This window comes from Zootoca vivipara, chromosome 9, assembly GCF_965207765.1.
Source record: "Zootoca vivipara chromosome 9, rZooViv2.hap1.1, whole genome shotgun sequence".
NCBI classification, from domain to species: domain Eukaryota; kingdom Metazoa; phylum Chordata; class Lepidosauria; order Squamata; family Lacertidae; genus Zootoca; species Zootoca vivipara.
Window position 1 is genome coordinate 26,164,196 of NC_142592.1, and position 253,992 is coordinate 26,418,187.

The following is a 253,992-nucleotide window of genomic DNA, read 5'->3' on the forward strand; positions in this document are numbered from 1 at the left end:
GTAAGAACTATAGTCTGTAACAGCAAAAATATTAACAGTTAAAAATACCAATGTTTTATGTTGACTGCATTAGAATTTTGATACCAATTTTCAATAATTGCCGGCATGGGTGTGTGTGTGTGTGTGAGTGTGTGTGTGTGTGTGTGTTGAAATGCCAAAATTGTTGTATGAGGCTTTATGATAAGGGTTCAAATACCATACCAGCACTTTATAAAACTGCTATATGCATTGTGATGTGCAGGTAGAGTTCCAAGATGAGGATGATAATAATAATAATAATAATAATAATAATAATAATAATAATAATAATAGTTTTTAGTATTCTCTGCCCATCTGGCAACAGAACACTAAAAATAGAATAAAACTTCAAACATTAAAAACTTCCCTAAACAGGGCTGCTTTCAGATGTCTTCTAAAAACCAGATAGTTGTTTATTTGCTTGACATCCACAGACATCCACTACCGAGAAGGCCCTCTGCCTGGTTCCCTGTAACCTTACTTCTCGCAGTGCGGGAACCACCAGAAGGCCCTCGGAGCTGGACCTAAGTGTCCGGGCTGAACGATGGGGGTGGAGATGCTGCTTCAGGTATACTGGGACGGGGCCGTTTAGGGCAGGCATAGGCAAACTCAGTCCTCCAGATGTTTTGGGACTACAACTCCCATCATCCCTGACCACTGGTCCTGTTAGCTAGGGATGATGGGAGTTGTAGTCCCAAAACATCTGGAGGGCCGAGTTTGTCTATGCCTGGTTAAGGGCTTTAAAGGTCAGCACCAACACTTTGAATTGTGTTTGGAATCATACTGGGAGCCAATGTAGGTCTGAATGAAAGTCCTGCCATTGATCTAGTTTTCTGTGTATCATCATGTTGCAAGGCGTTGTGAGAAAACAAAAGTGTGTACAGTGATCTGCTTCAATCACATATGATTTTTATGCTCTTATGCCTCCTACAGACACTATGTTTGTAACAATAGCAGAAGGAGCAGACTCCAACTGAGCATCATAATACAGTACAAATTGTATCTTTTTTCAGGTAAACTATCAGGTTAGGTAGTCCTTCTGGTCAGCTTGTAACAAATACTTTTTTTTTTTTAACTTGATGAGATTAGAGGGCAACCTTGTGAGAAGAATCTTTTGAGGCCTGCAATTTCTTTTTGGAAAACTCTGCAGGATATTGCATCTGCTTCTCTACTTTCTTTCTTTGAGATATAACTTTGCCTCTTGTCAGAGTACTATTCAATCTTCTTAAAATAATCATTTAAAAAATCACTTTCAGGAAAACAACAAATGCAATTCTGAAGTAATTACTAGGGAGCAGAACAGAGATGGCTTGATAATCCAAGGCAGGTTAAATTTAATGATTTCGTGTAATATAAATCTGTATAGTTCTTGAGAAAATGGGGGGGGGGGTTGCTTGAGAAGATACACAGCTGTTACTCTTGCCCATACATAAATAATATTGGCAAGTTTATTGAGCTTTAACTTGTAACTATAAACTTCATTTTTTCCATCTTATTGATAGTGAGTGATGTGTTCAGTACCGTACTACCGGTATGCCTTTTTTGTACTCAGAAGTAAGTTCCAAAATGTTTAATGGGATTTTCTTCTAGTTAGATTTGCATAAAATAGCAGTCTTAACCTGAAAGTAACAACCAAAATAATGACATTATCTAATACAGTGGTCTGCATTTTTTCAGGTTTTTCTAAAATGCACTTATTCATTGGCATAGATGTCAGAATATAGTGACATTGTCCAGTCCATGTGTGTGTGTGTGTGTGTGTGTGTGTGCCCATGCATGCACATAGTCAGATGGAAGAGAAGTAGGAAATGGCTTAAGCAGAGGAAATGCTGTAGATAGACTAGAATTTTGCACTTAAAAAATATAAGAAGACACAGAAAACATTTTCTATTTTTGAGCTGTGTGTATGAACGCATCGAATTTGAATGGAAATTCTTTAGAAATACGGTAGTTTGAGAAGTGCAGCACTCAAGGTCAAAGCACTGTTGTTCATTCTCTTGACTATTCCAGTTTGTTATTTTATAAATCGTTTAAAATATGCACTCTTTCTTTCTGATCAACCTCGTGAATAAGTGAAAATCAACATAATGACTTGGATCTGATCCATCTGTTTGTGTCCTCCAAAAGCCCCCTTTGCCCCCTGATAGTCACCTGAACAATGTGGAATGAGAGTCAGGAGGCTGCTGAGATGGAGGAGGAGAGGACAGGAAACATTCCTTTTGTGAACTTCCTTAAGTTAACTTATCTTAGGAGCCAAGCCATTAAGCTCTTTTAAAAAAAGGCAGTAAAGATTGATGAACAACAAAAAGGCAGTAAAGATTGATGAACAACAATCGGGACCCAGGTGGCGCTGTGGTTAAACCACTGAGCCTAGGGCTTGCTGATCAGAAGGTCGGCGGTTCGAATCCCTGTGACGGGGTGAGCTCCCGTTGCTTGGTCCCAGCTCCTGCCAACCTAGCAGTTCGAAAGCACGTCAAAGTGCAAGTAGATAAATAGGAACCGCTACAGCGGGAAGGTAAACGGCGTTTCCATGTGCTGCTCTGGTTTGCCAGAAGCGGCTTTGTCATGCTGGCCACATGACCTGGAAGCTATACGCCGGCTCCCTCGGCCAATAATGCGAGATGAGCGTGCAACCCCAGAGTCGGTCATGACTGGACCTAATGGTCAGGGGTCCCTTTACCTTTACCTTTAAAGATTGATGAAGGCACTGGGGAAACAGTGATGTAAACTATCCACTCCACAGTTCTTAGATATTACTGTTGTGGCTGTGGCTGCTACACTGAACAGTTGCACTGAAAATGTGGTGTGAATCTTCTGTTTTCCGCAAAAATTTGTTGTTGACGAACCATGCACTTTCAGCATCCTTTTGTCTTTTTTTTTTCTAGGTGGTGGCCTCAGGAAACAAATGAGAGCCTTCGAAACTACCACGATGCATTGCTACAGAGTGATCTCACGTTGTGCCCAGTGGGAGTAAATACAGAATGCTACAGGGTTTATGAGGCATGCTCATTTGGCTCCGTTCCTGTTGTAGAAGATGTAATGACACCAGGCAATTGCGGAAATTCATCTGTGTCCCACAGTGCCCCACTGCAATTACTAAAGACCACGGGAGCTCCCTTTATCTTTATTAAAAACTGGAAAGAACTTCCTGCCATTTTAGAAAAAGAGCAAAATATGACTTTGCAACAAAAGATTCAAAGGAGGAAACAGCTTATGGAATGGTATCGGCAATTCAAAGCGCAAATGAGACAAAAATTTATTAGTGCATTGGAAAATTCCTTTTTAGCTAAGGACGGAGGGGGTTAATTGTTACTCTGAATAGACTATAGTGTAATGAGGGTCGTAGGAAGCCAGAGCTGCTTCCCGCATTGTTTTTTTCTCCACGAAATAAAAATGTAAACATAAATGCATGTCCACAATATAAGGATCCTGCATGAATACCAGCTGTCAGTGTTGACGAAATGGATTCGCATGCCACCTTGCAGTCCCATCCACTATGGGACTCCCCAGAGCAGATTTGGTGGGAGACTGCAGGGAGAAAAAGAGGAAAGAACATCGTTTTGCATGAGCAGAAGTCTGCTTGTATAGTGTTAGATGTTGCCTAACAGCCTGAAAATGAATTAAGAACTCATTTTACAAAAAAAGAAAGTCTTGTCACTGAAGAATCTGCCTCAAATCACATCAATAAGTTTATTTGTTTATTTTCAATATTTAGTTACCACCCAATAACTAAAGTTCCTTGAGCGGTTCGTCAGTAAAAATTGAAACCATAGAATATATAATGAAATATATGTTAAATCTAAGCAACGACAAAACCAGCTGCAAAATAACACCAGCAACAAAGATCATCAGTGCAACAGGATGGACAGGCTTAGGAAAACGATGGAGGTATTTCATTGTTTTCCTGACTTCCTGAAAATAGGATTAAACAAAAACACAGTGGGGTTTTAATTAGCTTGTTTGAGTGTGGGATAAAACAGGTTCAGTGAGCAGAATAAAATTACCGGTATCCAAATAAATATTTTCCCAGCAAATAGAATTAATAAAGCTCTGTAAGCTGCTGGTGGGCAGGAAGTTTCAGTCTATTTCTTCCACAGCAGATGAGCTCTTGTCTCCCCACAAACAAGACACTTTACCACTGCTATCTGAGCGTGGGGTTCGTAAGAGGAATTCACCACTTTTGACATAGAGACAGGTGTGTGGTGACTTTCAGATGGGAGTACCGTATTGTAATCTGTGTAGAACTGCATTTGAATATGGTTCAGGAGCTTCTGTTAGTGTGAAACATTTCCACTTGGCTGTTGACATGTACAAGCAGGCACCATCCTGTAATAGCTCTTTTGAGACTCCTGCATTGGCTATCAATCTGTTTTCCTGGAGAGCTCGGGTCCTAATTGCCTCTCTTCTAGTATGAAAAATCCAGCAATCTCCCGCTTCTTGTTCTGCTTTTTTGGGAAGCTCATATTGGCCTCTGCATACTAAACTGGCCTTCCCTGTTTGTAACTTCGTAGTTTGGAATTTGCTCTACCATGGGCTTCTTCCCTGTTAACTTTTGGGAGGCAAGTTAAGACTTCTTTCTTGCTGTTGATTTGAGGGTCTTTGTTCTGCTGACTAGCTGTTTTATTCTTGTATTGTAATTTTCCTTACAACTTGTTTTATGGTTGGGTGTTAAGGCTTTCTGTGTTCATAAAGTGGTATACAAATGACTTAAACACAGTATCAAAATCAAAGTCATAGCAGAGCGCTCCCCTATTAGCAAGGCCCAATTCATGCAAAATAATAAGAATAGTAATTTTATTATTTGTATCCCACCCATCTGACTGGGTTGCCATTCACTCTGAGTAGTAATTTTGCAGTTACAGGTAGGTAGCCGTGTTGGTCTGCCGTAACAGTCGTCCACAGGTTTACCACACCTATCAGCCAATCACCCATTCCCACCACCCTTCTGAGTAATACTTCTCCCCACCCTCTCACTATATATAAGGGTCTGGTGACTTCTGTTTCAGTGTATCTGAAGAAGTGTGCATGCACACGAAAGCTCATACCAATGACAAACTTAGTTGGTCTCTAAGGTGCTACTGGAAGGTAATTTTGCAGTAATAGCTATAGGGGGTGGGGGTGGGGGTATGTACCACAACTACATAATGACTGTGGAGCCCAGATGCCATTTGTATGAAGTGTATTCCCATGAGGGTCTCTTCTTATTTAACCTTGAGAAATGCATACTCATAGGATAGTTAAAAATCATTGCCTATACATGGGGGAATCACTTCAAGCAAACAGCTTGCTGCAAGAAGCAGCCTCTATGTGATTGCATTTTTGGCTGCCATGTCACCAATCCCATATATATATATATATATATATATATATATATATATATATATATATATATATGAATGGAGCTAATGTCTTGCAGGTCTGGGTGGAAGGGCACTCATAGATGTGTAGGGAGGTGTTTGCACACTCCGCAATACTAACGGTTCTACGGAGTACATGCAGTTTAAAATGCATCTATTTTTAAAAAGATGAACTTAAAGTATTAAAAAGAAAGGTTGTGTTGCAATTGTTTATAAGTTGAATATAGTCCAGTTTATTTCTTTTTTTAAAAAAAATATTGATTAAAGATTTTCCTCGTTTACAAAAGCACATGCATTGTCTCTTTCTTCAGGCTGTGTTTTCTACACATCAGTTACATTTGTTGTGAGACATTGGTGTTATATGTAGTGTAGGGTAGGGAAGAAAAGAGGGATGGGAAGAAGGGGGTGGAGTGGTAAAGCTTATGTTCTTTTACTTAGTGTATGTCTGAGGCTTTGTATGGTTTCAGGTTTTTGAGGACCGTATCTATTTCCTCCGGAGGGTGATAAGACTGTCTATTAATTCTTGGTCTTCAGCGGTTAAGGTTAGCATGGTCAGTCCTGCTAGAAATTTTCTGATTCCCTTCTCAAATGAGTTGTGGGAGGTTTATAGATTGGTGTATTTTATTTTATTGCAAATTCTGAGGTTATTTTTTGGAGAATGTTTTGCTGCCATCATTTTTGGTGATGCAATGTATTCTTCTTTTGAGTGATTGCTAATGGTCTGGAGTTTTTCCCTGCTTACTCATAGAAGTGGTTTTTTTGAGTATAGGATGTTGATCATTGTTTTGTTGATTTCGATCGAGTGAGTCTATTTCCCTTCTTTTTTGTCCTATAAGTTTAAGGAGTCTTTTAGCTCCTGTTTGTACCGGTAGTGTGATGAGAGGGCTGTGATATCTTGTTCTATTTTGCTAATTTTTGAGGAGGTTTGTTTTTTAAGGGATGCTTTCTCTTTTATGCAGGCTCCTCTGGTGACTGCTTTCATTGTGTCCCAAAGGAGTGAAGTTGTAATATTGTCTGCGTCATTTTCTTTGAAGTAGTTCTGGAAAGTTTTCGTGAGACTCTGATTAATTTGATTGTGCTTAGGATGGGACTGAAAGACCATGTTGGGGTGGTTCGTGTTTCCTCTCCTATTTTAAGGGTAGCTTCTACTGGGGTGTGGTCTGTGATTTTGATGTTACCTATGTTATTTGACTCAAACAAGGGCGCTAAGCCTTGTCTGAGCAGAATGCTATCCAGTCTGGACATTGTGCCATGGAGTCTAGTTTATTTCTGAGTTAAAAGGGTTGTATCCAATGCTATTCATATTCAGAGCAGTCTAATGAAATTAATGGACTTGGCTATCATACGTCCATTAATATCAGTGTGTCTACTCTGAGCAGAAATTAGCTGGATACAACCCTAAATCATACTTCCTTATGCTCCTTGGTGCCGTACCTCTTGCTTTCCCCAGAGTTTTCTTTGTTTTTCATGGTTTCTGAGCATAACTGTTTCCACACATTCCCCGAATACCATCTTCAATCCCAAGTTTTTCATAACAAGGATTTTTCATCTTCTAATAATTTTTTCCATCCACCCATAGCAATATGGAACAAGCAAAAAAACCAAACAACCCCAAACCATTAATGAATGAAAATGTGGAAATCCGACGAACTAAAACATTGCATATGGCCTCTTCAGTGGTGCTCTTTATTGGTTTTTCCAGAAAGCTAGCCACAAGACAGCTGTTTTATTTTAGAAGGAGGCAGCTGGTACGTGGGCGGCCCTTGTGTAGGGCAGCTGTGCAACATAGCTCAGCCTAGCACAGTCAGCATTCAGGGAGGTCCCCTGAATTTGGGGGGCATTTATTATTATCTGTCCAAAATGGGAATGCCCAGCATTGAACTGCAAATAACATTTCCCCAGAAAACAAAATATTTGTTCAGAAATAACAAAAGGTTCTGCATATAGTACAATATGCAACTCAGTCAACTGGGTGCAAAACCACTCCAAGACTTGGCCAATGTACTGTACACCAACACTGTAAAGTGAAATTAGATGCAGCTAAACCCCACTTGAAAGTCATGCTCTTGCCAGCCAAGAGTTGCCTGAAGATCACAAGAAGATTAAACTTGAAGGAATCATAAGAAATACTAGATCAGGAAAAGAGGAGGTGGGTGCTGGTCTTGGTTCCCCGCCCCCTCTTCCTACTACAATACAGTAGAACGCTTTGTCAATTTATTTTTTACAATAGCAGGTTCATTTTCAGCATTTTCATTATCTGATGGAAGCAAGCCTTCCCCTTGCTTTCTATTTTTTGTTACCAAGGAAACGGCTTCAGCTAATGAAATGCATTTAAATAGTGTGTTCATTTTGGTCTACAATGTTCATTCACTGAATTCCTGATCTTTTTTAAAGTTGCTGCTTTCAAAATATTTATTCTACTCATGCCTTCGTACATTTCCATTTACTACATGACTGCAGTGGCTTAGGGCTCCCAAGGTTTCTTCCCCATCTGGGCTCAACAGGTCTTCCAGTTGCATGAGGAAAACATAGCAGATTAAGCTGTTGCCCATCACTTCATGCACAGGCAGGGGAAAATGTGGCATGCTGAATTTTGGCCTGTCTCAAATGTCAAAAGCAGTCAATAAAAAACATTTTAACAGGCAACCATATGGAAGCTTTATTTAATTTCTTGGACAGAGACACTTGTTTCATACACAATGGAAACCTGCATATCCAAGACAGGCAAGCATCAGGTTTAATGCTACATGGAAATGAACAAACACAAATGTTGGGGCATAAGGACAAAAATAGGACCTTTGTTCTCTTCCTGTCCTTCAAATACTGCCCGATGGCTGGTTCATTGTGTCTCCGTAGTAGAGCAATAAGATGGCAGATCCTTTCCAAGTGGTCTTCATATCTCTTGAAGGATATCTGCTCTTTTACATATCAAGGATGAAAATATAGTGGTTGCTGATGGTTATTTGTATTTTTTTACCTTTGTAAAATGATTCCCACAAGGCAGCTTTAAATATCAAATGATGTTATGCTTTCCCTGTTGATGAGTGCAGCACATGCCTTGAAGCTTCTTCTGCCTGCAGGCATTCATGCTTGTTTGTTCCAGTGATTTCTCTCTACTAATTACATTTAGTAATGTAAAATCCTAAGTCTCTAATCAGGTCTCTTGGGTTTTGAGTACTGGGGCTTGTTGTAAGCAATTTCCATCATCTTTCCTCCAGCCTAAGACATTTCATAGAGGTTTCTGTACTAGCGGTCTTTTAGGCATAATTTCCTTCCTAGAAGAAAGATGTCTCCTACAGGAGACATCATCAAAATAGATTCAAAGGGAAGGAAGGTTTGATTTTGATTTTTATTTTAGACAGCAAAACAGTGGTACAAAAAGCTACGTATAGGAAGACATCACAAGCCCAAGACCCAGTGACACCATCTGTGAAGTACACAACACTATATTAATTTCATGTCATATGCTGGTCAAGCCAAGCCAAACCAAGCCTATCTACCTGATGTGATAGAAGTGGGAGTTTTATGCTCACATTAATCCTATCAAATGGAAAGTCCAGTGATTTAAACAAAAACAAAAACACCAGCAAGGCCTTTTGTTGGCATCCGTATGTGTGGGGCCTTTCCACCTCTTATAACATTAAGACACAGAGTATGTGGATACATATGGGGTATCTAGCTGAGCTGGTTTGTCATGTGTGTGTATTGTGAGAATAACCTAGAGTTGAATAGGTGAACTTGGAATTTTTGGCCGAGCTTGGACTCCCATTAGCTATTTTGCTGCAATGCTAGGTTTGCCATATTTCAAAAAGCTTTTTTAAGGAAGACCCCAAAATTGATGACTTGCCCAAGATCCAGGAAAAAGCACCATCTTTCGGAAGCCCCCAGTGGACGTCAGTTCTGCCTTTGAAATTCCATTAATGTCTGGGATAATTCGGGTGTATGCTAACCCTATGCTATGCTTTTCTATTAAGCAAGTGCTCCTCAAATTATAATTTTCTGCACTTCTTCAAGGATTACATCCACCAAACAGAGATGATGCCAGCTCTGACTGTGCCCGTCAGCTTTTCAGGTAGACTGTCAAATGTGGAGTCTTGAGTCAGTCCCTCTAATCAAGGCATGTCAACACGGATCATCTCTTTGGTGGTGCAATAAATGCCCAGTTCTTTCTAAAGGATAATTATCGTGATTTGCTGTGTTTCTTTTTTGAGGGGAAAATTATTATTGCTCCAAGGTCACGTTATTGCTCCCATGGGATGCATATTATCACATCCTACAAGAGGCATGTGGGATTATGTTAGCACAGCTGTACATAAAAAGGAACAGGAAAGACTTTGGTTTTCCATGCTGGAGGGAAGACATGATTTTCATTTGTGTTTAATAGGCCACTTCAGCTTCATAAACCCACAGATGTGCATTGGGTGTTTTGGATGTGCATATCCTTATTTGGTGTTTTGGATGTGCATATCCTTATAGCTGCTTTTCGACAGGTTGGAGAAGCATGGATTGATGTATTTATCTAGAAAAAGTTCTTTCCTCCCTCCTTAGTTAAATATGGCCCAATTAATTTTGCCACCACTCCATATAATGCTTCCATGTATCTAGGTATGTTTTAGCAAGCCCAAATGGGTTTTTTGTTTGTTTGTTTGTTCATTAGTGCTAGTTACTAACATGTTCTGCAAACGAAAAAGTGAAGAGATTTTCACTGAGCAGCTTACAGATTTTCAAAGTCAATTCTCGCTCAGCTGGGCTTTTGAGAGACTTGAGGTTAGAGAGGAAGGAGAAATCAATCAACTTCTAAGGCACTATTATAACCGATGAGGAAGTATATCCTTGTTTAGCTAAAGAAAGACCCCATCTGCCATAATGCTTAAAAATCAAGTGAGGATCAGCTATTTAAACATTCCAAATGTATCAATCACATCCATCACTGCAGCTGAAGTTGTGTATGGGCCAAGGTGAACTTGTCTTCAGACATAGTGTGGCCCGTGATTATTTTTCTGGCCCAGCCTTTCCAATAGGCCTAGGTATAGCTCCAGCTGCCTCTTCCTCCTTCTATGGTTGCTCCTTTATTACCTTATACAGTCTTCCCTACCATGATGTGATGCATTCCTGGTTAAATGATGATCATTATTTCCAAATCTGCACTGGGGAGAAAGCAGATAATCAGGGCCAGACTGGTACCTGGGAAAAATCTACTGTAGGACAGATGCAGAAGAGAAAATGACAGACCACCAGTGGTTGTCACTTAAGCTCCCAGTTAATGTAACATCAATAATGTGGACAACAATTCTTCCCTCTTCCAGGTCTTGAGTGGTAGTATTTATCTGATGAAAATAGGGACGTCCCATTCCATAATGATAATTTTACTATTTATACCCCACACATCTTATTGAGTTGCCCCAGCACTCTGGGCAGCTTCCAATATATATAAAAACATGATAAAAGATTAATCATTTTAAAAAACTTCCCTATACAGGATTGCCTTCAGATGGCACGGGGGTTGGATAACTTCATACCCTCCAACATTTCTCCAATGAAAACAGGGACATCCTAAGGAAAAGCGGGGCATTCCAGGATCAAATCAGAAAACTTCTCTAAATTAGGGGTGTCCCTAGAAAATAGGGACACTTGGGGGTCTGTAGTAGGCCTGCACTTAACTTACAAACAACCCCACAACCTAAGACAGGTACTCACCAGAGTCAACAGGTCACACAATAATACAGACATAGAGACTAGATCCTGTGGCAGACCCAGATGCGAACTCTGTCGCCAGGTCTACTCTGGCAAGACTAGTGTCTTGCCATCCACAACAACAGGGTTTGTTCATCTGCTCATCTTCTACTGTGATATATGGCACCATCTATCTATTGCTTCCTTCTTCTATTGGCACCATCTATCCATTTCTTCCTTCTTCAATGCTAACTAGTTTGTTTAGGCATAGCAGCGTAATATATACTTCTAGTAGACTTAGAATTCAGTCCAAAGCCCTGGCTGGCAGTGGCAAGGGCTTGATGGAATGGTGTATCCATCAATGCTTCCATGGTCCTGCCCCTCACACTGGTCAGGGGTGGAACAAGGAAGGGAAGACTCATTTGTTGTGCCACCTCCTAGGTTGACATATTAAAGAGGCCCAGAGTGGGCTCATTGCTATTACATGACAGCAACAAGGTGGGCACAGGATCCATCAAATCCTGTGCCAGAATAGCCCACTCCCTCAAAATGCCCCATCACTGGTTACCACTGGTGGGGGCACTGCCAGCTGTAGCTTCTGCCTGCCCACTGGTTGGGTGGGTGGGTGCACTGGGGTGCTCCTCACAAATGGGATTTCCTTGCTGACTGTGGAACTCCCCCAGTAGCAAAGGTCAACAGATCTGGCCAGGGCTGGGTAACAGGGCATCTCTGCCCCATCCGTACCCCCTCCAGCATGGTGAATCGGGTGTTTCAGTTGTTCTGTACAGGATTTATAGATTGCCTTGAAATCAACCATGTAACGTTTTGCCATCACCTGCCTTCTCAATGAAACACTGTATGTGTTCATCTTTCATACAACAAATGAGAGAATGAAGTAAGTGAAATATCAGATATTCACAATAGCAAATTCTTTTGATGTGTGTTTTAGGTGAAAGCGTCTTTGAGGCCTTGTTTGTTTTAACCGACAGTAACAGAGTTTGTCTGCATAATGCAGCCTCAGGCAATCCTGGGCTTCTGTGGTTTTCAGAATCCCCTCCTGCCCTTTAACAAGTTATCATCAGGAAGTTTTGAAATACCCCTTCATTTTGAGAAAATTACAGAGTGCAAAGCACTAACTACGCCTTGCAATGTTGTACAACTGCTTTGTCAGCAGTACTGGAAGCAAAGCTGTAACCCTGTAATTTTTAAAAATTAGCATACCTTTTCCCTTTCCAGAAAAATAGTATATCCTGGATTCCTTTTTCAGCTGATGTTTCATTACAGTCATGCCATATTAAATTTGATTATTTAAACAATTAAAGATGTTCTAAGTTTCATTACACTTATTTCTAAGCATCACAATACCATGTCTTAATTTACCGTATTGGCCCGAATATAAGCCGCACCTTTTAAAATTGGAGGGGCGAGGGAGAAAAAAAGGGAAATTACCTGAATATAAGCCGCTCCATTTCTCTCTGCTCCTGGCTGCATACCTTCCTTGCTCTCTCCCTTCCCGACTTTAGGGGAGAGGACGGGGGACTCGCTCTCCCCACACTCCTGGCTGCATACCATTAGGTTGCGAATATAAGCCACATTTTAACTTTTCAGTCTGAATTTGGGAGGAAAGTGAGGCTTATATTCAGGCCAATATGGTATATAGCACTTTTCAGTGTATACATTAATCAATCATCGGGGGGTGGGGATATTGGGAGAAGCCTTTATTTCCTCTTGTTTTCTGAGTCTTTAGTATAGAAACATTTCACAACCGTGAAGGTTAAATATATGGAGAAATGAGAAATCTATGTCCTCCTAGATCAGGGGCCAGCAAGGTTTATCTTGCCAGGGCCGGATCGGTCCCATTGAGATCCCTCCGTGGGCCGGATCGCACACCCACAATCATGCACGCGGCCCCGATTTTTGGCATCTGCACAGATGCGATTTTTGGCGCCGCGTAAGCGAGTCCCCACGCCACTCCGGTTTAGCGCAGCGTGCGAGTGGGCAACTCATTTCGGGGGCGGCTCGGGGGCCGGTCAAACGACCTCTGCGGGCTGTTTCCGGCCCATGGGCCTTAGGTCGCTGACCCCTGTTCTAGATACAGTGGTACCTCGGTTACAAACACCTCGGGTTACAAGCACTTCGGGTTACAAACTCCGCTAACCCAGAAGTAGTACCTCGGGTTACAAACTTTGCCCCAGGATGAGAACAGAAATCGCGCGCCGGCAGCAGGGCGGCAGTGGGAGGCCGCATTAGCGAAAGCGCGCCTCAGGTTAAGAACAGGCCTCTGGAACAAATTAAGTTTGTAACCCGAGGTACCACTGTTTTGATGATCTCCAATTCCCAGCAGCCCCAGCAGCCTGCACAAAATGTTAGCCTACAAACACCCCCCCCCCCAAACACATGAAATAACCCATGGTGGGGGGAATTAAAGATCACATTTATTCTTCTGTGCAGCATCCATTCATTTAAGTGGCCCACAGACATGGAATGTTCACAGTGCAGTGAACCTGAAGTGACAAAGAGACTATTATGGCCACTTCGGATGCGCTGTGCAGGAGATTCTGTTGAATTTGAATGTGCTAGCTATGAAATGCATTGGAAGAGTCTCCCCACGATTTTCAATATCGAACTTGGTGTCGTGTTTTGATGTAAGTAGGCAAGGGTGGCCCGGCCCATTTTGCCACCTGAGGCAAAATGGGAAGTTGCTGCCTCCCCATCCCTTACCTCACAGAAGTCCGGGTCCTGTTGCTGCCACCTCTCCTTGCTTGTCTGGCAGGAGGAGAGGCATCTGCAGAACTTGGGAAAGGCAGGAGAGCCAGCAGCAGCAGCAAGAGGTCATGGGAACCTCCTGCTGCTGCTGCTTCTCCTCACTTCTCCAGCAAGAATAGGAATGGGTGGCCTCAGCGGCAGGCAGGTACAGTAGTGGGATATTCCACCTCTAGATCCCGGTAGGAGACAACCGCCTGAGGCAATCACCTCAGCATGCCTAATGGTGATGCCAGCTCTATATATTAACTCACCTACAGATCAGTTACCACCTTAACAGAAAGCTGACATGTGCTTTTTTTACTTTGGTATGATGTAATTGAACTCTTGCCAGGTTTGCCTAATTTAGCTCAAATCCCTTTTGTGACCTCTCTGTGTGAGCAGAGCAGGTATGTTTGTGAAAGACACTTCTGCAGCTTCAGACCTCCTCATGGGCCTTGAGGTATCTGCTGGAAACGTTGTTTTAGGCACCAAAAGAAGAGGACTCGGACACACTTTTCACTGTGGTTTTGAAATGGACAAAAAATAAAAGGCCTCTTCAACCTGATATCATACCACTCTTATCTTACCGAGTGAAACTTGAAAAGGTTGACTGATGGCAAGATAGTAGCTTTTCTTGTTACATATTCCACAAAGTGTTTTAAAGTACAGTATTTGAAATGGTTGAGAGCGCCTGTTGCCACATAGAATTGTTTATTCTGCTTGAGAGTCAGCTGCACCCACTCATGAAATTACTTTCCTTCAAATTCACTTGTTAAATATTTGATCATCACAGGGTGCAATTTGCTGAAAAAGGCACTATAAGTGTAAATGCCAGATAGGAAGGTTTTTCATACCACACATTTAAAGCACAAACCCCACAAGAATCCTGGGAGCTGTAGTTTGGCCCTCAGATACAATACCCAAAATCCTTCATAAATTACAAATCCCAGGAATTTTAGGCAGGGCTGGGGAAGGCTTGCTTTAAATGTATAGTTTATATACGTATACACTTTAGCGTAGTTTAGCCTCACACATCTCCAGGGCCTAAATGAAGAGCTTTTCTACATACCTGTAGCCTTGTCTGAATAGGCATCTGAAGTTGAGACCAAAACCAACATCAGATAATATTGCTGCATTAGTGTACATGTGTGAAATGTGGATAAGTGTCTATAAACTGTGAGACAAGTAAAGAATGCGGTGAGATAAAATGAGGGCACATCAGGAAACAGAGATAGGAAAGTGAGAAAATAACACAGGGCGGTGTAGAATTAGAAGTCATGTCGATTTACAGGTGTTGATGATCTAAAACCTGTGTCTGTTCTAGCCCATCCTAGTTGCCCTAGTCCTCTCATCTCAATTTGTCCCAGTCCTGTCATCCCAATGGGTAAGCTGATTAACTCCTGGAATTCAAAATGCTGATGCCTATGTGTCCAGCAATGTGAGATGGGTTCCTGGACAAAGCGAAGGAAAAAAGCTGATCTTTCTTCTAAATGAAATAAAAGCCCAGCGGGAGAGGAGCAGACTTGACAACTGGTCTGAAGAACAAACAAAAGATATTCGATGCAGGCCTTATTTCAGGAGGAAGAATGTTCCAGGTAGCAGGAAAGTCATGACTCCAGGAAGACTCAAGATTAATTTCAAGGGCATGTGGCACCCCTATGAAGGCTGCCTCCTCTAATGATGTCAATAACAAAGACCTCCTCTGATGATGTCAGCGGATGGACAAAGGCAGCTTCTCAGGTAACCCTTGTCACTTGTTATTGTCTCTTAAAACATACATTTAACGGTTGAGTGTGTGGGAAAATGAAGAGAGCTTTATGTATTTATTTATTTATTTTACACTTTTCTGATAACCACTATCAGAAAGGGCATCTCTCTATCTGTGAGCCACATGAGGGAGCTGTGGTATCTGAAAATGCAGATAAGTGAATTAAGGGGTGCCTTCTTCCAGGGAGAATTAAGCGCTTTTATTTCCTTTGATTTAGATGGCAGGGACACTTGCTTGAAATCAACAAAACTTTTAAAATGCTGGAGTGTGCCCATTGTATCTGTTTAAACTGTATCAAAAGTGGCATATTTTACAGACCCTGGTCCTTGTCTATATGCTGTGATCATGCCATGGTGACGCCTGTCTGTCACTTTAGAATATCTTTATCTGGGCCACAATAATGGCTTCTCCATGCCATGAGCCTTCTCAAGTCATGCCCTAGGAGGCCTCTCAAAAACACGCACTTTGTCTGCTGGGAAAGGAAGGACCTCCCCTCTGATTTACACCTTCTAAAACTGCCTCCATGGACTAAGCAAGGTGCTAAGCGGTGTTATCTCTCTGCATTAAGTTGGACCTGGCAAGTTCTGGGACTTGAAGCTGTTTGGATGCCTTCTCCACACCCAACTGTTCATTCAGCATAAAATGAAGATTTCCCATTACAGTACTGTATGTTTCCCAAGAATCATCAAAAGATTATTGAGTCCCTTGCGTCTAGCAAGTCTGATGCTGTGTAATTAGTACTAGTCTGTCTAAAGATAAGGGATCAGAAATGTTCATTTGCATTGTTTGCCACCTCTGTTTAATCCATGGTCGGTAACTGATCTTAAATAAACCTTTCAATTTATAATTTGAACTCTAGCGGCCATGAATTTTTACTTAAACCATGGATCTGCCCTATTCATAAACTACAACAGCTTGTCTCTGCTACAGGTTTGGAAGGACAAGTAAGTAAATAAGTTGCAGATTGAGTTCTTCTTGCAGAGAAGAGAAGGCCTGCCAATTTCCTTACTTTCTGTCCTCACTAGGCTGCTTCCCCCAAGCCTGTTAATACCTCCCCTCCTTTAGGTGGGTGGTACAATTAGCTATCTAATAATCCATACCTGGAGAATGGATCTGCTATTACTAAAATTTAAAGGTTTTATGATGGTCATTAATTTTTTTGTGATGCAATACTTTGGATTTAGTTATCTATGCCAGTAAATTGATTTGCACTCTTTTAAATAGATCATAGGAGGTTCAGTAATTTTTAAGTTCTAGAAGCATTAAGACCAATATGCTGGAAACAAGAGAAAAAACTACTAACACGATAATTTCCATTTTCCTCCCAGCATATTAAAGATAAAGGTAAAGTTACCCCGACCGTTAGGTCCAGTCGCAGATGACTCTGGGGTTGCAGCGCTCATCTCGCTCTATAGGCTGAGGGAGCCGGTGTTTGTCCACAGACAGCTTCCGGGTCATGTGGCCAGCATGACAAAGCCGCTTCTGGCGAACCAGAAGCAACACATGGAAACGCCGTTTACCTTCCCAACGGAGCGGTACCTATTTATGTACTTGCACTTGACATGCTTTCGTACTGCTAGGAGGGGAGGAGCTGCGACTGAACAACGGGAGATTTCAACCCATAGCGGGCATTTGAACTACCGACCTTCCGATCGGCAAGCCTAGGCTCTGTGGTTTAGACCACAGGGCCACCTGCGTCCCTTCTCCCCAGCATATTAGGGACACAAGAGGCATGCCAAAGGCAATGCCTAATGACCTGTTATTTAGGTTATAATGGCCTTTAAGAAAACTGGAATGTTTCTTTATGCCCATTTGAAAGAGCTGATATACACTGTTGTAGATGGTATATTTGATTATATTAATGTCTTTTTTGATAAAGAGTGCTAATGGCATAGGAGCCTCTAATAAGATGGCAAGCCAAAACAAGATTTGCGTGGATATCTAATTGTCATGTTACCACACTATGTCAAGAAGCAAACCAGGCATAAACACTCACATGCCTTCATTTAAAATTTCCCCATGGAAAGAAAGCCAAGAACTTAGATGATCAATTAACTTTATTAAAACTGATCACAATTAAATAGGGACAAGGTCATTGAACTATTTAAACGTATACAGTGAACATATAAGATTACTCAGAAGTATATCCTATTGTGTTCTCATTGTGTTCAATGGGGTTTACTCCCAAGACAATGTAGAATTGAAGTCTTAAAGTTCTACAGTTTTAAAGCTACCATTTCATGGAAGCTAAGCAGGTTCAGATCTAGTTAACTGTCCAGGAACTGCATGTACTGTACACTGCCTTGGATTCCATGATGAAAGAAAGGTAGAACATACATAAAAGCAATACATATTATTGCTTGATATATGAGTCACTCCTAATTTAGAGCGTCCTCACTTCATATCAAAGTAAGTCCTAACCTAGGCAAAAGATCAAAGACTGTCTTGTACTTTACATAATTGGTGTTTTTAGCATGTTTGTACGCTGAAGGGATCTGTAAACATAAGCTGCATTCAGATGACACTACCGGTATTTCCACCTTCCCAATGTTTCCTGCACTGTTAATTTTTTCACTTTCTGTGACCTTTCACACAACATAAATGCCACTTCCAGAAATCTAGTAGGTTTAACACTCATTTCCACACTGTGTCCTGAAAATTATTCATTTGCAACCTAATTTGTGGGAATTTTACATTGTAATTCCCCACTGCCACTCATGTGATGAAATCGGGGCCAGTATCCCAGGATACACTTCTTTCTCGATATTTAAAATTGAGCGCTACATGGTAGTATATTGTTCAAAAAGCCACCATCCCATTACGCAATATGTACTGCCGTGTAAAAGGAACATTAGAAATTGGGACAGAAGGGGTAGCATTATAACCAGTAAAACTAACATAATAAACCCCACATTTGAATGGAGCCATCTAGGGACTGGAAAATGCAGCCGGTGGTGTTTGCCCATTATAACAATACAACCATAGGTTGCAGGCGTGCATCTTCCATTCAAACAGTAATGTGTTCACTGGTCGGCTTACTAAAATTGCACTTAGCCCTCAGTAGCACGAAGTGATTCATTTTTCATATAGACTTTTGTCTTATTAATAGTTAATAAGAATATGGATTCAAGCTACTGTTCTAAAAACACTCAATGAATAATATAGATGGGTTTTCCATTTTGATTCTGAAAGCCCACTTCCGATTAAAACAGGGCTCTAGATAGTGATTTCTGAAAGATTCCCCCCGCCAAAAGTGACCAGTTCTTTTCTGTGTAGTTCCTCTATAGTCACACAAGTATAGAGGGGAGATGAAAGAAAAGAGGATTTTTAAAGATTTCTAGGTGCGTGAATCAGATTTGCTGTACACACTGAAAAAAACTATCAAGTCAGAACTTAGCGATGTGGCATTATTATTTACTTACACCCAAATCACAGTTGTTTCTTTCAGCTTTTCTTTTGGTAACTGTGAGATTTATGCACAGTGGAACAGCAACTGCTACAAAGAATGCACTTGTACATTAAGTAACACCTTTTAAATAAATAGCCACCCTCTAAAGATACAAGACATCCATCAATGTTGTTGGCATTGCACATGGGATGCATCTCATAACACTGACAATGATTGGATTCCTCTCATTTGATATACTAATAAAAGGTCTTGCTTTTTAAAAGAGGAAGAGTGTTTTATGCAGGCTATATGCATAAAGATTTTCACAAGGCTTAATGAATTTATTGCTGTCATCTGCCCATTCCTTGAAAAATTAGTGTCTGGCTTTCTCATTCAAGGAGGCTGATAGGATTCATTATGCTGGGTGCTTCGTCTCTCCGTGATATTCCAGGAAAAGCACTCAGCTAGCGGGTGTCTTTTCATAAGTAGAATCAGTGATCAACTATTCCAACAGTTAATGAGAATATATATTAGTGTTAAGTACCATCAGGATGTTATTCTTTTGCATATATGTATAAAATATATATGTTTAAACTCAAGTCATTGCATTGAAACGCTCTCAAATCTAGGTGCCCTCATATAATAAATGCTACATATATCCACAACACAGCAGTACCAAGTGTCCTTTGTGTATCTGCTGAGTATTTCAAACCACTAACAAATCCTTTGCTAACTGCTACCTTATTACTGTATTGGCCCAAATATAAGCCACACCCGAATGTAAGCTGCACCTTTAAAATTGGAGGGGGGAGGAAATACCTGAATATAACCTGCTCCATTCCTCATTTAACTTTTAATAGTCAGAATTTTTTTTGGGGGGGGGGAGTGAGACTTATATTCAGGGCAATATGGTAATATCCGCTCGCTCCCTCCCTTGGGTGGGCAGGGTTTGCGACACCCCTGGGCCATAGCTGCCAAGTTTTCCCTTTTCTCGCGAGGAAGCCTATTCAGCATAATGGAATTTCCCTTAAAAAAAGGGAGAACTTGGCAGCTATGCCCTGGGCTCCTGGGATAGGTGAGCCATCCACCTTTGTTCCAGGGAGGCCATCGCCCTGCCCCCATCTCAGCAGGTCTATGGGCAGCCGGCTGGGGTGGGGCGAGGGCCAGCATAAGGGGCCGGTGCCCCTTAGCCCAGGCTCACTTACAACGAGGTATGTGATGGAAGCCCAAGCGGTGCAAAAGTAAGTCCCATGGAGTTCAGCTGGGTATAGGATTGCAGCCTCGATTATCTTTCCTTTTTACTGTGCTATCTAAATAGCTAACCATTAAGTCTCCACAGTAGTTTACAGCCTAGCCATAAGCCATACTGTGCCAGCCCACAAGTAGTTGGAAACTAGACACAAGATTACACTGATATCACAACAATATACAGAAATGTAGAAGAAATAAGTTATCTCTGGGCACCAAGTATTGCGCCTTAGAAAATAAGCTTCTGTTTGGTTTCCATTCTTTTTATACAGCAGAAAGGTTTAATAAGTATATGAACCACTATATACTATGTACTACCGGTATATTCTGAACAGGATACAGCATGTCTAAAGAAATACTGCAGTAAGTAAAAAGGAAATTAGCCCACGAGATGTGACAGACTGTGACACTTACTCTAGGAGGAAACTTAAGAAGTCCTGCTGTCCAGTTTCAGATAATTATTGCCTCATTATCTCTTGCAGCCTCATTCATTCCCATTATGGTGTGTTTATGTGATTTGCATCAATGACTAGGCACAGACTATCCTGCTCTAGATTTTGCCTGCTGGCAGATGGACTTCCTTTTGTTACTTGTTAAGTAAGCAGGATCCAGGGGCAAATGAAGAGATTTGCATTGTCTGATGCTGGACCAAAAGTGCTCTCCAAAAACAAAGTTTAAATAGTGAGGCTTCGAAACTAACTTGGGTGTGGGTGGAACCAAAACATGACAATTTTCTGCCTTTCTCTGTGTTTTAAATGAAAGCATTAATGAAGTGCCTTCCTGAGCCAGCGTATGTAAAAATAGGTTTTCTGCAATAATCTTGCTCATGTCCTTAGAAGTTCTTCCCATCTTTGCCTCTGGTACTTAAAAGCCTAAATGCTCCTGGGACTTACTCTCTGTGATCCAAGCCACCGCAATGTGATTGCGTGGCATGTAAGTCAGAGACGACTTTAGTCTGAAGCCCTGAGCTTATTGACTCCTTCAAACATCTTGGAAGAAGATTACACCAATGTAATAATGTACAATCCTTCTGCAATCCTTAAGAGAGGGGAGGGAAATGGTTACTGTGGTTAATTCAGCCAAGCTGCCCTAGAGTCCAGATATAATCCAGAAACTAACATTTATCTCTGTTGCTCAAAAAAAAGCTTCGACCTCTGGCATGTTCCCAAGCCTACTGTGAAACATGACTGCATACGTCACCCTAATGGCCATATATGGAACGTGGCTTCCGCTGTAACACACGAGGAACTCTGCTGAAAGTTCTGCACATTTAAGTAGCCATCAGGCAGGAAAGCAAGCAAGAGATCCCAGAACGGCTGTCAAATTTATGTCGTCATAGACAATTTGGCACTTTGAAATATATATTTTTAAAATCATTTTTATTTGGTTTTACAAGTACAAAGTTATATACAAAAAAAGAAAAGAAAAACATATCCATATAAAGAGATTCCTCCAAATCTCAGGACTTTCTCCCACTCCCTCCATGGAGTTCCATTTTAAACATTTATTACTGCATATTCTTCCATACTCAGATTTTTATATCAGACCATATTATCCGTGGTAATTCTTACACTATAAGTGAGATCAAAATCCTGCTAATGTTTCCATCTGCTTACAGTGGTCTCCTAACTAGCTTATAAATTTTTCCCATTCTTTTATAAAGTTATTGTCCTCTTGATTTCTGAGTTTTCCATTCAGTTTTGCAATCTTGACATAGTCCATTAGCTTGGTTTGCCACTCCTCTCTGGTAGGGATGGAACTTTCAAATAAATTAATGCATCTTCTTCTGCTTTAAATCAGTGGTTCTCAATTAGCCAAGTATTGCAGACCCACTGCTTTTATAGGGTCAAGCTGTGGACTCAGTGGTGTAGCTGCATGCTCCGTTACCCAGGGGCAGAGAGCAGGTAGGGGCGTGATGCATTGCCTGCAGGGGTGTGGTGCATGTTCTGGGGGTGTGGCGCGCTGCGTGTGTCCGGGGGTGGGGTGGCTGCCGCGATAGCACCCTACTGGAATAGTGGTGCCGGGAGCGGCCCACTCCCTCCACACTCCCGTTCTCTGCCAGTGCGTGGACTGCTTACTTTTTAGAAAACGTTGATATGTTTATGGTAGTTTTTGTTATGTGAATGGTGCCACACACACCCTGGGTGAGTTACGTTGAACCCTGGGGTTCGTAGACCACCAATTGGGAACCACTGCTTTAAATTATATGGACCGGGTGTGTGTGACTCAAAGCATGAGATGGGCTTCCTGGTGGAAGCACAAGGCAAAGCTCACTCCTGACTTCTCTGAACCCAGATTTGTTTCCACCACTGAGCCCTCTGGGATGGGAGATGGTGGCAGCCATGGCAGACTGAGGAAGAGGAGAAGGCAGATACAGCCTTTTTTGTTTTGCTTGAAATGACAATACGTCCTGGGCCGGCCCATATCTGACTCCTAAACTTTCTGTTTAATTACAATGCTTTGTTCATATTAGAGAACCCGTGAGGTCTAACAAATTAGGAGTGTCAGACTAGCAGACCTGGGTCCACATCCCCACTCAGCTCACTGACCTTGGACGTGTTGCTATATCTCTCAGTCTAACCAAGAGCTGTTGTGAGAATAAAAGAGAGGGGGGGCAAGTGTTTGTCCTTGGAAGCTGCTCGGAGCAAATGCAGGATAATAATGAAATACATAGTGAGAGAAAAACTAAAAAATACTCTCCCCTGCAAAAAAACAACAATTATTGACCTGATGTTCAGTCACTGCCAGAGCCAGCCTGAATAAAAATGTTATGAAAGGCTTGGTTGATTTTGCTTCTTATTGAGCAACAAAAGCAAAATCCCAGCTGCTTTATGTTGTTCCGTGCTGCTTAAAATACACACTTTTGAGATCCACAGGCAAGAAGGGCCTCGCCTACTATTCAGATTTCACTCTACCGGAGACTCGTGTGTGTCTGTGTGTGTGTGTGTCCCCTCCACAAAGATGGGTGTGGTCACTTCGCATCGAGACTGTGGTCACATCAGAAGGGAAGCTGCCCGCATCTCAGGTAATGTAGAGGGAGCGAAGCTGGGAGGGTGCGATTAACCCTTGAGCCCCCCTATCGCCTTCTAGCAGTTTCAACGAAACGTCTTGATGGCTGGTGGCAGCAAGCGATGCAAGCAGGAACCAGCCTGATGAACTGGGGCTTCCAAGCCAATACTGTAGAATAGAAACAATGCTCCGGCGGTCGCGCGACAAGGTTGCAAAAGCGTGATCCCCAAACTAAGCAGCCTTCCCCCTCCCACTTCCAGCCAGACAGCGGCGGATTTAACTTTCCACGCCAAGATCAAGGGCCCTCCCGAAACCTTATCTCTGCCTCGCACCCCTTTCCCTAGCAAAGCCCCGCTCACCATATGCTCCTGGAGCGAGAAACCGGGAGAAGAACCCCCACCCCACCCCTCCTCCTCTCGCCCCGCCGCTTCCCCTTTTGCAGCTGCTAGCAAGAACCCTCCCTTCTCCCTTCCTAGCGGCATCTCGCCCGGCAAAGCGGGCGCTTTAGGCGCAGCCTCCAGCGCGAGCCTGGGCAGGGTCCGCTCTCGCTCACCCCGGGAGGCATCCGGGCAGCCTGGCCTGCTAAACCCCGCCCTCCGCCCTCCTGTCATTGGGCAGAGGCCGAGGCGGCGCGGCCCCCATTGGCCGCCAGGGGTGTCGGCTCGGCGCAGGGGAGGGGCGGCAGAAGGAGAACCCGCGAGGCGCTTGGAAGCTCCCGGGCTGGCGGCTTAGTCTCTCGCCTGCGCGCGGCGGCTTCGGGTGGGATCCGCGCCTTCGCCAGCATTTCCAGGCCAGCAGCTGCGGAGAAGAGGAGGAGAGCGCGGCTGAGGCGGCGAAGGCGTGGTAGCAGCAGCGGCTGCGGCGACCCGAGGGGCTTGGCTCCGGAGATAGTGGGAAGGCGGAGAAGCCATTAGGGGGGAGCGAGAACTTTTGTTTCGGAGCAGCCCGGCGGCGGCGGCGGCGGACCAAGGATCCGCTCTGAGGCGCCCCCTGCCCGAGTCCCGTCTGCTTGGCTCTCGTCGTGCTCGCAGCCGCAGGCGAAATTTCTGGTCCGCAGGCGAAATTTCGCCGCCTCGGTCCCGCGATGCTGCGGGCGGCCGTCCCGGCTCTGGCGCGGACTGAGTGAAAGGCAGCGGCCGCAGGAAGAGAGGAGCGAGGGATTTGCCGAGACTCGAGGGGAAGGGCTGGTCCCGGCCGCTTTCGACGCCCAGCCTTTGGTTGCTGCTGCCGCGCCCTGGAGATGGTGCCTGCTCCGGGATTAGCCTAAAAGTCCTCTCTCTCTCTCGCCTTTTCAGCTACGATCGCCGGCAGATCTAGCTTGGGACGCGCAGCGAAGTCGCTCGCCCGTCCTTCCCACCTCGAGGAAGATCTCTGCCTGTAAGCGCCGCAATTACAAATTGTGCCGCGCGAAACTCTGCCAGGTGTTCCCCACCCACCCAGCTACCCTCGCTCTGAAAGAAGAACCGGGCGGATAATATGTCAACCCCGAGCAGATTCAAGAAGGACAAGGAGATCGTAGCCGAATATGAAAGTCAAGTGAAAGGTAAGAAGTCTGGGGTGGCCATCGGGGCGGGACAGTGAAGCCGCCTCCTCTTTTCAGACCCTCCTCATCTGGGTTTGTTTTTACCCTTCCTTAACTCCAATGCAAGGAGGCGAGCGCACATCTTTCTATTACGAGTAATTACCCCCCCCCCCAAATTGTCATCCTCAGATTATAACGGGGGTTATAATCCTGGCTAAATCCGCCCCTCCCCCCCAATCGAAAGGGGTTTGAAAGGGTGGGGGAAAGTCCACCTTTGTACCGCTCAGGCCACTCGCTGATTTGAGAGTGTGATAAATTGGTAGGCGAGTGTGTGTCATGGGGGATAAGCTTAAACCATTTTAGGTGATAAGTGCCCCAGCTTCCAGTTGAAGACTCATCACACAGTCATCTGGTGAATAGAGTCACAGTATCCAGTGTGGAAAGGGAAATGGGCTTTGCACAGCAAGAGGGAAGCTGGGAGACCCATTCTTTGAATAGCCTTCTCCAGCCCCTCTCTTTCCAAGCCACAGTTAAACTGGAAGTGAGGACTCTCTTCGTTTTTCTTTGTAAAAAATACTGCTTGATTGCATAGTTTTAACAGCGTAGACTGCAATTGCTACACTTAATTTATGTCCAGGATGCCCTTTGAGGGTGTACTGGACATTGATTTGGGAAAGGGAGGGTTGTAAGTGATTGACAGCTCCCCTGTATCTGGAGTGGCTGGCTTAGACCATGCACCTTCCATTTAATCAGTTACAAATGTTCAGTAGTTACAAATGTTGGTAGCCTTTTAAAAAGCAGTTAACAGTAGAAACAATGCTACAACATCCTCCCTGCCTATATTGTACATCAGTTCTGTTTCTCCGTGATTGCTTTTTTATTTTTATGTCACAGCAGAATATGTGTTTATACAACCATACATAATATTTTAAGAGTTTCACTTTCCTGTTCTGTAGCTTCATTATATCTGCAGCGTCTGTTTTCTAGCACTTGGCAGCTTTTGAATAAAATGTCTCTTGGAAACAAACGAGATCTTCCTTCTAGAAATATGCTAGTTCATGTTCCTTGTATGTGCTGATTTAAGTTCTTCACTTTATTGGTCGAAAACTAATGTGGGCTATATTAATTTGCTCTGGCGTGCATACGGAACATAATAAAAGTTTATACTGTATTGCAATTTTGAGTTTGCCCATAGTAATGAAATTCCCTTTGTATATGTAAATCCAACATGTGATGTCATCAGGAACTCCATTTCACATAGTGTCCTGTTGGCTTTGGTAGAACTCTGTTCATCTACACCAGGCATCCCCAAACTTTGGCCTACAACTCCCATGATCCCTAACTAACAGGACCAGTGGTTGGGGAAGATGGGAATTGTAGTCCAAAACATCTGGAGGGCCGAAGTTTGGGGATGCCTGATCTACACCAGGGTTTCCCAAAGGGGTCTCCAGCTGTTTTTGGACTACAATTCCCATCATCCCTGACCACAGGTCCTGCTAGTTCAAAGTTGTAGTTCAAAGACAGCTGGAGACCCAAGTTTGGGAAACCTTGATCTCTACACTAAGGGTTCCCAGACAAGCAACTGGGTACCTATGGCTATAGTTCAGGCATCCCCAAACTGCGGCCCTCCAGATGTTTTGTCATACAACTCCCATTATCCCTAGCTAACAGGACCAGTGGTCAGGGATGATGGGAATTGTAGTCCAAAACATCTGGAGGGCTGAAGTTTGGGGGTGCCTGCTATAGTTCCACCCTACTAGCTTTTTAATGTGGAGCAGCAGCCAGAAAAAGACCAGGCATGCGTTGTCTACTGTACAATCACACATGGCTTTGAAATGTATGACTGGCTTTACAGTTCTTTGCCAGAACTGTCTCAGAATCTTACGTGAGTGTCCAGCTTGAAGGATGAATGCCCCCTAGCTGGTGCCTCCAGAGTATGGGGGTATGAAAACCCCACTTCCTTCAGATTGCTGCACAGATTACTGAATCGATCTCGAAGGAAAGCCTTCTTAAACAAAAAGTCTCAATAGGTCGCTAAATATCACAATGCTAGGAGCCTATCTAGTTTCAGCTGGTACCAGTAATTGAATCCAGGCCACTTCCACACTATGTATTTAAAACACTGTTATATTGCTTCAACAGTCGTGCCTTTCTGCCAAAGAACTCTGGTCCTGTAGTTTGTTAAGGATGCTCAGAGTTGTTAGGATACCTTTCTACCCCTTGCAGAGTGGTTTAACCATCAGTCTCTTTTCCTAGGGAGCTCTGTAACACAAAATGCCTGGGAGTTCTTGTACAAGCCAACTGCACCCCTGGGACATAGCTAAGCTCTCAGCAGTGTTCCATCTGAGGAATTCAGTTGCTTCACAGGGATATATGGGACAACTATCAGAACACAGTTACGAAGTAGTAGCAGTACTAGAATAGAAATAATTTAAATGGTTGTGTGTATTCTGTGTTGAAAACAAATTAAACTTTAGTGGGGAAAGTATGTTATTCAGATGAAACAAACTTATATACAGTTTAATGGGTTTTGTTTTTGCATTTGCTAAACATGGGAAAAGAAGGAAACACCGAACTACCTATACCACCAAATGATTTTGGGCTTGTGGATTCTGTGAGCATGCTAGATTTAACAGAGCATTGGGCACTTTTTAAAAAGAAAATATTCTGTTCTGAGCAATACCAGACTTCATGTTGACTTGGCACATAAAGTTCTACACAACTTGGGTCCCAAGTACTTGATAGAGCACCTCTCCCAGCATATGCTAGTCTGAGCTCCTAAGATCTGCAGGGGAACCCTATATGTGCTCCCATCAATGGCCATGATTTGTTGATGATGAAACTGGGCCTTCTCTGTTGTGGAACTCTCATTGTGGAACTCCTTTCCATTGAAGGCACAGTTGTTGTCATCACTTCCAGGCTTGTGAAGTCAGAAGAAGACATTTCTTCCCCTGAAGGCTTATGGGGAGAATTTGACCCAAGAGCTGTTGGTCTGCGGTCGACAATTTTGTATTAGAATGGTTTTCATATTTTACGAATTTTATTGGAAATATTGTGTGTTACCTTGGGCCAAAGGGTGGTCTAGGAATGTATGTATATGTTTATTGCATTAATATACCAACCTTCCTCCAAAAGTAGGAATAAATAATAATAAAATAACCATACAAGGAAAAGGATTTGGGCTGTCATGTTTTTAGATAACTGGCTATATCGTTGAATTCAGGAATAAGAACAAACGTGGTGAATAAAGTGGTTGCTGGGGCTGTTCTTTGCAGTACACTTTTCATAAACAACAACAGTCTCAAATGTGTAGTTTATCCCAGTGGAAATAATTATCCTATTTTTCCTCAGTTATTTTCCTTACAAAAAGAATAAGCTCCACCCAAATGGCTGCAGCATGTCAACATGACAGTCTAGTTTACTTTTTCTTATATCTGGCCACAAGAAAATAGACGTGCTCCTCACTCTAGTCCACATAGACTGTTTTCGTCACAAAATGAAGCGTTCAGTTTGCAGAAATAGCCTTTGTTAATAAAGGACTATGATGATAAATGTCATATCTGGCAAGTGAGATGTGTACAGGGATATGTTTCTTTGCCTTCAACTAAGGCAGGTGGAAATTTGTATCTTGATCCATGGTTGCGCTAGCCCCTGTTGGACCAGTTGGATATGTAGGGGTGTGCTTTGGGGATGGATGCCCACATCCTGGAGCCGTTAATTGTCTTTGGCTAGATGTGCATGACTGTAGCTGGGTCTAAGCCAAAGTACACAAGGCTGCAGTTGTGTGCAGAATTAGGTATGGCGTGCTGAATTCTGCATCCGAATGGGCAATGAGACTGGTAGTTTACAAAGTGCATTTTGCCACTCTGCTTCAAGTCAGTCATTTGTGTTTTTCCATGTCCTGGTAAAACTTGGGTCCCAAGTACTTGATGAGCACCTCTTCCAGCATCTGCTAGTCTGAGCTCCTAAGATCTGCAGGGGAGCCCTATATGTGCTCCCATCAATGGCCATGATTTGTTGTTGATGATGAGAAACTGGGCCTTCTCTGTTGTGGAACTCTCATTGTGGAACTTTCCATTGAAGGCACAGTTGTTGTCATCACTTCCAGGCTTGTGAAGTCAGAAGAAGACATTTCTCCCCCTGAAGGCTTATGGGGAGAATTTGACCCAAGGGCTGTTGGGTCGAATGGCGTGCTGAATTCTGCATCCGAATGGGCGATGAGACTGGTAGTTTACAAATTGCATTTTGCCACTCTGCTTCAAGTCAGTCATTTGTGTTTTTCCATGTCCTACACAACTTGGGTCCCAAGTACTTGATAGAGCACCTCTTCCAGCATCTGCTAGTCTGAGCTCCTCTGCTTCAAGTCAGACATTTGTGTTTTTCCATGTCCTGGTAAAACTTGGAAAATACTTCAAGAACAACAGCATGGAACCATTGTTAACATGTAACAATGATATTTAACCTTAATAATATATAAACAGAGTTCGAAGTCAGTCATTGTGTATGAGATCTACTAGTATTAGAATATGTAAAAGATTATCTGTGTTCTACAGTGTTCTACAGGGGCTGCTAGAGCTTGACTTTGTTCAAGTCTTGTATTTTGACTTATTGAAGAAACACCGAAATAATTAGCATGACACATTGAGAGAATGTGCCTTGCATTCCATTAAAACTAGTTGGATAATTTAGTGAGATGCTTCAGTTGAACGACTTAGTACAAGGAAATGCCATAAGTCACTGGTGTTTTATTAGTACGGTATATTTTTTTTAAAAAAAATCTTAGGCTTTAACTGCATATCGAGGCCTAGCCTAACCTATGGAGTACAAGCTTTTATCTATTAATCTTTACAGGAACCCAGCAATTATACTTCTGAAGGCCAAGTTATACATTACAGCTGCCATTTGAAAGAAGTTTCAAGTTACTCCATGTGGCAGCTGTTGGCATATAACAAGCTCTATTTATTCAGTAATTCAAGGGGCTGATTTGGCAGTCTTCTCCAGGTCACTGCAAACTTCCTGATAAAGAAAGGTTTGTAGTGAATATTGTTAAGTCTGCATGGTGAAATGCTATATTTCACATTTGGTAACTGCTGTTCAAGGCCGTATCGGTGTGGGTGACCATATAATATGCAAAAAATCCCTAGATTATAATACTGCTTCTGCATAGCAGTTTCCTGTACTTCCTGATGTAGGGATTATTATCTGGAAGAAACAGGAGCAGTGTAGTTTAGAAATACTTTTCTGACCATGCAGTCTGCACTTGCCATTGTAACCCATCCAGTATCCATTTGAGTCACAGTGCAGATGGTACAGGAGGCAGTGTAGACTCAACACAACATGGACTGGGGGAGATGGAATATTATCATATGCACCATTTAATGAATTAGTTTAAATAGCTGGAGTTTGTCTAACAACAGTGGCCAGGTTCTTAGGTCAGAGGTGTGTGGTGCAGATGTTTCTTTTTCTGAATTTTCACCAGATAAGTTGCTTGTAATTGTGGCATCATTGCCAGGCCACCTCAGGATATAGTGTTGTGAAACAAGAGAGATAGTGATTTGCCCATTGTCTCCCGATGAATTGCCAGCCATTGATTATCTGAACAGACTTGGGCTTCTCACATACACACCTAATATTCTAGTCATTGCACCACCATAGTTCTCTCAAACACAAAACACCTACTGCTAAATGATAACATCCAATGATAACATTTTAAATGATAACATTTCAGAATTCTGAATTATGGAAGTGACAAAGTATATTGCTTTTTCTGATCTTGAACATTTAGTATTTGCCTAAGCCTCAGTGTAATAATTAATATTTACTTGAATCTTCTGTGCCCTACTTTTAAAAAGATTTCGTATTAGCAGCAGGTGTTTAGGAAAGAAGTTTTAGCAGAACGAAGTATACGAAATCCATGCTATGTAACTGTCTTCTTCCAATAATCTCAAAGTAGATGAAAATTGGTTTAAACCATAAGAGAGCTATCATTTTTCCAGGGAAGAAAATAAAATTGTGGTACAGTTAAATTTGGTCAAATGTAGCATGTGTGAGAAGGCAGAAAAAAATCCACTTAAGTTTGCAGTGGACAGTTTCACGTGCAACCTTGAGAAATCCTGCAAATTTTCTCTATTCAATAAGGCGCAGGAGTTTCTGTTTCTGCTTGTCCCTCTGAACTGTATTAAGTAATGTGCCCATTCATTTAGGCTCCAAAAGAGGTTTTTGTGCCGCATTTCAAAATAGCACACTGGTCTTGTTCTTCTATGATGCTAAACCATGGTTTGACCCTACATGCATGACTAAGAAGAAGCCTAACCAAAGCCTTGGGTCTGCATACTCCTCCTTACAACCCCCATGTGGCCAGCAGAAGGATGTCACCAGTTCTTAGCTTCCACGGTTGTTGTGCTATATGATTTGGAAATCATGGTTTAAACTAATCTAGTTAGTTAAGCAAAGCAAGCCATGTAACCCATTGTTCTGAGTCAGTTTTAAACAATGATCTGTGGTTCATAGGACACACCAAGCCAGAATTTGTGGAAAGTGAAATTAAATGTGAGCAAGGTCCTCCTCCTGGCTGTGCGCAGAAGACTCAGAGGTGGGGACAGGAATGAGAGCCTGAGTTTTTGCTTAATAATAATAATAATTTAGTATTTATACCCCGCCCATCTGGCTGGGTTTCCCCAGCCACTCTGGGCGGCTTCCAACAGAAAAATAAAATACAATAATCTATTAAACATTAAAAGCTTCCCTAAACAGGGCTGCCTTCAGATGTCTTCTAAAAGTCTGGTGGTTGTTTTTCTCTTTGACATCTGGTGGGAGGGCGTTCTACAGGGCGGGTGCCACTACCGAGAAGGCCCTCTGCCTGGTTCCCTGTAACTTGGCTTCTCGCAGCAAGGGAACTGCCAGAAGGCCCTTAGCACTGCACCTCAGTGTCCAGGCAGAGCGATGGAGGTGGAGACGCTCCTTCAGGTATACTGGACCGAGGCCATTTAGGGCTTTAAAGGTCAGCATCAACACTTTGAATTGTGCTGGGAAACGTACTGGGAGCCAATGTAGGTCTTTCAAGACCGGTGTTATGTGGTCTCGGCAGCTGCTCCCAGTCAGTAGTCTAGCCGTCGCATTCTGGATTAATTGAAGTTTCCGGGTCACCTTCAAAGGTAGCCCCACGTAGAGCACATTGCAGTAGTCCAAGTGAGAGATAACCAGAGCATGCACCACTCTGGCGAGACAGTCTGCGGGCAGGTAGGGTCTCAGCCTGCGTACCAGATGAAGCTGATAAACTTAGGGTCTGTTCTGCTCATGCATGTTACGCTTTACAGTTGTACCTTGATTCTTGAACTTAATTTGTTCTGGGAGTCGGTTTAACTCCCGAAACCGTTCGAAAACTGAGGTGCGGCGTCTGATTGGCTACAGGAGCTTCCTGCACTGAAGCAGAAGCCGCGTCAGACGTTCGGCTTCCGAAAAACGTTCGCAAACTGGAACACTTACTTCCGGGTTTGCGGCGTTTGGGAGCTGATTTGTTCGACAACTAAGCCGTTTGAGAGCTGTACAATTATTTAGTGTTGTGTGTAGCCACAGCCACTGGTCAGACATCAAACACAGAAACTATCTTTCCCTATTCTTACTTTTGATTGTTTAGGGGTCAGCAAACTTTTTCAGCAGGGGGCCGGTCCACTGTCCCTCAGACCTTGTGGGGGACCAGACTATATTTTTGAAAAAAATATGAACGAATTCCTACGTATGCCCCACAAATAAGCCAGAGATGCATTTTAAATGAAAGGACACATTCTACTCATGTAAAAACACAAGACAGGCCCCACAAATAAGCCAGAGATGCATTTTAAATAAAAGGACACATTCTACTCATGTAAAAACATGCTGATTCCCAGACTAGGGGCCGGATTTAGAAGGTGATTGGCAATTAGATTAGAAATTAAGTTGTAAATAAAACTGTGGAATATGTGAAGATGTTATTTAGAGGGAAAGAAGAAGTTTTTACAAGGTGAATATTTTTATATAGAATTTGCTAATTATAAACGTATATAAGAACCACAGGGATGGGAACCCGAGGAGGTCCCAATATACATTGTGAGGGAGATAAGATACAATGCTTTATATATTTTTGTTTTCTGTTTTGTTTTTGTATTTGTATTCCTTTTTCTATCTTGCTTTCTTTTTATTGTCTTTAGTGTCTTGTTAACCTTTTTTCTGGAAAATTAATAAAACATTATTATTAAAAAAAATATAGAAGGTGATTGGGCCGCATCCCCTTAGTTTGGGGACCCTGGTTTAAAAGGTTGTGCTGATATTTCACACTTGCTTTATATTATACTTCTTAAGCTTGCTTCTCAGAAGTAAATACATATTGTAGGGAGAACATTTGCCAACACTTATTGCAGAAGTGTGAAAGGGAGAGCTGTGAATTTCTTCATGGGTGTGTTTGGGTGAGAGACACAGCTGCTGCTGTCTCAGTCGTCCAGAGTCTCTTTTTTGCAGCAATAAAGTTGTGATTTATGTTTTCAGATAAATTTGTCCCAACATATTTAGGATCTCTAGGTGACAGTTTTGGTTTGGTACAAAGTTGTAACCAAGGATAACCAACTTGATTCTGTGGGTAGTATCGTGGCAAGAAATATGAATGAGGACAAATATTTCCTTAATTGTTGGCAAGATGAAAATGAATGGCATCTTCACAAATGATTAAACAGAACTCAACATTTTAATCATTCCCTCCCTTTTTTGGCAGGGAAGGTAATTATTTTAACTTCTGGAGCACCCCAAGATAAAATTAGCATTTGGTTATCATGCTACCATTTTGCCACATAAACCACAGTAGACCCATTTGAATCGCACATTACATGACCAATCTACATTGTGCCTGAGTCTCCTAGTTGTTCATGCCATAGTGAAATAGAGTGGGAAAATATTACTATATTCACACTTAGTGGATATAATGGTGTCAATGGTGTTGAGAAATATTGGGGAAGCAGAGAAGCAGTGCAGCTCTGGAAAAACCTGGGTGATGCTGCTATCACCCAGCTGTACTGATGCATCATGTTTCACTATAAGCAATTGAACTGCCATCTACGTGGAGAATGTGGCCATTTTGGTGTATAAAAAGAGTGCTTGGTTCCAGTTCAGAGGTTTCAAAATGGAAATATTTCCTGGTGAACAAGTCAGTGTGCCAAGGTTCACATGTTCAACCTTCCACTCTCTTCTTCTTTCAGAAGCAACAGGTCCCCTGCAATATCTAGACTTGGGAAACTCCGTAAATTACCATTTGAGAACAAGCCAGTACAGTGGTACCTCTGGTTGCGAACGGGATCCGTTCTGGAGGCCCGTTCGCAACATGAAAAGGCCGCATCTTGAAGCGCTGTGTCTGTGCACGCTGAACCCAGAAGTAACCCGTTCCAGGACTTCCGGGTTCGGCACGTCCGTAACCTGAAAGGACACAACCCGCAGAGGATGTCACATGGGGTATGGCTGTATCTGAATCAATGATTCCATATCCTGAACTGTTCTTGGGCTGCACTTAAAGTGCCGTTTCCTAACTTTTGACAACTTTAAAACGGGAAGTGGATGCTTCCATCCTGGGTTTGCAAGAGAACATGGGAAGTTTGAGCACCTGAGTCTTGCCATAGTTTATTCAGAAGGTAGGAAGTCATGTTTCCCCATTATATCTGAATTTGCCTCAATTTCCTCACTATAGCTGACACACGTCCCACTTTAAAGACAAGAGAATTTTGGAACTAAGTTATGATACATGCTATTCCTGTGTCTAGCCGGCAGTATCCTTTGCTTTTGCCCACAAACATTGCTAACTGCAATTGCATGCACTTTATGTTGTGGTTGGGTGGTGAAGAAGCAGTGTTACTGAGCGCAGTGATTAAAAGAGAATTTAAAGATGCCCTCTATAAAATTGTTGCAGGGAAGACAGGCATAGTAGTTTACAAGAAGTATGCTGTAATTGAACTCTTTATGGTGTGGCATTTCTTGTAAACCACGCTTTGAATTACTACAAACACCGTCAGATTTGCCAGACGATGATTTCCATGAAGTAATAATTGTAACTCTTTACATTTGGCCACAGTGGGGAAATAACGGGAGTACAGTACTGTAGATTCATGAATATTGTGTCTCCAGGCTCTTAAGCAGATGTAGTCTTTCTTCTAAAGCACTGCATAGAATATCTCTTAGCAGAGAGCATTGAGCTGGGAGTCTTGCCACTTCGACAGCATGTGTATATGCTTCCAAATCACTGTTCACCAAAGATAATGCCATATATACGGGCAGTGGCTTAATACATATTTATTACGTTCTCTCTCGTACCTAAACAATGCTTTAGAAGTTTCACTATAAATAGCTTCACTATAAATGACTCTTATAATTTAAAAAAAATTCCTTCAGTAGCACCTTAAAGACCAACTAAGTTTTTATTTTGGTATGAGCTTTCGTGTACATGCACACTTCTTCAGATACGAAGATAATTTAGAAGATAATCTTATAATTTAATAATGCAGGTTCTATATCGTAAGCATTGCACAAAACAATAGAGTAAGCCCTGCCTATGTGCCTACCATGGAAACATTTCCAAATAAGTTTCTCTTGGATCTTGCGTTTCATACACCTCAGCCCTGTTTCAGTGTTCTTGGCTCCCAGGTCGAGCGACGCAGGTTCATGAAAAGCCCCACCCCTGTTGTTGTGCATTCCTTCCTTGACATCTGTGTATATGACTCGTGAGTATGGACATTGCAGGCTCCTTCCTTGGTATTTGGACATACAACACAAGCATATGTACGAAGGGGACCTTCGTGTATATGGTTATGCATGCAAAGGCCTTCATGGAATCTGCAACTCTTCTTCAAAACACATTGTTAGAAAGGGTATAAGATACTACAGGCTTCACCCACCTGGTGCCCTCCAAAGGCTTCTTTTGGACTGTGACTCCTGTCAGCCTCAGCCAGTGCATTGTGGGAAGGCTGAAGTAGTGTCTAGATCAGGGGTCTGCAACCTGCGGCTCCGGAGCCGCATGTGGCTCTTTTACACCTTTGCTGCGGCTCTGGAGCGGATACGAGGGGAGGAGGCGTCTGAGACATGCGCCGCCTGAGCCATGCGGTGGCGCCCGCCAGACACTCTCGCGGTGCCCACCGCCGCCGGAGCACACAGCTGCGGCGGTGCGCCTGCGCCCCGCACGGCGCCCGCTGGAGTCCACAACTCCGCTGTGCGCATGCGCTGTGCAAAAAGGACGCAAGGTGACGTTAGCAGCCCGGGGAACGTGGTCAGCCCCCTCCCTGCATCAGCCCCTCCCCGCCGCATTTCTGCAGCCAATAGGCTCACGGGGGGCGGGGGCAGAGTTATTTATTTTTTTAAACGGGCGCGCTTCTTCCTGCCCAGCAGCAGAAAAGGCTTGCGGGCTCGGAGCGCGTGTTTGCTGCTGCTGCTCCTGCCTGTGGCCTCCTGCCGGCCTGGTCAGGAGATTGAGGTAGATGTATTAATCAATGGGTTGATTCAATATGAGGAAATTTTATAAGTTCACTTGATAGGAGCAACACACATGAAACCATACAGGTGTCCTAATAAGGGAGTCAGAGTTTTGCCCATTCCCAGTAATCAAGGCAGCCCAAACTCATAAGGCAGTGGTTGCTGGTGCCCATTCCCAGTAATCAAGGCAGCCCAAACTCAAAGTTATTTTTATAATGACGAGGATGACATTGGGCCCTCATTATTAATTATTATTTACATCAGGCACTGATTATGATTTATGGTACACTGGGGCCCTGATTAATTTTCTATGGCATTTTGGGGCATTGATTATTGGGCATAGCAAATTTTGCTATGGGGCCCTCTGATTTCTAATTACGTCCCTGTTTTGCGGCTCCCAGTTTATTTTTTTTCTTCGGAAACGGGTCCAAGTGGCTCTTTTTGTCTTAAAGGTTGCAGACCCCTGGTCTAGATACATATACCAGAGCAGAGGTCGGCAACCTCCGGCCCATGGGCCGGATACGGCCCACGGAGGCCGTTTATTTGGCCCACGAGCTGCCTGGTCATCAAGCTGCCTGCTCGGCAAGTCCCCCGCGCGCTGTGCTAAACTGACACAGCGCGGTGCGGGGACTCACCGAGCAGCGCTGGAAATGGCTCCTGCGCAGACGCCGGAAATCGCGTCTGCGCATGCCTAGACGCTGAAGATCGCTTCTGCGATTTCCGGCGTCTGCGCAGCTGCAGAAGCAATTTCTGGCACTGCGGACATACGCAGACGCCATTTCTGGCGTTGCGCAGTGCCCGTCTGGCCCATGGCCGGATAACCTTGCCAACGCCTGTACCAGAACATTAGAAGTATGCTTATAATGGCAGCTTGTTTGGAAAAGAGTTATAGGAACATCAGGCTCCACAGGAGATGCACAGCTAGCTGAACTATAGCAGCATTCGAGTGTTTCAGAATGTAGATAATGGGCACTCTAGAGCCTATACTAAAATTGTCTTGCGTTTTCGCATTTTCCCTCTGTTTCCTTCTTAATTTGAGATTTGACACACTTTCAAAAGACTGCTGTCACACACTTGTGGTTTAACAGATCAAGAAAGCTTATATTTTTATGCTATGTGAGCAAGAGCATTAGAGATGATAAAGAAATGATACATTTCGAACCCAGAGTGTCTCCCAGTGGAGCAGCACACACATATATAAATATATATTTCTTGTGTGGCATTAGCTTAAAATTTCTGCCTAGCAGAAACCGGCTGAGCTAGTGCATGCTGACGTTTCATCATGAATGATTATTAGCTTGAAATCCTGTGAATTAACAAGCTGAAATTCCCTTTCACTTACCAAGGTCTTTGTTATATATTAAGTTCCTGCAGCTCATCAAGAAATGTGTTTACATACTCTTTCAAGCTTATCATATTTGTATTTATGTATTGCATAGCTTACAGAAAGCTACCACAGTTCAAACACCATTTTTTAAAGCACAGCTGTTCTGCTAATTAAAGAGCTGGTTATCTTGCACAACATGTGAGTAGCTAAGCACCCTACTTCAGCTCAATGTAGGGTAGTTTCTGCCCTGTACAAAGGGGGAACTTGCTCTGTGAGACCTTTTGCCCTTGCAATTGATTTTAATAATGTTAATGGGTCAATGTAGCCACAGTGGGTCAGAAGGTTAAAGTCAGTGAAACATTTGGTAAACGAGAATTCTCTAAATCTTTAATTCCCTTATGGACTGTGCAGCAGAATGCTAATAAGATAGTTCCAGAACGGCTTGGGGGAGATTAGTGACGGGACATGGAATATATAGGCTAAAGGCTGCCAACTAGAGTCTTGCTTAGGTTGGTAATAGATCAGAGGCTCACTGTATCACAGGATTTCACAGTTGTATTTTACAGGTTTATGGTTTTGCATTGGTTTTCATAGTCATCTCTTTCTGCGCTCCAGTATCCCAGGCAAGTTTTTATCGTTCACAGTGCCCATATGTACATTGCTATGGTAAAATAATGATAAATCCCTCAAACTGGATGAGTAGAGGGTTATGCATTCATGTATATACTTGCAAAGCAAGTACGTATATTGAGAACAGAAGGCTAATGGGCTTCTGTTTGTAGATACACCTGCAAATTTGTGTTCCAGTTACAAAGATGGGACAGCAAAGACTGTATCATTTCGGTTTACGGTTCGAAATGGATTGATCAGTCATTGTCACTTCTACATATTTTCTTCTTAAGTCTGTTCTGTCCTATTCCTATGATTAAGAAAAAATAGTTAAAATAAGCTGTTCTGGAAGGCATGTTTAAATGCTAATCTCAAAACACACTTATTTTTATACGTTATTTGAATGTAGGTGTCATGAACTACTGGCTATTGCTCCATGTGGAAAAGTTATCAGGAAAGAACTTTCGGATCGTGATTGATTGATTGATATTTATTACGGCCATTGGCCCATCACACAACAATTTCCCAAACCAACATATATGTACTTAAACCTCCAAATTTAAAACAGCCAAAAACTTACAAAAACAACCCCCCCCCAAAAAAACAAAAAAAACAAAACAAAAGACCAACAACATACAATACAATAAATTTACAACAGAAACATCGCCCTCTGCTCATAAATTAATAAAATACATCAATGATGATATCACCTAATTACATCCTAAAACATAAATCATGGTTTAAAAGGGTTATCCGAACCGCACAGGAGTCCGTTTTTCTTCTTTAGGGATAGGATGTTGATCAAGAATCTGGCAACCGTGAGTGATCTTAAGGAGTCTTCATCATTTAGTAGATATCTCAGTTTGGCTTCATTCAAATCATCGGCGATTCCCTTTAGATATGGAGCAAGAAACTTGCTCCTGGCCGATGAGTGAAGAGCACGATCAAGGATTATGTGATGAACTTTCGGATCGTGACCTGGCTGCTTCTGGGCAGGCAGGAAAACACAAGTACTTTCTTTTTTTCAATTGAGCCTTGCTCAAACTCCAGTGAAGGGTGGGGAACCTCTGCTGCATGGCTCAAGCTGGGCCTACCATGTCTCCCCATTTGGCCCACCAGGCTATTTTCCCTAAATCACACACAGCTGCCTCACACCTGATACCATATGGCATATGTGATGTCAGGTATGGGGCAGGTACCAATGTGGCTACAAAGGAAAGCTTCTGATTGTTCCTACGCTAGAGTAAGGCATGCTTCTGCTGCTCATCAGCTGATGGGTGTTGAAAGTGCATCTTCTATAGGCCTGTGGTTTCCATTGCTCCTTCTAATCAGAAATGCTTTTCGGTTCTGAGCTGTCTCGTGGCTCTTGACTCACCTAGGCTACTGCCCGCGGCTCATGCCTGGCAGTTAAGAAAACTGAACAGCTGGTGGGTAACAAGTCCTGGTTCTTACATTAAATTAATCAGAACAGCCCTTCAATTACCTTGCCAAAAAAGCCACCCATGAATTAAGTGGGATTTACAGCTCTTTACTTGCAGCGATTGGGCAATTATTCCAGATGTTTGAGGCAATTGCAATCGAGGCCTAGCCCCTAAAAGCAGACTTATTTAAACTCTTGTAACAAAGATATAAGCATGTCCTCATCAAATTATCATAATGTGTCAGGAGAGATTGTATCTAAGGAATGTTGTATGCAGACTATGAATTGCTTTAAAAGGGTAAAAACATGCACCTTGAATTGGGCCCAGAAGTTCACATCACAGGCAACTAGTGCAGCTGCTACACAAGTGACAGAATAAATAATCTCCTTCCAGTATGTGAGATTTAGCATTCTCTTCCACCTGGAGATTTTAAGTCATCTTCAAGGGGAGCCTCATGTCAAGAATATTGCTGTGTTCAGTCCTTGAGGTTACAGTAGCATGGATAAGATCAGCGTGTGCCAAGATCTCTGTTGGTAACACAAATGCAAGTGGTAAAAGGTGCCCCAAAACCACTCTGAGCAGGATTCAGGAGCATCTCCAAGTTCCACACTTAGTCAGATGGGGCGATTACTACCACCTCATTTCAAACACTAGACAATAATTTTTTCTTTCTGAGCATTGGAATTAACCACCAGCATTGCCTCCATGTTAATGATCCAATTTCAGTTTAGCTTCATCCGCTTATCTAGATTTGTCATTTGCTCCTGAATGCTTATTTAGTGAAAAGCACAGAACCAAGTTTCATCTGGACTCTGATGGCATTTCTCTCAATGCTTCAGATTATCTTACTCTGTTGCTTGCTGAATCTTCTAGAATATTGCATAATCTGTTCCCAAAGACCTCTTTGCAGTGAACTCTTTGTATGCTTTCACAATATTTAAACAGCATTTACTGTCATGTGGAGGCAAAGGCCCTGCTCAGTCCTATAGCTACCTAACAGTCTGTTCTCTTTTGCCATTTTGCGCCCATAAGAGATTGTGGGTTATGTCTCAGTTCTGCTATTGCAGCATACAGGTATGGACATTCTACTTCCATATATGTGTTTAAACAAGTTTAGGCTTGCTACTGTGTTAGTCACAAGATCACAGCTGTCAGACTGTTCTCAGCCACCTGTGGTCTCTGCTCTTGGGCCTAAGAACCACAACTCATCAGGTAGGATTGAGCACAGCCTATCCCTCCTAAACACCCGTTAACCATTCTCACACTCTTAACTTCATTAAAAAAATTTTTTCTTTCTTCAGTTTGCCTACTGATTTCTTTGCTGCCTATAAACAGCCCCTCCCGTGTCTCTATATTCTTCCACCCCCACACTCCTTCAGCATACCTGGACTTTCATTCCAGGCAGCTGGCGTGGGCAAGAAGCCAAACTGCTTCTCTGTTATCCCCAGCCACATCATACTTGCATGTGCATATATATATATATATATATGCCTGAAAGTTTACAGATGTTTCTTCATGAAGTGTTGTAAGCAGTCTTCCAGTGGAAGGAGGTGACACCACTGAGAACATCACGGCCAAGACCTTGAAGATAAAGAAAGCATTCCCTATGACCAAACAGGCTGATCTCTGTTGGCAAGATGCTGGAAGATATCCGCACCCTCTCTGACTACAACATCCAGATGGAATCTGCCTTGCGCCTCCTCCTTCGTTTAAGAGGAGACATTTAAATTTGCTGCTTGCCACCCCAGTAAACTTCACTGCATTAATTACCTACATGCACCTATGCAGAGTACAATTCCTTAAATAGTTTTTCCTTTTTCTGCTAATCCTCTTGACAAGGGGAATCAGTTGCAAATTTCAGTTGCATATTTCGTGTGATTCTACACAAGTTATATAAGGTGCAGAATATACATTGCCCTTTGTAACCCAGCCCACCTGACCTCAGAGAGAGGCTGAAGAAGACTTTTAGCGCAGGTCCAGGGACCTTGAGGCCACACAAGCTTCCCAGTGTTCATGTTCTGCCTCACAACCCTCTGCTCCCCTACCACCAATGCCATGTGGTTGGGTTTCCCACACCAGGCCGTTTGCCTCAAGATCCAGCTTTCCTTTTCCTGCTTTCTTTCCTTCTCAAGAAACATGGTTTCCAGTGCTGTTCTTTTCCCCCTAGCCTTGCCAGGGAAAGGAGAAGGGAAATGTCCTGGCACTACCTTTAATCTCCTAGGCTTGGAAATCTCATTCACCCTCCTTCAGTAAAACACTACAAAGCAATTGTGCAATTTCCATATCGGCTGTATGCTGAATCATGGTGTTCCCTTGACATGTGTCACGTTACATTTTGTGACTTTTAATGAAATACTAAATAGAGCAAACGATTTCTCTGACTGGCCTAGCCACCCAAGTCTTCAAACTGAACTATAGTAAGGAAGATGAAACGTGGGGAAACCATTTTGCTTATTTGCACATAACTGTACGTACAAAATGCAAACCTGCAAACTGAAAAAGGCTGACATCTTGACATTTTAATCTTTTAAAACCTATGTAACACCAAGAGACCTACTTTTGCATTTACTGGAAGGTTTTTCACTGCTTCGAAAACAGTGCTAGAAAATGGTTACAGATAAAAGCTTAAACTGCATGGGGCATAGTGGTCTATTACATAAACAAACACATGGCCAGTCCTATCCAGCTGCTGTCGGCAAATGTTAACAACATTCTGTCAGCTGCGTTGACTGTCTTTATTGCGTAATCGGAATGCTTATGGCTCCATTAACACATGAAATGTCAATACGGCCAGAAAAAAATGTGCAACAATGAATGTGATGCAGAAAAGTTTTAGGAAACAAGAAGGACAAATAAGGAAATTTTAAAATATGTCATGCTCATGAATGGAAATATATCAGTGACTTCATATAGCAAATCAATGCATTATAGGACTGCAGATATTGTAAAATCAGTCCATGGTGGTGTATATTTGGGGAAGAGCTGTAGCTCAGTGGTAGAAGAACTGCTATGCATGCAGAATATCCCTGATTCAATTCTCAGCATTTCTCAGTAGGACTGAAAAAAATAAAAACTATCTGAAACCCTTGAGAGCTGCTGCCAGCCAGTGTAGACAGTATTGGGTTAGATCAGGGTTTCCCAAACGTTCGTCTCTAGCTGTTTTTGGACTACAACTCCCATCATTCCTAGCAGGGGTGCCAACATGAATAAAATATTGTGGGGGCCCAGGTAAGCAGCCCCACCCTGCATAATCGATCACATGACACAGTGCACACACATCATTTGAATGGGAATGGCCACACAGTGCACACACATCATTTGAATGGGAATGGCCACAACCTTTGTGGCGCCCAGCCCCCTCAAATATAGGCCCCCACAGCCCCAAGGAGTTGGCTCCTATGTAGCAGGACCAGTAGTCAGGGCTGATTGGAATCGTAGTCCAAAAACAGCTGGAGATCCATGTTTGGGAAACCCTGGACCAATGGTCTGATTCTCTGTACAGTACATAAGATTTGGAATGTTTCCACATACTGTATTTGATACTCAATCTTAACCCTTTGAACTGGGCTATCCACCTTTGATGCCATAATAACCTTCCTTGGGTATTGTTGGTATAGTGCCGTAGTTTGGAAATACGGAGATAAGGGACAGGTTAGCTTCCACAATGCTATAAATGTTTCATTTTGGCAAGGAAGTCAGCAATGAACTCTATTCTTCACTTTGATAGCTTATAGATTACTGTGTCAACTAAACAATAGAAGTTTAGTTAGCCTTTTCTATTTCGGTGATTCAGGTGCCTCAGGAAAGTCTTGATCATGTCCTACAAAATGCTTGCATTAATCTGAAGTTTGGGAATTGTGGTTTTCACTTCCCCAAGAGCCAGCAACCCGTTGGTACATTTTTCTTCACTGTAGAAATTTCATAAATAACCAGCTAATGAATTATATCATTGATTTCATTTTCATTAAACACAACCCTTTCCATTCAGTTTTCTTGATGTTAATGCCACTGGTTTTGATGTCATTTACCTAAAATAGGTAATAAGAGTATACCATAATCTTCAATTCCTTTTTTTATGTGCAGGGGATGTAATTTTTCCATCACTGTATTTCTTCTGTTTGGGCACTATAGCTAGAGGTTTAGTACAGCTTGACAGCCTTGAAGAGTACATTACTTCATTTCCTTCTCCTTCTTTAATATTCAAAAAGTAGAAAACATATTTGGCTTACAGAAAAAATTAAGGCATTTAGAACTGCAAATTCACTCATGCACTAAAAAGTATGGAAATTGTAAGATACCCAAGCTTAACTTTCATTTTATGTTGGCAGCAGGCATGTTCTTAAATTGCTCTATTTTCTCACTTACAACATAGTCTCCATGCTCCCACACTTCCTCGGTCTTTCAGCCCCAATACTTTTCCACCTTGAAAGCTCAGAACACTATTGAGAAAGTGGCCATCCTCTGCTTTGGATTAGCAATGATACTGGGGTAGGGTCAAGATCAGTAGATAGAAGCTCCATGGAGAAATGGTTTCCAAAATTTCCCCCCACTTGAAAATGGCTAAGGTTCTTCACAGACCACTTAATGGTTTTTCTGCCTGTTTTAGCAATTGTAATGTGCTGTGCTATGATTTTTAAATATATTTTTATTGCTTCTATTATTTAGGTAAAGGTAAAGGGACCCCTGACCATTAGGTCTAGTCGTGACCGACTCTGGGGTTGCGCGCTCATCTTGCATTATTGGCCGAGGGAGCCGGAGTATAGCTTCCAGGTCATGTGGCCAGCATGACAAAGCCGCTTCTAGCAAACCAGAGCAGCACATGGAAATGCCGTTTACCTTCCCGCTGTAGCGGTTCCTATTTATCTACTTGCATTTTGACGTGCTTTCGAACTGCTAGGTTGGCAGGAGCTGGGACCGAGCAATGGGAGCTCACCCCGTCACAGGGATTCGAACTGCCGACCTTCTGATCAGCAAGCCTTAGGCTCTGTGGTTTAACCACAGCGCCACCTGCTTCTATTATTTATTATCTTTTATTATTGAATTACAGTTTGCATTCCATGCAATTTAAGAAATAAGGAAGCAATAAAAGTGCAATTGAGTGGCAATATGGAATATTTAATGCAGACATGCCATGAACCACCTGAATAAAGCTCACAGAGGACTGCTGGTTCATGTACCACAGTTTGGGAGCTCCTGCTTTAGAGGACATCAGGTTTAGGGTTAAAAGAGCACTGGTGTGTCATCATGAGATGATGCACGTCAGCAAGTGAAAGGAGATGAGTAAGCCCCTTTATGACTAAACATGCATGGGTTCAGCTTTTGCAGTAGCTTGGTTCCGATTTCTTTTAAAATGAATATTTTAGAAGCCCAGCCAAGTACAGGAAGTCTGCACATTTGAGGTCCTAAACTTGAATATAGCGGTACCTTTGTTCTCGAACTTAATCCATTCCGAAAGTCCGTTCGACTCCCGAAACAGTTCAAAAACCAAGGTGCAGCTTCCGATTGGCTGCAGGCGCTTCCTGCACTCAAGCGGAAGCCACGTCGTACATTTGGCTTCCAAAAAACGTTCGCAAACCGAAACACTTCCAGGTTTGTGGTGTTCGGGAGCCGATTTGTTTGACAACAAAGCCGTTCGAGAACCAAGATACCACTGTAGTTACTTTGCTAGATCTTATTATGGTGAAACATGCACAAGAACCTGTAACTTAAAATAATATTTTTTCCGTGAGATTGGTTGTCTAAGCTAGATGTATAACGCCAGCAGACCTAGGCTAAATTCACACAGTGGTTTATTCCGTTTTTCTGAGGTTTCCCTAGCCATTAATCTTTGCATTATATTTGAGCTTTCAAGTGTCATAAAAACCCCTCCCAGAAATACAGTGGAATATCATGCACATTTAAGAGTCATTTTCATGTTATTTGCAAACAGAATTTTTCTGGAAGCAGATGACACAGAAATGAACACTAAACTTGAACCATATTCCATAATATTTTATGTGTTTTTTTAAAAAAATATTTCTGTATTTGTTGCTTTTGTGTGGTTGTATTTTTTTTTTACTTTTTTATTTGGTAGGTTGTGCTTGTTTCTTTCTTTGCAGTATTGAAATATAAAGGCAGGGTATGAATCTTTTACTTGAATAAATAAATATTTAATGTGACATTTAACTGTTTAAAGTATAACTCTCCATCCTAAGGCTGTCACTCTAAAAGAGTAACTAAAGATACCGACTTTGCAAAGTTTGGGAATTCAAAAGATTCTGTAGGCTAGTTTGTTCACAATCAAATCTATAATGAAATGCTCTGCATGAAAATTATACAAGTTTCTGTAATCTGGTAGCATAAATAAAAAGCTAAGTTGAAACTTTTGTATATTCTGTTAAGACTTGCACGTGTGAGACAGCAAACAGGATGGAACCAGAGATTGTACAAATCTGTCTGGAGATGAAAGTTAGTGAAGACTAACATCTGCCATGCTGTTACAATGATGTCTGCTGTTGCTTAAATTCAGGGTCAAGCCTGATGAGCCCCCTCTTTCTTTCATGTCCTGAATATATCTGTTTTCTTTACATTTTCAAAGGGCCTGAAAGTCTCAGCAGGAAAGAATGTGGTGGTATTGAATTCAAATTTATTATAGAAGCTGCAGGAATATATTCTGGAGTCACAGATGGTCACAGCAATTGTCCCCCCCCCCCAGCTTGCTACCAAAACTGCCATTCAAGTAAAACAAAACCTAGGACAGGAAAGGATATTTATTTGACCTCAAAATGGAATAAGTCTATTTGCCGTGCAGCCAACATTGTTAAAGACTTTGTGCCTGGGAAAAAATGGCTTTTTGACAAATGCATGATTATTTCTAAATGTAGAGGGGGTTTTTTTTTAGGTGAATAATACTTTCTAAGTGTGTAGTGGCTGTGTGGCAGTCTTTCTCATTGAGAGTGGAGATGACTGTTATACTGAGATATGTCTGGCTAAGATATGTTTCTTTCATAGCTTAAAACAGAATGTATATCTGTTCTTGAAAACTCATCAAAGGAAAACCTTTCATGAGATAGATACATTTACAGTTGTTCGGGTTCTTCGTCATGCACGTCTTATTTGAATGATTTTTTTCAAATAGTGACTAAACTTGCATCATTATGTGCTTTATTGGCATTTAATGAAGCCTGCTTACATGATATTGTGTGGGCTCAGGAGAGTTAGTACATTAACAGCTCCAAAATTAACAGTATAAAACCAAAGTATTTTAAAAAGAGCTGTACCCCAAAATGGCTACATGCAAGTCAGTAAAGAATCTATAACTGGGATATATGCTGGTGTGGACCCAGTGAAGGCTGATTCACATGTGTTGGTTTTGGCTGGATAGGAAAGCTGATTGAACCGAAAACCATTGTGTTTTAAATAAGGTGAGAGAATATGAAAGTTCTGTTAGTGGTCTTTGACCTGTGATGACTTATTCACTGGTTTTATGAACTGGTTTTATGAATGGCAAATGCACCCAGAGTAGCTAACCATCACAACAGAGGGAGGCTGTGGTAGAAACAGTTCCTTCTGTACTAATCCTTATTATAGGTTTCCACGTTCAAGATTGACATCGCAAAGTCAATCTGCCAGGTATTTGCAAGTGGTTTGGGCAGTAGCCAGTGTGCTGTTTCTGCAGCATTTAGATAATTTTCTTTAACTGTTTACTTAAGTAAAGCTTCCAATGACTATTTTTTTGTGCTAACTAGATACCAAGTCAGGTAGAGGGGGTCATTGTCTTTCAACAAATACATTTTTTTTATTTTTCTCCGCACTTGCACAAAAGCTCTTCTGACAGTAGCCATAAACAAAACATTGCCAAAATACTGTTTTAGTTTATCTGCACAGGAGGCTTCATCTGTGGCTTTTCGGAAGTGAGCATGCTGCAGGGCTCTAATGGCTACAGAATTCTTGTTCAGTCCTTCTCTTTCAAGGAGAAGGAAGACATATTTTCTCACAGAGATTGAACCTTATTTTCACTGTGTTTGTAAATTTCCCTTCCTGTTTCTCAGCTCATTGATGACCGCCTGTCACTATTCCTTTCTAAATGCTACTGTGTCTTAGATTTGGATCCTTCTTCTGCATACCATGGACTACTGTGTTTTAATGGTTTTTTCTGGATATGGCTTGACGGGAAGGGGGGATTCAGAAGACACAAAGGCACCCCAAAACTGGTGCCTAAGCTCTATGAAAAGAGGTATTCAGCAACTTCAGGCTATATTGTGTCTTGCATCCTCTGCACAGCTGCTTTGCAATGATAAGGAGGCAGTGATGTATTCATGTTGACCTTGTATCCAAAGAAGCCCTGTTCTGGAACTACTGAAAATAAGGAATAATTTCCTGTGACATGCTGCTAATGTGGGCATTTAAAGGGGAGTAGAATGAAAACCCGGTGCATGACACATACTGTGTCTAACGACACAGGATTTCCTGTGTTGGAAGGGAAGCTTTGTGGAAGTCACATTTTTCTTTTCCTCCTCTTAATTCATTCAGAAAAGCAGAGGTCAGCAGCATGAATGGATGTGGCTACCGTTGCTACTAAAAGCTTAATTCATCAATTGCTAATAGATGCAATGTGACACCAGTAGGATTGCAAGAGAGTATTGTTATACCGTGTTTCTCCAAAAATAAGACACCGTCTTATATTTATTTTTCCTCAAAAAAAACCACGGTAGCTTATTTTCAGGGGATGTCATTTTTTAAATTTTTTATTAAGTATTGTACAGTTTGACCTACAAGGTTAAACTGCCCATCACTATGGTTTATTTTCGGGGTATGGCTTATTTTCAGAGAAACACGGTGTATATATACCCGTATATAATAGAGCTGCTGCAATTTGCATTATTACTGCTTTCTAAAAGAACCAAACCCAAAACTTTCTGTAAAGGAATACTCTCTGTTGGGTTGAGGACTGTAAATATATTCTGTAGATGAATAGAGGTAGATAACTTGTAAAATTTGTTCAGCTGTGTCATGTCTGTCCTGTGGAAAAGGCTGCGCAGAAATGACATTTGTAATGCAAATCTTGGGTGTGTTCGTTCAGGGTGCACCTGTGGCTCAGCAAAGAAACAAACACCCTATTGTGTATCAAAAGCTGTATAGATTTCTGCATGTCTTGCATGCAGTGCTACAGAGCTGAATCCTTGATACTGCCTGGAAACTAAAAATCATTTGTGGCTTCCTCCTCCTAACATTTATAGCAGGGCTGGGTAACCTTTTTGGAGAGGCAGAGCACATACATTGGTGGGTCAGGGGGCTACACAAAGACAAATACACATACCCTTTCCCCTGTCTCACAAACAGAGAGAGAGATGTTTTCCACACTGTTAACAAGATCACTGTCCTTTCTCTACTCGACAGCAGGGAATAGCAATACCCCCCAAACTGTGATTTATATCATGAAAGGGTAGTAAATTCGAATTAAATTAAGGGAACCATTTTTTTATCAGGCAAGCATGATTAGTTTTGTGTTTAGAAGACTACTGTAATCTGCAACTTTTTCATACGTGGCAGTCCATCTAACTTGGAAGAACAAGAGAGAGTGCTTTATAGCCATATGGGCACAGTTTTAAAAGCAAATAACTAAGAGCCTTCACAGATTTCTGTCTTGGGCCCAGTCTTATTCAACATCTTTATCAATGACTTGGATGATGGGCTTGAGGGCATCCTGAGCAAGTTTGCAGACGACACCAAATTGGGAGCGGTGGCTAATACCCCAGAGGACAGGATCACACTTCAAAATGACCTTAACAGATTAGACAACTGGGCCAAAGCAAACAAGATGAATTTCAACAAGGAGAAATGTAAAGTACTACACTTGGGCAAAAAAAATGAAAGGCACAAATACAGGATGGGAGACACCAGGCTTGAGAGCAGTACATGTGAAAAGGATCTAGGAGTCTTGGTAGACCACAAACTTGACATGAGTCAGCAGTGTGATGCAGCAGCTAAAAAAGCCAATGCAATTCTGGGCTGCATCAATAGGAGTATAGCAGGCATCCCCAAACTTCGGCCCTCCAGATGTTTTGGACTACAATTCCCATCTTCCCCAACTATTGGTCCTGTTAGCTAGGGATCATGGGAGTTGTAGGCCAAAACATCTGGAGGGCCGCAGTTTGGGGATGCCTGGAGTATAGCATCTAGATCAAGGGAAGTAATAGTACCACTGTATTCTGCTCTGGTCAGACCTCACCTGGAGTACTGTGTCCAGTTCTGGGCACCACAGTTCAAGAAGGATACTGACAAGCTGGAACGTGTCCAGAAGAGGGCAACCAAAATGGTCAAGGGCCTGGAAACGATGCCTTATGAGGAACGGCTTAGGGAGCTGGGTATGTTTAGCCTGTAAAAGAGAAGGTTAAGGGGTGATATGATAGCCATGTTCAAATATATAAAAGGATGCCATATAGAGGAGGGAGAAAGATTGTTTTCTGCTGCTCCAGAGAAGCGGACACGGAGCAATGGATTCAAACTACAAGAAAGAAGATTCCAGTCCTGCTGGCCACATGACCCAGAAAGCTGTCTGTGAACAAACGCTGGCTTCCTTGGCCTGAAAGCAAGATGAGCACTGCAACCCCATAGTTGCCTTCTACTGGACTTAACCGTCCAGGGTCCTTTCCCTTTTACCTTTTAGTAGTTGTGAAAGTGTATTCCTCGCCGACCCCAGTGATGCTTTGTTGGGTGATGTTGCCTAGATGGTTTGGGGATACTTGTGTAGTACTTCTTAAAAATGTGCTTTTAAACAAAGCAATTATTCATTCACTGTTTTCTCCCTGACCTTTTCCTTAATAATTAATTCGGGGGGGGGAACTGCCTAGTGTTTACTTGTTGTGAAAACAATAGAAAGAAATGATTTGCTAGCACCAAAGGGGGAAGTAGACCTAGTAGCCTTTGTTTATTCTCCTTTTATAGGCTTCTTTAAAAACAGGGAAATCACATTAGTTATGGAGATGCTTTCTGTGCAGCAAATAGTGAAAGAAACACTTTGAAACTAGTGGTAGAGGAAGCACAAAAGATTCCTTAAAGGAAACTTAAGCATTTCTTTCCCTGTTTGGCAGCTCAAATGAAAGACAGGCAAGAGGGCGAAGACTGTTTTCTATCAAGGCACAAGAATGATATCCTTCTCGAAGAAACTTTACGACTCATCTACCTTGTCAAAAATGGGAAAATGACATGGTTTGGTTCTTCTTTGGCACAACTGTATTTCTTACAAGCCCTGCTATAGTTTAATTAAGTCTCTGGGTATTTTCCCCATGCCTCTTCCTGTGTTCTTAGGGAAACAGATCTTTGCATAAACAGGGAGGGTTTGGGTGGAGGCGGGAATCCTTTATTCTAGTGAAATGGGAAACTCTTCCCCTCTGACTCCCTTGCATGGTCTGTAGTAAGAGGTTTGTGAACTGCCTAGTCTATAATCTTAATCCTATCCTCCCCCTCCACACCACACACACATTTGGGGGCTTTACATGATAGAAATGCCACATTTAAAGTAAAGCCACATTTTTCTTTCTCACAAATTCAGTATCACCTGGCATCCTTTCAAGCCCTGTTTTTCAGGAGGTTAAAAAAAGAAGGTTACAGTGTGGAATGGCAGAGCTTAGTATTCCTTTACCTCTTTTGCCCTGTGCAGCCTTTGGCTTGCTGATCCTATTCAAATAACCACAGAGTAATTCAACTTTCCCTAGCACTTAGTCTGTTTCAATCAAGGGAAATTTCTTAATCCAGATACAAACATATGAGCATTGACAGCTTGACACACAAATGGTTGTCTGTTTAGACTCTTTATTGCAGTTCCATGAAAAATCTGTGAAAACCCAAGCTAGGTTTGTGTTCCGAATGAATGCTTGCATTTCAGATGTCATTTGAGAGACAAAACTGGCTAACTTTGACAGGGTTTTTCGTTTTTTGCTACCTGCATGTCCATCTGAAATTCAATTTACATTTTGAGTGTGGTTTGGGAGTCAGTCCCATTAAAATAAACAGGACTTGCACCCGAATTTTAGGATTGGGCTGTACTATTTATTTTGGACAAAATGCTTGTTTCCTTGCTGAGGCTTCCTGCATTTAAAAAAAATAATAATAATAGTGTCCCCCTTTTGAAAGTACAGTCCCTTTCCCCTTTTTAGGTGTTTCGGGTTCCAAACTCTCAGGCATTGGTAGCTGTTGCTTCTGCTTACCAATAGGTATACTGTATACTTTTATTTAGAATATTTCAACTCTCCTAATAGTTAATGGTCAGTAGTTAAAAGACAACAGGTCTTTGAAAAACCAAACTAAAGTGAAGCAAACAAATTCTACCCATCAGTGCTTCAGTTTCTGAGGGGAGATATTTATCAAGTGATAACTGCAACTTTCACACAAAAGCTTGATTGTGTGAAATAGCTATCAGGTATCCAAATAGCTGTCATGAATGCTGTGGCCATCAATGGAGAAACTATTTTATCTAAGTGATGATCACTTATCACTTGAACAACTCCTGTGCCAGAGAACAATGAAGGTCAAGAAAAGGCTGATGTTGGTATGCAACTAGTTTCAACAAGTTAACTGAAATAAATAATCCCATCGTGTTCTCTGGGATTAAGATCAGGAATTTTGATGGGTAGTCTTGACAAGCACACAAACTAATACCAAGCTTGTGTAAACGCCTTCAGTTTCAGCAGTGCAAGGTGAAACTTACAGGCCTATAAATCTGACAGTAAGACAGAATGTTTTTACAGAATGCATTGGAAACAAATAAGAGTTTTAACAGCCATGTTGAAATATTGGCACAAATTCAGCTTCCTGGTGCTAAAGCTAATGAAAAACACAAGAATTATGTGATTTATTTTCCAGACAGCAGCATGGTAGGGGGTGAGGCTTGAGGTTGTCCTGCAGGACAGCTATGTTCTGAGCACTGAAAGTGATCTTAGCAACTATTGCCAAGGAAACAAATGAAACTGCAAAAATGCAAAGGCCTGGCAAGAACAATGAGAGAGATTCCGTCTTCATTGTATTGCCTCAAGATCTATCAGTCTTTTCAGGACAGGATTGCTGAAATAGGGCACAATCCTCGTAGAAAAGATATGCTGACCGAGAGTCTTGGTTCTGGTAATGCCAGTGGAACTTGAGATATACAGCTGGCATGACAGATCATGTTGTTGTTGTTTAGTCGTGTCCGACTCTTCATGACCCCATGGACCAGAGCACGCCAGGCACTCCTGTCTTCCACTGCCTCCCGCAGTTTGGTCAAACTCATGTTGGTAGCTTCGAGAACACTGTCCAACCATCTCGTCCTCTGTCGTCCCCTTCTCCTTGTGCCCTCCATCTTTCCCAACACCAGGGTCTTTTCCAAGGAGTCTTCTCTTCTCATGAGGTGACCAAAGTATTGGACTCTAAGCTTCAGGATCTGTCCTTCCAGGAAGCACTCAGGGCTGATTTCCTTCAGAATGGATAGGTTTGATCTTCTTGCAGTCCATGGGATATTCCAGCAATGCGAGGAATATGCAGCTGTCCCGTACAGGGATTGAACCTGCAACCTTGGTGTTATCAGCACCATGCTCTTACCAGCTGAGCTAGATGCAGCCGTGGAAGTGCCACAGCATATTCTGCAAGACTCCACTGGTGGACCCCTTCCTGCCAGTGAATGTAGTTGGTAGACCGAATGGGGAGATTTGCTGGGCTCTGGGGCAGTGGCCTCTCCTCTCTCCTTGCTTAGGTTCCCAGGATGTTGAAGGGTGCAGGCCTCTTGGGGTATGCAAGAAGCATGGGTGCTGTTGTCATAGAGTATGAGGCAGTTAGTTGACAGGGGGGGAGAAGAAGGTACAAAGAGGCATAGGATGGGCATTTAGGTCTGTTGGGGTGCTTCTTGGCAGCACTGGCCTATTGGGAAGCTTGAGAGGTTTGCCAAGCGAAGCAGTGAGCCCAAAGCACTGGCTGGCCCATGCAGGAACCAAGCAATTTGTCCATGCAGTGCTCCTCTTTATTGGCTCAGATATGCCTGCGTAACCGGGGACTATTCTCTGCTGGGAGTTTCTACCCTGTATGCTGACCAGGGTCCCACTGCATGTGAAACATGGCCTGTTTACTTGGCTAGTAATAAATAAATAAATAAATAAATAATTTATACCCCGCCCATCTGGCTGGGTTTCCCCAGCCACTCTGGGCAGCTTCCAACCGAATATTAAAAACAATACAGCATCAAACATTAAAAACTTCCCTAGACAGTTGTCTTTTAAAAGTAAAATAGTTGCTTATTGCCTTGACATCTGCTGGGAGGGCGTTCCACAGGGCGGGTGCCACTACCGAGAAGGCTCTCTCTCTCTGGTTCCCTGTAACCTCACTTCTCGCAATGAGGGTACCACGAGAAGGCCCTCGGCGCTGGATCTCAGTGTGCGGGCTGAACGATGGGGGTGGAGACGCTCCTTCATGTATACAGGACCGAGGCCGTTTAGGGCTTTAAAGGTCAGTACCAACACTTAGAATTATGCTCGGAAACGTACTGGGAGCCAGTGTAGATCTCTCAGGTCCGGTATGGTCCTGACAGCCACTCCCAGTCACTAGTCTAGCTGCCGCATTCTGAATTAATTGCAGTTTCCGGGTCACCTTCAAAGGTAACCCCACGTTAGAGCGCATTGCAGTAGTCCAAGCGGGAGATAACCAGAGCATGCACCACTCTAGCGAGACAGTCTGTGGGCAGGTAGGGTCTCGGCCTGTGTACCAGATGGAGCTGGTAGACAGCCACCCTGGACACAGAATTAACCTGTGCCTCCATGGACAGCTGTGAGTCCAAAATGACTCCCAGGCTGCGCTCCTGGTTCTTCAGGGGCACAGTTACCCCATTCAGGACCAGGGAGTCCCCCACACCCGCCCACCCCCTGTCCCTCCAAAACAGTACTTCTGTCTTGTCAGGATTCAACCTCAATCTGTTAGCTGCCATCCATCCTCCAACCGCCTCCAGGCACTCACACAGGACCTTCACAGCCTTCACTGGTTCTGATTTAAAAGAGATGTAGAGCTGGGTGTCATCTGCATACTGATGAACACCCAGCCCAAACCCCCTGATGATCTCTCCCAGCGGCTTCATATAGATATTAAAAAGCATGGGAGAGAGAACAGAACCCTGAGGCACCCCACAAGTGAGAGCCCAGGGGTCTGAACACTCACCCCCCAATATCACTTTCTGGACATGGCCCTGGAGAAAGGAGTGGAACCACTGTATAACAGAAGGATGTTATGGTCAATGGTGTCAAAAGCTGCTGAGAAATCCAGCAGAATTAGGAAACAGCTCTCACCTTTATCCCTAGCTCGCCAGAGATCATCGACCAGTGCGACCAAGGCAGTTTCCATCCCATGGTGAGGCCTCAATCCCGATTGGAAGGGATCCAAATGGCTAGGGGTCCTTCCAGTGCTGCTGGCATTTATGAGTTCCTCTGGGATGGGGAAAGGCCCATGATGTGTCTGATAGCTATCTGCTGCTGTGGTTGGCTGGCCAGGGACCTTGCAAGGTGGGGTTTGCGTTCCAGGAGCTCCCTCTCTTTTGGAAAAGGTTTGTGTGGCTAAATTTCTCTCTACCCTTCGCCCTTGTGAGGCTTGAATATCCATGCCCTACTTCGCAACCAGGTTCTGTGTGGTTTGAACAGAAGCGGAGTTAGGGCAGCACGACTGGTTCCCCCACACTGGGTGCCAAGCCAAGTGGGCCGCAGTGGGGTATTGCAACTGTTATGTGTGCAGAATGGAAGGTGAGGTGGTGCAGGGGAAGGAATTTTGGCTTCGTACAAGGCACCGCTGAAATTTGAAAGACTATACAGTAGCTCACACCTGCCTTGAGCCAATGGAGGAGTCGTCTGCTGCTTCTCTCTCTCTCTCTCTCTCTCTCTCTCTACCCTTGTTTCTTGTCCTGGTTTCCCCCTCCCTTGGCTTGTTTGGCAAAAAGATCTTTTTCTTCCAGGGTCAGTCTTGAACCTTGTCGTCCTGCCCCCCCCCAATAGGGCTGTGTGTGAACACTCTGCTCAGGAAACAATGTGGGTGTTGTGTTGTGTGTCTTCCCATTCCTCCCCTTGGGGTGTGGTATCATGGCACTTGAACCCTTTAGGGGAATTCCTGACGCCTGGCTTAGGCAGTGCAGCCGACAGAGTTGTGGTTCTCTGGCATTGTTGTGTGTGTCATAATGCAAGGGGCTGCTGTGCCATTGGTTGCCTCCACGTGGGGGTGGTATGTGGGGGTGGCATCACTAGTGCAGACTGATTGGTGTGCTGTGGAAGTGTTTGCAGGGATGTTTTGAGTGTGCCTCTCATATCTCTGCCCTTTGGTGAGTCCATTTTCCTGGGCTGAGCACATGTTGAATTTGGTTGCCATCCCACTAACATAGCAGTGGGGCTTCTTCAGATATGGCATAATGCAAGTATAGGGTTGTGCATCCTGAGAATAATTCCTACAAAAATTGAAAACTGGGTGTCTGCCTTCAAAGCAAGAAATTAAGTTAGATTTAAATACAGTGGTACTGTACCTTGGTTTGCATATGTCTTGGTTTGCATACATTTTGGATTACAAACATGTCAAACCCGGAAGTGCGTGTCCCGGTTTGCAGCCTTTTTTTGGATTACAACCCATTTTGGGGGGATTCCGAATACATTTTTTTGGGAGGCCCCATTGGCGAAAGCGCACCTTGGGTTACAACCTGTTTTGGTTTACAAACGGACCTCCGGAACAGATTATGGTTGTAAACCAGGGTACCACTGTATACAAACATAATTTCAACAACTGGAAAATGTTTTATACAGTTTTGTTTTGTTTCTTTGTAGACAAAAGATGATCAGTGCATATGCTTTTCCTGAATATTTAAGCCCCTTAATAAAGTTACGTGCTATCTATTACGATAGGTGATTATTAGACTATTTGTAAATTGAACTACAAGTGCAGCATTCATACTAATCTGCATGCTTCTATAATGCATGCATGGAATTATGTTGGAGATTATTATTTTACATATCAGACAAGATGAGGACTCTGCATAGTACTGCTGAGTTAGCATGCTAATTAGTCAGTCAAAATAAATCAAAATAAACAATACAAACAGATGAACGTTCACAGCTCTTTCATTTGACCTTGATTATGTGGCAGATGCTATAAAAATAAATGCTTGCAAATTCTTAACTCTTAATGTTTAGCTGATTGCAGGCTATCAAATCCTCCCACGGTTCTCATGCTGCGACTGGCATGTCTAACAAATCTTTCCATTCTTGCGCTTTCAATAATCTCCTTTGACTGCCCACCCATAGCCCTATTGCCTTGGCCCTGGCAGAAATAGCCCAGCCCTCCTCTCTCATTTCTCCACTGAGTCTGCAAAAAAGCACAATATCTCTGGCCTTTCTGTCACCCCGATGTCATTCCAACAGAATTCGTGCACAGCGGCTGATCTCCTCTTCAGTCATCTTTAGCTCACATTGGAATAATAGTGTGATGTGTTAGGGATGTTGCTTTTTTTTTTTTTGACTTCCGGTTCGTCGCGGCGGTGAGAAGGACGCAGGGACTTCGCGTGCCGAGGTCCCTGGCTTCTCGGAGGGGGGGGAAGTCCGCAGAGCGAGCGGACTCCCCGTAAAAGCATCGGATCGAGAGTTCCGATGACTCAGGCGTCCAGCGGCTGCTCCGTTTGGCGGATCCCCCGCCGCCCGAGGGCTCAATAGAGCGATCGTGAGCCGGTGGGGTTGAACCGCGGGAGCCATTTTGGGCCACATCTTACCTCCGGGAAGCGAAGCTCCGAGTCCTGACCCGGCAAGCGGCGGATTCTTCCGATTTGAAACTAAAGATTCCTAAAGAAGTAAGTGGAACTTTGATCTGGATCCTAAATTTGCTGATTGGAAAATAGGAGAGACTTTAAAGAAACGGAAGCCGGTCTCTTCCTAATGGGAAACTGGGAGGTGTTTGGAAAAAAAAATCCTAAGCCGAATAACGAAAGAATTTGAAACTGTGGACCCGAGAGGGAAAAAAGACTTTTTGGAACCATCTCAGCCCCTGAGTCCGGCACCCCTTGAGGTACAGCGGCATTAAGGGGAAGAGTGTTTTGACAGCTGTCAAAAGCTGTCAAACTGTCAAAAGACCGGGTGGATTGATTGCATTGCTGTGAACAGGAAAAATTGTTTGAAAATGTGAAAGAACTATTTAAATTGGAAGTAAGAATGGATTTGGGACTGAATTAAGAATTAAGAAAAAAAACAGCCAAAATGGAGTCGATCGTCTGAGAAAGGAATTTTCCAGTACCCATTGTTCCCTACCCCCTGTTTATCTGCGGTTACGAGAGGTATGAAAACAAAGCTGTCTCGAGCCTTCCAGGAGACTGTGCTGAACTACTTGCTGTCATGGGAAGATTTTTACAAGGAACGGCAACATCCCAACTTACCACCAGTTGAGATTGAAGTCCAAGTCCAGGACTTAGAGGATAATTTAAATTTGGAGACTGCTGATTCTGAGACTGTGTGTGAGGAGAAACAACTGGAAGAGGACTTGGACTATGACAAATTTGTTTGGGATGAAGCAAAATATGACTTCCAAAAGGAAGAAAAACAAGCAGAACAAGAAGATGAGAGACAAAGGGACTTAAAGTCTAATGGAATTGAAGATCCTGGAGGCGTTAAAATGTGGAGTGGGGTTTTTGAGGGATGGGAAGGACGGGCAGGGGGGGGGGCAAAGGCCTGGAGATGGATTTGGGAAAGAATGGGTGTGGGGTAAAAACTTTAGTTAAAAGGTATTGTTTTGGTTTCTGAAAGACGGTCTTCGAAATCTTGGCATGACAATGGAAATGCTGAACCAATTGGGGGAAAAAGACTTAGGGAGAGGAGATGGAATGTAAAAAAGAAAGGGAAAAAAAGTTATGTTTCCTTAAAGGAGTATAAGAATGGTTTGGAAAGAATTTTTAAGTTACTGTAAATTATTGTAGGTTAAGTGAGGTGTTTAGGCAGAAAGCTGCCTACCCCCCTCTCCTTACTCTGAGGCACTCAGTGGCAGGGGGTGCTCAGATGGGTGAGGAGGAAATGGAACCTTGGAAGTGCTGTGCTCTGCAGGCACCTCTTGTGGCAGGAGGGGACCTGTGGAAGGGCAGCATGAAAAAGGAGGAGGATTGAGTTAATATTATAAGATTAAGATTTGAAACTGAGTTGGAAAATTCGCCACAAGTAATCAGAATTTGTTAGGAAAACCATGAGGAAGACTATCGAGGGAGTCGCAATTAAGATGTTAAAATAATAAGAACTGGGAAGTTTGAACTCTTCCCAATTTTCCTTTTGTTTTTTTTGTTTTTTTTCTCTTTTCTTTCTTTCTTTCTTTTTCCTCTAGGTTTATTAATATGATTATGAAAGAGTTGGGGGATGCAGATCCCCATAACCCCTTCCTCCCTGTTCTCTCAGTGGCAGGGGGGGGATATGGAGGGAGGAGGGAGGGGGGAAGCAGAACTCAATTCACAATTGGACCCCTTTGTTTCCTAAAGCACACGGGTCCTACTGGTGGCAGAAGTGGACCGGTGTGTGGAGGGGAAATGAAGGGACAGTGTTATATTTTATGTCTTGTTTGTGTATGTCTTGTTTGAAAATTAATAAAAATCTCTTTAAAAAAAAAAGGGATGTTGCTTTTTTTAAGGGGGGGAGTGAAAGTGTGTCAGTCACGGTGCTCAGGTTAGCTTTGGCGGCTGCTGCTGCTGCTACTGCAGGTGTTCTGCTAGATCCTGGACTTCGAAATAAGAGTGAGCCAGAGAGGTTCAGGTCCATGGGCACACTTACTGGTACTTCCTTTTAAGGCAGAGATGGGGAACTTGTGACTTCATCACTGATGAATGGTCATGTGGACTGGGCATGGTGAAGTCCAGCCACATGTCTGCAGAGCTACCATTCATCCCTGCCTTAGAGGTAGCAAAATTATTTGGGGCCAGGGAGAGCAGCTCCTGATTAGGGTTGGGTGGCATATATGTGTGTCATGAGAAAAGTCCTAGAAAGGGACAGCATGGTATAAATCAGGCATAGGCAAACTCAGCCCTCCAGATGTTCTGGGACTACAACTCCCATCATCCCTAGCTAACAGGACCAGTGGTCAGGGATGATGAGAATTGTAGTCTCAAAACACCTGGAGGGCCGAGTTTGCCTATGCCTGGTATAAATTGTGTAACATACATTTTATTTAGTTATTACATTTATATACCACTTTTATCTTCCAAAGATCTCAAGGCGCTGTATATGGTTCTCTTCCCCCATTTCATCCTCACAACAACCTGGAGAGGCAGGTTAGGCTAAGAGATGGTCACTGGCCCAAGATCGCCCAGTGAGCTTCACAGCTGAGGGGGGACTCGAACCTTGCTTTCCCAGGTCCTAGACCAACACACTAGCCATTATGCCATTCCTTCACCACTGGGTTTCTTACACCTACCACCCTTATCCTCAAAAGAACCAGGTGTGGTAGGTTGAGCTTAGTGACTGGCTCGAGGTCATTCGGTGAGCTTCACATGCAGAAGCTTCACATAATCATCTGTCATGGATGCTTTAGCTGAGATTCCTGCATTGATGGCCAATTGGGGTCCCTTCCAACTCTGCAGTTGTATGACTCTGTTAAGCCATGTTGACTTCCTCTCGTTTTCCTTACCCTCATTATCACGGGTGCTTTCCTGAGTCTCAACATGGGTAGGTACCTGTCTTTTAGAAATGTGCACATCTGCCTCAGCGGGCGTAGCCATACCCATTTAGATATACCTGCACCGTTATATGACCTGATTGGATTTCTGCATCAGTGCATTAAGAGGATGGTCATTGTCGTCCCATTCTATTTTTTAAAAAATATAAAACATGCTGCTATTGAGCTGTTTCTTTTGAAGGAAATTTTGGAGCTAAATTTGCAAGTGCTTTTGCTCCATCTAAGTCAGCCTTTGCCAACCCAGTGTCCTTATGAAGGTTGATACTCGTTTGGTATTCTAGACTTGAGTTCTACAGAATTGGATTATTGTTCTTCCCCTAAATTTATGGGATTTTTGGCATGTTTAAAGACTTCGTATCGTTTCATTTATCAATTTTTATTTGCCAGGAAATGTAATGTGGAAATGCTTCCATTACCTCACCTTGTTCCAAAAGCATTTCTTATGATAATCCTTTTAAGTTAGCTGCTCATTTTACAAATTTGCATGTATCACAGGGCTTTTACTCAGTCCAGATTTAATGTGTTGCCTTCTCTCCGTTGCTTTGGCAGAGATAATGCTGATGTTCCTTTCTCCTTGAGGGTCTGTCCTTGTAACTCCAGGAACTGGAATCTGTGGAATATGTTCATTTGTTTTGTAATTCTTTACACTACAGCTTGTCAGCAAATGATTGCCCCTTAGCCAAGCTACCACAAAGGTCATCTTCATCCTACCTATGTTACATATTGGCTGGGAGGGAGATAAAATCCCATGGGAGTCATTAGTAGCAGCCAAATTTTATCAGCAGAAGTGAGAACAAGGAGGCAGTTAAGCATCTTGAACTGGAAGGATCATTTTGGGGAGCTCCTTGGGGGCATTTGCTATCTTGCATCTGTGTCGACTTAAGCCAAAGGCATTTATGTTGATACCTTGCTTTTTTACTTTGCTCTGTACTTCTTATAATCATGATACAATTTTGGGTCTTTATTCTGGTCTGTTGAACATAATAACTTGATAACGATGATGGATAGCTCAGTGGATTAGAGCATGGTGCTGATAATGCCAAGTTTGCAGGTTTGATGCCCCATATGGGAGGGCTGCATATTCCTGTATTGCAGGGGGTTGGACTAGATGATCCTCAGGGTCCAACTCTAGAATTCTATGATTCTATAATGACTTCTTCTTTTGTTGTTGTTGTTGATTAGTTGTTTAGTTGTGTCCGACTCCTTGTGACCCCAAGGACCAGAGCATGCCAGGCCCTCCTCTGTCTTCCACTGCCTCCCGCATTTTGGTCAAACTCATATTGGTGGCTTCGAGAACACTCGAATGACTTCTATTACTCCTCATCATACTATTTCAGAGAATGTGGCAGTTTAGCTTTAACTTACATTAAAGTTTAAACTTGACCAAGTCTCATATTTCATTTCATACCTAACTTAACACATTGCACAGCCGTTTTAAGACAATTACAATTTTTGCTAGTTATCCACAATGCAGCAGGAAACATACCTGTTTTTGTTACAATCTCGTGGGTAAAGTGTATTATAAACCACATCCACAATGTGGCTTATTCTGTGGTTGTGCTTTGAATAATGCATACATGAAAATTAATTCCTGCTACCCAATAGTTTTGCTTCCTTTGTATATACAGAAGACCATATTCTTGTCTTTTAAGCATCCAATTGACCTTTGTTTTAGAGTTTCCATGCAGAAGCAGGTGGGTAGAATTCTTGTGTGCACTATTTTAGTCTTCAGGCCAGGGGTGCATTTTTATGTTAAAAGGATTCATGGGGGCATTTCTTGTATGACACCTTGCCTGCAGCATCTTAATTTTACTTCCTCAAGTCTGCCACACCCAGTTCTGCGCAATGTATGCAAACAATACACACAGAGCAGATGTTGCTATCATAGCGGCAGGTTCTGAACCCTACTGTGTGTTGATTCCTAAACACATCTGCAGAGCATCTACACAAGAACATGCATATGGGATAAAGCCTCTGCCTGCCCAGAGTATTGTATTTAGTAGACAAAGGAGCACCAATAACATCCGGAGAGGTCTATTGTACCAGAGGTCATAAACAAGCTGCCTTGTCAATTGATGTGAACAGAAAAGCCTTCCTAAGTGAAGAATTGTGCTCATATGTGTTTTGTCTTCTGAGACGGTTACATATATCTTCTGGAACTAATATATATCTATTCAGCTATATCCCTCTGGAGGCCTGATGCAACATCACACTGGGACTCATAACACATTATGAGCTTCAGCAATATAAAAACACATAGTGTGTGTTTTATGGCTAAAAGGATCAAGCTTGTATTACAAATTTATGTCCAAAGGCAAGAAGCAATCTTCTTTTAGATTCGTTAATGACATACCTCTTAGAGCAAACTGTTTCTATCGTTTCCAATAAAAGGACATAAGTAATCATTAAAATATGCCATTCAAGGAAAAGAAAACTTTAACCACATAGAGCTGGACTACAACGTACCAAAATCCCATGGAACTTATAAAATGCTAATGGAAGTGAGACAGGAATTTAATGAGGCAATCATACAACTTGGATTGTACTGCTGGTGAGTCACCAAGGCATCAAGTAATGAGTTGATAATAACATTGAAACGATATTGGCATAGCAGTTAAAAGTGTGAGAGGAAAATCCAAACAGGAAGTTAGGTTACAGAATTGTAAATTATTCCTATGATTAAAGGAGGAATAGAATTAAGGTTATCTGGGACTCTACGGTACTTTGCCTAGAGCACGGAAGTTATTGCGACTCAGGGTGGCTTTGCCATTAATTTTGCTCTTTTCTGTGCATGAAACTTTCACTAGCTAAAAGTAGCCCCACTGCTGGGCTATGTTCAGAAAGGTGAAAGCTCTTTTTTTGTTTTTTTTTGTTTTGTTAACTTGAAACAATTGGTATGATCTTGGGGGGGTTTTCTCACTGCAGTGCTCTTTAGGGCAGAGATTTCCAAAATCAGAAATTTACCAGCTGTGAGTTAGTTGCAAAGCTTGGTGAGAAGAGTTCCAGGTGATAATTGATTATTCACAGTTAATGCAGTTTTACTTCTAATATTCCCAGTTTTTCAGGCACTAAATTGGAAGAATAAAAGGAATATATTATTCATTGACCTCAAGGCAATATTTGAGGGTGAATGCCCACCTCTGTCTTTACTGATGTTGCTGTGAAAAGCAAATTTCACTTTCGTTCTTTTTTATCAACTGTGGCTTGTTGTGTGATCCGAACCTTCTAAACCAGGCATCCCTACAACTCCCATGATCCCTAGCTAAGAGGACCAATGGTCAGGGATGATGGGAATTGTAGTCTAAAACATCTGGAGGGCCGAAGTTTGGGGATGCCTGTTGTCAATCTTAACTATGATTTGTTTCAAATAATGAAACATAAAACCATGGATTGACATTGTTGGCCCATCATGATAAACTGCAGTTAACCTTATGTTTGAGAGGTTTACCATGAGTGCACCAGTCTTGGCCATTTTGCTCCTCCCTGTTAGCGTGAAAAGGAAACAAAGTACAATCACTTGCTTTAGGATTATGTCTGAACTGGGGATGGTGAATTGCTTCACTCCCCAAACCACAGTCTGTAGCCAAGGTTTGTTCCTGGATTACTGGTTATGGTTTGTTAGACAATAGAAATCACATACCCTTGTTTGGCCATGACACACTGCGAGGGATCATGGTTTCTTTCTTTCATGCTTTAGCAGACCCAAGAGCAAGAGAACCCAGATTGGCTGCTTAATGTATAAAACACTATGGAATTCTGGTTTGCTGTGATGTGTGAACTGGGCCATTATGAAGCTGGGTTGTTTCATCAAGCCACAGTTTGGTGCTTGTGTGTAATGCTAAATATGGTTAATTTAAAAAATGGAAATGAAAGCTTCCAATCTTCTCATGTTTGCAATGAATGAGGGAAAGGAAGAGGGGAGCGTGCAAGCCCAAGACTCCCACAGTCTCATTCTCATCACCATAATAATTTATCATGATGTCTGATTGTCGACTCTTGTTTCATAATGAACACATGAAGTTTGCAGTATGTTATATTCTTATTTTGCTACCTCCTGTCTTACCCCACCCTCTTTCATTATCCTTCCTGATGGTACACAAGCTTGTTTTTTTGTTAAGGACAATGCTGTTTCCTTTTGACTCATTGATGTTTTTGTTTTCAATTGCAAAATACCCTGGCCTAAATCTAACACTTAAGTTAAGCTTGCTTAAGCACATTGAAATGTAGGCACTTAACTCCCCCCCCAAAAAAATATTTCTTTATGTCGAGCAGAGTAATGGACATAATTGTTTGGTAGAACATAGTCTAGTGAGCAGAGAGCGATAATAGAACATAGATTCCTTCTAGTGAGTCAGGCCCATCTGTAGCTCAGTATTCTTGTCTACCTCTAGCATCAATCAGATCCTCCAGACCAAACCTTAATTTCTGTGCGGCTACTCCCGAGCACCTTTTCTCATTAGCTCATACTTCGTTCAAAGTCTCCTCAAGCCTCCATTGACTGTGCTTCAGAACTGGCTTCCTTAACTTTAGAGATGACTTGATTTACCTTTTCTAAAATAAAAAAATAGAATGCATCCAATAGGCAAATTGGACTGCCGGTGTATTTGCTTAATGGCCTACATGGGTGACTTGATAGTATAACTTGAGGATCAGTACATCTGTGTAGTATTTAGGAGGCTGCAGTTTTGTGGAACTGTATTTTTGTGGCATGTAATTAACAGTGGCGTGCCTTTTAGTAGCGCAGTGAATGTTTTTAAAGGGTGCTTCCTTAAGACAGCATCTGGTGTAACCTATGAATTATGCACATTCGGCATATGGTGAATAGCAAGAGTATGGAGGGAATGATTAGACCTGTTATCATAGCAGTAGTTATGTATTGCTTTTACGTGTCTAGATAAAGAAGCTTCACCATAGATCAAGACTGTGATGGTAGCCTACAAATGCATAGCTAATATTTCATATGAATATTTAATGTCTGAAAGATTAGGTAGTGTTTTTTTAATATCGTTTAGCTTCGAGCACAGTTCATGGAAAGGTTGGAATGCGTTTTTGAAGATTAAAGGTTGCATTTTTGAAAGTTGCAGCGTTAAAAATATTTTTTGTTGTATTGTTTTCCTGATTATTATTTTTTTGGGGGGGGGGAGTATTTTCAATCTGTGTTAAAGCCTATAGTTATAATCTAACTAAAACTGCAATCCAGATGGGGAGCTTTTAATCATGCAAGTTTTCATTTGCTGATTATTGTTAGGAATGGCCTTTTTAAATGAAGAACTAAATGTTCTTAAATCAAGTTTTCACTTTTTAATAAAATGTTTGTTAATCTGTAATCCTGAAAAGTGGAATAAGTTTGTTTATGGAGTAGGTTTTATAGCCCTGGAGAATAATAGTTTAAATTGTTCATTTCATAATGGGTGATTACATATTTGTAATGTGTGCATTCTTGTGTCTGTTATTAAACGCAACAACTCATTTACCCAGTTTAATTGTTTCTGTTTTATGTATTTGTTTAAAAATTAGTTCTGAAATTCTAGTGCAGCTGAATTGCTGAAATACCTCTATAGTCCTGAGAGTGTGTTAGAAGATGGTGGGTTTTCCTAATGTGACATTGGAAGAAGATAAGAATATTTTTCATTGCTAATAATTAATTTCATTAATACTAAAATTCCCAAATGTATGGTACATTCCATTTTAGAGGGTTTTCTCTTTCTTCTAATATGGCTATTCTTATTGCTGAACTCTGAGGAACTGGAAGCAAATAAAGAATGGGGAAAGATAGAATATTTGAAAAGAATATGAATAATTATGAATCCCAAAAACGTTTTGAGCCCAAACACCACTGTATTCATTCGTATGAATATAGGTCCAGTTGAGTTACCAAACAATGATTGGTTGAGTTGTCAGTTCTGCTTTTCCATGTTCAAAGCATAGGTACCGTACATTGCAGCTACTGTACTTCTATTTATCGTGATGGTTACATTTTATACAGTAAATGTATGCAAGGACAGTGGTGACTTAAAGGAATGAGTGCTGTTTCCTCTGCTGCAGTTTGAGAGATACAAGTTTCTGATGTGGGTTGAGTTGGATAAGCCATCAAATACTGGTATGTGATTGTCACAGGAGAGGTGCCTGACTTTGAGCAATTCTGCTCTGCATTCAGCATTGAGATTTTCACTTTCAAAGCCCTCTGCTTTCCCCTTTGCTGCCTAAGAACTTCCTTGGGCAGATCCACAAAGTGAATTCTTTTATAGCATCACACTTTTCACATGTTGAATATGGCACTTGGAAATAAAGGGAATTATATTAAGACAGAAGAGTATAAGATGCAAGAGGTTGTGTTATGTGTGTATTTTGTGTGTGTGTTTGTTTTATATTTGTTAATTTGTGTGTTTATGTGAAAACCAATAAAAATCTTTTTTTTTAATAAAAAAGGAAATAAAGGGCGACTGGGGAAAAGGGATTCAGTTTCCCGCAAACCATTCAAAATGTTCCAACAAGAACAATCAGAATTGGGAAGCATCTGTGTTAGCACAAATTAAATTTGGTGCAGATCCGTAGTAGCTCAGATTAGTATGATTTTTGGAATGAAGTCACGCACATGTACAAGGCAAATAGTGTTGGGTATTTCTGTTGACTGGAGGGTTTTTTTGGGGGGGGGAGCCGTAATCATTATGGGAATTAGTGTTGACCTGAGATATGAGGCAAACACAGCCATCTGATGAAGCAGATGAGGATTTGTGAAAATGCACTGGAATGTGATAAAAAGGTAGTTAACTTGAATATTCCATAGGATTTAAACGCCTATGCACAATCTATTTCGTTGTTCCCTCAAGGGGACAATGACAATAAAGATTTATCTTATCTTATCTTATATCTTATCTTATCTTATCTTATCTTATCAAGAAGCTTTCCTGTGCAAGGCGAATAAATAAGGGGAAACAGACCCTTATGCAGTTTGTTTTTCAGGATGAGAACGCACATATGGATATCAGATGCAGATGGGGATCAGAAGCTCTATGTTGTCATTCTTTTCCAAGTATTTAGTCATCATATGGAAGGGCAGCAGGATCATGGCTGTCCCAGACTTCTTCCTCCACAGGATTTCCTGTCATAAATATAGAGCTTACAATCGCACAGCCTTTTCTCACCTTTGTCCTAATGTGCGGAGTTTAGAAGTTGGTGGCAAGTCCAGCCAGATTCCATAGCATTTTGATTACTTATCAGCCTTTGAAAGCTCCAAACATTTTGACCAAATTTGTGGAGAACATCTTTAACTAGGTTAAAAATGGGTTTGCATTGAGATGCACATCTGGCTACAAAGGAGGGAAAGTAACATGTGGCCTTCCAGATGTTCCTAGACAACAGCTGCCACCATACCTGACCATTGGTCATGCTGGAATGGGCGGATGAGAATTAGAGTCCAACAACATGTGGAGGGACATAAAGCGTCCAATTCAACCCTTGTTAGCACCGCATTCACTTCTGCCTTGTGTTACAGGATAAACACTTTATCAGGTTAGAAACCACTTTTTCTGGCTTGGAGTCAGTAACATTGAAAATGGAAAGTTATGTGGAAATAATTCAGCATCTTGATATAATAATCACAAATAGATTTTTGAAATCGAGGTCTCTGGGTGACAATTTGGGGAACAAATGTTATTTACAAATAAAAAACAGCTGTAGAAGGTTCTTAAAACGAGCGGATACATATTTTATTGGGTTGTTTTATTTCCAAACAAGCAACAAAATCATTTTACAGACTATGGGTTGTATCCAACATTAGTTTTACTCAAAGTCGACTAGTTGCAGTGAATGGACCTTACTAACTTAGGTACATTAATTTCAGTGGGTCTGCTCCAAGAAGGACATGATTGGATGCAACCCTATGCATGTGTCCAGAATGACTCTTTTTGATATTTAAAGCAGCCTGCCTTTATTTCTGTTCACAACAGACACTCTTGTTCTGTGTAATAGCCTTAGTTCCACCACCTCATCTCAGTTGTTGAGAGTGCAGTTTCTGAGTGTGCAGGTGTAGACAGCTGCCAGAAACTCCTGCCTTTTAAAGTTTAGACAGTGCAGCTCTCAAGAGCCAGGAGATGTTTGTTGTTTGTTAAACTGAAGGAAACATTGAGGACATTTTTCATCTGTCACTGTGAAAGTCAGTTCGAGTGCATAAGCCAAAAGGCTCCCCATGTTCACTCTTGAAAGAGAAGAACAATGTAAACAGGTAACGCTAGATCTTGCAAATGTGTTTGTAGAACAGTAGAAGCACTTGAAAATGCATTTTGTGGATCATTTACCCCTATCTTTGTTTTCTAAGTATTGAACTGTGGCTCAATCAGCAGTACTATTTCTTGTGACTGTGCTGTATTTTGAAATGTATGTGTTAAAAATACGTAAGAAGGCCTGTTGCTTTTGAGCAGGCATCCAGTAAATGGGTATCTACTCAATCTTCAACCCTGGGTGGTATCTAAAGGACATTCAAATCAATACTTCTCTGAAACAAGGGCATGGCATGGATACCTGTGTAGTTGTTTCTTCTCACAGATACCATTTTTAGAAAGAAGACAGGCCACGACCTAGCTAAAGTTAAGCACCTCTTTGTATCCTATATTTCAGTGGCAGAGACTCTGTTCACATTTAATGTGAGTACTAATGTGAGACAGTCTGAACACTCACTTTCCCTCTCATTCCTTTCCCTTCTCTGCATATGTGCTTTGAGTCCCTCCCTGACTTATTATTGAGTGCAAGCCATAGTTTTCTATTGCATCTGAATTAGGAAAAAGTGGTTTGCCCTTTGAGCCACAACTGGAAACCAAATCAAAATGTGTTTTCTTGTTCTGGGTTGGTGACCATAATTTGCCTGTTCAAGAGTAAAGACAGTGGTTTCTGCTAAACGGGAAGCTAGGCAGAAAGCAATGCAGAAGTACAATACTTGCTCATGTAATGAACAGTGGTTTGGCATTATATATGAATAGAGCCAAAATTTAGCTTGTGCTTAATACTCATTGAAACAAATAGGTCTTCAAAGTGCATAACTTTGGCTGGGTTTTGCCCAAACATATTAAGACAGATTTCACACTTCATTTATTTCTGCCTATGAATGCCTAGTTTGATTCCCTATTGCTTTTGAAGTTTATATTTTGTTGTAAATTACACTTCTTTTTTTAAAAAAATAAAACACTTTTCCTCAATCACTCCTAATTCAGCAGATTACTATTACTGGTATATACTCCTCTTCCTAACACAAGAAGAGAGAAATCAAATGTGACCATGCCTCTTCCTTCCTTACAGTGGTGCTGGTGGTTTTTTTTTTTGCTTATGCTTTTTACAGCTTTTTTTTTTATTTGATTGTGCTTTTCCTCAGTACTTAATCCCAATGACAGCTGCTGGGCCTCTGCGGGTTGTTTTCTAGCAGCACAAGACAAAACATTTTTTACAGAGACGCTCATTTCTTTGCACCTTAAAAAAAATCGATACAGGAGACACATGCACTGTGTGACAGCTTGCTCAGCCACATACCACTGAAAATAAAAGTGGAGGAGTTCTGCAGAAAACTGAGTAACACAAAGAGACTCTGCACAATTAGGATCTGATACCTATTGTGACAATGAATCGTTTGAGTTTACTGTGCAGCATTCACTTTAACCTCCAGTTTTAGTGGGATTCGGGGCATTGGAACTCTTAATTTCAGCTCTACAGAATGTGCTTAGTGCCTTCTTTAGTCAGCAGAGCATGAGACTCATAATCTCAGGGCTGTGGGTTCAAGCCCCACATTGGGCAAAAGATTCCTGCATTGCAGGGGATTGGACTAGATCAGGCATCCCCAATCTGCGGCCCTCCACATGTTTTGGCCTACAACTCCCATGATCCTTAGCTAACAGGACCAGTGGTCAGGGATGATGGGAATTGTAGTCCAAACCATCTGGAGGGCCGAAGGTTGGGGGGATGCCTGGACTAGATGATCCTTGTGGTCCCTTCCAACTCTACAATTCTATTATTCTTCCTCTCTTTCCTACCCCAACCAGCTATCCTATTAGCCTCCAAGAACATCAGGTTTCTGTCTTAAACCAGGAGTCTCAGCTTCTGCTTTCTGATGCTTATCCCCAAGAAATGTTGCACCGATTTCAAACAAAATGGGACAGTGAATTGCAGCAGTCCTTAAGGGCTGGCTAGACTTTTGGGGTTTTGGAAGACCCCTTTGGTTCACCAACCCAAACTCAAATGCAGAATTGTGGCTTGTAGGGATGGGGGGGCACTTAAAGAACAGGATGCACATGCTCAGCCCACGAATTTGGTAATCAGAAACTCTTGCGAATCGACAGCCCAACACCCAGTAGATCCCAGTCTACTCAACCAGCAACACATTTAATTTCTTTTTCCTGTTACTGAAATTACAGTATGAATATTTGACACCGCCCTATACCAAATTAGACCTTTAGCCTTTAATGGCAGAAGTGAGAGCTGCACAAATAGTAGTTCCCAGTTCCACTGGATATCCATGCCTCTCCACTCTGTCACATGGCCTGGTGCAATTCTTCCTCAACAAGGCAAATAGGTGAATTATGATAATGATTCGAGCCAAAATTATTGCTGGGATCTTCATATTGGCACTCAGGGTGGACTTGCCTTTGAAGAATAAAATAATTTCTCCGCGCTTACAAAAATACAGCAGCAGCAAATATGGACACTGAACAAAAGAAATTGGTAATTTGTAGAGAGGCAATGCAACTTAAAACATCTCTGATATATGTTGGGTTGCTGTAACAGTTCTTACCACAAATTGTGTTTTTATTCACATTTGGGGTGTTTGCTAGTTACTACTCAACCCTGCAAAAGTATTAGGGTGCGAAGAGCAGATTAAGATGCTTGTGTGAGTGCCGGCTCCCATATGGACCAACTTGTATGTTAAGCTTTTGGGGGCATAACCTCCTATCAGTGTGGCACCTCTCTCAAATTCATCACGTGGGAAAAGATGTTCTCGGTACAGGTGGTCCAAGTACGAAGTTCCCTTTCCTCCCTAAGTATGGCTGCCACCAACTCTTTCTGGCAACATCTGATGTGAAGACCTACCTATTTGCCCAAATTGTTGAATAAGTCTGGTGGCCTGCTGAGTTGTTCCTTATCAAGTTTTACAACCTATTGTACTGGGTTTTATTTATTTTGTTGTTTCATGATTCTCCTGTTTTAAAGACTTACTGTAACCCACTCTGGGATTACTTTTACTAATATTTAATAAATATTTTAAGATAAATGCATTTCTTCCTGCTGTCAGTCTTCTGCTACTATTCAGCTTGCACCCTTGTTTCTGATTCACTAATGTCCATACAGTATGTGTAGATTAACTGCCTATACTTATGGTGAAAAATCAGCTCTGAAACTTCTGATTTGTAGTTTCTTTTCTTCTGCCTAATTCACACCTAACCCTTTTTTCTTGCAGTCCCTTCAGTCAAGAAATAGATTTAACGTCTCATTCATTTCCAAGTGCCGTATTTCCTTTCATAAATAATAACCTGTTTTCCCCAGTAAAACAAACTACCAACATTCCAGACATTACAAAGCCAGCTTTACATATGTCTTCTTCCTGTTACTATAAAAGTAGTTTGTTTTTTCAAAATGAGTAAAGAAATGCCCCATATTGAAACAACATCCATAGCAATTCATTTTGAAGCTACAGATAAGAATATCACACTTGAGCAAGGCAGTATTATGGTCCCATGATACAAGGCAGCTGCTAGGCTCTGCTGAATATGGAGCGGATCAGGACAGTATTCAAAGCAGTACCCTCCATACATTGAGGACTACAATTCCCATTGACTTTGGCCAGCAGGGACACTGGGCACGGAAGCTGTAGTTTGTAACAACTGGCACATCCGGCATGTGTCTCGTTGGCTACATCCTGCATACTCCCAGCCACAAAGTAGGTGGCAGAATGATACCTTTTTAAACAAGAAATGACATATCAACACGGACACTGACAAATGCTCAATTGCAATGTTGTGCATGGAGAGACAACAAAAAAACAGTCCCGTGATGTGATCCAACCCCATATGCAAACAAAACATAACCCAGTACCACAAGTACGTATGACAATGGCAGAGCCCACAAGAGCCCACAGCTGACAACTCCCAGTCCCTAACAGACAGGAGTTTAATTTTCTGGGGAGCATAACCGGAAGAAAGCATATGAACAAATCAAAATTTTGACTGGCAAACACAAACTTATCGAGAGACAGGCTACATGGAGAACTTATGAGAGTTCAAGTTTGGCTAGGGAAACCAATACCGTTTACATGGATATTAAAAGATACAGCGTTTTTATGAGAGAGGTGTGTGTGTGTGTGTGTGTGTGTGTGTGTGTGTGTGTGTGTGTGTTTTGGAAGGAGGAAGCCTAGCTACATAAGCTATCCAGTTCCATGAGGGCTTAAGGCTTCGTGTCCAGTGAAGGCCCCCCCCCCCCCCCGGTCACAGTCAGAGGGCAGACAAGAGCAGAACCTTGGACAGTTCCAAGGGTTCTGTGCTGGCTGAAACGTTCTCTTTCTAAGGCAGCTACATGAAGATGTTGTCTCTGCAGAGAGTTATGGAAGTTGGCAAGGAGTGTGGTAGGATCTGCCTCCCAAGGAAATCTGGTTGGGTGGTTAAAGGGATCCCAGAAACATGCAGGAAAATCCTATTAGGAGGCATCTGGTAGTTCATAGGAACATAGGAAACTGCCTTGTGCTGAGTCAGACCATTGGTCCATCTAGCTTAATATTGTCCATGCTGACTGGCACCAGCTCTCCAGGGTTTCAGACAGGGGACATGCCCAGTCCCACTTGGAGATTAAACATGGGACCTTCATCATGCCAAGCAGATGCTCTACCACTGAACTATGGAGCCCTGTTGAAAGTTCGGTAGGAAAGAGAACTAGAGGGGGGAACGGGAAGATTGTTCAAGTGAAGAAACATTGAGTGGTTCAACTTATTAATAATAATAATAATAATAATAATAATAATAATAATAATTTATTATTTATACCCTGCCCATCTGGCTGGGTTTCCCCAGCCACTCTGGGCGGCTTCCAACCGAATATTAAAACAGTACAGCATTAAACATTAAAAACTTCTGTTTCCCTAAACAGGGCCGCCTTCAGTTGTCTTCTAAAAGCAAAATAGTTACTTATTGCCTTGACATCTGCTGGGAGGGCGTTCCACAGGACGGGTGCCACTACCAAGAAGGCCCTCTGTCTGGTTCCCTGTAACCTCCCTTCTCGCAATGAGGGAACCGCCAGAAGGCCCTCGGTGCTGGATTTCAGTGTCCGGGCTGAATGGTGGGGGTGGAGACGCTCCTTCATGTATACAGGACTGAGGCCGTTTAGGGCTTTAAAAGTCAGTACCAACACTTTGAATTGTGCTCGAAAACGTACTGGGAGCCAGTGTAGATCTCTCAGGACCGGTGTTATGTGGTCCCGGCGGCCACTCCCAGTCACTAGTCTAGCTGCCGCATTCTGGATTAAATGCAGTTTCCAGGTCACCTTCAAAGGTAGCCCCACGTAGAGCGCATTGCAGTAGTCCAGAGCATGCACCGCTCTGGCGAGACAGTCTGTGGGCAGGTAGGGTCTCAGCCTGCGTACCAGATGGAGCTGGTAGACAGCCGCCCTGGACACAGAATTAACCTGTGCCTCCATGGACAGCTGTGAGTCCAAAATGACTCCTAGGCTGCGCACCTGGTCCTTCAGGGGCACAGTTACCCCATTCAAGACCAGGGAGTCCTCCACACCTGCCCGCCTCCTGTCCCCCCAAAATAGTACTTCTCTCTTGCCAGGATTCAACATCAATCCGTTAGCCGCCATCCATCCTCCAACCGCCTCCAGGCACTCACACAGGACTTTCACCGCCTTCACTAGTTCTGATTTAAAAGAGAGGTAGAGCTCTCTTGAACACAAGATCAGCAGCAATTCGGGTGGCCACTGTGGCTTGACTTTTCTGTTCACCTAGTGACCAAGCCTCAGCCATCTTCAAATATCACATGTATAATCCAGCAAGCTTGTTTTACAATGCTCTAGAGCAGTGGTTTTCAACCAGTGTGCTGTGGCACCCTGCGGTGTCTTAAATGATAGTCAAGGGTGCCACGGGCAACCCTGGCCGCTGTCCTCCTTTCCTTCCCTCCCTGCTGTTTATTTTGATTATACACCAAGTAACCAGTTTCATATTTTCTGATTGGACAGGAAAGATGATTATGAGAAGAAGAAACACACATCTTTATACATAATATTAATTGAAATGACAAAGTTAAATTCAAATATTACAAATTCCCACTGCAGGCCCCTCTGGTACATTTCTGTGACAGAAAAATAAATAAAAGCAAACTGAAATCGTCATATAACTGTTGCATACAAGTAAAGTATTGTATATGATTGTTTTAAAAGCTTTCTGGGTTTGGTGCCCCCCCCCACCAAAGTGTATTTGGGCCCTCATGCACTGCAGGCCTTGGCTTTCAGCCTGAATAATGTAATACATGCCCCTTATCGCTTTGTGGCATTTTAAATAAGTACATTACCTAAGCAAATGGCTCTTACGGTAATCCAGATGAAACGTGACCATGGGTGAATTACAGCCAGCAAGTGAACAGAAATTTGGCATTCTAACTAAGCAGCTGCCAAGCCGTGTTCTCTTTTGCACACTTAAAAGGAAGAACAAGTGCAAATACTCAGGCTTTAGTGCCTGAGATATGGCAGAGCACTTTGGAATGATTAAACACAGGGTGAATGACAGTTCGAAAAACAAGGGGGTGGTTTCCTTCGTTCTGTGAAACAAGTCACTCGACTTAAAAAAATGCAGATGGAAAAGATCAAGAAATGCCTAGGAGCCAGTGACAGGTTTATAAGCACTCTCTGCACCCAGCACTAAAACGACTGCCTCTTTATAAGGAGGCCTCCTCACTTTGCTTAATAGTTACATGTCTTTGGCTTGCTGTTTATAGCATTGAATTTTAGATAATGAAAAGTCAATGAGGTCTGCATTGGGCAATCAGCCAGTCTAAGTGCTTTTCTAAGTAATTGCTGATTATTTAGTCTGTTAAAATTATTTCAAAAGGGGTGATATTGTGAGGATATTTTATGAGGGTACTGGTCCCCCGTCCCCATCCCCTCCCCCAGCTAGGTAGTAAAGACTGTTAGTGGTTTGGGAAGTTATTTGCAACAGATTCAATAAAATCCATGGTTTTAAAAATGTGTAAAATAATGGCTTTTCATTGATGAACCAATCACACTGGTTTAATTATTTATTTATTTATTTATTTATTTATTTATACATACATACATACATACATACATACATACATACATACATACCCCTCCCATCTGGCTGGGTTTCCCCAGCCACTCTGGGCGGCTTCCAACAGACTATTAAAATAACAATGAAATACAATAATGTATTAAACATTAAAAGCTTCCCTAAACAGGGCTGCCTTCAGATATCTTCTAAAAGTCTGTGTGTTTTTTATCCCAGAGATGATTCAAAATGTTTTTTGGAACATGATGCTGAAGATGTCTAAATGGTGACCACGTGAGGGTAAAGACATGGCAATAAGCAAACTGATTCACAACCTCCCACTTTTAATTGTACTCTGAAACCTGTTGCTTGGAGTGGGCAACCTCCCCTTCCTCAAATCAAGGGTAAACTTTAGAACTGCATACACATTTCTGAACCCCCACATGCTCACTGAATGTATGGAGGGGGAAGCGGGCCACACATATGACATCTCCACATTTAGTGTCCGTGTAAAAGGGACCTACTACATACAGGGTGAGCTCCCGTTGCTCGGTCCCAGCTCCTGCCAACCTAGCAGTTCGAAAGCACGTCAAAGTGCAAGTAGATAAATAGGGACCGCTACAGCGGGAAGGTAAACGGCGTTTCCGTGCGCTGCTCCGGTTTGCCAGAAGCGGCTTTGTCATGCTGGCCACATGACCTGGAAGCTGTATGCCGGCTCCCTTGGCCAATAATGCGAGATGAGCGCGCAACCGCAGTCTGTCACGACTGGACCTAATGGTCAGGGGTCCCTTTACCTTTACCTTTTTACATATATATATATACATGTGCAGCTGGAGGAGCCCAACACACAACTACTTGTGTAGGACCCTTTCATTCTAATGCTGAATGCGTAGGCGTTGGAGACAGGGTCACATGGTTTCTTGCTGCTTTCCCACACATTTTTCTTTTTCATTTGGGTGGGTGGGTGCTTAGCCCTCCTTTGATGCTTTCTCTCTTGTCAGTGGAGAAGCTAGCAGATATTAGCAGGACCCAAATATATTCTTCTTACCTCATCTCATTGTCCATTTCCTATCCCTGTATGCAGTCAATGTTCATTGCATTTTACGCTTGGATACTCTAAATCCCCTTCAAAGGCACATTTTATTTTTTAACATTCAGTAGAAGAATTTTAGCTGTGCAGGTTTCCAATAATTCATGAGGATATGAGTTGCACGTAACCTGAAACAGAGTCTGCATCACAAAATATGTCTGTGCTATGCAAGGTTGGAAATGACAGGGAGCAGAACGATCCTTCTGGCTAGGTGATCTCTCCAGAGTAGTCAGAATACCAAGGACACCTTCAGTAAAGATGCCTGTTTCAGTTCATACATGCTCGTAGGTGCACTTTAATTATAAATGCAGGGTGCCTGCAAATCAGAATTCACATCGATTGCATCAGTCTTGAGGAAGGTGACTTGGAAATCTAACAGTCATTTAATAAAGAATAAAGAGTGCATGGTGTGGCTAAGGGCCCATTCACACAAGCATCTGAGGTGATACAATTTTATGATGAACTTGCCTTTGATTAAGGAGTATTACATACAACAAGGCTTGCTTTCATTCAGCACCTGACAGACAGGGAAGTATGTTGTCCTTTATCAATCTGGCTTCTAATGCTGGGTGAGAGCGTGTTAACCTTCCCCATGTCCAATTCTTTGTCGAATATGATGTCTCTTGCTTGAATAATCCAGTTGTTGAGTATGTGGGAGGAATGGCATGCCAGCTAGTCGCACATGCAAATAAAACCAAGGGTGCTACTGCTTTTCTATTCATTTCTGCATTGTTTTATTGTTCCTTAGGTTGCAAATGGTGATTTTTGTATTTCTAGGTATAAAATACATTTAAAATGTTTTAATAAAGCAAAACAAAGAGTGTCACTATGTAGCACCTTATGGTGTTTTTTTTAAAAAATCATCACAGTGTCATATGTTAACAGGGACAAGAGTGATTTAGATCAGGCATCCCCAAACTGCGGCCCTCCAGATGTTTTGGCCCACAACTCCCATGATCCCTAGCTAACAGGGCCAGTGGTTGGGGAGGATGGGAATTGTAGTCCAAAACATCTGGAGGGCTGAGTTTGGGGATGCCTGATTTAGATTGTTCCAACTTGGGACTCTGTGCTTTCATATATTCTGTGCTGTGTTCTTTCGTACAGAGGCTGAACAGGGCTGCCATTTCAAGAAAAGAATTCAGGTTGGCAATTACCTACCTAGGAAAGAGAATTGGATGGTTAGTGCAGTATGCCTCTTTGAAGGAAAAGATGTGATGCCTGTGAGATGATTGAGGTTCAATTTACTCTTCTTAATATTCCATTAGTTTTGCATTGGCATTTTAGTTGATTCTTTAAAAAAAAATTCTTGCAAACTACACACAAGCAATACCTTATTTAGGTCACTGGTATGAGAGAAGAAGGGGGCAGCCTGTTGACCTCTACTTTGGGCATCCAGTGTCATAAAAACTCAAGCTCTGGATACTAAATCTTTCTTTTCCTGTGTATGCCATTAACTCCAGCGCCCAAGGGGGACATCCTCTCCTTCCTTTATAACAATGAAAGCTACATTTAATTAAATAGGCTCCTCAATCCAATTTAAGCTCCCTAGCAGTGGGAAGCTAGAATTAAGCACCTTCCCAACAATAATCAAAAGTGTTTCATCCTCTCACCAGCTCCTTTATCCTCTCAGCAGCCATTTTTGGACTGTTCAAACCTACCCTTCATGTTTCATTTTAGACTCTAAATGAGTTCAGAACCTGGCTTTCTGACTCAGAAACCACTCAAGTCTTGCAACATCTTTATTACCGTAAGTTAATAACAGTACAGTATTTTATAATTCTGAAAGCATGGCAGATTTGTCAGCCCTAAATATTTAAAATAATTAGAGAAGGGCATGGTTTTATGCTGATTTCCTCCTAAGTAAATCTCACTACAGTTACTGGGATTTGCGAGGAAGGGATTTGTGAGGAAGTTTCAAATAAAATATGTCCCAATTGCAGTTAGATATGTTATTGCCTTCTAAATGTGTGCTACAGTTCAGTTGTGCTTTCAAACTTTGTCTTCGCAAGCAAACTGTAATATTACAGGGTGTTTTTTTTATTCTTTAAAAACAACACTACAATTCTGATAAACGGCAATGAGCACCTAGAAACCACTAGTTTCTGCTGTAACGTGGCTCCTACACTTGTACGGTACTGTATTATCCAACTTGTGTACAGCTTTCTCCTTTGTTGGGGCAAAACTTATTATTAGTTTCCAAAGAAGCAGTTACATTGTGGTGTTCTGTTCTGTTTTGTTTTGTTTTGAACTTGGTTACACATCTCCAGTCCCCAAAACAACATTTCTAAAAGATTCTGATTTCTTCCATGAGGCAGTATTAATTGTTCTCCTGCCCAGGGGTGGAGATCTCCCATGGTGTCACCACTGAGGGGGGTGACAAAATGCTGGGTGGCACTCACCACTGGGCCTGCAGCGTGCCCGAGCCACGCATCTCGGGCACCCGCAGGCTTCGCGTTGCCCCAAACGGGCCACCTCCCCCCCAAATTTAGGGTGGCTGAGAAGTAGGAGGAAGCAGGCAGACTCCTCGGAGGCCCCACGGAGCGTTCTGCCCCAGCTGGCCCTGGCCACGGGCGGCTGGCCCCGGCGGCTGGCCCCGACTTGGAAACCCAGTGGTGGGAAGCAACCTTACAGAGTTTCATGCTGCTAGTGTGAACAAAACCCGATACATTATTCTGCCTTACGGTCCACAAAGAGTAGCTTTTCTAGCAAATAGGTTAAAATTCCATGCTGAAGTTAAAGAAATCAGATGATAACATCATCATGTTTCAAATGCCAGTTAGCCTGTCTATATAGCTAATTTCTAACACTGGCTTTATGCCCCCTCCAAAGCCACTCTTGGAGACCCTCTAGAATACTATGGGATGTGGTGGAGGCACTGCAGGTAGGGGGAGGCAATTGGAACTGCCCCCCACCCCATATTGGAAAGCCTCAGAGCAGCTCACTCATAGAATTGAGTGGCATTCATCACAGGTAAGCATGCTTAGTATTGCAGCCTTAGGCTCCTGATTAAAAAAAAAAGATCATGACCCTAAACACATTTTACTTGGAAGCTGGTCCCATAGGTTGTCGTTAAAGGTTGCAGTCCGATAATCCAACAGGAGGTGCAAGTCCCACTGTGTTTAATTGGGCTTTAAGGCTGCATAGGCTTGCTACCTCAAGCACTGATTAAAACAACCCTGACTGAAGTGCTTAGGGAACTTTTGAAAATTTGGTCTCACTGGTGCTTTATAGTGAGACTTTAATAATTTCTTAGCTTCCCTGATAATTTATTTTATACCTAGTGTCATTGCTCTGTCATTAAGACTGCTTTATGCAGCGTGGTTTGCCTCGTCTCTTTTGCCATTATTTACCCTTTTTATTTTAATTGTCTTTGGCAGTGTGCCTCAAATGCAGAGGATTTAGCATCTACCCCTTGGAGAGAATAGAACCAGCAGCAAAATATGTTAAATATTTTAATAAATGTAAATCAATCTTACGGCACACCACTGCAGAGGAGTGGAAGATTGTCCTCCAAAATGCTCTTGTCAAAAGATTTCCAAGTGCTTGGTATTTTTAAACAGTGCTACAAAAAAAAGGAGGGGTGGTAGAGTCATTTGAAGGAGAGTTATTGAAGTAATTTTCTCTCCCGCTTTTAGAACTCTCAGAGCATAAGAGGGGTGATAGATATATTGATATTAATTCTAAAGCACCTCACAACTGAAAGCAGATTGTCAAGTACATTTTGACTGCTCTCCTGTGTTTGCTAGGCATCTATTGCAATTCAGCCAAGTTAGCTGTAGGCAGAGGTTTCTACAGGGACTTGATTATACCGTAGGACTGTAGTAGCTCTGCTTTTTCAGATTTCGTTCCAACAGTTGTCAAGAGTTCTGATAGTTCTGACCTTGACGGGAGCATAAGATATCTCTGGAGGATTGTGCTCTTATGTGTTCGTCATGTCCAAAAGTATATATTCACTAGACAAAATAGGAGGCTACATTCTAGTCCGCTATGTCTCTGAACACCGTACCTACATGAGTGCAGTGCAACTATTGTGAGATTAAGGAGGGAACAGAGTTCTGGTGAGTTCCAGCTGGAGGAAACCTGCCTCCACTGACAGCAAATATGGCCCTAATAAAAGACCCTAGTAAAAGAAAGAAAAAAGCAAAGAAGCTTCAAACTGAACGTAGATTCTAGTAAAAGACCCTCTAAATGACTCTAGAGGGAGGAAGGAAGGAAGGAAGGAAGGAAGGAAGGAAGGAAGGAAGGAAGGAAGGAAGGAAGGAAGGAAGGCTGTGAAATAAAAGAATTTTTTTTTGAACTTTTGATAAGGTGTTGTAGAGGCATTATGTAAGTGGAATGGATGTACTGGACCAGGATAGATGAAAAGATCAGGAAACATATGGTTTCAATTATTTTGCACTTATTTTATTTCTTAAAACTATCTCTATACTGCCTTTCCTTCCAAAAATGATCAAAGCAGTTTGCAAACAGTAAAACAGCAGAGATAATATAATCATGAATCATATCCATAAAACATATAAATAAAACACACCATTAAAATATTAACATCAATAACAGTACAATAACAGGGAACAGAGTTTGTTAACGGGCATGGAAGCAGTGACTGTGAAAGGGTCCCTCCATGCAGCGTTATTCCTTCTCAGAGAATCATCTCACCTCTTCCAGTTTCATTTCCAGTGTGAATGCGAGAGAGCAAAAACGTTGCTCTTTATTGATACCCACGCTCATACCTCAAGCTGAGAATTTGAAGATAAATATGAAAGGATATTAGAATGCATCTCTGCTTTGTTTGGGCAGTGACACTTTGAAATCAGACAGTGCGAGAGAAGACTGTTCCTTCCCTTGATTTGACCTCAAGTTCCCAGACCCCACCAGCCAGAGAGCAGAATACAGACTTTTCTGTGTGATCAACATGAAGGACAGATGTAATGCCAGCACTTAATTGCTGGCACAGATGGCCAGTTTCTGCAGGGGGTGGTGGTTCCCAAATTGTAACTCAGCATTGCCGCTGTGAAGTTTTCAGGCCTACCAACTTGTGGGCAGGCAGAGTGCCATCATAGAATCATAGAGTTGGAAGAGACCACAAGAGCCATCCAGTCCAACCCCCTGCCAAGCAGGAAACACCATCAAAGCATTCTTGACATATGCCTGTCAAGCCTCTGCTTAAAGACTTCCAAAGAAGGAGACTCCACCACACTTCTTGGCAGCAAATTCCACTGTCGAACAGCTCTTACTGTCAGGAAGTTCTTCCTAATGTTTAGGTGGAATCTTCTTTCTTGTAGTTTGAATCCATTGCTCCGTGTCCGCTTCTCTGGAGCAGCAGAAAACAACCTTTCACCCTCCTCTATATGACATCCTTTTATATATTTGAACATGGCTATCATATCACCCCTTAACCTTCTCTTCTCCAGGCTAAACATACCCAGCTCCCTAAGCCGTTCCTCATAAGGCGTTGTTTCCAGGCCTTTGACCATTTTGGTTGCCCTCCTCTGGACACGTTCCAGCTTGTCAGTATCCTTCTTGAACTGTGGTGGCCAGAACTGGACACAGTACTCCAGGTGAGGTCTGACCAGAGCAGAATACAGTGGTACTATTACTTCCCTTGATCTAGATTCTATACTCCTATTGATGCAGCCCAGAATTGCATTGGCTTTTTTAGCTGCTGCATCACACTGTTGACTCATGTCAAGTTTGTGGTCTACCAGGACTCCTAGATCCTTTTCACATGTACTGCTCTCAAGCCAGGTGTCTCTGGGTACAGGCAGCCAAATGACTATCAGCTGTAATTATGAATAGCCAAGAACAAAAAAACACCCAGAGGTTCCTGCAACTACATGGATCATTTTGGCACTCCTAATATACCTTAGTGAGTAGCATCTTAATATAGTCTAGGGAACCGTTTTGGATTTTGCGTGCCAGGATCCTGTTGGTTTTGTGGGATACAAGATCCATATTTAATTCAGAAGAGTTAGTTGCATTTGTCTGCAGCAACAAAAATAAAAGTAGTTCTGTGGACCTTCAGTGACTGACTGGTTTACTTTGGCAAGTCCTTTCATAGGCCACAGTTGACGCTACATAATAGATGCATGAAATGGGTTGAGAAGATAAGTATGTGTATGGTGGTACAGTATATATAACTCAACCTCATATTTCAGCACACACCTGGTAGCCCAAGGCGACAAGAAACTGCATGCAGGTGAGTGAGTGAGCTGGCAGAGGAGGGATGGATCACTCTGTTCCGCCTCTGGGCACAGCATAGAAACCAAGTGGGCTAGCAGAGGAGGGAAGCCCTCTCCATGCCCAGAATAGAAATGCAAGGAGCTGCTGCATTGAGCAATGAAGTTGTCCATTCCTTCTTTTGCAGCCTCCAGCAGGACGATACTTCTTCCTCCTGCGCTGCCCTTTTTTCTTTTTTGCAGGCTAATAACTTTTGTGTCCTCCTCCTCCTCCTCCTCCTCCTTCTTTTGCGATCACTCTTAGCCGAGTAAGATTGTCTTCCATAAACACGGTTTTAACAATGAGTCCGTAAGTGACTGTAGAAGCCAATTCTGGATCCACACGTCCTTCCACAGTGGGGACATTGGTTTCCGGGCGGGAGTTGATCACAGTGTGGATTTGCCAAGCGTGCCTTTCTCTTAGCACGTTTCTCCCTTGCGTCCTGAGTTCAAGTGTCTTCAAAACCCATGACACCTTTGGTAAAGGCTGTTCTCCAACTGGAGCGCTCACAGGCCAGTGTTTCCCAGTTGTCAGTGTTTATACTACATTTTTAAAAGATTTGCCTTGAGACAGTCTTTAAACCTCTTTTGTTGACCACCAGCATTATGCTTTCCATTTTTAAGTTTGGAATAGAGTAGTTGCTTTGGAAGACGATCATCAGGCATCCGCACAACATGACTTTATTAGGACAATGTAAATATGGGTTGAAAACCAAGTTATCAAAAAGATAACTTTATCAGAAAGTTATCAGAAAGATAATGTAGCAGTCTTTGTTTCAGGAGTACTAAGCACAGTAGGAGTACCACATTCAGCTGAGAAACTTTTTGAAGCAAGAAAGCCACCAATAATTCTTATGCAGCCCCTCAGAAATGGTGTCAGACTTGTTAGTGCTTACAGGCCCTGAGGTTTCCTGGACCATTTATCATAAAAGCAAATTTGATGGTTGCTGGATCCAAATCCAGGACAAGAATTTGAATCTTTGCCACCAGGTGAAGTTGCGGCCTGAAGATGTAGGCCACAACAGTCCTAGAGACAAAGTAAGTCTTCAAAGTAAGTCTTCAAACAACCAATACCAGCAGGAAAGTGGTTCAGCCTCCCCCAAACTGGTGTCTTCTAGATGTTTAGGAGCTAACAATCTGGTGCTAAAACTATCTGGAGGGCACCAAGTTGGCAAACTCCATGCCTAGAATATTCCATGCCTAGTTTGTGTGCTGACTGCTTTCAGACCATCAAACATGATAACTATCTTTGCCTCAGAATTATCGAGTCTGATTGACTTTCAGCAATCCCTATTCCATATGTATAATTCATTGCAGGACTGAAGCCACTTGTATTTAAATAGACGTGTAAGCTAATATTCAGCTAATATGTTTTAGTTTTTGCCACCACATGAGACAATCTGGCAAATGAATGTGACAGAATTTAATACACACACACACACATTAGCATACACACAAAAACTAACCATGCATTTCTGTTCATGTTTACTCAGAAGTGATGCCCATTGTGTTCAGTGTCACTCCCAGATAAGTGTCTGTAAGCATGTACCGTGTTTCTCACATTATAAAACACCCCTACAAAATAAGGCATGGCAGGATTTTTCTGAGGTGGCAAAATATAAGGCATACCTCGAAAATAAGCCATACCGCAGGTCTGTGGCAAAGAAGAGGAAAAGGAAGGGGGCTGCTCGGAACCGCCTGCTGCTGCTGCGTTAACCCCCGGGACCCGGCTGCAGGCTTTGCGCGCGGCGCGCAAAGCCCCGGGACCCGGATGCAGGCTTTGCGCACGCTGCGCCAAGCCCCGGGACCCGGATGCAGCCTTTGCGTGCGCCGGGCGAAGCCTCGGGACCCAGATGCAGCCTTTGCGCGCGCCAAGCCAAGCCCCGAGACCCGGCTGCAGGCTTTGCGCGCGCCGCGCCAAGCCCCGGGACCCGGATACAGCCTTTGCGCGCGCCGCGCCAAGCCCCACTCGCAGACAGGCAGGCGCGCGAACGAACGAGGGAGGTGTGGAAATGGCCAGGAGAGGTTTCCCACCCACCCCTCCTCCTCCCTCGGCCTTCACATACGATAGCTGGGCAGCCAGTCACCGGCTCTAACTACGGTATGGACTTTTTACCTCAGGCGGGGAAATGGGGTGGGGGTCGGTTGGCGGCGAGGGAGGGGCGGAAGGAATCTGAGGGGTTGCATGCTGACGCGCATCTTGCCCCCGCCGCGCAAAGCGGGCTGAGGATGCGCGCCCGGCTGAGGCGCAGGCATGGGGGGGGGAGAGCAGCAAACGTTTCCTCAGGCAATCCGAAATAGACTCCCTTGCCTGCCTGCCTGACTCAATCAACTCAGCAAAACCACCTCCGCTCCCCAGCTCACTGCCCGGTGTGGGAGCGAGAGGACACACACTCGCGACAGGACACGCAAAACGCGATAGCGGGGGGAGCTACTGCACTACCCATGTACCGTAATAAAAATAAGACATCCCTTGAAAATAAGCCATGGTGTGTTTTTTTTGAAGAAAAAATAAATATAAGACATGTCTTATAATATGAGAAACACGGTACTGTATAGGGTTGCAGCGTAAATATTAAGGTCCTAGAGGCAGAATGTGTGTCAGGCTAGACTGGACTGAGCTTGCATGTACATTGAATGAGCGAGCACGCTTTACTGCTGCTTACCAGATGTCAAATGACTCTGCTTTTACAAAATCTTTTGACAGATCCGTTGGGGTATCACATTAAAAGGAGATCCAGGTGCATCACACAGCTCTTGGACAGCGCCTAGTCATACGCCCCAAAGATGATAATTTCTATGTAAGCAATCACTCACAGCAAGTTGCTGTTGCTTTCAGGCTCTTAGAGGGTAGGAATACTCCTAGGATTTTGTTTTGCTGGTAAGTGGACTGGTTGATGGGAATACAGTCGTCTTGGTGGAGTTAAACATAATTCTGGGTCCGCAAAATCCCCATAGTAATTAGCAGTAATTTGGTGTTTACCGTTAGTAATGACAGGGCTCTATAGTTTGCTTTTTGTTGTGTCAGCATTTAAAGAAAAACAGGTTGTCAGACCCCACCCAGTTCCCCAAAAGTCATGCTATTTCAGCTGGTATATGTTTTTGTAAGCTAGCTTAACATTCTGCGACCATTTCGATTATTTATTTTTATTTGATTACATTTATACTCCATCTTCCCTGCAAGGACCTGAAGGTAGCATGCAGTACGTGGCATGGTTATTTCCTTCCTCATTTTATCCTCACAACAACCCTGTGAGGTAGGTTAGGCGGAGAGACGGTGAGTGGTCTTCAACCAATTTTACTCAAGAGTAATTAATGCGCATGGCTAAGTTAGCTCTGTTAAATTCAGTAGGTCTAAGTAAAACTTAGTTGACTGCCACCCGGTGTACTTCATGGCAGAAAGGGGATTTTTGGACACTGGTCTCCCAGTTCCTAGTGCAATAGGGAATTTAAGAGAAGAGCAACCAAGGGAATGCTGTAATACTCCCACAGGAATGTCTTTCTCCAGGTGCACTGCAGGTTATAAACAATGCTTTCAGCACCTGCTGAGCAACCAGTCTGCTCAAACAACCTAAAACGAGAGTGCTGAAGGAGCTGCCTGAGCGAAATTCTGACAAGACTTAAGATTCAGAAAGCCAAAGATAAATCAGAACAATAAGGAGACACGGGAGACTCGCAAGACAGGCATGCAGTGTTGAAAGCTGAGAGTAGGCAGAAGTATCAAGGGCAGGTGCCAAGCTAGGGATAAGCAGGGGAGGAGCTGGATCTGTTTCTGCGCACGCTGTTGATTAATACATTAATGAGTGTTACCCTGTGTTTCATCACTAAGTGACTTACAGCTGAATTGTGTCAGCTGCCTCCGCAGAGAAATATTGTGCTTCAGGTGTTGGCAGGTGATATGGCAAAGTTCTCTAGACTTTGGAACTACGAGCTGCTTTGCTCCTGAAAGTGTGACTGCTTGGTGCCTCGGTGTTTCAGTCATTGCAACATGCACATCTCAATTCACTCTAATCCCAGTTCACTCACTCTAAGGTCCAACTCCGAGGGCCTTCTGGCGGTTCCCACACCGCGAGAAGTGAGGTTACAGGGAACCAGGCACAGGGCCTTCTCGGTAGTGGTGCCCGCCCTGTGGATATCAAGCAAATAAACAACTATCTGACTTTTAGAAGACATCTGAAGGCAGCCCTGTTTAGGGAAGTTTTTAATGTTTGTTGTTTTATCATGTTTTTAATATTCTGTTGAGAGCCACCCAGAGTGGCTGGGGAAACCCAGCCAGATGGACGGGGTATGTATGTATGTATGTATGTATGTATGTATGTATGTATGTATTATTCATGGCTGCTGGACAGCTGGGCAGTTAAGGTTGAACCAATGAGGCCAGTATCCACTGGAGCTTTAGCTTAGAATTTCTCCTCTACCCTGATGGGTGTTTCATTTGTGTTTGAAAAGAAATGAAAAAATAAAACGTTTTATGCCAACAGCATTCCAAATGGTTTAATTTTAGGTGGTCTCATGTAATCAAAGACATACTTCGCACTCGGTTGCTACAGAAATACGAGTGCTAAATAAAGGTTCCCAGATGCTAATGTGTGTTTGTGTGCCAGATTGCAGGATGAAACTGTAGTGGGAAATGCAAAGCACGTGTTTGTTTTTCCTCCTTTCCTGTCTGCACAAAGGGGATAAATCCATCAAGTTCTCCTACTATATGTATTTCATGCACTTCCAGGCCAAAATAGATTGGAGCTGCCACCCGCTTCTTGTCTTGCTTCTCTTGCTTCCTTGTACATAATTACAAACAGCATGTGACATTCATTGCAGTATGCATTCCTCTGCCCTCCTCTGCAAATGATATGAGGAAAGGAAACATGCAGTGCAATGGCATGTCACATGTTGTTTGTGTTAGATGTGATACGGAAGTGAGGGAGAAGAGATGTGGAGCAGCATTATTAGATCTGTGTCTCTTAAAACATCTAGTTTGCACTTCTTGAGTACCAACCCATTTTTCTTAAGACCATAAGCCACTCACCGTTTGTTTATTATTATTTTAAGCTAGCCTTTTTTCCATGATGGGACTCAAAAGGTGTAGCTCAAAAGCACTAAAAACTACATAAAGACAGAATCTGAAATTTCCTTTGAAAGCTGACAACGAAAAAATAATAACATCAAAAGGAAGAGATTTCCAGACCTATTAAAACATGAATAAAGCTTGAGAATTGAACTCTCTTGAAACCATTCTAGAATGAAACCAGTCCTGTCTCCTGTGGGATAAAAATAAGAGTAAGCTCAACAAAATCCTCTCCACAAATTGGGAGAACAAATTCTACTCTTCATAGCCACCAAACAAACGTCATTGGCTATGCTACTCAAAACAGGACTTTTGGGGGTGACCAGAACACACAAGGGAATTTATGTTCATTTAGAAGATGTTCCTTAAAGTTTAAAACCAGCACTTTTAATCATGCCTGGGAACTAACTGGGAACCAGTGAGGTCTTTCTAACACAGATGCAACATGTTTCCTATGACCAGCCCCAGTTAACTTTTTTGTTGTTGTTGTTGCCATATTCTGGACAGGCTGAATGTGCTAGCATATTATAATGTGATTCTTGCTCAATGGTGTAATAGTACAGTATGGTAAAAGTATAATGCAATGCCTTCATGGTTTTATAAAATATTATTTGCAGGGAAGGTTGTTGCATTTATACTTAATTTGTCACCCTTTGTGTGTTTCTTTCCAGAGATCCGAGCTCAGCTAATAGAACAACAGAAATGTCTGGAGCAGCAGACGGAGATGAGGGTGCAACTTCTTCAAGACTTGCAAGATTTCTTTCGCAAAAAAGCGGAAATAGAGACTGAATATTCTCGCAATTTAGAAAAATTAGCAGAAAGATTCATGGCGAAAACAAGAAGTACTAAGGACCATCAACAATACAAGTGAGCCAAGAAACCTTATACACTCAATAGCCCAGTTCAGATATTGTAATCTTAGTCTGATAAGCCATAGTTCATTGGAGTGGGAACGAGCTATGTGCCTGCCCACCTGGCTTTGGCAAATATATCCTGGTTTCCTAAAAAATCAGTTTCCTATGACGGCATAGAATTGTAGAGTTGGAAGGGACCCAGAGGATCCTCTAGTCCAGCCCCTTGCAATGCAGGAATCATAACTAAATAATCTCTGACAGATGGCCATCTAACCTCTCTTTAAAAACCTTCAGTGAAGGAGAGGCCACCGCTATCTGAGGTAGTTGTTTGTTCTGTTACCGAACAGCTCTTGCTGTCAGAAAGTTCTTCCTAATGTTTAGCTGGAATCTCCAAATGAGGAAACTGTTTTAAGGGCTCCTTCCAATGTGAAACGAAGACTGTATTCTGGTTACATATCCTTGTTTGGAGGGAGACTTTAAACAAGTGTTACAGGAAACTGGTTAAAGAAACCAAAATCTATTGGGTAAAACCAGGCAGGCAAGGAGGAAGTGTGCAGGCATGTGACTTATGCCTAGTCCAATTGGATCAAGACCACGATATTTCAACGTAGTTAAAGTGCTTTTTTCTTAAAATGAAATTGCTTGGGGATCAGAGTGGTTGTTTTTTGCTGGCGGGAGGCGTCAGTTTTATATAGTATTAAAAACAGCAGTATGCATTCATTTGTATTCTGATTTGGTTGGTCCTCCTGATAACTCTGGGAGTTATCTGTGATTTTCATTTGGGAGAAGGAGATATGAGATAGACAGATAGAGACTGATGCCGTTCCATGAGTTTATGATTACTAAATAATGATCCAAACACGAATCCCAAAGGTTTCTGTCAGCCAAATCCACCCAACCATCTCTTGCACTAAGCTGGGCAAGGGAGTAGATTGGGCAGCTCAGCTGAGTAAAACAGCTGACTACCACCAATACGGTAATGCAAACATCCACTTCATCACACACATCTTTCCACTATCAAACAAGTGGGCAGGGCAGGAGTGCCATCAGCAGGATGCCTGACAGCAATAGTCAGCAGAAGGTTCTGAAACGGGGTGTTTCATAGGTGGGGCTGATCTGGTCGGCTCTCAAGTTAATCACGCTGCCATTATTCAGTGGCATGATGGCCGATCTGGGTCTGATCACTGCACCAGCTCAAGGCTGGCGCAGCTATGTTACTGCTTCCACTTCTGCAAATGTAGCAGTGGCCCTGCCACTCTCATAAAGCCCTGGCAGGGGTCATGGGTTTAAGTTTAGATTGCATCCTAAACACCATCTAATTGACTGTGCTAACTGTATCTTCATCCTAAACACCATCTAATTGACTGTGCTAGCTGTATCTGCTGGCTATAATTTAAGTAGTACACAAATTTACAACATTTCCATTAACCAAAGCACTATTTCTGCAGTAATTCTATAACCAGGTTGTTGGGAAGTAGTATAGTGGATGGGACCATTATTTCCCTCCATGAAATCAGAGTGTAGAAAGCAGAAGCGTGAAACAATCGTGTGTCTTTTTGTGCTCCTTTTCATATAATCCAAAGTATATATTAGTCTTTCCACCTGATGTGACCTGCTTTCCACAAAGGAGTGTGGTGACATCCTGTCCCCGAGATATGTCCTTGTTTCCAGTTACACACTACAATGTTCAACTGGAAGCATCGTGCTTTGTTGTTTGGTGACTTCCTGCATGAATATGAATGATGCTGGCAAATGGAGAGTTTCATTTAAATGATTATATCTTTAAAAATGCATTCTTTTGTTTTATTACTAATGTAATAGACAACCCCTATCAAGTAAATCTGAGGTTCTTAACATATCCTGGTTGAGGACAACCATGAAAGATTAGAATCTCCACCACCCTTAAATATGCATTGTAATAATCCCTTTTGCAATCCTGCAGTCGCCCTGATGTTCACTGTCAGTGGTTGCTTAAAGAGTGTTACGAAATTATTGCTGCATTAATACAATTCAAATTATTAATACAATTCTGGATATGTTTCCCTAAGTTACCCATTCCTTAAAGTACTTATACAGATAAATTGTTGTGGTCATGTTCTTATTGATACTGGTCATAAATACAAATGATGTAAAATATCTGTACTCAACAGGAAAGACCAGAATCTGCTGTCTCCAGTAAATTGCTGGTATTTACTCCTCAACCAAGTGAGACGGGAAAGCAGAGATCATGCAACCTTGAGTGATATCTACCTGAACAACGTCATCATGCGATTTATGCAGATAAGTGAAGATTCCACAAGGATGTTCAAGAAGGTACTGTATTTTGATCACTCAGGTTCCATCTTGAAATCATAGAATTTTTAAAGTTGGAAGGGAACCCAAGGATCATCCAGTCCAACCCCCTGCAATGCAGGAATATGCAGCTGCCCCATTGAATCTGCAACCTTGGTGCTGTCAGCACCAGGCTGTAGCCAACTGAGCTATCCAGGTAGTCTGTGAGAGCAATCCTGGCCCCTAGATCCCAGCTGGAGGGAATCAGCATGGGGTGAGTAGCTGGGTGCATCTACTCTAGAGGCCAGATTTACACCCATGGAAAGAAAGCTCCACAGGCACAGGTCTACTGCTATTAGTTTATCCAAACCTCCTTCGTTCCCTGCAAAGCCCAGCCTGAAGCTACCATAATTTTTAAAAATCCCACTGCAAAAAGATATGCAGAACTTACTGTCTAAAAAAATAAATGTGTGGCTGGTGATAGCTGACAGGGCTTAGGAAACCATTCACTACTTCACTCTCCCCCCCCCCAAGTTAAGAGTGCTGTGCCATAAAGCAATTCTATACATGTTTTCTCAGAAGTAAGCCCTTCTGAGTTGAGTGAGACTTAATCCTAGGTAAACATGTGTGCCATTGGAGCCTAAAAGACATGATTTTTTTAATGAATACTGTGCAGGAGGATGTAATATCTTTCATTAGGATATTACTATCTCGCTCACAGCATTTCTTACTGTAAATGTAGACCATAAAGTGCTTTTCATGATAAAGGTTTTTCTTAAATACAGGAAGGGTTAAAAATAAGCCCTACACATTGTTATTAAGAGACGTATTTGTTGTCTTCACAATAGGGAAGTTCATAGGTTCAACCTCCCAAAGTAGAATAATACTCTATTCTTCTTAAACTACTTGAGATTCCATTTGTAGAGAATTGAGAAAAAACTGGTTGAAGCAAGAAACCTCCATGCTCCATGCCAGCTTATCGGCTGGGGCAACCCAGTCAGATGTGCGAGGTACAAATAATAAATTATTACTATTACAACAACAACAACAACAACAACAAACTTCAGCTGCTCTTTATTGTCCAGATGACAATATATTAAACTATTATGGGTTTTCTACAGTCTGTATACGTTGTCCTCCGGGCCAGACCAGATGTGCTTATAGTTGGTAAATACGCATTTTCTTATTGGATTACAAAATGGGTTGAGGGTGTGTGTGTCCATTTTTCACTAAATGGACCATGTGGTGAATGGGTGTGAACCGTCTTTTATATCCACATAATCTTGCTGCTTGAAGATGTACCCCCTCCCTCATTGCCGAGAGCCACTTGTCTGAATACTTGTCTGAAAAGAGGGATAAAAATATAATAAAATTATGTGGCAGAGTGAAATGCCTGAGGCAAAGAGAATGAATTGCTCTAAAATGGGGATCTTCAGTTCTGTGCTCCATTGCAGCTGCACAACATAGTGACGTACGGCACTCTTCTTTGTATTCCAAAGAAAGAAAAAGAAGAAGAAACATATGTGCCCAGCCTCTCTGAATTGGGGCATTTTATTTTATTTCTGTGTTATAATTAGGAGATATGGTAGTTAGCTATTAATTGTGTTTATTGCAAAGCTTGCAGCAAGGTCAGAGGAACCTCTGTTCGCCATATCACAAGCTTAGATGCCTTCCAGCATGTTGCCGTTTATATTATTCTGTTTTCTCTGCAAACCAAAGAAGTATTTTTAGATGATGGCATGTCCATCAGCCATACAACTATAACCTAGTTTTTGAAGATATTTTTGGCTTTCCATTTTTATACAGAAGAGATGGCAGAACAAGCACTGATTGGGCATTTCCAGTGGGCTTTCCAGCTGTCAGAAGATCAGCCTTTTTAAAAATCCACCCTGCTTCTCCCTTCAGCTACATGTAAATTACCCCATAGCTGAAAGTCAGACTTACATTGCATGCACCATCTGTCTGTACTCTACATTTCTTGCCTTCCTGATTACGGTTTCCTAACAGCATTTAGAATATGTAATCCAATGCAAAATAATATTTACATGTCAAGGGCTGCAGTACTATGCATTAAACATCAGGGCACTCGGTGGGATTTACTTCTGAGTAAGCATACATAGGATTGTGGTATAAATCAGACAAAAAGTTACATTGCAGAATAGCTTTTAGTTCACACTTAATTTTCCTGTTAAGGCATCTAATGGTGTTCCTTGGCATGGAAGATAAAACAGCTATATAATCACTTCACATTTAATTTAATTAGAATTAGCTCTCCTTTCAATTAAGATGTTTACCACAGTTGCACTATTAATTCTATGTCAGTGGTAAACATTTCTCTCTTTTTTAAAGGATTAATTAGATTAAACCTGTCTCTACTCTCTGATTAGGATCAGGGGGAAGAGACGTAACAGTGGCTATTGGATCCAGTTAGCTGGAAACACTGGCCTTTGTTTTTCATCATGAATGCCAAGTAGGTATTTGTGAATGCTTTTTAGGCCATCTAAAAGTCAATAAAACTTTTTTAAAAAAACAAGACACCACAATTTCTCCTTCAGCTTTTAGGTCATGTGCAAGCTCAAGAAGATCTTAACTCAAAGGCAGTGTTACAGTGCAATGCGTGTGATCTTTTGAATCTATGCTGTGGTGTTTGAGATTGCTGGGCCCAGGAACTTGATTTCATTGGGTAGAATTGAAATACACCTGCAAAAAGAAAAGCAGAGAAGGAAAGGGGTAGATGATGCTCAGAGTTTTGGAACAGTATGTAAAACTGTCTTGTCAGCAGTGCACAGGATCGGTGTGAAGCTTTTGATATGCCAAGCTTAAAGATAGTCAGGTGTATTCAGAGGGCTTGTATCCGTCCTGAAGATGTATTGAATACCCAGGAATAGCTTTTACTGTTTAGGTCATAGTGGCCTAGAAATCCACTATGTGTAGTCCTTTTTTCACTGCCACGGACAAGAGAAAGGCTTCCAGTATTAGGCACCTGGATTCCCTGATTTCCCATTTTGCTGTACTAGTGCCTTTGAATTGAAGTGACTCTCCAGAGATTAGATATACTCAGCAACAGCTAGTGAATTGAGGGGCACAATATGGTCTTAGCTGAAGGAGCGTCTCCACCCCCATTGTTCTGCCCGGACACTGAGGTCCAGCGCCGAGCGCCTTCTGGCGGTTCCCTCGCTACAAGAAGCTAAGTTACAGGGAACCAGGCAGAGGGCCTTCTCGGTAGTGGCACCCACCCTGTGGAACGCCCTCCCACCAGAGGTCAAAGAGAACAACAATTACCACACCTTTAGAAGGCATCTTAAGGCAGCCCTGTTTAGGGAAGCTTTTAATGTTTGGTGGATTTCTGTATTTTAATGTTTTGTTGGAAGCCACCCAGAGTGGCTGGGTGAACCCAGCCAGATGGACGGGGTATAATATTATTATTATTATACCACTTGCTTTGCTCACTGAGGGTGATCAGGGTGTTGGAAGACACTGGGAGTGGGTCACTGTGCAGGTGGCGTGGCTGCTGCCTTGTGCCCTCGTTCCAAAGAGGCAGGGAGGAGGCAGAGTTTCAGAAAGGTGCACATAAACATTACTTTGCATCTCGGGCTTCCTCTCTTCTCACATCCAAGCTGGGGGCAGCCATTTCATCAGACTACTTTTGTGGGAGGTATGCGAAGCAGGGCTCCCTCCGTCAGATTTGCTGAAAGACCATCTCCATCAGGCTCCACCCATCCCTGGAATGTGCCAGCTGGCCATTCTAGTATTATAATGACAGAAGATCTTAGATTGCAACCTCACTTGCCTGCTGAATTTTTATAGGACTTACTTCTGAGTAGACGTGATTAAGTAGCAATGTCATTCCACTTAATTTACCAAGTATCAGTTTGCACTCAAACTCCTCAGTGCATTAATAAACGAAGCCAGTTACTGTTTTGACAGGAAATGTGTATTTTTTAATTACTAGATATTTTAAAAAGAAATACATTATTAAGACAGACTAATGAAATAGTGTAAACTCTGGGAAAATTAATTAGGAAGAATATAGTGGCCTTAATTTAATACAAGAAGATTGGTTTAATCTGCTTCAATGAAGTTTTAATAAGAGTCATCTCTGTTAAATCCTTAAATGTATTCATTAGTGAAATTACCAATACAAGTAGGCATATATCAGCAAGTTTTTTTCTTTCTTTCTTTCTAAAAACACACTGAATACCTCAGAGTCTTGTCACATATTTGTCAAAGGAAAACAGTCATTTCCTCACACGGATACATCCTGCAGGGAGCTGCAGCCAACAGCCCTATGGACTATGGCACACCAATAAAATATAACACCAAATCCTACAATTTCAGCACAAATGTACGTCATCATAGTTCCTACAAGTATGTATTCGTCTACTAAGCACTTTTTCTGGTGTTTGAACTATTTTGATCAGCAGACTTTTGGTGGCCTTGAACAAAAATGTCAGAGAGCTGGGTGTTCTCCACATATATGCAATGGAAACTAATTAATAATTGGATACTGCCCATTTCTGTTTTTTAAAAAAACAGGACCAAGTTTAATGTAAAATCAATTGGCTGGCCTGTGAGAAGTACTAAAAGGTATAGGTGCATGTTTCTGGGGTACAGGTACAAAATCGCAAAGTTAAGGCAAGAAGTAATGAAAGCTTTAAAAAATAAGAGAGAGAATTATACTGAAAGTCAGGATAATGCAGAAGGGTTCTTTTGGCCTCTCTTTGTATGCTTTGGCATTGGTTTCAAGCCAGGCTTCTCGGCAGCCTTTCTAACCTTTGTACATGCTGCAAGTCTGCAAATAGAGAAACCCACACAATCAAATATGTAATCATTAATTTGATTGCACATGCAAATGAGAATTGCTTGTTTCCAAAAGATTAAGTGGAGATAATGAGAGTGAGAAATTGTTTAATTCTTCTATAAGGTGACATCTGGGTCTCCAATTAATAGCACAAAAAATGTAGCGTTTGTAAGTTAGACCCTGCTAGTCCCTCCATGTTGAATTGACTTAAAACTGCCAGTACAGATGGAAAAGCAGTTTTATGCGGTGTGGTGAAGGGGCACAGCAACAAGACTAGAGAGTGTGAGAGGATTGTAAAGCAGCTAATTTCTAAGATCATGGAGAGCCAGGTTTAGGAACAATGTTGAAGAGTGGTGTATTTTCAGGCCGCAGCAGAGTGTCCTAGGAGATTTAAATGCCCTTCCACTCATTCCAGGACACTCTCAGAACACTCTGCTGCTGACCTGAAAGTCAGCATTCTTTGGTGAAAGAACATAAACACTTTGTCCAACTTGCTAAACTAGAAGTCATCAGCAAGTTTATTTAAAATTTCAGGCATTTGCCTGCACACACAAATGCTCTGTGTGCAGACAGGGGCAGGATTGCACATGAAGTAAGCCTCTCTCCCAACATTTGCCTTCACCTGAATGCAGGTAGACTCCCCTGTGTGCTCGGGGACCTGGCTTTATTTGTGTTTTCCAGCAGATGCAAATAGCAGCTGCCTGTAGATGTTCCTTGAGCAACACAGAGACGATGGGGAGTATGCTTTGCACAGGGTTGTTGGGGGTGGTGCGTTCATATGTGCCCCAGCTGCCACCCACATGTCAAAAACCCCGTATGCAAGGCTGCACATGTTTATTATAAATAGCATTATGTTCTTGAAAGCGTTACATGTATTGCTTTAGGCCTTAATATGAAGATGGGACGCAGGTGGCGCTGTGGTCTAAACCACTGAGCTCCTTGGGCTTGCCGATCAGAAGGTCGGCGGTTCAAATCCCCGCGACGGGTGAGCTCCCGTTGCTCTGTCCCAGCTCTTGCCAACCTAACAGTTCGAAAGCACACCAGTGCAAGTAGATAAATAGGTACTGCTGTGGCGGGAAGGTAAATGACGTTTCTGTGCGCTCTGGTTTCTGTTCACGGTGTTCCGTTGTGCCAGAAGCAGTTTAGTCATGTTGGCCACATGACCCGGAAAGCTGTTTGTGGACAAACACTGGCTCTCTTGGCCTGAAAGTGAGATGAGCGCCACAACCCCATAGTCACCTTTGACTGGACTTAACCGTCCAGGGGTCCTTTACCTTTTATCTTAATATGAAGATGGTTAGAAAGTAGACCAGGGTCCACTAGTGGAGCGCTGGACAGTTTCTAGTTGACTACACAAAGCTGAGAGTCTTGTTAAAGATGCCAGGCTTGGTAGGCCTTGGTCTGGTCCATCAGGGTATCCCTGTGTTCTTGGGCAATCGTGGCTTCCCACGATCACACAACACAGAATGGTTAATTCTTACTGTTAAGAGATCCCAAGGCTGATGGAGCACAAGCAGCCTAAGTTTTGACTTTATTTTAAGTAGCTCACACAAAACTGCAGTGAGCCCACTACCGTCTTAGTAGATAGCGTGTGAGTTCCATTGGCTAACATTTAGTACCACTCAGGTTTGATAAAGATAAAAGCAGGTTTGAATATAAAATGGCATCACCTGTGAATCTGTTAGATGCACGATCATTATGTCTAATACAGCGTATTTTTCATTTCCAAAAGGCTTATTGCATCCTGAACTTAACCCTTCAGTTTGGCCCCAGTCTTCTAATTATGCTGTTCAGCTGTGTGAGAGCATTTTTTCCTCCAGCTGTTGTCTGCCAATGCATCACTGAATCATTAATATTTGGAATACTGAATTGCTGTCAGGAGAAAATGCCAAGCTCTCCACTGCACAACCCTTCAGATAATATGAGTGAGTGGTATAAAAAGGCACAAGAGCAAATTTTGGTTGGGTTTGAAGTATGGCTGCACCCAGTGCTTTTTTTATAGAAAGGTGTCGGTACTCACAGCGAAGTAAGTGCCACACTTGAGTAACCCCTGGGGGGGGGGAAGCACTGCCTGTACCACATTTTCATTCTGAAACATTTTCAAATTTGAACATTTTTGTGTGTGGGGGGGCAGCATCTTCTCCCTTGCTATGACTGTTTGCAACTCTTCTCAGCTACTGATTCCTCTCTGGGTTGCTACTTCAGTAACGCCCCCCCCCCCAGGGTTCCTGGTTCCCCTGAGCGATTGCAGCCTTTTTAGAGATTGCTTAGAGATGTGATGATATCACAGTGCCACATAGGCAATCAGGTTTAGCCTACAGGGTGATGCCACCAGGGGCCAAACAAAGCCTCAATGCCTTCACTCTGAATCAGCTTCAGGAAAAAGAAACGCAGGCCATTGTTGAGCCAGTGCTGCCAAGACTGTGCTGTTTTGCAGGGGTGTATGCAGTAGATTTATTTGCTGCAGAGTAGCAAAATGAAGACTATTGGCTCAGTTGTCTTTCTAGCCGTTGTGTATTCTCTTCCCTTACACCTGCCTGAAGAACAACTTCGCTCCTTTTCTCAAGGAGGCATAAAAAGCTTGTGTTTGTGTGTGTGTGTGTAGGCTCAAATTTTGTTCCCTGCAAAACTTCAGTAAAAAAAAAAGTACCTCCCCAACCCTCTTGATTCGGTTCTAGTTATAAGTGATTCTTCCTAATAATTTATTTTTAATTACAGAGCAAAGAGATTGCATTCCAGCTTCATGAGGATTTAATGAGGGTTCTTAATGAGCTTTATACGGTAAGCATATTGATTTGGCTTTGCTTGAAAGAATTGTTCATCGAAAAGTCCATTTTAACATGTTTGAATGTTTTTAATTGAGCTGACACGTTGTAGAAGAATACGGTGTGTTTCATTTGGTGACATCTTGACAGATAAGGCTCTTGAGGTGGTCTCAGAAGAGACATTCTTATGAAGGTCTAATCATCTTCAAGACTCGCTGTTCCTTTGAAACCTGCCATATGCTTAACTGGACTTTGGATGGTGTCTTTGAGTTCCCTAGGTATGCTTAGTGCACTTAGGTGGTTCGTTGTAATTTCACCTTTCCAGCAATGTCATGAACCATGGTTTCGAAGTGCTCCTGGACTTAACCTCGCGTCTCCTCCCACTTGAAACAGTGCTATGTCAGTCGGAGCTTTTCACTGACATACACGGATGCATAATATGGTTGCCTCAGTCCTCCTTGCATGGGGTCAGATTCCTTTATTGCCCTCACCTCAGTTACTACTCTTGAAAGGGGGCTTTTTGATATGAAGAGCTAAGTTAAGCCTCTGAGGTTGGTATACTCTTGCTCACTGCCTTCTAATTATTGTATGTCCTAATCACATGGGGGGGGGGGAAACAGAGCATTTTACGGTAAATATAGTACATGAATCTATATGAAAATTCTGAGCAAAACGCGTGTTCAACAAATGAAAATAAAATAAAATGCATGCCATTGTTGGAGGTGCTGCTTCACTTGTGGTCTCATAGATGCTCGTCCTAAGCCTTGCTCACCCCAGACTTAGGAAGCTACCTTATACAGAGTCAGACCTTTATTGGGCCCATTTAGCTCAGGATTGTCTACCCTGCCTGGCCATGGCTTTCCAGGTTCTCTGGAGATGCTGAGTTTGAAGCCGGGGCCATCTGCATGCAAGGCAGGAGCTCTACCTCTGAGCTATGGGCCATCCTATGTCTCATAACTATCCCCCCCTCCTTAAATAGTTCAAAAGAAAAGTTGTAAACAGTTTATAAATAAAATTGTGTTATTTCGACAGGAAAAGATAATTTAATGTTTTGTTCCATAAAGCATATTATTATACTACAGCATATTATACCTCTACATATGAATTTAATGCGTTCCAAACACACATCCGTAAGTCGAAAAAAATTGTAAGTCGAATCCCATAGGAATGCATTGGGAGAAAAAAATTGTAAGTCGAAGCAACCCTATCTAAAAATTCGTAAGTAGAAAAAATCCTATCTAAACCGCATCCAAGATGGCGGACGGAGCTCTGTTCGTAAGTAGAAACATTCGTAAGTAGAGTTATTTGTAAGTAGAGGTACCACTGTACTCTACTTTAGTAGAGTTTGGAGTAATTAGATGCTGCAGCATCGTTCCTTTTGATTTTTTAGTATTGGCTCCCCTTTTTACTGTTTTTGTAATTTAAATAAGGATGTTTGTAAACAGTGCAAAAGGAAGGTTAGCTGTGTAATTTGGAGTGGCTTCTGTGGTTTGTGGTTTAGAGGTGTAACGAAATACAAGTCGAAATAAAAGCCTGTCGTTATTCGCAGCTGAGTAAAACAGAGAAAAATATTAACTATTTGCATACTAAAATTCTGTATTTGCCCTAACATAAACCTTTAAGTAGGTAGGTCTGATGTACTTCAAGTTTTGCCACCACCACCATTTGGGCAGGTAAAGGAGACTGCCCACCTGTCTACCAGGTAGGGCAGCAGAGTTTGCTATACCATCCATGGTCCGAAACAGCAAAGCAACAAGTAGGTGCTTCTAGAACACCCATGCCTAAAACACCACTCTTCCTTCGCCTACAAATTTAAGTGTTGGAGCCCAGAGATGGGATCCTTTTGACAATGCATTTAATTTTTAACTGGTTTTACGATACTTTAAATACGTAAATATGTTTTACCTTGTCTGAACAGTTGGATGCAAATTGATGTAAAGCTAAAATGAATAGTAAAATAAAACTCCTGCAGCTATTAATTTGTGTGTTTTGAGACATTCTGTGTAGGCATATATCCTACCAAGCAGTGTCTGTTGTTGATAAAAGGTTGTATCCAACTAAGTTCTACTTGGACTAGACACATTGAAGTGAGTGAACCTAAGTCACATCCATTAATTCCAGTGGGTCTACTCTCGAGTATGCCTAGCATTGGCTACAACCCATGGATATTGGTAACAAAAGCCAGAAAACACTCAGAGCCCTGTTGGCACAGTGCCTTCGTAGAAATAGAAATTTGTTTCAGGTAAATGAAAGGTGAATATCTGTTTCTGCAGTACGTGGCCCTAGTGGTTTGCTCAGTTTCTTGTACTTGTTTGATGAAATGAACAGTTCCCAAAAGGACCTATTTTAAAATTTAAATGACTGGTTCCTCATTAGCATTCAGGTGTGCCATAGAACTGTGGAGTCACTTGGTGGGGAAAAAAGGATTAAAGTTTTAAATCTACTGCAACAGAGTGAGGAGGAGAGATTTTTAATCTCAGTGCTGCCACAGTATAGTGGATTATTTTGTTCAAAGGTATCTGTAAAAATAAGCATTTCTATGACATTAAAAGTTACTCTACTTGAAATTAGATAGAATAATATACCAGTTGGAAATAGGAATATATTTATAGGAGGGCAAACTGGGGCAATTGCCCAGAATGGCAAATTTGAGGAGGCAACAAGCTGATTTGCCGTCACATAAATACCATATTTACTCAAATGTAATGCGCACCTTTTTTGGCCAGATTATGTCGCAAAAATTAGGGTGCACATTAGATTTGATGGCATATTAGATTTGCCTAAATACGGTACACCTGTGGCTGGGGGTTCCCTCTTCACACAACCAGGAGCAGAGGACAAAGGCTTCCAAGGCTTAGCATCACTCAACCCAGAATTGCACCTTGGCCATTATCGTTCTCCTGGTTCAACCATGCCAATGCATCAGAGCTGCCTGCCACTTCTGGAGCTTCAGAACAGGACAATGATGGGCGGCCACGCCATCGCCTTGAGGTCTGTTAGTTACCTATGCAGTGGCCTTACTAAGAGAGAGAGGAGGGAGCCTGGGGAGCGATATACTTAAGACGGCCCTGTCCACTGTGACTAAACAGTGTGTGTGGTTGGGGTTAAGTCAAGAGCCCCTGCACATTCTGAAGAGCTGGCATCTGGAGGAAGGAGTGGACAAATGGAAGCAGCAAATTTCTTCTGCCCAGGGGCAGCAGACGCCATTATGCACCACTATTTGGAAAGTACTATAAATTACAAGGGGACTTAAAATCTGAAGAGAAGTCAGGCCAGTGTGCAGATAAAATAGCTTGTAAGAGTCTTGGTTGAATTATTTAATGGGGACCAAATTAGCAAAATGGATTTTCTCAGACAGATGCATATTGTGTGGATTTCAGCTTAAACACAAGCAGTGTCCATATTTCAGTCTAATACTTTCTAGTTTTGGTGAATTTCACTACTACCTATAGAGATCTACCTTTTAGTATTTAGTGCAGCTCATTCAAGACCTGTTAATTTGTGGCACAGTGTTTTATTGCAAGTGGTACTAATTGCTTCTTGCTCCACTTGTTGTTGCTGCTATTTGGACTATTAACAACTCACTGCTTTAAAAAAATGCACTATGTCGTTTTTTAAAGCATAGTGGGGGGGGGGGGTTTGCTACGTCACACCAGGCTGCCTGTTGTTTCCCTATGCAAGAGCGAATGAGGCTGGCTAAGCGAGGAGTCCTATAGAATCATAGGTCTGTAGGGCTGGAAGGTATCCTCCGAGGGTCATCTAGCCCAACCCCTTGCAATGCTGGAATCAGAGCTGAAGAATCTGTGGAAGACGGCCGTCCAAGCTCCAAAAGGAAGTTGCTGGAAAAGGGAAGCTCAGATTCTCTGGTGCAGCAACTCCCCATGGGGAGACATTAAATGGTTAAACAGGAAACGGGAGTGAGATTTGTACAATTACAGGGGGGGAGTAAGCTGGCTCTAGGTGCTGGGTGCTTCTGCTCCGGCTTGGGGCAGGGGTCTATCACCTCCTTCAAGGTGGGGGGCACCTGACTTGCCAGAAGCTCATGTGAAAAGGAACTGGGGGGGGGGAGTCTTGGTGGACTACGAACTAAATGTAAGCCAGCAGCATGATGCAGCAGCAAAAAAGGCTAATGCAATTCTAGGCTGCATCCTCAGAAGTCTAGAGTCCAGATTGACTCTATTCCGTCTTGGTCATACCACACCTGGAATACTGTGTCCAATTCTGGGAGCCCCAATTTAAGAAGGATGCTGACAAGCTGGAAGGTGTGCAGAGAAGGGAGATCAAGGATCTTTTATCCAGGCAGCCAGGAATCCTCTGGATGATACGATCTTTTTGCACCAGGTCAGTAAGGACCACTTGATTTTTAAAATTCTCACATATATACGGAGCTCCCTGTGCACCTTTTGGACTGCTTCTGTAGGTTTCCCCCTCTGCGTCAGATAACGGGGTCAAATAAGTGTTGTTTACTTTTTATAATACATGGAAGATGGATCTCCCTCGGGAAGTTCTGGACTCTCCTTCCTTGGAGGTTTCTAAGCAGAGGCTGAATGACCATCTGCCATAGATGCTTTAGCTGAGTTTCCTCCATTGCAGGGGATTGCACTAGAAAGATGACCCTTCCAGCTCTGTGATTCTATGTTCTTCTGATTCAACAATATTTAATTATGTTCCTATCATTTTATTATATTTGTATTTTGTATAAATTGTATAAGTTATAGATAAAACATGTTCCATTTAAAAACAAAACATTTATATAGCTACCATTCTACTGGTAGGAGGGGGAGTATGGACATAGCCAGGATTTTTGTTAGGGCATCAGGCTTTTTGGGGGGGGGGTCAGAACCTCAGATTTGTATTGATTTTTACTTACTGGGGGGCAGCTGCCCCCCTTGGCTACACCCATGGGGGTGCAATGGAAGGAAACAAGATCAGAAGGGGATCGCAGTGAGAAAAAGGTTGGGAAACACTGATGTAAGGTATATATAAATATTGTTTTCAGCCCTGAGCGATTGCTAATCAAGTAACTTCCAGAATATATACGATTAACTGCAGTGCCTTTATCAGTAATAGACAAAATACATAGTGTAGTGTCCAGGATCACATTCTTACCTGTAAGTATACTGATTTCTGTAATTACTTAATTACTTGTTTCCAAGATTTTGTTTCCAAGATATTGGCACAACTGCACATGTGACAGGACATTCTATACAAGATCTCAAAGCAGCTGTTTTATTACAGAAAAATTTCAGAAATAGACAAGAAAGAGAAATTGCTGAATTGGGACTCATTACCAAGCTTAAAACCACGGAGCCACCTGGGATGAACAGAGATATCGGATTCTTATCTCATTATGCATGATCTAGCTTTCTTTTGTGCCTCATTATGCATGATCTAGCTCTCTTTTGTGCCTTGCTCCCCCCCCCCCGCAGGACCAATTGCAGTAATCAGCAGTCGTTTACAGCCATCAACAGGTTCACCTCTCCTATCAGCCCATCACCCATTCCCACCCCCCACCCCCTGAATATAAATAAGGGTCTGGTTGATTCTGTTTCAGTGTATCTGACGAAGTGTGCATGCACACGAAAGCTCATACCAAAATAAAAACTTAGTTGGTCTTTAAGGTTCTACTGAAGGATTTTTTTTATTTTGCACATGTGACAGTGAGACCCCTGCTCTCCACAGTCCCACCGGCACAATGGTGATCCTGATTGTTGCCTAATAGTTCTCCTTGCATCAGTGCAGACTGAAAGTTGAAGAAAAGCCATTTTTAATGGGTCATGCGTTGACTACATACCCATGCCAGAGCATTTTTAGCCACCTCATTATTAGATAATGAATTGTCATATCACTGACATGAAAATTTAGTCACACACTTGCAGTCAGTAGATAATGGATGTCATATGTTTAAGGAAAAAAGAAGAGGTTAAAGGAGAAGAGGTTGCTGGAGTCTGGTGTGCTTCCCACCTCCTGCCTACATGGTCTTGGAGCATGAAAAGCCTTTTTGATTTTGAAAAATATCTCCTTTTGCTGAAGGGTTCTTTACGCAGTTGAAAGTCTTGAGTCTCTCTGAAGCTCAAAAATCCCATTCTTTGAGATAGACTACAAAGTGATCTTGCAGCATGTTCAGTACAAAAGTAAAAAAGCTAAATAGCATGTGAAGCATGCAAATGGAATTAAAAGTATCTCCAAATTCCACCTCTTCCTAAGAATATTTTAAAAAACTGCAAGGATTTTAATACTGCAGGATTTTAATATTCTAAAAAGTGAACTGTGTCCCTTGACACAGTTGATTTGAAAGGCTACTCTGTTTATATCTGTGTTCAAGCATACACTCTGATATGCATGTTCTTCAAGTCCATCCTCTCACTGTTGTCTTGCTTATTCATTCAATAAGAAAACACTTCCTTTTCTGTTTGGGGGCTTTATTTGAACTTATGAAAGCAGAGCTACAACATGAAGCCAAGCACAGTGCATAGTAACTAGGCAAGACGTATTTTAATGGATTTTATTTTCATTTAAATGCCTTTAGTTTCACTGCTTTAACCTATGATCAGGTTTGAGACAGTGAACAAACAGCAGCAAATAAGCCTGGCCTGTAGCAGTTACACAAAAGGCCGTGTGGTTTTTGAGGATGGGGAAAACAATCCAGAAAGCAGCCATGGCTTCCTCTAGGAGTGAACTCATGTGTTGGGAGCAGACAGAAAAAGGAGCCAGGATGGGACCACTGCAAAAATAACAGGGATATCTCGATATACTTAGGAGACCTCCAAGATATGCAGAACTACTACTACTACCATACTACTACTACTACTATTAATAATAATAATAATAATAATAATAATGTGGCAGAACATACACCAAAAAAAACCTGCCCAATGAGTAGCCACAGAATGGTTGACTGTTAATTGGAAAAGAAAAACAGATAACTGGAGGGCAAAGGAAACAGATATTGAATTTTGTAGTTGAGCTCCTTTTGCTAACAATACTTGCAGGTGGGCATGTGTGGTTGCAGAAACCCTGAACAAAAACACTCCTGCTAGGAGGTATGGGGACCCTGCAGGATTTTGTTGGAAGTCTCATTTGTTAAAATTGTATTTATCACCCAAGGTCTGGAAACGATGGGACTGTTTTTCCTGAATAAATCATGCCCATAAATGTACTGGAGTGCATTTTATAGACTCTCTTTTTATCTGTTAAAGTAAGGCCTTGCATTTCCAGGCGTTTGATGTAGCCGCTCCTACTTTTAAGATTTCAAAACATTTGCTGAAAAGGATAAAATATTGAGTTTTATTGTATAATTAACAAATTAAATAGAGCAAGTATTTTCATTTCCTTTCACTCTGCTCCTTATCTGTCGGGTGTTGTTGTTTTTTCAAAATGATGTCTCTACCAGCTGCCTTATTTTACTTATTTACACAGTTTTGTCTCTCTCTCCAGCCAAAAAGCTCTCAGAGGCAATTTTCATAAGTGTAATTTTGTAAGGGTTATTATACTTGCCTGGGCATTTTGAAGTAAGGGGCAAAGTGTCCTTCTTATTTAAGCAGTCTGGGGTAATGATTTTCTACTAGAAGGGAACAACATAATGTTCAGGAGGGGAGGGAGAACTACTCACCTCTGTAAACTTAGAAAAATACTAGCTTCGGAGTAACAGACATGAATGGCATGTAACTCATCTCAGTTAACCTGGTCATAGCTATGCAGTTCTTACGATCAACCATGTGTGCCTTGCTGATCAAGGTAGATAGTGAAGATACATAGGGAATTATTCTCTGAGCCCCACCATTATTAGATTATTTCCTCATAAGCTGCTCAGGTGTTTGAGCTTGTGCACATTTAGAGGTTTTATTTATCACTTGGATTTTTTAAAAAAAATTCTACAGCCTGCCCAGAGTCCAAGGACTAAAACAGGTAATAATTCATTTTCTCTAAGCTCACCTTTAACTTCTTCTGTCATAGGTCATGAAAACTTACCATATGTATCATACAGAAAGCATCAGTGCAGAATGCAAACTAAAGGAAGCTGAAAAACAGGAAGAGAAGCAAATTGGGAGGTCGGGAGATCCTGTTTTTCACATTCGGCTAGAGGACAGACACCAGAGACGCAGCTCTGTGAAGAAAATTGAAAAGATGAAGGAAAAAGTACATTTATCCATTAATACCACTTAATCATTGGAAGTTAATGAATTGTAGTTCCAATATTCTTTTGAGATAGGGGCATAGATCTTTTGTAAGGATGGCCAGTCAACATGAGGTTGACCTGAAAGGGGATTAGAACTCCCATTAGTGCTGTTGTTGTTTTATATTATGATTAAATCTTAAATCTAAGGCAGAATGAAGCTAGGCGTACACAAAGGAGACTTGAAAATAGCAACATACGAGGATATTTTGGAAAGCAGCAGCAATTTAATACATACTGACCATGTGGTCATTTTGCTGTTGCTTTCTGAACAACATTCATTCATTTAGAATTTGGTAAGTGAGATAACTGGTGCATTTTTACCATATTTTCATGCTGTTCTTTCCCCCTCAGCGTCAAGCAAAATATTCTGAAAACAAGCTGAAATCCATTAAAGCCAGAAATGAATATCTGCTTACCCTTGAAGCAACAAATGGCACTGTGTTCAAGTATTACATTCATGACCTTTCAGATCTGATTGATGTAAGTAGCTGGTATTCATGCAATTCTTACATGAAGGGGTCACGAAGCCTCTGAGCCCCCTACTCACTGCCCCCTTGGCCTTGACAGGGTTCCCTTTTCTCCCTTGAAAAAGCTCACATTAATTCTGCTGGATCTAACTTGAACACAGCTCCCTTGAAAACAGTTGTGTACGTGTGTGTGCATGTACTTTCTCTCTGTCCCTCTGGGGCAAGGCTTATCTAGGCGAGAGTGAAGTGACCAGTAGAGACAGCTACTGTTCAAAAATCCAGATGTGCCCATGGGTCTAAAAATGTCTGACTCTAAAGTATCCTGCTCTGATTAGAGCCAGGGCCTTGGAAGGACATAAGACAGTGGCCTGATTCACACATCACTTTAAAGCCGAGTTACACTAAATTACAGTTAAAATGTGAACACACTGCATGCTGGTGCACACTGCTGAAATTACAAGTGCTTCTTTTCATGCTGTGTTGGGAAGCAAGCCATTTTTTTTTTTTGAGAAGCAGTTCTTTGTTGCTGAAGGGCATTCCTTAACATCTGGATGAACTAACACTAACTAAAGTTCCATTAGATTATTGAGACCAGTCCTGAAAGACCTACATTGACTCCCAGTATGTTTCCGAACACAATTCTAAGTGTTGGTGCTGACCTTTAAAGTCCTAAACCAGGGGTCAGCAAGGTTTATCTTGGGGTGGATCAGTCCCGTGGAGCTCCCTCTGTGGGCCGGATCGCACATGTGCGCAATTTTCAGTGGCTGCGTTGATGCAATTTTCAGTGGCTGCGCAAACGAGTCCCCGCACCACACTGTGCCAGTTTAGTGCAGCACACGAGCGGGCAGCTTGGTTTGGGGGCGGCTCATGGGCCAGTCAAACGAGCTCTGCGGGCCACTTCTGGCCCATGGGCCTTAGGTTGTTGACCCCTGCCCTAAACGGCCTTGGCGCAGTATACCTGAAGGAGCGTCTCCACCCCCATCGTTCAGCCCAGACACTGAGAAGTGAGGTTACAGGGGACCAGGCAGAGGGCCTTCTCAGTAGTGGCGCCCACCCTGTGGATGTCAAGCAAATAAACAACTATCTGAATTTTAGAAGAGATCTGAAGGCAACCCTGTTTAGGGAAGTTTTTAATGTTTGATGTTTTATCGTGTTTTTAATATTCTGTTGGGAGCCGCCCAGAATGGCTGGGGAAACCCAGCCAGATGGGTGGGGTATAAATAATAAATTATTATTATATTCAATGAATATTACCATTTGTGTGGGAAAAACACAATGTTTTGTAAACATTTTCCCTATGCACAGGCACTGCAGGTCTATAGGCTAACTCACTGTTATGATTAGGTTGACCATATCGCCTAAAGTTTTTCTTGTGATAATAGGCATGCATTATACGATGGGTAGCCCACTTTCATTAAATATTGTCATTCCTTATACAAGAATTATGGTTTTTTTATAAAAAAGATCTGTTTAGAACCATAAGATAAAGTTGGAATAATGTAAAGATCAAACAAACAAATAATTGTAGTGCACAGTTCCATTTGATCCGACTTTTCTGTCTGCAGAATGGTATAATAAATTGTACTATGGTAAAGATTAAGTAACATTTGTCAAGCCAATTGAAAGATAAAGAATTTTACTATGGATGGTTTCTCTTATTAAGTGCTTGCTTGTTCATTAGATAGTACTGCTGAATTTGCTTTTTGCTTTTTAAAAAACACAACTTCTTCTCCTTCATATTCTGTTAGTGTTGCGATCTTGGATATCATGCAAGCCTGAACAGAGCCTTAAGAACATATCTCTCTGCAGAGTATAACCTTGAAACCTCTCGACATGAGGGTCTTGACATCATCGAAAATGCTGTTGACAATTTGGAACCACGAAGTGACAAGCAGAGGTTCATGGAGATGTATCCGACAGCCTTTTGCCCTCCAATGAGATTTGAGTTCCAGCCCCATATGGGTGATGAGGTCAGTAGCTGTTGACTCTTCATAGACAGAAAAGGATAAAAATCCAAACAAAATTTTTGTTTGTGCCTGGATGAGCACTTCCCTCTGTTGTGAACTTTGATTTCCTTTTTGTTAGTGTCTAGCTTTTATCCACTCAAACAAAGGGTCTAGTTAGGGTACAATGAGAGCCAGCATTATTCATACAGACACAAGAAGATCAGCAAACAAACTACACCAAGAGAATGCTTTGTGTAGAACTTAATTTACCAGCTGCTCTAAACAAATCCCATGCCAAATGAACCCTTCATTACTGCGCATTGAAATCTGCCACAACATGGGTAAACTCTCTGCAGCTTGGCCAAGTAGCTTTCGGCATACAAACAGAGCAAGAGGAAAGTTGTTTTCATAGCATTCTTATGCTGCTCATGTTTCTCTAGAGCATCCCTGAGCATCTTCAAAAGTATGGTGAGACACTGGCTATTAGCATATGATAACTTCTCAGAAACTTGGAGACGGTATTAGAACCATCTTCCTACAGTACACATGTTCATTTTTTGTGTCTTCCCATGGCCTTTAGTCAGACTCTATATCTGCGAATTTCCATGTTGTGTCAAGCGATGCTGGGAGAAAGATGAAACCAACACCCAGAGCTTTATCCCAATTTCTGTTATAGATATGTGAATATGTGGCTCTAAAGGGAAGCTGTTGGGTGTTGCCTATGTGTCCATGGTGATTATTACTGTAACCTCAAATACACGTGCCTAAAACAGTTCCATTTTACATATCCTTGTGATTGCCGTCATTCCCACTATTTCTCTTTCTTATATGGATTTCTCATAAACATATGTACAAACTAACACATAAACATACAAACAGTAACAACCAAACATCCCAGCGGGAGCCACCCTGCTGAGAGTCTGAGGGCATACTTTGCTGCCTCCATTGCATCTTCATTATGACGTCTGGCAGAGCTTTTCCGGGTTGTCCAGGGCCTTTTACAGGCTAGCCCAAAGGAGGTGGCAGAGCCAACGGTATCTCGCTGTGACTTGTTTGCAAAGCATTTTGAGGATAAAATTGCTTGCATCCACCAAGACCTTGACTCTGCTGTTATAGCAGATGAATCTCATGGGGTCTCCAGAGCACAGTCTGGTCCCATTGTGTTGGATGAGTTTCAGTTGGTAAGGCTCGAGGATGTGGACAAGGTGCTTGAATCCATCAGGGGCCCCCACTTGTGCTTTAGATCCTTGCCACTCTTAGCTGATAAAAGCCAGCAGGGAGAAAACAGCTGGCTAGGCCTGGGAGGTGATCAGTGCCTCTTTACAAAAGGGGGTGGTCCCTGCCGGCTTGAAGGAGGCAGTAGTAAAACCGCTCCTTAAGAAACCTTCGCTGGATTTGGAAAACCTAACTACCTACTGATCAGTTACTAATCTCCCTTTCCTGAGCAAGGTTCTGGAGTGAGTGGTCGCAGACCAGATCCAGGCACTTTTGGAAGAATCTGATTTTCTGGATCCATTTCAGTTGGGGTTTAGGCACGGTTTTGGCACAGAAACTGCTTTGGTCGCCCTGTATGATGACCTCTGTTGAGAGAGAGACAAGGGAAACATGTCCCTGCTAATTCTTCGCAACCACTCAGTGGCTTTTGATACCATCATTGATAGTATCCTTCTGGAGTGACTGTCCAAACTAGGGGTGGGTGGCACCGCTTTGCAGTGGTTCCAATTCTACTTGGATTGTTGTTCCCAGAGGGTGTTGCTTGGGGAGTACTTTTCAGCCCCATGGAACCTTCAATGTAGGGTTCCGCAGGGCTCAATCCTATACCCTATGTTGTTTAACATCTACTGTACATGAAATGGCTGGGTGGGGTTATCTGGAGGTTTGGAGTACGTTGTCTACAGTATGCTGATGACGCGTAGCTCTATTTCTCCTTTACAACTGCAGGTGAAGTCAGCGGAAGTGCTGGAGCAGTGTCTTGCCTCAGTAATGGCCTGGATGAGAGCCAACAAACTGAAACTCAATCCAGATAAGACTGAGGCACGGTTAGTGGGTGGTGGGAGATCGCCTGCTCTTGATGAGTTACACTTCCTCTGAAGGAGCAGGTTCGTCACTTGGGGATACTCCTGGATCCTTTGCTGGCACCCCGGTGGCCTGGAGTGCCTTTCATCAGCTTTGGCTGGTGGTCCAGCTATACTCCTATCTAGATAGGGATAGATAGCCTGACTACTGTTTTCTGTGCTCTGGTAACCTCAAGGTTAGATGACTGCAATGCGTTATATGTAGGGCTGCCCCTGGAGATTGTTCAGAAACTCCAGCTAGTATAGAATTCAGCGGTCAGGTTGCTCACCGGAGCAAGACGGTTTGAGCATATTACACCTATCCTGGTCCGACAACACTGGCTACCAATTTGTGTCAGGGCCCAATTCAAAGTGCTGGTTTTGACGTATAAAGCCTTAAGCGGCTCAGGACTGCAATACCTCAAGGACCGCCTCTTTCCATATGAACCTACCCAGACTCTGAGATCATTTTCTGAGGCCCTTATTCGTCTGCCTCCTCTTCAAGAGGTCCGGAGGGTGGCAACACGAGAACAGGTCTTCTCTGTAATGGCTCCCCGTCTATAGAATGTTCTCCCAATGGAAGCTCACCTGGCACCTTCATTATACACCTATAGGCGCCGGGCAAAAACCCTTTTTAATCAGGCGTTTGGTTGATTTGATTGACATCCTATGCCCTTTTAAAACGTGTGGGGTTGGGGGGGGGTGTTGTTATTGGGTTGTTGGTTTTATTTTGATTATGTATTTTGTGGTTTTATATTTTTATTTTATTCTGTGAACCTCCCTGAGACCTCCAGGTATAGGGCAGTATATAAATTCAATAAATAATAATAATACACGGAACAAAACCACTGACTGGACAGAACAACCCAGTGAAGACCGAGCATGCTGGAATCTTGAACAGGGAGAACTTCATACTGCAACATTATGTTGCAGGTTCCGTTAGTTTGGTTTTAAGTAAGGCAGCATAATGTGCATCGCTTATTTTATCCTTTGTCCTCCTGACAATTGCTGAAGTGATCCATTGAATGCAAGTAGAATCATAGATACATGTGTTGGTGAACTCCCCCCCCCCGTCCCAAAAACCCCACATTTTTTACCTAATCTCTTTGTTTGCTATTTCATATTCAGGTTTCTCAGGTCAGTGTGCAGCAGCCAGTCCAAGGGGAACTCATGCTTAGGTACCAGCAGCTTCAGTCACGACTGGCCACATTGAAAATTGAAAATGAGGAGGTAAGATGAACTGCAGTTTGTCAGGTGTAGCATTGGCACTCCACATAGTGTCTGACAAATATCAGGGCCTACTAACCATGACCCCAAGATTTTTGAAAATATTCTATTTTGGACTGAAAAGGAGAACATCTATATATAGAGAGACAATTGTTCCATATAGCTCAGTACTGCCTGCTCTGACTGGCAGTGGCTCTCCAGGGTTTCAGGCAAGGGACCTCCCCAGCCATTACCTGTAGCTGTCAGGATCAAACCTGAGATCTTCCGCGTGCAAAGTGGGTGTTCGTCCATTGAGCCACAGTCCCTCCTGGGGGGAAACAAAACAAAACAGTGGCATGGAAGGTTGAAACGACTTTAGTGCCATGCTCAAAACATGTTTTGTTCAGGGCCAGATGCCACTGGAGGAAAGAAGATGCTGGCTGGCATGTCCCCTTCACTGCAGGGGGAATAAAGCAACACTCACTTAGGCAAGGGTACTGCCCAGGCTGACATGACCTTTTTCTTTCAAGGAAACAGCCCTGAAAGGGGATGCGCTGGATCAGGTGGCTCTGAATCAGCTTTTGTTTCAGCAGGTTGCTGCTTGCCCTGCCACCCAGTACACTCAGAGGGAGGCAGGTGTAGACATGAGAGATGCCACATTGCCTGGCAGGCCCAGCTGGGCCCTTCAGAGACACCTGGCCCTGCACTCCTCCTTTCAGGGCCAGTTTTTTTAAAAAGGGTGGAAGTCAGGCAGGCTGGGTGATCCCACTAGACCACCGCTGTTTCCCTTCCCTCCTTTTCATAGGACCCAGAGCGAAAAGGAGAAACGCTCGGCAGCTCTGTAGTAGGCCTCTCCTCCTTCCTTCAGCAGCCTTCCCAGAAAGCTCACAAGGGGCAGGGAGGGCCAGACCACCAGGGAGACACATGGAGGAGGTGCTGCCAGGGTGGTTTGGGGAGTCTCAAAGAGAAAATTGTCCAGGGCACACTGAGTACAGGCATATTAGTTTGTTTATACAGTATATAAAAATGTAAACAGGGCATGTGGGTGTGTTTCCACTTTTCACCAAAACCGCTTGACCGATTGAGGTGAAATTTTGACACAACATCACATGCGAATGTCCGAAGGCTATAGGAAAGTTTGCGTAGACAGATGTCACACCTGCGCAATGTAAAACACCAAAACCCCCGTGTTTCAGAACACACAACTCACCCAAAAGTGCATGCTGGGGAAAAGAAGCTGGAAGAGGTTGCAAAACAGCACCCCCTAGCGGCGGCTACACTGGTACTGCAGCTAGAAAACATTCCCTCTCCACAGCAGCTCGGCTCACCTTTACAGTCTAGGCCGAATGGAGGTGGGGACTCGCCTGGGTGGGTGTTAGGGGGAGAAGGGGACGGAATAGGTCATGGGTCAGGACAGAGTGGGGGGAAACACAGGGATGAGCCAGAACAACGCATGGCCGGGCCAGCTAGTATCTCATAAAATGCATATTTTATTTACTTAATTGCAAGGAAAAAAGCCTCACGAAAAAATCCCAACACAACAACATTATCAATAAAAACAGTTGAAAGCAGCTGTTTAAAACATTCAATAAAAATAATTAAAATCAACGATAAGGCAAAAAGGAGAATAAAACACATGTCAGCAATCAAAATCTCTGGTGGGCTTGCCTGAACAGTGAAGTGAAGGGGGCTGCCTGGTGTCCATAGGCATTCCATGTTTTGGCACTGCCATAGTAAACTATGGATTTCTTACTAATGCAAAACAAGTATTATGTAGCACCTGTGACAAGTCACTCAGCAGCTCCCTTCTTCCTACTGATGGTGGAACATACTTGGTCTGTTTTTCTGCTTGATGCTATGAAGTGCACCTTTTTAACTCCAGGTTAAGAAGACGACAGAAGCTACTTCACAGACAATACAAGATATGGTCACCATTGAGGATTACGACGTTTCTGAATGTTTCCAGCACAGTCGTTCAACAGAGTCTGTGAAGTCAACAGTTTCTGAGACCTACTTGAGCAAGCCTAGCATTGCGAAGAGAAGAGCGAACCAGCAGGAGACGGAACAGTTCTATTTCATGGTGCGTTGCCTGCTTTCCGTGTGATAGGCTCTCCCCACCCTCACCCCCAACGTTCTTGAAATGTAGATAGCACCTCTTCGGATGCAAAATGCATTGATCTGTGTCTTTGCAGAAATTCAGAGAGTATCTGGAGGGAAGTAATCTCATCACAAAGCTCCAAGCAAAGCATGATTTACTGCAGCGAACACTTGGAGAAGGTAAATGAATCGGAATAAACCTCAGAATAAATCTAAAATATTTACAATGTGTATATTTAAACACATGGTTCAGGTGTAGCCAGAAGCCACAATTTTAAGCTATGTAAATGATCATGAGGCTCACGTACTCCCTGCCCCTCTTCCTCTTTAGCAAATATGGGAAAGAGATTGAATGCATCCACTTCCTTTTTTTAAACTAACGACAGGTCCCCATGATGCCTAAACTCAAGAAACGATGACTTGTTTAAACTACAGTTAGTATAAACAAGCCAGAATCAAACTATGGTTTCAGAACCTGGCTTGTCCTGAAACCATAGTAGATTAGTCACAGAATCTATACTTCTGTTAGGAAATATTCTGGTTCCTTTTCCAGTAAACAAAAGCAAAGCAAAATATAAAACCCCAGACAGAGACCTGAAAGCCACTTTATTTTATGTATTGTATTTTCTCAATTTGGCTTGTATTTTTGGTGGCTTGGGGGAGTACATGGCATTGTTTAAAAACAAAAACAAAAAAAAACCCAGGCAGGGTGAATAGAACAGAAAATGGAGAAATCTTTCTTTGGCAGAATGAGACAGCCCACTGTGCAAGGTCACATGTGACCTATTTTGTGTGCGAAACATTCTAAATTATAACTCCTAGGAGTCTGGGTATCTCTCTCTCTTAATAGCATTACCTTGCATCTTCTGCTGCAGAATTTATTAACTACTTCCCTGTAGGCTGAAATAGTGCCTCATTATGAACAGAATGCATTATAAACCTTCTATGCACCAGCATGGTATTATCAGTTTGTTCATTATATTATTGAGGAAATGTGCCTTGCATTTTAAAATGTGGTCCTTGTAGAGTAATTCTTGTAACAGTGGGATTTTCTGTATTATGAATCACAGAAAATCTCTCTTTCATACTTTTCAGTGGGATTGATAATCAGGCTGTTGCAGGCTTGCAAAAACAAGTTTATAAATATCTGCTACCCACAGAATATAATACGTGCCTCCCTATATCTTCTGCCCTCTGCATAGTCATATCCTTTGGCTTTCTCCGTAGCAGAGCTCAGGATCAGGCTGTAAGAATCACAAATATATATTAGTAGCTTTTAAGGCCAACCCCTTTTGCTTAGTTCTGTGCTTTATTTTCCTCTCCCGTCCCCTTGCAGATAATACCACGCTTATGAGAAAGTGGTGACATTTCCTTTTATGTGAAATCATAAATGTTATGAAACAGTCTGGATAGTTGTTTCTGAGCCCAATTAGCAAACTTTGCATGCTAATGGAAGCCTTTATTTCAAAAGTGGGTCGAGCTGAGTTTTAGTGCAACTAGAACCATCCCTCATAAGCGCAGATAGATTTCTGTTTCCAAATCACCGTTTCATAACACATGTGCTATAAACTTTTTCTGGCAGAAACTGCAGCAAATGCAAGAGTGAAAATTTATACTTTAAATGTTCTGCCACCCAAGTGCCTTCATTGTGCTTGTTTAGAATAATATAGAACTAGCATCTGTTTGGTAAACGAAAAGGCATTGAACTGCAGATCTGTTTTATGCATGTGTGATTGAACTTCCTGTCCTAGGGTGCAAGCCAACAGTTTCTGCTGCTGTGCATCCTCCATTTGTTTCATGAGTGGTAGTGCTGTGGAACTGCTATGGTGCAGCCCCTGAAATGCAGGAAGGATGCATAGTAGCTGTGTTGGGCAGATGTGCACCAGGTGTTTATATTATGTAATATGCAGTTAAGCATTCTTATGCAGCACACATTCAAATATTTACTCTCATAACTACATCTACATCTAAGGAAGATGTATTTTTAAACTCTACGGCCTTTGGCAATATGCCTTCCAGCCTTGCCAGCCCTTTCTCTTTATGTAAACTTTGAATAGCTCATTAAAATATGCAAGCCTTCAAGATTGCTTGAAATTTTGTTTTGTTTTACTTGCAAGCAAGCAAGCAAACTCTTTACTCCCATAAGACAGAAGCTTTAGTAAAGCAGCTTCATATACCGACTGCTTTTTGAACATTTTAACACTGGAAATGGGAAAACAGTTCCCTTGGCATGCAAGTATAACTCTTGCGCAGTTAAAAATAATTGAAGATTGAAGAGGAACTAGATGGTATATGTATAGTTTCATAGAAAATCCACTTTTAGTTCCATTAGTTTTCAGATTATTGTTCCCTTATCCTTTAGGTCATAGAGCAGAATATATGACTACAAGGTAAGACAGTGCAACTTTTTTATGTGGTTTGTATTACAAAAAGCTGTAATGATAATAACGTTCACAAGCAGGGGAAATAAATGTTGTGGATGATGAGTGCAATGTTGTTCCATACGTTTTCAAAAAACAAATATGCACTATTAATGTTAGCACCTTTGTCGAATTCTTGTTACACCCACCGTGAATATTAATATACAAATCTTATTGAATTCCTTGACATCCTCTCAGGTTTTCTACTTTGTTACTATTTATCTTTTGCTTAATAAATATATTCCCTCCTCTCAGACCACAAAGTCTTCCTCCTAAATCTCAGAAATGCAATTTGTTTTAATGGTGATTTGGGATCGTTCACCCTGCCGAGCAACTCATTTCAACACCTTGTCATAATGGCCAAGGTCTGTTATACTACGCTGAGGCAGACATGTCCTGGGGGTCTTATTTCCTAGCTGCTCAGTATAATGCTTCTTGGAGTCAGGACAAGTACACCCACAATATATACACAGTGATGAGGGAATACCAGAATTCTGATGATGATTAGCATTTTCAGTCTATTAAAAGAAGGTAAAACTTTTTTGTCTATACGCAACATTTTCTGATTAATGTGTTGCACAGATTGACTCAAAATACTATGTTACAATATGTTGGTTCTGAAAACCCAATGCTTGTATTGTTTTCAGGAATTCCTTATGCTACTTGAAGTACTGTTCTGTTTATTTTTTGACTGCTGTATTTACATCTTCATCCTGTTTCTCCCCCTCCCCCATTCTGATAACGCTTATAGCCGAGGTCGAAGGAACTCCCACACAAGGCATCAGGTATAAGGCTATTAAATTGAACATTACCATCTCTTGTTACTATTTTATTTTTGTATGTGTGTCTATCTTGCAGTCAGAGAGTTTGACAAAAACGGTATGTGTTGGCTAACTTCCTTTTTTTGCAAACTATCTGCATATCTAGCATAAATGCTCTTTTTTTTATTTACAACGGGTGGCATCACCTTAGGTCTGTCAGACATGTAAAATAGTTAGGCTGTAGTCACTGAATCTCTTGGACTAACAAATATATAAAACAACAGTGAATTACTTGAGTTTTCCCAAAGCTCTGTTTATGCATTCAGGTTTTCTGTTTGACAGTGACATACATCACTATACCCATTGATTTTAAGTTCAACATATTTTCCCAATATTTTATGTCAAACTTTCCTGGTGTTTTTCTAGTGGATCTCTAAATTAGAAAAATTAGCTATCCCTAGTGTCTTGATGGAATCCACTTTATGCAATATGGCATTTCCTGAATGCCAAATCTGCCCTACCTATCTGTTCCCCCAGCACAGCACTGTCACTTGCTTTTTAAACCCAGCAAAGACTTAGCAGACAGCTTGTAGTATCACATAAAGCACTGCTACTTAGAATAAGCAAACAAAGGCCATGCTTTGTATATGGATCCTCTCACAATTTATAAAATAAGCTATATATCATACGTCACTCACAGCTGCGATTGGATCCAGGGTCTGCGTTTACTGTGTGCTTTCTGGCCCGTGTGTTCTTTTTATCCCTTTGTCATGGCAACATGATGGACAAATGGGAGGTCATCTTTCCAAATAATATGGGATCCTTTTGAAATAAACGTGTACCCTGTTGAACTTTTAAGATCCATTGCTCTCAGTAGGATTTTAAGGCGCTGAACTTGACCGTAGCAGTTCTTCCAATCAGTTTTGTGACTCAATCAGCACCTGTCATTCACACGGGGACTGTACTTATTTTTTAACCAACTAATGCTACGGTAGTCCAAACAAGCTGGCAGGATCAGAAGGCAACATGCAAAAACGTGTGATGGCAACTCCAAAGTAGTTTGCTCCTTCCTAGTGTCATTTCTCTCATTTTCAGTTTGGTTCTATTTATCTGCTAGTTGTAGCACCTGGAAGTGTCTGTAGTAAAGGAAATGAGCCTGTGTTCATTAATTACTCTGAGTGATTTGGCCCTGTTTACAAAGACCCTAGGTTTAATGTGCAGGGTTTCTTTTCACACAGAGATTCATTGTCTGCTCCCTTTGGGGTCCGTACAAGGTAAAGGCACTCTATCAACATGCTAGCCATCATAATCATAGAATTGGAAGAGATCCTGAGGTCATCTAGTCCAACCCCCTGCAATGCAGGAATTTAAACTAAAGCATAGACGGAAGCATAATAGCAGGCATATGACTAGTCTCTAATACCCAGGAGGTAAAATTATCCTGGCCTTCTTGTACTAAAGTCAAAATCCAAACATTGTAAAAAACATCGAGAGACAATGGATGCGAAAACTATTAATCAGAAAAAGAGAGGGGATAATTGCTTTCCCCCATAGAGCTAGTGACAGAACACAGATATGCCTTCAGAATATTAACTATGTAGTTTTCATAGCAGCGGCAGGAGAACAGCTGTAGTAATACTCTGAGAAATTGAGGCCAAATTGTGTATAGGCAGTCCCTCCTGCATCTTGTTTGCTTCTTTGCTTGGATAACAAAATCAGCTGTGGGAGGCTGAAATTTTGGGTGAACTCATAGTGACTGGGGCAGGGGGTTACTTCTGGCATTTTCCCATTAAAAAAGGCACACTGGGCTTTCCAGGAGTGGTGGAAAAAACCCAGGGATCGTCTAGGAGAACATTTTTCTCATTAACAAAATGGTAAATGCATTATTTCGGTTCCTGTCATCCCATAGTAACCTTGAGTAATGGATTCTTTATTGTAGTTATTTCCTGAAAAATCTATGACAGCTTTTTGTGATTTCATTGAATTAGGTAAATGTGAAATTTTAGCAAACCCTTTCATAATGTCATGGAAATGCATTTAACAATACATTCATTTTAATCTTGAAATTTCTTACTGCAAACAATACCCTTGGGGTTGCTTTACGTTCCATGCATATTTCAGGTTGGCAAAGGTGAATGTGGTTATTAAACGTTTCCTCCCTCCCTCTCTCTATACGCATTTATTAATTTTGTAAAACTATAGCATTGCTGTTTATTCCCCTTGAATAGCTTAATGAAGATGCTCTTAGGACTGCAAGGATGTTGAAGCGAGGGCAGCCCTAGGCTCCAGTGGCCAAAGCAGTTGTTTAACTAATTACGAGTAAATGTTTCTGTTATTATTTATTTGGGCCATATGTCATAGCAGTATAGCATCATCATAAATTATATTAAGGCATAAAACTAACACAAGGCATAAGGAACTACATTTGTAATCTAATACCTAGGACGAGTTCAAGTGTAATAACCTAATAAACCATGGTTTACAGTCGTACTTTGGATCCCAAATGCCTTGGTATTCGGACGTTTTGGCTCCCAAACGCTGCAAACCCAGAAGTGAGTGTTCCAGCTGGTGAACGTTCTTTTGGAACCCGAACGTTCGGTGGGGCTTCTGTGACTTCTGATTGGCTGCAGGAGCTTCCTGCAGCCAATCAGAAGCCACGCTTTGATTTCCGAATGTTTTGGAAGTCGAACAGACTTCCGGAACAGATTCCGTTCAACTTCCAAGGTATGAACTGAAGTTCTGAAAAAGGTGCTGGCAAGTCTTCACGCTCCCAAGGCAAGATTATCTATTTTAAATGTAGTTTCCTTGTCAGTGTTAGCAAACAGTCCATTTGTTTTAAGGTACTTGCTATCACATTTGGTCAGCTGCCTTCAGGAAAAACATACAGAATGCATACTTATAAAGGCTGTGCATTACTTTCTGCTCCTGACAAACTAAGGAAGATAAATCAGTTTGGAAGGGTTTGTTTGTTTTTAAGATAAAGACTTTGATGCTCAAATGCATTACTGGAACAAGTATGGTTCTAGTGAGGTTTGTGTTTACAGATCATTATGAGTTTGAGGCTGATTCCTTCCTAATATTGATAATTTCTATTTGCAGAGATAATCTCTCTTATATTATTTGTGGTATATTTTGGGTGATTTTTCTTCCTTCATAGGACTCCGGGAAAGTAATCCCCCTCATTGTAGAAAGCTGCATCCGATTTATCAACTTGTATGGTGAGTTCAAAAATTCAATTTAACTTAATCCTAGTTGTTTCTTCAGAATATTGTGCTTATTAATAATTATGTTTTTTCTGATGTTTAAGTCACTTTCTGATTACAGCTAGGGAAGGTCATAAAGCTTTAATCCAGCATTAAGGAGGCTCACAGTATGGCAGTGTGAGGAGCTCTAGAATAAAGCCTAGTGTGGAACAACACATTCATAAAACAGGCACAGTGAGGCTGTGGGAAGGCAGCAAAAAGAATGGAATTATGAATAGAATGTACACAGTATAATGGCAGAAGCAAAGAATGGGGAGGGAAAAGGGGTCAGGAGCAAGCTAAGAGATGAGGTTGGGAGAGAGGAGGAGGTCCACTTATCTGAATTCAATAGGACTTATTTCTCAGTAGAGATGGTGAGAATTGTGGCATTAGAAGTCAGAATTGTGTTTCAAAATGGTGTAAACCGCTTTTTAAAATAAAAAAACAAGAAACAAAACAGCTTATACGTCTAATAAATCAGTAACAAGTCAGTATTTCCCTGATTTGAAATAACTTGGTACCCAATTTAATGACACATATTTCTTTATTACTCTTGTTTTTCAGGTCTCCAGCACCAGGGCATTTTCAGAGTATCTGGCTCCCAGGTGGAAGTCAATGATATCAAAAATTCATTTGAGAGAGGTAATTATATTTTCTGCCATGCATACATAATTGTATTTTGTTCCATTTTGGTAACGTGAGAGCCAGCATTCTAAACCTTTTAACCACACAGAAATGCTTCCGTTCCTTGAAACCTAATCGTTATTGCACATCCCGATAAGCAAATATGTCGGACGATGGCCCGTTTGACAGATTCTGCATCTCTGTCCTTGTGTGGGGCTGTTTCAGCAATACGGATACTGTACTGTAATACCTTAGGGCAGGGGTGTCAAACTCAAATTCATCGGGGGCCGCATCAGCAGTTTGGTCACCCTCAAAGGGCCGGTTGTATCTGTAGGACTATGTGTCCACTCTTTATTATCATAAATTATTGTCACTGCATTCATTTATTACTGTTTTTTGTAATAATGTAAGTAATAACTAGCTCTGAAAGCAGAAACATAGTCAGAATAATGGCAAGTAGATATTCAAATGTACAATTATTGTACAATTTATTGAAAAATGATTTTTGGTAACTGCACTGGGTGGTGGAGGCTCGCTAGGGTTTCATGCAGGACCTTTGCAGAGCTACTAGTACCTGGAGATGCTGAGGTCCTTCTGCATGCAGGACAGATGTTCTGCCAGTGAGCCACCACCCTTCACCAAAGGGACTGGCTGAGGTTGACTCACTGGAGCTGCTCTCCTGGTTCCAGGGTTTAAGGGCCAGAAGTATAAAGCAGCATCCTATGTTTCTGAGGAGAGGGAGGGGAGGGGAGGGGAGGGGAGGGAGGAAGGAAGGAAGGAAGGAAGGAAGGAAGGAAGGAAGGAAGGAAGGAAGAAAAGAGGGAGTGGGAGGGAGAGAGGAAGGAAGGAAGGAAGGAAAGAGGGGAGAGAAAGAAGAGTAGGAAATAAGGAAGGGAATAAAGAAGGAAAGAAAAAGAAAGAGGGAGAGAAGACGGAAAGGGAGAAAGAAGGAAGGAAGTAGAGGGAAAGAAAGAATAAGAATGAGGGAGAGGAAGAAAGATGGGAAGGACGGAAGGAAGAAAGGAAGGAAATAAGGAAGGGAATAAAAAAGGAAAGAAAAAGAAAGAGGGAGAGAAGACGGAAAGGAATAAAGAAGGAAGGAAGGAGAGGGAAAGAAAGAATAAGAACGAGAGAGAGGAAGAAAGAAAGGGAGGGGGGTCGCCGCCTTGATTCAGCGCCAGAAAAGAGCGCGAAGGGACCCAGGCGCAAAAAGCATTTCCCGTGCAGCGTGAGGCAGCGGGTGTCCGTTTTAGGAGAAGTGCGTAAAGCCTCAGAGTTGCACGTTCGTGAGGCTGAGCCGCGGCAGGAGGAGGTGAGGCAAGAGGAGGAGGAGGCGGCGGCGGCTTGCCGGGTCGGTGCCCAGCAGCGCCGTGCGGAGAGTCCCGAGCCTCTGGGACGCAGCAGCAGCAGCAGCCGTTTCCAGGCGCCGAGCCGTGGCAGGAGGAGGAGGATTCAAAGTGTTACAGAGCACTGCTGCGTCGCAGAGGCTCGGGACTCTCCGTGCGGCGCTGCCAGGCGCTGACCCGACTAGCTGCCTCCTCCTTCTCCTGCTGTGGCTCGGGGCGCTCCACGCAGCGCTGCTCCGGCCGCCTTTCTACCCCCCCCCCGGCCCCAGCTGTTTGTCGGCGCTTTGTCGGCGCGGCACTTCAGCAGCAGGGTCCCGCTGGCTGGGGCGCTCGGCGGGCCACATGACGAGGTCTGGCGGGCCGGATTTGGCCCGCGGACCTTGTGTTTGACACCTGTGCCTTAAGGTAACATGCAGATTACTGCAGGAGGAGTGTAAGCAATTTATGGGTGCAACACATTCAGGTGGCAGCAGTTTAGTGTACTGGTTCAGCAGATCCAAAGCCAGCCATGGGCAAGGTGTAGACTTAATGTTTTCACACTCTGCTTAGGACTAGGGTCAATTCCCACAAAGCGGCTTTCCAAGACATGAATTTTACTAGAATAAAAAAATGATCCCATTCACAAATTCAGTCTTACGGTATACTCATCCCAGGACTTAGCTAGAACCTTTCCAGCTTTTCAGGAAAAAGGAGCTTTCACAATAGTGAGAGGGGCTTCGGGCATTTTATCTCCCATATGCATGCATACTGAAATGATAATATTGATTGTGAAAGTCAACATGGAAATTTAAGTGTGTGACCACGTCAGGATTTGAACCTTTGGGCTCCAGCAATTATCTTAGATACTGATAGAACTGTGAAAGTTACTTAAAAGTATAATAACTTGTGCCCTCTTTTGGGATATGACTGTCCACATTTTAATTTACAGCCAGACATTTACAGATTGTTTTTTCATTCAAATAGATCCATGGAGAAAACTCAGTCCTTTAAATAAAATGGGGGGGGGATCAGTTCAGGCCTCCAAAACAGGAGTACACAAGAATCAAATCATGCTGAAACACTTATTTGTGGATTGTTTTTGCGCAACCATTTTTTAAATTAATGAATTTGGCTAAGCCCTCATTATTAAGGGTTATATGAAATGAAGTTGTCCCACTTGCACAAGGGCTAGCATGTTGATAGAGTGCCTGTACCTTGTACGGACCCCAAAAGGGAGAAATGAATCTCTGTGTGAAAAGAAACCCTGCACATTAAACCTAGGGTCTTTGTAAACAGGGCCAAATCACTCAGAGTAATTAATGAACACAGGCTCATTTCCTTTACTACAGACACTTCCAGGTGCTACAACTAGCAGATAAATAAAACCAAGCTGGAAATGAGAGAAGTGACACTATGAAGGAGCAAACTACTTTGGAGTTGCCATCACATGTTTTTGCATGTTGCCAGCTTGTTTGGAATAGCATTAGTTGCTTAAGAAATCAGTACAGTCCCAGTGTGAATGGCAGATGTATGTGCCATGCTGATGAGCCACAAAACTGATTGGAAGGACTGCTACGGTCAAGTTCAGCACAAGGACTTCCCATGCTCTGTGCATTAGTATACAGACATTGAAGACCATTGATCATTCGCCCATGTCTCTTATTTAAGGATTTTTTTCCTCCCACCACTAAGTCTGCATGCTGTTTGCTCCATTTGGTCCTTGACATTTGGGTGATCATCTTCAGTACTTGGTAGACTCCTACCTTCAAGACCACTGTCTCCCTCCCCCACATAAGTCAGTTTAAAGCCCTCCTGGTGAGGTTTTTGAGTTTCATGGCAAAAACATTCCTCCCAACCCTTGTGAGGTGCAGCCCATCACTTGCCAGAAGTCCATCTTCAAGAAACAGCAGACCGTGATCTAAGAATCCAAACCGTTCCTGCTTGCACCATTTGCGAAGCCAGTTGTTCACTTCTATTTTTCCCTCTCTCCCTGGGCCACGTCGTTCAACTGTGAGGACAGATGAGATGACAATTTGTGCATTTAATTGCTTCAGCTTCCTGCCGAGAGCCTCATAATCACTTTTGATCTTCTGAAGGCTATGGCTTGCAGTGTCATTGGTTCCCACATGGACCAAAAGGAAGGGGTATTTGTCAGTGGGTTTTATGATTCATAGGTTAAAATACTTGTCAACTTTATTTACATATCTGGGGCAGGCTTGCTGAAACAGAATAGTTTTTAGCAGGTGCCTCAAAGAAGGCACCTACCTAAGTACCTATGAGGCAATATTACAGTGTTTGCCACTTTAAAAAAAACATCTAGGTATTAAATCAATATAAATTGTTGACTTTCTTAAATAACAGCTGCAATGAAGTGCTAAGCATCTTGCTTTAGTTTTTAAAGCTACCTGAACTGAAAACAGTTACCCAGCCAACAACCCTTTCAACTGCTAGCATCCTTATTTTAAACACATTTTATGGTCTGAAATCTTGATCTTTTCCACTGGGGGATGGCATTTAGAATCCATTTTTCTCATCACAATACACAGCAGTCCGCATGTTCTTGAAATCTCTTTAACTGTTTTTTTCAGCACTAAGAAAGATTTGCACCTTGAAGACATCTATATTTGCTTGGCATGTGACTTGACTGAACAAATGACTTGACGCATGCTGCAATCCTCAGACCATTTTTCTCAAGTGTATTAGATCTTAATTGCAGTGGGACTAGTTTTGAGTAGATGCATTAGTCCATAAATAGACCAGATGGATTGAGTATAGCATGTCTGACCCAATAAACTTTTTTTCTCAGCTGATGACTCAAGGCATGCGTGGCCTATGCAATTAAGATGAATGTTTATTTTACTCTCTTACATTCACTTTAATTGAAGATTGGACTTAACTAAACCAGTTATTATTTATTTAATACAGCTCAGGATCCTACTGGGTAGTAAAATGCTGTTCAGAATGCCTATATTAAGTATTTAACTTGATTTATTTTTGCAGGTGAAAATCCTTTGGCAGATGATCAAAGTAACCATGACATTAACTCAGTTGCTGGAGTACTGAAGCTCTATTTCCGAGGGCTGGAGAACCCTGTCTTTCCTAAGGAAAGATTTAATGATCTTATTTCTTGTGTCAGTAAGTTAAATTTATTTTAACAGCCTGCAAAGTTACTTACTAATAAATGCACTAGCATCTCAGAAGTCCCGCCACCAATTTCCGTAAGACAGTTTGCCATCCTCTGCAGTTAATATATGTGTATTCATACATATTTCTGAATCTGCACTCAATGTACCGTTGACCTCCTCATTGTAGCTGCCTTTCCAGAAGACAGGAGATATAGTGAAATTCAATGCTCCACCGCTACAAACGTTTTGTCTGTGCAACTGTTTCCGCTTGCCCAATGGGAAAATTCTCCCTCGTCTCCCCCTGCATGCATCCTGACTCGCCCACAAGCCAATGGAGAGCATGTGAGGGTAGGAAATGGACCAGATTGAAGGTGAATAAATCATCTTAACAGGCTTGTAAGTGACCATAGCCAAGGTGGTTGAGAATCCTATGTACCTGCAGAAAAAGGGAATGACGGTTCCTTTGAGTGACAAGATGTTCTGGTCAGAAGGGAAGCAACCGAGTTTACTCCCCCAGTTTAGACTATTCCAGATATGGGCAAAATACGCTAAAGAGTTTAATTGGCCATTTGCTATCAGTTGGAGCTTGATGAGATCAGCAATATTAGTAGGAAATATTAGAAATGATGCCCTCTTCATAGTGCTGTATACTGTACCGTCACATAGCCAATGATTTTATTTGTATGTTGTCTGCTTGTATGTTGCAGGAATAGAAAATCTCTATGAGAGAGCTCTTCACATACGAAAACTCCTCCTGACTTTGCCCAGATCAGTCCTTATAGTGCTAAGATATCTTTTTGCTTTTCTCAATCAGTAAGTACATTAACTTCCGATCAGAAGCACTCTATTGATCTTTAATTCTCCTTCATTTTAACAGAGGAGAATATTTCACTTGGCAGCAAAGCCATGATTTCCAAACAAACTGGAATAATTTTTACCCTGAACTGAGAGATCTCGCTGTAATAGGAATGACTTGAATGCAGCAGTTGTGCAAATGTAAAAAGAACTGCCCAAAATCTTTGCATAATTGAGAAGAGTTCTGAAACTGACATGGGGACAAATAGAAGAAGACGACTTCACCCCTGTATGGTTCCCCCTTATCACATACACAGCCCAACAGGACAATGACAAAAATCCAACAACAGCATACAAATCAATATGGCTAACCTGATCCAAAACACACACACCCCACTCACACACGGAACAAAAACCACTACAGCCAACCACAAATGAACAACCATACCCTAGGCCAACCCCAACCTCTCTCACCATCAAAGGAAACAACAAAGAACCTGCACAAGTGACGCTGAACCCCCCCCCCCACGTATATTAAGTAAAATAGAAACACCATCACCTGACCCCCCCCATCTACTTCTATCCCCCTCTTTTTTCCCAATGTCTCAACAAATGAAACCGATTTGTAAAAATGTTAGGAGAGACATTGCATATACAGTGGTACCTCGACTTACTAATTTAATCCGTTCCGAACGGACCTTCATAAGTCGAAAAATTTGTAAATCGAAGCCAATGGGGGGGAAATAAAATTCGTAAGTCGAACAAATCCTATCTAAACCACATCCAAAATGGCGGACGGAACTCCATTCGTAACTCGAAACATACGTAAGTCGAGTTATTAATAAGTCGAGGTATCACTGTATTATTTCTGTAATTCAAGAAAACCTTAAATAAAAATAATTGAGAATAGTAATAATTATTTTAAGCTTCAGTTGTAATAAACGCTTAAGTTATCATCAACAGCTGCTTTATAGCAATATATGGATTCTCATTTCCACCACTAGAGGAGATTGAAAACTGAAAGTTTGAAATAGCCCTTGAGAGTGTCAGGCTATATTTACATGAACAAAATGTAGTTTGGCTTCAATGCAGTTTTGGTTCAACTCCTGTGTCCTTGACAGCACCAGGTGCAAGTTTTTCAGCACTCGAAAACCTGTTGCACCTGTTACATTTCTGCAAGTTTTATCTTCGAGCTGTAACTGTTCAGATACTGTTGAGTTGCAGCTCCCATCACCTCCCAACATTGGGCATCCTATCTCATGATGTCTGCTTTAGATCTGCTGCCCCAGTGTAGTGTTACCCATGCATCTTCTCACCAATTATTCTCAGTCATTCAAGTAACCCATATATCTTCATGTCCACCCGTCACAAAAAGATCTTTTAATTAAATTGCTCTTATGGCGTTCCAGTGCAAGATTAAGCAACTAGCTTGTGGCAGGTGGGTTGAGTAATACTGTGTATGCAGCTTAAGCATGCATTTTTGTTTCGGAAGGTCACATAACGATCCCAGAACCCTCCTCTTCTTTTTTCCCCCTTTTTTAAAACAGCCTTTCACAGTACAGCGATGAAAATATGATGGATCCATATAACCTGGCCATTTGTTTTGGACCAACATTGATGCCTGTTCCAGACATTCAAGAGCAAGTGTCGTGTCAGGCTCACGTGAATGAAATAATCAAAACTATCATCATTCACCACGAAATCATTTTTCCAGATTCTAAGGAGCTGGATGGCCCCGTTTATGAGAAATGTATGGCTGGTGATGAATACTGGTAAGCCCTTCATTCTTTTGCCCAGGTCAGATTGCTTCAGTTTGGTATGAATGACTTTTAGTTTGTGAAAAGTTTCACCCCCATTTAGCATTTTTTTTAAAAAAAGCTATAGATGCCTCTAACTCTGGGTCAAACTATATGTGACATTAGTCACTTGTTTAACCAGGTCAGGGCCCATACCAGTCTTTTACTGAAGTTTGCCCCCTGCCTGGCTCCAGATTCCTCCTTTTTGCAGTAAACCATACTTCTAGGAGCAACAAGCAGCCAGGAGGAAAGAAGTGATAATGTGCTTTTCTTTTACTTTTTAAGAATTTTATCTTGATAGGATTATTGTTGCTCAAATGGATATTGTGCTGCGTTGTATATTTATTGTATACTTAAGTAAAAAGGAAATCCAAGTACATAAATATACAACACACATCAAATATTTATATGCCTGTATATTATTTAATTTTTTACGTGGAAACTACTTCAAGATCTATTGATAGTAAGTGGATTTAAAAATAAGCGGTTTTTTTGTGAACTGCATGGAGGCTTTTGACAACCAAGCAGTATATAAATTTTATGAGATAAATAACATAATTTTTAAAAAATGGTTTAAATAAAAATAAACCGTATTTTTCAGCAGAAAACTGGCATTGGGGTCCAGACCTAAAACATATTCTGACTTGATGACCCACAGGTGTTTTTTCTCTAAAATAAAACTTGTCAGGTTCAGCAAGTCTCTTTGTGGCCCACATGTTTTCCAGTCTGTCAGCTATGTGAAATTATGCCTAATATCATTTTAGTGGTTTTAAAAGCCAGTTGATTAAGGTCTACTTGACAGGGAAATGGTTCAGCATAAATGGCCATGTTACATAAAAGCAGATGTTTGTAAAAGCATGCTAGTTTGGTCAGGTTTTGTGCGTTCCAGAAAGTCATTTTGAAGCAAACTGCCTTGTTATCTCTTCCTTAGTTTTAGTACCAAAGTTTAGTGCTTATGCTGCTGTTATTCTGTCTTTAATTATTTTATTGCAAGCTGCATTGAGGACCAATTTGTGGGAAAGATGTCTAAAAAGTGTCCTTTAGGACTGAACAGATTTAGCATGATTGTTATTTGCATCAAAAATAAATGAGATCTTTTGGCTGGTTTTATTGAACATCAGCTACTCCCATTTGGCCTATCTAGTTATAGTTAAAATAAAACTTCTCCCATCTATCTGAAAACAATTAGTAAGTTTTTAGGGTACTTCGTTTTCAAGAAGCAATCTCTGAAATGGCAAAACATGATCAATTCATTCTTTTCCTGATAATTTAAGACAGCTAACCCTATCCCTGTCTCTTAAAGACCTGTCATTTAAAACAAGGTGGTGGGCTTTAAAATGAGAATAGCTGAAAATACATCAAATAAGAGTAATACTTTGTGACCCATACCATTTCCATATTAGAGCTTTTTCTGGTGCAGTTGGCCTTATACGTTTTTTAAAGTGTCATCAGTTCATCCCTTGTGGGTTTGAACATGAAATTGATGCCACAGAGCAAAATTGATTCTTTTTTTCCATTGTGATTTTCTGTCACTGAAGAGTGTTGAGATCAGGACACCAGGCGCCAGTACTCAGGGTCAAACTAGATGTTACACACAGATGCTTGTAACATTATCTTGACAGTCCTTTCTTTAAAAAAAATAATCTATAGTATCTTGAGGAAGGAGAGTTCAGAAACAGCTGTTTTGGAGTAGGAAAATGACCATCACAGAACGGATTAAAGAGTTCTTTGCTTCCTCCTTTCCCTACAACCCCTTTTCTGCTCCCAGTTGCCTTCTTCGAAGACTGCTTTTGGATTTTAAACCCAGATTAATATTACACAGGTTTGCCTGTAACTAGAAGGACTTCTGGTTTGTGTCTTTAGGCAGCATTCCATTAAGGCAACCTTTTGCCCCCCCCCCCCCCGCTTTCATATGAGTAAAACACTGTCCAGGTTACATAACACTATCCAATTTAAAAAGAAGAAAAAGCTGTTAGAGAGAGGGGGGAGAGAGAAATAATACCAAGGAGATTATCTGACATCTAGATTAAAAAAGAGGTGATAAAAGTGTTTTAAGATTCTAGGAGTGCTTTGTCTTAACTGAAAATGTTAAGTAGTGTTTGCAGGAACAGTATGTTAATAATATGGCAGCTTAATTGATTTTTTAATGATGAATGTGTCCATCCATAAGGTATTAATTCATATGGTACTGTCTCAACAGTGATAGTCCTTATAGTGAACATGGTACTTTAGAAGAAGTGGACCTAGATGCTGGTACAGGACCACACACCAGTGAGGATGGTAGGACCCTTGTGTTGTTTGCCATGTTTTCCCCCCCTTCCATGTATATGTAATTGACGAAGGAAATGCTGTTTTCCTCATCACCTCTCCTTTTAAATGAAGAATCTCTGGCACAGTGTTTCTTTCTTCCTTTTTTGTGTATTTCTTGTTTTTGTCTTTAACACTGATCTGTCATTGGCCAGCTGTTTCCTTGCTTCTTTCCTGCATAACACAGTTAGAAGGAAGGTCAAGTGAAAGAATTCTGCATTTCAGCACAAATTTCTGGCTCGGTGTCATGTCCTAAGTGCCATTTTAAACACTCTTGTGCACAGTGCTGTGGTTTGCGTTGCTGCTTTTAGGTAAATGGGGGGGGAGGAAGTCAGCAGGGTCTCTAGAGGCCCGTTTCCTCCGGCATTAGCGCACCTGGCTCCAGGTGTGCATGAGCACTCAGGCCTCAGCTTGCTCCATCATGCAATGGACCCAGACCTTCGCACTCATATTCCTGTCCTTCCGCTATTTACAGAAAGACATTTAATCTTGGTTAACTCACAAGCCATACAGAGAACTTCACTTGAAGTCTTCCCTCTGGTCAGGGTTCTTTTCACCTCAGTTTTCTTACTGGCTTTACTGTGGAGTTTACCCAAAGCTGTCTTTCTGGTCAGGGACTCATCTTTTTTTGAGCCATCAATTGACAGCTTGGCTTCAGATTCTCGGGGTGGTGTTGCTGTTGGAAATCTCCCTTTGAAGCTAGTATTAGTCAAGGGAAGGAAGGTGCCATTTGTGCATTTTGCTTTGGTTTAATAGCAGCAGGGAGGGGGGTCAGCAGGACCACAGTGGACAGGAAAGGGTTCTCCCCCCCCCCCAAAAAAAACAACAACACTAAGAATCTGTTGTGGGCACCACTCACACATCACAAGATTTAGCTTATTCTATTGGCTGCAAAGGAGTGCTTTTTTCAAGCCTAATTTCAGCAGGGGGAAGAGTTGGGAGACTCTGAGGGTACCAGGGAAGTCCTCTGCAAGCACACCAGCACTTAACAGTCACCATATTAGCAGCCTCTGAACTAGACATATATATCATCAGCAATATCTGAGGCATTTTAGAATTTATTTTGCTCTAATTCAAAACGAATAGTTTACAGTATCCGTTTCCAGAGGAAATCGGAGTGAATTTCCTGAGGAAGCCCGAAACAGATGGATCATGGCTGATGTAGAATTCACACAAAAGAAATGCAATGTTTTTGTTGGAATACAGAGGAATATCTCCTCTGTATTTATAGATAGGTGAAGGAATTTTTTTTTAAACGGTCAAGGAAGTAGTTGTGTCATTGTAATTTCAAAGGAGCTGCAAAGGTGGAACTATTTTGTTCCTCAGTATAACTGTATTCACACTGACTGAAGCTCACAAGACCTATTTTATCAACTCTCTGTAAAAGGGTGTTGTAACTTGTGTTGGTGTTGTTGTTGTTCTTGTTGTTTGTTTTTTTGTAAACATAGCTTACTCTATGGTTGTAACCCCTTCATGCTTTAATTAAAGTTAAAGGTATTGGCTACATGAGGCTGATTCATCAAAGAATCATTATCCCACAACTTGATGACAGTATTATCTGGATCTGAAGTTGGTTTCTAATCAAAACTCTGAGGGCAGCCCATAAAAGTCTCACGCAGGATTGTTGGCGTCATTGTAAACAGCTGATAGAAAATTGCACTTGTTCATTCTGCGACTGACCATTCCAAAAATCTAAGTTTCTTGCAGATCCCAAGTGTTCTCTTTGTCCCTGTCACTGGAAATATCGTAAGGGCAAGAAAAAGAGCTCCACAAATTCTATGGGGCTTATTTTCTTGATCAGCAGTATGTCATTTCTGGATAAAAGTCTTTCTCTCTTCACCTTTGCTTGCATCCATTATGTGTTCCTTATGAGCAATTCTTCCTCCCGAGTACTTCCCCCCCCCCCCGTCTAATACATTGTGCTTCATCTTTCCTCTGCAGAATGTGAACCAATAGAAGCTATTGCCAAGTTTGACTATGTTGGAAGATCTGCACGAGAGCTGTCTTTTAAAAAAGGGGCCTCCCTGCTCTTATATCATAGAGCTTCTGATGACTGGTGGGAAGGAAGACACAATGGAATTGACGGCCTTGTACCTCACCAATACATAGTGGTTCAAGATATGTAAGGAACAGCTAAGTGGTGCAAACTAGAAGTTGTCATAATGCCAAATCAGACCAATCTAGTCAAGTACCGATGGTCAATTGGTAGAAATTGTACAGGCCCTATAAACCAAAGCTGTGGGGCAGAGCCCCTGGAGTGGGGTTCCAGATAGGGGTGGGAATGCTTGTGGAAGCTAGGACCCTAGGACAATTTCCTGCTGCAAAGAGCCAATCAGTGTTTGAGCATCATTTCCTCCTTTATGTCTTCATTCTCTCCCTCTCCCCTCTGGTAGGTAGCATATAGTGATATATTTTACTGTAATATCTTATTGTGAACTGTCCTGGACAGTGCTTTTTTGTTGTTAAAAAAAATGAAGTGCTGGTACTCCTAACTTAAAGTGCTGTAGCTGGCTGCATAAAATGGCCGCCATAGGCAGCAAAAAAAGAGGAATGACTGTTCCTCTTACTGGTAAATATCATCACACACAAAAAGCACTAAATATTGTGAAGTATATTTATATGAAGAGCAGTATAGAAATAACTTAAATAAGCAGAAACGCTGCTTACAGCAGCTGTAATAATGGAAGAGGGCTGCCAAATCCAAAAAGGTTGAGAATTCTCAGTCTTAAACTGAAACCATCCTCTATGTCATTTGCAGCCCACAGGTGTTTTTTTTAATGTGAATATGACTACACTTTTCCTGTCTCTCTGCCTTTTTCAGAATTCTGTTTGAAAAAGCATGCTTTCCATCTCCTAAAAGTATCGGCACCCTTGTTAGGCTAATTGGAAGATACATTGCTTGCTTCCTTATTGTGATACCTTCTCAGTTGCCATTTGGAAGGCAAAATGTCACTTAGGAGCATCTACAAAGCTGAAGCTAGGAGGCAAATTATAAAGAGAAGCTCAGCTGTGAATATTCTTCTGGCCATGCAGAGCTTCCTAATTTTTCAATTGCATTCCTCCTATTGGCCGATGTTTGATTATATATCTACCTAATGCCTTTGAATATAATGGTTATAGTGGTTGTTAACAAGAAGGAGATGACTGAAAATGGAGAGGGGGAAGATCATGAACTGCTCTTACTCTTTCCACCCAATAATATTGGTTTCTCAAGAATTATATTGTGACCTGTCTTTTCTGCTCAGGGATGATACATTTTCAGACACACTGAGCCAGAAAGCAGATAGTGAAGCCAGCAGTGGACCAGTAACAGAGGACAAGTCCTCCTCTAAGGATATGAACTCTCCCACAGATCGTCAACCCGAAATATATTCCGGAAGGTATATTGAAATGAGTACTCAGCATTAACTAAATACGTGGCGTTTATATTGCATTTGAGGACATTAAAAGCACACCACGTGTATTATTTTGGCAATCCATGAAACAACTGTGTAGATTTTTCATTCATGGGGGTTTGAGGCATAAAATATACTGGCTTGACAAAGATCATCTAGACCACAGGTTCGCAGACTTATTTGGCCTATCGCCCCCTTTTCAGGAAAAACAACAACTCACCCCCCACCCCACCCCCCGCCAGCTCAATCCGATCTGCCCCAGGGGCGGGGGTGGTGCCACAGCCTGCCTGCCATTGGCCAAATAGGCAAGCTGTGATCCACATCCTAGGACTGGGTGCAGCTGAAAAGGGTTTACCCAAACCCAGGATAGCCCCCCACCTCCAGCATGACCGTCAGATCCAGGGGAGGCATTATCGCCATCCTGCAACAGTGCCCCAACCTAGTGGCAAGTGTCACTACACAACAGGTGAAACATATACAAATGGTTTTTCAAAATTTTCTTAGCTTCTTTCTTTATGCTTCCACCACCCCTTTATTTTTATTCAGCCCCCCCCCCAGATCGACCCAGCCCCCTCCAGAGGGCAGTATCTCCCACTTTGGGAAACACTGATCCAGACCAGGCATCCCCAAACTTCAGCCCTCCAGATGTTTTGGACTACAATTCCCACCATCCCTGACCACTGGTCCTGTTAGCTAGGGTATCATGGGAGTTGGAGGGCCGCAGTTTGGGGATGCCTGATCTAGACCTTCATAGTTGAGATAATATTTGAACTGGTGGACTTGCTTCACAGCTCGCATTCATCACACCAACACATTTTGTTGGGCAACATGTATTGGCAGATATGATTTATACGTTCTTTGTTTCATTTCCTGTGTCTTCACTTTGCCTCTCTGTGCAGGCAACGCAAGAGACCTGAACTCTCGCTTCCCGGGAGACGCCCTGGCAGAACCAGCGATGGACACTGTCCAGTTCATCAACCGCACAGCCTTGCCAATTCATCGCTGGAGTTGGGTTCCCCCAGTATGACAAGCCACAGCGCTTCTCGTGTTGCCCTTCAAAACCGCAGCCTCAATACAGATAGCCCAGAAAGGAGACGAAGGCCTGGTCATGGCAGCCTCACCAATATTAGTAGGCATGAATCCCTGAAGAAAATTGACAGTCCACCTATTAGAAGATCAACATCATCTGGCCAATACCCAGTTTTCAATGATCACAAACCACTTGACCCAGAGGCAATTGCTCAGGTGCGTCTTGTGAGTTAACATAGGAGTTGTTGCTTTCTCTGCTACAGGGAATGTTAGTGTGAACTTTTGAGATAACTAAGCCTATAACCTCAATCTGGTGTCCTGGTGGCTGTGCTATTAGTGTTTATTTCTAGTTCCTTGCTTGTGTTGTGTTCACATCAGCTTGGTAATGTGTGCAGGTACACAAAAAGGGATGCCTCACCTCTGAGTTAATTCTGTGTTTTACATGATGGCTGGATATATTTAATGATAAAGGTAAGCAAGATAGCAGATAACAGTGAGACTCTTATTTTATCCATACTTGATTACTTCAGTGCCTTTTTCATTGGTCTTCCTAAATTTCATCTTAAACTACTGATATCTATTCTTCACTCTGCATTTCATCTAATCTTCCTTGTCCATAATATGATCTTTGTACTACCTTTCCTTTTATTGTCATATTAATGTTAAATTCATGCTGCTTGCACCTTATATTTGGAACTCAGAGATACTCACGTGGTCCAGTCTCTTCCACTCTTTAAAAATCAACTACAAGACATACCTGTTTTCACATCCCTTTTTTAACCTTGGGGATTCTATTCAGCTAAGTCCTATTTGGAATAGACACAGTGAACCTAAATTTTTCATGTTTATTAACTTCAGTGGGTGTACTCATGAACAGGCCCAGCATTGAATTCCAACCGGTTTTCCTTCATGGCTCTACTACAATAGGCGAAGAGCATTTATATACCGTGTTTCCCACATTTTAAGACACCGTCTTATAATTTTTTTACTCAAGAAAATAAGCCTATGGCTTATTTTCGGGGGGTGTCTTAGTATGGTTCCTGCCTCCTCCTGCCGCGACCGGCGTTGCTGCTGCTGGGCTGGCAGCACTCTGCGAAGGCAGGAGAAGCCGGCCAGACCGCTGGGGGGGTGGGGTAGAAAAAAGTTCGGAGCGCGTCCCAATGGCAGCACTCCTCATGCGCCACAAAAGCTACCAAACAACTGGGGGGGGGAGGTTAAAAAGGTGGCCGGAGCGCAGCCTTATGGCAGCGCTCCTCACACACCACAAAAAAGACGCAGAAAACTGGCAAACAGCTGGAGGGGGCTAAAAAGCAGCAGCGGCCACAGCTTTAAATGGCTGGATCGCGCCTTCCGTCCCGCGCTTGCGCTGCGCGCCAGGTTTTGCCCGATCCGTCGGGGAGCAGGGAGCGCTCAGAATCTGGTGAGGGGGGTCTTTCTTCCCATTTGGGCGCCCGAGCATCGCCGCTCGAGAGGCCGGAGGCTCTCGGCGGAGTGGTCTGGAGGAGCGAACGCAAGCTCTTGGCTGGCTGGCTCGCTTTCTTTTTGTTGCTCACGGAAGGCGGAAGGGGCCAGCAGGGCTCCCGCCACCGTCAGTCGCCCCGCCGCCCCTCTGCCTTGGGCCATGCAGCCCACAACGTTCCGGCAGCGCGGCTCCCGCTGCCGTCAGTCGCCCCAGCGGCGCGGAAGGGCCAGCGGACCCGGCCGCCGCTCTGCCGTGGACCATGCCGCCGCTCTGCCGGCCGCCGCTCTGCCGTGGACCATGCAGCCCACAATGTTCTGGCGGCGCGGAAGGGGCCAGCAGGGCTCCCGCCGCCGTCAGTCACCTCCGGCCGCTGCTCTGCCTTGGGCCATGCGGCCCCAGAACGTTTCGGCGGCGCGGCTCCTGCCGCCGCCTGTCACCCGCCGCCGCTCTGCCTTGGGCCATGCGGCCCCAGAACGTTTCGGCGGCGCGGCTCCTGCCGCCGCTTGTCACCCGCTGCTGCTCTGCTTCGGGCCATGCGGCCCCACAACATTCCGGCAGCGCGGAAGGGGCCAGCAGGGCTCCCGTCACCGAGGGGTTTCCCGTCACCGAGGGGTTTCCCGTCACCGAGTGGGGAGGCTCCCAGCGCGGCTCGCCTGGCGACGCCGAAAGAGGGCCGAGCGCGCGGTGCTTGTGCCTCCTCCTGCTTCTCCCCCCCCCCCCGCCCGTGTGAGAAATTAGCAGTTGAGGGCGAGGACGGATAGAGAGCTGCACGGCGCTTCAGCAGCAGCAACAGCAGCAACCAGTTCCAGGTGGCTCGGGGTATGGCTTATTTTCGGGGTATGGCTTAATTCCGCAAAAGTGTAAAAATCCTGCTACGTCTTATAAAATGACTACGCCTTAAAATAGGGGAAACACGGTAATATCAGTATTACTTAAGCTACTTTTTAAAGTTTGAAAAGTAGCAAGTCTGCACAGCAAATCCCAAATAACACATACTTCTTGCAGCGTGTCCACTTCTCTGTTGCCCAGGAGAAGCACTGTAGCACTAGTTCATCCAGCCCCAAGTATAGTGCTAAGGATAAAAACATGAGTATTTTTTATTATTATCTGAAAAATAGGTATTGTGCTTCAGATAAGCAGGAAACACCTGGTATTGTTCTTGCTTGCACCTTGCTGTGACTGAATAGTTTTACACATGGTGTTCTTGGTATTTTGTAAACATGTATGTAGTTATCTATTGAGGCATTCCTACGCCTCAATAATACTGGTGCTTGGTTAATATGTTCACTCTCACACACAAGAAAGAGAAAGAGATTTCGTTTACACCATGATGTGTAGGGAGGAGGCTCAGCGCAATCCCCCATGCCATCTTTGGTGTTCGGTACAGTATTTCATTAATCTTTAGCAAACTCGCTTCTTCCTTTGGAACAGGATATTGAAGAAACAATGAACACGGCTCTGAATGAACTCCGGGAACTAGAACGTCAAAGCTCTGCAAAACATGCCCCAGATGTAGTGCTGGATACCTTGGAACAAATGAAAAATTCCCCCTCCAGCACCGCCTCCACAGAATCCCTGAGCCCTCTTCACAGTGTCCTCTTAAGAAGCACCGAGCCTCAGATTCGGCGCAGCGCCAGCTCTTCCAGTGATACTATGAGTACCTTCAAGCCCATGGTAGCACCCAGGATGGGGGTGCAACTGAAACCGCCTGCCCTTAGGCCAAAGCCCATCATTCTTCCAAAAACAAACCCAGCCGTGGGCCCTTCCTCTCCTTCCCAAGGTCCAGCAGACAAGTCTTGCACAATGTGAAAACCAAGCAGTTTGTGTGACAAGCATGGAGTGAACTACCAAAAGGATGGAGCACTGATAAATGTCTTGTGTTCCATCACACCATTCGTTTCTTATTTATAACGGGAGAGGTTTTGTTTCGTTTTTTTAAAAAAATGTTTTAGTATAATGTCTCCAAGCTACCTACATTAACATGGGTCCAATTTTTAAACTGGACAGTTCAGTGTGCGTCGTTTTAAAACAACAGGAACACGTGCTTTTACTTGAAAACTCCACATTGCACCTTTTATAATAAAAGCATCACAGGTCACAGCCAGCATCCCGTGAGGTTCAATAAGTTACACTTACTCTAGTTTTTAGACTTATGAGTGGTCATTTGTAAGGGACTAATTAATGGATTTGTTTACTTGTAATTGGCTGCAGTATAGTTCAATTTTTTATATGGGCTAAAAGTTTGTATCTTGAGAATTATTAAGAAGTGAATCAGGAAAGACATTTCCTTCAAAATACTTTGTGTGTGTGTGTGTGTGTGTGTGTTGGTAGGGTTAGTACTGCATATGGAGAATGTATTTGCATCTCACACCGACGTAGATGGCAGCTCTCTAAATCAAAGTTAAAGCCTGTTGTCAGAAATGCTATATAGAATAGTTTCTAATGGTTGCACTCAGGCTTGCTGCACTGCAATAAAGGTAGATTTTTAGCCACCAGTTCTTTCAGATAACTGTTCACACAAACAAATCACTACAAAAAAACGTTTACATTCCTATGAGCCGATGGTTTAGATGTCTCTGCAGATACTTAGCTAATCAATGATTTGTAACAAAACATTCCTAGAAAACCTACACTTTAAAGCTGCTATATCCTTCTGAAACACATTGGCCTGCACATCACAGTAAGACGTGGCTTATTGCTTTCTGTGAACAAGTCCTAGAGGTGGAAGAAACAAACCACGAGGCTTGACTCGAGCAAGTCTTTGCAAGAAACAAACCATGAGTGGTAAGCCAGGAACAAGCAGTAGCTAGCTCTTGCAATTTGTTTGTAGCTTGCCACTAGTGGTTTGTTTGCAAGAAACAAACCAGTGTGGGTTCGTAAGACAAAGCCAGGTTTTGTGGTTTGTTACTCCTGGCTCCAAGAAGAGTAGGACAGATTGAACAGCATGCACTGGTTCATAGTAAGCCATGGTTTTATTGCTCCTTGTGGCATGTGAAAGGGGCTACTGTATACAAAAGAGAATGCTGTTTCTCAAGTGTATTTATTCAGGTGAATTTTGATTTCTAAACTGGAATAACTCCTTTTGAGACGAGAGGTTGTTCACAGGGCAAAGATCTTATTTTCTACTCTAGAATCTGAACAAAATGTATCAGAACCACTTTTTTCCCCAAATTAACGTCATTACTTTTTTCATGTGTGTTTATGTGTGAGTGAAGCTATCAACCTGCATAGTGCTTCATCTTTGTTGTTACTGTTACATATGATCTATGTTTGTGTTTTGCACAAACTTAACAGTAAGCTATATCATTTCTGTGAATGTTTATAAAAGGTCACCACCTCACTCCACAGGAGAATTTATCGTAGAAAGAATTACCTAAGGGCATCATAGCTACTACCATTGTTGTTTGGGGCTGATTTACTCCCATTGCAGTTTGTTTACTAATTATATTTAGCTGAATGGGATTGCCAAATCACATGTAGCATGGACATGGCAAAGACGTAAGTAGCTTTGCAAAGAAGTTGCCCACATGAACATCTGTGAGCCAGCCCTGCACGCACATCTCTGTTAGTTATTTGTGCCCTAAAATGGGGGAGAGAGAAACATTTTCATCTCAGATGATGAAGCTATTTACAAGCCAAAATTGGAAACCAGATCTGGGTGGAATTCATAAATTTGAAAAACAAGATGACAAAGAATTCACTTAGTGAGACAGTATATATGATTATTTTGTTTGCCACAATAGACCATAGGAAATGTTACATTCACCAAAGCTGCCACTATCTAGAGAGGAACTCTATCCCATATCCCTAGACTGCACCCTGGAAGCTTAACTAAGCTCCTGGACTCTATAGTGAGCTTTTAGCTCAGGCATCCCCAAACTTCGGCCCTCCAGATGTTTGGGACTACAATTCCCATCTTCCCCAACCACTGATCCAGTTAGCTAGGGATCATGGGAGTTGTAGGCCAAAACATCTGGAGGGCCGCAGTTTGGGGATGCCTGTTTTAGCTAATGCTAATCATAGTGAAGTGTTGCCATGGCCCATGCAAGGCTAGGAATTATTTTTGTAACGAGCCCAAATCTAGGACCTATGGGACAAATGGAAGCGTTGCCGTTCCTTTAAGTGCATTCTAGCCTAGTGACTTTGTATTAATAGGTTGTGTGGCAAAACTTAAGGTGGGTGCCTGTATCATGAAATTGCATAGGGAAACGCTGTACGTCTGAATAACTGTACCAGCCTCCATACTGCTTATATTAGAGATTGTTTAGTGGAGAGGGGGGGAAATATTAGAAACAGTGCATCCAGTGATTGCTTCTGCTTAGAACATTCACGCGAGTTAAATGTGTGTAGTTTGATGGTTTGTTATAGCTACTTGAAGTATAGTAAATGGATATTTAACAGGAAAGACTGATACAGCTACAGGCTGTATAGTAAAAGGGTAACTTGCCTGTGTACCTAATCAAATCAGTATTGTCCTTGACTGTCAGTTTGATAGATTGCAGTGCTGGTAGCTTCCTGCTTGTTGACTGTTACCTAATTGTGTCAATGTACATCTGTAGTATGTACATGTGAAAGTGCCTTTACATTTTTAGAGGAGCTTTAACTTTGCTCTTGTATTGTTGCAGTTCCATTTCATGTTCCGCTGCATTCCCATTGCATTCCTTCCATTCTCAGACAACAGGAGAGTTACAATTGCACAGTCTTAAAAGAAGAAAATGTACTGTTAAGCTGTTGTGACAATGCACTTTTATGTATAGTACTGTACATTTTGGCATGTACCATTACAGGCTTCAATATACATTCAGATTTGTTTCTCATAGTGTAACTTTATATAATAAATAAGGGTAGTTTTGTCTGTGTTTGTTTTGTTTTAATGATGTCTAATTATCAACATATTTCTACGCATTCGTATCCTTGCATATGCCTTTTCTAGGCTCAGTGTTAATGAGGCCCAATTCCCCAAGTTCCAAGACACCTTTACAGGGTCATTTACCTGTAGTGGAGGCAGCCTGGGAGTCTTACGGTGCTTGGAAATACCTCATTTATTTACAAGTGTACAAGCTTGAACAGGTAAGCAAGCTGCCATTCATGAAGGTAGTGCTGTTCCCAAAGCCAACAGCAAACCCAGACAGCCACAAAGTACAAAGACCACTTCTACCAGCCATTTTAAAAAAGGCTTAGAACTCGTTTCTTTTTCCCTGTCCAGATTCAAACCGAACAAACTCTCCTCTTTCAATTCCAACTCATGAAAGCAACTGTAACACATTCCAGGATGCATAGCAGAAATGGTAGACAAAGAACACAGATGACTCCATATACATTTATCTAAGTGAGGAGTGTCTCGCACTGCCCAGGTATTTTTTAGAAAGCAAAATATACTGTGGTTTCCAAATAGTGTGATTTGTGAGTTAGGGCTTGTCATGCCAAATACCATGTGAAGTCACACCAAAGTGATGTCTGACAAAATGACACCTGGCATCCTCTTAACAGTGATAAAATTTGCTCCACCTCAGGAACCCCTGTTTGATGACAGTTTTCAATAGGTGGCAAGCCTATGCAAAACAACAACAGGTGAAATCACACAAAGTCATGTTTTGGTCCACCATCTTGATTCAAAAGGGCAGCTAGGGTCCAAAAATCCCCAAAGATGGCTGCCTCCACTATGAAAACTGTTGTGCCAAGCTTGGCAACACACTCTAAAGAGGCAGCCAAAACTATAGAGAACAAATGGACAAACCATTTCCCAAAATGTATAGTAGATTCATTTACTTATATACTGCTTAATAACACAATTTCTAATCGGTTCACAAAAATAATAATAAAGAATTAAACTGAAAAACTGCAATATAAAACAACAAAAAACCCAAAACATTAAGATAGCAGCACATTTAAAAAATAAGGAACCCCTTCCCTTTTCATTTCTCGTCCAAGGCACATTCTTTCGCATCTACACAAACCATACAATACCCAGTAGTCGTCCAATATCACTTTCCCTATTCTACTTGCACACATTCACTCCAACTCTAGCACCATTTTTGCTCTACAAAAGAGCTGCAAAAACAGCAGGAGACCAAACATTCACTGGCAGAACCATAAAAATATATAAACAAATTCCTACCCATAGATCACACAGATTACTGTCTATAACACTAGTACACCTGGCTCTCACCCAAGCTATCTGCCATCCAAGACCCTCACTCAAGGAGGGGTGTAGCTGCAAGGACTGCCTTGAAGGTATGTCGACCAAACACAAAAGGCACTCCAGAAAAAACCCCAACTTGAAGGTTATTTTTCCCTCCAAAACAGCTATGAGCCAATAATTTTCTGATTCACTGGAAGGAATATTAAGGGGAAAACCATACCTTATAGGGTCCTGCAAACATCCTTTTTATTCTGCGTTTATTATGATTTGTGCTCATGGTGCTATTGGATAGTTACACAGAATCCCACTTTCAATACCGCTTGTGACAGCAATTTTTGGAGTGGTTCCGCTGTGTCAATCACAGCATATCCTGTAACTTCATGCTGAAATCCCATAACTTTTTTTTATAGCACAAATGTCCTGGTTTATTTTGTCCCACTTTGGTTGAGCCATAGCCCCTCAGGGCAGCAATAATGTGGTATCATTGGAGATGTACATACAACTTGAGCAGAATAAATCCACCACTAACTAATGCACTATTATTGTGTCAAGACCATGTCGCAGAACACAGCTGCAATAAAACGCCAGTATGAAGGGGCCAATAAGAACTGAACAGGGATATACCAAGTTTGAATTATTTGCGTCTTCTGGAAGGAAATAATGCAGAAAAACTATGCATGAAGGAGATGCGTAATGCTAAGAAAGGAAACTCCATGCACTGCATTGCATTCCTTGCATTTCTTTTTATATAACATTGATGCCAAATCATGTATTTTGCATGGAGCTGAGTCTCCAGAAATAGCCTCTTCAGTACGACAGAGTTACAAAGGGAGGTAGCTGCATATTCACCCTACTATTCAATGGTAAATCTTGATGTCGCAAAGGCACAACCCTTTTATCTCCTGCTTGTCTTGTTTTATCTCCATCACATCCCTTTTTGTACTTTAACAAGAAACCTGCTTCAATATTTAACTAATACAAATGTTCCTTATTATGGATGCAACAGCGCCAGGAAAATGTTAGGTGAGGTATGAATAAAGAATCCCTCTGAAGTGTTTTGTTAAAGGAAAATATATCACTGCTCAGCTGATTTACATCTACTTAACTTGGAGCAAACTTTGGAAAGTCTGCTTGGGATATCTTGCCATCACAAATAACATGGCACCTGCCAACTGACTCATTCTATGGAGGTGATAAGCTGAGGCCTGAGAAGCTTGTTCAGCTGTCCAAGGTAGTGAGGATTTAGCATATATAACTGCCATGACCTGGGGTCAGTTCCTGGTTAAGAGGGAAAGGAGTGATGCTTTGGCCTGATTTCTCTCTTCTTGGGGTACCATGATCCTGTTGGCCAAGAAGCTGGGCCACAAAAAAACCGAGCAGTTTTTCTCCATGGTGATCATAAAATCGTAGAATTGTCACAGTTCTTAAGGGCTGTCACATGGAAGAGGTAGCAAGCTTGTTTTCTCCTGCTCTGGATGGTAGGATTTGAACCAATGGCTTCAAGTTACAAGAAAGGAGATCCTGAATAAACTTTTTTTTAAAAAGCTGTCTGACAGTTCCTTAGAGGTTTTTAAGCAGAGCTTAGGTGGCCATCTGTCATGGATGCTTTAACTGAGATTCCTGCATTGCAGGGGGTTGGACTAGTGACCTCAGGGATGCAAGCCTCTGCAGTGCGTATAGAGGTCCTGGGCTACCCAGATGACAAGGCCTCCCTCTCTGCCTTGCTGATGTGGTCCGAAGGAAAGCAGAGCAAGATATCTGGCACTAGAGCTTGGCAGAGCTGAAAGGAGGCATACAAGGCACCATCCAACCTTCTTAGGGACTCCACTCCAGATTTGTGTATCACTTCTCACAAAGATATCTTGCAAGGCAGTAGGAGCATTAGATAAATTTGAAGCTTTGGAACAATGCTTTCTCATAGGAGTCTGTGGTCCGAGGAAGGGGAAACGTAATGTCATGCTCTTTTACAAAACAAATTAAAATTAAAATTAAAAAACAATTTTTTATTTCAAAAAATAGAATTTGTTGGCTCCATCTACTGCTGACTTCTGCCCCACCCCAGTCCCAAAAGACACTAGTGAAGATGTATGAATATTTTAGACAAAGGGACAGGGAGAAGGTGGGCTGGGGGGGCGGACACCCATATTTAGCAGCTATGTGAATGTGGAGTGCCAAGAAGTGTTGAATTTATCTCTGGGGTCCCTCCATTTCTTTGTGCAATTGGTACATATCTACATTTTATGCCTAGACTACCTACGGCATATTTGATTACATTGAAAAATTGCCCGCCGTTTGCTACCTTCAAATAAATTGATAAATATATACAGTACTTGCGCACCATGGCAACTAGTGCATCATTACCATAGTAACCAATTGAATATCATTACCTTCTACCGCAAGTACTGGTTGAGTGATACCCTAAGAAAAAAATCTTGAACAGACCAGCTCTCTGAAAGTGAGCATTCATAATTTCCCCATTTACTACGACGGTCCAATATTTCTGATTAACAACAGTAACACTTCAGTAGGAAGATTGCTTTCTTGATCTATCCCTGTGTCAAGACCAGGCTGACGGAAGAGGACCTACTTCACGGTTTGCATTCTGTCCTTGATCAATCGGCCCATGGAATTCTCCAGAGTGATCCATAAGCTGTCGAGCCTTACATTGAGGGAGGGAGACCAGGACACCTCAGAAACCTCAAAGAGTTGGGCGCTTTGAGGACAAAAATCAGTCATCTCCACTGCAAGCAAGATGCCGCGATCGATGCCGTCTCGAGTGAGCTTTCTAATGCCCCATCAAGCCATGCTTTGTAGGATCAGCTTCAGTTTTGCAGCCTGGTGGCATTGACAAGAGTGTTTGTGAATTTGCAGCCAATAACATGGCGCTTGGATGTTCGACCTTCATGGTTTATTAAAGTTAGCCACAGGTGCAAGACTGGGTGGGTTCAGGGTGTGGTGAATAAGTCTTCGCATGAGTGGGTGGCTCTAACCACCTTGGAAGAGGTGACAGTGTGGCCACGCCTGGAAAAAAGGCCACCTTGGACCTAATAGTGTTTAGCAACTACCACCCTGTCACCAATTCCCCAGGCCTGGCTTACACAAATGACAATGGGCACTGACAGCATACAAATCAATATGGCTAACCTGATCCAAAACACCCACCCACCCCACTCACACATGAAAACAAAGACCACCACAGCTAACCACAAATGAACAACCACAACCTAGGCCAACCCCAATCTCTCAGCACTAAAAGAACACAAACTAATAAAAAAGAACCTGCACAAGCAACGTGGACATCAAACCCTACATATATTAAGAAAAATAGAAACATCACCACCTGATCCCACCCCTACCCACCCTTCCACCCCCTATCCACCTCAATCCCCCTCTTTCTTCCCAATGTCTCAACAAATGAAACTGATTTGCAAAAATGATACATGTAAAAATATGAGAGAGAGACATTTCAGATACTTTGTAAATCAAGAAATCTTTAATAAAAATACTTCAAAAAAACCAACAACAAATGACAATGGGCTAAAACAGCCCTGGGAGGCTTGTGATTTGCTCTCTTGAAGCAGTCTGGTGGGTTAACTCTCCAATGTAATTTCCCCGATGTAAATAAATTCCCTCTCCTTTCATAAGTAGCTATTAAATTCCACCCCCATTAGGAAAAACACCTTGTTTTAGCAACTTGCCCTTTTATAAAAAAAAAAAAACTCCATCAGGGCTAAAAGTAGAGTGCAGAAATGACAATCAGGAAGAGAGTACAGACAGAAGGCTTAGCAGGCATCCCCAAACTGCGGCCCTCCAGATGTTTTGGCCTACAACTCCCATGATCCCTAGCTAACAGGGATGGGGAAGATGGGAATTGTAGTCCAAAACATCTGGAGGACTGAAGTTTGGGGATGCCTGGCTTAAGGGCTCCTCTTCCAGCACCTCTGCTCTGATCAGCACCAGAATCTAACTTTCCTTCCCTCCATCCTACCAGGTTGCTTTAAAAGAGAGTGAAAGAAAACTAAGCAAGTATTAGAAATCACCCCAGAACTGGCCCTACTAAACATATTCCAAGACAATAATGCCCACTCATATCACAAAGAACTCATAACCCACCTACTCTCAGCAACCAGAAACATCATAGCCAGACACTGAAGAGACCTGTCAGGAGTAAGCATGGACCAATGGTACCAAATAGTATGGGAAACAGCCCTACTAGAAAAATTAACCGATAAACTGAAACTGGCACAGGGACAAATAGAAGACAATACCTTCACCCAGGTATGGCTCCCCTTCATCACATATCACAGCCCAACAAGACAACAACAAGAATCTACCAACAGCATATGAATCAATATGGCTAACCTGGTTCAAAAACACCCACCCACCCCACTCACACACGAAAATAAAGTTTAACACAGCCAGTCACAAACAAGCAACCACATCCTAGGCCAACCACAATTTCTCTCACCACCAAAGGAACACAAGCGAATAGCAAAGAGTACCTGCACAAACGACGCTGACATAAAAACCCACACATACATTAGAAATACATAAAATAGAAATATCGCCTCCCGACCCCACCCCCACCCACCATGGCCCCCTCCACCTCTTCCCTTCTTTTTTTCTTCCTAATATAACCCTAATGTCTCAACAAATGAAACTGACCTATGGAAAATGTAACTTTAAAAAAAGAGACATTGAGCATACGTTTGTAAACCAAAAAAACTTTAATGAAACATATTTTTTTAAAAGAGTGTGAAAGAAGATCCACTCTGTGTGTGCGCGCGTATAGACACACATACCTTTAAATCTTTGACTTAATTCAAAAATCGAGAGGGGGAATACTATATCCATTGTGTGCATCCCCAAAACTATTTGGAGTCTCCCCATCAGTCCAGGCATGCTTGCATGCATTGACAACAATGTGTGTCATTACATGGATCAACCCTGTTGATGTAGAGAGCCTCCTTCATGACAGTGTCATACTAGCGAGAGCTAGACAGTGTGTGCCTCAAAACTGGATGCATTGTGATTGATTTTTTTGTTTTCTAATCCAGAATCTCCCTCTAGCGGCTTGCTTTCATTCACACAGTCAGCCTAATGCTTTGCTTTCTTTAAAACACATACACACTGGGATTCGTACCATCCAGCCCTAAACTATATTCTCTGGGGCTCCCAACACAGATCCAATAATCTGCTCCACAGGTGAACATGCAGGAATCCTTACACAAAGTCATACAGCTGCAGCCTGGGAGTAGAAAAGCTACACTGGAATTAGGAGAGGAACGAGAGGTACCTGCGACAAAATATTGCAGCATAACATATTGTTCTCCAGGATTCCAGTCTCTCCATTCCATTCTGCCCTCTGCCAGCTTTCCATTCCCCACGCCAACCCTCACCCATCATTCTTGGTCCTTATTGGACTCTGTTTTTAGGGGGACATTACCCTGAGGCTTTCCCCCCTAAAGGTACTTCTGCAAGCATGCTGATACCTGCATGGGTGGATATTAGGTTTTTCAGCCAAGGAATGCAGCGGTTAAAATGTTGCCTGAGTTCAAATCCTAGTCCACTGGGTGACTTTGGGCAAGTCATTGCCTCTCAGCCTAATAGTGTTGTAACAATAAAATCGGGAGGCAAAAAAACAATGTACACCACCTGAGCTCATTACCATAGTGAAAGTGAATGGAAAATTTTATGCAGATACAAATTACATTCAAAGTGGGATCATGTATAATCACCATCCTGAGCACAAATACCGTAATAAGCCCTTAAAAAGCCCTTAAATATGATGTCTGGAGGGGCTCATGGTGTGAATAAATTTGCCATTGGAGAGAATATGATAGAGCATATTCTTTGCCTGTAGAAAGCCTTGATAAGTTCACTACTTGGGGTCTCCAGCTTTAAAAAAGGACCAGGTAGCAGGTAATGAGAAAAACCCATCCGAGACCCTAGAGTGACTGGCAGACAGAGTTGGCGATACCAGGGTAGGTGGACAAATAATCTGATCCGATATAAGGAATTTAGCTCTAGAAGTGTTATGTACTGAGCTGAATCCTAGAACAATAGGATTCAGAATCAGCGGGAGCTACCCAATCCAACTCCAGGTGGAAGTGAATCCGCAACCTGATTGGCCTGCTGGAGCAGCCAATCAGGCGGCTGGCAGAAGTGAATCTGCTACCTGATTGGCCTGTAGGAGCAGCCAATCAGGCTGCAGGCAGAAGTCAATCCACAATATAATTGGCCCACAGGTGTAGCCCTGAAGTAGCCAATCACGCAAGGCCCATTGTGTAAATAATGTATATAAGCAGATGGTTTTGGGAAAAGAGCCATTCGTCTTCTCTTCTTCTCCTTGATGAATATGAGCTGAATAAAGAGCATGAAATTCACTCTCGACTCCGAGTATATTTCACTGGCGACGAAGGTGGGATCCTGCTGAGCTGACCGCCACCACGCACTGCACCGCAGCACCGCCACCTGCTGCACCGCTGCATCGCACCGTGCATCCAGGCTTCAGCTCCAGGACCCAAGGAACCCAGAATGGCAACCGACAGCAGCTTCTTGCCATTCAAACCAGCATCAGGAGACTGGGAAGGGTACGCCGCCCGTTTCAACTTCCTCCTGCAAGCGAAAGAAGTCACCAACGATGCCATGAAGAGGGCGACATTCTTCAGCGTCTGTGGAGAGGAGACGTTTGAAATCGCCCGGGCTCTCCTTGCACCTAGAGATGTCGCTACCGTCTCTTACAAAACAATAATGGAACGGCTGAAGGAGCACTTTTCACCACAGCCCTCGGTGGTAGCTTGCCGAAATGCCTTCTACGCAAAGCGGCAAGCCCCGGGGGAAACCATAACTGGGTTTGTGACCTCCCTCCGCCAAGCCGCCCGGTTATGCAACTTCTCAGAGTTGGAGAACATGCTTCGTGACCGCCTCGTCGGTGGCCTGAGGGACGAGATGTTGCAACGACGCCTCTACGCCAAAAAAGACCTCACGTTCCAGATTGCTCTGGAGGAAGCCCTGGCAACCGAAGCCACCGAGAGGTCAACGCAAGAGGCACGACCGGCCCCGCCATCCCAACCGAGGGTCTACCACGAAGACCTCACCGACGAATCCGAATCTGACAGGGAGGAAGTACACCGAGTACAGCGGCGCACTCAAGCAGCACACACACCACAGCAGCCTCGACGAGAAGGAGGGAACTGTGCAAGCTGCGGGGAGAACCACGAGAGGAGGACCTGTCGTTTCCGCAACGCAGAGTGCTGGCAGTGCAGAAAATTGGGACACATCGCCCGGGTGTGTCGGGCTCGACTCACCCGTCGACAAGCATCAGATGACCGACCCAGGAGACCTAGGTCACACGGCACCATGCACCAAGGCAACTCGACGGAGATCACGGACTACCAGGTATTCCAGTTGCCCCATCCCAGCACAGAGAAAATTTATATAGAGGTACAGATAGAGGGAGCCCCATGCCGCATGGAGCTGGACACGGGTTCAACTCTATCCATAATCTCGGCCCGAACATTAAGGGAACTGTGCCCTAATGGGGGTCCCAAACTAAGGCCGGCCCCATTCACCCTCCGGGACTTCCAGAAACGTAAGGTCCCTACAATGGGGGTGGGGACCTTCAGGGTGCAATATCGAGGGCGAAAGCAACAATTGGACTTGCTGGTAGTTAAGGGCCCCTACGTTAGCTTACTGGGACTGGCATGGTTTGGACCTCTGGGGCTAGCCGTTACCGGGGTGAACCGCACTAGCTTACAAGTGGACGTGGACGCCATATGCAAAGAGTTTCCAGGGGTTTTCGATGGGGCATTGGGACGATATACAGGACCCCCCATTGCCCTACAGCTAGACCCCGCTGTACGACCCATCAGGCACAAGGCCCGCCGGGTCCCGTTCGCCCTGAAACCCCGCATAGACGAGGAACTGGACCGGCTCGTGGAGCAAGGAGTGCTGGAGCCGGTGCCCAACGCCCCCTGGGAAACTCCAATTGTCACACCCGTCAAGCCTAACGGTTCGGTCCGCATCTGTGCAGACTACAAATGCACCATAAACAAGGCTCTCACGGCCCATGCATACCCAGTGCCAGTGGTCAGCCATGTCCTCGCCACCCTGGCTGGGTCAAAAATCTTTGGCAAACTGGACTTGGCCCAAGCGTATCAACAGTTGCCTGTGGACGAAGCCACAGCAGAGGCTCAGACGATTGTGACGCACAGAGGGGCATTCAGAGTAAAGCGGCTGCAATTTGGCGTTAGCGTGGCACCAGGCATATTCCAGAATCTAATGGACTCTCTCCTTAAAGGGATTCCTGGCGTCACCCCCTTCTTCGATGATGTAATGATCGCCGGGCCCACACCAGAGGAATTTGAGGACCGCCTCCGCTCCGTCCTGCACCGTTTCCAGACGGCGGGCCTCAAGGTGAAGCGGGAAAAGTGTTTACTGGGAGTGCCGCAGGTGGACTTTCTGGGATTTAAGGTGGACGCAGAAGGGGTCCATCCAACCGGTGACAAGGTACGAGCCATTTGTGAGGCCCCAGCGCCCAAGAGCAAGCCCGAACTTCAGTCATTCTTGGGACTATTGAACTTTTACCATGCCTTCCTTCCCCATAAGGCAGCGGTAGCGGAGCCCCTACACAGACTCCTAGATAAAAGGGCCCCTTGGGTGTGGGGCCAGCGACAAAGGGCCGCATTCCAGGCAGTCAAGGACTTGCTCGTCTCGAACTCGGTCTTGGCACACTTCGACGAGAGGCTGCCAGTGGTGCTGGCATGCGACGCCTCTCCCTATGGCATCGGCGCTGTCCTGGGACACCAACTCCCGGATGGAAGAGAGGTGCCGGTGGCATACTTCTCCCAGACGCTTGCTGCAGCCGAACGAAACTACTCACAGATTGACAAGGAGGGTCTGGCAATCGTGAAGGGCGTAAAAAAATTCCATGATTTCTTGTACGGGCGGCCCTTTACCATAGTGACTGACCACAAGCCGTTGCTTGGCCTGTTTGCCCCCGAGAAGCAGACCCCCCCAAGTGTTGTCTCCACGTGTCCTCAGGTGGTCAATTTTCCTTGCCGGCTACCAGTATGCACTAATCCACCGCCCTGGGAAGGCGATGGGCCACGCAGACGCACTCAGCAGGCTACCACTACCAGAAACAGGCCCCGACCCAGCGCCTGCGCAAGAGGTTATGACCCTGGAGCTGCTTCCCGACCGACCCATTCAGGCACAAGAAGTTGCGCACCATTCCACAAAAGATAGGGTCATCTCCCGGGTCCTGGACTGGGTGTGGCAAGGATGGCCCAGCAGCAGCCCCGGGCCAGAATTCGCTGGCTACACAAACCGCAAACATGAACTGTCGGCCCACAAGGGGTGCCTGTTATGGGGAAGCAGGGTTGTTGTTCCCCAGCCCCTCCGCAAAAGGGTCCTCACAGCCCTACACGAGACACACCCAGGGGTAGTGAGGATGAAGGCCCTTGCCAGGAGTTATGTGTGGTGGCCGGGGATTGACAGAGAGATAGAGGCCTGGGTCCAACACTGCCAGACCTGCCAAGAATCCCGCCCGGATCCCCCAAGGGCCCCAGTCCAGCCCTGGGAGTCCGCCCGACATCCATGGTCACGCTTGCACGTGGACTTCGCTGGCCCCTTCCAGGGAAAAACATTCTTCATAGTGGTGGATTCCTACACCAAATGGCTGGAGGTCGCACTGGTACCGTCCACTTCTACGGCGGCAGCCATCCGGGTACTACGTAAGCTGTTTGCAACCCACGGGCTCCCTGACACCCTCGTCTCGGACAATGGAACCGCATTCACGTCAGAGGAGTTCCAGACCTTCACAGCGCAGAACGCCATCCGCCACATCCGCTCAGCACCATTCCACCCTGCCACCAATGGCCAAGTGGAGCGCATGGTGCGGACCACCAAGGACAGCCTCCGCCGCATAACACAAGGGGACTGGGAATACCGCCTTGCCGCATTTCTTCTAGCACAGCACAGCACCCCAAGCACAACAACGGGCCGGAGTCCAGCTGAACTACTCATGGGCCGGCGCCTTGCAACTAGACTGGACCGACTTCACCCCGACAAAGCTCAGGATGAGGTAGTGGTGGGGAAAGGCAGGAACCCCCGGACATTTGTGGCCCAGGACCCAGTGTATGCAAAGAATTTTGGGGCAGGCCCAGCATGGGTACCCGCCACAGTCACCAAGGTGACCGGTCCCGTGTCGTACGAGGTACTAACGGAAGGGGGGCAATGTTGGCGCCGCCACTGCGACCAGCTACGGCGACGATTCCCAGGAGGAACCCGGGAGGAGAGCGGGACAGAGGGGTCCCAAGGGGACAGCAGGGCAGTGAGGCCTGTAGAGCGAGAGGGGTGGGCAGGGGAAGCAGAAGCAGTAGGCACAGAGGGGCGCCCCGAGTCTGGAAGGACACCGGAACCAGAGTCACAACCTAGTGGTTCAGTGGCGCCAGACCAGACAGCCCCGGCACAGCCAGCAGCCTCGGAACACGAGCCAGAACCAGAACCCCTGACCAAGGAACACCCCAGGCCACAACGCACACGGAGGCGGCCAGCAGACCTTGGGGACTACGAATGCAACTTCCCGGGCAGGACTGGAACTTAGAGGGGAGGGGTGTTATGTGCTGAGCTGAATCCTAGAACAATAGGATTCAGAATCAGCGGGAGCTACCCAATCCAACTCCAGGTGGAAGTGAATCCGCAACCTGATTGGCCTGCTGGAGCAGCCAATCAGGCGGCTGGCAGAAGTGAATCTGCTACCTGATTGGCCTGTAGGAGCAGCCAATCAGGCTGCAGGCAGAAGTCAATCCACAATATAATTGGCCCACAGGTGTAGTAGCCCTGAAGTAGCCAATCACGCAAGGCCCATTGTGTAAATAATGTATATAAGCAGATGGTTTTGGGAAAAGAGCCATTCGTCTTCTCTTCTTCTCCTTGATGAATATGAGCTGAATAAAGAGCATGAAATTCACTCTCGACTCCGAGTATATTTCAAGAAGAGAGCCTGTAAAGCAGGGGGCTCCAACCTTTGGGGAAGGAAGGAAGGAGGGAGGGAGCTTGGACTTGATACCCCGCCTTTCACTCCCCTTAAGGAGTCTCAAAGCAGCTAACAATCTCCTTTCCCTTCCTCCCCCACAACAAACACTCTGTGAGGGGAGGCTGAGAGACTTCAGAGAAGTGTGACTAGCCCCAGCAGCCTGCATGTGGAGGAGCGGGGAAGCGAACCCGGTTCACCAGATTACGAGTCCACCGCTCTTAACCACTACACCAGTGAGCACATGTGTAATTCTGATAAAGGGCAGTGGGGTATGTGGCCTATCACAAAATGGCTGCCACAGGGGTGTGGCATAATGGCTTCAAAGTACAGTGGAACCTTGGTTTATGAACACCTCGGTTTATGAATTTTCGGTTTATGAACGCCGCGGACCCATCTGGAACGGATTAATTCACTTTCCATTACTTTCAATGGGAAAGTTCACTTCAGGTTAAGTACACTTCAGGTTAAGTACGGACTTCCGGAACCAATTGTGTTCATAAACTGAGGTACCACTGTAGTTGAGGCTGAGCCAGTTCAAAGAACTGAGCAGGAAGATCAAACAGACTTTCGTGTATGGTGGATTTTTTTAAGCGGATGTTTAATGCCACCTTTCATTAGTGCCATAGGAGGTACTGGCAGGTGCACTGGTGCCCATGGGAGCCACACTGGTAAGGCAAAGCAAGTAACAAGAGAAGTATCTGTCCCTCACACAGAGGACTCCAATCTGCTTTATCAATCTCTTTCCTGGGGGTAGCAGCACAGAAACCACTGCCAGTAAAATACAGTCCATTGACAAAGGGCATGAATTTTAGTCTTGTCCAGGATAGGGAACCTGTGGTACTGCAAATGTTGTGGAGCTTCATTAGCTCTAGCCAGCATGGCCAATGTGCTGCTCACAAGGAAAAAATAGGTATAAAAGGGGAAGTCTCTGGCTGCCAATATCCAGGTTTAATACAAGTACTCTTTGGTGAGAGAACCCCAGCAGAGATTTAAAATCGCAAAATATGCAGCAAAGGAAAGAATAGAAATATAGATCAAGACATTAAAAAATGTTCAAGGAAGTTCCAAAGTAGCCCTTCTTCCCCTAGCATTGGAGAATCCACGTTTCATAAGTTTAAAATGGTTTACTGTACTTACAAACTCTCCAGCTAAGTTAGATTCATGTCCTTTTCCATGCAGGCTTCCCAAAAAGTTGCGCAAGAAATAAAACTTGGCTAAGTTACAGTGCTGAAAGTTCCTAAATTATTAGTACAGGAACTCAAGTGGCTTGTGAAAGCCATTGGGTTATGCTGGAGCAACAAGCTTAGCCTCTTCATACACTGAGTTTCTTAGACAGACTGGAGGAAAACGAAGACTTGATTACCTAGCCCTTACCAAGACGAGTTAAACCTGGCAGGACTGCTTACTCTATGATCTTAACCCCTTCATGCATTAATTAAACTTAAGCATGTTGGTTATATGAGGCTGGTTATCCCACACAGTGGTTATAGATAACAGAGGTTTTCAGTCCAAAAACACCTGGAGGACCATAGGATTCAATATAATAAAACACTTTGAAAACTATATACAGTACCTGAAAAGAAGGCTATCCATTTTGGAACTAACCCTTGAAGCCCATGAAGGCTGATAGGGAAGCAGTAAGAACTGGAGCTCTCCATCCTCTGCCTATCAATTTTGACATTTAACTAGCAGGTTATGTAATGAAGTCAGATGATTCTGTGTCACTCTTATCTGCTACTTCTCATAAATAGCTCAAATATTTAATAGACTTTTTTTTCAGTAAACAGTGCAGTTATTTTTCATGCTGCATGGAAAATCCTCAGTACTTCACTAGCAAATGGTGTACTCAGCATAGTGTCAAAAATTTAACACCATTAAATATTTTATCTCTGCAGCCCTGAGCCACAGAAGAAGTGCAGATAGGCTACACTTTCAAAATGCTAATTTGGGACAAAATAGTTTCAGCCTAAATGATAGAGAATAGATATCTGACCCCAAAAATGCCAGAAAAAAGTTGTTGGACAAAGGATTTCCTAGCTAACAATTTGTTGCGGTCACCCTGACCTGTGCAGCACCCTTGGACGTTTTACAGTCTATTGATGACTGCGCCAATGACAAAATAAATATCTGCTGTCACTTAATAAGCACTTCAGACCAGGATAGTGTGAAAGTAAAAATATGTTGCTTTATTGTTCGTACATAAGCGTAATGGTTTCAGTATTAGTCTTAGAATGTTCCAAATTACATATGTTTCCTATACCGGCCTATTACCTCTAATTTATAACTATTACCGGCCTATTACCGCTAAAGACAACTAACTGTATTCGTAAATAAGCACACAAACTCTATCCTGTCTGATTAATAACCCGCACCATCTATGATTCACCTCAATATTTTAAACCAGCTCTCTCTCTCTACTAACAACCAACTGACTAACTCCAACCAACTACCTCAACTAACTGACCACCAACTGACTCTCTGACTCCAGGGGTGGGATTTTTATACTCTGCCAGAGCCCTCCCCCTTGGGTTCTAATAGTTCTATTTTATTTAACCCTTAGTAACCCGGCTTAACGTTTAGGCTGATCGCCACACAATTGAATAAAATTGTTTCTAAAATCTTAGATCCATTTTAAAGTGGTTACAGTTTGGGGTTGTAGGCAAGTCTTAGCTCAAGCTTCATGGCCTTCAAAATACACGTAGGATTAATTAGCAATTCACTTAAAATTAGGTTCTCAGCTCTCAAATTAAAGCACACATGTTCAACTTGATATCCACTCTGACTGCAGTTTTGCTTGTTGCATTGTATAGAAATCTGTAAGTCAGGGGTGAGGAACTTCTGGCCTGTGGGTCAAATATGGCCCAGCTGAAGCACCAGTTTGGCCTGGAAAACCAAACCCACCTGCTCCACACCTGACATCAGGTGTGGGCAGGTACTGACGCAAGGAACAACCAGGAGCTTAAAGTGAGCTCCTGATCATTGCTTTGCTGCAGCGGATGATAGGAGTGTGTCTTGCTCCAGGGACAGGAAGTAGTTTGTATCAACAAGAGTGCTAAAATGAAATATGGGGGAAACTCCTATTTGAAGGCTTGCTGGAAATGCATTTTCGAAGAGCCTCATCACCTGTCACAGAGAGAGTCCCGAAAGGCCCCATTTGGCCCCCAAGGCTGAGGCTCTTCATCCCATACTAGATATTGCCCTGGTGCCCACCACTTGCTAAAGCCTCTCATCAAACGTTTGTAAAATTAGCCATTTCTTATCCTTTCTACCCCATATTCAACATGGGCCATCCTCCAACCTACCTTCCCTGCACCGCCAAGTTTCAAAACAGCCAACTGAACCATTGTCTAACTATAAGCCATAGGGCCAGTTCTTCCTCCACCAGATATCTCATTATAGTGGTGGCATGTGGATCAGCTGACTCACTCTCAACAGACTGTGACTCTATAACATGGCATGCTCAACAAATGTTCCTAAAGCACACTGTGTATCATATATTTGCTGCTCAACTTTCATAACTTTATGTTTCCAAAGTCGGGGCAGTGGTGTGTGTATGTTTTAAGGGGAAAACACTGAAAGTGAGAAGAGTATTAAAAATTTAAGAGTTGTAAGTGTACTTCTGGTAGAAAAATCTACTCCATCTTGAAGGCAGGCCTTTAACTAAAGTGACAAGATTATGGAATTTGAAATGTGAAAAGCTTTTAGGTTGCTATTCTGAGCAACTGAAGTGATTATAGAGCAGGTCGGTGCTTTATATATAGATATAGGGAGCTGCCTTGGACCTGTCAGCCCAGTGATCCAATCCTATCAATGAATCATCAGTTTAAGAGGGCTTCTCTAGCCTGTCTCCCAGATATTTTTAACTAGAGGCACCAAAGTTTGGGACTGTGACACAGAGAGCAATGGTTCTTGAATGTAAAAACTGCAAAGGATGCACTGTTTCCAGGCTAAGCCAATTCCCCCCCCCCTCACTATGTATTGACTAATTCTCTTATTCAACCAACACCCAGGTAGATACATAGGTAGGTGTAGCCTGGCCATCCTAGGTGGAAAAAGTGGATGGGGGAAAAGTCCACCAGCCCATCCTGCTCTCTTAATAGTAGAAGCTGAATGTTGGATGATTCAGGACAAACAAAAAGTACTTCTTCCTACAGCACATTGATAAATTATGGAATTCACTCCTACAAGATGTAGTGATGGTCACCAAATTTTAAAGAGTATTAGATAAGCAACAAGTTTTACTCAGGTGCTGTTTGCCAGCTTCCCACAGGCATCTAATTGGCCACAGGGAGAAAAGGGTGCTGTGCTAGGTTTCGGCCTGATCTAGCAGAACCTTTTATACTCTCATGACAACTGGCAGATTTCTTCCAGATTGTAATGTATTTTAGTAGGCCTTGTTCTGCCTTGCCTGGTAATCCTGCCTTTCATTATCCTTTCTAAGCTGCTGTGCTCAAAATGTCATCAGATGCACAAACTTTGAAGATCGATGGCATCCTCATCACTGCCTTTCACTGCTGGTCACTGCACTACATCAAGAACGGCTGTCACTTTGAAGCAGCACAAATGCATCTTTGTTGCCTGAAACCCCTTCCTTTATTCTTTTCCTGAAATCAGAATAAAGGCACTGACCAAAAATGCCTTGGACCAGCCTATGTTAGGGTCAAGCCTTAAGATCTTTTCCAAAGCCAAACAAGTGGGAACTTCTATTTCAATAGCCGGACTCTTCTAGCTTCCGTTCCAGATAAGTACTTTTGCTTTCACGCAATAATTTCAAGGAGTGGGACTACATATTCATTCCGCAGAATTCTGAAGAGGAATTCAAGATAATGTACATGTTTATTCCCAGTCGGAACGTAGTATTTGCTTTTACTGAGAGCCAGTGTGGTGTAGTGGTTAAGAGCGGCAGACTCGTAATCTGGGGAGCCGGGTTCGCGTCTCCGCTCCTCCACATGCAGCTGCTGGGTGACCTTGGGCTAGTCACACTTCTCTGAAGTCTCTCAGCCCCACCCACCTCACAGGGTGTCTGTTGTGGGGGAGGAGGGGAAAGGAGATTGTTAGCCGCTTTGAGACTCCTTCGGGTAGTGATAAAGCGGGATATCAAATCCAAACTCCTCTTCTTCTTCTCTTCTTTTAGTTTTCTGTGAGGTTCAGTGGCTTATTTATAAGATATAAAACAGAAAAGTGTGTATTGATGAAAACATATCTAGGAGGCAGAACCTGAGCATGTTGCTAAGAGACAAAGGTTTTATTGCTTCACTATCCAGTTGTACAAACATTGGATCTAAATGCTTTTAAAATATAGCATACCCAGTGCTTTTTTCTAGGCAAAAAAGGTGCTGGAATGCACCTCCCTAAGACCCATCCCAGAGCCGAAAGAGGATCTTTTTCGGGGATGTGGGGGTGTCTCCTCACTAGCCAGAGGCTTGTTGAGGCTGCTCAATTGAGGCAAGAAAGGGGAGCCTTCCACACCTCAGCTGAGCAGCTTAACAAGTACAAATGCACACCCTGCTGTCAGGGACTGGACTGAGGAATGGTGGGGACCGCCCCCCTCCTCCTGACCCTTCCTGACAACAGGAGGACAGTATAGATTTAGATCAGTGGTTTGCGGAAGGGCATAGTTCAGAGGCTGCAGAGGGCAGAAGCTGGGAAATATTGGAAGAGGAACAGCAGGAAGAAGCACCAGGGGAGAGACAGCTGACAGACGCGGTGTCCTTGGAAAGCATTCCTGACCCCGCTTCTCCAAGGACCAGACAGGCGTTGAGAGTAGAACAGACAGCTTAGCGGCAGAAGGCTCAGATTAGCCGAATAAATTACGTGATAAGGACTCTTCATGTTATCTGCTTTTTATTGGCTGCCACCAGGGGAGGGTATTCTGAGCCTTGACACCTGCACACTTCTCAGCTGGGTGTTTGCTCAGTTGAGGTGCAGCCTTCCTCTGCGTCACCTATTAGGTGGGAGGCTGACCAGCCTCAGCAAAGCCCCACTGTGCATCCACCTTGTGAAGAGACCGCAGAGGGTGTCCTTTGGTGTCTGGGGAGGGCCTCTCATGAGCCGGATGTGTAGCAGGGCTTTGCTGAGGTTGGTCAGTTCTCACCCACCCACCCACCCATCCACTTCCGAAGCCAGCCAAGAGGTGCAGAAGAGTTCCAGCTGACAAAAAGCCCTGAGCATACCTGATGTGCATTTAACTGCACTGGAGACGGTCAGTGCAATCGTCTTGAAAGCAATGTCAAAGTGCTTAAAATTAATGCAGCTGAATTGCACCTAGTGAGGCAACCAAAAGTAGTTATTTCGGTAAAAAACGATACTTGTTCATTTGCTGTTGTAAAGTTGTAAATAAAAGTATGTGATTATTTTTAATGAAGCTCCCAAGTCACTCAAACCAAAATAAATTTTAAACCCATTTTATTTTTATACCAAACCTAAAGTGTACACAGGTGTACTTTCAACTGCTCTTTTGAAAATGGACAGTGATTTTAAATGCCAGCGCAAGGTCTATTACTTTAAACTTCCATTTATATTGTTCTAAAGGCTATTGCTAATGCCATCAGTGTAATATGCATAGCTGTAAAGGCAAGTAGAGAGTTGGACATCACAACACTTAAACAATACCTGCACACTATATTCTCCAGTCCCCAAGGATCTTCCCAACCAGTTTTTCAAAGAACAAATGTAGCACAGCTGATGTTCATTTGTTCTGCAGGACGCAACCGTCTTTCAAGAAAAGGCTTCTGTTCAGGATATTGAATTGTTGCAGCACTCAGCTGCAATATATCACCATTGGGAAAATGCAATTAAATCCACAGCCAGTGAGGCTTTTGCAACTTGAGGTGGTGCATGGACTGTGGTTGCAGGAGTGTCATAGAAGCCTACCGATAGATCCCATGGTGCCACTAACAAAATTCCCCCTGTAGTCATACCGTGTCTTTATTTTATTGTTAATTTTCTCTGAAAGATATACGGTATGCTTTCTTCCCATACTGGAACATTTATCTTTTCCTGGCACTGTTGCGTTGCAAAAAATGAATGAATGTACTTCCATCGCATCCAAATGAGATTGCAGAGAAGTTGAATGCATTGCTTTTGTCTTCACAACAGAGGGTGTGGTGGTGACAAGAGGCAACATCCTAGGCCTTACTGACATTAAAACTGGCAAAACACTGGGTCCAGATAGCATCCAACCCTACAAAATGGCTCATCTTCTAAGAAAAAGCAAAAGTAACTTGTCCCTATAATCTCCCTCCATACCCAAATATTCCAAAGTGGCCAACAGAGCTTGCACAGTATAATTATCTCTTCACGAGAGAGAAGTATGACTAACCTTTCCAAAGAGAAGACAATAAAAAAGCCATGCATCAGTCAGGGCTTTTACACACTTGCCATTTAAGATGCTATGGCTGTGGTTGGATCCATTTTTAAGTGCATTTGGAGCTGATAGTCTACTCTACACCTTTCGTCACATGTTGCTGTTATTACAAAGTGAGTGCCTTCCCCCCACCCCTCCAACACTAATGGCAGGTTGCACCCAAACTGAGAAAAGTTCTGTGGTTGTAGTCACACCCCTCCTTACATTCCCTTGCGTTCTGCCAGCCAGTAAACGTGGGATTTCTAAGCATGTGCATGGAGATAGCACTGGCAAGTTTTCTTTGGGTTTTTTGGTATATAATACCTTGTATTGTGGAATTCTGACTGATTATAAAAGGTTAGACAAGAGGAACTCTGTGTGTCTGCCTGAGCTACAGCTGATCCCTGAACTCCCTTCACTAGCTGACGTCACGTCTCTGAATAGTTCGCAAACTGACAGCTTGCACTGGTCAGAGAGAGTGGCATGAAGCAGCTATCTCCAAAACCACACCACACAAGCCCCCGCCCAGAAAGTGGGGTGGTGCTGATACACATGCCACACAAATGACAATACTGAGGATCCATTCTGAATCATTTGCAAATGTTGGGATCTTTTCCTTTCTAGAAGAAAAACACACACACATTTTGAGTAAATACATTGTTCTGGAATAGTAGCTGAAGAATGGCAGCATGCCCACAAAGACAAACCAGTTAACAATACCTCTATAAAAGCTAAGGTCCTTGGTTAGGTACATAGCTGACTTAGAAAGTAAGTTTAAGAAATTTGCATATCCTTAAATGACCCAAGGCTGATTAATTTTTATTTCACTGCAGAGTTGTTGCTTCCTGGTGATGTTTTAATGCTTTCATGTATCTGTATTAGCTTGATGGTTAAAATTGTTGTATTTGACTTTGGATCCAAGGTTGTAAAAGCGGAATTCTACAAGTACAGTACGACTTCTTCCTCTTGTCCCCTCTTGAAATGTATTCCTCTGCCCTGGCACTCTCCCTGAACCTGCTCTGGAGCCCCCAAACCTTCCAGAGCTGATGTAGGTGGCACTACTGGATACAAACCATAAGCTATTTTTACTATTAGCCACCTTGAGCTCTTTCAAGGAAAGATATTGGATATAATTTTTTAAAAAATATATCCAATAAGAAGCATATACAGCTTCCTATAGCAATAACAACTAACCAGAAGATTTAGAGAGAAAGGGATCTATAAAGACACTACCACAAGATGATGAAATGGGGCCTTATATGTGAGTTGTGGAATTCCAGACCAAGGTTTTACAGAGCTGAGAAAGAAAAGTATTTTTCCATGGTGCATTTAATTTATTGCAATTATTTGCTTCAAGTTCCAACACTTTCCAGTGAATATGACAAAAGAATACTTTTAATATAAGCAATTGCTTTTGGTGGTGGGATTCACACTCCATATTCCTTTTCAAATCTGCTTCCTTTTCAAATCTGTTTCCAGCAGATGCTAAGTGACTGACCAGCAACAGATAAAGTGCATTTAGGTAAAGGCAAACAAGTGTTATATAGACTTTAAAAAAATACAGCAGTTGAGCAAAACACCATCCTGATAGTTTTAGTGCACTACATTTGAGGAGTTTGCCACCTTCCAATTCAATTTTATATCATTCAAGGTATTCATTCCAAAAATGCTGAATATTAATATTAAACATTAAATACTTAATATTAAAATAGCTTCTATTTTTTTAAAAAAATGACCAACATACACATACGGGCATTTCTAGAAGCCTTAAAAGCCAGTCTCCTTGCAGTCCAATAAACAATTTTAATAGCAAATCCTTTTATCCTTTGGATCCAGGCTTCAGACTTGCAAATGCTTTTGAGTTCTTAAGGGAATAGGAAGTTTCATTGAGAAAAGAGATAAAATGAGAGTCTCTCTCAGACTTCTTGGATTCAAAAATAACTACAATGGTAAAATAAGGTTCAGGGCGAGTCAAAAAGTAGGTGCTTTGAACTTTGTCATCATAGAAATGGACCACCTTTTCCAAACTGTTGAGGTCAGAAGCTCTGTCAGACATAATCATGATGACATTGGGCCAGTGCATAACAGGCCTGTCATTGGGCAGAGATACTACTGCAGGATACTGATCAACACCTTTGGGGGCTTCTCTGTAGGAATGGGGATGATGGTAACCATGTCCCTGAAAGCTCTCTGATCCACGGTTGTCAAAGATTAAGGAAACGTTAACAGCATCATATTTCCTGATAAAGCTGGAAATTCTCCCAAAATAATCAGGATTGGCTTTTGCAGTCAATGTCTTCATTTCAGATGGCGTTGTTTGCCGACTAAGTGCCTCATGAAAGTAAAAGGTAAATTTGGCAAGGAGGATATTCTTGAGTTTCATAAGCCACAGGAAAAGGTGTGGCGGTTGTACAGCCTTCTGAGACTGGCCGCCAAACAGGTGTTTCTTGGTTTCTCGTTGCTTCTCGAAAATCTGTCCCCAGGTCTGCAGCTTTGTGTGAGCATTGTGCAAATGGACCAAGGATGGGAGGAATTTCCACTCTGAGATCTGTGCCTGAGCCTTCAAAAGATGGGCAAGCACATCTGCTTCTAAGTGGAAGCTACTTTCCAGAGGACTAAGGATTGGATGATGAAATCTAGAGAAAGGAAGACATTTTGAAATGCATGAGACGCATTGCACAGAAAAGCTATTCTCTCAATCAGCCAGGAATCCAGAGACAGTGTACAGTTCTAGAGCATGTTCGCCAAATGCTGTCCTTCTCGGAAACAATGCTGTGGAGGTGACAAAGAGCTTTGTCACTACAGTGGTACCTCGAGTTACGAACTTAATTCGTTCCGGAGGTCCGTTCTTAACCCGAAACAATTCTTAACCTGAGGCACGCTTTCGCTAATGGGGCCTCCCACTGCTGCTGCCGTGCGATTTCCATTATCATGCTGGGGCAAAGTTTTCAACCCAAAGTACAACTTCTGGATTAGCGGAGTTTGTGACCCGAAGCATTTGTAATCCGAGGTACCAGTGTACTTCTAACAGGATTTTAAGATCATCTTGGCAACTCTGCATGTTACAATCATGTACCATGTATGCTGAATAAGCAGTTCGCCCGTGTCCCGCTCGCCAATGTATCAAAGTTCAGTATTGTCTATGCTTGTCTCCAAGGCGCACAACAGCCACATTCCACATCACAACAAGCCATAAACCATGGTAAATCATGCCCGCTTCACTCCTCCTGGATCACATTGGCAGAAAGCAAACCAAAATCCCCAGCTTGGTGTTGTATTTGAACAAGGAATCATTGTTTGTTTTGCTCCTAACAAACCATAATCTTAGCCAAGGTTTATTCTTAGCTTACTGATTATGGTTGTTTGGAGCAAAACAAAGCAGTGTCAGAATATTAAGCCAGAGATCATGGTTTGTTTCCTCCACGTAGTAGTGGAGAGGACATAAACAGACCAAAAATGCATGCTTAAGGTAAACCATTAATTATAGCATACTATGACATGTGAAGTGGGCCAATACTTCCAAGTGTTGGATAATATATGATTTACTCCCAAATTCTGAATGAAAAAAACACACCTTCCAACTCACCATAGAATACTTCACATTTGCATGTGACAGAAAACTTTGGTCAGAATAAGTTATACTAATTAAATTATATAAACAACCACATGAAAGTGACCCACCACACATTTCTACAAATTTTCAGCTCCAGTTGGTTCCAACGAGCAGATCAACAACCATTTTATTGTTACTGCAAACTAGATTAAGAAGAAAAAGCACAGACCAGTGCTCAAATTGTTTCCTAATGAGAGGAACATTCCTGATATTGTGTCTGAAAAAATGTTGCCTACTTGTAGACAATGTGCCTTCAGTCTACCATATAAGACTCTCAGCTAACCAAGTTTAAATGAAGCAGAATTTAAACAGAGTGCAAACCTTGTCGGGGACATCCAGTGAAAAACTGTAATTCCAGAAAACTGCCAACTGAATGATGATGATGAAGAAGGCTGAATTACAAAACTTACACTGTCTCAGAAATGTGTTCTAATTAAAAGCCTTACCATAGACACCGTTACAGAGTCATTTCCACACCTGCTTTCCACACACACTGACACTGACAATTAAGAAATACAGATATGAAACCATATTTCTTTTAATAATTAATAAAATTATGGAGAATGATTTAAAATTAATTATTGTATGCTGCAGTTTAGAAAAATCATGATGATAAGGCTGAGAGGATGTGCTTATGTTTCATAGACTTAAGGAAAGATCTCATGCTTCTCAATTTTGTACCAACCCCAAATCTGTGATTATATTTGTAATATATATTAAGGGATAGGGGAAGTGAAGATGAAAGTTAATGAAATTGTTGGATGGTAAACATGATAGAAACTGTGCCAGATCCCTATTCCAACAGCTGGTCATATAAAACATCAGAAAAAGAAAAGAATTGCAGACACTTTGTTGGCATTGTTCATATATGTTAAACTCATTTTTTGCTAATATGTAAAACGGTATAAAGACTAAACCATTTGGATTCCGGACTACTTTTACATTGACAAAGCTCTTATGCAAATTTTCAATCCTTCTGCTTAAAATAAAGACATCAATGATATTAAAAGGACACACTGACCTTGAGCTGTATTTTTTAAGGATGGATTCCAAGAAGTTTACCAGTTCCTCGGAGTTGATAAACTTTTGGGTGCTAAGGCTATACATTTTTTCATAGAAATCAGCAATTTCCATTCGAGCCTGAACAAAATAGCAGAGCTGCTCAGACAGGTGAGACAGCAGTTCTTCTAGGTGAGGGGCTGTCCCTCCCATTGCATTCCGACCCGTTGCCACCACCTTCTTCAGTTCATTATGCAGAGATGTATATATGGTTCGTATAGAGTCTTTTCGGCTGAAGAACGACTGTCCACCTGTATTTTTTTTATTAAAGAAGTATATATTACCCATACTATGGATGAAAAACACACAAGATGCAACAATATGCCTCCATAGTTCATCAGCAATTGCATGTTCAGCAGCAACAATGACTTGTAAGAGCAGATTTAATTATTACATAATAGAAGTTTACATTTTAGCAAGTTTAACCTCTACTTGTTCCAAATTAATTTTTCATCAGGGGCCTTCTGCCACATTGCTTCATTGTCCATGCCTTGTTTTTAGAAAGGTCTAAATATTACTTCTAAGTATGCTGGGAAGAATATACGCAACCTAGAAGTAACCTCTTCTCTAAGGATTTTACACAGCATTGCCATCATGAAATGTTAATAACACACGTTGCTATTAATAGCTAGACTTTAGAATGTGTTTTTATCCAACCACAACACAAAACACTTTAAAGTTTTTTAAACCCTGAAACGTGAAACGTACAGTCATGAATATACCAACATTCTAACTGCAAATCAGAATTCAAAGAGAACAGATGAACTCAAAGACCTGCTCATTAGTCCTTAAAAGCACACAAACAAGTACATTTTAAATTATTTAGGATTAAGAAAGCTTAAAACATGTATTTTCCCAAGAGCCACATCACACCTCAAGGGAGTCACAAGACCCATTAAGGGAAGTCAGCAGAGTTAAGTAATCAAATGTAAAGAATATAGTGCATGAGAGTAATATAATTCTCATTTGTAACCAGCTGTGATTTTGAAAGCAAGGACTAAAAATCCCTACCACAAGATTCTTTAACTATTTTCATGCTTTTATTTTTCCCACTCCAGCAAGTGCAAAATTCCTCTGCAACTCTTCTCTCCTTTTGTCTCACGGCTTTTTTCAGAATATAAGACTTCAGGAAGGACTTATGCTTTTTTGTTTCTGAACAGTGCCTATTGGGTGAATTTATTAAACTGGTGTTGCTGACAGTTCCATGCTACAACCTAGTTCTGCAAACATGAGCATTAGAAGAACTAACAGGTTACTGATATCATCACATTACCTGGACTGCCACTGCCTTGTCAAATAATGCTGTTTTAGAGTAACAAGGCCAGTGGAAGTGATGATATTCCAGCTGAACTATTTAAAATTTTAAAAGATGATGCTGTTAAGGTGCTACACCCAATATGCCAGCAAGTTTGGAAAACTCAGCAATGGCCAGAGGATTGGAGAAGATCAGTCTACATCCCAATTCCAAAGAAGGGCAGTGCCAAAGAATGCTCCAACTACCGCACAATTGCGCTCATTTCACACGCTAGCAAGGTTATGCTTAAAATTCTACAAGGCAGGCTTAGGCAGTATGTGGACCGAGAACTCCCAGAAGTGCAAGCTGGATTTCGAAGGGGCAGAGGAACCAGAGACCAAATAGCAAACATGCGCTGGATTATGGAGAAAGCTAGAGAGTTCCAGAAAAACGTCTACTTCTGCTTCATTGACTATGCAAAAGCCTTTGACTGTGTCGACCACAGCAAACTTTGGCAAGTTCTTAAAGAAATGGGAGTGCCTGATCACCTCATCTGTCTCCTGAGAAATCTCTATGTGGGACAAGAAGCTACAGTTAGAACTGGATATGGAACAACCGATTGGTTCAAAATTGGGAAAGGAGTACGACAAGGTTGTATATTGTCTCCCTGCTTATTTAACTTATATGCAGAATTCATCATGCGAAAGGCTGGACTAGATGAATCCCAAGCCGGAATTAAGATTGCCGGAAGAAATATCAACAACCTCAGATATGCAGATGACAAAACCTTGATGGCAGAAAGCGAGGAGGAATTAAAGAACCTTTTAATGAGGGTGAAAGAGGAGAGCGCAAAATATGGTCTGAAGCTCAACATCAAAAAAACCAAGATCATGGCCACTGGTCCCATCACCTCCTGGCAAATAGAAGGGGAAGAAATGGAGGCAGTGAGAGATTTCACCTTCTTGGGCTCCTTGATCACTGCAGATGATGACAGCAGTCACAAAATTAAAAGACGCCTGCTTCTTGGGAGAAAAGCAAAGACAAACCTAGACAGCATCTTAAAAAGCAGAGACATCACCTTGCCGACAAAGGTCCGTATAGTTAAAGCTATGGTTTTCCCAGTAGTGATGTATGGAAGTGAGAGCTGGACCATAAAGAAGGCTGATCGCCGAATAATTGATGCTTTTGAATTGTGGTGCTGGAGGAGACTCTTGAGAGTCCCATGGACTGCAAGAAGATCAAACCTATCAATTCTTAAGGAAATCAGCCCAGAGTGCTCCCTGGAAGGACAGATCGTGAAGCTGAGGCTCCAATACTTTGGCCACCTCATGAGAAGAGAAGAATCCTTGGAAAAGACCCTGATGTTGGGAAAGATTGAGGGCACTAGGAGAAGGGGACGTCAGAGGACAAGATGGTTGGACAGTGTTCTCGAAGCTACGAACATGAGTTTGACCAAACTGCGGGAGGCAGTGCAAGACAGGAGTGCCTGGCGTGCTATGGTCCATGGGGTCACGAAGAGTCGGACACGACTAAACGACTAAACAACAACAGAGTAGCTTTACAAATTTGAACAAACGTTTAAGTTGCTCAATGATTTGAAAGTTAATCTGCTGCCTGTACTCAATTTCATCACATGCCATGAGGGACCCATTTACCACCCTCTCCTCCCAAGTCTATTAACTGGGACTCTTTCTATCACATTTAAATGGCCATTCCAGCACGCAAAATGATTCCTGTCTATTAGTTTCCATTCGGCCACAGACTACCTAACACTGTCGCCTTCAAGTGGACAAAAAAAGCTTTTGGGGGCTTAATCTGGCCGCTCCACAACTTCAACCCTAAAAAAAAGCTCAACTTCAATCCTAAAAAAAGGTCAACAACTTTGGTTGGTCCTTTGGTCGGCCCTCACGGCCCTTCACTTCATCAAATCTGGCCCTCTTTGAAAAAAGTTAGACCACCACTGGCCTACATTAACTGGCAACATCTCTCCACCACCAGAGTCTCCATCTGAACCTCAGATCTAACTGCATGCAAAGCAGTTGCTCCAGCATTTGCTTTCACTATCAGGCTGTATCAGAACAAAAAGGCGATATTTTGTGTTAAGAAAAACAATATGGGGCCCCATATTGTTATTATTGGGGTCACGAAGAGTCGGACACGACTAAACGACATTGTTATTATTGAATTTAGTTTCTGCCAGGTAAGAAACGGGAACTATAAAGGCAGGATGACAGGATGTATTGCTTGTGTATGGCTTCAGACATTGGGAGTCTGAAGCAACTCTTCCATGAAACACGTACACCTTTGCCAGCCAATATACCTTTGAGCTGCCCCTAGGTTTTGTTTGCTCTGTTGAACATCCCAAGGCTGTCATGGATATAGATGTCTGGAAAGGGGGGCGGGAAGATTGAAGTGCAAAAGGGAGATGACATGGGCCCAATCCCTCAGCATAGGAGCCAACTCCTAGGGGCCGAGGCCCCTTTGCCCCCCCCAAAAAAATACCTGAAGGGGGGGGGAGACAACCAAAGTTGATGGGCGTTGCCATTCAAATGAGGTGCGTGCGCCACGTCTTGTTTATGCGGCGATGGGGCTTATTATTCTTATTTGAATTTATATACCGCCCTATACCCGGGGGTCTCAGGGCGGTTCACATACCACCTGCCCCCCCCCATATTTTATTCAAGTTGGCACCCCTGCCCCTCACTCAACATCTACACCTCGGGACCAACTCCTCGCGGGCCTGAGAAGTTCCGCACGTCAAGGAAGAGCTGCCCTTCTCCAAGCCCGACTCGGTGCTGTCAAGGGGAGACCTGCGCCTCAGTGGGATGGGGCGGCGCGGGGCGGGGCGGGGCGGGGGGGGGCAGAAGAAAAGCGGCCGCAAAGCAGCAGCAGCAGCCGAACCACCAGCAGAGGCCGGGTAGGTACCTAGTTTCTGGCCCAGGAAGGTCATGCTGTGATAGGCCTTCTCGGCCGCGGCCAGGTGGGCCAAGCCGGCCAGCAGCGAGAGCCAGCTGGCGCCCGCGCTCTTGTTCGCCTCGCGCTCCTTCTCCACATTGTCCTTGGCCTTGTCGTAGGAAAAGATGCCCAGGTGCGAGAAGAAGGTCTCCAGCACCGCCTGCTCCACCGGCACCGGCGTGCCCAGCGGCATAGACTCCCCCATTCGCCCGCCGCCGCCACGACGCGCACGGCAGCCACCTCTCCCGCGCCCCGCCGCGCAGACATCCACAAACGCACGCCCGAGACGCGCGCGTGCGCAGAAATACGGACAAGTCACGTGAGCCGGAGGGCGGCCATCATAGCCCGGCGCCCGCCCTTCCCTATTCAACAGCCAATCGGGCTGTAGGGAAGGCGCCACGCCGCGTGATCTATCAGGGAAGCGAAAGGGCGGTGGAACTCGAGCGAGGATGGTGAGGGGCGGGGACGCGGAATCAGGGGAACGAATTCTATCGGTTTAGGACTACAGTAATTCATTTCCATAGGAGCGCAGCGAGGGCAGAAGGGCTCAAGTCCTAGAGCGGTGGCCCGAAGGCTGCAGCCGCCAACCTTCTACGGCTGCATGTTCACAGGCACCACATCGACCCGGGGGGCGGGGGGGGGGAACGTTTACTGGTTCCTTCTCCACTCATCCACTGATAATGGCCAGGTTTGGGGGGCAGTCAGGCTGGGGATTTGCCACCCATGTCCAAGACTGTATCAGGCTTCCTTTTTCCATGCTACACACTTACACAATACAGTACTTCCAATCAGCAACCAGTTCCTTTACATGCCACCAGTCTGTTTTGCAGCTTTCTTAGTGATCCTATATTTTTCTGGTAAAATCAAGAGCATTAGTCAATTTGTCCTTGCTTCCTTGGTTTGGATTCTGAGAAAGAACTAAGAGAAAAGGAGAGACCCCCATGTTTTTTGTTTTGTTTTTAATCTATGGAGAAATTTTCCACTTACAGTAGAATGAGGGGAAAGAGGACTATCATGGCATTAGCATCCAGTAGGCTTTTAAGTCACCACCTGTCGGATGCTGTGCTTTTCTGCAGTGATGGCTGTGCCATAGTTCCCAGTTGCACAGCCAGCTGTAACACCACCTGCCCCATACCTGCCATTTTGTGTAGGACAGGTTAGCATAGCTTGCGGAAACAGCAACAGTTCTCCACACCCACTATAGCCACAACTTTTGTGCCTCACATTACCCTTCCCAATGTTTTCCAACTATTTTTATATTGATTCTGTCAAGTCAAAATATTCAGTTCAGTAATAGGGCACACAAACTCTGGTGCAAATATGCAGGGACACTTTCAGCACCTGGCGTAGTGGGCAATTTGGGGAGGCCTCTATGTCCTGGGAGGATCCACTAGGCTTGGCATTCCACCTACCTACATGCAGCCACCTGGTACCCTCCATTCTCTGTACCTCATCTGCTGTTCCTAAGATCAAGGAAAGACTGCTTTTCTTTGTATAGTCTGCACATTGGAGCAATAAAATATGTGTAGGCTACACCAACCTAGCATATTCCTGTGTTCATAATGGAAGTAGTGCATGTTCTTCTTTGCTAGTCTTGTCGAATTGGAGTCTGTTTACATGTTAAGGAAAGTGACAGGCATAATAAAAAGTACAAAATGTAACTTTCTATATGTAGTTTCTATATTTGTCACTACACAAATAATAGTACTACACAAGGCAATTTAAGGTCGCAAAGGACTACTTGTGGCAAGAACGATTACCTGTTCCTTAGCAACCTGAGAAACTTTGCTCTTCTCTCTTTTAAACTTAAAAGTAAGGCTCTTTATGGCAAGGTGGAAGCAACCAGTCTGTGTATGGGTCTATCAGAGAGCATCCTGTTCTGTGAATGGTACTCTAGATCAGGGGTCAGCAACCTGCAGCCCATGGGGGTCGTTTAAACGTCCCACGAGCCGCCCCTGAACCGAGCCGCTTGCTTGGCGAGTCCTCACACGCTGCACTAAACCGGCAGACACGATCTCCATGGGAGTGAACCGGCCCAGGCAAGGTAAACCTTGCTGACCCCTGCTCTAGATCCGTCAGCTCCCTTGTCCTTCCACAGATGCACAGCAGAGAGGTGGGAAGAGGATGACAGACAGGTGTGCAATTTCCCTCAACATTTTATTTGCAAGGTTGGGACAATTATGTTTCAGACCTAACAAAAATAATCAGAAGTTCAAAAAGAACTTTATTGAAACTCAGAGCAAATGAACCAAGTCTGCATTTAGAAGAACGTGTTTGGTCTCTTGGTGGTGAAGCGTGGCCTATGTTGACGACGCAGAACTCTATGTGGCAGAGGGAACTTGATTTTGGAATCCTGTAGGAAAACAAAGCATTAGTAAATGTTCATTAGATACTAACTAGTGAAATTAATTCATGGCTACTATGTTTTAATCATTGGCATTACTACACAAGAAAAATAGAGTTGGCAAAAATAAATTAACATCCTGGATGTTAATAGCAACAGGGATGCACCTTTCTAATCCCCACACACATGTAATAAAGGGAGCATCCCAAAAGTGCTAAAAAATCACTAATGCAAAATGTCTTTTAGGTGTCCTCCTTCAATATCAGATGCGTTTCAGGCTCCATACCCTCTCTGATAGGACTACAAAAATATATAAGTCCATTTTTCCCAGTAATATCATGGTACTACATATATATCTGCACCAGAATCTGCATTGTGGTTAAAAAAAAACAGCTGGGGGACACACTCTGCACTGCACTAAAATTATATGATTTTTAAAAAAATAATAAGCCAATAACAAACACACACCTGTATGCTTTAATCAGCAAAGAAACAAAGACTGAATCCTTACAGGACATTTTGCAAATGAATAAAGTGTATACATAATACTATAAATTTGAAACTAAGCAGCAAGAGAAATAGGTTTCTCTTATTAAATAAAAGCATGTTTCATGTTATATAACACAAAAGTATTTTTACAGTAAAAGAAAATGGATCCATGCATGAGTATAATGGGTTTTCCCTCCCTCTTCTACAACCTGCACCCCTCACTTGTCCCAGGAACTACTCTAGGAGGATGGGGGATTCTCTTGAGTGAAGATCTGTTCATGCAGACCCAGTATAGGCAATTTTACATGACTGAAATTTGATTTGGTTTAGTAATGTAGTTCTGATGTAAGAATTGGGGGGCTCAAAACACACCAGATATTAAGGTCAATGACAAATATGCAGCTCATGATCCCCTAAAGTTATTTTTATTGACATCACTGTGATGAAGATTGTTCCATTCTCAACTTTGTAGAGATGTCAAAAGTACATATCTAATCTACTTACATGGAACTGCTTGACAGCTGGTCTGCGGCACTTGCTAGCAGCAATCTCTTCAACCTTCATGATCTGAATTGAGTGAGCACGAGCTCTATGACGGGCTCCCATATCACGATCTGTAATATGCCAGACGATTACGAACTATTCTAATAACATACCGGTAAACAGGGTTGAGCCCTGTAACTAGAGATCTATAAATACACAAATACACAATCTCTCTGTATTTATTTGTAGGACCTTCAATTTCACTTTCAAAAGCACAGCAGCTCTTGAAAGGCGACAAGGTACATTTAATATCTGCACACACGGCAAGAACATTTTATTATAAACAATGTTCTTTGGGTTTGTATGCAGTTTTAAATTTCAACACCAGTAACAATTTGTGGCTCTTCCATCATGTAATCTGTATACATAGATAGTACTAAAGGACAGCCAAAGTTCCCAGTTGACAAAAAAAAGTGGGGGGGGGGGAAATTTCACACACACAAATCACATGAATTAGGTGGCAGAATACTGTTTATGCAGTGTTTCTCAAAATTTGGTTCCCGGCTGTCGTTGGACTACAACTCCCATCATCCCTGACCACTGGTCCTGGAGCTGGGGTGATGGGAGTTGTAGTCAGACAACAAGTCCAATTTAAGTTATATAATATTTAGTCTTGAGCCATGCTAGCCTTTTCATTGACCCAAACTAGGTCAAGATAAGTCTGGCTATGAACAGATTAAAAGAATGAAACTTATCTTGACCTAGCTTGGGTCAATGAAAAGAATGCCAGACACATTACCCATAACCAAGGCCCATCAAGAACAATGGAATGTGCATCAGCCCCAAACTTGTTTATGACTAGAACACACAAAGCTGCAACTTATTTTTCAAAAAAACCTTAAGAGTTGTATCCAACACTACATGAACAAAATTCCACTTGTGCGGGACTTGTTTATTCTCCTCCCAGTGCATCTCCCCCCCCCAAAAAAGTGCTCTGAGGGGGGGGGTCTCCCAACAATCAGGAGATAATTTTGAGGGAACAGGAGGTGCTGGAGGGGTCAGAAGAGAAAGTTCTGTTGCACACATAGAAGTCTGTGGTAGGGCATTTGTTGGAAACAACCCTTAACAATTATAAAGAATCTGCATGGGTGGAGCAAAACTACCACCACAACTCTTAAAGTCACAGAAATATAGGTTGCAGTCAACTACAACCTGGCTTCATATAAAATGCTTTGTCAATTTGGATCGCATAACTAATCAAAATAAATGTATAATGCAATGGATGACACGATAAAAAACTTTGAATTATTTCCTCTTTTTCTTTATCTTTCAATAGTGGCATCGAAAGGAAACCAAACATTCCAAAGGGTCTCTACTTACAGCACTGTGTAACAGCTCCAGCAGTTGTCAAATCCCTGTACTCCCTGTACATGTTATGAGTTCCACTACGAGAATCATAGCGCAGCCAGATACCGAAATTTTTCACCTTCAACGGAGACTTCTCAAAAACCTATGATTGCATTAATAACATTGTCAGAAAAATCACATTACAGACTAGCAGTGCTTAAATAACAAGTAAAAGCACCAACAAATGGATCAGAATGGAGAAATTTCATTGCTGTTAAATTTATATGGCAGGAATAGGGAACCTATTAACTTCCAGATGTTTTAGACTACAACTCCCATCAGTCATCATGGCCAATCTTCCAGGCTGATGCACTGTTCGAAACTCCCATTGTTCTAGGCACATTTTGTGGCAGGAAATTTCATTAGTGCGAGCAGTTTCTGAGCTCAGGGCGCAGTACGGCGCCTAAAATTTTAGATTAAAACTGCAGAGTGGAAGCAAAGGATGACATTTTTCTGCCTCCCCTTTTCCAGCTACTCTCTTAAGACTGAAGAAGAGACCCTATTAAGAGTATTAGGGGGGTGGGCAGGGGAAGGACTAGACCATGTGAAAAATGAACATAATATTTTAGCTGTTCGTTCATTTTCAGCATTGTATTCTTGTTATTTAAAAAAGCATGCCTAGACAGTCCGCTGTTGTGTTCAAAACCAAGGTTTAAGGTGTCATTTAGCTCCTAGCTTCCATATCTGTTTCTAACACATGGATTATGGGAGTTTTATTTCAGCAACATCTGGAGGGCTACAGATTCCTCATTTTTGTTACAGTGGTACCTCGGTTTAAGTACACAATTGGTTTTGGAAGTCTGTACTTAACCTGAAGCGTACTTAACCTCAAGTGAACTTTCCCATTGAAAGTAATGGAAAGTGGATTAATCCGTTCCAGACGGGTCCGTGGAGTACTCAACCTGAAGCGTACTTAACCCGAAGTATGAGTGTAATTAGTTCTGGAAGTCCGTACTTAACCTGAAGCGAATTTTCCCATTGAAAGTAATGGAAAGTGGATTAATCCTTTCCAGATGGGTCTGCGGAGTACTTAAACTGAAAGTACTCAAACCGAAGCATACTTAAACCGAGGTATGACTGTATATGGTATATCTGGCTTTCATTACTACAAAATGCTGCTGAGTACGAAGTACTGCTTTAAGTACTGTATGTGGATCATGCCTGGAACCAATATGCAGGCATCACAAAACAACCTAGTAAGAATGTTTAAATTTCCTTGGTACAGCAAACCAATGCCCATCTGTAGCAGGAATCAGGATAGATCTGTGGCCTGTCAACTGCTATGGACTCCATCTCTCATCAGTCCCATCAAGCATTGTCAAATGCTGATGAGATGCAGTCCTGAAATACAGATGGCACCAGTTTCACAGATCCTGGTGTAACCCTATGCATGTTTTTTCAGAACCCCCACGGTATTCAAAAAGGCTTATATCATAAGTGTGGTTATGATTGCAGAATTAATCTAAAAACTACTGTGGAGAGAATGCCAGAAGATGCTTTCAGAAGCTCAAAATAGTATATAAATATGAAGGTTAGTATCTGATTTTCAGAAGTACTGGTATACTGCCTTGTAGCATGAAAGATTCATTTAGTAATCATAACGATTTAATCATAACCATTTACCATCTTGTGATGGTAAACTAGCTGCAAATCATGTTAAGTTTCACTTTCTTTCATTTGACTTGAGCTTATTGCCAATAAGCTCTACTGGGTGCACTCAAATTATAGTATTTAAAAAAAGAAATCTCTCCATGTGAATTAGAATTTTATAACCAATTTTCAATCTCAACCCCTCCGGGCCAGTTTGGATCCTTTTAAATTACCCATCATCCCTGACCACCTGGGATTTGACTATCCTATGTAAATTCTGCTGAAATCAAGAGATTACTTTGGAGGTATATAAGGAATATTTTTCAATGTCCTTCTATGTGAACCCCTTTTAAAAACTGTAAAATGCCCAAAACATTAATAAAGAATATCCTGACAAATCCACCCACTACACAAATTAGATTCTTTAAAGTAGTAGTAGCATGTTACAGAGAAACACAGCAGCATTAATTTTAAGAGTTTTCATAATGGAGGGAAAGCATTTCAAGCTGCAATCCTAACTCCCACCTACCTGGAAGTAAGCCCTACTGCATTCAATAGGAGTTATTTCTGAGTATGCATTGTTAGGATTGCACTGACAATGAGCAGCGAAATACTCAGCAAAAATTTTGAACCATCCTACAGCACTTTAATACTTTTGATGAAGCAAAAAAAGCTAGGAGACCAGACATTCTGAAAATTATTAATAAAGCATTGGTCAAATATATGTACAGTATGCGGAATCTTTGGCCCTCCAAATGCTGCTGAACTAGCATGGCCAATTGACAAATATGGTAGGAGTTGTAATGCAGCAACATCTGGAGGGACAGAAGTTTCCCACAGGTGATATATACAAGCTAGGTACCTGGGAATGTTGGGTTAAGCAAATAAGCAAGCCTTCAAACCACAAAATTAAACACGTCTTTAAAATTTAAGTTTGTTCATGGTCCTACCTGTCCACAGTACACAATTTCCCCAGAAGATTTCTTCATCTTCTTCAGCTGAGAGACAAAGTACCAGAAACGGGACTTTGCAACAACATGATTAGGAGCAAAGATGCGCATACGATAGAGAGGTGGTGTTGGGCACTTAGGAGTGGGGAGGCATCTCCCAACAACTTTGTACTCCCTCAGCTTAAAGAAAGAGAGAGAGAAAGCAAACATGAAAAAACCCATACTGCAGGGTGTTTTTACCTGCAAAGTGATGGTAAAAAATGAATTACTTGTGCTACAGTATCTTGACGTTCATCATACTGAGCTCTGTACATTGCGCGCGCACACATCGGCCCATCCCTGACGTACGGGAAGAGTTTATTTCAACGATCAGTAGTTTGCCCAGTTCAAAAGATGCAGGAAGACCAGCCCCGATTGGAAGCTGCATGTTCCTATGACGGTGGAATGGAGGCGAAAGGCGAGAGGAGCATGCCTGATATAAAGAAGAAGCGCGCGTTTGCCTCCCCATTCCTCGGCCTGGGGGTGGGGGCAAACCATCCGCCTTAGGCGGGGCTTCGCAGCCAAGCGCGTCTCCCGGAGGCTCCACGCTGCGAGGAGCTAACAGCGCCATGGCCGCCATATTGGGCGCTCGCTCGTGGCAGAGCCAGACAAGGCCGAGGAAAGACCCACGAAGAGGCGCCCGCTCCCTGCGCCGCCGCCATCCTCAGCCTCTTCCCCCCGCCCCGCCCGCTTTGCCTTATTACAAGCCTCCGCCTGAGACGCCCGAAAGCCCACGAGACCGGCGCTTCGCTTACGGTGCCCGACGCCTTCATGGTGCTGCCTCTCTCGCTGCCACCCAGAAAAGGAAGGTCCGCATGCGCAACACCCGCACGTCACCACCCGACGCGACGCCCCGCCTTTCCGGAGAGCTGCCTCCCGCTATTGGTTTCACACGGACGGCATTCTGAATGGGCGCAAGAAACGTCCGTCTCAAGACAGCACACGTTGCTTATTGGTCAGCTTTCCGAAGAGCCGGAACGTAATTGACGTGAACGGCCTCAAGGGTGGGCTAGCTTGTGGTTCGCGGCGCGACAAAATCCACGTGAATGGCGTAGGTCTCTCATAGGCACGCACGCGCAGGGCTGTGTCACTGCAAATAAGGCAGCTGCTGAAAGTTTAACTTTGGATGCCTCTATATTCCTATCCTTGTGGGACACGGGTGGCGCTGTAAACCACTGAGCCTCTTGGGCTTGCCGATTAGAAGGTTGGCGGTTCGAATAATCCCCGCCACAGGGTGAGCTCCCGTTGCTCGATCCCTGCTCCTGCCAACCTACCAGTTCGAAAGCACGTCAAAGTGCAAGTACTGTAGATACAGTAAATAGGTACCGGCTCAGGGAAGGTAAATGGCGTTTCTGTGCGCTGCTCTGGTTCGCCAGAAGCGGCTTAGTCATGCTGGCCACATGATCCGGAAGCTGTCTGCGGACAAACGCCGGCTCCCTCGGCCAGTAAAAGCAAGATGAGCGCTGCAACTCCAGAGTGGTCCATGACTGGACCTAACAGTCAGTTGTACATTTACCTATGTTCCTATCCTTAGCAAATTTACGGTCCACCAGATGCCTGTGTTCAAGACAGGACAGCTGCCATTGAACCATTATTTTGTAACGGTGCAAACGTGAGAGTCCCTCCCTGCACGCTTACAGGCACTATAACCACCTACCCTTCTTACAAACACCAGATACTGTATAACCTGTAAGTGATTGCATGAGAAAAGCATCGATTCTGATGCTGAATCATCTTCCCCCTCCACTCTAGCCAGCAACAGTTGCTCTCACACATTTCGGAGAGAAAGATGCCATAGGTCTTGTATTCCCAGAGATCTTTTGAGGAATGTCACATGATGGAGCAGAAAATTATTATCCTGCATTCAGCAGGAATCAACAGCCACCTCATTAGAGATTGGCCTAGTGAAAATGCATTCTCAGTCCTCCCATCAACCAAATTCAGAGTTATATACTTCTACTTGACCTAAAGCTCATTGAAACATAAATTCCCCTTTTCCTGGATTAGAGATGTTATAATCTATACACAGTCCAAATTACAAGGCACTTTGCAGCTCTCATCTGCCCTTATTTGAAATATATATGCTCAATTGTATTTGACTTTAAATCTGGCACTTTTCCTGAATTTTCACTACTGACTGGGAAGATGGTAGCATAGGGTTATCACTGCTATCAAAAACGCAACTGCATGGCTTGCAAGTATTACCATGAATATGCTGCTCTACATTTTAAGGCTTAATCTGCCCAAGAATTAACAGCTTTCATAAATACATAGAGAGTCCAAAAGCGGTAGGTAAGTAAAAATATTTTGAGTAAGTAAAAATTTTAAACAGCTGCAGAAGTCAGAGAGATTAAGGAGCACATCCAGAAGGCAGCTTCTCACACAATTTAGGGGGTTTAGGAAGGATGGGTAGAATTGTCAACTAATGTTTTTTTGGGGGGAGGGAGCTTGAGTGTGTTTGGAACTTGCCACCTACTGATGATGTAACTAGAATCTAGCGACTAGATCTTAGTCCATTGTTTGGATTAGCAGTAATTGATCAACACAGGAATTAGCAATGTGACAGCATGTCTTTCAGAAGCCCAGATACTCAGAAACAGCAGCAACAACAACAGCAAACCCTCTGGATTACCCTGCAGTGAACTCTCCCATTAATATTTGCCCCAACTTTTCATTCCCTTGCTTTCCAACCAGTCCAGAGAAGAATAAGCTTTTATACTAGTTTTAAGATTAAAATAGTGTAGCTTCTTGTTTGGAAATAAAGCACCGTTGAAATCAGTGGATCATCTTTACGTAAACACAGGCTGCACTTCCTTCCACATTGTTTAGCTGAGGATCTTCAGAATGTATTAAATGAGTCTCGTTTACAGAACTACAGTTCCCAGCGTCCCTTTGGGGGAAGCCATGATAGCGAAACAGAAATGTGTGCAGCGCTGGCATACCCCGAGAGCGTCCCTGGTTGTCAGCTCGCATGCGGTCGAGAGGAAGTAATGCAACCGGACAGGCTTAAGGGGGAGATTATAGTCTGTTTAAATGACTTGTGGATCTCACACAGGAAGCCAAAATAGCCACTGATCCCAGTCGGAGCTTCAAGGTTATTTGTGAAGATGACTGTCTCTTTTACGGACAAATAAACGAGCCGAAAACCTACAGGGCATGCGGCGCTCTCGATCTGTGAGCGATGACTACAAGTCCCAGCATGCCCTGCACCCCGGAGAAAGCATTCCCCGCCCCACCCCTGCCTACCGCCCTGATTGGAGGAGCGAAAGCAAGCGTCGGGAAAAACCTGTTCCTGGGTTCAGGGCTTTTCCTTGCGCTGGGTTATTACAGGGCGCCCCGCGTGCCTATTCAAAGGGTTTGCCGCGGGGCAGGCTGGGAGCTGTAGTCTCGCTGTGCTTGTGGCAGTTTCCCGGGCGGAAAGGGGGAGGTGGGCTACGCGGCGTTTCCCCGCAACCCAGCCAAGGCGCGCGAGTGGCCCCGTGGCCAGCTCAGAGGCGGACCTCGCACACTCTGCAGCGGGCGGCTCTTCCTCTGCCCGGCTCCCCTGCGGTTGTGGCGGCCTCTCGGGAGTGCGGGACGACGACGCCACCCCTCCCTGATGGAATAGCTGGGAAGGTGAGGAAAGGGGGCGCGGGGCGCGTGCTCATTCCCGCGTGGCCCGCCTGGTGGCCCCCAGGAGGGGCTGGGGGGGCGCCCTACTTGGCGGTCGGTCAGCAAAGAGGTGCGCTTGGCAGGCCCTTCGGTGGGTGGTGGCGGGGCCACCCGGTCGGGCAGGTCCGGGGACAGCGCTGCTCTTCCCTTGGGGGCGAGAGGGAGCCGGGACCCCGCTTGAGGAATCCCTGCGGGACCCACTCCTCGCCCTCGGGTGGGGGTGGGGGATCCGGCTCTCGCAAATCCCCACTTGGCCAGTGATCGTGCCTAGTAGGGAACGTGTTGGCGCGGGGGGGGGCTAATCTCTTTTTAGCGTGAAGGGGATGGTTTAAATAAGAAATAAAAGCAATGCTGCACCCGAAGGCCTCTTGCACATGAACCCGTTGCGCAGCAGCTGCTGGGTTGGTACGGAGTGGGGCTCGGGCCGGTTTCTTAGCCCGATCGACTGGTTGGTAGCTAGTGAGAAGCATCAAGGGCAGGAATCGTTTAAAAAAAAGGGGGGGTGGGGTAATTAATTTGCATTAAGAATTGGTTCACACATGCCCATCCGTTGCTTGGTGTTTCATCGCTTTACAGCCATCCAAAAGCAATACTTCAGCTGACGCCAAACTTTTTCCCCGTTTGTTGTGCATCATAAGCGTGCGAGTCATTGCGTGATGGTGCATTTGAGCTGTGAATGCACTCGTAAGGATAGGAGTCAGTCAAGTGGGCTGCAATGGATTGAAATTAATAAACTACAGTACACTGAATAGTATACCTAAAATAAGCCTGGTTTTGAACACACCCTTAAAACGCCTCTTTGCTCACTGATAGCCCTAAATTAGTTCTGGTTACAGGTAGGTAGCCGTGTTGGTCTGGGTCGAAGTAAAATAAAAAAATTCCTTCAGTAGCACCTTAAAGACCAACCAAGTTTTTATTTTGGTATGAGCTTTCGAAAGCTCATACCAAAATAAAAACTTGGTTGGTCTTTAAGGTGCTACTGAAGGAATTTTTTTATTTTAGCCCTAAATTAGTAATCTTTGCATGAGTAAGAGTCACCATAGAAGCTCCATATCTCCTTGACTGCAGTAGTTTATAGTGGTGACAGTTCAACACACACACACACACACACACACACACACACACCTGATCAAGTGTTGAAAATGATGTCACATTACATAGGAGCATGTGTGGCATTAATTCACCATCCCTTAATATAGCTACCTTGGGAAAGCTGAATAGTAATGAATGACAGCATTTTCACTTTTTAAATGATTCATTTATTTCTAGTCTAATCCATGCTGTTGTAAATAAATAATGCAGAGGGAAAGGTCAGTTTAAATAAAGGGGAAATTAAAAATTGTTGCTTGGGACCCTTTCTGTATGACGGTTAAAGTTGCTTCAGTGCAGGGGGTGACAGCTGTTTTGGGCCCTTGAGTACATCTGCAATTGGGAGAAACCCACACAGACCCCCCCCCAAACAAGCACACATTGCAACCTACGGTATTCTATTGGCTAGGGTATAATGCTTCTTTCGAGCCTGATTACAATGAGAGAAAGGGACCATGTAAGTGACTGGGAAGATCTAAGTGGGCGCATGTTAACAATCCTCGCTTTTAATGGAAGGTCTTGTGTCCAGCTTTATTTATCTGTGTGGGAACAGATATATTTTATGTTGTTTGCACAGATTCGCTCCTGAATTAAAATGACTGTGTCTTGAGTCTGTCTAAAATGGATGTTTTTTGTACTGTATTTTTAAAAAGGTCTATCTCTTATGCGTCCAGGAGTTTAAAGTTTCTTGTTTTTCACTAGAAATCTTTGAACTTTTTGGTATAAATAAGGTGGATAATTCACACTTCTACTGAGGTGCATGTTCAAAGTATTCAATCCTTTAAGGTCTTGTAGTCTTTACCAGGGCTTTGTATAGGAGTAGGGCTCTTTCCTCCCCTTAAGTCTGTAGAGGGAGTAAAATTACATATTGCACAAAATCCTGTGTGCTGCAAGAATTCCAGCACAGTGTCATGCTGTCTTTTGCAAACATGAGATCCCCCAGGAGGTAGAGACCAGTGTTCCTTCTTTCCTACAATAACATGGAGAGGCCTAGTTCTTGTCCCATTCAACTTCAGTGAGCTTATTCAAGGAACAAAGGAGTGGCTCTCATTTTTTGAAGTAGCCTCTGACAGCCCAGAGAGGTTTTTGCTTAGAAATAGGAACACTGGGATGGCACTGATGGGTCTTGTTCACTAAGGAAGTCAAATAGTAAGTCAAATGGTATAGATAGCAGAGCTAAAATATTCACATGTGCCTTATTTATCATGCCACCAGCATTCTAGCACTAAAATGAAAACATGTCTTCTTTCACTAGTCATGCCAGACTTCTGGTTCCTTTCGGTCCCAGATAGCACAGCCAATGGATAGGGATGATAGGAATTGTAGCTAGCAGCTGAAGGACTAAAGGTTTCCCAGCCCCACTCTAGAGGGTGGAAACCCATCAGATCAAATACTAACTCCAGTACAGGATATTAAGTCACTATATCTTCTAAAAAAATTGGAAGTAAAATGAAAACAACTTGGAATGCAATTCCATACCCATTTACTTGCTGAACTGAATCAAACTTCTGGATAAACATGTAGAGGAATACAGTACACTGCTCATTTCGTGGAATCTCTATGAAGGGCAGAAAGCTTTCTTGTGATATATCTTTTATCTCCAGATGGCTAACCTGTGAAATTCTTTGATGCTGTTGGATGCTGTTGGTCCAATTATTCCTGACCACTAGTCATACTGACTGGGACTTGAGGGGCAGGGGCCCACACCATGTAAGGATTTAAAACAGATATCAATTTCACAAAATCAAAAATATGTAGGTCAAGTGTGTTTTATATTGGGGAGCAACGAGTAGCTTCTAATGCAGTGGTATAAACATCTAATGAAACTGTGAACAACTAGATTGCTTTGTTACATTCCAAATAAAATTGCGCAAAAAATGTCTTGCTCACATGGGTATCCAAATTTTGGCACATTGAAGTATATGTTTTTGTACGCTGAAATGGGTTGATATAATGAGTTTGCTTTTTGAAAACATTCCCAACCCCAAATTTTGATATGCAGCCTGAAATATCTCATCTGCATGCAGTGCTTGATGTAGACCAGGTTGCAGTTCCAGGCACACACTTGTAGTTGTGCTTCTGAGCTCTGGTGACTTCCGATACTTCCCCATTTGAGCCTCAAAGACTCTTGCCCCAGGACGCCACAGATCTAGCAAGTGGCAGGACTTGTTTTAAATGATCATCTCTATGACACTTCAAATGCCATCCCACTCTAAATATAACTTTTCCAAAGCCCGTAAACCAGCACCAAGCAAGGGTGTGACTACAATTGTTCTTAGGCTTGCTTCTTTGGGATGAGAGTGTCCTTTAGGAAATCTGATGAGTCTTCAGTTCCTTAAGTTGGTTGAAGATCCTGCTGCAGTGGAACAAAGAACTGCTCCCCGGATAACACAAACCTTTTATTCATCTCTGCACCTTTCAGTTCATATGCACTGCACAGACAAACCACACAGCCCATTGTTACCTTAGTAAACTCTGAAGCTGGCAGCTAGGCCATACCTTCATTTTTATTTTATTCAGGAAGAGAATTGTACAAGGAGGTTTGGTAACCCTTTAAATATTTCTGTGGCAACGATATGGCAGCAAGTTTCATTCTTTCTGGACTAAACTGCTTACAGTCGTACCTTGGAAGTCGAACAGCTTAGTTCCCAAACATTTTGACTCCCGAACGTCGCAAACCCGGAAGTGACTGTTGCGGTTTGCAAACAATTTTTGGAAGCTGAACGTCTGATGGGGCTTCCGTGGCTCCTGTTTGGCAGCCAATCAGAAGCCATGCTTTGGTTTTCGAACACGGACTTCCGGAATGGATTCCATTCGACTTCCAAGGCTGTATTATTTAATATAGAACACAGTTGCAGTGTTTATGACCTCTAACTCTCCTCCTTGCCCCATAGCCTTCAACCTCCCATTGTAGTTCAAACTTTCATTTGGTTGCTTGAATTTATATACAAGGAAGTTCTACAACAGGAGTGGGGATCCTGTGGCCCTGTGGATGTTGCTGGATTTCAATTCCCATCGCCCTGGATCATTGGCCATGCTGACTAGGGCTAATCAGAGTTGGTCTTCAACAGCATCAGGAGAGCCACAGGTCCCTGTCCCCTGTTTTTAATAAACCATATGCATTCCACATGGTTAGGCTTCAGCACCTGATACGAGAAAATAAGTAATTGTATTGATCGGTGCCAGTGATTCAGACTCTTTGTTTTCTTGATTTGTTTTCTCTGCAGATGTATGCAGCTTCTGCTGTGGGTGAATGGGATAATCCTGTTAAAAATAGGGAAGCTGGAGCATAGCAGAAATGGATGAACAAGCTCTTCTGGGATTAAACCCAAATGCTGACGTAGACTTCAGGCAACGAGTAAGTTTAATTATACTTTTTTTTCTCAATCTATGTAACAACAGGTAGCTCACTGGACATGAATATGATGTTGATTTCAGCTTAGAGTAAATAGTTCAGACCCGCAGTCAAAGATTCCACTGGTTTGAAAGTGTATGGGATGTTTTTTGAGGCTTCCACCCTCTGTTGGTGCCTAGTTTTTTTGAGAAGCATTGCCCATGTTATCACAGGTGTCGGCAGATTCCAGGTGTCTAGGATCTACAGCTGAAACTTGGAAAATTAGAATATTGTCGAAAAGTGCATTTATTTCAGTAATGCAACTTAAAAGGTGAAACCAATATATGAGATAGATGCATGACATGCAAAGCAAGATATGTCAAGCCTTTATTTGTTGTAATTGTAATTATTTGTCATTAGGCGGGTCAATTGTAAATGGAATGTAATTAATGAAATGTAACAGCGATGTTTATTTTTTTTTATTGTAACTATTTGTTTTATTACTGTGGAATTTCCAAAAGAAAGCATTTGTAAAAATTAAAAGAAAAAGAAAAAATAATAAGTTGCATTACTGAAATAAATGCACTTTTCGATGAGATTCTAATTTCCGAGTTTCACCTGTACTTTGTTCTAGACATCTTGAGGTTCACCAACTGGGCTTGGGTGCAAAATAGTGGCTTGGGATATATAGCCAGATGTAGGTTGGTGTTCAGAAGATGGAATCAGCTACTTGCTGCACCTCATGAGCCATACACTGGGATAACCTGCATATATAAGAACAAATACATATCCACATTAACTGCCCACCAGGGATCCTAACAGACCAATTTTTTTTGTGTGTGTAACCTTTTTGTTGCTGCTATTATTAAGCTGCTGGGACTCGGAGTCCCTTGCCAATCTATGCAATTCATCCAGTGATCAGCTAGTAGACCCCAGTCTTATTTTCTGTTCACCAACGTACTATCCCTCCTCACTTTTCTTGGCTCCTTATTTTTCTTGTAACCTAGGCCTTCTTCCTGGTGCTCCTGTCTTTTCTCTAGTTCTTGTAGTAACATACTGGCTATTAACCTCACACAAGTCCAAGGGATTCCTTCCCCTTTCGTATTGGTCTCTCTTTCTCAACTCTCTACCTCAGGCATAGGCAAACTTGGCCCTCCAGGTGTTTTGGGACTGCAACTCCCATCATCCTTAGCTAACAGGACTAGTGGTCAGGGACAGTGGGAATTGTAGTCTCAAAACATCTGGAGGGCTGAGTTTGCCTATGCCTGCTCTACCTCCTGTGCCTTGCCCCCCCCCCACTTCATTTTTCTCAGTTGCTTCCTCCTCTCATCCTTCCCTCCAATTCCTTTTTCTTAGTTGTTGTCCCTTTTGTTTCCCTTTCCGTAGGCAACCCTGTACTTGCAAAACTGGCATAATGTCGACATCATTTTTCTCCTCCCCCGCACCCCACCTTGCTTGATTTAAAGTTACAGAGAAACTTATGTATTCAGGGTTGTGTCCAGGAAAGTTGTCCCGTGCCCAGTGCACAGAGAATTCCCTGTGCAACAAGGCTTCTTTCCCTCTCCTCTCCCCACAGGCCCCCAGCATTCCACTTAATCTGCTCCAGAGGACTCTCACATCCCAGATTGGGGTAGGAGGGAGGGAGAGAGAGGGGGGGGAAAGTCTTCTAGTCCATGCACTAATGGGATAACTTCATTGAGTACAACCTCATATATTTATATTATTTCGGAGAATATTCCTCAAGTGGCTACTCTAGCAACTTTCTTTACAGCTTCTGGAAACTTATTTATTTATTTATTTATTTATTAATATATTTATTTAATCATTTTTAGGCATTGGCCTATTTTGAACAGCTGAAGATCTCTCCAGATGCTTGGCAAGTGTGTGCTGAAGCTTTAGCCCAAAGAATCTACAGGTAGATAATAAATAGTTTTGTCTTTTTCCCTTTAATCTGAGAACGTTCTGAAGTTCCACAGGGCGGGTGCCACTACCGAGAAGGCCTCTGCCTGGTTCCCTGTAACCTCACTTCTCGCAATGAGGGAACTGCCAAAAGGCCCTTGGCGCTGGACCTCAGTGTCCGGGCTGACCAATGGGGATGGAGACGCCTTCAGGTATATTCCTTGGAGCGGAACAGAGCACATAGACTGCAGCATTGCAGTGAACAAAATAAAAAGTAACAAGTTGGTTCCAATGCTTAGTGCTTGTCGTTGCTGGTTTAAAAGGTAGGCGGGTCATATATTGTGTGCTACAAGAGGTAATAGTTGAACTTTAGATTAGAATCTCTCTTTGGTCCTGGCAGAAGATTCGTCATAGACTAGCTTTGACTGGAGAGCCCTAAACCAAAGGATGGGTGTGGATATTGACAGGATTATTTTCATAGCTGCCAAGTTATCCCTTTTTTAAAGGGATTTTCCCTTATGCTGAATAGGCTTCCTCGCGAGAAAAGGGAAAACTTGGCAGCTATGTATTTTTTCCTGATAAACTGATGGCTGGCATGAAATGGTTCAGAGTAATGGGCAAGAGTGAAATAAAGATCAGCTCATGTTTGCAAGTTGCCCCTTAGGAAGGAAAGCTAGGCATGGGTGACGCCAAGGTCAGAGACAGATTTGCAAATTACAAAAATCTTTTGTATCCCTAGCTGTTCATAAAGAGCCCTCGTGAAGGTAGCTTAAAAGATGGACACCGTTTCTTTGTTGTTGTTGTTTTTAATACCTTGTTCAGTTAGGTTGCCTCCCTTTCAGTATAAAAGGCTGTATGGACTTTGACCTAGAAGCGACTGAATCTTGCAGCCTGTCGATTTAAGCATATCATGATCTGAAAGCACAAGAGTTCTGCTGCTGGAGGTCTGTGATTGTGGCCTTGGATGCGAAGTGGCCTTGGAGTGTTAATGCAGCTCTCCAAGAAGGAATGATTTTGTAAGTGAAAGCACAGGTGCTCAGGATGCTAAATACTGAATTTTAGGTTTGTTCAGTGTAGCCCTAGAATACACAGCCGACTGAAACTGGAATCACTGTGTTCCCACCCCAAGGGTTTAGTTTTCTGCAACGATACCAAATTGAATCTACCCACAAAACCTTGGTGCTTGTATCCAGTTTTCAGAGTGCACCCTTCACGCTGAGTGGCTATTACGTACAGTACATTGTTTCGTTGTGCATTGATTGTACCGTTCTTCTTTGTTTCAGCGATGATCACATCAAGTTCTTCTGCTTTCAAGTCCTGGAACATCAAATTAAATACAAGTGAGGCGGCATCTTTACATTTATAGAATTGCAGCAAACGGAAAGTAAATGCATGCTAGTGTGCAGAGAAATTATAACCGCTTACGTTTCTACTAGTTCACATGTGCAATTCATTTTCTTCCTCGAGTATTCCATCCCCCGATTTAATGCATTTATTTAACTCTCAATTGTCTAATTTAGCTGCACTGAAATGGCCAAAGGTCCACTCTGCCACCCAAAGTGCTACTGAGGTTTTGTGCTGGACGGTTCAATGAAAAACCTATGGGGCTCCCTGACAATTGGGGTGGTTTCTGATCCCTGCATATTTTCCTGGAGGGTGTAAATTCATCCTGGTGTGGTTTCTTAGCACATGGTACATCATCCAAAATGTTCACGTTTATGAGGCCCCCTTCAACATTAAAATAAGCAGACATCTATCTAGATCAGGCATCCCCCAACTTCGGCCCTCCAGATGTTTTGGACTACAATTCCCATCTTCCCCGACCACTGGTCCTGTTAGCTAAGGATCATGGGAGTTGTAGGCCAAAACATCTGGAGGGCCGTGGTTTGGGGATGCCTGCTCTAGATGGAGCCTACTGGCTACATTTTGTCCCTTTGGTTGTTTGGTTGTTGCTTTACTGCAGCTCCCATCAGCCCTGGCCATTGGCAATGCTGGCTGGAGCCAATGAGAGTTGGAGTTCAGAGGACCAAACGTTAGCCACCTGGGGAGAAAATGTTTAGGTATCCTGACAAGATTACCTGCTGCCACCGCCTTCCTATTCCTCGGGCTGCAGATGTTCATCAGGAAAGGGTCCTTGTACACTGTACAGTGAAGCCAAGACAGAATAGACAGCAGTTCTGATTAGTATTACTGTACTTAGCCAGCTAGTGCCGGGTGCTTTTTGGAGGGTACCATTTAGTTAGATAAGTAAACAATAAAGCAATGAGAGAAAATTTAGAATAGCTTACTGGAAGTTTTATTGTTGTAAGTCAGGCATGGCTAAACTTGGCCCTCCAGCTGTTTGGGGACTACAACTCCCATCATCCCTAGCTAACAGGACCAGTGGTCAGGGATGATGGGAATTGTAGTCCCAAAACTAGCTGGAGGGCCAGGTTTGCCCATGCCTGTTGTAAGTTATTAGGAGGAGGTTCCACCTGCTTGCTTGTGTTTGCCCTCTACACATCCATTGGCAGCTCCATATTTCTTAGGTTTTTAAAAAGACAGCCCTCTGAGGCTGGGGTAGTGGACTGATACGTGAATCATAACAATCTCTGTGATCGTGAAGTGTTGTGCCATCTGAGGGAGAGCAGCTTTTTCCACAGCAGGCACCTTGCCGTGACTTGCTCTTGCCCATTACTCTGAACCAGGTGGAGCAGGAGAGCTTTAATCCCAGTGCTGCATAACTTTGCTTCATTAATACACCTGCTCCACCTGGACCAGGAGACCTCTTGGCGGTTGCCGTTTTACTTGCTCAGCTTCCACCTTGATTGCTACCACTAACTGAACATCAGCCAGCACACAACAGTTACGGCACAGATGATGCTGATGGGCTGCAGGTTCCAGGGTTTAAAATATACATATGCAAATTGAATGTTGTTTTGTCCTGCGTTTCAGGTATTCCCAGTTGACTGAAGTACAACATCAGCTAATTAGGGAAACACTCATAGCATGGCTACAGGCCCAGGTAGGTTTCTTCACAACTTGGTTATGACTATTGTATGCAAATATCTGCTTGCAACTGTTCCCAAATATTTTCCAATATTTTCTTGCATATTTTGAACATACTGCACCTTGAAATGTTACTATAAAATGCTGGTTCCGTTTAGATGGTGAATTCTCAATCGGAGAAAACGTTTATACGAAACAAAGCCGCACAAGTCTTCGCATTGCTGTTTGTCACTGAATATCTCACGAAATGGCCCAAGTTTTTTTTTGATATCCTGTCTGTGGTGGGTCTCAATCCTCGAGGTGTGGACTTGTATCTTAGAATCCTTATGGCAGTTGATGCTGAACTGGTAGACAGAGATGTTGTTCACACATCAGAGGTAAGTTCTCTTCTTACAATTCAAATGTACACTGTTACATAAGTCCTGTTTTCCTAACTTGCCTTGCCTGTGAAAAGCGTTTCTGAAAAAATGATTTCTGCTCTCATGGTGTTTTCTGTTCTGAAGTTTCTGTCTGCAGTTTAAGTAAACTTGCAGTGCAATCTTACACATGTCTAGTCAGAATTAAGTCCTATTGAGTTCAATAGGACAGTCCCAGCTACTGCCTGACTCCTTTTGCTCCTCTTCAAACACAGAGGCCTTCTGATGAGACACTTTTGGTGGTCCCACATCCCCCTGAGGGCCAGCTGGCCTTTACCAGGGGCCAAGCCTTTAGTGTGGCAGGCCCTGTCTTGTGGAATGCCTCACCAATAGAGTTTTCAAGTAGAAGTCATCCCTGCTTGTTTTTAGACGCCTTCTAAAAACTGTGTTGTTTAGACAGACATTTCAAAGCAGAGATTCTTTTCCAGCCAGCTTTTACACTAACACTTTTTAAAACAACCTTTTGGAATTCTTGCAGCCCATACCTCCATTTTTTTTGGTGTATAAGAAAGCAGGGAGGGGAATCTTCAGGGTGTTGCACGCCAAAGTTGGCACTTGATATTCCTTTTTAAAAGGTTAAATGTTAGTGTATAGACTGGCACCAACCTGTTCCCTTCCAAAACTGACAAACTTCTTACATTTGCAGGAAGCCCGCCGAAATACCTTGTTAAAAGATGCTATGAGGGAGCAATGCATTCCAAGTTTGGTGGAATCATGGTACCAAATTTTGCAAACTTATCAGTACACAAATTCAGAGTTGACATGTCAGTGTCTTGAAGTAGTTGGAGCATACGTCTCTTGGATAGAATTGAGCCTAATCGCCAATGAAAGGTAACATTTCTTTTGAATTAGAGAATGCAGAGACTAGACTCAATTTCCTAAATAAAGTTTGCTTTAAAAAAACACAAACACAATTCCAGAAGCAACAGTCTTGAAGTTCTTTGGGCATTATAGCTGGGTTATATTATTTCCTTTCCAGAGCGAGCAATAGCAAATTGGTAAATGTAACTCAGTGATACTTCAGTTTGCATCTACCGAGTAAAACTTTTGTGTATCCCTTTTAGATTTATAAACATGCTGCTAGGTCACATGTCTGTAGAAGTTCTGCGGGAAGAAGCGTGTGACTGCTTGTTTGAAATTGTAAATAAAGGAATGGACCCAAATGATAAAACGAAACTGGTGGAGACGTTGTGTCAAGTGTTGCAGTCGGCTGGTCTCTTCAGTGTTGACCAGGTGAGTTCCCTTCTGTAAAGAGAGAGAAAAAGCTTGAGCCTATGTTGTGATAGCCTCTGCAGCTGCTGTGTGCGTAAGAAATATGTAACATATACTGGTGAAACTTGGAAAATTAGAATATCGTCGAAAAGTGCATTTATTTCAGTAATGCAGCTTATTATTTTTTCTTTTTCTTTTAATTTTTACAAATGATTTCTTTTGGAAATTCCACAGTAATAAAACAAATAGTTACAATAATACAAAAATAAACATCGCTATTACATTTCTTTAATTGCATTCCATTTATAATTGACCCGCCTAACGACAAATAATTACAATTACAACAAATAAAGGCTTGGCATATCTGGCTTTGCATGCCATGCATCTATCTCATATATTGGTTTCACCTTTTTAAGTTGCATTACTGAAATAAATGCACTTTTCGACGATACTCTGATTTTCCGAGTTTCGCCTGTATTTCTTTGCCAATGCCATCAGAAGTATAGTATGCTTCTGGTGGTTCTTCCCCTTCTTGTTGTTGTTGTTTAGTCGTTTAATCATGTCCGACTCTTCGTGACCCCATGGACCAGAGCACTCCAGGCACTCCTGTCTTCCACTGCCTCCCGCAGTTTCCCCTTATACCTTCCCCTTATTCCATTGTAATTTGCTACTCTTCCCTCTCATCCCAAACTCTTATTTCTGTCTTAATGCTATCTTGTTTCCAAACTGATTCTCACCACCTGAATTGCACCTAGTCCTACTCATGTAGAGATTGGCAATTATATCTGATGCCAGTCATATAAATATGCTAGCAGATGTGCATAGAGGGTGAGAGAGAAAGTCCTACTGGGTTGATAGTTTCAGGGCTCCGTGCAAACTGTGTTAAGTTGCTTGCATCATTAGTTGACCTCCAGCTACTGTAGGGCTGAATAGGATGCTTCCATCTGGCGGGAATGTAAGGAAAGCCCTGCTAGACAAGACCAAAGGCCTCCCTAGCATCCTGTTTCCCAGAGCAGCCACCGAGATGTCTATGGTAGGTCCACAAGCAGGAGATGAGGGCAATAGTCTCCTGCCATTGTTCCCCGGCAAGTGACATTTAGGGATATTCTGCCTCCGATCCTCAGGAAACATTTTTGGCCTTTTCTGGTAACTTCCCTGCACATAATTGTTCAGAAATCCCACAGAGCTCAATGGAGCTTGCTCTCTATAAGTGTGTTTAGGATTGCAGCATAAGTAAATATAATAAATGCAATTATAAATCTATCATAACTGTATCCACGTGTATGCCATTTTGATTGGTGTAATTTGAGGTTCAGGTAGATTAGTTGCTTGGGTGATGTAAACTAAATTTTTAATAATAATTTGCTTAACCAACTTCACAGGAAGAAGATGTGGACTTTCTGGCCAGGTTCTCCAAACTGGTGAATGGGATGGGACAAGCACTGATAGCTAGTTGGACTAAACTTGTGAAAATTGGAGATATGAAGAATGCCCAGGATACTCTGCAAGCTATTGAAGCAAAAGTGGCCCTAATGTTGCAGCTTCTGGTTCATGAGGATGATGATATTTCTTCTAATATTATTGGTTTTTGTTACGACTATCTGCATATACTGAAGCAGGTAAATTGATCTTCTTACATGAAGGCTAACAGTACAGATTCATTTTGAAGGAGATGCATGCTGGTAAAATCTTGTTCTTTGAAATATATGATTTTTTAAAAAACCAAACAGATCTCCATGTTTTGTTTCTAAAACCAATGACCAGTGTTAATATGCAGAAATTGCTTGAGACACTTCAAAAGTAAAGCTTGTCCTTCCCTTTTGCAGCTTCCTATGCTTTCAGAACAGCAAAAAGCTAATGTAGAGGTAAGAGTAATTAAAATATATTCCCCCAGAGCTTGTAACTGAAAAGAAATATCTCTTCTGTCCTCTAGCCCCCAAAACCTCATTATGACTAAAATGTATTGGGCTCTATCCAGTGATGTCATCCTGTTGCTGCAAGCACAACAGGCGCCTCCTCTCCCCACCATGCTCCTTGTTTGTATCCCTCTTTATCTCTGTTCTGGACATTCCCCATACCCTCTGGAGCAGATCTTGGGGAGAGCAGGCAGGGAGAGAAAGTCTCTTGCAGAGATGGAAGGAAGCCCTCAATGGCTTCATTGGATACAACCCTTTGAAATGACTTCTTTTCTTTTTAAAAGAGATGGTGCAATGCATCCTTTTTTCTTTTTTTTTAAGTCGAGAGTTTGATGCTAGCTAAGGGTAATTTTGTACTTTGGTTAATTGTTCTGAGCTGGCACTGTGCAGCTTGGCTTTATATATTTAAAGAGTTACATGGAATGGCCACTTCTTTTCCTACACAATCTTTTCAGATATAGTTTCAGAATGCCGAAGTACAAATCAGGGCTCACACCCATTCCATTCAGTTCAACAATGCAGCGAAGATGGCCTACTCAACCCTTCCTTTTGGATGAAGTAACACTACTTCATCAGTGGGTGGCAGTGTGGTCTAAACCACAGAGCCTAGGGCTTGCCGATCAGAAGGTTGGCAGTTCTAATCCCTGCAACGGGATGAGCTCCCGTTGTTCAGTCCCAGCTCCTGCCAACCTAGCAGTTCAAAAGCACGTCAAAGTGCAAGTAGATAAATAGGTACCGCTCCGGCGGGAAGGTAAACGGCGTTTCCATGCGCTGCTCTGGTTTGCTAGAAGCGGCTTAGTCATGCTGGCCACATGACCCGGAAGCTGTCTGCGGACAAACGCCGGCTCCCTCGGCCTACAGAGCGAGATGAGCGCTGCAACCCCAGAGTTGTCCTCTACTGGACCTAACGGTCAGGGGTACCTTTACCTTTACCTTTTACACTACATTATGTTTATTGTAACCCCATATAAGGATGCTAACCTGATCAACTGTTTTCCATTACTACAGGCAATTATGTTGGCTGTTATGAAGAAACTAACCTATGATGAAGAATACAACTTTGAAAATGAGGTTAGCTGTCACGTTTGGCAGGTTTTAGCTTTTTGTGGTTGAACGTTTCGAGAAACGGTTCAATAATGTATTGGTAACTCTTGAGGAATTTTTTGTAAATATTCAAATACGTGCCATTGTAAACATTCCGTACAGGACAGGGAGAAGGAGACACTTTAGTTTCTAGGGACCACAGCGCCAAGCAGCAAACATGGACTTGTGTTCTTAAATGCTTGTGTTTGAAGCTCTCTGCGTGCGTCCTCATCTGCATGTGAAGCAGAAATATTATTTTTATCAAACCCGGGTAGAAATGAGGAGTGGGTGAGCTTTTTGTTCTTCTTCTCCTTGTGTCAGGCAGGCATAAGAGGCCAAAGCGTTGAGGAAGGGCCTTTGTCCATTCTAAGGCATAGCTCTTTTCTTTGTAGAAGTTGGAGTGAAACTCCTACCTTTATGGAGCTGTGCTTTCCCCAATACTATGCTAACCCCCTGAAGAAACCTGAGGATAAACAGCTACTGCCCATGTCCTTTCTTTATGTTGAGAAGGCCCATCCAGTTTGGTGTTCTTCACAAAGACCAAAATCAGCTTGAAACCAAATAAGGGCTCTTCAGATTTTGCAGTGAGGCGATGGTTCAAAGACTTAACTTCTAGTTAGTTTCCATGTGACCACTTGACGGTGGCGTGTGCAGCTTGACAAAACTACTAACTCGTCTCTTGCAAACCTCCATGATTAGGAATGAATGACTCTTGCCAGAGTGAGAGAATATTATCACAAGTTAGTTAGCTAAACACTTCAATGTTACGCAAAGAATTTTACGTCCCTGCAGTCAAAATGATCAGACGTTTGTTTGCATTTTATCTCTTCTTATTTCAAAGAATAAAAAGTAACACCTTTGGTACTGTTCACACACATTGACAGGGTGAAGATGAAGCGATGTTTGTAGAATATCGGAAGCAACTTAAACTGTTGTTGGACAGACTTGCACAGGTTTCGCCTGAATTACTCTTGGTTTCCGTACGGAGGGTTTTTAACACTACATTGCAGTAAGTTTTGTGTTAGCTTTGTTAAGAGTTTTTCCCTAGTCCATCCTGGTCATTTGTTGCTCTCTCTTTTTTTTAAGCATCAAAAATTATGTTGACATTTAAGAGATCCTAGATATTACTTGTCTTGTTGTCCGCATTAAACGATACAGAGAAAATACTTAAATCTTTGAGTTTCTAGTCTAGGGTATCCATTATAATCTTATTAACACCCCCCCCCCCGGATTTTTTACTTTATTTTGGAATTAAAAACCCTCGTCTGATACACGAAAAAGTACGGTATATACGTGCCTTATTTGGGCCTATTCTATTCTGTTTTATAGGAACTGGCAAACTAAACCGTTTATGGAAGTGGAAGTAGCAATCAGGCTGCTGTATATGCTGGCTGAAGCTCTTCCAGTATCTCACGGGGCTCACTTTTCGGGTGATACTAAAGCCGGCGCTCTGCAGGACATGATGCGGACTGTAAGTACAAAACGAACTCAAGACGGATGTCCTTTTCAGCAAGACTTTCTTCAGTCAAGGTGACTCATCCTTTTCTCCCTCTTGCAGCTGGTTACATCGGGTATTAGCACCTATCAGCATACATCAGTAACCCTGGAATTCTTTGAGACTGTGGTCAGATATGAAAAGTTTTTCTCCATTGAACCTCAGCACATTCCAAATGTTTTAGTAAGTCCATAGTAAATGCTTCCTTTTATTTATTTTTTAATGTGCGTTGGTTATCAGTAATGCTTCTACACCCCCTCCCCCTCCAGACAGTTTTTTGTAAAAAGGAGTTTGGGAAACGGTTTTACCTCTTTCCCCAATTTATTACCCTTTTCCATCATGCAACGTGGCTTAAAGCGATCAAACTCCTCCCGTCTTTAATTGCAGATGGCCTTCTTGGATCACAGAGGTCTTCGCCATAGTAATCCAAAAGTGAGAAGCAGAGCAGCTTATCTTTTTTCCAGATTTGTCAAATCCCTCAAGTAAGTTGTTTGAAACCTAGAGACTTAATGGGAATATTTTCAGAAATAAAAAAGCTATTTCCCACCCTGCCCCCCCAGGAAAATGAAGCTGCATAAGCATAATCATTCTTTACAGTGGTACTTCGGTTTAAGAACAGTACAGTTTAACAACGATTTGCTTTACAAACTCTGCAAAACCGGAAATAGTGTCCTGGTCTAAGAACGGAATCCGAACGGTGGAAGGGCACCGGCGGCGGGAGGCCTCATTAGGGAAAGCACGCCTCGGTTTAAGAACGGTTTTGATTTAAGAACGGACTTCCGGAATAGATTAAGTTCGTAAACCAAGGTACCACTGTATTTGCATACCACTTTTCCATGGCCAGCCATGCTCAAGGCAGCTCACAACATCAAAAAGTTTACATAAGTTAATTCACTAGCAATACCAAGGCGCAACAAAATATAAATAGTCATAATAAGCTTGGCACTTTGTGCAGCGTCTAGAAGTCACTACAGAAGGCTGTTTTCTAAACAAAAATAGAAGTGTGGTTTACCGATCTTCAGCTTTGATTTTTATCCTCAACTACTAAGGCCATGAATTCAGGTTCTTGTTTTCTTGATGTGTTGTTAGAAATACTAAATACGGCTGAAAATTTGAATTGGGAGACTTATGGAAAAGTTCAGTAGTTAACCCACCTCTTCTAAATCAGTTCACTGTTACTCCAGGACATCAAAATTCTGGTAATGTGTTTTCCGTAAATGTGTTTCTATTAGGTTACAAGTGTAATTTTAAATAAACAAATTCAGTGTTTTTTGGCTTAAGTTGTTCATCATTTACTGATGAACAACTCATCCCAATAAATAGAGAAGATTAGGGTACTTATTTTTCCCCCTTTGTACTCTTGCAGTACAAGATGTTATAACTTCTAAATTGATACTTTTAAAAATACTGTTCAACACATCCATTACTGTAAAATGTTTGTAAGCATATTCCACTCCTATGTTTCAGCAAACAAATGAACCCTTTTATTGAAGATGTGCTGAATAGAATACAAGATCTGCTGGAACTTTCTCCACCTGTAAGTATTTCCTTTTGTCTTGAATGAAAAGGGCAAAGAGGGTGGGCCCATAACAGTGGGGAGGAAGGCAGGACAACGTTATACATTCTGAATTGCTGTCGAAATATAGGAGATGATGCAAATGTACACATGTTGTTTGCATGGTTATCAGGTAGACATGTTGCATATAGTCTGCAACTTACCAATGTATGCCTTGTTTGGGTTGTTCTTTAAATGACCTTGGCATGTGGCATGTGCCATATCTCATCTTAAGTGTGGGCTAGTGGTCTTGGACTGGCCAGATGCGTTCTTCAAATTCCCATTTGACTACAAGGCTTACTAGGTAACCTGCGGCTTGTCATTATTTCCCAGCCTTCAGATGTTGTAAACATAAAGGAAGGGTGGTATTGATCATGTTTACTGCCCTAAGCTTCTTAGAGGAGAAATGGCAGGATAAAAACCTAAGTCGGTCATCCAAAAGTGAAGTGAATTCGGAAGCTACCTGGGGCCCTCCATAGATACAATGTCAGATTATAGACTGGATGTTATGGCTGTTCATGGCCAGGGTTTCTAGAACCCTGGAGCTGCTTAAACCGTCTGAGCCATCCTTTGTTTACCAATAGCCCTTCTTATCATATAGCATAGTACTACCTATGGAGACAATTTCCCCACCTCCATTTTCCCAGCCCCCCTCCCCCAGCTTTCACATCTCTAACTGCTTATTGTTTTGAGACAGATTCCCTAAGTAGGATACGTGCATTATCCAACTTACTAACATGTCCCATTAGTGCAAAGATTTCCACTTGTACAGTGGGACTTCTCTGCTTTCCTCCCATTAGGCGTACCCCATGCCTTCCCCATATCTACTCCAGAGAGTTGGGGAACCCCTAGAACAGATTTTTTTGGGGGGGGAGGAGGAGAATCCTATTGTGCAAGTGGAAATTCTTGCACTGATGGGAATCATTACTCAGCACTGTTTTATATGCAATCCATGGAACTTGCCCAGCTAAACAATCGTTTCTTCATTTAACAAGAAGTCCTTCAGGATGTAAATCATTCATTGGCTCCTGGACCCATTTAGCATCTCTTTCATTGGGAACTTTGAATGCAGACCAGGGTGAATGTTGCATTAGAGGCCCATAGACAGTCCTATATGCGTTCGAGACATTTGAGATCAACTTCACATTGTTGTTGTGGCATGCGAAGTAGGTGGAATATACCATCGGAAGTGATTATTTCCAAATAAGTAGCACCCACAGTGGTAACTCAGCCTCATGAAAGATTTGAGCAGTAGCGTGGAGTGTTGCTGTACAAATAGGTTGTTTTGTGTTTGAATTTTTTAAAAAGCTATTCTAGATTTCTGCACGTAGGAAATATCTGAACATAAAGCTCTCCTTTGTTTTCTGGTTCCAGGAAAATGGCTACCAGGCTTTTTTAAGCAGTGATGACCAACTGTTCATTTATGAGACTGCTGGAGTACTAATAGTGAACAGTGACTACTCTGCAGAACGGAAGCAGGCTTTAATGAGAAATCTTTTGACTCCTCTAATGGAGAAGTTTAAAGTGCTGTTAGAAAAACTTATCATGGCACAAGATGAGGATAGACAAATGGCATTAGCTGATTGTCTGAATCATGCTGTTGGCTTTGCAAGGTGGGAACAATATATATAGTTTATTCAATATAGTTTATACAGAGGTATAAGTTTAAAGAAGAGGTTTGTGGGCTGCCGTCTGCAAACTCCAATGTTAGCAGAGGTTCACATGTTTGCTAAAGTCTAAGCTGGGGAGGGGTTCCCCGCCCTTGATATTGCTTAATTTCCTACCCTGTTATGGGAATAAAGCTTGGGAATCTGATTTGGTGGTGGAAGGATGTCTCTTAAAAGTACATCCCTCTGTGACTAGAAATAATGAGAGCTACAAAAATAAAAAGGCCTTGTGGAAACTGAATGCAATTGCTCCCAAATCTGAAAAAAAATACTTATGACTAAATGTTGATAAATATTTATCTATCAATGCCTTTGAGTAGTGTAGCCCAAAGAGCCTATTGGGCATAGATTTACAAAATTTCTTCAGAACAGTCCCCGTGAATTAAAAGTGCAGTTAAGTGTGACCTTAACTAAAACATGGCAAGGATGATAAAAATGTTTTAGCCGTTGGGTCAGATTTGCTTTTGATACTGGTCTGATTTGAGAATGGCATAGCTGAAATATTTTTAAATGGCTCATCCTAAGGATCTGGCTGCTTGTGTATGGCAAAAACCTTGACTTCTTCTTCTTCTTTTGCACAGCCGTACTAGCAAAGCTTTCAGCAACAAGCAGACAGTAAAGCAATGTGGCTGCTCTGAAGTGTATCTGGACTGCCTGCAAACCTTTTTACCGGCTCTCAGCTGCCCCTTGCAGAAGGAAGTTCTCCGAAGCGGTGTCCGCACCTTCCTTCACCGAATGATTATTTGCTTAGAGGAGGAAGTTCTTCCGTTTATCCCTTCAGCCTCTGAACATATGCTCAAGGATTGTGAAGCAAAAGACCTTCAAGAGTTCATCCCTCTCATAAACCAGATCACAGCTAAGTTCAAGGTAGGCATCTCCCTCGTTGTAAAAGGTGAGGAACTAAAATAAGTGTCTCTTGAGCCTGCCTACGAAGTGAGATCATCACCAGAGGCATTGCTCTGAGTGTTCTCACCATTTGAAGTTAGGTGGATGATGGCAGTCGGAAGGGCCTTTTTGGTGATGGTGCCTCATTTGTGGAATGCCCTCCTTCGCTTGCCTGGCAGCTCCTTCAGTGTGTTTTCAGTGCCAAATACCCTTTTTTTGTTTTTCCAGGCCATTAACAAATTTCATCTGTCTAGCGCCTGAATTTATCATTCATTTAGTGTCATTTACTTATCGGTTGTATTTGCAAGCTGCCCTGGAAATATTGACGGGCAGCAGTTACCTTTTAGAAACAAGACGCTTGAAAAGATACATTCCGAAGCAGGATGTCTAATTGCAGAAAACCCTGATTTCTTTTTCTTTTTAATCTTTTTAATCCCTCTGTTAAAATGTGGATTTTTTGGAAAAGGAATTTGAAGAAGAGACTGCATTCAAGTGAGGGTATTCAAGTGTTAGTGGTAGATGCAGAATTCTAATATAATAGCTACAGTCAGTGATGCTGTGCAGTTGAGCCTTCAACATTTTAAAAAACCTTGCTTTTTTCTTATAATGAGATTCTCTCCCTTGCTTGTGCAAACTTGCTCCAAAATAGGGGATTGAAGCCCATTTCGGATCAGATTTTATTCCCCAGGTTGTGGGCAAACCATACATTATCCAGTTTGGTTTCAACAGCAAGCTATGAATTTAGTCAAACCAAGGGAAGGAAAGAGATGGGGTTCTCAATGGACCAGCCCAATGGGTTGGCTGCAGTTAATTCTCTGTAAAACAGGAATAGATCTGCATCATTCAGTTAGTTGCATGAAAGGGAAGGAATGTAAAGCAGTTTCCATAGGCTTTTCAAGACTATATTTAATATAATACCTTGTGAACATAAAGCAAAAAATGATCTTGTGTGGGTTGTTTGGCTGGCTGAAAGTGCCATTCCACTTGGGTAATTATAACTAAATTGACTAACTTACAACTAAGAGAATAGTTTGGCCATCATAATGGTGTCATCCAAAATAGCACTCTGTGTACAGCAGATATCCATTCAAGTCCTGAATGCCTTTTGTGTGAAAGTGCAGTTTTTGTATTTCAACTCCAGGAATCCCTGCTAAAAAGGCAGAGGAAGTTCTTAATGTAGATGCTCTCTATTATCAAAAAATGTGGGCTTATCTTGGGAAGTTTGCGTTGATCTAATAAGTTAGAGTTGAGAGAAGTAAACAGTGTTATCCGTTGTGCATTTAGATATATAGGTTTAACGTTAGAACTTTGTATCTTTAATATGGAAGTATAATAAGCTAAGGACAAGTTACTTGCCTTTCCGTTTATGGTTTGTTTTGCTCTTGCTCATCCATAACTTTAATTTTGTCAACTTATCTTTTCCCTATCCCAATAGAACCAGGTCTCCCCATTTCTCCAACAGATGTTTATGCCTCTGCTGCGTGCTATTTTTGAAGTCCTGCACCGCCCAGCTGAAGAAAACGACCAATCTGCTTCATTAGAAAAGCAGATGTTACGAAGGAGTTACTTTGCCTTTTTGCAAACCGTCACTGGCAGTGGAATGAGTGAAGTCATAGCCAATCAGGGTAAGGCATGGCTCATGATGGGAGCAGGGCCGTCTCAAGCACGTTGGGCGCCCGGGCGCCATGGTGCAGAGATCGCTCCGGCGCCCCTGCCCCGCTCCGTTTCTTGCCGCGGCTGGTGGGCAGGCACACGGTTTCAGCACGGTTTCTCCCCTACCGGGCCGGCGCCCCACGCCACCCAGACTACCCCTAGAGCCGGCCCTGGATGGGAGACTGGTTTCATATCCATATAATTCTTCTAGTATAGAAGTGTGGTTCTTTAGCAGGGAAAGAACTGTGTAGTTCAGAAGTTCAGTTGTAGAAGGTTCTTAAAGTGAGTTGCCTAGATAAAATACATATGGGTTGTATCTAATCAAGGCCATTTATTTCAGTAGATCTTTTCTGAGTATGCCTTAGGTCAGATATAACCCTGTACAATTATTATGTGTGTGTTCCTTGGAGGGGAAATGCTTTGTAACACATGATTTATATATGGAAAACGAATTGGCCAGCTTTGCACTTTGCTCTTGTCAGACCAGAACCATTTGTTATTTATGGCCACTTCATTGGTTTGAATAAGGTTTAATTGAGATTTCCTTCCTCTAGGTGCAGAGAATGTAGAACATGTGTTGATCACAATCATCCAAGGAGCAGTTGATTACCCAGATCCTATTTCTCAGAAGACATGCTTTATTATACTTTCAAAATTAGTGGAACTCTGGGGTAAGGTTGCCTTCATACCATAATGGCTTAAGTTCGTGTTCCGCCTTCAAATGTTGCAGTAGTCACTGTGGGGATGTGCCCTCTTCTTCATACTGTGTGATGCTTACCCTTGGTGATGAGAACCTGAGAAAAGTCTGAATATTCTTGTTTGGCTTTTTTTTTAGGAGGCAAAGACGGACCTGTGGGTTTTGCTGACTTTGTCTACAAGCACATTGTTCCTGCATGTTTCTTAGCACCTTTAAAGCAAACCTTTGACTTAACAGATGCACAGACAGTATTGGTATGTATTCTGAAGCCTGACAACATTGGGAAACAAATGGCTAAATGTCCTGTCCTGTAGACACACCAAATTGGGTAGTGGGTGGCTCTCCTGAGGTCTTCTAAGATGCAGGAGCTCAGAGGAATCTGGAAAGCCTATTCACAGAATATAGAAAACTTTGGGGTTTTTAAAAAGAACTCCTATACATAAGAGGCAGTTGGAGCCATGTGGCTTCTTGGTAAATTGTGTCTCCATGGCTGATACCCTGAATGCCAACATACACAAGTACAGTAGTAGAATTCAGGGCCTCCGCTAGTATTCAGTCTGCCAAATGTAGATTGTGTAGAGCTCCACAAGAGAATTCACCAATCCTGAAATCTGGCGTCAGATTCCATCTGGCTTAGAATTCTGGTTAGCCACTCTAGGAAGCTTAAAGCTCTCTTGAAGAGTGTGCAAAGCTCTGGCTTTATTTGGAAGCCTTTCTACTGCTAACAAAGGTTATTTTTTACAATGAACTATTTGCCCCAGAAAGTGTAAATGTAGCATGTAGTTAAAACTACTGAAATTCCAATACTCAAATGTTTGTGCTGAAGTATTTTTGTTTCATTTTTATAAGGCTTTATCCGAGTGTGCAGTGACACTAAAAACAATTCATCTCAAAAGGGTAAGGCTTTTGGATAAGTGACTATTTTATTAATATCCTTTTTTACATTGTCAAAAACACTGTTTCAGTTCACAATTTGCAGGCTGCAGAAGAGAGGCTCTGTGGAGGGTACATTTCCTGTTTTGGTTGAGTTTCCCCCCTAGTGTGTATTGGCTTGGACATACTCCTGTATGAAATCCAGGAAGAAAATTCTGCAAGTAAACTTCCTGAATGTTGCTTTTAAAAATAAGTCACAGGAACTGGACACTTGCACATTTCAGCTGAGTTTGCATTCCTTCTGGCTGCAAAAATACCGAGCCTCCTGATTAGTTAAAAATGTTTTGCCATTCTTGCAGCCTATTCTTTCAAAATGATCATATGTCAGAGTTACGATAGTCTGTATATGCACAGTGATAGGAGGGGCGTGGTGTTAGCTAACATAGGAACTTGCACAGAGTTATGTTTTTTAAAAAAATGTTTGCTTTTCTTTAGCCTGTGTGGTGCCTTTTTGAATGTAGAAGTGATACAGGCCCACTTCAGACAATCATATTTTGATTTAATAATCTGAGATATGAGCAAGCTTTTTGCCGTTTGCTCAAGCCATGTTTAAACTAGGAAGTTTCTAATTAGCCATTGTTTCCTGTTTAATCTGAAATAGAAAACTATGGTTCCCAGCTTTGGAACAAGTCAGGATCTTAAATCAACTCGGTTTAAGACCCCCCTCTTCCAGTGTTTGGCTACACTGGCCAAAGCCAATCTATGATCTTATTAACTGGATAAAAACCCGTAATGTGGAACAAGTTCACATGATAAAATACCTAACCGGAAAAACACTGTTTGGATGTTCCTTTTTGCAGGGCCTTGAATGTATTCAGTATCTTCAACAAGAATATCTACCTTCGCTACAGGTAGCTCCCGAAATAATACAGGTAAAACTTATTATTTGGCTGATGCATGAGATTGGATCTCACAGGACTAGTGAAGATTAGATCCCATCTCCCTGGCAGCTCCCCAGTCCCCCTGCAGGAAAAATCAAAAACCTCACAGTTCCCCTGAGGGGGGGGGGGGTAGGATCTTGTTGAATGGGGTAGCATGCTAAGCTGAGGGGAAAGGTGTGGATCCCAAAATGCCCTGGAGCTAATCCAGTTCGGGTTTTCCTGTGTGTAACAATGTTTGTTATTTTCAAACAAAACATACTGTAGTATGATTGCAAGTTATAGCAAGAGTGTTTGATGATTTTGACTGTTCTTGTAATTAGTCTAGTTATCCTAAACAGTAAGTGTCATTTACTTTCTAAAAGATGACTGAAAACTAACCTGTACCCGCAAGGTGTATTTTATATGCACATTGTCTTGCTGTATGAGAACTGTGCTCATAGAAGGTTTTGCAGGGAGAAACAAACCCACACCAGAATTTAAGGTTTCACAGAGATAACACAGTTATCCTTGTCGTGATTCCCTAGCAAATGGTCCTAATTACCATGGCTGAATAAAGGTCCCTTTCCTCTCTGCCTCCCAACTGATGACTGATGCTATTTGCTACAAGCAGGTTTTAACTGATGCACAGAGAGATTATTGCATGCAGGAGCTTGAACACACACAGTCATCTGCTTCCTCACACACAGATCTATAGATACTGTGTTTCTCCTAAAATAAGACATGCCTATAAAATAAGCCATGGCACGATTTCCATGCGTTGAAAAAATATAAGACATACCCCGAAAATAAGCCGTAGTGCTACTTGGTGAAGAGGACAAAAGTGGCATTCGCGGTGGAGAGGAGAGGAAGGCACGAAGAAGAAAAGAGGAGCGATTAAAGACGCCTCGTGAATGACCTCCGTGTGCGTCTCTTTTTCTCCCCCTGTGCGCGTCTCTTTCTCTCCCCCTGTGCGCGTCTTTCTTTCTCCCCCTGTGCACGTCTCTTTCTCTCCCCCTGTGCGCGTCTCTTTCTCTCCCCCTGTGCGCGTCTTTCTTTCTCCCCCTGTGCACGTCTCTTTCTCTCCCCCTGTGCGCGTCTTGCTTTCTCCCCCTGTGCACGTCTCTTTCTCTCCCCCTGTGCGTCTCTCTCTCTCTCTCTCTCTCTCTCTCTCTCTCTCTCTCTCTCTCTCTCTCACACACACACACACACACACACACACACACACACAGAGAGAGCCCACCTCGCGCTTCCCCCCACCTTTTCCCCCTTCCATTCTACCGGTATGTGCCCAGCCATGAGTTGCCTGTTGATTTCCTCTTGATGGCCGAGACAGAGAGCGAGGCAGGCAAACTGCAGCTACGGTAGGAAAGTAGCAAGCTCTCGCAGACGCGCGGGTGGTTTTTTTTAAACTGACATCCCCTCCCTTCTCGTTTTGCCGAGAGACCCAGACAACTTGCATTCCTAGGCTTCAAAGGTTATGCATATGAAAGAGGAGATTAAGGAGATAGATAAAGACAACTTCCTATTATCACCTTGCCTTTGTCCTGAAAGGTAGAAACCTTATGGTAGCCATGAGATCTGGGCATCAAAGGAAAGTACTTAACAGCTATTTGATAAAGCCAATTGTGATCTCAGGCAGCATCTGGCTAATCAGTCCTGAGAGAGAGAAACGTGATTTCTGTTGTACAGCATCTGTAAAATTCATATAAAAATCATTTCCCTGTTATGATCCAGCCCCCGAATAAGACATACCTTGAAAATAAGCCATAGTGTGTTTTTTTGAGGAAAAAATAAATATAAGACGTGTCTTATTTTAGGAGAAACACGGTAGATCCCATTTCTAAATGGTTACATTTTCATTAGGATTGGAAACAATTTCCAGGTACAATGGAAACAATATCTACATACAGCATTTTTATTGTTGAATCTACTGTACTACTACTGTACTACTCTTATTATTATTATTATTATTATTATTATTATTATTATTATTTTGAGAGGAACACATTCGTAGTTGCTGAAAAAAATAACCATGTTACTTCAAAGTAACAGTGCAAACTATTTGCTAATTATTCTGGTGCTTTTCTTGTAGGAATTTTGTCAAGCACTTCAACAGCCTGATGCTAAAGTTTTTAAAAATTACTTAAAGGTAGGTTAAGTTTGTATCAGTATTCCATCTTTCACAGGTGAAAGCATTTTGTCATGGATTAAATAGGTCTTGCACATACCTGCTTGCATTTACCATAAACTCTAAATTAAGGGTGGGGGGACCTGAATCTTCCCTGACCTGACTGGCTGGGACTGGTGGGAATTGGGAGTCCCAACATCTGGATTTCATATGCAGCTTATAGTATTTTATATGACTTTTCAATTTAACTATGGCCAAGATAGCCATGTTGACGACTTGCCATAAAAATTGCACGTGAAAAGTTGCTGAAGCATTTTATCAACTTCTCTTGGAGGGTTGAAACTACCCTTAAGGCAAATAGCAGACAACATAAGCATCGTATCTTATTTCCTGTCCAGGTGGGAGACTCCATTGGCAATTTACTTACTGCTCTTCATGGTGTCTAAGAAATTGGGGACTGGATTCAGCTAATGAGTCTCATAAGCGGAAGCCTTCTCAATGACTTCCACTAGCACAATGGGGCTTTCCTCCCCCCCATACCCCCAAAATGGTTATGGGGGGTTGGGGGTAACTCCCAGTTCATGTGGGAAGGAGGGGGAGATGGCCCCGTCTGGCAAGCTGCGATACTTTCACATTTCTGTAGCGCTACACTGAATTCCTCCCAGGGATTTGATAGTCTCTTTGCAATGGTCCCATTTAAACCTGATTTCGCCCACTAGCAACATAGGTTTTTTTTTATTCTTGGCTTAGTGGTACTGTTCTTCTGTGCTTTCTTAAACTCTAACATGATATATACTTTCTTTTAAAAACAGGTATTCTTTCAAAGAGCAAAGCCCTAAGAGATCTACTGAAACCTTTGACTGTTTCCCCGAATCAGGATTTCCATATATTAATTTGTATGAATGCAAACTCCTGTGCCATTCAGGCTTACTTTTTCTTTTGGAAGACATTGCTCTGTGCTTCAATCAGTATGTGTATTAGCCTTTTTGTGTAAAAGTGCAAATGAAATGCCCTACATTGTGTTGGTTGATGCACATGTGGCATGTGGGCAAAACGTCTTGCCTGCCTGCCTACTCAGAAACACTCTATGTAGGATAATTGTGTGCTGTAATTAGTACAGCAAAAAGAAAAGAAAAGAAAATATCCTTTTTTATTTTGAATTTTTTTAAAAAAAATGTATAAATTCCTTCCAAGCCTATAGGAATGGTTATAAATTGTGTACATTTTTAAATACTGAGTAAGATATTTGCATATTAGAAATGAAACTCATTTGTTCATGCACGGTGATATTAAATAAAGCAATCAAACTTGGTTTTGTAGATAGATGTTTCATTGGAGCGGTCCTGATGCTGAAGTGTATGCTACAAAACAATTATTAATGGATCAGATTTACAACAAGATCTGGTTCTACATTTTTATACAGAAAAATAAATTTTATTCAATGAAATCCACAAGTTCTCATGAATCGTTGGTTGTTTTCTTGGCATCTGTGGTTAAATAATGGAAGACTGTGTCTGTGCTATACATGCTACATAGAATGGTCTTACTTGTGCTTAACGCCTCTCCCCCCCCCTATTTTTTAAAAAAAATCGTGATTGAGGAGATCTTTGGTGTTGTTTACAAGTTTCTTGTACCCCTGGGGAAGTATCAGCATATAGGGCTCAATGGAGTTTTCTTCCATTATCCCTGACAATCCCTTGACCACACACAAGTATAGGCACTGCAGTAACTTCTAGGGGAAAGTGGTCTTGCTGAGATAGGTATATGAGAATATCAAGCTATGGCTGGTGAACTACACTGTGCCACATTATCTCCATAAAATCCCATCTTGTAATTCTTAGAGGACAAACCACAGGTATGAGTGTAATAGTCCTCTCCCCCTGGAGTTGCCAGCAAGATCTTCAGAGGCACACCATCTCTGATAACGGATGTACCATAATAGTCACCATTCCTAAAAGCCACTTCATGATGTTGTAGTAGGTCATGGGTAGGCAAACTAAGGCCCGGGGGCCAAATCCGGCCCAATTGCCTTCTCAATCCGGCCCATGGACGGGCCGGGAATCGGCGTGTTTTTACATGAGTAGAATGTGTCCTTTTACAGTATTTAAAATGCATCTCTGGGTTATTTGTGGGGCCTGCCTGGTGTTTTTACATGAATAGAATGTGTGCTTTTATTTAAAATGCATCTCTGGGTTATTTGTGGGGCATAGGAATTCGTTCATTTTTTCCCCTTCAAAATATAGTTCGGTCCCACAAAGTCTGAGGGACAGTGGACCGGCCCCCCTGCTGAAAAAGGTTGCTGACCCCTGTCATAAAGAGACCCCTGACCATTAGGTTCAGTCGTGACCAACTCTGGGGTTGCAGCGCTCATCTCGCGTTATTGGCCGAGGGAGCCGGCGTACAGCTTCCAGGTCATGTGGCCAGCATGACAAAGCCGCTTCTGGCGAACCAGAGCAGCACACGGAAACACCGTTTACCTTCCCACCTATTTATCTACTTGTACTTTGACGTGCTTTCAAACTGCTAGGCTGGTAGGAGCTGGGACCAAGCAACGGGAGCTCATCCCATCACAGGGATTTGAACCGCCGACCTTCTGATCAGCAAGCCCTAGGCTCTGTGGTTTAACCCACAGCGCCACCTGCGTACCCCGACCCTGTCATAGGTGATTACAAAATAAAGTTGTTACGATCATCACACTTTCTAAAGTGCAAGTCCCCCCTTTTTGTATCCTCATCAATGAGCTGCCCTTTTGAAACCCAATCAGTAGTTAGCATTGAACCGAGATTCAAATGTTTTGTGTCCGTGTTTCAGTACTGTACTTTGAAACAGCAGGTACAAGCGCTAGGTTTAATTTCAGCACTATTTAAAACATTGGGCAAAAGATCCCTGCATTCCAGAAAGTTGGACAAGATGACCCTTGTGGTCCCTTCCAACTCTATTGATTCCACGTATCGCTTCCCTTTCCACCAAACAAGTCTGCGAGCTCATTCCACATGCACACAGATGCTGCCGGCCAAGTTTTTGTCAGGCAGGTGAATTTGCTGAAATCTACAATTGCCTTCTTTGAGAAGGGTAAATAGTTCTGTTCCTGCTCATTTACTGGCAGTTTCTTTCATGTTCAAACAATCAGAAATGTTGTTTGGGAATGCCTGTCTCTTGAATCCAACTACTGGTATATATCTGGTCTTTGCAAAACTTGCTCACAACACCTGCACTTTATGTCCTTCCATCCTGGCCAGCCCCTTCCATTTCTCCCTTAGGCACAATTCTGTTTTGAACTGTGCCCTGCAGTTTTCAAGCTATGGCAACTGCAGGCCTAACTTGCAGGCTTATCTGTATGAGACATTGTTTTGATAAGAACCCTGCGCCTCATTGTCTATGTGAGTTATCTCCTGTCCTTATGCCTCCTTTTTCCTCACAACAACCCTATGAGGTAGGTTAGGCTGAGAGCATAGGAGCCAACTCCTAGGGGTCAAGATCCCTTTGCCCCCCCCCAAATTTTTTTTTGAGGGGGCTGGGTCCCCCAGGGACACCAAGTGGATGGGCATTGCCATTCAAATGGTGTGTGCACCATGTCTTGTGATCGGTTGTGCAAAGGAAGAATGGATACAAAAACTTAAGGAATATGCAGAAATGGTGAAACTTACCAGAAGAATAAGAAATCAAGACAAAAAAACTTTTTGTAAAAGAACGGAAACCGTTTATTGAATATTTACAGATAAATTGTAAACAAGATAAAGACGTTGGCAGGAACATTGCAATAATACCCTGAGTTTCATAAGAGTACATATTTAAAGAAATTGGATAAATGAGAAAAATTAAGTTATTTTGGATATGCAGAAGATATTAAAAATTAAATTTAAGGAACCGCAAAAAGGGGGAAGAAGTCAAGTTTGGAAATGTCAAAATGATGGTAAAATCAGTGAAATGTATAAATCTGAAAAGTATAAATAATTTTTTTTAAAAAGATTGTGCGGGGCTGCCCCCACCCCATTTTTTTTTTAAAATTCAAGTTGGCTGACCCCAGGATGCACCGCCGAGAACTTTCAGCAGCACATTTGTGACAATATATCCGCCTCCCATTGAGCCCTTTTGGGGCTTGTCCTATTTCCACGAAGGCTGCAGCAAGGGCTCGACGCGCCCTGCTTGGGAATCGCCCCCTGGCTGCTGTCCACGGCGGGCCTTACTCCCGAGTAAACCTGCTTCCTGCCTCGCCCGGCAGCAAGCAGGCAGGCAGGCGCATGATCCCCGGGACCTTCCCGCTCCGCCCGGGTCCTTTCGCACAGAGCTGCCCCGCCTCCGAAGCGTCAGGAAGCCGGAAGCAGGCGAGGGGGAGCCGGACGAGGGAGGCTGCTCGGCGGGCCGCGCCGATTGCGAGGAGCGGGGCTTCGGCCGGGGGCTGCTTCCCGCGCTCGCCGTCGGAAGGGGCTTGTCGAGGGGACCCAGGTAAGGCGGCGCGGCTCCCGGCGCGGGTGGGGAGGGGCGCGCGCAGGAAAGAGCCAGCGGGGAACGTGGCTGCTGCCTGGGTTTCGTTTTCGCCCAGGCGAGCGAGTGACGAAGGGGAGGAGGAGGCTTCGGCCAGCCTTTCTGCAGGCCCGACGGGAGCGGGGATTTCCCGGCACTGCCCTGCTCTGGTGCTGCAACCCTCCGGAGAGGGGCGCTTCAAGACAGAAGCGACCCCGTGCACCGCAGAGCGACCCGGGAGCGGGGTTCGAATCCTGAGCCTTCCCTTGTTTCAGCTGCCCGGCGTCTTTGCTCGTTTGCCTGCCAGACATTTCGCCCTCTGAGCTGCGCAATCTTCTCGACGTGCCCACCGAGGAGCGAGGGCCGGCGTGTCTGCATGTCTAAAAGATCCAGGAGCCTCTGTTGGGCATCTAACCGGCCCTCCTTGACTATTCGGGGACTTGGTGGCGCTGCTGCAACCTTCCTCTTGTTCTCCGCCACCCCGCTGACATTTTCTTTAGATGGCAGGTGTCACATTGTAGCTCAATCGGTAGAGCACCACACTCTTCATCTTCGAGCCCAAGATCGGGCAAAAATTATTCCTGCCTCGCAGGGGGTTGGGCTAGATGACCTTTGGGACCCCTTCCAACTCTACAGTGATTCCTTCCTCCAGCTCTTAACTGAGCACCCCAGATATTGTCCTCCTGCCCCTCATGACCTAGCACTTACTAGGGTGTATTCACACAGAAACACATTTATAACAGGATCGCTTGTGTGCAGAGAAACCCGCAGCATTCGCCCGTGGATCAATCACCAGAAAGGTTTCCTGTTTCCTGGAATGCAAACTTAATATTTGACAGTGGAGATCCCCCTATGGGCTGAACTGTGAGGCGTTGGGTGATTTGCATATTTCTAATTGGAGAACTTGTGTACAGAGAAGCGGCTTTCACTGATTGCGCATGGAAGCGGAAGTTTCCTGTTGCCCGAGTGCAATCATAACATTTTGGCAGTAAAGATCGTTTATGGGCTCAGCTGTGGAGCATTGGGTGATTTGCAGATCTGTGGCCAGCGTTACATAGTTCCATGACAGGTTTGTTGCCTTGGATTCAGCTTTCACCCTCTCACAAATAGACTTAGGCCACTCAGTGTTCACTTTTCTTTTGTATATCTTAATGAAATAATCTAGAACCTGGTGTTATTGCAGGACTCTTAACTCCCATTGTTCCAGATCATTGCCTGGCACTGATAAGAGATGTTGTTGTTGTTGTTGTTGCTGCTGCTCTTCTTCTTTCTTCTTCTTCTTCTTCTTCTTCTTCTTCTTCTTCTTCTTCTTCTTCTTCTTCTTCTTCTTCTTCTTCTTCTTCTTCTTCTTCTTCAAATTTGTATACTGGCCTATACCCGCAGGTCTCAGGGTGGTTCACAACGCAAATTCGCAATATAAAATCACAAAACAGCTGGAGTGATTCAGGTCCCGTCCCCCCCACTGGTGTCAAAAACTTAAATCCTGTTTCTCCTTACTTGAGAGTAAGCCCCATGTGAATTCACCTGGGGTTCAAAATAAATATGCATATGATTGTGCTGATAGCCTCATTGAGAATTAGCTTCTGTTTCATGAAAAGGTAAATAGCAGGCATCCCCAAACTTCGGCCCTCCAGATGTTTTGGACTACAGTTCCTGACCACTGGTCCTGTTAGCTAGGGATCATGGGAGTTGTAGGCCAAAGCATCTGGAGGTCCGCAGCTTGGGGATGCCTGGTAAATAGGATGACTTTGCTTCATCAGCTGGCTACAGAATGGGGAAGGAAGCATAAGGCTGTGATACTGTACATATGTATGTATGTATACGTGCATGCATGTTTATGTGAAATTTCTTTCTCATCTTCGAGGAGCTCAAGGTAATGTACACTGTGTGCTCACCAAGCCCCATTTTATCTTCCTTGTTGTGGGATAAATGAATGAAAATGAGTTTTATTCTTAGGGAAGGTATGGTGAGGGTAACCATGCCTGCCTTAAGACCGATTCTGTGAACAAAGGGGTTCAAAGGAGCCCCAAGGAGGGCCCTTTGCAGAACTGTTTATCAGCATGTTTTACAACCTGAGTTGCTGAGACAAAGCAAATGTTGGACTCACAAGCTTGACTCCCTAAGAGGCTCTTTTCCTGGCTAATGTTACAATTAAGTAAAGAATGTGTTAGAAGTAGATTGTTAGCCTTGAAAGAGGGATAGATTTATAGTTTAGAGGGGACCCAAGATAGCAAGGAGAAATAGCAAGTGATAGTTTAATTACTAGTAAAAAGGTAAAGGTACCCCTGACCATTAGGTCCAGTCGCGGAAGACTCTGGGGTTCCCACGCTCATCTTGCTCTATAGGCCAAGGGAGCCGGTGTTTGTCAGCTTCCGGGTCATGTAGCCAGCATGACTAAGCTGCTTCTGGCGAAGCAGAGCAGTGCACGGAAATGCCGTTTACCTTCCTACCAGAGTGGTACCTACCGGTATTTATCTACTTGCACTTTGACGTGCTTTTGAACTGCTAGGTTGGCAGGAGCAGGGACTGAACAACAAGAGCTCACGCCATCGCGGGGATTCGAACCACCGACCTTCTGATTGGCAAGCCCTAGGCTCTGCGGTTTAGACCACAGCGCCACCCACATCCTTAAGTACTAGTCAAGTAAAGGTAAAGGGACCCCTGACAGTTAGGTCCGGTCGCAAACGACTCTAGGGTTGTGGCGCTCATTTCGCTTTACTGGCTGAGGGAGCTGGCGTACAGAACCAGAGCAGCGCATGGATACGCTGTTTACCTTCCCACTGGATGGGTACCTATTTATCTACTTGTACTTTGACGTGCTTTCGAACTGCTAGGTTGGCAGGAGCTGGGACTGAGCAACGGGAGCTCACCCCGTCGCAGGGATTCGAACCACCAACCTTCTGATCGGCAAGCCCTAGGCTCTGTGGTTTAGACCACACCGCCACCTGCGTCCCAATTAACCCAATTACTAGTACGCATGCTCAAATGCTTCATGAATATTATAAAACACACCCCTATTGTAAAAACCTGCTAATTTGAAAGGACATGGGATATATGTTATTGTTGGGGGGGGGTACCTGTTTTACGTGTTTAGGAGCAAACATGATGTAGGCGGATCGGGATGCCTGTAAACTGCAATTTCTTAACCAATAGGAATTGTAGTAGGGATATTTGAACAGTCTTAGGGTGTAAGTTATCTGTGATGTGAACTGGAATGCGTAATCCCCTCTTTCCAGCAGGAGCTGGCGGGGGGGGGGAGGGGTTCTTTGTACACAGTACTGTGTCAACCAACAATAAATCTGCTTATGCTTGATTGTGGCATAGACTTCTTCTTTCAGAGAAAAATTTGAATCCCTCTGGGAAAGATCCCTGGAACAGATTTGTCCAACACTTGTGATGTAGGCTAGGTTGGTAGATTGCAACTTGTCAAGGGCTGCCCTGTGAAGGGAAAACTACAGTGCCTAGGATTCTTTGAAGGAAAAAGTGTGCTTTGAAGATACAGTGTGTATTCAGCAATGGTCTGATACTCTTAACTTCTATACATACCAAGCTGGATCTATGATGTCAAGGGGCATGCTTCTGAGCACATCTGCATAGAATTTCACCACATAGATTGCAAAGTTCTTTGCAAGTGGGCAGTAGTATAGTGGTGATTATTTATAGTAACAATATGCTAACCCTTCTATTATGGCAACTTTGATGATGAAGGAAGCACATCTTGAAAATCAATAAAATACACTTTAAAAAGGAGGAGAAGGAGGTGTATCATAATGAACCACAATTGCTCCTAAGCTATTTCAAATTGAAGCCATATAAGAAGGGGGGAAAACCCTTTTTGGATTTATAAAGCTCTGTAAATGTTTTTTTTTAAAGAAATCTGCAAGCTGCATTGCTAGAGACAGATGGATGCAAGGTCAAGGCCTGCCTGTCTCCAGCGGGAGATTGCATGCAAAGATTTAGATTGAGAAAGGTCCGAAAAGTCTGTGGCCACTTTTACAGGAGAATAGAAAGAGCCATCAATCAAAGTTCTACATGTTGCACCTCTTTTCCTTGGTAAATATATTGCAGCATGCTTGCAGAAAGAAATAGCCTTGTAAAACTTTTGGTTGAAGGGATAAAGAAAACATAAGGTTTATTACTCAGGGTAAATGTTAGCTCACACTTCAACTGACTTGAATTAAATAAACTTGGAGGAGAACCATTAAGCTACCTGAACAGGACAGGTGGGGAGAAGCAAGCCAATCTACCCAACAATGGGTAGATTTTTTACTTCAGTCTCTGCTTTGCTGCTGTTCTCCTATGCCTTATCTCAATTGCTGATTCAGTGGTACTGGTAACCATTCTTAAGACTTTCAGAGATGGTTGGGCTGTGACTGTTAGATTAGCTAGCTTCAGCAAGCAAGGAGAAGAACCATTGCCAATTCTCTTGTGTGTTTCTTAATTCACGGAGACGGATCCATGCTGGAATTGCCTTGTCCCCATTCTCACTTTTGATAGGTTTCTGCAAGTGTTAAATTCCTATAAGCATCCCAATCTGCTACTTGACACCTTGCAAATAATAGGTGTGCCGCTCTTGGCGCATATAAGACAAAATGGACAGAGAGCAGGAAAAGAAAATCAAGAGAGATAGAAATAAAAGGAGCACCAGCATGGAAGGCTGGTTGTGAATATATCATAGAAAATGAAGTAAGCTGGGAAAGAAGCAGATGAAAGGATCAGAATGGAGTTAATATGAATGTAGTCTTGCTTTGAATTTTACATGCGCAGTTACTTTTACAAGCTGATATTGTGAAGCGATATTGTGATAATGTTTTGGATTGTGGATCCCATTGGTAACATAATTTCCTTGGTCACTTGTACAGTTGTATCATATTTTCACAGACTTAAATGTGAACAACTTGGCTAATTTTGAAAACAAATGTAGAAAATGATAAAAAAAATTATTGGACTGAAAACAACACATAGAGTTCTGTTGTTGGCCTCCATTTTATTCTGCATCCGTATTCAGAAGTCAGAAATAAACTGCATCTCCAATAATAGATTTGAACTAGAATTATTTCGTCCTGTGGTTTCCAGGATATCAGTAAAAAGAAATTTCTGGAACTAATCAGGCTAATCTTCCTAGGGTACTTCCCTTAAGTTTTGAGTAAGACGTGAAACTTTTGTCTACTGTCACATGTACTGTGGCGATTAATTCAGGAGTATCTATTTCCCTATTCAGATCAAACAAGAATTGCCCAATCAGGAGCAAAAATGCAAAGCACTTCGAATTATCTCTGGCTTCTCTCGGACATTCTGGGACAAGGAGCTACTGCAAATGTTTTTCGTGGACGACACAAGGTTTGTATGGAGACGGAAGTTCTAGCTGTCTGCTGGAAAGGCTTTTATACGATCTTAAAGTAGTCTCTGTTGTCACTGTAAAATTAAATGGAATTGATTTTTTTCTTGTATTTTATGAAATGAATATACAATCAGCAGTGCAAATTATTGGAAACACAGGAGGCATGACTAAGAGGGTCTTATTATACCTTTTTCATATGTAACTGCTTGGCTCATGAAATATAAAAGGTTTATCTTACTGTAGAGTATAAGAAAACCTTACTGGAGATAACTGAAACAATACCCCTCCTTATTCTAAAGGTAAAGTGCTAGTTAGTGATTAACAAGTTATTCACACTGGAACCTTTAGAAAATGGCATTTATTCCCTTTTTTGTTTGGGTATTGAAGTAACAATATACTGATGATAGGTACAGCATTGAATCCAACATGGCATGAATGGATTTTCTTTCCTCCCACTATAAACCCTTGCACTCCCAAGTCTGCTTTGGAGGGGCCCCAAATCCTTCAGATTTAGGGGAATGGGGAAGGGAAATCCCATTCTGCAAGTGGAAATGTTATTCACTCATGTACGGACACCCTTGGATTCAACACATGCATTTTAAAGTCTTCTGACATCTTTCATAGTTATCAAGTATTTAAAAACAAGCACAGCCAAACTTCCCTTCCCCACTTCTCTCTCTTTTCCCCTTTCCACATGCGCCCCCCCCTACAAATCTTCTCTGGGTTTTTGCCCAATTCTCCGGAGGAAGGAGAGCAGAAGTTCCATTGTGGCCACAGAAATGGTTCCATGTGTGCATTGAGTTGGTTGGATATAACCCAAAGTGTAACCCCTCCCCCCCCCAACACGTTATTTTTAAAGCAAACTCACACCCATGTTTATTCAGAAGTAAATCTCACTGTGTTGAGGGATTATTATTATTATTCATATGCAAAGTATATTTTTATAGTTTTGTAATGAATGCAGGAACAAGGTTTTTATTCCTAAGTCAATTGTGTGGAATGCTTTTTCTTTTATATAAAAAAATACTCTCTATTTGTTTTACAGAAAACAGGAGACTTGTATGCCGTAAAAGTGTTCAATAACTTTAGCTTCCTTCGTCCTGTGGATGTTCAGATGAGAGAGTTTGAAGTGCTGAAGAAATTGAATCACAAGAACATTGTCAAATTATTTGCCATAGAAGAAGAGGTATTTTTTTAAAAAAACTATTGCTCCGGTAGCTTGCTGAGCATTGTTTTATTATTTTATTTCGGGTTCCAGTGATCAGAATGCCTTTTCTTTGATTTGAGGTTCACGGCGACAGTGTATGATTTCTGATATGTTTTTGAACATTTATGAATGTGCCGTAGAACAGGTTGCATTGCTTTATTGCATACTAGCAGTACCCAGCCACGCATTGCTGTGGCTCATCCCTGTGACTCCCCTCACCCCATGCCAATCCGTGACCCATCCCAAACCTGTCCTCCCCCCACCCCCACCCTGGCGAGCCCCCGCCTCCACTCAGGTAAGTCTGCAGTTTTGGTCTTGTCAAGCAGGGGTTCCCGGCAAACCCAAGCTGAGCTGCTTTGGAGAGGGAAGATTTGGTAGCTGCAGTACCAGTGGAGTCGGCACTAGAGGGCAATGTTTTGCAACCTCTCCTGTTCCTGTTTTTCTGGCGTTTCCAAAAAACCATGTTTTCACATGTGGTAGGTGTGACATATGTATAATCTAAGTTTATACTAACACTCACCTATTTGCATGTGACATTGTGTCCAAATTTCAACGCAATCGGTCAAGCGGTTTCGGAGCAAGTTGAGCACACACAACCTGGCATTTTACATATTTATTTATATAGATGATGTATATAATTATGAAACATCTGTTTGATTTTTAATAATGGCCCTTCTTTTTTTAAGAGTCTTCTCTTAATGTCTGCATTCAACACAGAATAGAATTGCTTTCAGTCCAAATAATGGTGCGGCAGACACACATAAATGGCTCCATCCTTGAAGCTTTTCCTCTTAGAATTGCTCATCAGTCCTAATAACTGATGGCAATAGCTAACATCAATTTCAGCAAAACCTCCAAGAAATGTGCATAGTATTATTTACTTTCTAAGGGAAATCAAGTATATTCTGGGCAGCCGAAAATACTGAACTTTTGAGTGGTGGAGAAAAGAATGGACAAAAATATTTCCTAGCAGTTTTCCATTTCTTCTCTCTTTGATTTTTAAGGACCATAACTTCTAAATTACATTGCTTTTATCTCTGCTCAAGATAAGTTTATTTGCTTTTCTTTTTTAACCCATAGGAAAGGAACTTATATCTTTCTTCTTGACTAACTGTGGGTCTGGGTAAACTTTTTGGCAGTGAAGCTTTTTTGCTATCTTTCTGGCACTGGGATTTGTTGCATGTTAACTTGCAAACCTTTCTGTTTTTCTTTTCTAGACAACCTCTAGACATAAAGTCCTTGTTATGGAATTTTGCCCATGTGGCAGTTTATATACAGTTTTAGAAGAGCCAGCTAATGCCTACGGGTTGCCAGAAGCAGAATTCTTAATTGTATTGAGAGATGTTGGTATGTGGAAGTTGTTTCCTTATGTACTTTAAGGTCACATATTGGGCTTACTTTGTTTATGGCACTGCCTTCGAATTCTTCGCCTAGTTTGAACGTGTTTGCATGCAGATATGGAACCATAGGATGGATGCAATCTCATTTAAGTTTGGTTTTGACGCATGCAGGTGTACTAAGCTACACAGGGGTAACTTTTGCTGTTAAATGTACGCATGCCACTCCTATCTATTAGACTGTGGAGTGGATAAACTAACAGGAAGTGGTCCGCCAAGAGTGCTCACGATTCCTTCCCTTAAGGACGGCTGGTGTGCCAGTCGCATTCCTTCCTGGAGAAAACAGACCGGACCCCAGTGACACATATCTTAGTTACATCACGACTGGGCTACTGCTGTGCATTCTGCATGGAGCTCCCTTTGATCCCTGTTTGGAATCTCCAGCTGGTCCAAATAATTGGAATATTGACTAGAGCCAACTGTCAGGATCCTGCGATTCAATTGATGCAGTTGTTTCATTGACTTTTGGTCTGATTCTATGCCCTATTCAAAGTTGCAGGTTATCAACTTTTTAGGGAAGTTTTTAATGTTTGATGCTGTACTGTTTTTAATATTCGGTTGGAAGCTGCCCAGAGTGGCTGGGGAAACCCAGCCAGATGGGTGGGGTATAAATAAATTATTATTATTATTATTATTATTATTATTATTATTATTATTATTACCTTGGGAACCCTAAGCAGGACTCCTTCCATTCATGCTGTGATGCAGCAGAAACTCTCACTGGAGAGGAGGAAGTGGGGTGGTATTTTTTACTAATTTGCCTTTCCCCATGTGCCACCTTGCATGCTGTTCCCGAGCTTTCCCCAACCTTGTGGGGCAGATTTTCAATGGACTGCAGGGCAAAGGTGGGAAGGAAATAAGCAGAAATCACACTCTCCTCCCTGCTGCGAATGCTGAAAGTGGAACTCTGTTCAGTGGAAGCTCATTTAGAATTTCAGCCAGGATATTTGCATGTTTTCTTTCAGTGCTTATAAATACAGATTTAGAGGAATAAATCCAATAGAAATATAACTTGTCTTTTAAAATTTACATATATTTCTCTTCATTTTCCCTTGCATTTAAGTGGCTGGCATGAACCATCTTCGTGAGAATGGAATCGTGCACCGTGACATCAAGCCAGGCAATATCATGCGGGTTATAGGTGAAGATGGTCAATCTGTTTATAAACTGACAGATTTCGGGGCTGCTAGGGAGCTGGATGATGATGAGCAATTTGTCTCCCTCTACGGTACAGAAGAATACTTGGTAAACCTACACAAATTTTATTTCTTCTTAGCCTTACTTGTGTAATCTGTTGATACTTGGGGCAAACATCTGAACAGAATAGAATAGAATAGAATAGAATAGAATAGAATAGAACAGAATAGAATAGAATATTGTCTGGCCCCTTGCGGGAACAACAAGATTTCTTGGTTGCTGTATCAACTCAATTAAGACACTCCACATGAATTAAAATACTAATAAGCACAATACAATACAGAACAATAAACAAATAAAACGACTTCAAAGTCCAGAATTTCCATTTAAGGCCAAAATTGCTCTAGGAAAGAAACTGTTTTTAGCAACAGCCTGCATGGCTACTAGCAGAATCTGAGTTTTGAGTTCATTGATCAGCAACATATTGTGATGGAGATGCGAGTGGGCATCGGATGAGGGAAGGAAGGAAAGAGGGACACAGGCCAGTTTTGTCCATGGTGCACGTGACTATCATTCAAAGGCACATTCAAGGGTAATTTCGACCTTTATTGAATGTAACAAATGGAAAGTTTTCAGACATTGTACGTTTTGCCGCTTGTTGATGAAACAATTTATTCTAGTATTGCTTCTCTTTTAGCATCCTGATATGTACGAACGAGCAGTATTGAGAAAAGAACATCAGAAGAAATACGGGGCAACAGTTGATTTGTGGAGCATAGGGGTGACATTTTACCATGCTGCAACTGGAAGTTTACCCTTTCGACCTTTCGAAGGGCCTCGTAGAAACAAGGAAGTGATGTAGGTAATTTAGAGGAAATGCTTTATTCACAAGTTGTGCTATCAAAGAAAAATAGAAAACAAAGAATTGAGGGAATAAAAATCTTGTGTGATTTGGGTAAACTCTTGAATACCTAACACTGGGTTTACATGTACTGCCACTACCTCATTCTTTACCAGCTGTAGTGAATTTGTTAAATTATTCTCAAATTACTTTGCTTTTTTACAAGCATGTAGAACTGGGTTTTTTTTTTATTCTAGTTGTGTTGAGGAGCAAATTTGATTTGGCATCTTCATCAAAGCATGAGAACACTGGAATATATGTGTTAATACCTTGTAGGAAATAACTTGCTAGAAGCCACGTGGGGAATGCTCTTGTACTTCAGCCCTGCTTGCCCGTTTTCCAGAGGCATCTAGTTGGCCACTGTGAGAACAGGATGCTGGCCTAGATAGGCCATTGGCCTGATCCAGCAGGGGCTCTTCTTATATTCTTGCCTTGTTTCCAAAGTTGTGGCCATCGATTAAAAGAAGCCAGCTTGGGGCAGATCCACTTAGTAGCATCCCATGTGGATGCAGTTCCTGGCTTGGTGCTGTACTGCAGACTGTTGCAGAAGAGCCAGCAGGAGACTTTGTAAAACATGGAGAACATAGCACAAGTGTGCCTCCTGAGATGCTGTATTAGACCTTGTTGCAAGCATAAGGGCAGCAAGGATTTCAGTTCTCTTTTGTCACGTAAGAATCTTCCACCAACTTGTGGGTTGGGCCTTCCCCTCACCCCTAGATCCAACCCATACATTCAGCTTCCAGATGAAAACTTCCGAAAAGTGTCACTCGTGGCAGCAACTCACATGGCAACCTTAATATAATTTAAAGCCCTGAACTCATGCTGAATTTTCACATCAGCAGTGGCTGTTATTCAGACTCTGGGAGTGACATTTATGCAGTAGTCATGCCACTGAATTACTCATTATCGTGTCTTTTAGTACGAGAGAGAATATGGTAAATCATTAGCCAGACCTGCGAACTGATCTGCTTTGAGTTCCAACTCGCTTTAGCAAGTTAGAGAAAGCAAGCCCAATGGCTAGGATCCAGAGTTCTGCTCAGGGGAACTCAGCTTAAGGGATGCCCCTGTTGGAGTATGCTTTTCTTGCTGAGTCTTCCTCCCTTATGTGCCACCCAATAAGCTGCTCCAAAGGGTTAGAGGGCTCTCTGGAAAAGTGAGTGAGGCGTCATCGGGGACTGCCTGGGGAAGAAGGACCTTGCAAAAATTTCTCAGGAAAAACACAAGCTTTCTTCATCCACAATTTTTAATGAAATACTTCTGTTTGTTTTACACAGATCCTCTAGTCCAATAATCATGTATCATTATTGTTTTTTAAATGCTAACAATTGATTGCTGTTTCTAATAACTATTTAATAGTTCTGGTTCTGGAGGCATGTTCTATTCCCCATATATATATATATATATATATATATATATATATATATATATATATATGAACTTGTCTCAAATCTTTATACAACGTAAGTTGCTTCACATTCCTGAGAAAAATTCTAGAAAACACTCGTGCGTGGGAAATTTGCCTTTTAACACAATGTGGCCTATCCCTGAGCAGTAATCTGGTCCAAGGTCGCAAACAGATAATTCCTATTAAGATTATGATTAAGCTTTTAAAGAAAATCTTATGTTTTCAAATGACTGCACTTTCCCTTTTAATATCCCAAAGGTATAAAATTATAACTGGAAAGCCTTCCGGTGCAATATCTGGAGTACAAAAAGCAGAAAATGGCCCCATTGAATGGAGTCGTGATATGCCTGTTTCCTGCAGTCTTTCAAAGTAAGTTCATCAAATTGCTGTCTCACTTAAGTAACTGAATGCTGAGTGTATTTTCTCCCTCTGCTTTCCTTAGCTGATATCAGACGTATTTCACTTCATTTGTGTTGGTATTAGAAACCATTTTTGTGCATATAGAATGTTTGCTTTCCCACACATGCTATTTTATTGCCACTATTTTATTGGACAATATTGTTATTTAGAAAGGTATTATGATTAAAACTTGAATACAGTATTAGAGCTCAGACAAATTGGTGTAGGTGAAACCTAGATGTGAAGAAGTAGTAGTAGTAGTAGAGTTTAGATTTGATATCCCACTTTATTATTACCCTAAGGAGTCTCAAAGAAGATGCCAGCACTGAGTTTGGACTAGGTCACCTCCAATAACTCTTTCAACTTCATGATCCTGATACCATATCCCTCTTTCATGTTGCTGCCAAGAATGCTAAGAAACAATTTCTTCTTGGAAACCCAAGGTTTTTGGGCTTTTTGTTCATTATGCTTCAGTTGTTGATGGTATATCACTGCCCCAACTTGGAGCATGGTTAGACTCAATATAGATATGTCTGGCAGTAACCATGGTTCATTGCTTTAATCCTGGTTAAGATCCTAACTAGTGAAGCCAAGGTTCCGTTTGTACAGCTGAAGTCTCTTTGCTAGCTTAGGGGCTGGGAAAACAGCTGTAACCATCTATGCCTCGTAAGGTACAGATGAAATGCTTAAATCAGCACAAACTGTGGCTTGCAAACCATAGTTTCACATCCTGACTTGTGGCCCATCCTCATCCATGGTTCAGCTATTTAGTTGCAACACTTAACTAGGAAAGCAAAATGTTGTACGTTCCACATAGAGTTTTATTTGGAAGCTAAACCCATGAATTTCAATAGAACTTGCTTTCAAATAAGTTCCCTAAGGTTTGCTGCCTTAGAACAGGCATAGGCAACCTTGGCTCTCCAGATGTTTTGGAACGACAACTCCCATGATCCCTAGCTAACAGGGCCAATGGTCAGGGATCATGGGAGTTGTCGTTCCAAAACATCTGGAGAACCAAGGTTGATGGGTATGGGTTCAGCAAACATCTCTCTTGTTGCTGCCAGCAGCTGTCCCACTACTAACAGAAAATAGTTGACACCCTCCGCACTGTACAAAATACTGATTAATTAGATTATCTTTACCCAGCAAGTGTTGAGGAAATATCTCAGTAGGTAATATCTTCCCTGCTTCATAGAGGATATGAGTAATCATTGACCAGTTGGTTTCTAGGCAAGGTAGCCTAGAGAGTTTTGTGCTGTTGGCAGTGCTGCTATACATACATAAAAACCAGCAGATTCAAGAGTGGGCAGAAGGAAAAGAAGGAATGTTGTGCTTACTCAGAATTAGAAGCAAATATGTTTATTTTTCTATTTTAGGGGCTTGCAAGTACTGCTCACACCCGTTCTTGCAAATATTCTTGAAGCAGATCAAGAGAAATGCTGGGGATTTGATCAGTTTTTTGCAGAGACGAGCGATATACTGCACCGAATAATTATTCATGTTTTCTCTCTGCAACAAATGACTGCACACAAAATTTATATTCACATCCATAATAAGTAAGTATTTCAGCATTTTCATATCTTTATTCTTACATGACATTTCAAACTGTTAGGATTAGGTTACCTCTGAATAGAACAGTTTTGCTTATTAATTCTGGATCCATTCTTCTTCACTCTTGTCTACATTACTTCATTAGGAGCCATTTTAAAAATGTTTTTCTTTTTTCTTTTTTAACAGTGCTGCCATGTTTCATGATTTGGTCTACAAACAGACAAAAATAGCTTCAATTAATCAGGAACTGATATATGAAGGCCGGCGTTTAGTCCTAGAGCCCAGCAGATTGGCACAATCTTTCCCCAGAACCACTGAAGAAAATCCCATAATCATTGTGAGCAGGGAGGCTGTGAACATCGTAGGATTACTCTATGAAGAAAGTATGATGGAGCCTTTTGGTATTTTAATGGCTAACTTATTGGAACTGAATTGTTATTACCTGGTATTATTTTTTATTATTATTATTATTATTATTATTATTATTATTATTATTATTATTATTATTTCAAACACATTACGTTGGATTCCTCATGTGGGAGTTGTTTCAGACATCAGCCCTCTATGTGACCAAATAAGTTACTTTTTAAACAAAGCTGTGAGCAAGTAATCGGTTTGCTATCCTGGAAAACCATGTGAGGAAGGGTGGAATAGAAATTTAAGAAATAAAGCAATCCTAATCGTAATTTTTCTTTTATATTCTTCTGTTCTAGTTCTGCTTCCTAAGGTCCACCAACGTTATGACTTAGATACTGATGCAAGCATGGCAAAAGTGAGTATCTCTTCATAATTGTGCCATGGGACTATTTCCTAGAAGGGAAATACATGTATTGGTGCTGAACTTGGATATGGCAGAACACCCGATAAGCACCTGTTATAGATGGAGTCTCCCCTTCAGCCCAAATATTCTACCCCAACTTTAATATACAGTATCCTGCCTACCAGGTAGTATCTTGAGTTCCTTGCTGCCTTTGTTACCCTTTGTCCCAGCCCAATATCCCAAAATCTCTAAAAGTGTATGTGCTCCTTTTACACCTCACAGATGTCTTGGAAGTCCAAACTGTAAAACTAAAGTTTAGAAACCTCAACCTTTCATTCTGTCTTGGTGATAAGTGTGTTGCTCAGTATTCCCACCTGCCTCGATGTTCAACCTTTTCCTGATTTAGCTTCCTTAAAAATATACTCATACAGTTTTTATCGCAGTCTGTTTGCTTGTGACAAACTGCAGTGTGTGCTGCTCACACCTTTCTTTGGTCTTCCAGGCGGTTACAGGGGTTGTTTGTTACGCCTGCAGAGTTGCCCGTGCTTTACTGCTTTACCAGGAACTGATGCGGAAGGGAATCAGGTGGTTAATGTGAGTGGCGCTGTGATTTGCTTGATCGGGCAGAGGGAATCATTTCTCTGGCACTTACCGACCCCGGATATTCCAAGTGCCAGTTACAAAGGTGGAAAGCCCCAGAGAGATCTCTGCCCAACAACTGCCATGCACATCCAGCTATAGACAAACCTAAGCTGGAATAGAATTATATCCTTTGGTGCTGCATAGGAGGTAGTTACAGTGCGATAGGCTTTCCTGTTCCTTGCAGTGAACTATTAACTTAAGTTTCTGTTAATCATCAAATTCCACCTACGAAAGCAATTCTTGTATGCAGGATGATGGGAGTTCTAAGCTTGTTTACTCAGAAGAGGACTATCGCCCTATTAAAAGTACTTAGAATTGTGGTCTTTGTTTACAGGCAGCTGCCATTTTGCATGGAGGTTCCCTTCCCAGCTCCCCTGCGTACCAACAGACCACACCCTGCCCCATTCTGTCTCTGTTCTGCCCTCTTCTGGGTCCAAAAGGACCTGCAGGTCGGCAGTCGCGCCTAAAATGGTCACCACCTGTTCTTGGAACATAGTACCTTTTCAGGAAGAAGTTGATGTTCGTTACTTATCACTTATTTCATTTATGAATCATTTCCCATGAGGCATACTGAAGTGATTTACAATACAGTATACAGGGGTACCTTGGTTTTCAAACGTAATCCGTTCTGGAAGACTGTTCGACTTCCAAAACGTTCGAAAACTGAGGCACAAAGGGCGGCCTGCAAATTCAATAGAGAAAAATGGGAAAACTCGGCAGAAGCCGTTTGACTTCTGAGGCGCGTTCGAAAACGGAAGCATTTACTTCCGGGTTTTCAGCGTTTGAAACGTACCACTGTAATAACATATAAAAACAGTTAAGACAACCAACAAGAAGTTGAACAATGCATATTTATTTTCCATGAGCTGGGTGGGAGTGTGTCAGTTTTGATATAGAGCAGACGTTTTCTGTTGTAGCACGCGGCTAGCATATCCGGTATTTTTTCATATCTGTGCTAACACAGTTGGTGTTCTTTCTAGCGAAATAATCAAAGAGGATTACAGTGAAACGTTTCACAAAAAGACAGAGGTGGTTATCAAGCTGGAATTTTGCAACAGAAACATAGAAAAAGCTGGGAAAATGTGAGTATATAAATGTTCTCTTTTTTTAGAACGAGTGCTGCACGCTGGGAAGGCCTGCATTTCTCATGTCATTGCATAATATCCAGTCTTAGTCTTGTTGAACAATGGTGGGCATTGCAATCCAAATCCCTTTTGCTGCACGATACCTCCACCCTGCCAGGAAGCTCACTGGCTGACTTTGGAGAGTCTCTTAATATAACCTACCTTGCAAGGTTCTTGTAGGGATACCGGGGATGGGGTGGGGGGGATAACTTACATAAACTACTTTTAACTAGCCTTCAGCAAAACTGCTTCAAGGTCTACGGAAATATCTCCATGCACATTTAGTTCTCAATTGTATATCCAAGCCTCCCTATTTCAGGTGTTTGTGGATTTACTGTTCTGTCGGATCCAGAATAATAATAATTATTTTATTTTGGCATATCACCAAATAGAGTTTTTTGTGGGGGTTTTTTAACAATTATTTGATCATGCTAAAACAGATCTGTAGGCCATTGTAATTTGGCTTTGTGTGTCTTGTTTTCTGGCGAACAGATATCAAAATTTGCTGCAAATCAACCTGGCACCATCAGAAGTGGATGAAATTTCAGACATACACTCCAAGCTGCTACGGGTAAGCACATTAACATTGCATGCATGCATGTTTGTGTAGAAGTGGCATACGGCAGAATTCTTGTGGGGGAAATAGCGAGCCATGCTTTTTTCACATGTGACCATGCACGGATGTTCACATGAAGAAACACGTCCCCAAAATGTGATGCTGAAGCATTTTCACAACAGCACTGCAAGGAGATCAAACCAATACAGGTGCTGAGCATTAATGTGCTAGTGAAATATTCCAGAAGATTTTATCGCACACCCTAAAAGCAAAAATAAAAAGATCTCCTTCAATGTAGATGACTTTCTATTTTTGTGTCAGTGGTCTTTTGTGTATATTTACAGTGACAGCAATGAAAGGATGTTGCCTGTAAGCACAGATTCTTGTCAGCCAGTAGAAAGTATCTCTTTGCTCCAATGCAAGGATGGCTAAAGTATGTTAAAGTGGACGCCTGTAAATTCTAGGAAATGTGGCTTGGCTTGCGGCTATTACCGGTATGAGGTGTTGCAGGTTTCTGGCCAATTTTCTGTCATTGAGACCTTTTCAGCTATTCTAAAGTAACCAGGTTTTCTTTCTTTTACACACACACACACACACACAAGGCCGTCTCAAGCCGGTTGGGTGCCCTGGCGCCGTGGCGCGGAGATCGCTCCGCCCCCCCGCCCTGGTGGGCGGGCGCAGCGCACAGTACGGCTTCCGCGCCCTCCTACCGGCCTGGCACCCTGGTGCCCCACGCCACCGAGACTACCCCTAGAGCTGGGCCTGCACACACACACACCATTATCCACATTACTGCCCTGGCTCTTTAGACCCTATCAACTTCCTTCCCTCCCGCCTCATGGCTTTCGAAATTAACCTTTATATCATTGCATTTTGTACGTTTTCCAATTCTAATTGCACTCATTACAACATGACTCAAAATTTAAATAAAGGTAGAAAATTTCTCATTACAAGTCTTCAGACAACCCTGCTAGTGATGTTAATTGCATACAATAATATTTCAAATATCGTATAAATTTACTCCAGTCCTTTTGGAAAACTGGATCATGCCTGTTTCGGATTTTTCCTATCAGCTTTGCCAGTTCTGCAAAGTCCATCATCTTCACCTGCCACTCTTATTTCATTGGTACTTCTTGTTGTTTCCATTTTGGGGCTAAAATAATTCTTGCCGCAGTTGTTGCATACATAAACAGCCTTTTATCTTATATTTATAAAAGATAAAAGGGTTTCTTTCTATATATGTTCCAAAACTCAGCTTTCAGCAAATTTTTGCTGGGTAAAGCTGAATTTCTTGCATTCGTTCAGCTTTCAAGTTCGCGGGGAACAATAGAGAGCAGTCTTCAGGATATCAAAAGCAAACTCTGTCTGAATGGCCTGCTGTCTGATGGCTGGACCAACCAGGAAGGCACACACCCAAAAGACAGAAAGTAAGTGGCATTTCCATGTAAAGTTCTTACTGTGTTTCATTTTCAAGTTCATACATACTGGGCATGTGTTAAATGATTTATATCTTTACTTTTTCTCTCCTAGCCCAGAAAGGTTGCAAGTGCTATTGAGTTCCATTACAGAAATTTATTATCAGTTCAAAAAAGACAAAGCAGAACGCCGTAAGTAATTTTAGTTTATATTTAGTTGAGTTTAGTTATGAGGTACTGGAGATTTACCTCTTTACCACCTGAGGTGCATATTTTTAAGATCCACCCTGTTTTTTGTGACTAAGTTTTGATTGTAAACTGTTTTTAATGTTGCATTTATTTTAAATTGTCATACCTTAGGCTTAGGGTGAAGGGTGAGTAATAAATTAAAATAATAGTAATAATAAATAATAGTAATAAACTTTTTTTTTAGGAAAAAAGCCCTGGTAATAATAAAGTTCCAAGTTAAAATGATCATGGCTAAGTATATGTGTACAGTCGAACCTTGGAAGTCGACTTCCAAAACGTTCAGTCTTCAGAAACCAAAGTGCTGCTTCTGATTGGCTGCAGGAAGCTCCTGCAGCCAATCAGAAGCCCCATCCGACACCTGGGTTCCAAAAAATGTTTGCAAACCGGAACACTCACTTCCGGGTTTGCAGCGTTCGGGAGCTCACAAGGCGTTCAAGATCCAAGGTACGACTATTTGGCTTGATGGGGGGTCATCGATTATAAAAACAGTATGTGTTTCAAACGGCGAGTAGAGAAAGCAATTCTGATCTGCCATTGCGCTGCCCAGAGGCTGAGTTTGGAGGGGATCTGATCATCTCATAGTTCTACTGCTTCTCATATTCATTTCCGATGCTTCCCATAAGTCATTCTGATGTTAATCCTCATTATTTTCCACAGCCTCTGACTTCTTCCAACAAGCGAGATAAATAAAACAATATATTTCTGTGTGGTTTTATGTCCAGGATTCCCCTGTATAAGTTCACAGCGTCTCTTCACAAGCTGGTATTTCTGCCAAATCAGTCCAAGAATCCTCCCATTACATGCAGATGTGGATGTCCATTCCATTCTGTCCAGATAAATCCAATCAAGACATCCGCCCCATACTTTTCCCAAGCCAGTTCTCATTCAAGCATTAGCCTTTGCAGGGAAGGGTTTTAGTTAAAAATACAAACATAGAATATTGAAGACTCACCTCCCTCTATGACCATACACTTTGACAACAAACTGGCCTGCGCTTTCGTCCATAATGACGGCCAATTAAAACTGCATCATAAATCCCAGGCAGTCATCCAGAGTTCTTTGGTGTCTCCCCAGCTTTTATGAGATGTTGCTTCTATGCCAATATTGTAAATCAAACCAGACAAAATCCTTAATTTTCTGTTTAAAATAATTGTTGTCTCCACACAGTTGATGATTATTAGACCGATATTATATCAATAAATACCCAAAATCCTCCCTGGTTCTCACTGGGTCTCCTCTCCCCCCACTGATGTTTGGCTTGAAATAATCATTCAGACAGCTTCTCCAGTTTATAAGTTTGCCCTTGGACCTGAAAAGCTTCACAACTCCCTGAGCATTACTTTTGCTATCCAATTTCATTTTATTCATTTATTTTCTTCAGGACTTCCATATAACGAGGAACAAATCCACAAATTTGACAAGTAAGTCTTTTTTTAAAATTCTATAAATATTTTGGGTGAGGTCCGGCATCACACCAGTGGACACAAAATAAAAAACCAGTGTGTGATTTCTATATGTGGGATTCCTCTGCTGCTGCTGCTGCTGCTACTACTACTACTACTACTATTTATTTATTTATTTATTTATTTATTTATTTATTTATTTATTCCCTGCCCATCTGGCTGGGTTTCCCCAGCCACTCTGGGTGGCTCCCAACAGAATATTAAAAAACACGATAAAACATCAAACATTAAAAACTTCCCTGAAGAGGGCTGCCTTCAAATGTCTTCTAAAAGTCAGATAGTTGTTTATTTCCTTGACATCTGAAGGGAGGGCATTCCACAGGGCGGGCGCCACTACCGAGAAGGTCCTCTGCCTGGTTCCCTGTAGCTTTGCTTCTTGCAGTGAGGGAACAGCCAGAAGGCCCTCGCCGCAGGACCTCAGTGTCCGGGCAGAACGATGGGAGTGGAGACACTTCTTCAGGTATACTGGGCTGAGGCCGTTTAGGGCAGGGGTCTGCAACCTGCGGCTCGGGAGCCGCATGTGGCTCTTTTACACCTTTGCTGCGGCTCCGGAGCGGATACGAGGGGAGGAGGCGTCTGAGCCATGCGCCGCCTGAGCCATGCGGCGGCGCCCGCCACGCCCGCCAGACACTTGCGCGGTGCCCACCGCCGCCGGAGCACACAGCTGCGGCGGCGCGCTGTGCACCTGCACCCCGCACGGCGCGCGCCGGAGTCCACAACTCCGCTGTGCGCGTGCGCTGTGCAAAAAGGACGCAAGGTGACGTTAGCAGCCCGGGGAGCGTGGTCGGCCCCCTCCCTGCATCAGCCCCTCCCCGCCGCATTTCTGCAGCCAATAGGCTCACAGGGTCGGGGGCGGAGTTATTTATTTTTTTAAACGGGTGCGCTTCTTCCCGCCCAGCAGCAGAAAAGGCATGCGGGCTCGGAGCGCGTGTTTGCTGCTGCTGCTCCTGCCTGCGGCCTGCCTGTGGCCTCCTGCCGGCCTGGTCAGGAGATTGAGGTAGATGTATTAATCAATGGGTTGATTCAATATGAGGAAATTTTATAAGTTCACTTGATGGGAGCAACACACATGAAACCATACAGGTGTCCTAATAAGGGAGTCAGAGTTTTGCCCATTCCCAGTAATCAAGGCAGCCCAAACTCATAAGGTAGTGGTTGCTGGTGCCCATTCCCAGTCATAGCTGCCAAGTTTTCCCTTTTCTCACGAGGAAGCCTATTCAGCATAAGGGAATTTCCCTTAAAAAAAGGGAGAACTTGGCAGCTATGTTCCCAGTAATCAAGGCAGCCCAAACTCATAAGGCAGTGGTTGCTGGTGCCCATTCCCAGTAATCAAGGCAGCCCAAACTCAAAGTTATTTTTATAATGACGAGGATGACATTGGGCCCTCATTATTAATTATTATTTACATCAGGCACTGATTATGATTTATGGTACACTGGGGCCCTGATTAATTTTCTATGGCATTTTGGGGCATTGATTAGTGGGCATAGCAAATTTTGCTATGGGGCCCTCTGATTTCTAATTACGTCCCTGTTTTGTGGCTCCCAGTTTATTTTTTTTCTTCGGAAACGGGTCCAAGTGGCTCTTTTTGTCTTAAAGGTTGGAGACCCCTGGTTTAGGGCTTTAAAGGTCAGCACCAGCACTTTGAATTGTGTAGTCTACTGTGTGCTCTTTCTACCATGTTGTCCCTCGTCAGTGTGCAGAGATACTGTATGTGTTTAAGGTCCAGGGTTGTTAGAAGAATGGAATATTTGGGAGCAATATGACAGTATGGTTCTTATTTCTGTGCTGCAGGCAGAAGCTTTTCCTACATGCTACAAAAGCCATGACCTTGTTCAAGGAAGAATGTGTCACCAAGTACGAAGTTTTCTTAGACAAGGCAGAGGAATGGATGAGGCAAGATTCTCCGTTTTGTGTATCTACAAGAGCAAGGCTTTTTGACACAAAAATATGGTTTTAAAACTGGTTTTCCTTTTCAGGAAGATGCTTCTTTTAAGAAAACAGCTAATGAATCTCAGAAAACTCTGCTTCGATATTGAGGAAGAGGTGTCCAAATATCAGGACTATGTAAATGAAGTAAGTGTTCTCCTTAATTACACTCATACCTTGGTTTTCAAACAGTTTAGTTCTTGAACGTTTTGGCTCCCAAACGCCGCAAACCTGGAAGTCACTGTTCCTGTTTGCGAACTATTTTTGGAAGCCAGACATCTGACGCAGCTTCTGATTGGCTGCAGGAGCTTCCTGCAGCCAATCAGAAGCCGCACTTTGGTTTCCAAATGTTTTGGAAGTCGAACGGACTTCCGGAACGGATTCTGTTTGACTTCCACAGTACGACTGTATACCATATCAGTATTTTAAAGAGGGATAGTCAAAAGAGGAATAAGTGCTTTGCAGAAATTCATAATAACCTGCACTCCTTTTTAATGAAGTCTTCACAATTCCTTAAATTCTGTTTTGTTAACATTGAACTTACTGTACACCTGGAAAACTTACTAAATAGAGTTATGCAACTACAGACTTCAGGAATTGACTAATGGTCCAGCAGTGCTGTCAGGGTACCACTGTTATTCAAGGTGGGGTGAAGGGGGAGGCGCAGTTGGCCTTGCATATGCTCTTTTCAACTTGGGTACCAAATATCACCCCTCGAATCCTGTGAATATCTATTTGAAATATGTCTCTGCTTTTCTTATTAACATGGCTTTGTGTATTTTATTGCAGTTACAAGAAAATTTGCCCCATAAGATGTTTGCTGCTTCGGGTGGGATCAAACATACAACTAACCCAGTTTATCCAAGTTCAAACACTTTGGTAGAAATGACACTTGGGTAAGAATTTCTCACCTGGGTGAATGCAATGCTTTTAAACCTGCTTTTCATAGAACTACAGTGGTACCTCTACTTACAAATAACTCTACTTACGAATTTTTCTACTTACAAATGGAGCTCAGTCCGCCATCTTGGATGCGGTTTAGATAGGATTTTTCAACTTATGAATTTTTAGATAGGGTTGCTTCGACTTACGAATTTTTTCTACCAATGCATTCCTATGGGATTTGACTTACAAATTTTTTCGACTTACAAATGTGTGTTTGGAACGCATTAAATTCGTAAGTAGAGGTACCACTGTACTTCAAAATGTCAAGCTTTTGTTAAGATTGTTATTTTTTTATTATTTGTACCCCACCCATATGACTGGATTTCCCCAGCCACTCTGGGCATAGTCACCTTTGAATGTTGACATCAAGCTTTATTAGCTTTTTAAACCCAGGGGTGGCTAATCTGTGCCCTTCCAGGTGTTGCTGGACTACAACTCCCATCATCCCTGACCATTGCACGTGCTGGCTGAGGCTGAAGGTACTAGTGGCCAAGCAACATCTGGAGGACCAAGATGGCATGATTCTAGAAACAGTATTGACATGAAATGTTTGTGTTTCTTACTCTTATGATGCTACCATCACTAGCCCTATTTGGTGTTTTAAAAAAAAATCCTTCGTGGAGTAAGAATCGCATAAAGGAGAGTAGGGACAAGGGCAGTTGTTTCCTTTCTTTCCCTCTTCTTCAAACATCTGCCACAGGGAGCCTTTCCTACTCAGGTAGGCAGCATGGATTTGGTTTAATTCAAATTTATTTAAATCACTATTTAAATCACTAGTCAGTAAGGCTAGATTTAAATCTCTTTTTTTGCAGAAGACTCATTCTTGCTAGTATGATTTTAATATTCCCAACCAGATGACGGTTTCACTTTTGTAACAATAAATTTTCAGAGTAGTTTTTACAGCTCTATCAAAAATTACTGATGTGGTTATACTATTAGAAATACATAGACAGATAATTACAAAATTATTGTGAGGTTTAATAAGTTAACTGTTTATATTTGGACAACTTTTCCGCTGTACTTTATTGGAAGGAGAAAAATAATCATTTCCTTAATAGCAACAACATTATAGCATATATATCCATGTTTATTAACTGATGTGGTTAAACAATTAAAAAAAAACTTAGACTGAGTTTTAGCACACAGTAAAAACTTAAACCAAATCCTTATTTCCTGGTGAATAGCCTTTGGACTATAATGTAACTTAATCGAAAACTATCTTTAGAAAGATTTTTTCCTCTAAAAGCATTTTATTTTAGAAATCCAATTTAATTTTTAAAAAAAATCATTGATTTTTATCCTCCCTGCATGTAGGCTCCTCGTGTGATTCAGAGTCCTGGAAGAGCCTAGTATTTAGTGAGCCAAGCTGAAAGTTGCTCTTTAGTCATCCTCTTTAAATAGTCATTATACACATTATACACAGTTTGGGTGTCTTTTATAAAAATCTGTTTCACTTCCAGTTTCATTACATTAAAGAAATAGCCAGTAATTTTATAAAGAATTAAGCATGTAATGGTGCATTCCTTTTCTTTCTTTCTTTTAAACTTTCAGTATGAAGAAACTGAAAGAAGAAATGGAAGGTGTTGTTAAAGAATTAGCCGAGAATAATCACCTTTTGGAAAGGTAAGTGGGCATTTTAAGGAGCTTTGTTTGGCAGCAAGCATATTCAGTGAACACGTAGCTGTGCCTCTCTTTTGAGAATTTCTTGTGCATGTGAAGAGGGTTGGTCCACGGCTTGCAGGAGATCGATGCTTCAAAGTGGCGTCTTGTGTGCAACCAGAAGCAAAGAAGCCACTTTTGCATGGTGCTTTCCCACACTGCAGAGGCGCACGTGTGAATTCTGTGCAGAGACGCTGGTCGCTTGAGTGTAACTGGCATCCCACCAGGAAGGAGAGAGTTAGGAATGACCGACACATTGGGCCCTTCCACTGTACTCACACAAATGCACTCCTTGTGCTGAAAGGCAAGTGGGTGGTGCTGTGATCTAAACCACTGAGCCTCTTGGGCTTTCCAATTGGAAGGTCGGCAGTTCGAATCCCTGCGACGGGGTGAGCTCCCTTTGCTCTGCCCCAGCTCCTGCCAACCTAGCAGTTCAAAAGCACACCAGTGCAAGTAGATAAATAGGTACCGCTGCGGTAGGAAGGTTAATGGTGCTTCCATGCGCTCTGGTTTCTGTCATGGTGTTCCGTTGTGCCAGAAGCGGTTTAGTTATGCTGGCCGCATGACCTGGAAAGCTGTCTGTGGACAAATGCCGGCTCCCTGGCCTGAAAGCGAGATGAGTGCTGTACCCCATTGACTGGACTAAATTGTCCAGGGGTCCTTTACCTTTACCTTACTCCTTGTGGTGCGTCTTAAAGACTCATTCGATTCAAAGCCAGTGGGCTCAATCCAGCTAAGTCAGTTGAACTCTGATCCCATAGATATCAACAGAATGAGTTCATTCCATTGCACTGCAGCACAATCACTCAATATTGTGTACCAGAGACAGCATTAAATGCTATAATTGTGTTTTTTGTTTAGGTTTGGTGCTTTGACGATGGATGGTGGACCGAGGAATGTGGATTGTATTTAGCTGGACATTATCATGACACAGTCTGAATTTGCACAGAAAGAGCATTTATCCATTGAAAGAGTTTTCTGAACTTGGCATTCCCCCTCAGTATTTAATAAAAGCATGTAAATATGTACATAATGTATATAACAGAAAGTATATTTCTTTTGGTAACGTTACAAGTGGTCTTAACATTTGGAGTAACATCAGAACTTGCCCCCGTGTGAAATAATGACGGCTGCATATTGTGGTGAGCACATTGACGCAATGCATTTGCTTCAAATGCTGTCCTTGCCTGTTTACTTGTGAATGTTGCTAGAGAAACTGGTCTTGGAAAAACCCGACTTCATTTTTGTCAAGGAGATTGGGCTTCCCCTTAAGTCACCTGAATGCACAGTACCTCGTTTATGGATCCTCTGAAATTGTTTCCTGCTGTCTTTCATTGTGAGCAGATGTCTCTTACCAAGTACAAAAAAGAGACAGGGAAAAGTGTGATTACCTTTTCAAGAAGTATCTCTCTTAACTAATCGTGAAGGAAATATTTTTGGGTTTGTAATCATGTTCAGTTTGAGTACGTATAAACTGCCAGTTTTAGGGATTTTAAAAGCACATATAAATTGAATCTTCTATTTGCTAAATCAACAGATGACGGAAATGCTGTAACATGTTTGTTAGCATAGAGTGTGTCTCAAAATCAATTAATCTTGTTAATTAAATCTTACTGGCTGTAAAGAAAACTATACAATTTCAAAAGTAGCATTTACTTTCACTGAGGATACATATACATGTTAAACGTTGAGCCTGGTTTGGACCATATACTGGTTTCTAATCTTTGTAAGTTCTACTGAAGTAGGAGAATTGTTTCCTTTTTTATTAAAGCCATTTTGAAGCATTTGACACTGAGGCAAAACATTGGCACAGGTGTTTATGCAGTTGCCTTGGAAAAGGAGTTGGCATTTTCCTCATTCATTGAAAGTGCCTTGGCCCAGTTTTCCTTACAGCTCATCAGCCCCCTTCAGCGCAGAGGCCCAAAGTTTAGTTCAGCATTGGACAGGCTATCATGGGGAGGAGGTAGTAGAGAAGTGAGCTTCTGCTAGCTTCCTTACACTGTGCTTTTAAAATTTCTAATTCAACATACATACATGCACACATACAAAAACAATCTAATTCAGTCTTACTGACTTTAGTGGAACTTACTTTCTAACATGTCTAGAAAGTAAAGCTGCTGTTCTCAGCCAGAGTATTCTGGATAAGTTCTAGGAGAGGATCAATTGATCTGAGGCTATTCTAGAATTCTGTGGATTGAGGCCTTCATAGAACACTTCATTTCTTTTAATCAAATTTCTAATCAACTCTACCTTCTGTCTCCTCCATTCCTGACATGCCAAAATAGAAACAGGAATCATCTTATCTCACATAGTCTCAAATAGATAAAGAAATTATTTCACTGTTGTAGCCCTTATTTTCATTACCAAGTTTCCAATAACCTAGTTGGAAGGACTACTGAAATCATAGGTAGTAAATCTATGTGAAATTTTGCTGCCTTATTGTATGTAAATGTCTATTCTGAAATGTTGAGATTATATTTCTGTAATGTGTTTACTTTATGCTAATCATTTCTGTTTTACAGAATCATCATTTTGCATAATCATGTTTATAACATAATTTTTGAAGGGAGGAAATGGAAAAGGGTTGATTTTTCTTCTGTATACTGAAACCAGTTTTAAACAAATAGTGTAAATCATGGATGACAGCCTTTTATGTCACTCAAGACATTTCTGCCACATTCTCCCATCCCTTCAGAGTTTTTCCCCCTTTCTATTAGTTTCATTTTATTTTATTTTTAAGGATTTTGCCATCTCTCTGAATTTTCAGAAGAACGAGGAGGGGCAGTGTTTTATTTGATTAAAATACTTTTTTTAAAGCTTTTCTTCTGGGCTTTTTTTTTGGGGGGGGGGTTCTCCCAGCTGCCCAATAACAAATTGGTAGGTTTCTACCATATATGTTTATGTGTATACGGCACACTAAAATAAGAAAGGAATTACTTTTACTTGCTTTTCAAATTACCTATATTAGTCTACTGTACTAAAATAAAATAAAAATTATAAATGTATTTGAAAGGAACCCAATAAACCCCCAGATGGGCTTATTTCTGAGGACACCTTTGTAGGATTGAGAATTCTAATCTCTGGTAGCCATGGTGAAAACTGAAGCAGTGCCGTCTATTCTGGATTAATCTACATTTCTTTTGTCTCTGCCCCTGCTTACAGCCCCCAACAGATTACATTACAGGGTATGCAGCACTCAAGAGAAAAAAGGATCAAATTCCCCCTTCATGTAAATTATTAAGATAAGTTGTAAACAATATGACATATACCAGCTTGCTTTTTTGTAGTGTTCAATAATTTGCATTGTGTTTTCATATTAATTTGTAGGGGGAACTCTACCATTCTTAGTCTGTACAGTAATTCTATCGGCAGCGGCTGTGGGTCTTGCGAAAATTCTCTTCAAATCAATGTACCACAAGTTAGGCAGCAGCATGAGAAATAAATCTCTTCTCACACTTTTAATTCATTGTCCTTGATATGATGAATTGGTGATCTTGGAATGTATGCAATGTACATCATTGAACTTCAAGACTGGATACTCACAGTGTTATAGAACATTGTTAGAAGTGTGTGGAAGACAATGGGTTGAAACAAATAATTAAAACAACAACAAGGTATGAGCAGGATGCTAAAGTTGGTTGCTAGTTCCCAGTTCATTTGGTTGAAAGTTTGAAGCACTGAAAAAAGAAGGAAAGTTAATATGTTCTGAACTCCGAAGTAAAGTATGTTCCTGAATTGCAAAATAATTTTTGGGATACCCTACATGATCTATATCTCCATGATCAGATCTCCTTTGAGTCCAACGGTTATTTTCTTTAGTCAGCATCATGCTTGTGAAATGTTCATAAATGTGTGATGACCTCATGCAACCATTTTTTTTTAAACCCACAAGTAACTGGAGGTGGCCACTGCAAAATATGGCTATTTCCACCACAAATCATATACCGACACAACCATGAAAATGTCCTCTGCTATTGAGATCTCACCTGGCCTAGTCCTGGCACATGGCTCTATGAAACACATTTATGCAGATCAGCAATAGCCAAAATACGGGGGGTGGGGGGGTGGGAGGACCTGGGGTTGCCCACTCCAATATTTCTTTGTGCCGCCACGTATCATGCTCCTGCATTCAGGAGAGTGTCCTCTACAGGATTGCATGAGATACCATACAGTCTAGGGCTTTCTTTGGGTGCAAGGCCCAGTCAGGCATTCCTGTGCATACCATCAACATAGCTGTCAACTTTCGGATTTGAAAATAAGGGATCAGCAGCCTCACCTGTCCCGGGGACAGTCTATGGCAGGCATCCCCAAACTTCAGCCCTCCAGATGTTTTGGGCTACAATCCCCATCATCCCTGACCACTGGTCCTGTTAGCTAGGGATCATGGGAGTTGTAGGCCAAAACATCTAGAGGGCCACAGTTTGGGGATGCCTGGTCTACGGTATATCTAACAATCCAGGATAGCAGCGGGAAACGGCGCTGGAATAAGGGAATTGCCAGCAAAAAAAGGGAAGGCTGATAGCTGTGGCTTGGAATAAGGGAGTTTCCCGCCAAAAAAAGGGAGGGTTGACAGCTATGCAACAATGGTTAAATGTGAAGAGGGAAATTTCAATGTAACCAGGGCCCCACATCAAAATATGGCTTAGATCACTAAAAATGATAAAACTACCGGTATGCATCTGGTAAGGCAGTTTTTCTCAACTGAGGACCATGTGGCTCCCTACCGTCCTGCCCCCCGGATATTCCAAGGAGGCCACAGGTGAAAGTCACTTAAGGGGGGGGTGGCATGGCACGAGACTTGGGGGCCACAGAGGGAAGTGAGGACTGAAGAAAACAGAAGTGACCTAGAAAAGAAAACAGCCAAATTGCATTGCATCTTCTGATACTCGTTCTTTATCTTAGTCTCGCAGCTACAATATGAGTGGGACTAGCGTTTGTCTTTAACAAGTCTTGGGAACAAGTCCGCACAAACGTTGCCACATCCTACATTTTTAAACTCTCCAATTCCATTACAGAAATTCCAGTCATTTGTGTTTCCAAGATTGTGCAAAGAAACAAAGGGATATCCAGTGTTTAAGTTGTCACTTTATACAGTACCTGAAAAAGTTTTTTTTAAGTTGTACATTTCATTTTTAATTTAAAATAAGAATTTAAAAACATAAGAAGACACCTTTTCTAGATAAGACTCAATACCATCAAGTCTATTATCCTGCTTTCACAGTGTGTAGAGTATAGATCTAGCCAAGAATTAAGATCTTAATTGAATAAACAACACAAAGATACATCACTCAGGGTATTACGGGTCATACTCAGCATCTTAAATCATGATGGGGGGATTATAAGAAGTTTATGAGTTGAATAAACAATCTAGCTGTTGAGACACAAAACATCCCTAACTTTTATTATGCTTTCAGTGGTCCTTGGCTTCCCAGTTGCACTAAAACACTTTGCTTCGACATGCCTTCTGACTTCCATGCAACATAGTGAAAACTAGGAAACAGTATTTCTGTTGGATATCTGTCTCTTATATTTAAAAGGACACGGACAAAAGAATATCTGTGGAAATGTTTGCTTTGTTTTCTAGGACACATTGACCCAGGAAATACAATCTATCAAGATTCAGACTGGAAAAAGGCAGTAAGTTAAAAATATCTGAAAGTGGGGGTCTAAATATCTTACATGTTTTAGTATGGAGGAGTGAAACATAAATATCTCCTGAAACATCAGTACTATGCACTGTTACACAAATGTTTTTAAGTCATTCTACAATTTTGATGCAACATCTTTGTTCCTATAACATTTTGTGTGCTGCTGTGTCTGGATTTAGCCAAGAAAATGTCAACTTAAACAAGTTAGCTAGAGGTAATAAACTCTAAACAGGAGCAAATGCAAAAAAAAATATGGGCATCCTTTTCAATTGGACACTGTTTTGTTAAATGAGAATAGTGTAATTATCTAAAAGCACAATGAAAATATAAGCATCACTGTTGCACAGATTCATCATTCTTATCTATATATAAAAGCATGTCATTTATTTATAGACTTTGATTTTGAGGTGCCAAATGTAAGCCACTATATATTTTATTCATTTATTGGGTTTCAGTGTCAGCAAAAGTGATTTGTTAGAGACTGCGCCTAAGACTGCATATTGGGAACTTTAGCATAGATACCGGCAGTACAGTTTAGAATCAGAAAATGATTTATTTTCAAAAAAACATGTTAGTAACAGAGCACCTCATTCTAAATAGTAACAATATCAAGGTATCTTAATTCATCACCCACTTCATAAGATTGTGGGAGGAATGCTCTATTGATTTGATTAACAAATTTTTATAAAGAAAACACCTGTTTAATGTTGGGATTGTATATAACCTGAGAAAAATACTACAGGAAATGGTTTTTAAAACAGCATTTTTGGAAAGATACTGATTAATTTCTCTCACTGTACTACCATAGTTTGGTTATAGTAATGTGGCTGTATATAAAGATAAAGATCTCTAGTTTACTAAATGTAGATGAGAGGATTTAGAACCAACAGGTGGCCTTGAGACATGCTGGCTGAGGTTCTATTCACGGCGATCTTATGGGGTTGTGGGTATTTGAGGCTTTTTCCTTCCTTCCTGCACTTCTGTGCAGTTACCTCAAGAGCAGTCGGCTGACTTTAGCTATGGCAATAAGAAATGACTTCAACAAAACAATTAGAAGGATAGCAGAGTTTTTTTATTGGTTCCCCAAATCACTGGGTAGCTCAAGGAGGAGAAAAATCAAGCTTCTTTGCACATCTTCTGGTAAGTTTATCTTATTCTCTTCTCTGGAGTGAACTTAAATTGAGAAGTCATGTATTCTTAATAGAACTAAAACCCTTTCTCCCGCAGTTTTGTGATGAGTGTTGTAGCAGAAAGAAATTAGTCTGTGTCAAGCTGATTGAATCACATCTAAGAGTCTGAGGAGGCCTACTAGGATTTTTACTCTTTTCTTCGAACCGGCACGTCTCCATTGATTGATAAATAATAAACAGCTTAATATTTTTTTAAAATCTAAGCAGTGTACAACATGAACACCGTAACAATTTTATTAAAACAAAAACACAACAGTAAAGCTGTAGTATGAAAGCATATTTTTTTAAAAAAACATTGGTTCAGTAAATTTATACAGAGAAAAATGGACTGATCTTATGGATTAGGGAAAGCCTGGGCAAAAAGATATACTTATTTACAAGATGTCCAAAGTTGCTGCTTCACATATGGCAAAGAGAGAAAAAGAGAAGAGCTCCTCGTTGAGTTTGAATGGAGGCTTGAAAGCTGTTCTTCAGGGAACACTCGTGCCAAGCAGCACTGGGTACATGCACTATTTGGAGATATATTTTTTAAATATTGCTTTGATGGATTAAGGCCACCTGCTCTAGTGTTCAGCTGCACATGGCAGCCAGCAAGATTCCTCTGGAAGCTAATAAGGAAGGAAGGAAGGAAGGAAGGAAGGAAGGAAGGAAGGAAGGAAGGAAGGAAGGAAGGAAGGAAGGAAGGAAGGAAGGAAGGAAGGAAGGAAGGAATCAATCATCTTCTAGCATCTTGGAACCAGGAATACATTGCTTCTACTAGCAATGACCATTCCTAATTTTGCCTAATTCTTTACTTGATCCAACTAAGTTTGTGGCTACCACCAGTCTTGTGCGAGTCAATAACATTCATTATGCATTATGCATAGCCTGTCCTCAACAGGTGACGCCAGGTGCTATCATGAGAGAAGGAGAGAAATGCCTTCCTCACCATGTTTTTACACGTTGGTAATAATTTTAGAAAACCCATTTATTTATGTATTAAACGTATATCAAGCCTTTCCTCCCAAAGAAGCCCAGAGTGGGAAACACATCAGCATTGAAGCAAGAACAATTAAAAATAGCACAGCGATGTATTCAAAACATTCACAAACTACCACATACTTTCATAGCTAGTAATTTCAAGGTTGCAGGAGCAGAAACGCTCAGTCATCAAATGCCTGGGTAAACAGGAATGCTTTCCAATTCTTTCTGACAGTTCATAAAGAAAACTACACATGGCCTTCACCGAGGGGGCAGGATTCAAAAAATGGGGAACAGCCACCAAGAAGGCGCTGTCTTGGGTCAATGCCAACCAAGGGACACCACCAGCAGTAACACCAACAGGGCCTCCCATGGCAATCGTAGGGCCTGAGATGGTTGATATTGGGGAAAGCACTCTTTTAGGGTCTCAAGCCATTTAAGGCTTTGCATGCTAGTAATAACATTTTGTAGCTCCCTGGCAGCCACTGCAGTGCTTTCAGGACCAGTGATACATGCTTCTATCAGGCTGATCTACTTCTCTGTCTAGCAGCTGCATTGTGTGCTACCCTGTTTCTCCTAAAATAAGACATAGCCATAAAATAAACCATAGCAGGATTTTTAAGCATTCAAGGAATATAAGCCATACCCCGAAAATAAGCCATAGTGATAGGCAGTTTAACCTTGTAGGTTAAACTGTACCATACTTAATAAAAAAAATAAGACATCCCCAGAAAATAAGGCATAGTGTGTTTTTGAGGGAAAATAAATATAAGACGGTGTCTTATTTTTTGAGAAACACAGGTAGCTCCAGCCTCTGGACCATCTTAAAGGGCAGCCGCAGGGAGATCACATTGCAGCAATCCAGGCAGGAGGTCACCAGAGCATAGACAACTGAGGCCAGGCTATCCTAGTCCAGGAATGGCAAAATATTCCTAGCCACAGAAGCCGCTTGAGACTCCGGTGACAAGTTAGAATCCTACAAACTACAAACCTATTCCTTCAGCAACATCTCCCAAAACAGGTCCACCTAATTCCTGGACATGGGAACAGCCCTTTCACAGCACCTCCATTTTATCAGGATTCAGCCTCAGTGTCTTGGCCCCTGTCCAGCCCATCACTTCCTCCAGACAGTGGTCCAACACTTTCTCAGCCTCCCCTGATTCTGATGGAATGGAAAAAACCAAGTTGTTTGTCACCATAGTTTAAGAATTTACTGGAGACAGCTTCACGTCCTGCCCACAGTGTCAAGCAATTTCTCCCACTATGAAATGGCACTGCATGAATGAAGTATTATACCACACCCTAAGATGTTTATGACAACGACAACGACGATGATGATGACTGGGCTGCCCCAACCACTCTGGGTGGCTCCCCAACAAAATATTAAAATTGCAGTAAAACATTAAAAAAATTCCCTGAACAGGGCTGACTTCAGATGTCTTCTAAAAGTCAAATAGTTATCTCTTTGACATCTCCTGGAAGGGCATCCCACAGGGTGGGTGTCACTATCGAGAAGGCTCTCTGCCCTGTAGCTTCACATCTCACAGTGAGGGTCCTGTTCTCAGAGTGGCCAATGAGCCAGCATCCATTTCTGACAGTGCTTCTGCAAAACACGCCACTGTGGAGCAGTCCCAGAGCTCTTTTCCACTAAGAAACCCAACTAGAAATGTGTTAATTGCTACCCTTCAGAGAGAAAATCTGAAGTGTCAAAGTGTGAGGCTACCTCCAGTGTGATTCTCTCCCTTAGTAGACATGAACTTTTTCCCCCAAGACTGTTCTGATGGCGTATTTTTCTATCTAGCTTTTCTGTTTGTTGCTTTGAACACAGCCAACGCAAGTGGGACCTGCTATGTTACAGTGTCTCCCCCATCCAATGGATATTCTTGTTCCAGGTCTCCAGATAGCTGCAAGCCTTGAAGTGCTGTTCAGGTCTCTGGAGGGCAGGGAGATATTGAGGGGGGGAGTGCACCCTCTTTTTCTTTCCCAGCTCTGAGCCCTTTCCCTGTTTTGCTATCTAGAGATATAGTGTGAGAGGACTCAGGTTTGGGGCTGACAGTTCTGGACGTTTTAATCACTATTGTGTGTCTGTGTTTGCCCTTGCAACTTGTTTTGTTTACAGGAATGCTGCAGGTATCACAGAGACCACTGGGGCTTTATATCTCCTAAGAATCACATGGGAATTATTTTAGCAAACCTGTTAAATCCAATAGTCAGTCTAAGTAAGACGTGCTTCAGACCCATTTTAATAAACAGAATTAAGCAAGGCATGCTGCTTTGTTGTTGTGATGCTGTACACTCAGCACTAGGGGTCAGTAAATAATCACTGAAGTAAATATACTAAAACCCACAGCAGAGTGATATCTGAGACAATCCAAAACGTGGTAAGCTTTCAAAACATATTTGACCATAACTTAACCACAAGTCTGATTCAAGCACATACAGGGAAATATGGAGCAATGAGAATTCTGCCTTGATTTGGCAATTCCCATTGACAAAATGACCTGTTCAATGCTTTTGACTTCATGCAAGATGCATAAACGTTATTGAATTTGTGATAGAAAATGAAAGTGATATAAGGCTCTATTTCACCAGCTCACTCTTAGGGGGGGGGGACAGCAGTTTACTGGTGCGTGTTTTCCAGTCTTATCCCCTGCTCCCTATCAAGAAATTACATACTTTCAAGATTCATTAGTTGTCTTTATCGGACATTTTCTGTGTTTCGCTCCCCTAAAGACATAGAAAAGGGAGGTGTCTGCAGCTATGGAATAAGTCAGTGACACAACAGTACTGGGATAAAACTCCACATAGCAAGTTTGAAAGGTTTTCCCCATTCCTACTGGAATATCCTATTGGTAAAATAGCATGTATTGTTGCTGTTGTTACCATCATCATCATCATTAGTCATTTATTGAATTTATATGCTGCGGCTTGTAAAGGAGCCCAGCATGGAGTAAGAGATGTAAAAAAACAGGGGTGGTAGAGATTATGGCATAGCTGCCAAGTTTTCCCTTTTCTCACGAGGAAGCCTATTCAGCATAATGGAATTTCCCTTTAAAAAAGGGAGAACTTGGCAGCTATGGATTATGTAGGCAAAAACAGTATCAGATAGTATTATTAGGTAATGTTGTCAAGCCCTGGCCTACCTGGCGGCAAGTCAGTTTGTCAAGTCCCCAGTCCAGGATCAATCCACATGTCCAAAGTCCAAAGCACAGTCCATAGCGGTCTGGGAGCATCCAAGCTGAGGTCCATCAACACGGGTAGTTGAACAGACACAGCACCTCATCTCTGCTTCCTTTTGGTACTTTGCCTGCAGATTGAGGCAGGTGTCCCCCACCTGTTCTGAGTCTACTCCAGCTGAGGAATCACACACCTCCTTCCAGAGCTAGTGGCCAGCTAGGGATTGTGGGCCCTTGCCTGCCCCAACCTCCTAAAGCTTCCGTCCCACTGCTCCCTACGTCTCAGAGCACGCCATGTTTGTGGAGATATGAGCCACTCTGGTGATGGGTCCTGCTGCTCTGGTTCCTGTACACTGAACCCCCATCTCCTTGTCATCCTCCATCACTTCATGAGTACTTCCTACACCTGGCTTCCCCAAACTCAGCCCTCCAGATGCTTTGGGACTACAACTCCCATCACCCCTAGCTAACAGGACCAGTGGTCAGGGATGATGGGAATTGTACTCCCAAAACATCTGGTGGGCCGAGTCTGGGGATGCCTGTCCTACACCAACCTCTCCTTCCCCATTCCCAGCTTGTGTCCCTGTGTGTCCCAGTCCCGGCTAACTGCGCACTGGGATACTCTCCCTCCTCCTCCCCGTTGTCCTGCCAGTTTATCACAGGTAAATTTCCAATCATTAGGAAGAACTTCCTGACAGTAAGAGCTATTCGGCAGTGGAATTTGCTGCCAAAGAGTGTGGTGGAGTCTCCTTCTTTCAAGGTCTTTAAGCAGAGGCTTGACAGGCATATGTCAAGAGTGCTTTGATGGTGTTTCCTGCTCGGCAGGGGGTTGGACTGGATGGCCCTTGTGGTCTCTTCCAACTCTACGATTCTATGATTCTATGATTCAATCATTAAAAAGATGAGATATTCTAGAATCCATATCCTAAATAGACATTATGTATTCTAAATAAATATTTAAAAATCCCCCCCAAATGCAAAACTGTATACATTCATATGCAAATACATTTTTCCCAATGGAATATTATAATCTCACTTTACTTTTTCTAATCAGAATAAAATGTTCAGATCTTAATCTGAAGGCATTCCTATACTGTAGAAACTGAAAGGTGGCATAATAGATTTCTGTGGCGATTCTCAATCAATGTCATCATCTCTGAGTTTTCTTGAGAGACAAATTCCATTCAAGGCTGCAGTGCTATCTTCACTTGCCTTAAAATTTGCCCCATTGACACAGTGGGCCTTACTTCTGACTAAGCATGTATAGGGTTGTATTGTAAGGCTGCAACCTGTGTGTGTGTGTGTGTGTGTGTGTGTGTGTGTGTGTGTAAGTAAATCTTTTTGACATCAGTGGGAATTGCTTCTGAGTAAATGTGCAGAGGTTCAGGCTGCACATTTCAAATGCAGGTGCCTTGATCATCCTTCTAGAATGGATCCTGGGCATGCAAGATGATGGTTTGAGGGTCACTCACAAAGGGTCAGTGTGGTAACAAACAAACAAAAACCCTTCCAGTAGCACCTTAGAGACCAACTACGGTAAGTTTGTCATTGGTATGAGCTTTCATGTGCATGCACACTTCTTCAGATACACCTGTAAGCTCATACCAATGACAAACTTAGTTGGTCTCTAAGGTGCTACTGGAAGGAATTTTTTAATTTTGTTTCGACTATGTCAGACCAACACAGCTACCTACCTGTAACTAGAACTATGAAAGGGTCAGTGTGTGTGGGTCATTGACACTACACTCACACTACCAAACTGCCTGCATTGCCGAATATGATTGATGCTGTCACCTCTCCATTGTGAAATATGTGACCGAATCTAGGCACCCCTTTTGTCTGCTCCAACCAGTGACAAGCCTAGCCAGAAATTACAGCACCAGTCACATGTTTCGTTAAGGTGGCAAAGCCTTCCATCCGTACTTCCTGATTGTTGGGGCACAGAATCGTCTAGCTGAGAGGCAGATAGAACATGGCTTCAAATGAAAATTTATTCGAGAGAGATATAAGAAAGGGGCACTGCCCATACCAAATCCGATGTGCTTATCCCTGTTTTGGTTCTGTTCAGACTTTAGCCTCCATTTACAAATGTTTATTTGAAAGTCAAATCAGCTAATTCAAATCAAGGTTTCAGCGTGTAGGGCTACAAAGGCTGGAAAATAAGTCTGGCAGAATATGGAAACTTCTCTTGAGCAGCAGCAGTCTGGTTGTTTTATGAGATCCAGCACAGCTCAATTATCTGCGTCTGCTTGTAGAGCATCTGTTAATCTGCTTGCCTACGCAGCCTTGTAGATGCTCTGTGATGGGAACAGCCATATACAAACTATCCAGCAAAATCAATTTTGAGGTGAAGAAAAAGCAGAGAGCAGGTAGGTGGCAATTTAACACCATGAAAGGATCACCCTGTTCCTTTAGGAAGAATATAAGGAACTACCATGACCGCAAGTAATTTGTATGTTTTTCAGCTACGAGCGTTATGCTAGTTCTCCTTGGATTCTAATTTTTTTTTATATAAATAAGACAAATTTAATTTGCCCTAGGGCAGAATTGAAAGTAATGTTTTGTCATGCAGCCCTTCATCGTTTGAAAATGGAAAGCTTAAAATATTGTTTTGTATCTATTTTTCGTGTGTTTTTTCAGATGTGTTTTTAGAAACAAGCAAATACATAAATAGCAAATTGATTTGTTATGTACAGCACCAGCTGAATTGCTGAAGGAAAACTTCAATCTGATCAGAATGCCTTTATAAATATTTGGTAAAAAAATTAGTGACACCAGCATGAGCCTTTGGTATTCTCCAGATCAGCATCTTTCAGATGTTATCAGGAAAAGGACAATTAGAAATTAAGACTGGACAAAGCTTGATTTCAGAAGCAAACAATTTTTGTATTAGATTGATAAGTACTCTAGGAGTGGGCAGAATGATTCTTTAAAGGCTTTCACACACAGCTATCTTTTTCTCTGCTTTATGGTCTCTGTGGTTCTAGTACAGGCCTATACAATGTAGGCCCTGCAAGGTTATTTTTGTTCACTCCCCTGCCTTCTTGTAGCTTCATCAAATACACTTTGCTGTCTTTCCTCATCCTTGCAAAAACACTGTAGACTTGCTCAAGCTCCTAAAAAATGGGAATGCGGGTAGAAGAATACCTGCATAGCCAACTGTGCCTTGCTCCCACTCTCTGGGCCCAGCTGCAACTGCCAGGCCAAGCAGCAGCTGAGGGTGTGGTGGGGGTTACTGGGACTGCAACATGCAAGAAAGGGTTAAACATCATCCTCTCTTAGCTCCCAGTTCAACTCTGATTGCTCCCCACTTGCTATTTAAAATGAAAAAAATACTAGCAAACAATACTACACAATGAATTTAATGTACATGTGGTTTGGCCCTTGTTTGATTCAGAGGACAGTCTGTCATAGAAGGGCCTTCTCGGTGGTGGTGCCTGCCCTGTGGAACGCCCTCCCAACAGATGTCAAAGAGGAAAACAACTACCAGACTTTTAGAAGACATCTGAAGGCAGCCCTGTTCAGGGAGGCTTTTAATGTTTAATAGATTATTGTGTTTTATTTTTCTGTTGGAAGCCGCCCAGAGTGGCTGGGGAAGCCCGGCCAGATGGGTGGGGTATAAATCTGTTGTTGTTGTTGTTGTTGTTGCCGCCACTTTTGTGGCCCACCTGTTTCTAAGATTTCCATCACTGGTGTGGTTTTGTTTGACAGATAAAATTTTGTCCACTGTTGCCAGTAAACACAGGGGAAGACAACTACTTAAACTTCTAACCCAAAGCATAAATTGGATTTATACAAGTTGGGGTTTTTTCAAAGTTGTGTTTCTAGGGTGTTTTTTATGACAGCAGTCATAAGGAGTACTGGCATCGCTATTTTTGCTGCCCATGGCAGCCATTTTGAACTGGCACCCACAGAGCTTTTATCAATACGTATATGAGCATCAACACTTCATTTTTTACCCCCCAAAAGGCACAGGAAGAAATTATTAGCCTCCTATGTGAACAACTTCAAAGATACTCAGATTGAGACGGATGGTGAGAATAAAAACAGCCGTAGCAACACTAGTTTCCTAATTATCCACCCTGTCTTTGCATATTGTTTAACCAAATCACATCTTTCTAATTTGACTTCCCAAAACGTGTCAGCTCAAATGATAAAAAAAATAAATGAGTCCAGAATAAATGGGATGCCTTACAATGGTTATTCACAATCTCCAGCTATCATTACAGTGTTTGTGATCTTGCTCTGCCTGAGGCAGCAATGAAGACCACATGTAAACTGTAGGCTGGTGTATTTCTATTGCTTCAAAAAGTCACTGCCCTAAAGGGCTTTTCTTTTCCTCAGGTTGGGCAGCCTCAGCATGGTTTTCAGTTCCCGCATGATTGGTAGTATGGATTCTGTTCCCTTGTTGATGAGACAAAGAAATAGCCAAACCACAAAGAGTTGATCTAAAGATGCTCTTCTCCTAAGAGAAAGGGTCTTCTGCTCAAGGAAGAGCATTGCATCAGAATAGTTTCCCCCAGATCCAAAAGAGGCTTTCCACAAGTTCATTCTCAAGACGTTCTTAGGGGCCAGTATTATTTCTATATTACCACCTGTATTTTCCTTATTCACCATTTCCTATGCTGCAACAACATTCCTTAGCTCCTACACCGTTAAGTGCTTCCTCTTCCCATTATTTGGATCCAGGACCATATCTTAAGCTTTGGGAAATTTTAAAGAACCAGCCCAGTTCCATTGAGCCAAATGCACATGCCTCAAACCTCTCAGTATTTTCCTTACAAAATGCCTTGAAACCCTCAAGGCTGCCTCTAGCTTACCTTTATTGTTCCTATTCCCTCCCAGCAACTTCAGATCACAATAAAACTTATATTGGCAACTGACACATTGCCTGCAAGAATGGCATCTGGGTCCCCCACGACAATTTATTTACAGGCACAAGCCTCTGGAAAGACCCCAAATTTTTTTGTGTCAAACTACAGTAACAATAATCATAAGGTTGCCTTATTGTCCTATCTTGACCTTAACAAGAGGACCATGGTAAACTGGTCCTTGCAGCACCATGGAAAGCTCCCAGTGAGCTAAGTGCTCCCACACAGTCGAGGACTGAACTAAATACTTTCATGCCTCCAGAGCCAGTTTTATGCCTCTTCCTTGAGAAGCAGAAGGCCTTAAAGGGGCAGGTCTCTGGCTTGAAGCCTAATATTCCTCCTCGTCTTCGATTACTCCCTCCAAACTCTTCGCCTATGGAGACCAGCCAACATGAGGCTGTGGGTCCCTAGCGCGAAGAGAGTTGATACTTCAAGGGATACAGATTCCAAGGATACAGACCCAATTCAAGGGTTTCTCGGTCAAGGGTCCCCAATCTAATAGAATTTAACACTGGCTTAATTATGGTGCTGGGGCCTAGGCTGATTAAGGCTGTTCTGTGTCCAGTGTTGCTGGTCCAACATAATTGGCTGCCCCTCACTCTTCAGAATCAGAGCACAGGCTGCTGTTCAGGATAGGAATCTTGACAATTTTATGAATTCAAAGCAACATGAACAGCACTGATATGTTATCTAAAGTGTGTCATGCCTTTTATGTTTCAGATTGCAAGTACATATGTCATTCTCACTGTCAAGACTTGGTACATCTAGACTATCGGCAGAATGGAAAACTGATGGAAAGCAGCTCCACACATGACACTGATGGTGGGCAGGTAATGAATTTTATTCTCATATCATAAAGGGCACCTGCCTTCAAATCAAACAGTGCTTCTGTAAGGGAGTCATAGGGACCCACAGGTAGGTAGCCGTGTTGGTCTGAGTCGAAGCAAAATAAAAAAATTCTTTCAGTAGCACCTTAAAGACCAACTAAGTTTATATTTTGGTATGAGCTTTCGTGTGCATGCACACTTCTTCAGATACACTAGAAACAGAAGTGTCAGACCCTATATATATACAGAGGGTGGTGGGGGTGGGTGGGAATGGGAGATGGGCTGATGGGAGTGGTAAACCTGTAGATGGGTGTTAATGGCTGCTGATGGCTGCAATTAGTCCTGGGCTGAGGTGCTAAAGAAAGCTTGATCATGCATAATGAGATAAGAATCCAATATCTCTATTCATCCCAGGTGCTTCCATGGTTTTAAGCTTGGTAATGATTTCCAATTCAGCAACTTCCCTTTCCAGTCTGTTCCTGAAATTTCTCTGTAATAAAACAGCTGCTTTGAGATCTTGTATACAATGTCCTGGGAGATTGAAGTGTTCTCCTACTGGTTTTTCAGTCTTATGGTTCCTGATGTCAGATTTATGTCCATTTATCCTTTGGCGTAGGGTTTGGCCTGTTTGTCCAATATAGAGAGCTGAAGGGCACCGTTGGCATTTGATGGCATACACAATGTTAGAAGATGAGCAATTAAATAGTCCTGAGATGGTATGTTGGATGTTGTTGGGGCCAGTAATGATGTTGTCCGGGTGTATGTGGCAGCAAAGTTGGCATCTGGGTTTATTGCAGGCTCTGGTACCAGTGTCCATGTTAAGTCTGGTGGTTGTATTATTGTGGGTGAGGAGTTGTTTAAGATTGGGTGGCTGTCTGTAGGCAATGAAAGGTCTTCCTCCCAGAGCTTGAGAAAGGGAGCTGTCATTGTCCAGGAGAGGCTGTAGATCTCTGATGATGCGTTGTACTGTTTTAACTTGGGAGCTGTATGTGATGACTAGTGGTGTTCTGTTATTTTCTTTTTTGGGTCTGTCTTGCAGCAGGTTCTCCCTAGGTATCAGTCTGGCTCTGTTGATCTGTTGTTTAACTTCATCAGGTGGATATTTTAGTTCTAAAAAGGTTTGCTGTAGATCTCTTAGGTGAGATTCTCTGTCTGTAGAGTTGGAACAGATACGGTTGTAATGTAGGGCCTGGCTGTATACGATGGATTGTTTGGTATGTTTGGGATGGTAGCTAGAAGGATGTAGATATGTTTGTCGGTCAGTTGGTTTTCTGTATAAGGTGGTGTCTATACGTCCATCCTGTATTTTTATAGTAGTGTCCAAAAAATGTATTTCTTGCATAGATTGGTTCATTGTTAGGTTGATGGTGGGGTGAAAGTCATTGAATGTCTGGTGGAAGGTTTCCAGGGTCTGTTGTCCATGTGTCCAGATAATAAAAATATCGTCAATGTATCGTAGGTACAAGAGAGGTTTGAGTGGGTCCCACAGTTTATAGGTTGTGTTCTTAGGTGAATGCAGATGATCATGTGTCAACAAATTGGGCATTAATACCTTAAAGAAAACATTTAAAGTAAATCTAACACAGATAGAAGTCAATCTGTTTCCCAGAGAACAGAGAAAAGTTGACCCAGCTGATAAAGAGAAATCTAGAACCTTTCCAGTCATGTTTGATTTTCCTGCGCAGAAGGGTAGAGGTGCAGTTGTGATTTTTCAAACTCTGCTAGTTACCTAACTACAAAGGACAAATCACCAGTGGTTGTTTTTTTTTTTTTGCAACAATCACAAGACACTTTCAAATATCAAAATCAAGCATATTTAACCACTATGTAACCACAATTAGTTGTATTTCCCTAAATCAACAGGT

The 253,992-nt window shown here is 42.6% G+C and overlaps 6 protein-coding genes, 1 non-coding gene and 1 pseudogene across 11 annotated transcripts in view; 5 read left to right on the forward strand and 3 right to left on the reverse strand.

The window, feature by feature from the left end:
* RXYLT1 (ribitol xylosyltransferase 1) overlaps nucleotides 1–8,021 on the forward strand; it is an 18,701-nt gene extending 10,680 nt beyond the window's left edge. For all 3 annotated transcript variants that reach the window (XM_035128558.3, XM_088676586.1, XM_088676587.1), the window contains one exon: nucleotides 2,904–8,021. In XM_035128558.3, coding sequence (XP_034984449.2) covers nucleotides 2,904–3,324 — 421 coding nt within the window. In that variant the 3' untranslated portion in view covers nucleotides 3,325–8,021. The remainder of the gene's footprint in view (nucleotides 1–2,903) is intronic.
* Nucleotides 8,022–23,881: 15,860 nt separating this feature from the next.
* On the forward strand, nucleotides 23,882–141,618 carry SRGAP1 (SLIT-ROBO Rho GTPase activating protein 1). Its single transcript, XM_035128372.3, has 22 exons — nucleotides 23,882–24,749; nucleotides 88,510–88,705; nucleotides 90,843–91,005; nucleotides 98,483–98,545; nucleotides 106,486–106,668; nucleotides 107,060–107,188; nucleotides 108,924–109,145; nucleotides 112,304–112,405; nucleotides 114,264–114,461; nucleotides 114,574–114,658; nucleotides 116,841–116,868; nucleotides 117,650–117,683; nucleotides 120,817–120,877; nucleotides 121,466–121,543; nucleotides 125,851–125,985; nucleotides 126,683–126,788; nucleotides 128,318–128,542; nucleotides 130,767–130,846; nucleotides 132,815–132,995; nucleotides 134,119–134,253; nucleotides 135,168–135,513; nucleotides 138,191–141,618. Exons 1-22 carry the CDS (start codon nucleotides 24,683–24,685, stop codon nucleotides 138,566–138,568), a joined length of 3,195 nt encoding a protein of 1,064 aa, XP_034984263.1. The 5' UTR covers nucleotides 23,882–24,682; the 3' UTR covers nucleotides 138,569–141,618.
* LOC148684576 (uncharacterized) lies at nucleotides 109,985–110,832 on the forward strand (annotated as a pseudogene).
* Nucleotides 141,619–162,598: 20,980 nt separating the features above from the next.
* On the reverse strand, nucleotides 162,599–170,427 carry KICS2 (KICSTOR subunit 2). The gene is made up of 3 exons (XM_035127032.3): nucleotides 170,119–170,427; nucleotides 165,922–166,210; nucleotides 162,599–163,923 (listed from the first exon to the last, which is right to left on the reverse strand). Exons 1-3 carry the CDS (start codon nucleotides 170,351–170,353, stop codon nucleotides 163,107–163,109), a joined length of 1,341 nt encoding a protein of 446 aa, XP_034982923.1. The 5' UTR covers nucleotides 170,354–170,427; the 3' UTR covers nucleotides 162,599–163,106.
* Nucleotides 170,428–172,352: 1,925 nt separating this feature from the next.
* On the reverse strand, nucleotides 172,353–178,241 carry RPL18A (ribosomal protein L18a). Its single transcript, XM_035127036.2, has 5 exons — nucleotides 178,206–178,241; nucleotides 177,412–177,591; nucleotides 174,845–174,974; nucleotides 173,486–173,595; nucleotides 172,353–172,501 (listed from the first exon to the last, which is right to left on the reverse strand). Exons 1-5 carry the CDS (start codon nucleotides 178,221–178,223, stop codon nucleotides 172,409–172,411), a joined length of 531 nt encoding a protein of 176 aa, XP_034982927.1. The 5' UTR covers nucleotides 178,224–178,241; the 3' UTR covers nucleotides 172,353–172,408.
* On the reverse strand, nucleotides 173,706–173,834 carry LOC118091606 (small nucleolar RNA SNORA68). Its single transcript, XR_004693410.1, has one exon. It is a non-coding gene; the product is annotated as a small nucleolar RNA SNORA68 (small nucleolar RNA).
* A 2,678-nt stretch (nucleotides 178,242–180,919) lies between the features above and the next one.
* XPOT (exportin for tRNA) lies at nucleotides 180,920–208,358 on the forward strand. Of its 2 annotated transcripts, none has more exons than XM_035127035.3 (25): nucleotides 180,920–181,065; nucleotides 185,418–185,548; nucleotides 187,357–187,439; nucleotides 188,707–188,763; nucleotides 190,358–190,427; nucleotides 190,570–190,788; nucleotides 191,474–191,658; nucleotides 191,892–192,060; nucleotides 193,422–193,658; nucleotides 193,866–193,904; nucleotides 194,964–195,026; nucleotides 195,923–196,047; nucleotides 196,368–196,509; nucleotides 196,597–196,716; nucleotides 196,921–197,015; nucleotides 198,001–198,070; nucleotides 199,463–199,701; nucleotides 200,337–200,622; nucleotides 202,076–202,265; nucleotides 202,848–202,964; nucleotides 203,129–203,244; nucleotides 203,840–203,887; nucleotides 204,724–204,795; nucleotides 206,876–206,932; nucleotides 207,724–208,358. In XM_035127035.3, exons 2-25 carry the CDS (start codon nucleotides 185,489–185,491, stop codon nucleotides 207,748–207,750), a joined length of 2,886 nt encoding a protein of 961 aa, XP_034982926.1. In that variant the 5' UTR covers nucleotides 180,920–181,065; nucleotides 185,418–185,488; the 3' UTR covers nucleotides 207,751–208,358. The 2 variants fall into 2 exon arrangements, with proteins under 2 accessions (XP_034982926.1, XP_060135619.1); XM_060279636.2 differs by lacking the exon at nucleotides 180,920–181,065 and adding an exon at nucleotides 183,788–183,900.
* A 2,871-nt stretch (nucleotides 208,359–211,229) lies between these two features.
* On the forward strand, nucleotides 211,230–238,917 carry TBK1 (TANK binding kinase 1). Of its 2 annotated transcripts, XM_035127798.3 has the most exons (21): nucleotides 211,230–211,357; nucleotides 216,597–216,715; nucleotides 217,762–217,902; nucleotides 219,141–219,270; nucleotides 220,384–220,565; nucleotides 221,155–221,315; nucleotides 223,022–223,132; nucleotides 224,539–224,718; nucleotides 224,900–225,096; nucleotides 225,427–225,485; nucleotides 225,976–226,067; nucleotides 227,096–227,197; nucleotides 227,732–227,810; nucleotides 229,101–229,222; nucleotides 229,326–229,402; nucleotides 230,841–230,880; nucleotides 232,717–232,818; nucleotides 232,902–232,998; nucleotides 233,641–233,747; nucleotides 235,348–235,419; nucleotides 236,317–238,917. In XM_035127798.3, the coding sequence occupies exons 2-21, from the start codon at nucleotides 216,629–216,631 to the stop codon at nucleotides 236,366–236,368; spliced, it is 2,190 nt and encodes a 729-aa protein (XP_034983689.2). In that variant the 5' UTR covers nucleotides 211,230–211,357; nucleotides 216,597–216,628; the 3' UTR covers nucleotides 236,369–238,917. The 2 variants fall into 2 exon arrangements, with proteins under 2 accessions (XP_034983689.2, XP_088508608.1); XM_088652482.1 differs by lacking the exons at nucleotides 235,348–235,419; nucleotides 236,317–238,917 and adding an exon at nucleotides 234,215–234,413.
* Nucleotides 238,918–253,992: the final 15,075 nt, after the last annotated feature.

What these genes read in the sequence shown, in the direction of transcription:
- SRGAP1 (XM_035128372.3), top strand. Translation starts at nt 24,683, where the DNA reads ATGTCAACCCCGAGCAGATTCAAGAAGGACAAGGAGATCGTAGCCGAA. An exon ending in ACTCCCACACAAGGCATCAG is followed by an intron (nt 117,684 to 120,816) that starts GTATAAGGCTAT and finishes CTTCCTTCATAG; the next exon opens with GACTCCGGGAAAGTAATCCC. An exon ending in ATGGCTGGTGATGAATACTG is followed by an intron (nt 128,543 to 130,766) that starts GTAAGCCCTTCA and finishes CTGTCTCAACAG; the next exon opens with TGATAGTCCTTATAGTGAAC.
- KICS2 (XM_035127032.3), bottom strand. Translation starts at nt 170,353, where the DNA reads ATGGGGGAGTCTATGCCGCTGGGCACGCCGGTGCCGGTGGAGCAGGCG. An exon ending in CTTCCTGGGCCAGAAACTAG is followed by an intron (nt 166,211 to 170,118) that starts GTACCTACCCGG and finishes AAAAAAATACAG; the next exon opens with GTGGACAGTCGTTCTTCAGC. An exon ending in CTTAAAAAATACAGCTCAAG is followed by an intron (nt 163,924 to 165,921) that starts GTCAGTGTGTCC and finishes TCCTTTCTCTAG; the next exon opens with ATTTCATCATCCAATCCTTA.
- RPL18A (XM_035127036.2), bottom strand. An exon ending in TGGAGCTGTTACACAGTGCT is followed by an intron (nt 173,596 to 174,844) that starts GTAAGTAGAGAC and finishes GGCATATTACAG; the next exon opens with ATCGTGATATGGGAGCCCGT. An exon ending in CAGCTGTCAAGCAGTTCCAT is followed by an intron (nt 172,502 to 173,485) that starts GTAAGTAGATTA and finishes GTTTTCCTACAG; the next exon opens with GATTCCAAAATCAAGTTCCC.
- XPOT (XM_035127035.3), top strand. Translation starts at nt 185,489, where the DNA reads ATGGATGAACAAGCTCTTCTGGGATTAAACCCAAATGCTGACGTAGAC. An exon ending in ATGTTGTTCACACATCAGAG is followed by an intron (nt 190,789 to 191,473) that starts GTAAGTTCTCTT and finishes TTACATTTGCAG; the next exon opens with GAAGCCCGCCGAAATACCTT. An exon ending in AGCACATTCCAAATGTTTTA is followed by an intron (nt 196,717 to 196,920) that starts GTAAGTCCATAG and finishes CTTTAATTGCAG; the next exon opens with ATGGCCTTCTTGGATCACAG.
- TBK1 (XM_088652482.1), top strand. Translation starts at nt 216,629, where the DNA reads ATGCAAAGCACTTCGAATTATCTCTGGCTTCTCTCGGACATTCTGGGA. An exon ending in TATATTCACATCCATAATAA is followed by an intron (nt 224,719 to 224,899) that starts GTAAGTATTTCA and finishes CTTTTTTAACAG; the next exon opens with TGCTGCCATGTTTCATGATT. An exon ending in AAAAGACAAAGCAGAACGCC is followed by an intron (nt 229,403 to 230,840) that starts GTAAGTAATTTT and finishes TATTTTCTTCAG; the next exon opens with GACTTCCATATAACGAGGAA.